Genomic DNA, 247,394 nt, shown 5'->3' with positions numbered 1-247,394 from the left:
ATAATATATTGGAAGATTTTAAGAAAAATGTGTTGAGGTGTGCGCTGTAGATTATTTGCATGTAAAAAAAAAAAGAAATATCCATTTGCTTATTTTATACTATTAATAATTATTGGAATTGTGATGCAAGGGATGGTTTTAAAAAATATTCCTGCAATCACAGTTTGAAAAGCTTGAGTTACAAGTTCAAATCCGTCTGTGTGACCTTAACTACATATTGCTTGCTGAGATTGTGAACATTATTTAAGCAGTTCATAAGACACTTTGACCCTTAATTCAATATGTGTAAGTACTATTACTTCTATCTTCTGCCAATGATTTGCATTTAGTGGTTCTGTTGCAGCATATGTAACCTAACACTAACTGTATCACTCTTGTTTTTGTGTCTTAATGCTATGTGAAGCAAGGCCACTCAGTTCACTTGTAAATGTTTCATATATTATATGTAAACAGCCCTTTTTTTTCTGATCCTTTCACAGTTTGTGTTTTTTCTTTTTTTTGTGTCCTTTTTAAGAGAAAAACGGGGAGAGAATAAATATCCTGTTATATTGAGACAGCAGGTGACCTCAGGGTTATTTACTTTAAGTGTGAAATGCAATGGTTAAATCTATTACTGAAAGGATCAAAGTAAATTCTGAAAACAATATCTTAAATGTTTTCTGTTTGGAATAGGGGCATGCTATTAAAACATGTTTTGTTTTCCTTACTCTATCATACTTCATTTTTTTTTTTTTTTCTTTTATTTTGATATTCTGTAGATATTCTGAAACAAATCCAGTATTTACAAAAGTGCCTTTATCTACAGTATTGTCACCAAAAATCAGTTCTATAATGTCATGTTACGACAAAGCAAATTTGTATTCTTTTTAATAAATTGTCTTTTGTATATGATGGCATTTGTCTTTATTATAGTAATACAAGAAATCCAATCCTTCACACTTAAGTATTCCTGGGATATGTTCCCAAAACCAAGTGGTAAAATGTATTTATAATGTGTCCGTATGCAAATATTCTGAAGACTGAATTCTTCCAGAATCCAAATAGGGCAAGAACACATCAGTCATTTGTAGGATAATACAAAATCACTTTATTCTTTGATATACAACAGGCGATATATGCTCATGCTTTTCATTCCTTCAAAAAAATCATTAAAAACTTCTTCAGGAAAGCATATCAATTTAACTGGTTATAGCTTTCTGTCCTGTGACTGTGTCACCCAAAATAAAATCCATACCTTTTGTCACTATAACTTACTCTAGATTGTAAGCTTGCTTGGACAGGGACCTCATCCCCATGTGTTCCTGTGTCCAACTCATATTGTACTCATTGTACAGCGCTGCAGATTTTGTTGGTGCTTTATAAATAATAATGACCAGGCCTCTGAGGAAGTGCTGCACATGTACAAGACGTATAAGGGTCTGTCCATGCTCACATTCCCCCATTGTGACAGTTTTACATGGATGAATAAAGTGATAATTAAATTTTACAACTGACTAATGCCTTCTTGACCCTAAAATGTCAGATTTCTCTTTGAAGCAACAAACGGTTACCCCAAATAAGTGTTAATTTTAAAGGCAGATCACTTGCGTCTGTGCTTTTCTAGATGTCCTTAAATAGCAAGTGTTGTGTCTCAGGTAAATGATGCACATGCACCCGGCCACCCATCTGATTTTAAAGACATTATGATTCATCAGACCAGGCATCCTTCTACCATTGCTCCATGTTACAGTTTTGATGTTCAGATCACCCTTTCACTGGTGACAGGGATCCTCATAGGCACTCTACTGTGGCTACGTGGCCCAATATGTTGCAAACTGTGTGTTCTGAGACATTTCTGTCATGGCCAGCAAGTTTTTCCGCAATCTAAGCTACAGTAGCTCCTATGTGTGATCGCACCAGATTGGTTAGCCTTCACTCCCTGCATCAATGAGCTTTGGGTGACCATGACCCTGACACCGGTTGTGCTTCCTTGCACCACTTTTGGTAGGTACTAATCAATGCATAATTAACAAGACTTGCTATTTTGAAAATGCTTTGACCTCGTCACCTATCCATCACAATTTGGCCCTTGTCACAGTCACTCAGATCTTTTTGCTTGCCCATTTTTCTGGACTGTTCATGATACCGGAGAAACTGACGGAAGCCAAGCACAGAGAGATGGACGCAGGTTTCTTCAGGAAGGAAGAGATCTTTATTCGATTCACCGACCGGGACTCAGAGGGACTAATGTCACCAAAAACAGCTAAAATCTGAGTCCTGATCGTACAGTGTGGGTCCCTTATATAGACATATAGCTCCTCCTATAATCAGTTCCACCTACGTGTACTCTAACCCAATCAACAGAATAAAGACTAACTTCCTGTTTGACCACTTGGCTTGCCCAGCACAATGGAGCACATATATCCACACACACACACACACTGCTGTGTGAGGGTGCTGTTAGTGTGATGTGTATGTGAGGGTGCTGGTAGTGTACTATGTGGGTGAGGGTGTTTGTGTGTGCGTGCTTGTGAGGGTGCTGTTTGTGTGTGTGTGTGTGCACTTGTGAGGGTGCTGTTTGCGTGTGAGGGTACTGGTAGTGTGCTGTGTGTGTTTGTGAGGGTGCTGTATGTCTGTGGGTGCTGTGTATGTGTGTGGGTGCTGTGTATGTGTCTGGGTGCTGTGTGTGGGTGATTGTGGGGGGTGTAGGTGCCGGTACTTTACTTAATATCCCCCCTCCCTTCTTACTTTATGTAGGGAGGGGGATCCTTCCTTGCAGTCTTACCTGGTGGTCCAGAGGAGGTGGGGGCAGATCAGTTATCCCCCCTCCCTTCTTACCTTATGCCTGGGAGGGGGGATCCTGCTGCTGCCGTCCATCCCTGGTGGTCCAGTGGAGAGTGAACTCTAGCCCTGCAGGGCTAGAGTTCACTCATGCGAGATCTGAGCGTTGCCGCAGCAACGCTCAGATCTCGCGAGAGGAACCCGGCAGAGCTGCTGGCAATAGCTCCGCCGGTCCTCTCCTGCCTCCCTCACTGCCTGTGGGCCGGTGGGGAGAGAGGCTGAGAGCAGAGCCGGCGCTCGGATAGCGCCGGCTCTGCATGGACCGACAGGGGGGATCCTGTGATCTCCCCTGCCGGTCTCAATACATAGGCGTGCCGCGGGGATTATAGGGTGTGCCCAGGCACACCCGGCACACCCCGTGCGCACGCTTATGGTCAGGGATGCCAGAAAACAGGGAAGTAAAAAACAATGCCAAAGTCAAATAACCAGAATCAATAACGCGCTCTTGGACAATCACAAGGGAAACCACGACAGGGCACTGAGCAGAATGAGAACTGGGCCTAAATACCCCTCCTCTAGATCTGATGGGCTGTAACCAGCCTTTGACCCCAAAGACAGTCACCAGGTTCTCATTTGCATAATTGCTGCTCAGCATTAACCCTTCTGTGGATTTGGTTGCTGCTCAGCACAACTTTTCCTGTGTGGACAGTAAATGCCATTAACCACATTTTTAAAAGCGGATGAATACGTGACAATCCCGCACTTGACAGGTGGCATTATAACAATGAGATCAAGGTTATTCACTTAACATGTCAGTGGTTTTTACACTGTCCATTTATCTGCTCCTCTTCTTGCATATTGGAAGATATTAAGCAATCTGAAGTTTTAAGAATATAAAATTATTTTTATATATAATCCCCTGCAGTTTTTGGCAACCCTGCTACTACTTTCTCCAGTGTATATCACTAGTGTCCTAGAGCAGGGGTTCCCAACCAGTGGTAAGCGTACCTCCAGGGGTACAATTCAGGGGATACGCAAAATAATTTCTGTAATGGCGGCCACACGGGTTGGGAACCCGGTTTGCCACAATGGCCATGGGCCGACAGGGGAGATCACAGGATCTTCCCTGCCGGCCCATGCAGAACCAGCGCTGTACTAACACCGGCCCTGCTGTGTGCCTTCATGGGCCAGTGGGGAGATCAAAGATCTCCTTCACCGGCCCACGGCAGCCTGCGGGGGAGAGGGAGGTAAGGAAGAGGCGGAAAGGTCCTCCCGTGAGTTTGTCAATTTGGAGCGTTACCACGGCAACGCTCCGAGGATCTCACGGAAGGACTGAACTCTGCCTGCAGCCAGAGGAATGATGCTCATCTCCACTGGAACACCAGGGCAATGTCCCAGAGGAAAAGGTGGGGAGATTGGTCAAAAACCTAATCTATACATTTAAAAAAAAAAAAACTTTTTAACAGTAATAAACATATTTCAATTGCTCCTATTCCCTTCCTCCCCCCCCCCCCCCCCCCCCTCCCCAATGTATAGGCTCCCCACACACACATACAATACCCCTCTCACACATACAGCACACAGAGCACCCCTCTCACACCGCACCCCTCACAAACAGCACCTCTCACACACACACACACACACAGCACCCCTCAAATACACACACACAAAGAGCAACCCTCACACACATAACACCCCTCACACACAGCACAGTGTCTGTGCCAGTGTGTGTATCTGCATGTGTGTCAGTGTATGTATCGCTGTGCATCTTCATGTGTGTCAGTGTGTATCTGTTTGTCAATGTATCTGACACACAGATACATACCCTGACACATTTACAGATACATACCCTGACACATTTACAGATACATACCCTGACACATTTACAGATACATACCCTGACACATTTACAGATACATACCCTGACACATTTACAGATACACACCCTGACACAGACACCTAGATACATAAACTGTCACACATAGATACACATAATGACACACACATGCAGATAAAGACACATAGATACATACTCTGACACACATACAATGTCTGTATCTGCATATGTGTCAGTGTCTGTATCTGTATGTCAGTGTGGGTATCTGTGTCTATGCGTGCCAGAGTATGTATCTGTGTGTCAGTGTGGGTATCTGTGTGTCTGTGTATCTGCATGTGTGTCAGTGTGGGTATCTGTGTATCTGCATATGTGTCAGTGTATGTATCTGTGTTTCACTGTATCTGCATATGTGTCAGTGTTTGTATCTTTCTGTCAGTCTGTGTATCTGAATGTGTGTCAGTGTTTGTATCTGTATGTATGTCAGCGTGTATCTGCATGTATGTCGGTGTTTGCATCTGTGTATCTGCAGGTGTGTGTGTATTTGTATCTCTGTGTGTCAGTGTTTGTTTGTGTGCCAGTTTGTGTGTCTGGGGCAGAGGAGTAGCAGGGGGAGCCTAGGGCAGAGAAAAGGGGGGATATGGGGCAAAGAAAAACGTTTAATTTTGAAATAAATGCAACTATATTAATTACAAACATTTTGCTAATGGGAGTGGTACAATTTATGTAAATGTGCTGCCAAGGAGTACTCAAGTCCTAGAGAGTATTGCCATTAAGGCAAATAGGTACGGGGGGGGGGGGTATATATATATATATATATATAGTTGCCCCCCCTGTTTTATTTTAATTAGCAGCCCTCACCTAACCAGTGTTTTGTGTTTTTTATATTTAAAAGACCATGAAGGTTACAGGGGAGGCAGACATTAATATGTCCACCCCCCATTATTTAAATTTATGCCCCCCACCCAATGTCTGCAAGTAGGGTATGGGGACTAAGTTCCACTGTTAATGTGCAGGCCCCATCCTCATGAGAGCCATTGATTCCCAGGCATTAGTTCTGGCTGCTCACTATTTGTAGCTACACCCACACCTGTGGCATGACAAGTGGGGCATAAAGTAGTTTAAAGACCTCCCTTGCATTCATATGGGTGTCACATTAACCTCCATAGGCTTATTTTATTTATTTTTTGGCCAGTTTTTCAGCGGGCTGGCTAACAAACACTGGCCAGCTGAAACATGGTTAACTCTTTTTTTTGTTTGTTTGGATTTTTAAAATCCTGTTGACACAATCCCTGGTTGAAATCTGGACCTTGTTAAATAGTGTGAACAATGTCTGGATGTTGCATTCTGAATTGAGACCGGTCACTAGATGGTTTTGCACTAGTATTCAAAACAGATATTTTTATTTATATTTCTGGGCTTATTTTATTACATTGTACGAGAGTTGTAAATGGCTTTATAAAGTAATCAAAAGTTGCAACACACAAAGTATAGTGTAATGATTTTCTAAGCCTGTTCCAATATTCATTCATTCCATACAATAAATAACAGCCACCTCTGCATGATTCCTAATTTTCCTGTAAAATTTATTGCACATGATCCACCAGCCATTTCATTCATGACCTGTATGTGTCTAATAAAATAGACTATAAATTCTTACTGGTCAAATTCTATTGCTGGATAAGGGAAGCCATATACTCTGTACCTTACCCTGCAATAATTGTACTTGCTCTATTGCAGAATGCAGTAGAACTTTGCTCCAAGCTTTAATGGGAGCTTGACATCTTGATTCGTTTATTGCATAACCTTGGGAGATCTAGTGTGCTGTGATAGGTGTGGCTCTTTACAGTGCTGTAAGTATGCAGGTTCCAAAGTATGGTAAGATACGGTAGATGGAAGTGAATTATTAAAATTGAAAGATTTTCATGTAGTGACACGGGGAATGTAATAAACTCGGCTGCAGATTGTTTAACTTTTTAAAGTTACAGGGTGGGCCAAAATGTAGAGTAAGATTTGGCAGGTAAATAAGTTGTAAGCAGTTATTTTTTTTTTTTGAAGATACTTATTATAACGGAGTCTTGGTAAATCCATTGCAGATAATTTCAGAAAGGAACAAATTAGTCAGAGATAAATATATGATGATTGTATTCATCAACTCATCATGTTGGATGAAGCTCATTTTCATTTAAATGTCTTTGTCAATAAGCAAAACTGTCATTTCTGGGGTATAGAAAATCCGCAGATATTTAATCAGTGCCTATTGCACACTACCAAATGCACCCCTTGGTGTGGTGGGACCTTGCAGAACTTATCAGGCAGAAATGTAAGCACTAGAGCCTCAAACATTAACTAATGTTATGAACAATGCAATTGAAAGCCATCGCTGTAATACCCCACCTCACTGCCGTGCCGCCGGAGAACACCGGGTGATCACTTCTGGGTTGCTTCACATTGAGCCCGGCAGTGAGGCACAGCATTGGAAGCCATCAAAGGTCGAGGCACTCTGTAAACATAAAAAAAAAAAAGTTTAAAAAAATAATTATTTAAATGTATTTTTTTTTAACCCTTTCCCTCCATCTCCCTCCCCTGTATTTACCGATCGGCGCCATTCCCCCACCGGTGATCTGTCTTCTTTTGAGGGGGACTGTCTGGGCTCAGCCCAGGCAGTCCCCCTTCTGCAATTTAGGACCCCCACGGGCCTTATGACCACTCTAAAAGAGCGGTCACATGGCCGCAATAGGTATCCACAGTGCTGCCAGCAGGGGGACTGCCTGAACTGACACGCGTATTTAATATATAAACTGAAAAGAAAAAAAACATTTATAAAAAACAAATAGAAACCCTAACTTTGGCCAGCGTTTGTGACTAAGTGGCTACTACAAAAGACTGGAAGTACCCCAATTGGAATACCCTGGGTTATCTACATTTGAAAATGGTATGCCATGATGGGGTTATTTCACATTCCTGGACCAACATATGGTCTCAAAAGGCAACACAGACCCAGCAAACCAATCTGGCAAACTGAATCGGGCAAGCCCTATATTGACGCTGTAACTTTCCAAAACACCATAAAACCTGTACATGGCAGGTATTGTTATACTCTGGAGATTTTGCTGAACACAAATATGAGTGTTCAAAACAGTAAAACTTATCACGACAATGAAATCACCAGTAAAAGTGCAGTTTTTGTGTTAAAAAAAATATATATATATGAACGCTAACTTTGGCAAGCGTTTGTGGCTAAGTGGCTACTACAAAAGACTGGACATACCTAATTTTGAATACCGTGGGTTGTCTACTTTTACAAATGGTATGCCATGGGGTTAATTTGCATTCCTGGGCTGCTATACGGTCTCAAAGGTAACATAGGCCCAGCAAACCAATCTGGCAAATTTCAATGTGCAAACATGGAAAAGGGTATAACCCTACATTTGACCCCTGTAAGTTTGTAAAAACCCAGAAAATCTGTACATTGGGGGCACTGTTGTACTCGGGAGATGTTGTTAAACACATATTGGGCTGTTCTTTGTCAGTAACACATAACAGGAACTGAGAATCCATGCCTAAAGTACAATGTGAGAGAAAAATAACACAAACAAATGACTATCCAAACTTTGACAAAGGCTGGTGGTAGAATTATTGCATGGTAAGTGTTAAACTACCACCATTTGAAATAACCTAGGGTGTCTATTTTTCAAAAATATATGGTTTGATGGGGGTAAATTACAGTGTCCCCAGCTTCAAAAAATGTCCCATATAGGACGTGGGTGCATGATGACCAGCTGTGAAAATTCCAAGTTGGAAAACTGGAACGCGCACCCTCCAAATAAGGTCTTTTAGCCCCCAGAGAACCTGACACACCTGTACATGGGGGGTATCACTGTACTCAGGAGTTACTACTGAACACATATTGGGGTATTCTTTGGCAGTAATACATAACAGGAGCTGAGAATCCATGCCTGAAGTACAATGTGTGTGAAAAATAACACAAAAAAATGACTACTCAAACGGTTGACAAAGATTAGTGGTAGAATTAGTGCATGGAAAGTGTTAAAATACCACCATTTGAAATGCCCTTGGGTGTCTACTTTTCAAAAATATATGGTTTGAATGGGGTAAATTATATTGTCCGGCTTAAAAAATGTCCCAAATAGGACATGGGTGCATGATGACCAGCTGAAAAAATTCCAAGTTGGAAAACTAGAACGCGCACCCTGAAATAAAGGTATTTTAGTCCCCAGAGAACCCAACACAGCTGTACATGTTCTTTGGCAGTAACCATTAAAGTTCTCTGTACCTGTATTCTTAAATTGCTATGTGTATCAAAAAAATCACCAATTTTATTTATTTTTTTAATTTGGCATAGATTGGTGGTAAAATAGTTGCATGATAAGACTCAATATACCCCAAGTTTCATACCACAGGGTTGTCTTATTTAAAAATATATATATATATGTGAAGGGTTATTTAGGGATTCCTGACAGATATCAGTGTTGTGCGTTAATTTTTAAATAAAATGGTTTGGAAATAGCAAAGTGCTACTTGTACTTATAGCCCTATAATTTTCCTTAAAAAAGCTAAGAACATGTTAATATCGGGCATGTATAAACTCAGGACAAAATTTAGAAGCTATTTAGCATGTTTTTTTTTTTTTTTTTGGCGCTTGTAAATCTGTAGAAACAGATTTTGGGGGTCAAAGTTATAAAAAGTGTGTTTTGTTTTTAAAGAATTTCATCATATTTGATTTTTTTTATAGTAAATTATATGATATGATGAAAATAATGGTATTGTTACAAAGAACATTTAATGGCGAGAAAAAACAGTATATAATATGTGTGGGTACAGTAAATGAGTAAGAGGAAAATTACAGCTAAACACAAACACCGCAGAAATGTAAAAAGAGCCCTGGTCCTTAACGGTAAGAAAATTGAAAAACGGTCTGGCCACTAAAGGGTTAAAAGATGTAATCTTCCGTACCTAGTCAAACAAATCTCCATACGTTAAGCATTCAGTGTATGTAATATCATTGAAATTGGTTCATTAATAAAAAAAAAAAGTTATTGACTCCTCAAACCCTACTCTGATTTTTGGCTAACTTTGTATGACAGGTTAAATAAATGCTGTAATTTCATAACCGTCTTATGTCATTGGTCATAAAAACACTTGAAGGACTTTCCAAACACCAAACTACTACAGTTTATTGTGTTATGAAATATGGCATTATAGGATCTTGTCCCTTAAAACTGACTTGTTTGGGGGGGGTGGCCGACTGAGAGAGTTTTCGGCCAAATAAGATAGATTTGGCCGAAAACACAGAGACCTAGCAGTTCCCAAACTTCACCCCCCACCAGCAGACACAATGGGGCGGAAAAATAGAAAAGATCAGCGCCCGGAGACACCTCGCCTTCAAGATATAAGGCTCTCCTTTGAAAGGGCCGTGCCGCGGCCGCAAACCAAGATGGCGCCGGAGGCGAGTAAAGAACAGGAGAGTCGGATGACTCCCATGAAGAGGATGAACCCTCCAAGCTACAGTCGGGCAGGGAGTCCGACTAACTCGAGTCAGATGAGGACTCAGCCCCTGCCACAAAAGGGAACATAAAGAAGCTCCTGCTGGACCTCAGAAAGGTATGGAGAGAGGAACTACAGGCGATCCAGGCAGAGGTGGAGGTGGTCCACAACAAGGTCCGGGCTATTGAGGCGAAAGAGGCTGCCAGGAACAGCCAGGTGCAGGAGACCAGGACACAGATGGAAGGCCTGGCCTAACAAGTGCAGCAGTTGCACCGCAAAGTGACAACGCTAGAAATGCGACACATGTGCAGAAATATATGTCTAAGGGGGATCCCAGAAGCAATAGGCACAGAGAAATTGCTGCAATTTACACAGACTCTTATAGACTCACTGGGAATCAAGGGAGGGTCCACCCCACCACTGATCACCTCGGTGTTCAGAGTCAGAAAATCCCCAGCGGCACCAGAGGGCACCACCAGGGACGTAATAGCGGTAACACACAATGTGGTAGTCAGGAATGCGATCATGACATTCTCCAGAACGCGGGGGAACATAACCTATGAAGGTAGTACAGTGGCAGTATATAGCGACAGTCCGTTCCCAGTGCTGGTAGAAAAACACAAATTGGCACCTGTGGCAAGGAAACTACGAGACCGCTCAATGAAATACCGAAGGGGTGTGGAGTGATCCCTGAAGATGACAGCTGGCGATAGGGCTTACACACTGACCTCAGTAGACGACCCTGAGGAGCTGTACAAACTCCTTGATGTGCATCCTCAGCCTCGGACAGAGACAACCTCCAGGCAGCATCAAGCAGGCGGAAAAAAGACAGGCCCCAGCAAGATTCAGAGACTGGCCAGACCATCAGAAGGGGCTTGCTCCTGGCGTTGAGCCACGGACCACCTTCCACATCACCGCTCCCAAGCAGTGTCCCAACCAGCCCATAAACCCAGAGACCAGTACACAATGAAGCCAGGCAAAAACTAGACAACCGAATAGGCTCTTGAAGAGGACTATATGTGACTATTAGCCAAAGCAAAGTGTTACAGCACTGTCCCTCTCTAAATGGCCCAAGAAGGTGGTGTTTAGATGTTCAAAACCATCCACCATTGCATATATATATTGAAACAGTTGTGCTTTACTCATGTTACACATACATAAAATGGCAAAGTTATGTTTTACCCATGATATTTCAATAAAATACAAATTCTAAAAAACAAACAAAAAAACATGACTTGTTAAATCCTCTCATTCTATGAAAATGATATGTGGAAGTTCTTATTCCTTAAGCCTTCCAAGTACGTGTACATTGTGAGAAGGCACTGCATGTTCATGCCATTGAACTAAGTTTTCTTCACTTGAACTTGCATTTAGACAGTATATTTATTTGCCTGGGTGACAGTGTTGTGCACTGAGACAGGCATAGAACTGCTCATTCCTTTCAAGAGCTAGTATGGCTCATTTTAAGCGTCCCCCATCGTATCAGGTTGTGTACAGGGCCATTCAGTTTGCAAAATCCAGACAAATGTTTATTTTATTAATGTTCATGATGCAAGGATAGACCAAACCGTACATTTATTTTTTGTTTGTATCCTGTATGCACCCACAAATATAACTATATAGCACCTACCCTGTGCAGCCTGTGGATTACATATTGATTCTACTAAGAGGGATCGCAGATTCCTCTTTCATGGTGTGCCTACTAGGCATGGCCAGATTAAGAGCCCAGTGGGCCTGATGCTGACAATTATGATGGGCCTAATTACAAAATCTTCTCGACCAAAAAAACAGTCCTACCTCCCAAGCGTCATGTATCTGATGGAGATGGTGCTGGAGGGAAACTCATAGGATGCAGCTATGAGAAAACACATACCCTATGCTAATCTTATGCTTTCATCTTTCAAGTAAATCCATACCCCCTAACAGCAGTGTCCAGTAAAGCAGAAAGTCTATGGACGGGGTAAAAGGGTGGGCCATTGACGCAAGTCACATAACCGTAACTGCCAAAAGGGGCGAACATCCCCAAAAAGGGGGCATGTTTGTGTCCCCATGTCTCCCAGTCCCTTAGTGTCTGTATCTCCATGTCTCCCAGTGTCCCCATGTCACTAGGGGACATTGAGAGAGACTGGGAGACCTGGGGACACTGAGAAACATGGGGACACTGGGTGACTTTGAGACATGAGGGCACACTGGGAGACATGGGGCACATAGACACTGTGATATAAAGGGGACACTGGAGACTTGATAAAGACCTGGGTACAGGTAAAAACGGTGTCCAATAAACCTGCTTAAATGTATCACAGTGAGTGCCAGACATCTTTTTTTCTTTTATACTGAGGGACACTGAGACACTTACTGGCACTGTCAGACATGGGGACACTGGGAGACTAGGGGACACTGAGACACTACGGACACTGAGAGACATGGGGCACTGAGACACTGTGATACATAGGGGACACTGGAGACTTTAAACATTGCAGTGTCCAAAAGACCTGCTTAAATCTATCACAGTGAGTGCCTGAGATTTTTTTCTTTTATACTAGGTGACACTGAGGCACTGGGGACACTGACACTGGGAGATTAGGAAACACTGAGACACTAGGGACACTGGCACACTACGGACACTAAGAGACACCTGGGAGACATGGGGACACTGATATACTAGGGACATTGGCTGGGTGACATGGGGACACTAGGAGTCTAGGATGTCTCCCAGGTCTCAAAGTCACCCAGTGTCTCTCAGTGTCCCCTATTGTCTGTGTCCCCATGTCACCTAGTGTCCCCTAGTGTTTGTATCCCCATGTCTCCCAGTGTCCCTTAGAGTCTGTGTCCCCATGTCTTCCAGTGTCTCCATTGCACTAGGACACTATGGGACACTGTGACACATGGGGACACCGAGACACTAGGGGACACTGGGAGAGACATGGGGCCACTGAGATACATGGGGACACTGAGAGACTAGGTGTGACAGATCACCTGGGGACTCTGGGAGACTAGGGACACAGACACTAGGGACACTGAAAGACACCAGGAGACACTGAGAAACCCCAGAAATACTGGAAGACATGGGGACACTGAGAGACTAGGGACCACTAGGAGACATGGGGCCACTGTGTCCCTAGTGTCTCAGGATCCCTATGTTCCCCAGTGTCTCAGTGTCCCAATGTCTCAGTGTCCCCAAGTCTCTCACCTTCCCCATGTCTCAAAGTTTCCACTAGTGTCTCAGTGTCCCCAGGTCTCCAAGTGCCCCCTAATATCTCCCTATCCCTATGTCTCCCAGTGTCCCCTAGTGTATCAGTGCCCCCTAGTGTCTCAGTGTCCCCATGTCTCATAGTGTCCCCACGTCTCACAGTGCCCCCCAGTGTCTCAGTGTCCCCTAGTATAAAATAAAAATATGTCAGGCACTCACTGTGCTACATTTATCCCAGTGTCCCCTAGTGGCTGTGTCCCCATGTCTCCCTGCAGCCTTTTCCCACATCCCACACTTATCTGAGCTGCTGGCTGTCTCTGCAATCTTGGAGCTGCTGTCTGGACTGTCTGTGCAGAGCTGCCCCCCGCGGATCAGTGAGTAGAGAGAGTCAGGGAGGGAGATCCTATAACTTCTTCTCCCTGCCTCTCTCCACACACACACAGTGACCTCTACTGTTGCAGAATAATCTCTGTTTCTACTGAGACTGACATTTGTATTGCCGGTTTTACTGCAATACCGGCACCGGCTAGGCAGCCTCAAATACCTGAGAAATACTTCTAAGAAATACTTCTGAGAAATACCTGGCAACCCTAAGAGTAGTAGGCCTACTCCATGGGCTTGGGCTTGCAGCTACAGCTCCATCAGCCCCTATGTTAATCTGGCCCTGCTACTAGGATGCTTTTAGTCCGTGACCAGCCACCACCCTATTTATTGAAATCCAGGCATTTAATAATAATTTCAGATTTTGAAGTATTGACTCCAAACAAGCCTAAATTTGGACTGCATTTCTGCCTTCTCTTGGTTTTCAGTTTGGAATACAGGATCTATAATCGGCAAATGTGCACCCCACCATATACATACAGTTACAATTTTTTTTAAATCAATGCTTTGTAAATATCCTGGATCTCTTCCTTTGTATAGGGGTCACATGTAAAAAGCACTAATTTTAAACTAGACACTAAATGCATCTGGTGAAATGATACAGTATCAGTCAGCACCTTGCACCTTGTTGTTTTTTTTTGCTCTACCCAAGTTATAAGGGTAATCCAGACGAGGACACCTTGCTCATTGTGCCTAGAGGGATATTGGCTATACCTCACTGATGATGCCTAACAAGGTTGTAACGATCGTCTGGGGTTGCTGTATCTCTCGTGCAGAGCGAGCCGGCCTGCATTTCAGGTCTGGACTGCCATTTTGGGTGGGATCAATCTGATATGCAAATGGTTATTTTTGTAATGGCGCAAGATGAGCTAAAACCAGTTCGACATCTCAGCAGGGTACCACTGAAGGGAAGTCTGTTTGAGCTGTTGTCCGTTCTCAGTACTCTCTTTCACCTTGTTTTTTGCTTTGACCAGAATTGTTTTTAACAACTATGAGAATTGCCATTTTGGTTAGAATCTGGTAATTTTCACCACATTGTGTTCAGTGTTTAATGAATAGTCCTGTTAGCATTTATTTGGCTGTAAATTATAGTGCTGCCTCAGAGGGCTCTTTATTTAGTATCACATTTGCAATAATTTCATCTCAGATTACAGTTACAGTTACCATGATCTGAACTGACAAAACAAAACTTTTAAATGAGATTAATTAGACCTGGATCAGAGCACAGTAATTGCACAGGCGTGAACACTACGCCTTGGGTGAGTGGAAATTAAAACTCAGTGAGCTGGTATGACTGGGATCAGCCAGACACATGTTTCTGGATTCTGCAGCTTCAGGACCAGACACAGAATGCTGTATTTCAGCTAGTTCTGAACTTCTGATCAGAGAAGCTCTCTTATGGCTAGAAATGAATAGTGCTTGCAGCCATGAGTGAGCTGTGTTGCCTTGAATTGGCAGAAAACACAGCTCAGTTTAGTGGTTTTATCGCCATAGAGTATCTGTGTTGTGCCTGGCTATGTTTGACAAAAAAAAAGTACACTCTGCATTATCGGTGTCAATTTCATCTAGTCTGGAACGCGTTGTTAGGCTGAGAGTTTTTTATTAACCTATCCCCATCACTCTCAGCCAATTCTTGCATATCTAAACTGACCATTTTTGATGGTTTACTTGCAATAAAATACTGCTATCAATAAAGAATATGTTTAAAAACCACTGGATTCTACTTTGTGAATTGTATTAAGATAACTACTACACAGACTCACCACAAACTACTACCAAGCTCACAGTATCAAGTCACCAAGCACACTTTATCTAGACCAGGCTTCCCCAAGATGTTGCTGAACTACAACTCCCATGATTCTCAGCCTATCTATTTCATTCATAGAATCATGGGAGTTGTAGTTCAGCAACATCTGGAGGGCCGGAGTTTGGGGAAGCCTGATCTAGACATTGCATTCTGCCAATCTCTCCGTATTAAACCTGCTAAGTACTACCAAAGACACTGTATCTATTGCTTAATCCCAAACTTGCTGTTTATTAAATCTGCTATCAAGCCCCCTGTACTAAATCATTGCCTTTTAATAATATCGTTGGTTTGGGTCACTTGTTGTATATAAATTAACAAATCTCACTGCTTTCTAGAGCCAGACTCACTGAATTAAATCAGTGTCACACTGAGCAATGAGTATGCACTATCACACCCGTAGTTTCTTCGGCTACCGGGAGGGGGTGCCACAGAGCAAAGTTAGGAAATAGGTGTGGTAGCCTTGTAGGGCGGTGTATCGCTTGTAGTAATGCCAATTTCTAAGTGGAGCTCGCAGAACACCATGGACAGCTCCACATGAGACGTGCATTCAGAGGTCTGCTCCAGGATTTTGGTGTTTTAGGCAGTTTGGGAATCCTGAAAGTTACCAACATTCTTCAGTTGCAACTGTAGCAAAACAAACAGAAACTGACTTCTCTGAATAAACCTTCCTGCTTGGTAGAAAGGTGAGTGTGGTTTACTGAGGGAGTCAGTGACAGATTCCCCTGTGATTCTCATGTTCAGAATGCAAGCAGACACCTTCTCTCTATGGGCACTTACAGTACTCATGTAACCATGTATATGCTATTCAGGGAGATTACAAGGGGGCTTTGCTCCTGCTCTAGGTTGTTTGGGAAAAAATTTAATTTGATTTGACTTTTGAGTTTCCCTCTGTGTGACTGAAGTTTAGAAATGTAATCTACAGCAGGAAAAGCATAAACTATCAGGCTTATACACACCCCACATCCAAAATAGGATGTGATAACACGCTCTACCATATATAATTTCTTTATAATGCATTTTTAGAATGAATAGTGTGATAGGCTATTTCTCTTAATGACATTCAGCCAGCAATTCAGGTAAAGTTATAAAGTGCTGCGGTGAAGTTTGTTCTAAAACGTGAAAAACTTGAGAATTCAAAGTAAATTTCAAATTTAAAGCCAGAGTTGCTGAACTGACAGAATAGTTGAGTGAGAAATTTTCCAACTTGGCTATTTTGACTTTAAATTTGAAATTTGCTTTCAATTCACCTTAATGTGGCTCTGTCACTGTCTGGGGCCATTGCAAAATGGTGACTACTTCGCTGGCAGTGCTGTGGCCAAGGGGTGATGGGAAAGGTGAGTTATACTTTTCTGAGCCTGTCCTTTGCTCCAGCCGCCATCTTCCTGCTGGTCCACTTTAGCTCCTGGTGCTTCTGCTTCAGAAGCTAAAATGAGTGCATGCGCAAGAGTAAAACACTGAGGTCTGTGGAGAATCACGCAGGACCCTCCATAGACGGACCCTTTCTCAGAGCCTTTTTCTCCCTCAGCTGTCACTGACCACTGAGGGTGTGTCAATGTAGCTCTGCCTCTTGTCAAGCGTAGGAAAAATACTAAAGGCAAAGTAATGCCAACTGTCTCGGTATATCTTTTTACTGGTTTGGAGTTTCAATTAAATTTCAGCACAGCCAGTGTGAGTATTTTATAAAGATTTTATCTTTATGAAATACTAATTTTGCATGGCAAGGTGGGGCGACCTAGCCGCTTGAAATTCTCACTATAGTGACTAAACCCGAATGTCTCCTCAGTGGAGTCTTACAGTTCAAATACTGTAAAATATAATACAAATGTCAAAATTGTTACTCACAAGGCTAGAAGTGGGAAGAATTGGCATGAACATTTTAACCCCAAAAAGTTAAACTAAAAAACATTTCTAAAGTAATTTTCCAGATCTGCTATTTGTGACTATATTGTGCAGATCCCTTCAATTTCCCCCAATTTCAAGTTTTGTGGATAACACCATTTGTCATTTTTTATTATAATGTACATTATTTCATCAAACATGAATTTATGCATTTACAACGTTATCATTAGATAAGTAACCTAAACAATAATCGGTTTAATTTCAGCTGTTTACATTAAATTTGCATTTTATATGGCAGACAATCTTTATTACTTATTAACGCCATAAAATTCAGGCAGACCAGGATGTTTATTCTCCAGATACTGATTATCATTTCTACTACATCTAATAAATACTTGTTATATAATATACATGCACTAGAAGTATAGGCAATGTTTGGTTAAAGGACCACTCTAGGCACCCAGACCACTTCAGCTTAATGGAGTGGTCTGGGTGCCAGGTCCAGCTAGGGTTAACCCATTTTTTTTTTTATAAACATAGCAGTTTCAGAGAAACTGCTATGTTTATTAATGGGTTAAGCCTTCCCCCAAATCCTCTAGTGGCTGTCTCATTGACAGCCGCTAGAGGCGCTTGCGTGATTCTCACTGTGAAAATTTACAATGCTTTCCTATGCGACCGGCTGAATGCGCGCTCAGCTCTTGCCGCGCGTGCGCATTCAGCCGACGGGGCGGAACGGAGGAGGATCGGAGGCAGAGATCTCCCCGCCCAGCGCTGGAAAAAGGAAAGATTTACCCCTTTTCCCCTTTCCAGAGCCTGGCGGGAGGGGGACCCTGAAGGTGGGGGCACCCTCAGGGCACTATAGTGCCAGGAAAACGAGTATGTTTTCCTGGCACTATAGTGGTCCTTTAACTTGGCACAATTGGAAAACAGTCCATTAAAGGGACATTCCACTGCCCCCAATAAGTAAATAAATTGTAAATTAATAGATAAGCCGCCATTTAAAATTTGCATGCATTTAATTATGCTTTTTTTTTTTCATTGGGGTAAATCTAAAAGCAGCTTGCAAAAGCTTCAGATCTCTTGTCTGCTGCCTCTGCAAGCCCTCCCTTTCTAACCGCATCCAAACTTTCTGTAGCTGTTCAATGATAGACTTGCAATGCAGCTCAATTAAAGAGTAGGTGTTCTGAGTAATTGTTGGCTCTTGAGTTTAGGAAGTAACAGGACGACTGTCTGACATGCAGGGTGGTGTAACAAGGTTAATTTAGAAAAATGCCAATTTGTATTGAAATATGCACTTTTAGTAAAATTTTGAAAAAAATACGTTCGTGCAAGAGGTGTGTGGTTACAGTGCCTGGAGTCTCCAGGCAACATCCCTCCATTTAGTGTTAAATCATTTTGGAGCAGTTTAACACTAAGTGAGGGTCCATGGCCACCTACAACCCAGCTTCCACTGGAGGTGTGGCTAATGTCAGCTTTGATAGGCTGAAAGTGGTCAACTGCCACTCTCGTCCTATCACTTTCACCCCATTACTTTTTAGGCTAATGCTTCCTCATTAGCCCAAGCGCAGGGGGTGCAGGCTGCTCTGGACTCTTGTTTAGCATTAAATGATTATAATTAATTAACACTGAATAAAAGGACAGCACCAGAGGACTCCAGACATTAAAACCACCTCAATAAGATGAAACAGTTACAGTGCTTACAGTTTTCCTGGATTGCCAGGAATTCTCTAAACACGTCATTTGTGACTCTGAGGTAATATGGACTTAAATGGTTTGTAATGTAGCTTGTAGCTCACACAAAAATCGATCGGAAAACTTTCTAGAATATGAATGAGCATGAAAGTGTTGTTCTGTACTATTGATAGTATATGGGCCCATTTTTACAATTACAGACAGGAAGATTATTGATTCATACTAATGTTCTGCGCTTTTATTCCACATTCAGGCTGCTTTGTTTATATAAATATAAGAAATGGGAAGTTTAAAACTGGGTTTTTGGATTATTATTTGTAAATATATTAGATCTAGAACACACATAGGAGGAGGCCTATTGTGGGATTAAGCATCTAAATTGCATACTAAAAGGCACATTGGCTTGGCTGAATACCATATTAACCTATACATTAGGAACTTTGGCTGTTAAAGCATACGCAAATAAATACAATTAGATATTTTTTTGTAGAAAAATATGCAAAAGTCAAATAATAAATACACGCGCGTCAGTAATTACAAAGAGATACATGCAGGTAGCAATTTGTAAATTATGTAAGCATAATAGTTTGCATTACCAATGGTTTCAACTATGCTTGTACCTCTATGAATCTATTGATGTGCATCTTTTTATTTTATTTTTTCATAATTACTTTTTTGACATGATTCTGTAAAGTAAACTTTGCCCTTTAAGTCATAGAAACATAGAAACATAGAATGTGACGGCAGATAAGAACCATTCGGCCCATCTAGTCTGCCCAGTTTTCTAAATACTTTCATTAGTCCCTGGCCTTATCTTATAGTTAGGATAGCCTTATGCCTATCCCACGCATGCTTAAACTCCTTTACTGTGTTAACCTCTACCACTTCAGGTGGAAGGCTATTCCATGCATCCACTACCCTCTCAGTAAAGTAATACTTCCTGATATTATTTTTAAACCTTTGTCCCTCTAATTTAAGACTATGTCCTCTTGTTGTGGTAGTTTTTCTTCTTTTAAATATAGTCTCCTCCTTTACTGTGTTGATTCCCTTTATGTATTTAAATGTTTCTATCATATCCCCCCTGTCTCGTCTTTCCTCCAAGCTATACATGTTAAGATCCTTTATCCTTTCCTGGTAAGTTTTATCCTGCAATCCATGAACCAGTTTAGTAGCCCTTCTTTGAACTCTCTCGAAGGTATCAATATCCTTCTGAAGATATGGTCTCCAGTACTGTGTACAGTACTCCAAGTGAGGTCTCACCAGTGTTCTGTACAATGGCATGAGCACTTCCCTCTTTCTACTGCTAATACCTCTCTCCCTATACAACCAAGCATTCTGCTAGCATTTCCTGCTGCTCTATTACATTGTCTGCCTACCTTTAAGTCATCAGAAATAATCACCCCTAAATCCCTTTCCTCAGATGTTGAGGTTAGGACTCTATCAAATATCCTGTACTCTGCCCTTGGGTTTTTACGTCCAAGATGCATTATCTTGCACTTATCCACATTAAATGTCAGTTGCCACAACTCTGACCATTTTTCTAGTTTACCTAAATCATTTGCCATTTGGCTTATCCTTCCTGGAACATCAACCCTGTTACATATCTTAGTATCATCTGCAAAAAGACACACCTTACCATCAAGACCTTCTGCAATATCACTAATAAAAATATTAAAGAGAATGGGTCCAAGTACAGATCCCTGAGGTACCCCACTGGTGACAAGCCCAAGCTTCGAATATACTCCATTGACTACAACCCTCTGTTGCCTGTCACTCAGCCACTGCCTTACCCATTCAACAATATTGGAATCCAAACTCAAAGATTGCAGTTTATTGATAAGCCTTCTATGTGCAACAGTGTAAAAAACAGGGCCGGCCTTAGGGGTGTGCGAGCTGTGCGGCTGCACAGGGCGCCATGGAGCAGGGGGCGCCCTGACAGCTGACACAGCTCACACATGGCCGGCTGTCAGGGGAGCTAAAGCAGGTACCCGGGTGGAGGTTAATTATTCTCCACCCGGGTCTATTTAAAAAAAAAAAAAAAATGGGGCTAATACCCAAAGCCCCTGCACAGGAAGAGGGATGAAAGAAGGACTACAACCAAGTGCATCCACTCCCCTTCCAGCCAAAATGGAAAGAGGTAAGTCTGTATGTATGTGTGTGTGTGTGTGTGTGTGTGTGACTGCCTGCCTGCCTTTAGGTGTGACTGTCTGTGTGACTACCTGCCTTTGTGTGTGACTGTCTGACTGCCTGTGTGTGTGTGTGTGTGTGTGATTGTCTGCCCGCCTGCCTTTGTGTGACTGTCTGCCTGCCTGTGTGTATGTGACTGCCTGCCTGTGTGTCTCCATGCCTCTGTATGTGTGTGACACTGTCCGTCTGTGTGACTGCCTGCCTGCCTGTATGTGTGACTGTCTGTGTGACTACCTGCCTTTGTGTGTGACTGTCTATCTGACTGCCTGTGTGTGTGTGCCCGCCTGCCTGTGTGTGACTGTCTTGACTGCTTGTGTGTGACTGTGTGACTGTTTTCCTGTTTGTGTGACTGCCTGCCTGTGTGTGTGTGTGTGTGTGTGTGTGAGAGAGAGAGTGACTGTCTGCCTGTGTGTCTGCAAGCCTGTGTGACTGCCTGTCTGCCTGTATGTGTGACTGTCTGTATGACTACCTGCCTTTGTGTGTGACTGTCTGACTGCGTGTGTGTGTGTGTGTGATTGTCTGCCCGCCTGCCTTTGTGTGACTTTCTGCCTGCCTGTGTGTATGTGACTGCCTGCCTGTGTGTCTGCATGCCTGTGTGTGTGTGTGTGTGAGACTGTCTGTCTGTGTGACTGCCTGCCTGCCTGTATGTGTGACTGTCTTGACTGCTTGTGTGTGACTGTTTTCCTGTTTGTTTGTTTGTGTGACTGACTGACTGTGTGTGTGTGTGTGTCTGACTGCCTGCCTGTGTGGGGGGGGAGAGGGGTGTGACTGCCTCCCTGCATGTGTGACTGTCTGCTGTGTGTAACTGTTCGTGATTGAGTGCCTGTAACTGTGTGTGACTGTTTTCCTTTAACTGTGTGTTTGGCTCTGTGACTGTCTACCTCTAACTGAGCATGTGTGACTGTCTGCCTGTAACTGAGTGTGTCTGACTGTCTGCCTGTAACTGAGCATGTCTGACAGTCTGCTTTTAACTGTTTGTGTGACTGTCTGCCTGTGCCTGTGTGTGTGACTTTATACAGGCAACATGGTGGGGAGAGGGGGCGGGGGGGCGCCGTGAAGTCTTGTCGCACAGGGCGCCTAATGGCCTAAAGCCGGCCCTGGTCAAAAGCCTTACTGAAATCTAGGTAAGCAATGTCTACTACACCACCCTGATCTATAATTTTAGTTACCCAATCAAAAAAATCAATAAGATTAGTTTGGCATGATCTCCCTGAAGTAAACCCATGTTGTCTCTGATCTTGAAATCCATGTGTTTTTAGATGTTCAACAATCCTATCCTTTAACATGGTTTCCATCACTTTCCCCACTACTGAAGTAAGGCTTACTGGCCTATAGTTGCCCGACCCTCCCTATTACCTTTCTTCTGGGACTACTCCTGTTAACAATGATTGGTTAAATAAATCTGTTAATGGTTTTGCTAGTACACCACTAAGCTCTTTTAATAGCTTTGGGTGTATTCCATCAGGTCACATTTACTTATTTTTCTTTACTTTTGACAGTTGAAATAGAACCTCTTCCTCTGTAAACTCACGTGTAATAAATGACTCATTTATCCTTTTTCTTAACTGAGGTCCCTTTCCTTCATTTTCATCTGTAAATACCGAACAAAAATATTCATTGAGGCAGTCAGCTAGACCTTTATCCTCATAACATGCCTTCCTTCTTTTGTTTTTAATCTAACTAATCCTTGTTTTACTTTTCTTTTATCATTTATGTATCTAAAAAAAGTTGTGTCCCCCTTTTTTACTGACTGTGCTATTTTCTCTTCTGTGTGTGATTTGGAAGCTCTTATAACTTGCTTAGCCTCTTTCTGCCTAATCTTATAGGTCATTCTGTCTTCATCACTCTGGGTTTTTTTATAATTACTAAATGCTAACTTTTTGTTTGTTTACTATTTTGGCCACATCTGCGGAGTACCACCATGGTTTCTTGAATTTTTTGCTTTTACTGACAAGCCTAATGCAATTTTCTGTTGCCTTCCGTAGTGCAACTTTTAAATAATCCCATTTCTCTTGGATTCCATTTAAATTGCTCCAGTCTGATAATGACTCCTTTACACATATTCTAATTTTAGAAAAGTCTGTTTTTCTAAAGTCTAAAACTTTTATTTTTGTGTGGTGTTACTCAGTCACTGTTGTTAAATTAAACAACACTGACCGATGATCACTGGATCCTAAACTTTCATCTACAGTAATATCTGATACCAAATCTCCATTTGTTAACACTAAATCTAGTATGGCCTCTTTACAAGTTGGCTCCTCAACGACTTGTTTTAGAGACAATCCCAGTAGGGAGTTTAGAATAGAAACATAGAAGTCCACTTGGCTGTGCTTTATCCTCTCATAATCTTAGGTCTACCAGGATTTCTGGATGTCCTTTATTGTTTAATATGAGATAGCTTATGGGGTTTTTCAAAGTCCGTGGGATATCATATCTGCTGATTGTATGTGAATGCGTATGAAATACATGTATTGCCATTTGTGATATGAGCAACAGTACCACACCCCTCCCATTAATCTTGGTAAGTGAACTTTAAAGTGAGCTAGAATTTTCCACTTAGTTCTACCCCTTAAATAAAATAAACCAATACCACATTTTTCCATGAAGTATCTCTACCGGGCCATGTTCTGAAAATAAATTTTATTTAAACCAGCTAACAACGTGTATCTGATCTCATATGTCATATTGATTGAAAACACTGTCATACATTAGGCCTTCTCATAGTGGTGATGGACATCCTTTGCATTTGCAGAAATACCAGCTTTGGTTGGCAATTTGAGTGCCAGAACACTGGATAATGCATCACCCACAATTTGGCATATACAAGGTTAAAAGCACTGATATATCCACCCCTGAAATGCAACATAGCAGATCTTAAATGTTACTTGATACAATGTGATCTTTGCACTTTCATGAGTTTTTATGTATTTATGACTTAGAGATGATAGATTATTTGAGAGTTTTTATTTGAGGGATAGATAAGATTAGTTTTACTATACTGACTTTAAAGTCAAAGGTAAATGTGAAGTCTAAAGTAGACAATTATGAATAATTTCATTGCCGCAGAAATTTGCAGAACCTTGTAATAGGTAAGCCTTCCATTTAATTTGTTGGAATCAGCATTTCAAATGATCACAATCTGCCAGAAAATATTTTTTTTCAAATGATTTATCTACAGAGGTCTATATGAATTTTTCTAGATAAATAATTTGAAAAATGTAACCTAATATTAAATCCAGGCCATGGTTAGACGATGTGATTCCAGTGTGTCTGCATAGATTACTGACATGTCTTTTTTTTATTAAAGACACTCTGTCTTGTCAGAGTCATCTTTTACTCTAATAATTGAATAATTTCTACATATTTTGCTACACACCTAATCTGTCCCAGAATGCTTTGCTGTTATAATTCAGAGAAGTCTTTAGGAAGACACACCCACAGAACTTAAGTTTGGATATCTTGCTGCCATGCACTGGAATAAGACAAAGAAATCCATTTTTTAAATTTATTTTTTACATAGAAAATGTCATTGATTTATTTGCAAATACATAGATAAAGTGAGTATGTAAATGCTCTAATTGAAGAAGCATGACAATACACACATGTTATAACCATTACTTGCATACTGAAAAAAAAAATACAGATACTCAAAACAGCAACATATTTTACAGGTGTCTAGTGTGTGCATGCACAGGGGAAAAAAAATCATGGTTGATGTGTAGTCTTATGCGGAAGTTGTTGTTTAAGGATTGTTTTATAGCTCCTATAGTGTTCAAAGTGCCTCTGGAGAGGCATACAATATGGGGAAAAAGACAATGTGTAAGCAGAAAGAGAAGATAAAAGCTATGAAAAGAAAGTATATCTGAGGTCTATAGTGGTTTGATTTGTGGGCAGTTCCATTATATGTGGCCATGTGTTCCTTTAAGTCCACATCCATGCCAGCTCAATGCTGAGTGCTCTGGAAGTATGTGACATGCACCATCACAAAATTATTCTATATAGAAATTCTACATTAGGGTAAGTCCCCTGAGGCTCCTATGGGGAAAGAGCCCAGTCCTCATCGGATATAGAAGTATTTCATTATTTTTCCCATCTGGCCTTACGGGGTTATAAATCTTGGTTAGACTCTCCCAGTGTTTTCTAACTCATGTTTATACTCTATCTAGTTAAGGTGTGTCAGGAGTATCATGGGATGGGGATGTAAAAGGCAAAGGTTCGCAGCATTAGCTTGGAGAAAGTGTCAGATTTGGATAAATGTATTTACATAATTTCTGAAAGGAGTGGAGAGTGGAACCTACATATAGAACACCCAAGACCTTGTTTACTCAGGACTGTATGTAGAGGCACTTAATACATCACTCCAGATAGGTAACAGGAGTACTAGTGATGAGCTGTTTTAAATTTCATTTTTACGTGACAGATTATACGATATCCAAAGAAGTATTGAATGGATGGCAATAGTAATGTGGTAGGTGGACGTAGTGCGAGGTCCTGAATAGGTGGATCACTCCTCAGGGGCAGATCAGGGAGCCCTCCATGTCCACACAGAGGAGTAGATCCATTGGGGCGAAAATAACTGCACACTGGGTGAGAATTGACACATTATGGTAGATGTGGCTGCATGACATCCCCAGACCACCCACAGTGTGTGTTATGTACATAGTCTTTCTACTTATTCTCTTGGGCTAACTAAAATTTACATAACTGTTAAGGCCTTTTTGGATTGTCATCAAAAGGAATCTTATGGGGGATGGTGCAGAGTAAATATAGCAGTTTAGGTAGTGCTGTCATCCTGAGGGTTTCTATTCTGCCAAGAAAGGTCAATGTGTTTCCATTTAGTCAAGCTATGTTGGATCTGGGCCCATTGTTTAATTAGGTTAAGAGAGACTATTGTCTGCATATTTTTGGGGATCAGTATCCCAAGATAAGTAAGGTGAGAATCTCTTCACTCGTATCTATACTTTTGGCATAGGACCACAACCACACTATCAGTGAGTCATATCGGCAGCGCTTGGGATTTGGACCAATTTATCTAATGTTATGAAAGTTGCCCAAACTCTCCCCTGGTCGCCTCGACAACTGGGAATGAGGTTTCTGGGTCTGACAGGACTACCAGAGATATTAGGGTTGGAGCGTATGATTATCTCTAAAGGTTCTAGGATAAGGTCGAATAGGAGTGACGAGAGTGGATACCTCTGCCGAGACCCATTAGTAATACTAAACGGGGCAGAATAGAAGCATGAGGACAAAATTAAAGCATTGGGACAGGTGTAAAGCAGTTTAACAGCAGTTTAACAGCATCAATCAAGTAATCAGGGAAACACTAGCTTTTCAACACCTCCCACATGTATCCCCAATAAATTCTATCAAACTCCTTCTTGGTATCAAGTGAGAAGAGTAGGCATGTCTGGGACTCTCAAAGGGTGTAATGAAGGATGTTGATGAACCTCAGGGTGTTGTCGGAGGGTTGTCTGTATGGGACCAAGCCCACTTTATCAGAGTGTAATAAATTGGGTAATAAATAGTTGATGTTGTTTGTCAAAATATTGACATAAGCTTTTGGGTCTGTATCGAGTAAGGAAATGGGATAGAAATTTTCACATGTTACCAGGGGTTTTCCTGGTTTTGGAAGTGTGATGATATGAGCCTGCAAAAATTCAGAAAAACTCAGTTGTGGAATAATGACTGGGGCAAATGGTTTATAGTAAAGAACTGAAAGGCCATCTGCACCAAATCATTTTCTAGGTTTTAGTGTATTAATGGTAGCCATTATCTCTTCCACAAACATTGGGCTGACAGGAACAATGTGAATCAGATATTTTGGGTAGGTGTAAATGGTCCAAAATGCACAAATCTTCTGTTCAATGGGCTGATGTAGTGTTTAGTCATGTTTCATGTTATAAAGTTTGGAGGAAAAGAGTGCACACTCCTGGACAAACTTGGCTAGGTTGTAAAGATTCTCCTTTCGCAGAATTTATGTATTGAATAGTGGTGTTTGTTCTCTGGGTTCTAAATTTACATGCTAGGTATGTGCCTGCTTAGTTTTTGTTACTGTAGTGTGTAAGTCTCGGCTTTCTCAATGTCAAGTAAGTTGTTGAAGATGCAATGTTGTGAGATGCAATCATTTTTAACAGAGATGGGTTGGGAGAGTATATGTGAGTCTGAGCTTATGTCTCTAGTTCTGATTCTAGTTGTGAGATCTGTTTAAGAGGTTCTTTCTTAACGGTGCTGTCATATTTAATTAATTCTCCCAGGAAGCAGGCCTTTTGTGCTTTCCAAAGGATGGAGGCTGAAATGTCTGAGGTGTTATTAAGAGTAAAATAATCCTTCAAAAAGGTGGTGAAGTACACCTATGTTGATTTGTCTGATAGTATGGAATCATTAAGACTCCTGGAGCCCTTGCCTTAGAATAAATTGTGCTTGGTTAGAACCAAGATGATGGCATCGTGGTCCGACCAGTGTATCGGGGTGATGTCACACTCTGCTACTCTTTGCAACCAGAAAGTGATCTATCCGAGAGTTGCTGTTTTGGCAAGCAGAAAATAATGTATACTCTCACCGAGGAACTCATGGCCTTCCACGCAAAGGAGTGACAATGGGAAGTGAGACTCCAGCGATGTGAGACTGCGAAGGGTGGATTTGGTATAATTTGATGATAAATCTACCAGCAGGTTGGGGGCAATGTTGATATCACCACAAATTAAAACATGTCCTCGAGCCTGTGTCTGAATATTGTTAAAACGTGCAGTGAGAAATTGCACTTGTTTGGAATTGGGGGTGTAAAGGTTAACTATTGTTTCTTGCACGTTTTCTAACAGAGTTATTCACTAAAGTAAGAATTTTGAAGAGAATTCAAAGTGAATTTCAAATTTAAGGCCAAAGTAGCCAAACTGGACGCATAGCTGACTGAGAGAATTTTTCTAGTTCAGCTATTTTTACCTTGAATTTGAAATTCACTTCATTCTCTTCGAATTCTCAGTCTAGTGAACAACTATGTCATTATCCTCCTGAATCTGAAGAGTAAATGAAAGACTCATCCTTTGCTCAGTGCCTAGAGGATTATCAGTTATACTTTAATGAAAAGGTCTGTCTAATAAAAAATCTGGAGCTACCATTAAATCACATGTTCCGAGCAGGCCATCATGGTACTTCAGTCGTGAACAGCCTTTATCGGCAGGCTGTTTTGATATGCAAATGGTGGAGATATCTCCGCAATGGTTGTTTTTCTTTCAAACAGTAAGTGGGTGATTATCCACATAGCTTGGTATTTAGCGTTTGTTTGTTCTCTGTTATTTGCCTTTGAACAGACCTAATCTAAATTGTGACAATTTATCATATTGTGGTTTCCATACATATAATAGCATATTAGAAGCAATTTTATTAACATAATTCAACAGCATAGTATGTAATAGTCTACACCCTTGAAGTTTTCTTGACCCATTATATTTTTCATAATATCATGAACTGCATTTCTTGCATATTTTCTGTATCTTCCCTTGCTTATCTGTGACATGGTTAATTAGTCATCGTTTACTTATCTGGACAATTAATGTTAATGTGTGAAAGGTTTGTGGGAAGGGAACTAGATCATGTATCTAAGTCCTGAAGTGTTTCTAGAATAGGTGTAATAGTTCAGTATCCAAATATTTTGAATATCGGAATTTTTTTTACCTGCATTTCTTTTTCAAATGTATTTTATTTTGTATTTTGTATTTTTTTTTAAATGTACTACAGTTTGATGTGAAATAAATAATTTAGAAAACAGTTGACTGTGACGATGCAGCTGCAAGCTGTGCTGTCAGGCCAGTGATATTGGCAGAGGAACACTCAAGTGTTTCGAATACAGCTGTTTATTTCTTACACTAAAGTGTTCCTTTAACCCCTTAAGTGTGACATGTCATGATTCCCTTTTATTCCAGAAGTTTGGTCCTTAAGGGGTTAAATGGGCACAATGATTTATTTTTTATTTTTTATTTTTTTTGGATGATATCTGCTGCAAGTTTCTTCCAAATTACAATAAAATGCAAAACATTCTATTGCATTTTAGCTTTACCTCTTTGTCTCACTCCTCCAGCAAATGTAGTGAGACATTCAAAGTAAAATTATTGGATACAGGTAGTTCTCTTCTAGCTTCCTGTGAGAACTGTATACCAGCTGTGCTCCTGCATAACTGGATCAGCTTAAATTAGCTTTATTCATAAAATAAAAAATGAAGCTACTTGCACAGATTAATGAATGCTTGTATTTGCTTACATACACAGTTTATTCATATTTTAAATCATTTTTTTATGTAAAGTATATTCACAACTTAATATGTCATAAATGTCTGCTGTTCAGAGTTCATGGAATATGCTCAGCCTCCCAATTTAAAATAATAGGAGGACCAGGATTGGCCTCCTGAGAAGTTTCTTCCACATCCTGGTGATTGAAGAATCTGTTGACGCTTTTGTATCTAAGTTGAGGCCTTCAAAAGTATTGTATATCTTTTATTTTTCCTTCCATTTAAAAAAAAAATAAATATATAGTTCATTCTAATATTCTCTCGTGCTACCAAAAAACATATCCCATTATTTTCAGTTATTCTACATTTACACAATAATTTAAAATAGACTACATTTAAAGAAAAATATAGTTGCATTTTTAGGGTTGGTGACAGTTTTGATTTTACTCAACACAATAAAAGCTATTGGTGTGGAAGAAAGTATACACCTCTGCTACCCAATCCTATAGTTACTACTTTGCCATTGCCACCAGCTTTCATGAAATCTTCTGCGCTTTTTGGCAGGCTTAGATTTGATGCAAACAATACAGTGGTCTTTTCTTAATATAGCAAACTCAACTAACTTTTAGTTAGGTAATAGCTATTAAAATGCAATTAACACAGCTATGACAGTTCCTCGTTTATACAGAGAGAGCTGTGAGTGAAATTAACACCAATGGGCGTTCCTGCAGGATAGATTTGACATATTTCCGGCCTCTTAATTAATGTAATGTATCCCCTTTACTGTTCTTATTGGAAATGTGTTTCCTCCCATGAGAATCTGAGTGAACTGCCAGAAAGGTAATTAAACAGGTATCTTTTCCATGCACTGCTTTTTATTCCTGATATAGGCTGCATGTTTCTGCCTGTGCGTATCTGTGCGTATTAGTGTCTCTGTTCCCTGTTATGTTGTCAAGATGCAAGAGCATATTCAGAGTTGCTGCACAACAAGGCAACAGTGATATTCTCAAAGATAGGGAGGAAACAAGATTCCATAAAAGGAAACTGAAATGAATCAACACAAATGGGGAGATATGGGGACATACTGGAAGAGAAAAAGGTCAGAAAAAGAAATGAGAGAAATGTTTGAATCTTAAAAAGGTTTACTAAACGCTTTTACTAGCACAATTACTTTTTGTTATTCATATTACCTGTCTCATTTTCCAAGATTACAACATGCTTAACCTGACTTTATATATCTAATAGGAATGGCGTATAGTTTTGAAAGCATTGTAAGTTTATAAATTAAGTAAAAATAGATGGATGATTAGATGTCCTGCAGCCAATACTTAATTATGGGCATTATTAGACAGACCCCAACTCTAGTTAGTTTGCATAGAGAGCTCATTGCCACGTTAAAGGAACACTGTAGCATTTGGAACTCACACATTCCGTAGTGTTTGTTAAAACAAGTAAAAATAAATGTAACACATTTCATGACATACTTCGTGCCAGGATGTTTACTATACAGAGCTGTTCATTCACAATGTTTCCGTAGCGTTGTCCTATTTTTTAATGATGCATTGTATCCTGGATTTTACATCCTTCCTCCTAAAGAGATTGAAGTCTGTAGACCAGATGTGGGTTACTGGGTATACCATAATTCAGGCTCATTAGCTACTGTATAGTGAAAATCAATAGAATCTACCAAATTACCAAATGTATTACAGAACAAATCGTCACTGTTTTGTTGGTGGAAGTTCCATTTTGCCTCACTCCAATAAACTCTATTGATGTAAATAACTCCTTCTCTCCCAACCTCATATATATACACAGGCTAACTTCAATTTTGTATTGCAAAATTTAATTAATGTTTGTTTAGGTCACTTTCCTTTCAAGGGATACTATAGGCACCAAAACAACTTTAGCCTAATGAAACAGTTTTGGTGTATATATCATTCTCCTGCATTCTCCTACAGTCTCCTTGCTCAATTCTTTGCCATTAAGGAGTTAAATTACTTTGTTTATCCAGCCCTAACCACACCTCCCTGCATGTGACTTACACAGCCTTCCTAAACACTCCCTGTAAAGAGTCATCTAATTTTTACACTTCTGTTTAACTTAGAATTTCATATCTTGCACTGTTAATTGAGCAGTGAGACTTCAGTCATGATCTATGCACAAAAACTACTTCATTAATAGAATGATGTTTTGTTGACTATAGTGAAAATTACTTATACTTTTTCAGGCAGGATTCTTTCTCTCTCTCATATTAAAGATATGGTGCCTTTATAATATGTATACTGTATATATAAATAAATATATTCAATCTAATTCAATCTACACTAAATAAATAAACAAACACTTAAAAAAGGGAATTTGGAGAAATACATAAAAAAAAAAAATAGAGGACCGCACATGTCCCAGAATGCAGCTAAAGGTGCTTATCCAAAATGGAGCAATCACAAACTTCACAAGCCATAGTAAATCTAAAAAAGTCCAGGCAGGGGGCGGAGCTAGCGAGCAACCTAAGCAGACGTGCGAGCACTGAGCTCTGGGAGAAATCCACTCACAAAACACAAAATCGGCGGTTTCAAAGAGCCCAACCACTACCAACGCTGGTCGGAACACAATGGGACGTAAATCCAAGCAGCTCCATAAAGAGGCGATGCCCTCCTCTCAAAATATTGGCGATTTACTCAGAGCAATGCCGCGGCCTACCAAGATGGCGCCTGCGCAGGAAGCTTCTGATTACTCCTCGGCAGACAGTATGGAGGAGGCTGATGAGGCAGCGACAAGGAGAAGGAGCACGAGGAGAGAGAGCACTCCACCTCCTGAACAAATGCCGGCAAGCAAAGCAGACATCCTCCACCTGCTCAAGGAGCTTAAAGCTCAATCTGCAGCAGACGTGGCCCTAATCAGGGAAGATCTGGGCACTATAACAGCCCGTATACAGGCAGTGGAGGTGAATGAAGCTGCTACAACAGCCAAAATTGAAACCCTGCAAAGGAAAATGGCCCAAATGAAGAGGACCAGCACTATTTTGGAAAATAAGGTGGCAGCACTAGAAGACGCTAAACGCCAGCGAAACCTTAAGGATAAGGGGGATACCAGAAGCTGTGCAAGACCCTGAGATCACACACTACTTACGCAGATTACTAGCCTCCCTGCTACTACAAGCGAAAGCAAAATCCATCTTACTGGAGTTTCATTTTCACATACATAAACCACCAAGAGCCCCAGCTGATGTCCCACGGGACCTACTCATCTGCTTTCAATCTCTCCAGGGCAAACTACTAGTACAAGAAGCTGCCCGAGAAGCTAACACATATGAATTTGAAGGCTCGGAGTTATCATTCTATAACGACCTCTCCAGGGCAACAGTCATATGGCGACACTCCATGAAAGAAGTCACCCAAGCGCTGAGAACCAAAGGGATACAATACAGATGGGGCCCAGGATGCAGGCTCTCTGTTAGCAATGGAGGCAAAAGAGTACACATCACCCAAGCAAGTGACTCTGTAGCATTTCTACAAACCCTAGGGATATCCCGGGAAGCCACAACGAGCACTGCCTCCGCAGCAAAGACCAGCGTCCACATCCAAGATATGGGACGTCAGGAGAATCCAACCCTTCTTCCCGAGGACAAACGGCGCCACAGGCACTCCTCAGCCGAACACCTGAACGCCGCAAGTACCCTGCAACTTGGACTGCATGTAATAGAGGACAACCCCTTAGGCTACCACCCTCAGACATTGATATATGTCCGATTCTATGCCTGATCCCACATTTAAAATCCGTCTCCAGTGAGCCCATCGCCCAATAGACCACCCAAAACTGCATTACCATGTACCTCCCAGATAGCTCATACCCCCCAAAAGGAAGCTACCCCTAGCAAGCAAACGTTTATTCGTCTTACTATTACCTTGCAACCACGAATTGATAATATTACGTATAATTCTCTGTATATCACTGTACCTATGCTTTACCTAAACTGTTGTGTTTACCTGTTATCTGTGATTTTATATGCAAAAGTTGCATCTAAGAAGTAGCAAAAATATGTGAGATAACTGTACAACTGCTATGCTACAATAAAAAAAATTATAAATTAAAAAAAAAAAAAAAGTCCAGGCAGGCATTAGGAGACAGTCAGAATATGCAAGCAAGGCCTGCTCCTTCCATCATTTTCAATGATAGTGCTTTATATATAGGATATTTAGAATATGTTGTACAGCTTAAACAACTTATTTTGAAAGCTGTAGAGCATGCTATTATTTCAGTCATCAGTAGCTTTATTTGTATTTTTAATTAAAGAGAAAACCTGTATACCTAACTCTAAATTGTTCTCCTCTATATTTAGTCAGCCTCTGCCCCAAATCTAAATAAAAATTGAAAAAAGAGATTTTACTTACCTTTTTTTCCAGCACCGAGATTATATCTGTGCTGTGACGTCATACCAATGCTTCTAAATGTCCAATCTAATTGCATGACGAAAACCGGAGGTGCAGTAGCACTGTGCTCCTATTGGAGGTTAGCTGTGAGAACTAAGTTTGACCCAGTTCTTGCGGCGTAAACACTGCTAGTGGCGGTCTACCTGAGGAATATTCCAATGTAAGCATTGCTATATCTAGTAAGCAGCAATGCTTTACATTGCAGGGTTAAAAGTAAAGGACCTCTGCACCCACACCACTTTATTGAAATGAGGTGGTCTGGGTGCCTTTAGAAGTTCTTTAGTGGTATCAGGTTGGCTCCTCGTGAGCACAATTATTGCACAGCAGAATTGTATGGAAAGATAGAAAACCTTTAGCTGTATTTTTTCCTTTAGTTGTCTTACAACTTCCTAGTATGGTGAAAAACAGGCTGGATGAGGTGTTTTTTTGTTTGTTTTTGCTAAAACAATGCATGTGGGAACATGCTAAAAAAAGAAAAATGAAAACAAGATGATTTTTGCAACTTAAATGTCTGGATTGACACTTTAAAGAGGTACTGCCACATTCATAAGATTTTTAGTGTTCATAGTTCAAGTTTATAATGTTCACTGTAGTTATTGTGTTTACAGTGTTGTGTAGTAACTCTTTCTGGTAAAACATGAAACATAAGTGCATATAAAATCAGCTTACATCTCATGATTGAAATTGTGCAATGTTTGAAAAAGCCGTTTTAAGATTTTCCTTTGTGTTACATAGTTTTTTGTTGGCTCCTGCTGTACAAGTAAGGAGTATTACAGGACCACTCAGACCAATTCATGGTCTGGGCACAGTGATGCTTTAGTTTTAACCCTGCAATGTATCCTGCATCAAATACATGCGCAATATCCTCCCAATATTTCCCTATGGAGAAGCATTAGATTGGCTGAGAAGATCAGTCTTGATGAGCTCAGATAGGGAGGCAGAGCGGCTGCAGCGAGGGAGTAAAGGTAAACAATACTCACCTTCTAAACCCCCAGAGGGGGAGCTAAGGCCACATTTGCTTCAGTTAGTGTTGCTCATTGCAGGCCACTAAAGATTTCCACTGAGTGTCACTCAGAACTCATTTTAGAATTTTGGAGTTACCGTATTTATCGGCGTATAACACGCACCGGCGTATAACACGCACCTCATTTTAAGAAGGAAATTCCAGGAAATTTCCCCCCCTCCCATTGTATTCCCCCCCTCATCCCATAGTGTCCCCCCCCCTTTCCATAGTATTCTCCCCCCTCCTCCCATAGTATTCTCCACCCCCTCCCATAGTGTTCCCCCCCTCATCCCATAGTGTCCCCCCCTTTCCATAGTATTCTCCCCCCCATAGTATTCTCCCCCCTCCCATAGTATTCTCCCCCCCCTCCCATAGTATTCTCCCCCCCCTCCCATAGTATTCTCCCCCCCCTCCCATAGTATCTCCCCCCCTCCCATAGTATCCCCCCCCTCCCATAGTATTCTCCCCCCCTCCCATAGTATTCTCCCCCTCCCATAGTATTCTCCCCCTCCCCTTGTCCCATAGTGCACTTTCCCTTGTCCCATATTTACTTACCTGTCTTGAAGCGTGGGCAGACTTCACAGCGCGCACCGCGGTACAGGAACTTCAATTTCAGGTTCCGGTTTCCGGCGGGACTGAAAGGAAGTGTGCACTTCCTTTCAGTCCCGCCGGAAACCGGAACCTGAAATTGAAGTACCAGTACCGCGGTGCGCGCTGAACACCAGCCCACGCTTCAAGACAGGTAAGTAAATATGGGATATCGGCATATAACACGCACCCATCATTTCCCCCCTATTTTCAGGGAGAAAAAGTGCGTGTTATACGCCGATAAATACGGTAATTCAAAGAGTCAGATATGCAATGTATATAAAACTTTGTATCTCTTATCTTAAAAAGACATAATTGACCTTGTTTTAATTATATTTATATATAATGCATTAAAAAATCTACAAAAGAAATTCAGACAAAATAAACTATAATAAATTAAAATACTCACATTTGAATTTTGTTAATTTTCAACTCTTGTGCAGGCAAAAGAGAGTAGACTTGTGCATTTAGTTTCAAACGGATCGCAATTCATCTGAAATTGTGGGCAGTAATTGACTGCACTAATATTCCAAACCTCAAAATGGCATATGGAGGAATCCCGAAACCAAAAAGTGATGAATGAAGGAATTGTTTTGTTTATATGGTGAATAAATATGATATGTAAACATATAAATATATATATATATATATATATATATATATATATATATATATATATATCTATATATATATATATATATCTATATATATATATATATATATATAGGTATATATATATATATACCTCACTGATGAGGCCTAACAAGGCTGAAGCGATTGTCTGGGGTTGCTGTCTCTCTCGTACAGAGGGAGCCTGCAGTTTGGATTTGTACCAGGCCCGGACTGGCCATCGGGCATACCGGGCAAATGCCCGGTGGGCCGCGATGGCCGTGGGGCCGAGGCCGGCAGGGGAGATCACAGGATCTCCCCTGCCAGCCCCTGCAGGGCCAGCGCTATCCGAGCGCCGGCCCTGCTGTGTGCCTCCATGGGCCGGTGGGGAGATCAAAGATCTCCTTCACCGGCCCAGAGACAATTCTAAGCGGCCGCCGGCTGAGGAGTGTGGCAGGGAGGAGAGGACCGGTGGAGCTCTAGCCAGCAGCTCCGCCGGGTCCTCTCACGAAGTCTGAGCGTTGCCGCGGTTACAGCGGTTACAGCACCCCCAGACACACAGCACCCCAAGACACACACAGCACCCCCAGACACACAGCGCATCCTCAGACACACAGCGCATCCTCAGACACACACAGAGCACCCTCAGACAGACAGCACCCTCGCTCACACACACAGCACACACACACACACACACACATATATATATATATATATATATATATACACATATATATGTAATATATAAAATAACCCTCAGTGAGTTAACAGACAAAGAAAATTAGAAACCTAGAATGTGACGGCAGATAAAAACACCCTCACACACAGCACCCCTCTTACATACACACACACTGCGCCCCTCACACATACAATACGTCCATATAAATATATATATATTTATATATATACATATATATATACACACTACAGCACCCCTCACACAGCACCACTACACACATTACACTCCAGATACACGCTAGATCCCTTACCCTATATGCACGCTTAATCCTCTACACACACACACACACACACACAATCTCCTATACACACTCTGCACCACCTACACACACACACACTACATTCCTAATTGTTTTCCCAGTTCGGCCCTGATTTGTACTTCTCTTTTGGGTGGGATTAGTCTGATATGCATATGGCACAAAATGAGCCAAAAACAGTCTGAACTGTATGGGGATCCACTGACGGGCAAGCTATTTGAGCTATTGTTAATTCTCACTTCTCTTGTGCCTTGTTTTAGCTTGCTGATCTGTGAACCAAATGGTATGAAAATGGGCCTATTAGTGTACTACAAAATGTATACATGATATTTATATTTTGCAGTGCTATACATTTTCACTCCTTTTTGTTTTATTTAAATCGTTTTTTTCCCTGAAAAGAAATCCAGACGAGATGCCAGCTTGGGAGAGGGAAGACATTTGGGAAGCCACCGCTTATAATACCCTCTTCAGATGGTACCTCACCCCACTGAGGTTAAGACAGATGGGGAAAAGCAACACAGATCTTTGATGGAAAGGATATGGGCTTAAGGAAACCTATCTCCACACATTGTTGGAATGCACACAAATAGCACACTTATGGTCCCAGGTAGCACAACTAGCGTCCAGAGTCTTACACGCAAACATACCATTAGACCCATGGACCTGGCTCCTTTCTAAACCAATCGCAAACACCCCAAGGGTACAAAACAAATTGATTGCCAAAATGGCACTAGCTACAAGACGCGCGCTAGCAGGAAAATGGGGCAGCCCAGACATACCCAAAATAGAAGTTTCAAAAGCTAAGATAGAAGACGTCAGGACAACAACACCCCCTACTGATGCACCCATCACCCCAATATGCAGAACAAGAGTACACACACCGCAAAATCAACCATCACACACACAACATCGCAAGACCTCGTAAGAGGGCCCCCTGCACACTAAACAAATCCACACCATTCCCCCAAATATGGAGCACCCAAAGACACACAAAGGAAACACAATGCCACGCTTGCTATCGACAGAGCACATCACCAAACACACAACATGAGACCAACAAAGACGGTAACCGGGCACAACCGAAAAGGGCACATAAACAGAAAGTCAATCATATGCATAACTCAAGACTTAACCACCCACACCATGTTGAGAACGGGCACACCAATTGAGCCCCCAATTGACTAAGCGTTAAACATCACCCCACTACCCACTACTACCCACACACTAATATACTGAAACTAGATATCCGCTTCAAAATACCGGTTACTATATAATTGTTGATATCTCCTCTTTACAAAGAGGGACACTTTCATTTTAGGGTAGTGAGTTTGGATATGGCTAGGGCCGGGACTTTCCTGAAAAAGTTTAAGTAATTTTCTAATAACACTTTAAGCTATTACAATGTAATTTAGAACACTAAAACATATCTTATTTAGACAAACTGATTTCTAAACATATTTATTGTAGTTTAACCCCTTAAGGGAGGCAATTGTGCAATTTCTCAACCAAAACAATACCTAGATTGTGAGCTATATGACTTTTCAATCATAATTTACCTATTTTGTATTACGTGCACCCACATTCATATGCCATTAGGGCTTTCATTTCTTATCAAATATTTATATATGAAACATATATATTTTAAATTAGGAAATGTTGTTATTTTCCAAATTCTGCATGGCATTTTATCTATGAATGTCAAAACGTTTTACTGCTCTAAAACACTACCCCACATTTGTGTTAGATGATTTCTCATGAGCAAAACAATACCCCCATATTAGGTTTTATGGGGTTTTAGAAAGTTATAGGGTCAATTATAGAGCTTGCAAATTGAATTTTCTGGACTTTCTGCCTGGATTGTCAGGCAGGTCCCTCAGTATATAATTAATAAAATCCCATAATTATGTAAAAATAATACTTAAATCTACACATAGAATGAAATTTAAATTCTGATGAAAGTCCAGATTGGGACTGATGCTGTAAAGTGACCGAACTTTTGAAATAAACTAAAATTCTGATCCGAGTCATGTAATTGGGGTGTCATCGCAATCACATGATTCAGATTGGTAGAATTGGCTGCAGCGGAACTACCTCAGTGACACTGGAGAAGTCAATTTAAGTTGCATTTTCAGTTGAATTTCGAAAAAACACTTGAAGCATTCGTTGTGTTGAACAATTTAAATTGCTTTCATTTAATTTGTACATTGCAAACAGCTGAAAGTCTGTAACTTTTGATAATAACCCTGATAGTCAAAGGGGGATTGAATAATTTTTATTACAACTGTATATATCGCCATACATGTTTAGTATTCTACTAACGTGGGCCTGTCATGGTCAACATCCAGTAGTGTTTTTCTAGAATGACTGATTGATTGAGAGGCTACTTAGCAGGGCTCGAGTCCTGCTGGAAAGCATTGGAACGGCGTTCCTGCACTTTTTTCAAAGCAGGAACGCCGTTCCCGCTAGTAATCCTGCAGGACCTGCCCTGCTACCTGCACATGGGGGCCAGCACACTCTGTGTTCCCTCTCGAGTTGCAGCTCATATTTGCGAGACCCGCGGGTGTCAGAGCGTTGCCACGGGTTAGAGCTGGAGAGGGAACACAGAGTGTGCTGGCCCCCGTGTGCAGCGGCTGCCTCCCACCACCGGACCACCAGGAAATGAGATCTTCCCCCTCCCTGACAAAGTAAGAAGGAGGGAGGGGGAAATAAAACAAAAAAAATATATATACACACATAAATTGGAAAAAAAAATGCTTACCCCCCAACACACACATATCATCCAGCACACACACACATCATCCAACACACACACCATCCAGCACACACACACATACATATCATCCAGCACACACACACACACACATTATCCAACATACATACACATCATTCAACACACACACACAAACACACCATCCAGCACACACACACACATTATCCAACACACATACACATCATTCAACACACACACACACACCATCCAGCACACACACACACACACACACATCATCCAACAAACACAGTACACACACACACCCACATCATGCAGCACACACACACACATAATCCTGGACACACATCATCCAGCACACACACACACACACACCATCCATTACAAACACACTACATTCATTATACTCTGCACTCACCTCAAACACAGTACATTTATAATACACATTGCACTCACTATAAACACACTACATTCATTATACACAATCTACACTTACTACAAACACACTACATTCATTATACACACTCTGCACTCACTACAAATTCAGTACATTTATTATACACACTCTGCACTCACTACAAACACACTACATTCATTATACACACTCTGCACTCACTACAAATTCAGTACATTTATTATACACACTCTGCACTCACTACAAACACACTACATTCATTATACACACCCTGCCCTGCACTATATGCATAGGAGGGTACGTTTTTTTTTTCGGGGGGGGGGGGGAGAGGTGGCGGGAATCTTGGGTGAGTTCCCACACTTTTTTCCTCAGGACTTGACCCCTGCTACTTAGTAATTTTACTGATCTCAGTGAGGTCAGAATTCCTATAAGGGATCAGAGCAGTACAAAACCACCAAATTTGGGAAATGTCCCCAAATCTACATGGTACAACTTATAAAACATTGATTAAGTAGACTTTCTATTTAAAAAAAATAATACGGAAAACAAATCGTATATATTTTATACGCATACTAAAAAGGTAGCTTTTAATTGCTGTCAAATCAGTCGTTTTTAGTCACCACCGTAACATGTATATTTATCGGTATCTATTGTTTATTTGCTAAAAAAAAAAGCCGTAAGTTAGGTCTATAACTCTCTCTTTGAAGGAGACATCTTAATAAATTTTCATACCTCCATTGCCATGTTTATACAGCACCGTCTTGATAACATTGTTATCACAGATCAGGCATATATGACTTGGTGTAATCACATTCCATGTTCCCTAGATAAGATGAGGTATAAGATATGTGTTGCTCCTCTCTGGTCCTAGTTACTTATCGAGGTGAATTTGAGTGTCAGAAGACTTAGTGTGTTCTTTCGAACAATACGGTTGTGGCAGACATTGGAGACTAGTTTAAAGTAATTCAAAATCCATGAGTTTCAAAATCCATGTGTTTGGTCACCATTAATGCGCGTGACAGTAACTGGATCTCGGAAATGTATTCTGAAGTCAAAATCTGCTCTGGCAATATATGCCGAGTTGACACATTCATGCGGGACCCGCCTCTTTGTATATAAATGTCAATTAGAACTGATTAGAGTTCAGATAAACTTGAGTGCACATTGCACTTTTCTGTCTGCCTGTTTCTAGTCCCTGCAATAAACCTTTTTCTGTTGCTATGTATTGAGCTAAAATAAACTATTGCAGCCTGTAAACCGATGATAAAGAAGGCAATATTATTGTCAGAATATGAATGAAGATAATTTGCAAGCCATGTTACACTGTAACCAATTCTTCAATATAAGAAAAAAACAAAACAAATGCACCATATTATATCATTTATTCAGAGGAGTGTATGTGTGTTATGTAAAGATAAAGTGTTAACACAAATGCAAAATGGCATATTTGGTATTTGTGACTATAGTTGAGTTGTGTTCAATTCTCAAAGCATTGGTGATCTTCAATAAATAGGTTCTCAAAGCCACTTAGTATTTTTTTTAAGGTTGAAATTAGGGACTGTGACAAGTGGAGCAGAGATTGAAGGGGACTCTTACAATATAAATTTGTCTTCTCCACCTCCAGCGCTTTGACCAATCTCTTCTACATATGGCCCTGCTTGTGGATGCCTACCTGTCAATCAGTTCTATGGCACAGGGTCTATGCGGAAACATTGACTGACGGATACATTTCCAAGCACAGTGCAGAGATCGAATATTATGCTTTTTAAAAAGAGCATCAGTTACATTTACCATGACAGGTACAGCACCTGAAATAATTTCTCAAGCTCTGAAAGCTAAAGGGTATCCCTTCTCCAAACTTAGATTGACCTGTACAGGTGTGAGCACATACACAGCTTTAATTATTTAACAGCCTATTTGCATTCACCACACATGTGACACACGGACGCTGTGCTCTTTCAGTTCTGACCTTTAAACCATATCGAACTACACAGAAACAAACAGTTTATTATTCACAGTATGCAAACTACATAGTGATAAAATCATTTGCATTACATATTTATATATATATATACATATGCACACATAGAAGAATAGACAGTGCAAGCAGTTCTACCAGTGCTCTTATGTATTACAAATCCTCTGATGCTTAGACAGCTGGTTGAGAATCCTGAAAGTTATAATCCATAGCATCAGAGCAGCCAGAGGTTACCGAACCCTGGAAATGCACCAAATTGCAATAGTTATTCCTATGTTTTATTTATGTATTATCTTTTTTATGTATTTCACTTGCTAAATATGCTTCATTATCTATGATTGAGTCAGTATGACAGATACGATGCGTAGAATTCTGTATTTTTCTTTCAACGTGGAATAAAGAGCAGTGTTTTTGTACCCAAAAATCTGATAAACTTTTTTTTCCAAGCTTGTTCTTTATACGTGCCTGGTTAGGCTTATTTAATTTTATTAGCAGTTGATGAGAATCTCAGAGTTATAGTACACAGCATCTAAAATTTCTGATTAAAGCAACCAGAATTGACTTACCCCATCTCAATCAACAAAATAACATTATATTCAATCAACAAAATAACATTATATATGCACAGATTTTCTATGTAAAAGACTGAGTATACGGACAGAACAATGTTCAGCTGATATTGCATACATTTTGCACATATTAAACAGTTTGCCTCTCCTTTTTTACAGCCAGTGATGACATATTTAATATTTAGTAGAGAATTAACTACATTTAATAATTAGTACAGACTTAAACTACACTAGGTTATTGTTATTTGATTATATGGTTCTGTTTTATTCATCCTATGATTTCTTTCACCATACAGCTCCAAACCCAGGCCTGTAAAATGGATTTCCAATCGTCTTTCCTGGATGGGATGGTTGGGGTTGGGGACATGACCCTCCTGGAATCCCTGTCTGAAGACTCCCTTCTCCAGAATCTTAAAGAAAGATTTAAGAATGATGAAATCTATGTAAGTTTACAGACCTCAGCTCATCCTCACTTATTTAAACTTCTCTTAACATTCTAGTTTAGCATGTTTTGTGCAGTATTTGCATACCCTAAATAAGAGTTTACAAAATAAACAACAAAAAACACTACCTTGCAGCTTTGAAAATTTGTATTTCCATCATTCTCCCATAATGCCATGTGCAATATGTAAATGAGGAAACACAACTGGCAGATTTTTTTTTAAATTTTTTACTGAAATACAATATTTTTATTAATAAAATATCGATACGGAATAACATAAACAAGTCTGTTTGTACCTGTGGACAGAAGAAATACATTCATCGCAAAACAAAAGTTGAAAAGTAACCTTTTTTCAGAGAATGATTTCATTATTTATATTGTCAATTATTTGTTATGAATGTATTTTTTTTAGAAGCTCCTGACGTTTTAACCACATTCGCTTTCTCTTGCAGACATATATTGGAAATGTAGTGATATCAGTAAACCCCTACAAGCAGCTTTCTATCTACTCTGATGAGAAAGTGGAAGAATATAGAAATTGCAATCTGTACCAGCTGAAGCCACACATGTAAGTGTGTCAAAATAACGTGGATTTCTTATAAAAATTAAAATTAAAAAATGATGGAAAAATGTACAACAGAGGAAATGGAATGCAAATATATAATGCAAATATGTAATGCAAAGAAAACACATTTTGCTGGAAATACTGGTAGGTCTGAATATATTACAACTGTATCTTGGATGCTGTAGAACACTACCTGGGGAAAACCTGTAAGAGAGTTTATTTTTTAACAAATGCATATTATTAACATATTATGCTATAAGACAAAGTAGTGACAAAAGCTGGCAAGTAGGGGAGATTCTCTGTCAACGTTTGTCCAATACCAGAAATACATATATGTTTACACAAATAATATACAGACGTATATACACACAGTATATCTATGCGTACTCTAACCCGGTTACCACGACAACGAATCTCGCAAAAGTGAACTCTCACACACACACATACAAGCTGCAACCCTCACACACACACAGCACCCCTCACACAAACAAACACTGCATCCCTCACACATGCCATTGTTTTTTTATTTCTGGCTGACGCCGGTCTGCAAAATATTTCTCCTCTTTTCGCCGGGCAGCAGATGTTAAAAGGTTGCAGAACACTGGTTTAGCTCATTTTAAAATCATAATGATAACAGAAATCACCCAAATGGCCCTGATCAAAAGTTTACATACCCTTGAATGTTTGGCCTTGTTACAGACACACACAGGTTAAAATGGTAATTAAAGGTTAATTTCCCACACCTGGTGCTTTTTAAATTGCAATTAGTGTCTGTTTATAAATAGTCAATGAGTTTGTTAGCTCTCACGTGGATGCACTAAGCAGGCTAGATACTGAGCCATGGGGATCAGAAAAGAATTGTCAAAAGACCTGCATAACAAGGTAATGGAACTTTATAAATATGGAAAAGGATATAAAAAGATATCCAAAGCCTTGAAAATGCCAGTCAGTACTGTTCAATTACTTATTAAGAAGTGCAAAATGTAGGGATCTCTTGATACCAAGCCAAGGTCAGGTAGACCAAGAAAGATTTCAGCCACAACTGCCAGAAGAATTGTTTGGGATACAAAGAAAACCCCACCAGTAACCTCAGGAGAAATACAGGCTGCTCTGGAAAAAGATGGTTGTTTCAAGGAGTAACAATACGACAATACTTGAACAAAATGAGCTACATAGTCAAGTTACCAGAAAGAAGCCTATACTGCGCCAAAGCCACAAAAAAGCCCAGTTACAATATGCCCAACAACACCTTGACACGCCTCTGGCACACTGTAATTTGGAGTGACAAGACCAAAATACACAAGTGCTATGTTTGGAGAAGAGCCAACAAGGCCTATAGTGAAAAGAATGCCAACTTCACTGTGAAGCATGGTGGTGGCTCACTGATGTTTTGGGGGTGTGTAAGCTCTAAAGGCAGGGGAAATCTTGTGAAAATTGATGGCAAGCTGAATGCAGCATGTTATCAGAAAATACTGACAGACAATTATACATTTTTCTGCACGAAGGCTGCGCATGGGACACTCTTGGACTTTACAGCATGACAATGCTAAGCACGTGGCCAAGTTGACCCTCCAATGATTACAGCAGAAAAGGGTGAAGGTTGTGGAGTGCCATCACAGTCTCCTGACCTTAATATCATCGAGGCATTCTGGTGAGATCTCAAACGTGCGGTTCATGAAAGACGACCAAAGACTTTGCATGACCTGGAGGCATTTTGCAAGACGAATGGGCAGCTATACCACCTACAAGAATTATGGGCCTCATAGACAACTGTTACAAAAGACTGCACGCTTTCATTGATGCTAAAGGGGGCAACGCACAGTATTTGAACAGGGGTCTTTTCATTTTTTTCTTTGTTGCTATGTTTTGTTTTATGATTGTGCCATTCTATATGAATCCCATAAGAAATAAAAGAAATGTGTTGTGCCTGCTCACTCACGTTTTCTTTAAAAATGGTACGTATATTACCAATTCTCCAAGGGCATGGAAACTTTTGAGCACAACTGTATGTCAGAATGTGTGTGTGATTTCCTGGATATTCTATATCAGCGATAGGCAACCTTCGGCACTCCAGATGTTATGGACTACATTCCCCATAATGCTCTTACACCCATAATGCTGGCAAAGCATCATGGGAGGTGTAGTCCAAAACATCTGCAGTGCCAAGGTTGCCTATTCCTGTTCTATATGATCTGCTGGTGCTAGGTAGCCACATTCAAAATGCAGGAGTTTCCCCAGAGACTACTGGAAAACTTGGGATGTCTGCAGGTATATCTACATTTGCACACACATTACACATATACAAAAACGTAAATACTTCTGTCACCCTGGTTTGGAGTTGCTCATCTTTTACACTTGTATGGTTTACACAGAGGGGTAGTGCCAGACAATACTGGACATATACCTTTACACTTTAACATGACAAATAAGTACAATACTGCATTTATTATGCTTTAAAAGTTATGAAGGGGGGTTTGGGTCACAGTTGACAACTTCTGAAGTATGCCCTGCCTCCAGGTGTATTTTATTATCATGTAGTCACTTATTAAAATTGCATAACCTGCCTGCAGCAATAGGTTAGTAGATATAATTAGATTTACCAATTTACTAGTCCAGTGGGAACAGTAGTTTGTGATGTATATGTAGATGCACACTGCAGCCACGCAGTGTCACTTGGTGAAACAATTATAGAAACATAGAAACATAGAAACATAGAATGTGACGGCAGATAAGAACCATTCGGCCCATCTAGTCTGCCCAATTTTCTAAATACTTTCATTAGTCCCTGGCCTTATCTTATAGTTAGGATAGCCTTATGCCTATCCCACGCATGCTTAAACTCCTTTACTGTGTTAACCTCTACCACTTCAGCTGGAAGGCTATTCCATGCATCCACTACCCTCTCAGTAAAGTAATACTTCCTGATATTATTTTTAAACCTTTGTCCCTCTAATTTAAGACTATGTCCTCTTGTTGTGGTAGTTTTTCTTCTTTTAAATATAGTCTCCTCCTTTACTGTGTCGATTCCCTTTATGTATTTAAATGTTTCTATCATATCCCCCCTGTCTCATCTTTCCTCCAAGCTATACATGTTAAGATCCTTTAACCTTTCCTGGTAAGTTTTATCCTGCAATCCATGAACCAGTTTAGTAGCCCTTCTTTGAACTCTCTCTAAAGTATCAATATCCTTCTGAAGATACGGTCTCCAGTACTGTGTACAGTACTCCAAGTGAGGTCTCACCAGTGTTCTGTACAATGGCATGAGCACTTCCCTCTTTCTACTGCTAATACCTCTCCCTATATAACCAAGCATTCTGCTAGCATTTCCTGCTGCTCTATTACATTGTCTGCCTACCTTTAAGTCATCAGAAATAATCACCCCTAAATCCCTTTCCTCAGATGTTGAGGTTAGGACTCTATCAAATATTCTGTACTCTGCCCTTGGGTTTTTACGTCCAAGATGCATTATCTTGCACTTATCCACATTAAATGTCAGTTGTCACAACTCTGACCATTTTTCTAGTTTACCTCAATCATTTGCCATTTGGCTTATCCCTCCTGGAACATCAACCCTGTTACATATCTTAGTATCATCCGCAAAAAGACACACCTTACCATCAAGACCTTCTGCAATATCACTAATAAAAATATTAAAGAGAATTATGAAACAGAAAGCTAGAAATTAAAATTTCTGAAACAAAAAGATAGAAATGACCTACGTCTATCCTCTATCCATACTCCCACAGCTGATGCTCGCCTCCAAGACTTCTCCAGGGCTGCACCTTTTCTGTGGAACTCCCTTCCCTTGTCCATTAGACTTTCACCCAGTCTCCACTCCTTTAAAAACACACTTCTTCAGGAAAGCATATAATTTAAACTATTAGCGGGTTTTCATCCCCCCCCCCATGACTCCTCTCCTGCGACTGTCAAAAATAACCAAAGGTCTCCGTGAATACTTTTCTAGCAACATATTTTATTACCCCTACTTATAGCTTTTATTTAAGCTATACCCCACTCCCTCTAGCATGTAAGCTCATTGAGCAGGGCCCCCAGTCCCTCTGTTCCTGTGCGTCCATTTGTCTAGTTACAATTACGTGTCTGTTACTCCACCCATTGTACAGCGCTACGGAATTTGCTGGCGCTATATAAATAATACAAATAATAAGAAAAATAATAATGATATATACAGTAAGGGAAAAAAAGTATTTGAACCCCTTTAAGAGAGGGCTCCTAATCTCAGCTTGGTACTTGTGTACCTTTTTTGACATGCGTTTTTCTGGATTTTGTTGTTGTTGTTATTCGGTCTCTCACTGTTAAAATACACCTACCATTAAAATTATAGACTGATCATTTCTTTGTCACTGTACAATCAATTGCCAATGTATTAGGTACACCTGGTCATTACACAAAATAACCAAATTGGTTGTCACAGACATGTCACCTAGTATAAAACATTTCAGTTTTTTTGACTAAAAAAAAGAATGCACATTGCGAGAAAGAGTGAAGATGCAGGAGGTGCTTGTCCATGTCGCTGTCTTCTCTCTCCTTGACTACTGCAATCCTCTTCTCAGTGGTCTTGTTCCCAACTTGCCCCATTACAGTCTATAATGAATGTGGCGGTGAGACTCATCTGCCTGTCCGCCCGCACCTCCCACGCCTCCCCCCTCTGTCAGTCCCTACATTGGCTTCCAGTAAGCTATAGGGATCAATTTAGGATCCTGGTACTTGCTTACAAATTTCTACAGTATGCTGCTTCAACCTACCTTTCCTCACTAATACACAAATATGTCCTGTCTAGGCCCCTACGCTCTTCCGGAGACCTACACTTAACCTCTGTTCATACTCCCACATCTGATGCTCGCCTTAAAGACTTCTCTAGGGCTGCACCAATCCTATCTCTCTTAGACTTTCACCCAGTCTCCACTCCTTCACAAAAGTCTTTAAAAACTTACTTCTTTAGGAAAGCATATCAATTAAACTGTCAACAACTTTCCCTTCCTGCACCCTGATTCCTCTCCTGGAACTGTCATTAAAACACTAAGCCCTCAGTGAATACTATACTAGCAACATACATTTCTACCCTACCCTTACCTTTTGTGTCACTTTACCCCACTCCCTCTGTAAGCTCATTGAGCAGGGCCATCAATCCCTCTGTTCCTGTGTGTCCAAATCGTCTGATTACAAATATGTGTCTGTTGGTCCACCCATTGAACAGCGCTGTGGAATTTGTTAGCTCTATATAAATAATAATAATAATAATAAACAACTGGCTTCCAGCAAGCTGCGATTCTGTGGATTCAAACATTTAGCCCATGTAAGAGGGGAAGAAAGACTGGCCAAATATATTCAAGCATGTCTTAGTTTTATATATTGAGTCTTACTGGATCCCTTTGGTGTTTGAAGCAAGTTACACTTATTTACCCATATTCTACTCAAGTGTTACATGTGTTTTGTCCCAGTGGGACAAAAACGTTAACCTCTGTTTGTTTTGGATGAATTGCCAGCTCCACAATCTATCAAAGGGCTGACTGATGGTGGGCTTTGTTTTATTAAATTGATGTAATGTCAGTATCACACAGTTTTGCTTTTTGTGTTTACACATTTGTTGAAATTTGCAGAAAAGGCACACATTCCCAAATAACCACTCTTTACAACACTGTCATGGCGAAAGGAATCTCTGAACATACAATATGCTGACAATTAAAACATACTTTTTGTAGCTGAGAATAGAAGGTTTAGAGTACAATAGAACAAATGAAGGTTTGTAAAAAAAAAAGTCACATGATCTGACACGTCAGTCCATTCTGTAATATGAAAATGAGCCATAACTTGCCATTAACTGCTGTAAACCATTGATTCATCAGCTCTACAGGCTGCTGTTGGTGAAATAGCACTAGGAATGATGAGGCCTCCAAAGTCTCATATCTAATGGAATAAAGCACTTCTGGGATGAGTGGTCAGGGAGGTTTGGAGATTATATGGCAGCATAATATGCATGAACTGCAGGGTACTATTACATAGTTACAAAGCTGAAAAGAGACTTGCGTCCATCAAGTACAGCCTTCCTCACATATGTTTTTGCTATTGATCCAAAAGAAGGCAAAAAAAAAAAACAATCTGAAACACTTCCAATTTTGCAACAAACTAGGAAAAAATTCCTTCTTGACCCCAAATGGCAGTCAAATATCTAATTGGATCAAGCAGCTATTAGAAATTATATCTCTGTACGTTATAATTTTGGAAGTATTTATCCAATTGCTGTTTAAAATCTGTATGGACTCTGATAAAACCACCTCTTCAAGCAGAGAATTCCATATCCTTATTGCTCTTACTGTAAAAAAACCTTTTCTTTGCCTTTGATTACATCTCCTTTCTTCCAGCCTAAATGTGTGACCTTGTGTCCTATGTATAGCTCCTGTTTATGAATAGGTTTACAGATAATGGTTTGTACTGGCCTTGAATATATTTGTATAATATTAACATATCCCTTCTGAGCCGCCGTTTTTCCAAACTAAAGAGATTTAAATTTTTTAACCTTTCTTCGTAACTAAAATGCTCCATTCCTTTTATCAATGTTGTAGCTCGTCTCTGCACTTTTTCTAGTGCCATGATATCCTTCTTTAGAACAGGTGCCCAAAATTGCACAGCATATTCAAGGTGTGGTCATACCAGCAATTTATAAAGAGGCAAAATTATATTTTCATCCAGAGAATTTATGCAATATCCTGCTCACATTTTATTACTTTACAAAGTTTTGTGTCATCTGCAAACACTAATCAATGCCTATTTCAAGATCATTTATAAAAATGTTAAATAGAAGCGGTCCCAAATCAGAACCCTGAGGGACACCACTTACCACTTGTCCAGCTTGAACATTTACCATTACAATTCGTTGTACTCTATCCTTAAGCCAATGTTCTACCCAAGAACAAGAATATTGATCTAGACCAATTACTTTTAGTTTGACCAACCTATTGTGAGGAACCATATCAAATGCCTTGGCAAAATCCAAGAAGACCACATCCACTGCAACGCCCTGATCTATACTTCTACTTACTTCTTCATGGAATGCAATTAGGTTAGTTTGACATGACCTGTGTTTCATAAAACCATGCTGATTATTGCTAATAACAAAGTTCTTCCGAATGAATTCCTGAATATTATCCCTTAATAGCCCTTCAAATATTTTCCCAGTCACAGACGTTAAGCTCACAGGTCTATAATTTCCAGGCAAGGATTTTGAAACCTTTTTAAATATAGGAGTGACATCTGCCTTCCTCCAATCCTCTGGTACAATACCTGAAACAAAAAAATCTTGAAAGATTAAATACAGAGGTTCACTTATTTCCCTACTTAGCTCCTTAAATACTCATGGGTTAATACCGTCAGGCCCTGGAGCTTTATTTACATAAATTTTCTTTAACTGCTGTAGCACCTTCTCTTGAGTCATCCAATCACAAGTTTTTTGCAACAATTATTTGCATATCTCTTGCCATAGGATCCTCATTAATATATACTGAAGAAAAATAGTTATTTAAAAAAGTTTTATGTTGGTTTTCCAAGTGGGATAGCTCGTCAATTAAGTGTGAGATTTCCTGAGACCGCAATTTCTTTATTCGGGTGCCGTGTTTAATGAGAAGCCATCTAACTACACATTTGTGTGCTTCCCATATGGTTGAAGGCGTAGACTCAGGAGATGTATTGGTATGGAAAAAGTGTTCCATAGTGGATCGAACATCAGCCTGTATCAGCAGATCTTCTGAGAGGGATTCATTCAGTCTCCACCTCCACTGTGTCCGAAATGGTCGGGGGCCATCGATGGAGAGGATCATGGACTCTAAATCAGAGAGTCCAGAGTTGAACGAAGAAGTAATCAATCCTAGAGTAGGATCCATGTGGTGTGGAAAAGAAGGTGTAATCCTTGTCAGCGTGGTGTAAAATACGCCAGCAGTCCGAGAGCTGGTAGTCAGAGAGGAGAGTCTTCATGCCCCTGAGTACATAGTTCGGTACTGTGGAGGTCTCTTTCGACGAATCTGGGGTCTAGGGGACATTAAAGTCCCCCCCATGATGATGGAACCCTCGCTAAATGATTCCAATGTTCGTAAAACGGAAGCTAGGAAAGGCTTTTGGCCCTTATTTGGCAGGTAAATATTCGTAAGCGTTATTTGGGAATCGACTATTTTCCCTTCAAAAAAAGGTATCTGCCGTCCATGTCTTTTTCCGCTTCTAGGGAGAATTGAGTATCAGCTGAGAACAGTATCGCCACTCCCTTATATTTAGATGAGGGATTGTGTGCAAAGTAACCGGTGGATTAGTATTTATTGGAGAATCTAGGTGCTTGGTTTGCAAGGAAGTGAGTCTCCTGAAAGAAACTGATCGATACCCTGAGTGCTCGTATCTCTCATAGATCTCTCACCCTTTAGTGAGGGGAATTAAGTCCCCTTGCGTTGATCGTGTAGAGTGTAATGCTTTCTTGTGGCCCATCCCTGGCGCCAGGGGAGAGGAAGCAGGAGGGGGCGGGCCCATAATACAGAGAGGGCTGTGGGTGCAGGGCAAGCCAGCTGAGGAAGAGAGTTAGAGTGAAGGAGTCATTGAGATGGGTAAGGGCAGAAAGTAGGGAGAGGTAAGTGAAGGAGAATGGAAGGTAGAGAAGACAGTAGAGGAAGCAGGAGTTAAGTAGGAGAAGGAAGAATGGTGGTGCGAGACTGAAAGAGAAGGATGAGTTGTATAGCGACTATTATTGGGGGTGATGTGCCGCTGGAAGGTGGATGAAGTTTCTCCTGCTCAACCAATTCCCACACTGAAGGCAGTAAACCTGTGGGGCAGTGAGTGTCGCGGGCCAGACTGGTCTCTAGCCAGTGCTATTAGAGTAGGAAGAAATCAATGTAGGTCAGTAGCCGCTGCATATGAGCAAGGAGGTACGGCACCCATCTTGGAGTGGGCAAGCGTAACATTGTTTATCTTGCTTTTGGAAGCAGCGGTACAATTAGGAGTAGAGATTAGTAGAGATTAGGGAAACCATATTCCTCATTAGGAGTCAGAAGAAAGAGAATAACAGCTTTTTAGAACAAGCCAGTAACATTGTGATTTAACATTGAACACATCACGTTAAACGATTGCATAAATCTATAAATACTTTGTGGCAAGCTAAGAGACAATATGGCCTTATAATGAAAGAGAGAATTAAAAATAAATAAATAGATAAAATAAAAAATTAATTATATTTTTAAAAAAGGAGGGCGGGGGGGGGAGCGGGTAGTTTTCCCCATAACCCTTCCACCCTGTTCCAGCCGTGACCCAGCTCAACCAACCCGTCTCTGCCCATGATGATGTCCCTCTTGTCATGTTGGAGGTCCTAGCGCCATTTCACATCATGTGGCAGCCCCATATCCATGTAGAATTAAGTGCTCTGCAGGGGGTCACATGTCAGCGTAAGTGGGTGCCCATCAGGCTGATGATAACTGTCAGTCCCCTATCTCTTCCCACTAGGGCCGTACTGAATAGCTGAGGAGTGCGTGGGTGTCCATGTATTCCCCCTCCTTTGCGTCAATATCCAATTCCCTATCTGGTATGCTAAGAAAAGTTGTCCCTATCTCGTCAGAGCTAGTGGTTATGTAATGGTGACAGCGTGGCAGCGTGCATTTGAAATCACATTTCAAATGCATGGACCATTACACTTGCATGTGCAGAGGTCTCACTTTAAGCATGCCCCCGTTAGTGCCAGCAGTCCTGCTCCTTTGCAGCTGTCCAGGGCAACTCGCCATTGTGTATCCACTGCATGTTGTGAGGATGTGGATGACAGGGAGCAATGTCCATCTGAAGGAGCGGGGGTGGGGTGGGGGGGTTGACCAGTGTGGGTAGGGCCGGTAGGAGGATGCTGGTGTCTCAGGTCCTTGCACATATATGTTTTAGTATACCCCACGTGCTTCTGCTTTTTTTTTAGTTTATTAAAAAAATTACCATATTGTGATCACTATTTACCAAATGCTCGCCTACTTAAATGTTGGTAAAAAGATCAACATTGTATGATATAATGAGATCCAGACAAGCATCCTTTCTAGTTGGTGCTTGTACCAGTTGTGACATGAAGGTGTCATGTCCGGGTAATTAAAATCTCCAATAATTAACGTGTTACCCAGATTTGCAGTTTTCCCAATTTGCTCTAACAATTGTTCTTCCTCATTAATATTTACATTAAGGGGTTTATAACATATCCCAACCAATAATTGATTTCCCTTTGTTTGCCCCAAGCAGATATCTTCCTGTAAAGCTTCCACATTTTCCTCGTCACACTCCACATGCCTAAGATTTGACTTAAATTCATGGTTAACATACAAACATACCCCACCACCCTTCTTGTTTTACCTATCCTTCCTAAATAACGTAAACCCATTTAAGTTAACTGTCTAGTCATGTGTCTCATTCCACCATGTTTCTGTTATGCCTATTATATCATATTGTTTAGTGCATGCTATTGCCTCTAGTTCCCCCATTTTGTTATATAGGCTCCTTGCATTAGAAAGCATACATTTAATATTATCATGAGTCATTTGTACTTTTTGTGAATTTTTATCAATATTACATATCTCCTCTGTTCTGAGCTTGCCCCTCCCCCTATCTCCACCCCCATTATAATGAGCTAAAGACCATCTCCTTTCTATCCTATCTCCATTTTCTATATTACTAGGACCCCTCCCCCCTACTACTACTAGTTTAATATCTCCTCCAACCTTCTAGCCATCCTATCCCCAAGCACAGCAGACCCTCTTCTGTTAAGGTGCAGTCCATCACTGCTATACAGGATGTACCCAAGTGCAAAATCGTCCCAGTGCTCTAAAAACCAAGACTTCAGCCATGCATTGACCTCTCCCGCTACCTTTCTGCTGTAGCGCGCGGCACAGGCAATATTTTTGAAAATATTACCTTGGGGGTCCTTTTCTTTAGCTTACTTCCTAGTTTCCTAGACTAATTCTTTAGGACCTTCCATTTTCCTCTGACTTTGTCATTGGTACCAATATGGTCCATGACAGCTGGGTCATCCCCAGCCCCTCCCACAACATGCCAGACCTGAGCATTCAGGAGACAGCAAACTGTCCGGTTGAGATGGTCAGAGTGGCAGATTAACCTATCTACTCTCTTAATAATAGAATCCCCTACCACCACAACCTGTCTAGCCTTCCTTACACTCTCAACCCCACCTGTACTAAAGGGGCTGTTCTCATGGTTGTTAGAAGGAACAGCTTCCTGCAGTACAGCTACTCCTGAGCTGATGCTCCCAACATCTTCACTTAAACGGGCAAATCTGTTAGGCTGCGCAAGATCAGGACTAGCTAAACCTTTCCTCTTCCCTCCCCCCCTGCTTCCTTGCCCCACTGTTACCCAGCTATGTGCCTGTTCACCAACAGTCTCATCTCCTCCCACTCCACTACCTGCCCCCACCAACCTCTGCTCAGTGAGCAGGAGACTCCTCTCAAGATTGTCAATCGCCCTCAGTGTTGCAATTTGCTTCTCAAGATCTCCAATCTGAGCTTCCAGAAAAGCCACTCGCTCACACCCGCCACAGAGGTATGGACCCTGGACAGATTCATCCAGGCATGCATACATGCAGCTTTATGTGCACTCGCAATCTTGCTAGCACTCATCCCCAGTTACCAAATTAAGTCATTATTTTCAAAAATCTCTGAGGAATATAATAAATCCACTATGTTGCTGAATCAATGACATTATTTATTTGGCTATTCTGGAGGCTAAAGTGTGTCCTACCCTGTACTACTGAGGTGTACCTAATTCAATAGCCTCTGAGTTTATTGATTTACATAATGACACCAATTTTAAAGGGGCAGTCAAGGCTCCTAAAGCACTTCAGCTTTACGGATTTTCTTATGTGTAAAAAGTGTCCTTTTTTTCATTTTACAAAAAGTACACATTTCGATAGAAATTGGCACTTTTATAAATTAACCTTGTTACTCATCCTGGCTGTCAATCAGACAACCAATCAGTACTGTTACTTTCTGGTTGTTTAAATTAGTGTACCTAATTTAAGAGGCAGGCAATTGCTCAGAGCACCTCCCTTGCAAAGACCACTGAGCTGCATTTAGAAGTCTCTGATTGGACAGCCACAGAAAGTTTGGGCATGTTTAGAATGTGAGGGCTTGCAAAGACTCCAGACAAGAGATCTGCAGCTTCTGCAAGCTGTTTGTAGATACACCCCCAATAAAAGAAATGCATAATTAAATGCGTGCATGTTTTTCATTGGTTTGTATATCTACTAAACAGCGATTTAAATTGTTGTTATTATATTTAGGCAGTGGAGTACCCTTTAAACGTTTTTGTTTTTTGTTTTTGTAAGTTACTGACATTTCCTATTTGATCAGTTCCTATCAATATTAAATTATAGAACAAACTAATGTTATATCTACTTTAGCAAGGCCTTCCTTATGGGGTTAATAATTTCCCAGTGTGCTTAAAGGCCTTCTATAGCTTGTTGATGGAAAAAATGCTGATGGCAGATTACGCCTATACCCAGGAGACACTGGTATTACCAGTTAACTTCCACAGTCTCGGCCAGTGGCCAACCCAATTACAGCACTCTGCACCTCAGCCTCCTCGCCTCAATTATCTGCCGTCTTCCAGAACTAAGTGCTTTGAAATAGAAACATCCAATCTATAATGCTGGCTGCTTAATTGCATTGTATTGTCTGGACAGTCTAGCCCACCCTCCCCTTGTGAATATGTAGGAAGTCATGACTAGTCCAGGAACTAACACAACCTTTGCCAAGACAATAAATTTAGCAGCTGCGGTTTACTTGAGTATCTTTTTAAAGTGATTTCATGCATTACATAATTTGTTACAAATTTACAGATTACTAGCTGTAAAGAAATGACAAAACAATCCATCCACAATATACTGAGTAAATCTAAAATCCATATATTTGCAGATAATGTATAAAAAAATTGTCATGCTCGCTGTCGAATAGTATGCATAAATTATATGATTTACTCTTTAACATGTGATTGTACCCTTAAAAATACAATGCTATAATTTACTCTTTAACATGTGATTATACCCCTAAAAATACAAAGCACTGGCCATTGCGGCAGAACCACCTGACCCTCTACCCATCCACCCCCAACCTCAGTCTGTTCACCTCCTCCCCCCCACCTACCAACTTCTAAAAAAATACAGTTTAATCTATACACACTCACTCCACACAGGACTCCTGAGACAGGCCCCGCATGACAAAGGGTTACTCACAGCCCTTCATCCAACGACCAGAACACCCTGTAAACACCACGGCTCTATAAAATTGACAGCCCACTAGAGCCAGACATACGACTTAAAAGATCAACATGAGGCCCCAGCCTCCCCCACTGATGGACTTCCGAGCTCCGCCGTTCTGCGCAGGATAAAAGGGACCGAGGAGCGGGTGAAACCTGGGGGGAACTACGGGGGGGATTTTACTAACTTCTGATTCAACACAGGACACCCCTCACACCAGAGGGACTCACAGTCATGCAGTAGGCTCCTTTGAACCATTGGAAAAGCTGTTATGTTGAGATATTGCTATATATGGATTTTCAACAAATATGTCTCTGATAACCATCCTGTACTAATTTTGTAACATCAGAGAGGCTGTGTCCCTGGAGCCTGGACTGTTATACAAATTACTGTACTTTCAGTGTTATAATTGTAATCTGATTTAACCCCTTAAGGACACATGACGTGTGTGACACGTCATGATTCCCTTTTATTCCAGAAGTTTGGTCCTTAGGGGGTTAATCTGATTTGAAAAACAAAGAAATAAAGAATTAAAAAAAATACAATGCACCTACTTAAACCTGCTTAGAATTCCTTTCAGTCTGAAAAACTGAAGCAAGCCAGTAACCAACCTCATGCTGATGAGTTGCATTAAAGGACCACTATAGGCACCCAGACAACTTCAGCTTTATGAAGTGGTCTGGGTTCCAGGTCCATCTAGGGTTGTCCCTGCCTGCTGTAAACATAGCAGTTTCACAGAAACTGCTATGTTTAGATATGGGTTAATCCAGCCTCTAGTGGCTGTCTCATTGACAGCCGCTAGAGGCGCTTCCGCGCTTCTCACTGTGATTTTCACAGTGAGAAGACGCTGCCGTCCACAGGAAAGCATTGAGAATGCTTTCCTATGGACTGACTGACTGAAGGTTTATGCACAGTTGCAAGACTCTGGAGGACTCTACACCTTGAAGTCCGTGGGACTCCAGAGGCACCAGCAGCTTCAAATATCTGTTTGCTGCTATGTAATGGTATTTTAGCAGCTGCTCTCTTGATCCAATGCATGGATCTGGCAGAAATCTTCCTCAATGTGCCTTTATCTGCATGAACCCATCTGTGCTCTGAATCAGCCCCAAATCTCTTAATAGTGCGATGATGTCGCCTACGTTTTCGTGAAATATCTAATGTTTTCATACCTCGTCCAAGGCATTGAACTTTTTCACTCTTTTCGGCAGCAGAGAGATCCCTTTTCTTCCCCATATTGCATGAAACTGGTGCTCTGCTTAATAATGTGGAAACCCCCTCCTTTAGTAGTTTTTCCTTAAATTGGGCTCACTTGGCAATCTAATTATCACAGGTGTTCGAGATTGTTTTCAGTGATCAAAAGAGCCCTGAGACACAATGCCATCCATGAGTCAAACTGAAAAACTAAATATTTAACCCTTTAAGTCCGGAGGACGTACTATTACGCCACGCAGAAACCGGCTCTAAACGCCGGCGGGCGTAATAGTACGTCCTCGCTTTTATTGCCGCCCACGTGGCCGGCGGTATTCTCCCGCTGCAGATCGCGGTCGGGGGGGATGCCTGGCCCCCCGGGCAACCCCCCCTGTGGCCGGTGACCGCGATCTGCAGTCTCTGATCGCAGTGACAGGCTGTCACTGTGACCAGTATTCAGCATGTGTCAGCCGATTTCAAATCGGCTGACACATGCGGCCGGCGGCTTTCCCGTTGTGCAGATCGCGGTCGGGGGACTTACCTGGCCCCCCAGGCAGTCCCCCTGGGGTCAGTGACCGCGATCTGCTAAGTCTGATCGCAGTGACAGGCTGTCACTGCGATCTCAAAGCACTCTGATCGCAGTGACAGCCTGTCACTGCGATCAGTGTTACATGTGTCAGCCTATTGGCTGACACATGTAACTGGCACAATGATCCCCCTGCAGATTGGAAGGGGGGAGTGCTTGTACCACCCAGGCACTCCCCCCTGTGGTCAATTACCCAATCTGCAGGAGGTGATCACAGTGACAGGCAGTCACTGTGATCACTGATCCTGTGTGTCAGCCAGTGATGTGAAATCACTGGCTGACACTGTCTCTGCCCCCTGTCCTGTAAAAAAAATAAAATATTAGTTCAAAAAATAAATTAAAAAAATTACAGTTACAAATAAAATATACTTAGATCATATATATTATATATATATGATCTAAGTATATATATATATACACATACACACACACACACACATTTACACATACACGACGTGTATTTAAATATTAATAAATATATATATATATATATATATATTAATATCAAATTACACGTAGACTGATACTGATTAAATATATATATAATTATTGTTATATATATTTATATATAATATAAAAAAATATATATGTAAATACGTAAAAAAATAAAATTAAAAAAATATTTAAAAATAAATAATTAAAAAATATATAGATGTGTGTTATTTCGTTCTAACTGTATTGTGATAATAATATATATATATTTATATCAAAATACACGTAGAACAAAATAATATATATCATAATATATATATCTATATACATAAATATATACGTATATATCACTATATATACCTATATATAAATAAAAATATTTTAAAAAAATTATATATATATATACGTATATATACACATATGTATATATATACATATATTAATTCTACACATATATTTATGTAATAATTTTACATAATTAGGTATTCTAATTAATTACAATTAGCGGGACCTGCCTGACAACCCATGCCGAAAGTATAGGGAATTTAATTTGCTAGCACTATATTTAACCCTATAACTTTCCAAGACACCATAAAACCTGTACATGGGGGGTACTGTTTTACTCGGGAGACTTTGCTGAACACAAATATTAGTGTTTCAAAACAGTAAAATGTATTACAACGATGATATCTCCAGTAAAAGTGACGTTTTCTGCATTTTTTACGCACAAACAGCACTTACACGGACGATATTATTGCTGCAATACTTTTTACTGTTTTGAAATACAAATATTTGTGTTGAGCGAAGTCTCCCGAGTACAACAGTACCCCACATGTACAGGTTTTATGGTGTTTTCAAAAGTTACAGAGTCAAATATAAGGCTTGTGTTTCATTTTTTTCACATTAAAATTCGCCAGATTGCTTACGTTGCCTTTGTGACCCTATGGTAGCCCAAGAATGAAAATTACCCCTATGATGGCATACCATTTGCAATAGTAGACAACCCAAGGTATTGCAAATGGGGTTTGTCGAGACTTTTTTATTAGCCACTTAGTCACAAACACTGGCCAAAATTGGCGTTTTTTGCATTTTTCACACACAAACAAATACTAACGCTAACTTTGGCCAGTGTTTGTGACCAAATGGCTACTAAAAAAGACTGGACATACCCCATTTGCAATACCTTGGGTTGTCTACTATTGCAAATGGTATGCCATTATGGGTGTAAATTTAATTCCTGGGCTACTATACAGTCTCAAAGGCAACGTAACCAATCTGGCGAATTTCAATTTCAAATGTAACACGCTATATTTGACCCTGTAACTTCCCAAAACACCATAAAACCTGTACATAGGGGGTACTGTTTTACACGTGAGACATCGCTGAATACAAATATGTGTATTGTATTGCAGTAAAAGCAAACAGTATTTTGACATCCACAGTTAAAATGTCACATAGAACTAAAAAAAATTAAAAAAATCTTTTTTTCTCCCATTTTTTAATATATTTTTTATATTAAATTATGTTTAATACCTAAATATTTGATGTTAAATGAAAGCCCTGTTTCCCCTGAATAAAATGATATATAATAAGGGGGGATGCATTTCATATGAAAGAGGTGAATTACGGTTGGACAGACATATAGCGCAAATGCCAGGTTTTGTTTACGTTTTGTTCTGTTCACAACTTGTACATTTGGCTGCGGTGTTAAGGGGTTAATCTTTGTGACACTTAAATAGAATTTGCATAATAATTTGGAATAGGTTGTAAAGTGGAATTATGAAGCAAAAATGTTCTTTGTTGAGCTCATTTGCATATGCCTACCCAGAATCACTTGCAGTACTGAGAGCACTTATAAAGTGAGGTTTCTGTGGGAAAAGCAAGTCTTATGGGTTGACTGGTGTGTGTGTGTATTTGTGTTTAGCAATGTATTAAAGGACCACTTTAGGCACCCAGACCACTTCAGCTCAATGAAGTGGTCTGGGTGCCAGGTCCCTCTAGTTTTAACCCTGCAGCTGAAAACATAGCAGTTTCAGAGAAGTGAGAAGATGCTGACATCCATAGGAAAGCATTAAGTAATGCTTTCCTATGGGCTGTTTGAGTGCGCGCGCGGCTCTTAAGGTTGGCAGGAGGAGGAAAGGTCACCAGCACCGAGGGAGCCCAACGCTGGAGAAAGGTAAGTGGTTGAAGGCGTTTTAACCCCTTCAGCCCAGCGGGAGTGGGGCCATGAGGGTGGGGGGGACCTAAGGACTACAAAGTGCCAGGAAAACGAGTTTGTTCCAAATAAAGAGCCTTATTTGGCTCCAAAGTGTGAGTGGCCAAACAGCACTTAATATACACCAGCACTTTATTATACAGTTTTGCACTATTTTGTTGTGCTCTTCTTGTCTTCTCTAGCTGGACCAACCCTGTATATTGCATTTGTATACATTAAAGATTTGAGGAGATCGTCAGGTAACTCCATTGCTAGAAGGGAAGCTGAATGTCTAAATATGCACTTTAGTCCACCCAAGCAGTTGATAATTTTCTAAAGTAGTGAAAGTGTCATCAAATATATGCACTTTCTTCACTGAATCACTTTATTTTGTGATAATATAAACAACCCTGTTTTGTTGTGTTCATATTTTATATACAGTTGGGTAATGTTCATAGACAGGTATTTTTGGCACTATAGCAGTATTCAGAGCCCTTTTTGTATATAAACTGACCCCCCACATAATTAAAGCCACCTGCTTAATATTGTGTAGGTCCTTCTCGTACTGCCAAAACAGCTCTGATGCATCGAGGCATGGGCTCCACAAGACCTCTGAACATGTCCTGTGGTGCCTGGCATCAAGACATTAGCAGCAAATCCTTTAAGTCCTGCATGTTGTGAGGTGGGACCTCCATGGGTCGGATTTGTTGTTCCTGTAAATCTGGGGAATTTGGAGGCCAAGGCAACCCATTGAACTCTTTGTCGTATTTCTCAAACCATTCCTGAACAAGTTCTGCAGTATGGCAAGAGGCCACTACCACAGGAAACACCAATACCATAAAGGGGTGAACATCTACACCAATCTCTAGGTAGGTGGTATGTGTCAAAGTAACATCGAGATGAATGTCAGGACTCAAGGTTTCCAGCAGAACATTGGCCAGAGCATAAGACTGCCTCTGCCGGCCTGCTTTCTTCCCATAGTGCATCCTGAGGTCACTCTCAGTGGTGAACAGGGGTCATCATGGGCACTTTGACTTGTCTTTGGTTATTCAGACCCATATGCAGCAAACTGGTGATGCACTGGTTGTTCTAAAACATTTCTATGATAGCCAGCAATAAGTTGTTTTTGAACAATTTGAGCTACAGTAGCTCCTCTGTGTGATTGGCTAGCCTTCGCTTCCCACTTGCACGCATGACCCTGGTAGCTACTAACCACTGTATACTGGGAGAACCCCACAAGACTTGCTATTTTGGAGATGCCCTGACTCTTCTAACCATCACTATTTGGCCCTTGTCAAAGTCACTCAGATCTTTTCGCTTGCCCACTTTTCCTGCTTCCAACATGTTTATAAATGATCTTGAAGACAGCATTGAAAGTCATGTTTCAGTGTTTGCAGATGACAAAAAAACTTTGTAAAATAATACAATGTGAGCAAGATATTACTTTGCTGCAGAGGGATTTAGATAGACTGGAGGACTGGGCACTCAAATGGCAAGTTATGCACTTCGGCATAAAGAATACACAAGCAACGTATACCCTTAATGGAAGCGAATTAGGGATAACAACACACAAAAAGGACTTGGGAATTGTTATAGACAACAAACTATGCAACAATGTGCAATGTCAATAAGCAGTGGCCAAGGCCACTAAGGTAATGTCATGCATGAAAAAGGGCATTCATTCTCGAGACGAGAATATCATTTTGCCTCTTTATAAATCACTGGAAAGACCACATATTGAATATGCTGTGCAATTTTGGGCACCTGTTCTAAAGAAGGATATTATGGCAATAGAAAAAGTGCAGAGGCGGGCTACAAAATTAATAAAAGGAATGGAACATATCAGCTATGAAGAAAGGTTAACAAATTTAAACCTATTTAGTTTAGAAAAACGTCGCCTGAGAGGGGATATGATAACATTATACAAATATTTTCGGGGCCAATTCAAACCATTGTGTGGAAATCTATTCACAAACCGGACTTTACATAGGACACGAGGCCATGCGTTTTGGAAGAAAGAAGATTTCGTCTAAGGCAAAGGAAAGGTTTTTTTACTGTAAGAACAATCAGGATGTGGAATTCTCTGCCTGAAGAGGTGGTTTTATCAGAATCCATACAGATGTTCAAACAGCTACTGGATGCATACTTGCAAAAACAGAATATTCAATGTAGGGTAATAACTGCTTAACCCCTTAAGGACACATGACATGTGTGACATGTCATGATTCCCTTCTATTCCAGAAGTTTGGTCCTTAAGGGGTTAATCCAAGGATAAATCTGACTGCCATTCTGGGGTCAAGAAGGATTTTTTTTCCTAGCTTGTTGCAAAATTGTGCTTCAAACTGGGGTTTTTTTGCCTTCTTTTGGATCAACAGCAAGAAACAAATGTGAGGAAGGCTGAACTTGATGGATGCAAGTCTCTTTTCAGCTATGTAACTATGTAACACATGAAATTCAAGAACTGACTGTTCAGTTGCTGCCCAATATATCCTAGCCTTTGACAGGTGCCATTGTAACAATATAATAAATGTTATTCACTTACCAGCCATTTATATTTGTCTATTCATTCATGCACACACACCTACATAACTGAGCATTTCAGTAGTTTTTTTATTTTGCATTGAAATAATTCATACCATTATATATCATACCATGCTATAAAATATTTTTTTCCATATGCACAAATAAATAAGACCCTTACAAATATCTGTGAAAGTTACTAAAATATATTAAGCTTTCAAATGAGTAGCATATTAGATGTTTAAAAAAATAAAATAAATATATATAAAGAACTGGAGGGAACCTAACAAGCTAAGCTTCAGGCAAGACGAATACAGCTTTGTCACTGGTTAAAAAACTAAACTACACTCTATGGAGAGAGGCAAATTATCCACATATCTATATACACCCCCTCCTATTGAGGTTATCAGGGCAAACAAACAAAAAGTGCCACCATCCTGACGGCCCCCATCTGCCAGATATATATATTTTTTTTGATACACCTCCTCTCTGTCCGTCAAACAGAATGGGGGCCTGAGTCATTCAGAGACTCAAGTGAATTAAAAGTCTCAGTAGCTGATGAGAGACCACTAACTTCTCTAGACTCCAGTGGAGTACACTTGATGGCTGACTCTGATAAACTTCCAAAAAAATAAAAAAATCAGACAGCTGCTGCTTAACCTAAAAAGTTATGGAAAGCTAATTTATTATCAGATTTACATGTAGAAAGACATGAGAAGGTTGCAACAGTATGATGGAGCAGAAAATGTTAACAGCGGCTGAGAGACATCGAGAATCAGTTGGCAATAGTAATGCTACAAGACCATCAATTATCCAGCACAGTGGATTCTTTAGAGGCCAGATATATATGCATGCATGCTCTGCTTTTGGTTCTGTGAGTCTACTTGTCCACCATGAATCTTTTCCTTGTTACGCATTGTGTTCTGAAGATTTCACTTGCTAACTTTTTTAAATTGTGTTTACTTATCCCCTATATTCAAGAAATATGTGTATGTATGGTGTGAAAAATAAAATTAAATGTAGAAATTCTACAACTGGATACCTTCATTTTAAATATTTGGCAATCATCGTTTTTAGCTCTTCTTTTTCTCTTGTCAATCAGAGCAAGCATAGAAAGAAGAAAGGAGATGAAATAATGTTTCAATTTCTTCTCCTGATTTGCAAAATGTGCCTGACTGTGCCTGAACAGAACTGTATTATGATGTAATTTGTAAACCTTTATTTTATTGTGAAAGAAAATTAAGCATCACATAACAAGGTTCATACAATTAACACAATTACACGCTTATTTTATTTGATAAAATAAAAATAATAAAAATAAATCGTAGTAGTTACACCATGTTTTATGGTATAATTCCAGCAAGTGATGGTTCCCCTTTAAAGGACCACTATAGTGTAAGGAAAACAAACTCGTTTTTTGGTCCCCTGCACCCTTCCGTTGGGCTCAAGGGAGCTGAAGGGGTTAAACTCTTACCTTTCCCCAGCGCCGGGCACCCTCCTCCCTCCTCTGACGTCAGCTCTGAATGTGCGCGCGCGCATTTAATCAGTCCATAGGAAAGCATTTCTCAATTTTTCAATGCTTTCCTATGGACGTCAGTGTCTTCTCACTGTGATTTTCACAGTGAGAATCGCGGAAGCGCCTCTAGAGGCTGTATTAACCCTAATGTAAACATAGCAGTTTAACCCTGCTGCTATGTTTTCAGCTGCAGGATTAACTCTAGATGGACCTGGCACCCAGACCACTTCATTGAGCTGAAGTGGTCTGGGTGCCTATAGTGGTCCTTTAACTAAAATGGCTGCTCCAGTATTTTTTTTTTTAATCTATTACCAATTTACAAAATAACTGCAATTCTTTAAAGGGTTGTTTGTCAGGAGACAACCAAAAATATTTTAAACAAGTATAGTTTTTTTTAAATATTAATAAAAAACCATGCTTGAGTGCACGATTACCTCTTTGACATAGAGGATATAGACATTTGATTTAAAAAATGTTGGTTTATATAGAAATAAGCCAGAACTTGATGTGTTAATTAGACACATTGGTCTATATGTCATGTGTTTGTTCTCTATGTAATGTGTTTAATATTTTAATAGTATAATAATTAAATTATATATGTATATGGATTATATACTTTTTGATATTTTAATTTGTTGAATCGAATAATTGTAAAAGTCTATCCAAAAATATTCATTTGAGGTCATAGACATTTAATAAGCTTTCCAAATTATTCAATACTCTTAGAAAAACTTTACAAATTATGTATCTACAAAAAAATCCCAAAGACTTAATTGGTGACTTCTGTAGATTAGTAATTTAGAATCAGTGCTTACTAAATGCATTCTGTACTTTTCATGAAAATTTTTTACATTTGCTTACTTTCAGTTTTGTTTGTTTACAGCTATGCAGTGGCTGACGATGCTTACCAGTCTCTACGTGACAGAGATCGGGATCAGTGTATTTTGATAACAGGGGAAAGTGGTGCCGGAAAAACTGGTTAGTACCTTAAAACAATCTCCCCAAACATTTGCTTGATCTCTTTACAACCTTTGTTATTCCCTCAGATTAATCCCTTTGGAACCATACTGTACTATTGTACATATGTTAGCCTAGACCAGTATTTGTTTACCTCTAGGAAATTTCTGGTTCACAGATGTAGGTACGATTCAGGCCTCTATTTATCACTGTTCACAACACAAAATTCCCTCATCAATCTTACTTTTAAAGAAGCATAGTTGAACTAAGAGATTTAAGAGAAGATGTGGCAAAAATTACAAGTTTCCTCAATAAACATGCACAGCCATGACCTCTTGGTACTGCGACATGTTTTTGTTAAGTTGATTATCAACTGACCGCAATCACCTCTTGGGTCTTCGATACTCTTGGTGTTATCGGCAGTCTTAACACACCATGAACAGGAACAATATTAGTACGACAAGTAGCCAGACCGGAAGAGGCAATGTCAAAGTAAACGCTTGGCTCAAATATCAATGCACTTCATTAATCGCCGTAAAATGAAAGGATAAAAAGAATTTAACCGCAGGGGCCCCCACCTAATGTGTTCCATCCTTCCAAAAACACGTAATCGTAGGTATGTAAATGCCAATAATATCACACCTTTTAAAGGAACACAGTCATTTTCAGAGACGAAACCAGCCACAAATTCACCACTGCAGATGCATAGCCTCCTTATATTAAGAAACTAGTGGCAACAAACCACAAAGCATGCAAATCAACTAAATGGCAGTTTCACCATGAGAACACAACCAAGAAATGGTACAAATTTTATACAGAGAGACGGCACAGAGCTACTATAGGCAGAGCAGTGGCACAGAGCTTCTAGGGGCAGAGAGATGGCACAGAGAGGCTGGTGGCAGAGATGGCACAGGCAGGTTGTCTGGATGCACATATGGCTCATTGACATGATATACACATTTTAATGAATTTACTGCTCTTTGGCATGATATACCGAGTTTTTGTATTTGCTGCTCATTGACATGATTGACCAAATGTATGCATTTACTGCTTGTTAGCATGATATACCAAGTTTATGTATTTACTTTTCATTGGCACGATATTCCTAGTTTATGCATTTACTGCTCAATGGCATGATTTCCCAAGTTTATGCATTTAATGTTAATTGACATGATAAATCAAATGTATGTATTTATTGCTCATTTGCTTGATATACAAGTTTATTATTTTGCTGCTCATTGACTTTATATACAAGGTTTATGCATTTAATGCATTGATAGCATTCCCTTGCTGGAAGATCGTTTATAACTCCTTTTACTAAATGATTGCCTGGTCCAAGTGTCAAGTGGGCATGACGATTGCTTCATGTGCTGCTCTCTACCCACTTTTCACATCAAAATGCCCAAGTGTATAGCACTTTGATTATTTATATTCAATTATCTTGTATGCTTATCAACGCATCTATTTTGTTTGTGCACTTGTGCCTATCGCTAATGTTAATGGATGAGTTGGTAAAATTGCACTACAAGCCACTAAATCGTTTTTGCTCCCCAGGTCACAAGTTACCCTAGTTGGTCTACTTTAGAAATATGTGCACTCGTCCATTTGGATTTGATAGAGTTGTGAAGCCAACACCAGTGGAGGATGTTAGAACCTGGATTTCTTTCTTTTTTCTCAAATTAAGAACTTTTTTCAGAACATTACTTGCTTCAATTCTCTTTATTTCAGCCCACTTTATTTATTTCTTTTTTTTTCAATGTATAGTTTTTATTGCATTTTATGGATATAAAAAAAGTCATAGGTAGATTTCATGCTGAAAAGATACAGGAGATGTGTGGGGTACCAAATTAATTAACTACAAGGTAGTTCTGCAAGCAAAAAAATGATGTGTAAGGTAGCGTGTCAATATAAAAGATAATAATGGTCAGTACGAATAAGAAAACAAAAAAAGAAGAGGAAAAGACTAGAAAAAGAAGAGTAAGGAATAGGGTAATTATGAAAATCTAAGGAACAGTTTATCTGTTTACTCCTCTGGTACTTGCAAATGCATATTTAAAAATGTTAACCAATTTTGTAATCTCTAAGGAGGTTCAATGTTTTCTTCGTTCCTTATCAATTATGATGTGACTTAAATACAGCTTTACTTCTAAGACATTCTCATTAAGCTATTACCCTGTGTTCTTCTTTAGAGGCTAGTAAGCTGGTGATGTCATATGTGGCAGCAGTTTGTGGGAAAGGAGCCGAAGTGAATCAAGTGAAGGAACAGCTTTTGCAGTCTAATCCAGTTCTAGAAGGTTAGTGCAAAATAAATATCTATACAGCACCAGTGTATTGGTTCTCAGGGAGCATTTTAAAGTATAACCGTCACCATTTTTTATTATAACTGAAAATAAAATATATGTATTATATGTAAAGAGTAGATCAACGTTTATACCTCATCCTTGTTGTGTGGATGTGGCCATCTTTACTCATTTTTATTCAGAAGAAGTCATCACAGAGTGTATTTCAAAGATGCCCAGTATCTGCAACTGAAGTCACAATTTGTGAATTCACAATGGCTCTTTATAGCTGGTTTGCACCAGCACTGTTTTTGGGGGGATAAGCCCTCAACGAGTACTTAAAGATGGCCACCTCCATAGAACAAGGGTAATCAGGTGATGGATTGCAAGCCTGTAATGCATAATGCATTGGCATTTCAAAATGATAAACATAGAGGCTACAAAATGTGTGTTTTTTTTAATTTTAAATAACAATGAAACACAGGGACATTTAAGGAATGCTGGAACAATAGTGTATTGTTTTGGGAAAGATGAAATGTTTAACTGATCTTGCTGGGAATCAATCTTGTAACCCTGAAGGTTGTATAAGTAGTAGTTCTACTGCAAGTGGGGGACATACCACTGATATAGCGCACATCTTCATTTAAAAAAAAATCACACCAGAAAGTTTCATATCACATTTTAAAATATATAGTATAAGGTTCCTGAAATAAAAAAATGTAATAAAAAAGCAACCCCATCCTCCCCCCTCCCTCCCCAAGGAAGTAAGGACAAATAAGGGTTAGCTTTGAATTAAATAGAGGCAATTATATAGAGGCAGTAGATGGGGACCGGTGATTGATTGCCCCCCCCCCAAGTGCAATATCTGGTTCTGTTATGTACAAAGGGAGATATGTAGCCCATTGCATAATGTACAGTTGGAGAGCAGCTATAAAAATATTTCATACACAGTTCCTAATACTATCTTTGATGAAATAACACTGTATTCATAGAGGCACGTCCCATAGGAATTTCATTATGTTGTGGGTGTAAGGATTTTTTTTAAAAACAATATTTACTGAAACTCACCCGTCATAAGGAGCAGTATCAACTCTGATTTCAAAGTAAATTCAAAATGAATCAGAGTACCAAAATTGCTGGTCACTCTAACTTGCCTCCTGCTGTGATTGCTTTATGTGAAATTGCTTCAGCAGGCAAGTTTCCTTGAGCAGCATTTGGTCAGATAATAGTGTGATAGATAGAGTCTGACCGTAAATGGCTTGTCTGTCAGAAAAAAAGTTTTTCAAAAAATCTCCTTACAACATTTAAAACAATATTATTACGTTTGAGTAAATATAATAAATTTTTAAGAAACGAGAAGTAGATATATGTATAATGTCAGTTGTCCAAATGTAAAATTGAATTTGAATGCACGTTGAATTCTCACTTTAGCGAATAACCATGTAATAAACTAAAAATGCTTTTAATCTAAACATAATTGACAAAAATAAGTTATAATATTCACCTTTGACCAGATAAACTATTATTTCATACTAGTAGAGTGTAAGTGTAAACAGGGGCCTAAATGGGGGACAGTGTGGACAACTGAGTTCTGCATTGCGGTGTAAGTGGGAAACATAGAGAACCCTACGCACATTGCAATGTCAATAGCAGAGATAGTTAGTCTTGGCACCACTTTAGGATGGCTGAAAATTCACAAACATAGGTGTGAATAGGTTGGCTTCTCTGTACCCATTACAAATCTCAGGAGCTAATAAGATAAAACTCTTGCCATCTGTGAAAAAAAATATCAGCTGTTAAGTTTTTATTTTTATTTTCAAATTAATGTACATGTTTTGTTTTATGTAGCATTTGGAAATGCCAAAACAACCCGGAATGACAACTCTTCTAGATTTGTAAGTGCCTAGCTTGTCTTCTATTCTTTATAACAAAGGCTGACAAATTAACTTTTTTTTAAATTTTTTTTTTTATTCTTTATTTTATTGTGCAAGAAGTAACATACATTCATGCAGTGCCTCGACAGCATTAGCAGGCTTAATAGAACAGTGTTATACATGTGTGACATTTGAGATAGCTGTACATTTTATAAATTTTATGGGTCAAGAGTAATACAGATATATTCAACGGTAGCTACCTAAACAGGCTAGCACTAATCCGTGACGGTGTCGGTGCAGATTGACAATTCAAGTACAAGCTTAGTAAAGGTTGGCATAGCTATATTAATAGGTTTGAGTAGTGTGAGGCTATGCTTGTTGACAAATTAACTTTAACCACTTAATAAGATATGTTATTCTTGCTCCAGCAGACCTTAGGATAGGTTGTAGCACCGTGACTTCTTAGCATACAAGACTGTTGTTCGCAACGATTGATTGTTTCTAGCGCCAACAGACTGGCAGGGGTAACTAATGATTGGCTGCTATATGATTTGGAACAGATATATTTTGTATCATATCCCAGCTTTTATATACTATTCTCCACTCAGACCTCCCCCCTTTATCCACCCTTGTCCTTTATGTCAGTAATTAATTAATTTATTTTTTAAAGAATGTTTTTTTTTTAGTTTTAACGAATTTGGCAGAATTAGATGAAGAAACATTTAAATAATAGCAGACAACATTAGCTTATGTTTAACAGAAAAGCTGGGTGAGTTGTTTGAGATATATATGTGGCAGTCATAAATCTACTAAGTTATTGCGATGTCTGGTAAAATATTATGGATTTATTGTATATCATAATGTTGTTTATTGTGTGTTTTAGGGAAAGTACATGGACATTGAGTTTGACTTCAAAGGCGATCCTATGGGAGGTGTAATAAGTAACTGTAAGTAATAAGGACTATCAATAACTATGTCATTTAATGATATACATACAACTGAGCTTTAGTTTATTCACTCTAATAGCAGGGTCTTTATACAAGGTTAGACCCCCAATTTCACACAACACTAGCACATCAGTGTCATTAAACTACCTTTTTTTGCAGACTTTTTTTTTAAATAAAATTTTATTTGTGCCTCCTGACTACCAGGTGCTCAATAATTCTCAGAGCTGACACTACATTTTTTAAGGGTTCGGTGGGTGACATTTTATTGTACTGTTTTATTGCCATCGGAAAGTTGGGTGGTTTTATGCTTCATTCTTAGTGCACCTACTTGTTGGTTCCTGTGAAGGACAGAATGTAGTCAAGTAAAGTACAGAAGACTCATTAGCTTTTGGGAACAACTACTCACACTCTATGATGAGTAATATTAAGGTGTATTGGCCATGCCAAAAATTAATCAATGTATGAAAGCAATAATAATAATATCACTATGCCCATAGTTTGTGTTTTTCTTTGTCTGTAGTTGTTATTCCTGCATTGTCAAAGTCATTCTATCTCTGGAATAGCTCACAGCAGGAAAGTCCAGCAAACTTCCTCCTGGCCAAATAACATCAATGCATAATACATATTTTAAGTGAGTTTCTGGTCAGACAGTGGATTGAAATACAATGCATAAAAGAGACCACGTGTGAAGAAAGCTAAGTTTCAATGTAATAGTTCCAGCTGCATCCTGTCTGTTAACTTAAATTGCTTAGGAAGTTATTAAATATTCCTGGTAAAAAAAAAAATGGATATGTCATTGTGCTTAACCCTTCTCAGTGACAATGCTATCAGATAATTTGGATAGAATGTTAGTAATTTCTAAAGTGTGTATAAATATTTACCTGAATAGATTGTAAGCTCTACAGGACAGGGCAAGGACACACTGTCCTAGTGTATATGTAAATTGTCCATCTTCCTTTTATATACCTCTAACATTCTAATTTCGCCTATTAGTATTATAATTACATATTAAGGCTAGTACATCTCAGCTACGAAATCATAATGGCAATTTCACAAAAAGAATTGGCTGTTTATTATTTAATTAATTTGAATAAAAAACAATTAGTATTATATAGCATCACTATTGGATAGATGAGTACGTTATGAGCTGCTTAGTATCACAGCCTTATTTTTGGCTAAACTCTTTGTTGAGCAAATCAGTCAAAACAGAAGTGAAAATATAACTGGTTATGTATAGCTTTGTCAGTCCCTAATGGTAATGGTGACGATATTTCACAGACACGTTGTTCCAAGTTTAAATGAGCAGGGCTCTCGGAAAGAACATAATTCATGGAAATATAGTATAATTTAAGAATTTCCTTCTGTCACTAAAAATGGTCAAAAGTTAAACCACCATCCTCCATGCTTTCAGAAATTCTGTAGCTAAGTGGGCATCCATCTCTATGTTATACTGCATTGCTCTTTTTGACTCTTCTAATGATAAATAATGCTGATTTCTTTGTACAGTGTTTATTTAATTAATTTATTTGTATTTTATTTACCGTATATACTCGAGTATAAGCCGACCCGAATATAAGCCGAGGCCCCTAATTTTACCCCAAAAAACTGGGAAAACTTATTGACTCGAGTATAAGACTAGGGTGAGAAATGCAGCAGCTACTGGTAAATTTCTAAATAAAATTAGATCCTAAAAAAAATATATTAATTGAATATTTATTTACAGTGCGTGTATAATGAATGCAGTGTGTGTGTATGAATGCAGTGTGAGTGTATGAATGCAGTGTGAGTGTATGAATGCAGCGTGTGTATGAGTGCAGCGTGTGTGTATGAAAGCAGCGGGTGTGTATGAATGCAGCGTGAGTGTATGAATGCAGCGTGAGTGTATGAATGCAGCGTGAGTGTATGAATGCAGCGTGAGTGTATGAATGCAGCGTGAGTGTATGAATGCAGCGTGTGTGTATGAGTGCAGCGTGTGTGTATGAGTGCAGCGTGTGTGTATGAGTGCAGCGTGTGTGTATGAGTGCAGCGTGAGTGTATGAGTGCAGCGTGTGTGTATGAGTGCAGTGTGTGTGTGTGTGTGTGTGTGTTGCAGAGCCTTGGTGGGGGGTGGGCAATTTTTTATTTTTATTTTTTTTATTTTAATTTTTTTTGTATTATTATTTATTATTTTTATTTATTTAATTTAATTATTATTAGTATTGTATTATTATTTATTATTTTATTATTATTTTTTATTATTACGAATTATTTTTTTTCGTCCCCCCCCCTGCTTGATACATGGCAGGGAGGGGGGCTCTCCTTCCCTGGTGGTCCAGCATTGGCAGTTCAGTGGGGGGGAGAGGGGGGCTGGCAGAGCTGTAACTTACCTGTCCTGCAGCTCCTGTCAGCTCTCTCCTCCTCCGCGCCGTCCGTGCAGCTCCCTCTGTCAGCTCCCAGTGTAAGTCTCGCGAGAACCGCGGCTCTCGCGAGACTTACACTGGGAGCTGACCGAAGTGCTGAACAGACGGCGCGGAGGAGGAGAGAGCTGACAGGAGCTGCAGGACAGGTAAGTATCGCTCTCTGCAGCCCCCACAGCCCCAGTCTGTATTATGGCAATGCAAATTGCCATAATACAGACTATTGACTCGAGTATAAGCCGAGTTGGGGTTTTTTAGCACAAAAAATGTGCTAAAAAACTCGGCTTATACTCGAGTATATACGGTAATTTATTGAAAATGTGACTGTTGTCAATGTCTCTCGTTCTTTAGATCTTCTTGAGAAGTCCAGAGTGGTGAAACATGTTAAAGGAGAAAGAAACTTTCATATATTTTACCAACTTCTGGCAGGAGGAGACCCTCAACTTCTTGGTGAGATTTTAGCAATACCAAATGCAAATGGCTTTCTGTTCAGTAGTTACCATCATGCATACAGATCTACAAGACAGAAGTCAGAATGGTTAATACCAATAAGGATTGAAGATTGTAGACAAAGCTGTACACATGGTTTAGGGGTTGAGTTAGACAAAGTCAAAATAAGGCAAAGGTTAAAATACTGGTACAGGATCAGTATGAGAGAGATACAGAGAGCATTGAATAATCTTGTCCTAGCTGACTGTGGAATGTTATTGTCCAAATCCAGGAAAATTAAAGTTGAAGCCAGATTGTAGTGCCTATGACTACCTGAATAAGGATTCTACTAGCCTAAATGGCATGGGGGATGCAGAGAACTTTACAATTGTTAAGGTACAGTAGTATTTGTGACTTTAAGCTTTAGTTTATCTATCTATCCCTCTACCCATCTGTCTGTCTTATTTTTTCTAATTTTACATGTTGCATGTTCTAATTAATATGTGAAATAAATGTAGTTTATCATTACATTTTCTGGTAAGTGGTGTACTTAAACATAGAAACATAGAATGTGACGGCAGATTGGAACCATTCGGGCCATCTAATCTGCCCAATTTTCTAAATACTGTCATTAGTCCCTGGCCTTATCTTATAGCTAAGATAGCCTTATGCCTATCCCACGCATGCTTAAACTCTTTTACTGCGTTAACCTCTACCACTTCAGCTGGAAGGCTATTCCATGCATCCACTACCCTCCCAGTAAAGTAATACTTCCTGATATTATTTTTAAACCTTTGCCCCTCTAATTTAAGACCATGTCCTCTTGTTGTGGTAGTTTTTCTTCTTTTAAATATAGTCTCATCCTTTACTGTGTTGATTCCCTTTATGTATTTGAGGAAAAGTCTTGTTTTCCTCCAAGCTATACATGTTAAGATCCTTTATCCTTTCCTGGTAAGTTTTATCCTGCAATCCATGAACCAGTTTAGTAGCCCTTCTCTGAACTCTCTCTAAAGTATCAATATCCTTCTGGAGATACGGTCTCCAGTACTGCATACAATACTCCAAGTGAGGTCTCACCAGTGTTCTGTACAATGGCATGAGCACTTCCCTCTTTCTGCTGCTAATACCTCTCCCTATACAATCAAGCATTCTGCTAGCATTTCCTGCTGCTCTATTACATTGTCTGCCTACCTTTAAGTCATCAGAAATAATCACCACTAAAACCCTTTCCTCAGATGTTGAGGTTAGGACTCTATCAAATATTCTGTACTCAGCCCTTGGGTTTTTACGTCCAAGATGCATTATCTTGCACTTATCCACATTAAATGTCAGTTGCCACAGCTCTGACTCATTTTTCTAGTTAACCTAAATCATTTGCCATTTGGCTTATCCCTCCTGGAACATCAACCCTGTTACATATCTTAGTATTATCAGAAAAAAGACATACCTCACCATCAAGACCTTCTGCAACATCATTAATAAAAATATTAAAGAGAATGGGTCCAAGTACAGATCCTTGAGGTACCCCACTGGTGACAAGCCCAAGCTTCGAATATACTCCATTGACTACAACCCTCTGTTGCCTGTCACTCAGCCACTGCCTTACCCATTCAACAATATTGAAATCCAAACTTAAATATTGTAATTTATTGGTAAGCCTTCTATGTGCAACAGTGTCTAAAGCCTTACTGAAATCTTGGTAAGCAATGTCTACTGCACCACCCTGATCTATTATTTTAGTTACCCAATCAAAAAAATCAATAAGATTAGTTGGGCATGATCTCCCTGAAGTAAACCCATGTTGTCCCTGATCTTGAAATTCATACTTGTATGTACAAATAATTCTCAGTAGTATAGCAGTAACCATTTATCAACCATTTTCCCTTAACTAGACCAAAGAAACACAAGTAGATACCAATTCATGATATGTTTTTATGTTTTTTACTTTGTTTTTTCATTATTTTTTATTTTACCCTACACTATGTTTTTGATTTGTAAGAGGTAATAATAGTAAATAACTATTTTTATGTCACACTTTTCCTCCGGAGGAGAATTTAAAACACGTAGAGCATATGTCAGAATTAAAGGAACATTCCATTGATTTTTTTAAAATGTTTTTTATTTATTTTTTTACTATTTAGTAGATATACTACTCAGATAGCACATATACATGATTTTTTTTCCTGTATGTGTTCTTTGGGGCTATATGAAAAATAGCTTTGAAAAGCTGCTTTTGAAAGCCCTCCCCTCTTTCAAAAACACACAGGGCCGGCGCGTCCATAAGGCGGCACAGGCGGCCGCCTTAGGGCGCACCGGCTCTGGGGGCGCAAGATTTCGGTGACCGGCAGGAGGGAAGCGCTCCCTCCTGCCAGGTCACCTTCTGGACCCCTGGCGGGCGGCAGCATTCTAATGAGAGGCGGCGAGGGAGCTCTAACCTGTCTGCTCTGCTCCCTCGCGCGCCGTATGCTGACTCTGCGGGAGCCGGAATATGACGTCATATTCCGGCTCCCGGCATCAGCAGACAGCCCGCGAGGGAGCAGAGCAGACAGGTTAGAGCTCCCTCGCCGCCTCTCATTAGAATGCTGCCGCCCGCCGCACTGAAGCCCCACTGGACCCGAGGGACACATCCACACCGGCTCTCTCCAGGTAGGGAGGCTGGGTGGATATTCTTATTAATTTGTGTAAAGTGTGAGTTTGTGTGTGTCTGAAAGTGTATGTGTGAGTGTGTGTGTGTCTGAAAGTGTATGTGTGAGTGTGTGTGTCTGTGAGTGTGTGTGTCTGTGAGTGTGTGTGTCTGTGAGTGTGTGTGTGAGTGTGTGTTTGTCTGAGTGTGTGTGTCTGTCTGTGTATGTGTTTGTGTGTGTGTGTGTCTGTGAGTGTGTGTCTGAAAGTGTATGTGTGAGTGTGTGTTTGTCTGTGAGTGTGTGTGTCTGTGTATGTGTTTGTCTGTGAGTGTGAGTGTGTGTCTGTGAGTGTGTGTGTATGTGTCTGTGAGTGTGTGTCTGAAACGGTATGTGTGAGTGTGTGTTTGTCTGTGAGTGTGTTTGTCTATGATTGTGTGTGTCTGTGTATGTGTTTGTCTGCGAGTGTGTGTCTGTGAGTGTGTGTGTGTGTATGTGTTTGTCAGTGTGTGTGTGTGTGTGTGTGTCAGTGTGTGTGTGTATGTGTTTGTCTTTGTGTGTGTATATGTTTGTCTGTGAGTGTGTGTGTCTGTGTATGTGTGAGTGTGTATGTGTTTGTCTGTGAGTGTGTGTCTGTGTATGTGTTTGTCTGTAAATGTGTGTGTATGTGTATGTCTGTGTCTGTGAATGGTTGTATGAATGTGTGTGTCTGTCAGTGTATGAGTGTGTGTTTGTGAGTGTCTGTCAAATCAGTGAGATTATGTTTGTGATTGAGTGTGTGTCTGTCAATGAGTGAGTGTGTGTCAGATCAGTGAGTCTGTGTCTGTCAGTGACGTGTGTGTGGCTGTTAGTGAGTGTAGCGTGGCGGAGCGGAGCGCAGTACAGGAGCTTCTGTTTCCTGTACCTGGCCAGACTGAGAGGAGGTGCTCACTGAGAGAGCACTTCCTGTCAGTCCAGCCAGGTACAGAAAACTGAAGCTCCTGTAGAGGGTCTGCTCCGCAACGCTACAAGACAGGTAGGAGGCACACCAGGAAGGGGAGTGTGACCGCTAAGAGGGTGGGGGGTGCACCAAGGGACAGAGAGGGGAGGGGAGAGAAAAAACAAGGGACAGGGAAAGGAGGGGGGAGGGGAGAGGAACACTAAGGGACGAGGAAGAAGGAGGGGCTGGTTAGGAGGCACATAGGTGAAGATGTTAATTTTAGAGGGGGGGGGGGCGGAAAAATGCATCTTCGTCTATGTACCCAAAAATCCTTGCACTGGCCCTGAAAACACAGACAGATAGTACGTGCATGCAATCAAGGCTTTTCAATGCTTATCAGTGAGCTGTATGTCTACGTGACAATCAGGAAGGTATGCCCCCAAATATGAAAGTATTAACTTCTATTGAAATTGGCATTGTTATAAACTGTAAAAAAATTACAGACTGCACACATAAAGCACTTTAGCAAGCAGATACTACTCATTATTATATCAGGTGAAGATGGCATGAGATACGTCTAGTATAAATTGGTTTCTTTCCTAAATTGTAAGCTGAAAAATGTAGCTGATCTAGGAAAATTCTGAAGGAAACATCTTAACGAGAAAACCTATTTTTTGTACTTGGTTGTAGTAAAAAATACTACAGGAAGAGTGATATTTGTATTTTCATGACAGAATGCCATGAAAGTTATTGGATTCTCAGATGCTGAAGTGACATCTGTTCTTGAAATTGTTGCTGTAGTTCTGAAGCTGGGAACTGTCGAAATAAAGGGTCAGTTCCAAGCCAATGGAATGGCCTCCAGCTATATCCCAAACACAACAGGTGAGTGTCTGCAAACATTTTTCTGATATCTCCATGGGAAAAAAGTATTTTTCAGACTTTATAAATTATATAATTATAGGATTTGAACACATCCTTGTTATTTTTAATCCATTGTGTAAAAAATGTATACAATGCATAAAATACACCAGAAAAGAAAGCCACTACATACTTTTTTATGTGTGCTGTGAATATATAACTCGTTATAACAAAGACGCTCTAATAAAATCTACACCAACTGAATGGAGTCATTTCTAACATGGCTTGCATATACAATCTTTGTGCACACAGTACAAATACTTGTAAGGGCATAGGGAAACATAGCTTCCCTCGGTGATGCTGTTGAGTGGAGTGTTTTAACTTATAGCTTTCATCAAACATTGCGATGTTGGGAGGCAGTGACACAGCATATACAGTTATGGTAATGCAGTGTTCCTTTGAGAGAAATATACTTATCTCTATGATTAGCCAATCTATTTGTTCACTGGAAAAATAATCAAATAATCTCAATTTTCATTCACTCTTCTGAATCATGTAATATGCATTAAGGGAGGATTTGAGCTCTTATCTAGCATTGAACTAAATTAAATGTATTGAAACAAATGTTAGATTGCTAACTAATACAAATAAATGTAGTTTTACTAATGCTTATGACGACACATTGATTCTACTGTTTCCAAAGCATCTGTCCTCAGATTACAACAGGACCTTTTAATTTATATTGTTTACTTAATTTGTATTGAGCACTGGTGCCATATTTTTATTTTAATATCACTTTGTCACAGCTCGGATGTAAAATAACACATAGTATAGTTATCAGAAATAAGCAGCAATGGACGTAATGGAGTACAGAAAGAAAGACCACAGTTCAGGACACATGGAGAAAATAAATAGAGAGGGATTGGATTTGAGAATAAGAATTCTAAGTCCCTATAGTAGAAAATTGAAATCTGAAAATCAAAACTGAGGAAAAATTCTCCAACTCAGCTATAGTCACAGCTAAGCTATTTTATCCTGATTCTCTGATATGTTTGCTCGTTATATTATAACAGTTAAAGTACGGACAACCGACTGCCGTTGGGGTACCACATGCCTGTATGTTACCCTCATATGTACTGCAAAAAAAAAAAAAAGTACGGACAACCATGATGGAATAATTCCATCAGTCCTTAAGGGGGTAATATTCTTACGACTTTTTGATCCACCTATACCAGCACTATTTACAATATTTGACACTAGAGCTAATCTTATCTCATTTTATTTGAGGGGTGTTCACACTTCACCCTGTAGATGTTTTTGGACTAAGTATTACAGGGAAACATTATTAAACACAGTAACACTAGTGAATGAATTGTACCCTTCTTTGCCTTTTTCAGTGATTAAAGAGATTTGCTCTCTGATTAATCTTGACTCTTCTCTATTGGAAAATGCATTCAGTGTTCGCACTGTTGAAGCCAAACAGGAGAAAGTGGTGACTACGTTAAATGCATCTCAGGTATGTAACCAATATAAAGTGATGAGTAAAAATAAACAGAAGCACAAATGGTTTAAAATATTAGACGTGTTCATCTGTATTAAGACAAATTTTGAAATTTTGTCAGAATTTCTGACACATTTTGAAATTCGTAAGCTTCTGAATGATGCAGCATCCGAAATAAAAGAAAATGAAAGATTTCGGAACAAAGCAAACTTTTTCAGATCCATTCATTTTCACAAGGATAGCAAACTAGGGACTTATTAATTAAGCATGTAAAACAGCAAAATTAAGAAAAGAGCTTTCCTAATGTGGTGTCCTTTCTTGAGATTTCCATAATTAAGGGTACCAAATTAGTGATTTATTTACTAAGCAACCGAAAGATTTGGCCTTTCAGGTGTTTAGTAGATAAATCTCTACTTTGGTAATGTTATATGGTGTTGCCCTATTTAAAGATACCAAATTAGGGTGCTAATTAGTAGATTGCTCTCTAATGTATCCTACATATGGGTACTCAATTATGGAAGGTATCTACCAAACAGCACCCTAATTTGGTATCCTTAAATATGGAATTCCACATAATCGTACCAAATAAGGGGAGCTATCTTCTAAACAGAAAACCAAACACACAAGAAAATGGTTATGGTAAAAATGACATTCTAAAATGTTACTTTTCTTACACTATAACTGAACATTTTGTCTAATTATGCATATGTAAGGAAATTAATCTATTGCAGTCACTATACTAAAATGTGCTACTCCCTCTATTTCTTTACAATCTAATCAAATGCAAAACAAAAAAAAAATGCCTTATAGGTGGCTTTGTTCCTACGAGTAAAAATTATATAGAATATTGCCACATCCACAACATCCAGTACTTTACTTAAAAATACAGATCATTAAAGGGACACTTAACTGCGCAAATACAAAAATATATTAACATACTATTTATCATACACACCACCATGAAAACATGCATGCATTTAATTCTGCATTTATTTTTCATTGGAGATTATATCTAAAAACAGCTTGCAACATGTTCAGATATCTGATCTGCAGCCTTTACAAGCCCTCTGCTTTTTCCTCAGCTGAGACTTCATTTGGCTGTCCAATTAGGGCCGGTGCAATGTTTTTTGGGTACACAGGTGAAGATGATTTTGGCACCCCCCACCCACCCAGCCAAAAGCATCTTCACCTGTGTGCCCCTTAACCCACCTTTTGTTTCTTATCCCCTTTTTAAAAATGTCTTACCCCCTTTAGGGTATCTTATCCCCTATTTTTCCCCATTGTGTGTCTTACACCTCCCTTGTGTATCTCTTACAACCCCCCTTTGTGTGTCTTACTCCCCCAGCCCCTTTGTGTGTCTCCTTCTCTCTCAGCCCATTTGTGTCTTTTACTCTTACCAACTACATGTGTGTGTTTATCTTTCACTACCAGCCTGTCTATCTCCCCTAAGCCCATCTGTGTCTCTCTTTCCTCTTTTCCAGCCCCTCTGTGTCTCTTTCATCCCGGCCCCTTTGTATTTCCATACCCAGGCCCTTCTGTGTGTCGCTTTCATCCCCAGCCCCTCTGTGAACTTTCTCCCCCCCAGGCCCATCTGTGTGTCTTTCTCCCCCCTTATGTCCCCCTGTGTTCCTCTCTCCTCCCCTCCATGTCCATTAGTGTTCCTCTCCCCCCCTTACCTTTCTCTTAGTGTCCCCCCATTCCCCTTAATGTTCCTCTCCATTCTCTTTTAGTGGTCGCTCCCTACCCCTGTGTTTCTTTTCTCCTCCCTCCCCTGTACCTTAGTGCCCCATTTAATGTTCCTCTCTCTCCCCCTAGTGTCCCTCTCCCCTCTGTCTTTTTTTGTGTTTTTTCCTTCCTCCCCCACAGTGTTCTTTCCCCCATCCCCTGTCCCATAGTGTTCTTCCCCCATCCCATAGTGTTCTTCCCCCCGTCCCATAGTGTTCTTCCCCCGTCCCATAGTGTTCTTTCCCCCCATCCGATTGTGTTCTTTCCCCCTTTCCCCGTCCCATATTGTTCTCCCTCCCCTCACATGTCCCATAATGCCCCCTCCCCTGTCCCATAGTGTTCTTTTCCCCCCTCCCCTGTCCCATAGTATTCCTTACCACCCCCTCCCCTGTCCCATAATGTCCCCCCCTCCTTTGTCCCAGAGTTTTCTTCCCCACTCCCCTGTCCCATAATGTTCTTTCCCCCCCTCCCCTGTCCCATAATGTTTTTCCCCCCTATCTGTGTGTAATCAGCATTCTGTCTGTGTGTGTATTCACAATTATATTTGTGTTTTTAGCAGTCTGTATGTGTGTGTATTCAGCGGACTGTGTGTATGTATTCAGCAGTCTGTGTGTATGTTTGTGTGTGTGTATTCAGTGGACTGTATGTATGTATTCAGCAGTCTGGCTGTGTGTACTCAGCAGTCTATCTGTGTAGTCGCAGCAGTCTGTCTGTGTGTACCCAGCAGTCTGTATGTGTGTGTATTCAGCCGTCTGTCTGTTTGTGTATTTAGCAGTCTGTCTGTATGTGTATTCAGCAGTCTGTGTGTGTGTTTGTGTATTTAACAGTCTGTGTGTGTGTGTATTCATCAGTATGTGTGTGCGAATGCAGCAGTCGGTGTGTGTATGTATTCAGCAGTCGGTATGTGAATGTGCTCTGCAGTCTGTGACTGTATTCAGCAGTCTGTGTGTATGCATTGCATTTGTTGGAGGAACTAATAAATATAAGCTTAATTGTATCTTTAATTTACATTTTTATTCATGTTGTGTGTAGGCAGGGCCCCAGTGCACTGCTTTGCCCGGGGGGCCATAATGTTGTTAAGATGGCACTGCTGTGCAAGTATCTCCGCTCATTAAGGTTGCCAGGTATACTGTTTTGCTGGTTGGAGTAATATATGGGAAGAAAAGATATGATAGTTTGAAGCCCTATTGCTGAAGACGAAAGGCTGGTAGAAACTGAAAAGAAAATTAAGAGTGAGGAAGCGATACAAATTGCTAACGAGTTGGCAACAGCAAATGCAGACACCATCTTAAAATCAATATTAATTCAAAGTCCATCTCTTGCTTCTCAAGAACATAAAAATGTTCAGAGTGATTTTTCACTTAAAATACATACCGGTAATTATTTGTATTTATCAAGTGGGTATGAAATATACATTGTATGTTGAAGATTTAAAATATGAAGAAAAAAAAAAAGAACAATAGATTATATGGAATTAAATGTTTGAACATGTGTGCTTTCTTCTACAGTACCCTAAACATGCTTACTATTGTATATTTCCTTTGCAGGGAACATATGCCCGAGATGCTCTGGCTAAGAATATGTATGATCGACTGTTTAGTTGGCTGGTGCAGAGAATTAATGAAAGTATAAAGGTCAGTAACAAAGTGAACACATTTACAATACACATAAAGGTTATGCTTTTGCTCATTCTGGGTTTAATCATTAACAGTGAGTTACACTTAAAGCAAAATGGGATTGCTCCTTACTGAGAGAAAAAATAAGAACATAGTCATTGAGTTTTCTTTTTTACATAAAATACCAAAAATTACAAAGTAGACCAGACTAACATATCAAATATCAGCAATATCAAAAAGCAATACCGCACTTAATATAGAAAAAAATATAACGATTTATTAGCAGAACATTGCCATATACCTAAACGGTTCTAATCATCAAATGTCTTAAGAGTGAAGATATATAACCCAACATAAACATGATAGGTACCTACCATGTTCATCCAAACGGAGCCTGGACTGTATATTACTTGCACAGTTGGAATCTACACCCATCTATACCCATCTTTACAACTTTGGAACTCTCAAGCTTGTATAAGCAGTTCATCATGGGTGAGATCGTATCTAACCTCTTGTCAGGATAGTCATTCATGCAAAACTGACTATTTTTTACTCTCATCACCTTTTTCTTCTTTTTTTCACCCTTTTTTCTATTTTTTTCTTTTTAAAACATTTTGATAATTTTTGTACACATATTTCCCTGTATATATTTTTTCTACATTTTGAAGAGAGTTTTTTCTCATCCATTTTCTGCTGAATTAATTTTTTTTGCTGCAATTAATTACATACAGTACAATCAGTGAGATATTTGCTACATCAAAAGTGATTATTGTCCTGCAGGAGCCATTACTTTTTGGATGGGACTTCCAATTAATTGATTCTTTGGGTTATATATCTTCATACAGATATGTATGATATGTATGTCATTAATACATTTGATGATTAGAACTGTTTAGATATAGGGCAATGTTCTGCTAATAAATCTTTATATTTTTTCTATATTGAGTGCGGTATCGCTTTTTGATAGTCTTTTGATATAATCTATTGATTTTAATTAGCTTTTATTTGTTAGTGTGAAGCAATCACGTGATAATAATATATACGGTAAATAGAAGCATGGTATCATGCATCTTTCTTTGTTTACAACATATTACAATCCAATGAGATATATATAAAAAATAGCACTCGATTAGTTAAACTCATTGTTTTATCAAAATTGCATTATGCTAAATATAGTTGATGAATGTCAGATATAGGGCTTGATTAAATGTTTTTTTGGGAAAAGATTATCAAGTACTCATAATCTGTTAGAAAAATTTTCAAAATATTTATCTGCAGGAATCACTATAAAGATCTATAGGATTTTTTTGCAAATACAAATCATTTGAAAAGAGTATATATAAAATCAAGGCCATAGCTGAAAAACAATTACTAATTTGTAGGGCAGAAATGAATAAACCCAAGTGCACCAGATGTACAGCATACAGACACCTTAATTGTTATTAATAACTCTTAAATAATTACTGTATGAAGAGTAGTCAAAATTTCACTCAGCGGTGTTGAATTAAAGATCACATCTACACAGTGACAACCTCCCCACACACTTAGCCTCCCCATTCACTCAATACACACTGCTTTCCACACACAGAATCTCCCCACAAACGGCAGCCTGCAGACAGCCTCCACACAAACTAATCTCACAGTCTCCTCACTTCCACCCTTCCCGCAAAAACACAACACCTATAGTCTTCCCTTTCACTCAACACACACAAGGTCCCCCACACACATAGTACACACAGTCACTCCATACACATATAAGCAGTCTCACTACACATAGCTTTTGTCACATGCACACGCAGACACCACTGCAAGCAACCTTCAATATGCATACATTGTAGCAGGTGAAGATAAATGTTAGAAGAAAAAAGACTCATGTAGATAGAAATAGACTGGTAGAGAAATGAGATAGAAAGTTGAAGCTAAGAAAAAGAATGAAGAAAGGTTGTTTCAGGTTGTATTACCCATAGTGTTTAAATACTCGAAAATACTAACCAGCATCAGATTTATATCTGGGTCTCTCCCAATATCCATAACTACCTCTGACCCATGGACCATACTTATGTACCTTTAAATTGGGAAAGGATTAATGCGGGTACTGACATGAAGAGAAATGTTGGGGGCATGTAAAGGATTGACAATGAGTATGGAAAGGTTGTGGATAATTTATCCACACGCACATAGATGTCAACAAAGAATGTCTGCCCATTGATGTCCAGATCCAGATCTGCATTAAGGTTGTTAAACATTGCCAGGGTCACAAGTTGTTAAGCCTGCGTAGGTTTCACCCATACAAGTGAAAGAAGGCATTTAATTGTTTATTGGGCATGAATCAGGACATCGGTGTCACAGCAGAAGTTGCATGCCTAAATGTGTGTGGTTGTTTGTCACTAGTTTTAAATGTGGGCACCTGTGTTTGTGTGGATGTATGTGTCCACCTTTTAGAATTTGTTACAAAATCCAGCAGTTCCCCTCCCGAGCTGGGCTCTGGATCCACTTGTAGCCAGGTATTATGAACCTTTGGCTCAGCTTTGGTGTAGGGTATCATATGGTCACTTTTTGGTGTAATGTGTATGAACATGATATTTAGCCGTTATAATGGTAGACTTTCTTTTCTAGGTTTCAGAGTTCCAGGGAAAGAAGGTGATGGGGGTGCTGGACATTTATGGATTCGAAGTTTTGGAGGTAAGGTTAAGATATGTACATGTGTTTTATTTTGGATTTTATATGTATATTGACCAGGTTTAGCAACCTTGTGTTTATATACTAAACACTGAAATAGTAGTAGTAAATTGAAATGCAAATTGTAAAATCTGGCTAAAATAACAGATTTATAAAAAATTTCAACTTAGTTATTGGCAGCTCGGCTACTTTAGACTAAGCCTCTGTAAATATAAACGTAAAGACCCCTTTTTTTTATTAATTAACAAAATTAACAATATTTTTGTTACAGAATGTTCCAAAATATTAATGCATTGTATAGTTTGAAAGCTGAGAAAGGCTAAAACCCTCCAATAACTGAGAAGTAGGAACTGTATATCAGGAGCCAAACGTGGCCTGTTGACTGTTATGACTCATGTCTTCATACATGTTTTGTTTGTTTTAATAGAACAATAGTTTTGAACAGTTCATCATTAATTACTGTAATGAAAAACTGCAGCAGATATTCATTCAAATGACCTTGAAAGAAGAACAAGAAGAATATGAAAGAGAGGTAATGCTAATTTTGCTTCTTTTACACTTCATTTGCTTTTTGAGTATAGCATATGCATCTGGCATCACAAAGTTTTTTTTTTTTGTAAATCTTTTTATTGAAGTATTAACATGACATAGAGAATGCGCAGTAAGTAAGCAGTGTGAAACACGCAGGTTTCAGGCATTTGAAGTAATATGTCATAACACGAGATATGTAAATCTCAGCGGGATTATCAATAAGGAGATACGCAGGTCTCCTGGTAGGTAAACATAATATTTGTGCTTTATGGATAAGGTAGGCACTTAAATAGGTGTAATGAGGAGATCTCTCGGAGCACCAAGCACAGGATACCTGTAGGGTTTCCCAAGACATATCTATACGCCAAGGACAAGTGTGGCTAGTGTCGGAGGAAGCCGTTTTCAACTAGGTGTGGGACACGGGAAGGATACGTAATTATGGAACTCTAGAATCTTTGGCGGAGTGCCAGGGCAGAAATAAGAAAGGTGGTCTATGTGTCTTTATCGAGTCAGGCGCACCAATCTGTAACTATGGCGTCAGTCAGTCATTTGGACCCATGGATGTCGGGGTCACTATGGGTGCCTTTCACAGTCTGCTACGGGGTCCTCGGGATGACATCTATTCTCTGCAGTGTGTGGATTGGGGCCCGATCGCCCTCTTGAGACAAAGTGGTCGGAGAAGTTGCCCCTGCTATGGCTTCGCGTTCCCAGGGGCCTTTCCCTCATGTTCAAAGACGTAAGTGGTCATGGGTTGAGTCGTCGTCCCTATCGGCAGAGCCAGGTGTAGGTCACTTGTAGTTGTCATGGGTAGGTTAAGTGTTTGGAGTGAGAGATTATGTTGTAACTGTGGTGTGTGTGTCAGTGTTGTCAAGGGGGAGTGTGAAGTGATGTGGCGCCTCATTGTGGGCAGGGAACCAAAGTCGTCCATCACCACGGCATTTGTCATGAAGATGCGAGGTTGGAAATGTATTTCGCAATTGCTTTGGTGCAGGCGGTCGTCTGCGCCACATAAAGGCCGGGGGCAGAGGCATCAGTGGAATGGAGCCTATGATTTGGCAAGGCGGTATCTCCCCAATCCCGGTCTCCAACCCCCGGACCCCTAGGCCCAGCAGTCGAGCCGCAGCAGAGTTAGAGAGAGAAGAGGAGAAATTAAAGGTGGGAGGAAGGGAGGGAGGAGGGTAATGAAGGTCGGTCTGCGTCAAGGGGACCCACTGCCGCCATCCCTCCACTGGGGTGGCCGCGAGCACCCCTCGCTAGTCTATAGCGGGTGATGTATGTGAACCACGGGAGCCACATCTCCAGATGTTTCGTTGTGCGGCCGGTCAGAGAGGCATGGACGTCTTCCGCTCCGTGTATGTCTTCCACCCTGTTGATCCATTCATTCTTCGTCGGTGTATCGCGCGTTTTCCAATGTGCCGGTATGTTAGCTTTGGCGGCGTTCAGCAGATGGCGTAGTATAGACCTCTTGTAAGTTCGGACGGGTTGGGTCGAGATGTGCAACAAGGCAAGCTCAACACTCCACTCCGGGATGTCACCCAGAATGTCAGTAATGGCGTTTTTTATCATCGCACAGTATGGGACTATGTCTCTGCACTCCCACCAAATGTGTATCAATGTGCCTCGTTCTGCCTGGCATCTCCAACACAATGGGGTGATTGATGGGAATATCCTGTGTAGCAGGGTCGGGGTCCTATACCATAATGAGAGCAATTTATAGTTGACCTCCTGGTAGTATGAGCTCATGGAGCTTTTCTGCTGCCAGAGTAGAGCCGTATCCCACTGTGCTGGAGTCAGAGTTTTCCCGAGTTGTGTTTCCCACTGTCGGCGGAAGGTGGGCGTTTGGGTCCCGTCCCCTGCGCTTAAGTGCTGATATAGTGCCGAGATTGTATGGTCCAGTGGGCTGCCCCGGTCGCATAGGTCTTCAAACCAGGTAATTTCCCGATGCAAGCGTTCTTTATGCGGTATTGAGTTGTAATAATGTTGTAGTTGTAGGTATCTGAGAACATCCAGGGGGGTCCTAGGGGCTGTTCCCAACAGCGATGTCGAGTCACGTAGTCTGCCCTCTGTAAGGACCTGGTAGATGGGGATGTATGCCCTGTCGCTGACGGCGGGCCATGCCCTCGATGAAAGACCTCCTGCTAGGGTCGTGTTATGTGTGATGGGGATCATGGGGCTGGGAGTAGGCGATACGTGGCTTTGGTTTCTCAGTGATCTCCAGCCCATTAATGTTTGTTGTATTGATCCGCTTACAATTCCTCCACCCATCCGCCCCCTTGTGGTTCCCCATATCTCCATTTCAAGGGAGGGTCCGAGTAGTCCTTTGTCAAGTGTAACCCATTGTTTTGACGTGGTATCTGTGTGCCAGTCCAGTATTCGCTGCATTATCGTGGCCTGGTGATATTTCTTAATGTCCGGGAGTGCTAGTCCTCCACGGTGCCTTGGTCGGCAAAGGATGTCGTGTCGAATTCTAGAGCGACCACCTCGCCAAACAAATTTAATTATCGCCGTCTTCAGAGAGGAGAAAAAGGCATTTGGTACGGCTAGTGGGATGGTCTGCATGAGGTATAAGATTCGTGGAAGGACATTCATTTTGATGATCGCCACTCTGCCGTGCCATGTAATGTGGGGGTGCGACCATTTATCCAGGTCGGTCACAATTGCCTTCAAAAGGGGTGTGAAGTTGAATCGGTAAGTGTCCTCAGGGTCTGTGGCCACCCAGATCCCGAGGTACTTCATCTTACCGTGACACCACCGGAAGGGGAATTGCGAGTCAAGGGAGATGTAGTCATCCGTGGGGGTTGTGATATTTAGGACTTCGCATTTTGAAAGGTTGAGCTTAAAACCCGAAATGCGTCCAAACTTGTCGAATTCTGAGAGGAGGCACGGTAGCGTCGTTCTTGGGTTCCGTACAAAAAACAGAAGATCGTCGGCGTACGCTGCTACTTTATGGTGTGTGTCTCGCCAGTTATACCCCTGGATATCAGGGTTTGAGCGAATTGCCTGGAGTAATGGTTCGAGGGACATTGCGAACAGAATTGGTGAAAGAGGGCAGCCCTGACGGGTGCCATTGCTAATCGGGAAATCAGCAGTCGTTGACCCGTTGACTCTTACTGTCGCGTGCGGTTTACTATATAGAGCTGATATCCAGGTGAGGAACCTCTGCCCGCATCCCATCTTCTGTAGGGTTGCTTGCATGTAAGTCCAATCAACTCTATCAAACGCCTTTTCGGCATCGGTTGATAAGAGTAGTAGACGGGTCTTCGTTATTCTGGCGTGTTGTTGGATGGAGAACAACTGCAGTGTACTATCCCTGGCCTCACGTCCCGGGATGAAGCCCGTTTGGTCCGTGTGGATCAGGTCCGGCAAAAGGCGGTTGAGTCTGCTCGCCATAACCTTGGTAAACAGCTTAGCGTCCACGTTTAACAAGGAGATGGGGCGGTAACTTCCACAAAGCAGCGGGTCTTTACCCGGCTTAAGCAGGACCGTGATGGTCGCTGCCAGGGATTCCGCGCCCAGGCGACCACCCTCACCCACCGCGTTAAGCGCTTTAGTTAGCCATGGTAGTAAAAGAGTGGAGAAGCTCTTATAGTAACCAGATGAGAAGCCATCGGGGCCAGGGGCCTTGCCCGATTTTGTAACTTTGAGGGCCGCTGCCAGCTCCTCCAGACTGATCGGGGCGTCGAGTGCGAGCGCTGAGTCCTGATCGATCGTGTTGGAGACCGTGTTGGTCAAGTAGGCCATTATGCGTGAGTTGTGACTGTCGGCTCCAGTCCCCTGGGGGAGGGGGGGGAAGTCAGTTGTGATTTCAATGTGTCTGCCTGTCGGGGGGGGTCTGGCATCCCTCCCAGGGTTACTGTTTGGTGCAACTGACTCTGGGTTGGGGTTTTACGTAGGTCCTCGTGGGGGTGAGTGCCATTACCAAGCAAATAAAGAAATTACATAACAACATCATGCAAAACACAGTCAAGCAGTTTATCAGAGGCAACCTACTGTTGCCGAAACCCAGCTCCCATACCATAATGTCTGCCTATGGGGGGGGGGGGGAGGGGGAGAAGGGGGGGGGAGTGGAGAGGGGGAGGGGAGTCACAATTCCAGGCACCGGCACTAACCCAGGGCCGCTCGTTGGTGAGGGTGTGTTGTTCAGCCCGGGGGGGGATTGTCGGTTGGTGGGACTGAGTCAGGGCTGGAGCCTTGTATAGGCGGACAGGGGTGAGAATGTTAGTACTATGCAGACTCATAAAACATACAATAACAGGGTATAAAACGGAATTGAGCAGTGTGTCTAGAGCGACCTTAGGCAGTGGAGGACCGTCCCCCATGTAGTAACGTCTGTGCACCTGTCCATCAGGTCCTTGCGGGCACCCGAGTCTCGTGTGGGGGGGGGGGGGGGGGGTGAGGGGAGGAGGGGGGGGAGGGAGGGAGGAAGGGAAGAGGGGGGGGGGGGAGTCTGAAGTTTGCTATTTGGCTGGACCGACTCAGGGTTGGAGCCTTGTGGGAGCACTTGGGGGAGGAGGTGCTAGAATAATGCAGGGTAACAAAACATATAACATCATTGTGCGAGACAGAATCGAGCAAAGCATTACCAGTAACCGAAACCCATCTCCCATCTCATAACGTCTGTCCGTACAGCAGGTCCTCTCAGTCACCTGGGTCTCGGGTGTCGGGGTGTGTAGAGGAGGCTTCTCACAGTTTAATTTAATTTACTAGGCTATACAAGATCATACTTAAGCTGCAGCACATGACTCACCCCCGACTCTCCTAGCCATGCAGGGGGCAGAGACATAATCAAGGCTGTTCCCCCCGACCCCTTGTGAGCCCCCCTCCATCCCCCGCGCACTTGCATATACGTAGGTAAAGCTCCCCTAGACATAACAGGGAATGGGAGACACAACCATTGGGGATTACCGAGGGTGAGAGGCTCTGCAGTATTACGTTATGTTCCCACTCTCATTCCCCCAGTACATACCCGGATGGTTCAAAAACACAGCCAGTGTTACACGTTACTGCCTCCCCCAGGTGTTCACCCCACCCCCACCCCCCGCACATCGGCACATGCATGAACAACCACAATGAAATAACAGCAGAAATATAGTTACTGTGCCCCGAGGGAGCCAAGGGATGCGTTGTAGTGTTGCAGCGGCAAGTGATGCGACCGAAGCCCATGTTCTCACCCCGTGGTCCCCACCTCCCCAAACAAAGGTACCCCATCCCCTGCATCAATGCCGTTTATCCTGGGAGTCAGGTGGCAACTGGACTGGTCCAGGAGACGTTACTCAGTAAGGCTGGAACTTTCAGGGAAAAAGATAAAAAGGGGAAAGTTCTGAGGACCCCGGAATCAGTCCCCTGAGCCCCCCCACGAGCCCCCCCAAAAGGAGTCCCATCAAACCTGTGGGTAGCCATTACCCCAGCCGGGGCCAAACACATGACAGGTCCGGAATCAGCAGACCAGCGAAGGGTCGTCAGCCAGGATAGGAGGCCGTGATGGAACGTCCATGTTAGCGGGGGTGTACTCACTCCTCCGGGGATGTCGGGTTTCTATGCCGTCTTACAGGATGAGCCGATGGAGAGCGGGCGTCTCTCCGCCTCTGTGTCCGTTGCGATCTTGTGGCAGGGGCCGTCTGGCCTAAGATCCAATTGGGAACAGGTGGCGGTGGAAGGCCTAGTTCCTCCATGAACCGCGGGACGTCCTCAGGCCAGCGGATGGAGATCCAACCATTGCCATTTCTGGCCATCAGGGCGAATGGGAACCCCCATTTGTAGGGGATAGCTCGTTCCCGCAGAGCTGCTGTCACAGGGCGTAGAGCTCTCCGTGCCTCCAATGTGATAGGGGACAGATCATTGTACAGGGCAATTTGCGTGCCTCGGAAGGGCCACGTCGGTCGTTCCCTGGCCTTCTTCATGATGGCGTCTTTAACGGGGAAGGAGTGGAGGCAACAGATCATGTCTCTAGGGCCCTCTTCCAGTGATCTGGGCCGTGCAGCTCTATGCGCTCTCTCGAACTCTATGTGTTCCGGGGAAGTCGGTTGCAATATTGCCTGGAAGAGTTCGGTGAGTATGCTTACTACGTTTTCGGCTGGACCCTCGGCTTCAGGGACTCCCCGGACACGAATGTTGCACCTCCGACCTCTGTTGTCTAGGTCTTCGAGGTGTCTCCTCATGGATAGTAGCATCGATCCCTGACGGGCAATTGCAGTGTCCGCAGATGTCTGGCGTGCCGAGAGGGTTTCAGCCGCTTCCTCAACACGTGTGATGCGGCCCGCGTGGGTAGTGACTTCAGACTGGATCCCCACTATTTCTGCCCTGAGGGTGTCCTGTATGACAGTGGTAAGGGACAGCAGGTCGTCTTTTGTGGCCATGGAGGCCGTGAGGCTCATCAGCTTCTCCTCAATCCTCTCTAGGGCTGTGCCTTCCGTCGCCGGAGGGGTAGCCGGCGCCATCTTGGGGCTTCCCACGTCCCCGCTAGCGCCCGGTTGTGGATGTAGGAATCCGTCCAGGGGACCTTGCTGGAGGTTCCTGGGGGTCTGGGGTTGCTCCGGTTTCTTGTTGCGACCCATTTAGCAGGCGATAAAGCTATTTATATGGCTATATCGGGTCCGGTGGAGCGGAGCCCTTCCTCTATGCGGCCATCTTGGTCGGCACCGTAACCACGCCCCCCTGGCATCACAAAGTTGACTGTACGACCACGCTCAGAATAATATGCTCTACAGTTGAGTACTCTTGTACCTGAGACTTGTTACAATATATGCTTTCTTTAAGTTGACACATTCATGGACTCAGAGCTAACCGAGCACACAGCATCTTTTATGGCTAGCTGGGTTCAGTACATTGGTAGATAGTTGTCATAGATTATTATTATGTTATTATTTATATAGCGCCAAAAATTTCCGCAGCGCTTTACAGTGGGTGGAAGAACAAACATGTAGTTATAACCAGACAAGTTGGACACACAGGAACAGAGGGGTTGAGGGCCCTGCTCAATGAGCTTACATGCTAGAGGGAGTAGGATAAAGTGACACAAAAGGTAAGGATAGTATTAGACTAATGACTGTTGCAAGAGAGGAATCAGTCAGGAGTAGTGATGTCGCGAACATAAAATTTTCCGTTCGCGAATGGTGAACGCGAACTTCCGCAAATGTTCGCGAACGGGCGAACCGCCATAGACTTCAATAGGCAGGCGAATTTTAAAACCCACAGTGACTCTTTCTGGCCACAATAGTGATGTAAAAGTTGTTTCAAGAGGACTAACACCTGGACTGTGGCATGCCGCAGGGGGATCCATGGCAAAACTCCCATGGGAAATTACATAGTTGATGCAGTGTCTGGTTTTAATCCATAAAGGGCATAAATCACCTAACATTCCTAAATAGTTTGGAATAACGTGCTTTAAAACATCAGGTATGATGTTGTATTGATCAGGTAGTGTAAGGGTTACGCCCGCTTCACAGTGACAGACCAAACGCCCCGTTTAACGCACCGCAAACAACCGCAAACAGTACATTTGCACAAACGCGAACTCCCCATTTGCACAAGGTTGGATACCAAGCTAGCCATGTCCCGTTCCTTGTCTTCACTGATGTCATTGAAGGTCTCTTCCCCCACCAGCCACGTACAACACCAAGGATCCCCGAAAGGTGACAACAAGCCCCCTGTATTTTTTTTTTTTAAATGTACACTACTGTTACACCAGATATGAGTTGCACTGGTGTGACACTGTGCCTTGGCAGGCCCTGAAACGCACACGTGTGAAGGAAACTGACTGCTATTATTTCACAGTCAAATTTCTAGTTTTTTTTTTTAATGTACACTACTGTTACACCAGTGATTGGCCCACGTCATGCCTATGCCCCCAAAACGTTCGTGTGTGGGGTGCTGGAATGACGTGGGCCAATGGGAGCCTGAATCAACTTTTGGCTCCCACTGCCCCTTTAAGAGCGAGCTTGTGACTCGAGCCGTGCTCCTAGTGCCAGGCGGGCCACGTGACCGAACACTGCGGTCAGTGCACGCGGCTAAGTCAGAAGAGGAGATCAAGCCGCATGCGGCTCGTGTGGAGGCAGGAGTGATCCAGCCACGTGCGGCTCAAGCTTAGGAGCCAGGTCGGTCCCAGGATAAGGTAAATACAGCCACAACCACTTATCCCAATCACACACCTTTCCTAACGTCCTATCCCATTAAAAGCATATTACCGCGTATTTAATAAAACAGATAGACCCCCTACTTCATCCAGGTTACCGATCGATGGTTCGATATTCTGAGCCCTCTCTGATTTACTGTACACGACTATTCGATATTCCCACAAATTTTAAATAGCATTTTATGTTTGTTTGAGACCACCTTAAAAATATTGGATATCGCTAAAAATCATGATCACTATATACTTTCTCTACAAACCTCTAAAATGAACCAAACTACTCATCCATCCGCTATACCACTTTATCCCACCTAGAACTAGTGCCCAGGTAAAATACTTGACTCTTACTTACCCACACTCAGTCATGCCACACACATTTCACCACAACTCTCACTGAATCCCTCTGACTACGGTTAAATTCATCTTCTACATCAGAACACTACTCCTAAGATTGGGTTGTATCCATGTCTTGGGTCTTTCATTTAGAATAGGGGCAGCTTTGGTCTCCTTCAACACTGACACTCCAGTGCATATTATTAAAAGATTGGGCAGATGGAAATCCTCAGTCTACAACCGATATATTCCTCATCCCGAGAAAGAAATGAGGAAAGCTTTTATAAGTTTGGCTTTGTAAATTTGATGCAATAAGTGTGTTTTTCTTTAATACCTTTTCACCCTCTTTGCGTGAACCCGATTTACATATATTACTAATATGTTTATGAACATATATATTATATTATTCACTCACTCACTCTCTGGGCCGGCCTAGGACATCATGCTGCCTAGGTCCAACGATAAATGACTATGGGGGATAATGTATAATAAACACAGGTTACTGGCTATTGGGGGGATAATGTATAATAAACACAGGTTACTGGCTATGGGAGGGATAATGTATAATAAACACAGGTTACTGGCTATGGGGGGGATAATGTATAATAAACACAGGTTACTGGCTATGGGAGGATAATGTATAATAAACACAGGTTACTGGCAATGGGGGGGATAGTGTATAATGAACACAGGTTACTGGCTATGGGGGATAATGTATAATGAACACAGGTTACTGGCTATGGAGGATAATGTATAATAAACACACACAAAAAAAAGAATGCAGCTTCAGAATTAATCTAAATTGTATGCTGTCTAGGAGGTGGGAGGATCTGGGAGGGAGGGTCTGCTGCTGATTGGCTGGAATGTGTCTGCTGACTGTGAGGTACAGGGTCAAAGTTTACTCAATGATGACGAATAGGGGGCGGACCGAACATCGCATATGTTCGCCGTCCGTGGCGAACGCGAACAAGCTATGTTCGCCAGGAACTATTCGCCAGCGAACCGTTCGGGACATCACTAGTCAGGAGCTATTAACAGTTTAATTGATACGCTTTTATGAAGAAGTGGTTGACAAGTGAAACCGCTACTTGGAAAAGGCTGATGAAGAAAAGAATATCTAATTCTATAATAATTATTATTCATTCATTTGCTATATATATGACTATCACAATTTACAGATGAAAAATAGCTGGTTCAAATTACAATCTAACATTTTCATGTGTCCCTTAAATGACAATTTTAATGACATATGTGCCTAAAACCTTGGTTGTCTTTATTAGAACTTAATACTTCCCAGCATTCTCCTGATCTTTTCTTTGATATTTATACAAATTAGGCATTTAGAGTAAAATGTTTGCTTTCTACTTTTCATTTCTTTTTTGTAATACACCAAAGTCGTTGGTTAAATAAAACACATTCTAGTAAGAGATATCTTGGCACTGTAAATGTATTAAGGCCCTTAATGGCTATTTTAGGCTACTTTATACTATTTTAGCTCCTCAGAATGAACCCTAGATGACTTGTTCTTTGGAAGAGAGCTTGTTATTAAAATAACGTGGAGATTAGTATACTATGGTTTGATGTGTAGATTTTAACTGTTCTATTTCTTTTTTCTAGGGTATTCAATGGACTCGAGTAGTGTATTTTGATAATGAGATTATCTGTAACCTCATAGAAGGTGTAAGTATGTTTTAAGTTTATTAACACTGCTTTGGAAATCAATGAATACCATTGAGTAACAATGATTTTTTTTCAAGGGCACATATAGGTTCTGGTGGTTGCAAATAGCTAAGAATTTCGTTTTATTCATTTAGTTGATTTTTTTTCCAGGTGCATGCATTGTTTAAATGCAAAATCTATTAATTGAATTGGTCTTTGTTCCATCAAACAAAGACAAATCCTATTTTTATTTATCAGGAAGATGGTAGCAGGGGTCCACAGAACACGTGCTTTTCATGCTCTATACATCATGGCAAAGTACATTTTAAGTGGAGTACCAACCCATCCTCTCCTTTCTTTCTGCACTGCTGTCTGATGACACTATAGTATGCAACAAAAAGTTATGTTTAATAAAATCTTCATATGCACTGAACAAAATTATAAATTCAACACTTTTGTTTTTGCCCCCATTTTTCAAGAGCTAAACTCAAAGATCTAAGACTTTTCTATGTACACAAAAGGCCTAGTTCTCTCAAATATTGTTCACAAATCTGTCTAAATCTGTGTTAGTGAGCATTTCTCCTTTGCTGAGATAATCCATCCACCTCACAGGTGTGGCAAATCAAGATGCTGATTAGACAGCATGGGGAATGCAAAGGTATAGCTTAAGATGGCCACAATAAAAGGCCACTCTAAAATGTGCAGTTTTATCATACAGCACAATGCCACAGATTTTGCAAGTTTTGATGGAGCGTGCAGTTGGCATGCTGACTGCAGGAATGTCCACCAGAGCTGTCGCCCGTGAATTTAATGTTCATTTCTCTACCATAAACTGTCTCCAAAGGCGTTTCAGAGAATTTTGCAATAGATCCAACTGGCCTCACAACTGCAGACCACATATAACCACACCAGCCCCGGACCTCCATATTCAGCATCTTCACTTCCAAGATTGTCTGAAACCAGCTACCCAGACAACTGCTGCAACAATCTGTTTGCATAATCAAAGAATTTCTGCACAAACTGTCAGAAACCCTCTCAGGGAAGCTCATCTGCATGCTTGTCGTCCTCATCGGGGTCTCGATCTGACTGCAGTTCATGGTCGTAACCAACTTGAGTGGGTAAATGCTCACATTCGATGGCGTCTGACATTTTGGAGAGGTGTTGTCTTCATGGATGAATCCCGGTTCTCACTGTACAAGGCAGATGTCAGACAGCGTGTATGGCATCGTGTGGGTGAGTGGTTTGCTGATGTCAATGTTGTGGATCGAGTGGCCCATGGTGGCGGTGGGGTTATGGCATGGGCAGGCATATGTTATGGACAACGAACACAGGTGCATTATATTGATGGAATTTTAAATACACAAAGTACTTTGACGAGATCCTGATGCCCATTGTTGTGCCATTCACCCACGACCATCACCTCATGTTGCAGCATGATAATGCACACCCATGTTGCGAGGATCTGTACACAATTCCTGGAAGCTGAAAACATCCCAGTTCTTGCATGGCCAGCATACTCACCAGAAATATCACCCATTGAGCATGTTTGGGATGCTCTGGTTCGGCGTATATGACAGCGTGTTCCAGGTCCTGCCAATATCCAGCAACGTCTCACAGCCATTGAAGAGGAGTGGACCAACATTCCACAGGCCACAATCAACAACCTGATCAATTCTATGCGTAGGGGATGTGTTGCACTGCGTGAGGCAAATGGTGGTCAAACCAGATACTGACTGGTTTTCGGACTCCCTCAAACCCCCCAATACAGTAAAACTGCACATTTTAGAGTGACCTTTTATTGTGGCCAGCCTAAGGCACACCTGTGCAATAATCATGCTGTCTAATCAGCATCTTGATATGCCACACCTGTGAGGTGGATGGATTATCTCGGCAAAGGAGAAGTGCTCACTAACACAGATTTAGACAGATTTGTGAATAATATTTGAGAGAAATAGGTATTTTGTGTACATAGAAAAAGTCTTATGTCTTTGAGTTCAGCTCATGAAAAATGGGGGCAAAAACAAAAGTGTTGCGTTTATAATTTTGTTCAGTGTAAATATATACATATACTATCAGAAAATCAGCTGTCAATACAGCAGCAATACTCCTGAAGATTTGATTAAACATAACTTATAAAGTATAAGTATATATACATATTTATTGAACCAATATTTCTCATATTGCAAGACACTCTTTTCTAGAGCATTTCATTACAGATTAGATATACTGTATTGCTTTGTGAAATATTTCTCCCATTTCTCCCACTGACAAATAAAATAGCTTTTCCTGTGATCCTGCATTCTTCAATACATTCTTCTTATTATAATTAAGCGTTTGGTGTTGTCTTTCTCCAGGCTACGAGCAGTATCTTGTCTATACTGGATGAAGAGTGCCTGCGCCCAGGGCAAGTGACCGATGCTACTTTCCTAGCCAAACTGGGCCAACAATTAAAAAGCCATAAACACTTCAAGAGCAAAGCCAGTCAAAATGACAAACGCATTACTGACAATACATTGCCTGATAATGCATTCCGCATTGAACACTATGCTGGCCAAGTGAGTGATGATCTCTGGGTGTAACAATGATGGCATTGCAATGTAGTACTTTGTAGATGCATATTCTTGCTCTATAAAATAATGTTCTAGTTAGAAACAGGACTATGGGGGGACTTAAAGTGGCATTTAATAATTAGCTATAATGCAGAAAACACAGAAACTTTGCAGACAGAGGACAAATACTGTCCAAATACATAAGTGAGATATCTACAGTCCAAAGAGAAAGAGTAGGTCAGGAAATTAGAACAGAACACTTGAAATCTAAGATCTAGAAATGTATTGTTTAGACTGGGGACTACAGGTCTTTATTTAAATGACAATTTCTGTGCAGGTCACTTACAACACAGATGGTTTTCTGGACAAGAACAACGATCTTCTCTTCAGAGACCTCTCTCAGGCCATGTGGAAGTCCAAGCACGAGTTACTTAAATCCCTTTTCCCTGAAGGAGACCCAAAGAATGCCTCACTTAAACGTCCCCCGACTGTTGGCTTCCAGTTCAAAGGCTCAGTGTCAACTCTAATGAAGAATCTGTATGCCAAAAATCCAAACTACATCAGGTGATATATTTTTGATAGCTAGGCATCTGATGCGAAATGTACATAATTTACAGGGTCACTCTAGGTACCAGAACCACTTTAGCATATTAAAGTGATAACACTGCAATCATTAATTAAACAATTTGTTAAATTGACATAACTGTGATTTAAAGTGGAGCTCATAGTTCCACCTAGAACTATTAAATATGTCTCTTTTTGTTTCTGCATCTAGATGTCTAAAGCCAAACGGTTCAAAAAAGCCATCCTTGTTTGATGATTCACTTGTTAAAACTCAGGTCCGTTACCTTGGACTCTTAGAAAATGTGAGGGTACGTCGGGCTGGATATGCCTATAGACAGGTATACAGTTCTTTCCTGGATCGCTACAAGTTGATAAGCAAGCAAACATGGCCATATTGGAAAGGAGAGGCACGGTAAGGATATATGATTGTAGAGAATTTGTTTCATTACATATTAAGCTGTCAGACCAGTAGGATGCTCTTACAGAGAATATGATATCACATAACAACTAGACTTGGAGATTTGTTTAGGTCTAAACTGCACTGTGTCCAAATTTGGGGGGGATCAGGTGATCGGTCAAATTCCCGTGCTCCCAGGAAAAATGTACCCGAATCATGAACCAAGTGAAACATGCAATGGCTATGCATATTCATATTCATGTTCATGATTCTGAATTGTGTATGTGGACAGTCACTAAATGTTTTAATTTAGTAAAAAAATAGCAATAGGAAAAATAAGGAGGAGCAGTAAAATAAAAAAATAAATAGAAATAATCTATATTGGCTTCTTTTTATATATTAGTTATATTTTCCTCACTTGATTTGTGAACCGAATGTCGAGGAAAGGTTCCTATCAGTGTACTGTGAAATATATACATAATATTGCATTATGTATATATATTGCAGTACACTGACTGGCCCATTTTCTCACCCTTTTGGTTTGCCTGATTTGTTTCAGAAATCAGTTTTTCGAAATTTCAGGGGTTGTGACGAGCTGAATTTTTCTTGTGCACAAGTCTAATCAGAACTAATTTGTCCCACCTATTTTGCCCATTAGGATGGATAACACATGATGAAAATGGCTGAATTCCGACCGCAATTGCAATTCTCATATTTACTAAAGCCAAATACGGTAGCAATTCGGTCAGCAACAAATTTATTTTTTTCCCCCTTATTTGGGGTAGCAGCACACAGGGCTGGCCTTAGGGGTTTGTGAGCTGTGGGCACAATGTGCCTAACACAGCTCACACACTCCCTGGGTGAGCGGGGTGAGGGAGTGCACAGAGCTCTCCTGTAATGCAGGAGTGCTATATGGACCGTGGCCGTGCTGCACCAGATGAGGATTTAATTAGCCTCCACCCAGGTCCATCGGATAAGGCAGGGGTTGGAGCTTTACAAGTGGTGGGGCTTCATGTGTGTCAGGGAGGAGCTAAATGAGCAGCAGGAGCGGAGCTACATGCAGCCAGAATCTGCTGCCTGGGAACTTGGGAAAACTGTGGGGGATGCAGGAAGGTGTCCCTGCTTCTCAGACACCTATACACCAGGAAAAACAGAAAATAGAGTCAGCGCTAATTTATCAAAAAAAAGGGTACACAAGGCAGCAATCCCAAACAAGGACTCCCTCACGTGTCCTTGATATAAATGAAAAGGGCAAACAAACAGAAGGATGGGACTGCGCCAATAGGCAATGTAAATACATGAAAGTCCTGATTGAGGTAGTAATAATGAGATGGAGTCCAATATAATGGAACTTAGGTCCTAGGTCGGTCTCTGGAGTTGTAGAGTTCCGCTCTTTACAGGTATGGAGGAGGGCGATGAGTGATGAAAATGATAGTAGTACAGGGTGATCCAAGAGGTATCCAAATAAAATAGAAGAGATTATACTCACTTTTTGTAGAGCTTAATCCAGCTCTGGTGTGAATAGCTTGCAGCGGTATGATCCCCGCTTGTGGGATATGTGGTGAGTGTCCTCTTTGGTGCAATAACAGACAGCCACGGGGGAGATAAAACGAAAAACAGTAATGGTGCAGTATGTTCCAAAAGTGGATAAAAATGTTAAAATATAGTAGATCCACTCACGTTTAGTAGAGCTTATACTAGCTCTAGTGTAGTAGGCATACAGCGGTATGATCCCTGCCTCTGAGATATATGGTGAGCGTTCTTAGAGATGATCCTTTAAGATGGTAGCAGGAGCTCAGGGAGAAGATAATAAAAAAGTGATAGTGCTCTCAGTAAAATATTTCTGGTGTATAAAATATAATAAAATATACTCACATTATATAGGGCAGGCTAACTGCTCTATGACACAGGCACGGGTGGTATAATCCCCACCTAAGGATTCTTTGGAGTATAAGAAATGTAAAATAAGATAAAAATAAAAGGCCAGGTAGTTGTAAAAAAATAATAAATAAATAAAAATGTAAATAAAAGATAATGGTGCAAAAGAGTAAAATGACCAAAATCTATTTATTAGCAATAATTAAAATTAGCCAAGTGGCTACTAAAGTGGCTACTAAAAAAGACTAGACATTTGCAATAGCTTGGGTTGTCTACTTTTGCAAATGGTATACCTTCATGGGGGTAATTCTCATTCCTGGGATACCATACGGTCTGAAAGGCAACGTAACCAATCTGGCGAATTTAAATGTGAAAAAACTGAAAAATTTAGCATGCTATATTTGACCCAGTAACTTCCCAAAACACCATAAAACCTGTACATAGTGGGTACTGTTTTACACGTGAGACATCACTGAATACAAATATGTGCATTTTATTGCAGTAAAAGCAAACAGTATTATGACATTCACTGTTAGAATGTCACGCAGAACTAAGCATTTTTTTTAAATTCTTATTTTCTCCCAATTTTTTATATGTTATTCCTATTAAATTATGTTTTATACCTAAATATTTTATGTTAAATGAAAGCCCTGTTTCCCCTGAATAAAATGATATATATTAAGTGTGGGTGCACATAATATGAAAGAGGTGAATTACGCCTGAATAGACATATAGCGCCTATTCAAGTTTTTGTTTATGTTTTATTTTGATCACAACGTGTATATTAAGGGGTTAAATATACCGTGGCATTCACTGATGGCTAGTCAGGAACAGTGTTTGTATACTTCATGAAAAGTAAGAGTGGTGCAGTGGCAGCTGCTGAAAAAATCATTGCCGACACAGCCCCATATGGAAACATAAAGTTTATAAGATCTGAGAATGGTGCTGAAGAGTTTTAGGTCACTACTAAACAAGTAAGTTATTAGACATGAGACCTCAGCACCTTACTTACCCATCAAGATGGTGCTGCACAATAAAAGTTTTCACCTGATAAAATTATTCAGTGGAATGCCAATATGAAGCCGTACAAGTCTTTCAAGCCAATCAGTGAACTATAACTCTTTCAAAGTTTTGTTATGAAAGTTGATATAGTGATACCAAATGCCACTTCATCCAATCAGTGATTGGATCAGTTATGTTTCTTGAATACTACCTGAATGACAGAATGATAGCAGATATCATGACTAAGCCTGCAACAACATACCCGTTTGAAAAGTTCTGGAGTTATTTCTTTGCAATGTAATTTTCATGAAAAAAAAATAGCTCTGTTGTGAATACCACATGCAGTAATCATAAGATTCCATGAAAGTGTTCTTTGTCACTGGCACAATAAAGTTGTTGTCCCCCTCTGCCCCTGTTGAGTTTCGAACCGTGAATCACAAAAAAAATGTGTGCCGTGTTGTTGTTTCTCCTTTGTTGTGTGCACTTACCCAGTGGTGTATTTAGGATTTGCGCTGCCCTAGGCAGGACGGTGCTCGGGCACCCCCCCAATTTGAATTTTGCACACCTCTTCCTGTCAAGACCGCACTTTGACTGATAGACTCTCACTCGCTGACAGACGCACACTCACTGACAGACTCATACACTCATTGACAGACACACACTCTCATATACACTGACAAACAATGAAATACACACACTCACTGATTTGATACACCGATAGACAGACACACACTATCACTCGGAAACACACTGACAGACTCACACTCCCTGACAGACGCACACTCACTGACAGACGCACGCACGCACACTGACAGACGCACGCACTCACTAACCGACACATACACACTCACTGACCGACACACACACATTCACTCACAGGCACACACACACACACATTCACTTAGACACACACACTTACAGACACACACACATACACACACGAACACTCACAAATTATTATTTTTTAAAATTTTATTTTAAATCCACCCAGCCCGGTCCAGTGGGGCTGCTGGGTGGCAGGCAGGGGGCGGACAGGCAGAGTAGGCGGCGAGGGAGCTTTAATCTTCCTGCTCAGCTCCCTCGTGTGCCGCTTAGTAATGCCAGGAGCCGGAGTCATATTCCGGCTCCCGGCTTCATTATGCAGCGCGGAGGGAGCTGAGCAGGAAGAGCTCAGATGAGCATGCTCCCTCGATGCCTACCGCCCACCTCGGGGGCGGGGGGGTCTTAAAAGTGGCCTCGTGGCAGATGCCTTATTTGCCTCGCAGAAGATACATCCCTGCACTTACCCTGTTATCCTACCATAAACAACATGCAGATTACAACAGTGAGACATGCTAGCTAGAGCAGTCAAAATTCATTAAACTTCACTTTTATTCCATTATATAAATTCAGTAAACAGTTGCCCTAATGGACATGGACAGCATGGGGATAAAAATCACCCATGATGCATTTAACACCAAACAATGCTAATTCATAAGGAATTTCTGATGTGAAACATGCAAAATGTGATATACCTGTGTCCTTAGGTAACCTGTCCCTCTACCTCAGTGGTAGTCAACCTTTTTCTACCTACCACCCACTAATGCATCTTTCTTGATTTCGCAGAATATTTTTTAGAAAGGAGGGTGCTTTAAAAAAATAAATGTACATACATTTATCTTTTTATTTCTACTTTATGCATGTTTATAATGTTTTTAACTTTATAAAGTTTAATGGGAAAACAATAAAGTAAATTGAAATTACCTTTACTAGTGATTAATGAGATCCTTGAGGTTGATGCTGCGAGACTGAATATTTCATATCTGGTTTGATTCTCATAAGGAACAAACAAAGGTCTCATTTCAAGTGATATTCAGAAGATTTCTCTGTTCGCTCATAATATGATTTCTCATCTGTGCATCAGCTCCCCTCCTCTACCTTCTTCCTTTTTTCTATGTTTTACCTTCCTTATAGCAATGCCCAGTATGAAGGCTTAGCTAGGCAGCCCACTTACTATTATTAGCCAACAACAATTCTCTACTTTTCTTTTTTATTTTCATTCTTTCTCCTTTTTTAAAAGTACTCTACTCCTTCTTTGTCCTATTCTACAAGTACTCTGCTCACAGACAAACACACACACTCACACTCACACATACACTTACAGACACACACACACACATACACACATACACTTACAGACACACACACACAAATACACACACACTTACAGACACACACACACACACTTACAGACACACACACATTTACAGACACACACATTTACAGACACACACACATTTACAGACACACACACACATACATACACTTACAGACACACACACACACACTTACAGACACACACATACACTTACAGACACACACACACACTTACAGACACACACATACACTTACAGACACACACACACACACACTTACAGACACACACACCCATACACTTACAGACACATACACTTACAGACACACATACACACACACACACACACACTTACAGACACATACACACACACATACACACAACACACATACACTTACAGACACACACACATACACTTACATACACACAAATTATTAGTATTAAATGTCCACCCAGCCTCCCTACCTGAAGAGCTGGTGTGGATCTGTCCCTGGGGTCCAGTGGGGCTTCACTTCGGCGGGTGACAGAGTTTAAACCGAGGGGGCGAGGGAGCTCTAACCTCTATGCTCTGCTCCCTCGCGGGCTGTCTACTGATGACGGGAGCCGGAATATGAGCAAAGAGGTTAGAGCTTCCTCGCCACGGCTGATCTTACCACTGCCGCACACGACATGCCGGCGGGCCAGAAGGTGGTCTGGCAGAAGGGAGCTCTTCCCTCCTGCCGGTAACTGAAATCTTGCGCCCGCATAGCCACTCGCGCCCGCCCGCCCAAAAGGAGAAATCCTAAAAAAAAAGAGGATTTAGCCGCTGAAATCCCTACCGCCCACCTGGAATCCTGAAACACCCACTAGTGGGTGGTAGGGACCTGGTTGACGACCCATGATCTACCTTATTGGGAACTATTGTTCACTGACTTCATATGACAAAATAAAAGTGATGACTCATGGATATTGTCTTCTGGTTACCATCGATACAGCATATCTCATAGAAAAATAGAATGTGACAGCAGATAAGAACTTTTCGGCCCATCTAGTCTGCCCAATTTTCTAAATACTTTCATTAGTCCCTGGTCTTATCTTATAGGTTGGATAGCCTTATGCCTATCCCACGCATACTTAAACTCCTTCACTTCGTTACCTCCACCATTTCAGCTGGAAGGCTATTCCATGCATCCACTACCCTCTCAGTAAAGTAATACTTCCTAATTATTTTTAACATCTCAATGGTAATACATACTAATTTAGTATCTCTGGCGTCTTTACTTTTCTCAAATAACCTTTGAAATTCTCTCCCTAAATTTGTTCCCTTCCTCTTCCCTTCTTCCCTATTCAATTTTACTGAATTGCTTTAAATATTTGTAGATTTTTACCCGGTGTACTTTCTCTATTCTGTCATCCAAGGTGTAACTAATATAGCGTTGGAACGTTTCCTAGCATAATTTGCTACTTTTTTCCCCTTTTAATTATTTATGCTCTTTTGAAGCCAAAGTCTCCAGGAATTAACTTTAAAAGCAATGTCATCAATAATCAATACAGAGGCCTAATTATATATTTTTTTCCCAATGCCAAATATTTTGCTTGAAAGAACACTATTGCCCAAGTTATATTGCCTTCATTAGGACACTGTTTATTTACTTTGAATTATGTGAAATAATAACTTCTTGTCTTCTGATATCTTAAAAGTGGCATTAATCATGTATTGCATATTTGGTTAATATGTATTTTTAGTGCTGTTCGAGAATGAAAGAGGTCTCTATGTAATGATTAATTAGCTTTAGTATGTCAAATGGACTAGCACTGAAATGGACTAGCTCTGATAAACTTGTGACTGTACGATCTCTGACTAGAATACTTACTGTTTTTTTTTGGTTTTTTTATTAGAGCTGGTGTGGAAGCCTTTATGTCAGAGATAAATTATCCTTCAGGAGAAATAGCATATGGACGCACCAAGATGTTCATCAGGACCCCAAGTACTGTAAGTAGCAATTAACCTTGTCGTATTGATTTGTTTTCAAACTTTTGCAGGTGACACATGTAGCAAAAAAATTGTAGTATAGAACCTTTTGGACAGTCTGCTTCCCTTCTACACACTATTCCTTGTTTCCTGTCTGTGCTTTCTTTTATGCTTGTCAATTACACAACTTTTTTTGTACTTGTTTCTTTTTTTTCTTTGATCAGCTTTTTGATTTGGAAGAAAGGCGCAGGAAGAAGCTGGATGAACTAGCCACCATGATCCAGAAGATATATCGTGGATGGAAATGCCGTTCACACTTTAAACTTATGCGCAAGAGTCAGATCATCATTGCTGCCTTTTACCGTGGCCACGCGGTACGTTTTCAACATTTCAATTTAGCTTAACGCTAACAAAACTGTGAAAATGAATTTGTGAATAGAGATGTCCCGAACAGTTTGCCGGGAACCGTTCGCTGGCGAACATTGCATGTTCGCGTTCGCGTTCGTGGCGAACACACGCGATGTGTTGGTCCGCCCCCTATTACGTCATCATTGAGTAAACTTTGACCCGGTACCTCACAGTCAGCAGACACATTCCAGCCAATTAGCAGCAGACCCTCCCTCAGAGAATGTGTCTGCTGACTGTGAGGTACCGGGTCAAAGTTTACTCAATGATGACGTAATACGCGAACGCGAAAGCGAACATGCTATGTTCGCCGGCGAACGGTTCCTGGCGAACTGTTTGGGACATCTCTATTTGTTAATTACATGATTTTGCTATTACATGATGAAAAGTCATGCTTTTATTAAAGACACAGAGGCAAGTATCCCTTTCTTTACTGTCCACCAATAGCAGCAAAGAATACAAACAGTACGAAAACATGGTATACATAGTGATAAGCCACTCCCAAATCCCAGTATAATAATCAGCACCTCCCATCATATTTCCTTTTTCTTTGGAGATGCTACACAATAACAAACATCAAACAGGAACCGATGGATCAGTCCAACCGCAAAAGAACAACTGTCTTGAAATCCAGTTGGAATCCAACCAGGAACAATTTAACGAACAAGGGCTCACCCAGCGGGTCCATGAGGGCAGTCCTCGCCGTCGCGGGAGAAGCAGCCCTAGGGTCGCCTCTTGTCGTCGCTGATGCGGCGTAGGTAAAGAGGCCCAGACCCAAATCCCCAGCATCGTTCTCTGAGTCACTATTGGACTCAAATCCAGCCTCCTCGCTAGACCCGATTTCTGAGTCAGAGTCGCTCTCATCCTGTGTTCTTGCACATTTCCTTTGCCACGCCTGTTCTGCCTGGTGCGGATAGGCTCTCTTGCGTGAATTGGACATGCTATCAGGGGCACCCAGAGGTCATAGTGTTTCTGGAGGCAGTCAGGGAAATATGCCTAGATTTTTGGCAAACCTTTCATGGTGCATTTCCTGGGGGATTTAACTCATGACACGGGCTGTGCGTCGTGGACCCCGTAGGTCCTGTGCCTGAGGGGCACGTCGTAAGTGCTTGGGAAATAGTTTGGGACAAGACTGAGGACATAGTGTCCAGTGCGGCCATAATGGCGTAGGTCACAGACTTCAGGAGCGCCAAGGACTGTGCTTCCACCCTGTGTGGGTCAAGGTCCCCTGCCGCAGGGAGGGAGCCAGCCGTAGATGGGGCATCACCCAATATTAAAGGGGTATCCACTTTCCTGGGTGAGGGGGGGCATACAGGCTCTGGCATGGCAGAATATAATCAGACCCACTAATTTAGTATTAGGGAAATGTATACATATAGGGTTAACAAAATTGCTGTAAGAAGGTAAATGGACACTCAGTGAGGGTTAGTCACCCAAGCTAGTGCAGACAGAAGCTCACCAGGGCCCAGACCAGCAGCTAGAGACACAAGGAGGGAAGAGGTAGGTATCAGAGAAACCAAAATGGGGTATGCCAAGAAGATTGTGAGATAGCGGTGAAAAGACTGCGATTTCGCAAGGGAAAAAAACTCCTAAACGGATGAATTCGGCTCCCGAAACAGGGTGCGTTCGCATGCCAAAGGTGTCGGTATAGATGAGTCATGAAACGGCATCGTAAAACCACCGAACGTCCGGGAAACTAACAAACCTGCGAACATTCGTGAACCAAATATAATGGGAAAAACAGGCGGACAGACGTTCACATGCGAATGTCTGAACTTCTTGCCTCCAAATGGCATGAACAAAGTCAAACAGTGCTGCGGACCCAGTAAAATGGGTCCGGGACCTGGGACAACAGGCTGAGGGAAAACAGATAATGGGAAAATATACCAATATCCCTGAACGGACAGGATTCAGTCTAAGGGTAAGGAAAAAAGTGATAGATAGGGGTTACACCACCCCCAAGGAGGGTAGGGGAAACGGGAGAACCTTTCACTGGTCTGGGACCCCCAGTATAGAACACCACACAATAATAGACAGGTACAATAACAGTCCTTCAAGGTAAAACCCATAATTAACCAGATAGTGCTCAAACATACAATTATAAATACACCAATTATGATTAAATCTCCAGAGACAAAAAGATGGTACTTAACTGACTGTGGAGCAGCAAAGAAAGAGGAAATATCATGGGAGGTGCTGACTATTATACTGGAACTTGGTATTGGAGTGACTTATCACTATGTATACCATTTTTTCTTACTGCTTGTATTCTTTGCTGCTATTGGTGGACAGTAAAGAAAGGTATAAGCAATATGAGCCTCCGTGTCTTGTTATAAAATCTGAAAGCAATCCAGTAAACTGATTGTACATATTTGTCCACTCACTGGTTTGTGAGTGCTATGCTTTTATCCTGGAGTGTGATACAGTAGGTGTGTGACATTAAACAATCTGCAACAATCTTCTTTGTAACACTCAGTGGCGGATTCAGAGCCTAATCTCGGGAGAGGCACTTGTAGATTATTTAAAGAAATAATCCAGGCACAATAACCACTACAGCTCAGTATAGTGATGTGGTGCCAGTAGTGCCAGGACCCCATCCCAGAGTACGTAGTCAAACCGTTTAAGAACAGTTTGACAACTTACCTGGGGTCTGCGGGATATAGGGCATAGGAGCAGTGGTATGTGTGAGGGGTGCAGTGTGTGTGTGTGAAAGGTGCAGTGTGTGTGTGTGGGGGGGGGGAGTGTAGTGTGTGACTGGTGAAGTGAGTGTGTGAGGGCGGCAGTGTATGTCAGGGGTGCAGTGTGTGTGTTAGAGGGCAGTGTATGTGTGGGGCAGTGTGTGTGTGAGAGAGCTGCAGTGTGTGTGTGAGTTGTGCAGTGTGTGTATGAGGGGGCAGTGTGTTTGAGAGTTGCAGTGTGTGTGTGAGGCTTGCAGTGAATGTGTGTTTGGAGCAGTGTGTGTATGGGGGGCAGTGTATGTGTGTGTGTGGCAAAGTATGTGTATGTGTGGGCAGTGTGTGTATGGGGGCAGTGACTGTGTGGGGGCAGTGTGTGTATGGGGGGCACTGTGTGTGTGGGGCAGTGTGTGTATGGGGGCAGTGTTTGTGGGGCAGTGTGTGTATGGGGGGAAGGAGGCTTTTTAATAATGTTTTTTTTAATTTCATTTAATAAAATTCTGTCGACATTTCTCGATCATTTTCTGGTGGTCCATGGGGAATCCCTGTGGTCCTAGTGGTGAGAGTGAACTCTAGCCCACAACTCCAGGGCTAGAGTTCACGCTCGCGAGATCCGGAGCATTGCCGTGGTAGAGCTCCCGGGTCCTCTCTCCGCACAATGCCTGCAGACCGGGGAGGGAGATCTCTGATCTCCCCTCCGGTCCATGAAGGCACATTGCAGGGCTGGCACTTGGACAGTGCCAGCCCTGCATTAGCCGGCAGGGGAGAGCCTCGGTCTGCCTTGTAATCTCAGAGGGGGCAATTGCCCCGTTGCCCCCCCTGGATCCGCCACTGGTAACTCTGTAGGCTGTGCAATAGTCACTCGAAATTGGAATTAGTAAGTCAAAATTATATAAAAATCTAAATAATTCTTGCTGGCATAGAAAATCACCATGTTCATATGTTTACCTTTCTTTTTTTGTTTGTCCAAAAGCAAAAGACACAATACCAGAAAATGAGATTCTCAGCATTGCTGCTGCAAGCATATGTCCGTGGCTGGAGGGTAAGTGCCTCTTCTTGAGGAAACCTAAAATACAACCTTGTATTTCAGTAGCTTTCTACTAATTTACAGTCAGCATGTTCACAGCCAGATATGCCACCAATAACCCCACCACACAGGACCAGCCTTAGGGGTGTGGAGCTCTGCGGCTGCACAGGGCGCCATGCGGCCGACACTGCTCACACATGTCCGGGTGACAGGAGTGCAGGGGGAGCTAATGCAAGTACCAGGGTGGAGGATTTTGTGACTGACTGTCTGCGTGTGTGTGTGTGACTGCCTATGTGTGTGTGTGTGTCTGACTGTCTGCCTGTGTGTGTGTGTCTGACTGTCTGCCTGTTTGTGACTGTAACCGTGCGTGACTGTATTGTATGTGTGTGTGACTGTAACCGTGTGAGTGTCTGCCTGTTGGTGACTGCAACCATGTGTGTGACTACCTGTGTGTGACTGCACTGTGTGTGACTGTGTGTGACTGTAACCGTGTGTGACTGTCTGTGTGTGACTGTAACTGTGCCTTTGTGTGTACCTGTGTGTGACTGCAACTGTGTGTGTGACTATCTGTCTGTACCTGTGTGTGGTTGTCTGCCTAAAACTAAGTGTGTGAGTGTGTCTGTGCCTGTCTGCCTCTGCCTGTGTGCGCAAGTGTCTACCTGTAACTGAGTGTATTTGACTGTCTGCTTGTAACTATGTGTGTGTGATTGCCTGCCTGTAACTGTGTGTGTGATTGCGTGCCTGTAACTGTGTGTGTGACTGTCTGTCTGTAACTGAGTGTGTGTCTGTGTGACTTTCTGCCTTTAACTGAGCGTGTGTGACTGTCTACTTGTAACTGTGTGTAGCTGTCTGCCTGTCTGTGTGACTGTCTGCCTGTAACTTAGCGTGTGTGACTTTCTGCCTGTAATTGAGTGTGTGTAACTGTCTGCTTGTAACTGTGTGTGTGTGTGACTGTCTACCGGTACCGGTGTGTGTGACTGTCTGCCTGTAATTGGGTATCACAGTAATATGTGACATACTTAGTCTGCCCCTCTGTAATGCATGGAAGGCAGTCTGATACCTCTGGCCTGCACTTCTGTTGGCTGCAGACCATAAGTAGCTGTATTCCAAGCTCTGACCAATCAGTGCGTTGCTGAGGATTGAAGCCTTGTCACTGTAAATGCCTGAGCTAACGAGACAGTTACTCATAGTCTGCACCTGGTGAAGGGTGCAGACCAGATTCCCAGCACACGGGAACAACAGAGATCAACATTCCCCGCTCACTGCAGGGTAACAGGAAAGGGGAAGTGAATACTAGTTTTTAAATCATTACTAGTTTAATAAATCTCCTGTAAAAACACTACACCCCTAATACACATACACAAACATGGATGAAGGTGTATGACCGGGGAGGATGGGGGAAGCCGTATGATGATTTTTCGCACCTAATGGCCCAAGGCCGGCCCTGCCACCACATACCCTAACTAGTATTCAGAGGCTTGTTGCTCAGAAAATAACAATCAAGATGCCCCCTGCTTTCCAAAGAGATACTTACAAACTTCAGTATCTTAACTTCCAGTGCTGTAAAAGTATATTCTTTCAAAAGTCTCAGTAATTCAATCTTAATATTCAAATGATTTATTATTAAAGGGTTACTCCAACCACCATCACCACTTCTGCCTTTTAAAAGTGCTCAAGGAGTCTGCATGGGCAGCATTTCTGCTTGAAACTCTGCACATTTAGAGATATTTGCTCCTGTGTGCTGGAAGCTAGTTACACCCCTGGCACATGTGACTTAAGCAGCTCGGCTTCCTAATATTATTTGTGTGCAATAAATACGTCTGTCATCACCGCGCAGTGCGTGCTGGAGACTGTCGTTGTCATCTTATCCTTTTGCAGGCAGCATGCCTGCAAGGCAAAGCCTGCTCTTTCTTTCCTCACTCCTTGCAGTCCCTCCCCACCTTTCTCTATTTTGTCCTTTTTTTTTTCTTAAATAATTGCAGTCGTGTTCACTCCCAATCCTTAACCTCACCAGCTCAGGGTGGCGCATGTGCTCAGAGTCAGTGAGAATGGGCCAGTCAGATGCTTCTTTTTGACAAGCATTCGATTGAGCCATGCGAGGGTGCCTTTGATGTCAGATGAGGCGTTGAGAGAAGCGCTCGGAGATTCACCCAGTGCTGCTTTTCAGGTAAGCTTAAAGGGACACTGTAGGCACCCAGACCACTTCAGCTCACTGAAGTGGTCTGGGTGCAATATCCCATGTCACTTAACCCTACAGTGGTAATTATTGCAGTTTCTGATAAACTGCAATAATTTCCTTGCAGGGTTGAGTCCTCCTCTAGTGGCTGTCTACCAGACAGCCACTAGAGGGACTTCCGGGTGCTTAGACGACTTTGTCTATATGGTTGTCTATATGGTTGTCTATATGACGCTGGACGTCCTCATGCCATGCATGAGGACTTCCAACGTCACCGGAATCCCCATAGCAAAGCATTGAATAATGCTTTCCTATGGGGAGATCCTAATGCCATTACTGCGCATGCGCATTAGGTCTCCCCCACTGGCTGAAGTCGGTGAGGGAGGGGCGTGTGCGGAGCCTGACCCAGCGCCGAGGGACATAGGCACTGGATTCAGGTAAGTGGTTGAAGGGGTTTTAACCCATTTAGCGACGTGGGATGGGGGGCGGGAGGGAGGGGGGCACTGTAGGATTCTACAGTGCCAGGAAAATGTTTTTTTTTCCTGGCACTAGAGAATCCCTTTAAATTCTTATGTGTTGAATTTTAAGGGGATGGAACCTAATGAGTAATACCCAATAGGGCATTTTAAACTGAAAAAAATGGGTTTTTAATAAGGGTTGGAGTAAGATTTTCAAAAATCTTTATTTCACCAAAACCTCTTGGTGGATTAAAACTTTGTTACTTTGTGATTTGGAAAAATAAATCTTTGAAACATTGTGTGTCTGTGGATATTATTTAAATTCAATTGTACAAAACAGCTGCATTACCAAAAATCAAGATTCAAGAAAGTACTACTGACTGATTTGTACTGTAAACCCATATTTAAATATTTAAATGGAGCTTATCCTTTATATTTGTACAAGTAATGAATATGTAATGATGCTCTCCCAACCACTTCCAAAGAAGTCTTGACATCAACCCGGAGCTCGATAACTTTGATTGGATTACTTATGTGTCAAATACAATTTTTTTTTCTACATTCAAGACAATCATACATTTCACTTGGGTAATGAATTCCATGTATCTGTGGCATGCATGAGATTACATTAGGCTTCCTGTTTTCAAATGACAAAGAGAAACAATAACAATACCTGATTTGTATTAAAGTTGGGCTATGCAAGCCAATCAAGCCATGATCCAAACTAGGCTTTTCATTTTCTAATCCAGGGACTGCAAGAATAGAGGTCATTTTTGCATGGTCAGGGATAGGGATTGGGATTGGCAAAACACAAAGCAATACTAGAGAAGACTTAAAGGAATGCTCAAGGCTGAATAACCTTTTCATCACAATTAAGTGGGTTATGGTTCCTGGAGACACTTGGTGCCATCTTACTTCCAAGTGTTCAAGTCTTTTCGAATGGTTTAGGAAGTCTAAACCAGGCTTCAGTCTGCTGTCTATCCTCCTGTGCTCATGCAAATACTCGCAGGAAAGGGCTGCAGTGATAGGTTAAGAGTGCCAGCTTACGCTGTCAGCCTATCACTGGCCACTAATGCCAAGTTAAGCTAAATGTGCGTTCATGCTGGAGAGGCAGCAGTCTGTTGCCTGAGGACACTTCTTTGATATTAGATTGTTTAAAAACAGTTTTAACATTTCAAGGTAAGTTGGCACTAGATGAAGTGGTTATTGTGTGTAGAGTGTTCCTTTTTTATAATTGATGTGCCCATATTCCAAATAATATAGGATGTGAAGTTTGAATTCATGATACTGACTTTTACCACATCTTTCTGTTAATGATAATTTTGTAGGCATCACATTTATTTTACCTATTTTGAAGCAGTTGTGAACACGGCACAAATAGTAGCCTTGAGTGACTCACAGCAGTATTCACTAAACCTAAAAATGATTGGGAATTGACCAGTGTAATTTAAATGTTAGACCAAAGTAGTCCAGCAAGTAAATAGATGGAGAATTCTTCCAAATTTGGAAAACTGGCATATTTGGGTAAAAATGTAAAATTTGTAATTCAGTTACTGTATGTGCATGTGGCCACGATGGTCTACTATGCTTTCATCATTATGAAGTTGATAACATTTGCTAAATTAAAGGGTTACTCCAAACACCATGACCACTTCAGTTATTTGAAGTAGTTATGGTGTTAGGAGTATGTATGTGCAGTGTTTCTGCTTGAAACACGGCTCATACTGAGATATTTTTAATTGTGTGCTGATTGTTAGTGGTACCCCCATCCCCAGTGCACGCAAGATAGTAATCCAGCGCTGACGACAGATGTGATCATCTTAACTCCTAGTAGGCAGCGAGCCTGCATGAGGAGCATTGCTTCCCCCTCCCTCTCTCCCACCCATTTTTTTTTTAAACCCTCCCTCCGATTCCCTTGCTGGCCCAGCTTCTGTACTGGAAGTCTGTGATTGGACTGTGAATGCTGTGCATTCAAGGTGAATAAAACTCTTTTTTGTGTGCATGTTTTTCTGCAAATCGAGAAGTGTGGATAAGAGGGTAAGAGGGGGCTAAAGAAACTACCCTAGATTAGAGTTGTGTGTAAATATGCAACCTGACCAAGGTTTACTACATACTTTTCATATATTTTTTTTTTTTTTTGCTTTGTTTTAATTTGTATATTTGTTTGAAAGTGTCTGCTTGCTGGCTTAAAAAATAATTGTCAAGTGATGCATGTCCCTGTAATAGTACATTTTTATATGTGAAGAAAAAGTCCTACTTTGGCTTTAAGTACTTCCAAGATCTATACATTTTCTAAAAGATAGTAAGGTTACATGTGTGACTTTTTGTCATAGTTAGGGCAAAATAATACCAAAGAGTGACAATGTCATTGATGTCAATTTGATTCCAGGCACGTGTACTGATGAGATCATTGAAACAGCTTAATCGCCAAGCGGAGGCATCAACCACTATATGTGCTTTTTGGAGGGGGTACAAGGTAACTCTGCATACTAACTGGCAGCCCCATCACGTTTGGGGGAGTTAACCCCTTTGTGCTACCTGGCACTATTTTTTTTTTTTTTAAAGAAACAAGCGATTTTGGCATTTCTACAATCTTTTATTTGTAAAACTGAAAATTGTGGAGAATTGACCAGAGAACAACATATTTTGGTGAAAAAAGTCATATTTTTCCAATGTGGCTACTTTAGTCTAAAATGTCTTCAATTCTAACCTTATCTTATTAATTCTCTACAAAAAATGAAACTCTTGTTTGTTATACAGTAAATACTTTGTAATTCTGTGTCCCAACACACATTATATACACATACATTATATACTGTTCTGAAATAGGGTTTCCAGATATACCAAATAATTTAGTAAAACTGGAAACTGCAATCTCATATATGACATTTATCTACATTCTAAACGTCTAGTAATGGACAATTAACAATATTGACATGCTTACAATTTAAGTGTACCGATACTTTTTGATACCACTTTTACTTCAAACCTGTGAAAAGGACAATACACCTCTGTTACCCCCATATCAAAAATTTGTATCTCATAAAACCAAATCTTTATGAAATACTAAGAGTGACTGTGTTGGAATTTCACTGAAAATGTCAAAACATAAACTTAGTCAAAGTAGGGATTACTTCATCTCCGTATTTTTCCTCTACTTGATAAAGCTTGAGAAAAAGCTGAGCTACAGCTGTCAGTCTTATCATTTCCCCCAGTTGTCACCACTGATGGCTGTAGGGAAATTAAACTCTTTATATGGAGGATCATACACAAGATGTACCAGGAGCATAAGAACAGCATCAGTAAGAGGATGGTGGCACCTAAAAGGCAAAGTAAATCTCACATTTCCCTGCCCCAGGGCCGGTGCAAGGATTTTTGGGTACATAGGCGAAGATGTATTTTTCCGCCCCCCCCCATTCAAAAATAACATCTTCACCTAACCAGCCCCTCTCCCCGTCCATTATTGGTCCCCTCCCTTCCCTGTCCCTTAGTGTTCTTCTGACAGTCACACACACTCAATGACAAACACAGAGACTCACTGATCTGACACACACACACACACTGATTGACACTCATTGACAGACACACTGATAGTCACACACAGACTCAATGACAAAGATACTCTCACTGATTTGACAGACACTCACAAACACACACTGACGGGCACACACATACACTGACACACTCACATGCAACACTCATACAATCACTCACAGACACACATGCACACACTCAGTCACTCACAGACACAATACACACACACAGTCACTCACAGACACACATACACTCACTCACACACTCACACACAGTCACTCACAGACACACAGTCACTCACAGACACACATACACTCACTCACGCACACACTCACTCACACAGAGACACATACTCACAGACACATACACACTCACTCACACACACAGACACTCACACAGACACTCACACACAGACACTCACACACAGACACTCACACACAGACACACACTCACAGACACACACTCACAGACACACACTCACAGACACTCACTCACATAGAGACACAGACACTCACTCACACACAGACACTCACACACACAGACACTCACACTCTCACACAGAGACACATACTCACTCACAGACACATACACACAGACACTCACTCACACACAGACACTCACACAGACACTCACACTCACGCACACACTCACACACACACTCACACACAGACACTCACACACACACACACACACTCACAGACACACAGACACTCACACACACACGCTCTAACACAGACACTCACACACACACACAGACACATCACATACATTCACAAATTATTTTAATAAATAAATAATATCCACCCAGCCTCCCTACCTGGAGAGCTGGTGTGGATCATTCCCTGGGGTCCAGTGGGGCTGCTGGGCGGCGTGCGGCAGTGCTGCGATCAGGCACGGCGAGGGAACTCTAACCTCTCTGCTCTGCTCCCTCGCGGGCTGTCTGCTGATGCCGCGGGAGCCGGAATATGACGTCATATTCCGGCTCCCGCGGCATCTGCAGACAGCGCGCGAGGGAGCAGAGCAGAGAGGTTAGAGCTCCCTCGCCGCGCCTGATCGCAGCACTGCCGCACTGGGGGCGGAGATGGTGGCCGGCGGGAGGGATAGCTTCCCTCCTGCCGGTCACTGAAATCTTGCGCCCCCGGAGCCGGTGCGCCCTAAGGCGGCCGCCTGTGCCGCCTTATGGACGCGCCGGCCCTGCCCTGCCCCCATGGCCACTGGACCCCCAGTGGTGATTTCACTGTGTGGGGCAAATTATGCCCCTTTTAAAATCTGCTTGCTGAAAACTTGAAAACAGAATCCTAGGACAACTGTGGCAGGGATGCTGCTGACTGAATTAGAGTAGTTAGCTGTAGAAATAGAAAAAAAGAAGAAATTATTATAATAAAAAGTTTTACTTTTTACAATAGTTAGGCTCCCTCTGGGCTGCTCACCTCTCTCCCTCCTGCAATGTCAATGAATAGGCATGGTTTCTTCAGGCAATGGCCCAATTCAAAGATCTTCATAGAGGGGCGTTGAGGACAGCTTGTGCTGCAAGTGTTGCATGTGTCAAAGCTTCCCCATAGGGAAGCGTTATATTTTATTCTTTCCTATGAGCTTCTGTGTCATGCCTTATTTGGTCAGTGTAGCGGAAGCACCTCTATTAGCCGTTTGAAAATTATTAAAAGGACAGGACCACCACACTCAGACCAATTCATTGAGAAGACATGGTCTAGGTGACTTTAGTGTCTTTTTTAAGGTCATGAAAACACTTTTTTTCTAACAATACCGTACACTTTTCCTGACTTCATAGTATGGAGAAACATCATTAACTATATTCTCTTGTTAACTACTTAGAACAATTAAAAGATAATTAAGCAGTGTAACATCTGAACATATGTTCTGACCATACAATTAGTAAATGTATGCATGTGTTTTCCATGGAGATAGATAGATAGATAGATAGACCCATTTAACACAATAATTAAACAAAAGACCAGATCATGCATGCCACAGATACAAATTTGCTTTTATGCCATATATTTAAAAGTTAATTTAATTGTGTTACATATTTGAGGTCAGTATCTTTTTTCAAGAATAACAAGTGACAAACACATAAGCCACATTTAAAGCCAAATATGTGGTAGATGTGCAAGACTATCTTGGCAGTAAATACGTTGAAATTGATAGCACATTTATTTATTCCCATTTTAGGTGAGAAAAGAATACAGGAAAAACTTCCGTTCTTCAGCATCAAGGAAGATTGCTAACTTTATCTACCGGAGAATTGTGAGTTGCTTTTTGCACAGAACCAGGACAATGGTAGATAGAGCTGTTTTGCTTTTCTTGTCTGCTTTTCTTCTAACTTACATTTACTTTTTCCCCGTCAGCTCCAGATGTTTTTTCTGGGACTTAAAAATAACCTTCCATCTATGTCACCATTAAGCAAAAAATGGACAGAGCCTAAATACAAGTTTCTTGCTACTGCCAACAATGAACTCATGAGGATATTCCAGTTCTGGAAGGTTAGATATACTTTTTACATACATTCACACAAATTTCTATTCTTTAGCTTCTTATGGTTTTATTCTAAAATAGTTTTAATCTTACCTCAACCTTCACATGTCTTTCTACTGATAAATTATAGGTTTCTTACTGTATTCCTTGTTATGATGTCATGTATTAAGGAAAGTCGTTAATAGATATCAAAATATTTTCACCTAACCTAAAGGCAAGAATAAATACGCTTTTATCACTAATTACATATGGTAAATCATTGCTCATTAATCACTGCCAATTTATAGGTTTAGAATACAAAATAAAAGATAATTAGTAAAATAAAAAAAATGAACATTTGCTGTTAATGTTATTACAATGCACTGAAAATCCTGCCCTTGGCATCTGCAAACTTCAAAATAAATGATATTTGCTGTTAATTAAATAGACCTTCTAATGTTTCTTGTTACCTGATAGTTTTTAACAAGTCTATATTCATGTAGATGGTAAACTTGTTTGGGCTAGGTCCACTTTACTTACTGTTTCAGTAGGTCAATCATGCTTTGTGATTGGATTCTGTGTTTGCCTTGTTTATAAAGTGTTAATATGAGGGGCTTTCCCTTTAAGAAATAAAATGCTAGATTCTATCTCTTTAATTAATATATACCTTGTGCTGCTATCCTCCACTTCCCCCCAAAGTACACAAAGCTCCAAGTCAAATCTTACAACAATGAGTTAGCGCACATAATAGTAATAGCTCTCCAATTAGAGAGGACACAGATATAGAAAATAGAAATAAAATAAAAATAAAATAGAATAAAAAATATATATTTGGAACTTATTAAATCAAAACAATGTCCCAGTATAAATATACTTTCTTACATGTTCAAAGTTCTTGCAAATTGCACATCTAAGGGGTAAACCATACAGAACTTCCAAGTGATGTAGCACTTGATATACAGGGGTTAACAGCACTCCCCCTATATGTTGTGCTCACCTGGTCCAGGGACTTTAACTGGTCCCACAGTGTACTCACGGTATATGCAAGTAATGAGCCTTCAGTGGTAAAAAGGATTTCCACACTTTATTGATTGCATAAAACAAATTTAAAACAAAAAGCTTTGTAGCTGGCTAACAGTTCATAGGGGAATTGCAAAGATCGTGATCAGTTGAGCGTCCACCGATACCGCTGTTAGATCCTCTCCCCTGAACGCCAGGAATGTCAGCACCACATGACTAACTAGTTTTGCCCTGGGTGGGCTTTCTCTTGTTTACCTGTTGTCACACCCTAATCAAGCCTCACAATTGCGACTCCGTGCTGCACTGCAAGGCCCGCGCAAATATCCGAATCCCCTGCCTGTGGCTGGGGACTCGGATTTTTCACATTACCTGCTGTCTACCTGCAGTCAGCCAGAACAGAGCAGCCAGGGAAGTCGGCTGGCCCCTCCTGATGATGTCAAGAGGAGGGGGCATAACTTGCACTGTTCCACTGGCCTAAGGTAAGACTCAGGGGTGGGGGGATTTTTTTTTTAGTCTTACCTTAGGCCAGGGAGGGGTGGATAGGAGCCTAGAGCAGAAGCCTGCAACCAGCATAGAGCAGCCGGCCTCTCCTGATGATGACAGGAGGATGGGGTGTGACGTCCACTGCTCTTCTCCCAGACTCCCCAGCGGATTGCATTTGTTGTAAGTGAACTATTACACTAGGCTAAAGCTTTCTCTGACCAGTTTATTGCTATGTTAGCTTTTTAGATAAGTAAATATATATTCAACCACCTATATTTTTGTGTAGGCCGAATTTAATGGACCTGCATGTTTTTTCAGCCTATATTACTATGTAACTATGCATGCAGTAAAGATTAGTGTCACTGACCTCTCTCCTGTCACTGCAGACATTTATTGTGATAAATGTTTTTTTCTGTCACATCCATAGAAGGGTATATTTAATTTTCATTTCTCTTTCAAAGTGTAAAAAGTACAGAGATCGTCTCACCCCACAACGTAAGGCCATGTTTCAGGATAAACTATGTGCAAGTGAGCTCTTCACTGAAAAAAAGAAATCATATCCTGCTAGGTAAGAGATCATGTTAATGGACTTTATGCCTTCATGAATGTATAACAACTCCTAGAAAGGGAAACCAGACACATTTATGAACTAAAAAATAATCCCCCTTTGGTCTTAATGAAGAATTCATTTATGCTTAATTTATTTAATAAACTGTCTATTCCGAAGGTTAATGGATTTATGATATCTTTAGGTTTTCATTGTTTTTCTCCTTGTTTCATCATTTTATTCTTTGGGTACAGTTATGGACATAAGGTATTTTTGAACATTCTCAGTGGTTCAGGAAGTAATTTGATCTTTGCTTATGTGGTTTGTTATATTTGTGGGCATTTGGTGTGCCAATAGGCCAGGACTGTTGGAGTTTGGATGATTTTTGTTAGACATTTGTCCAACCTCTGGACCAATTTCTTAATTCCAAACTCATGCAGCCCCACCTTCACATTTTTGTGTGAGCTCCTTGTCAACCTGCATGAATTTTTCGGAGCTGATTTATTCAGATACAATATGACACACAGGTTTAGGTTGTCTTCTTTTGAAAAGGAGGAGGGCCATATCAAGTTTATATTTCCATCATGACCCTCTTCTTCAGACTGCATTTGAGACAAATATAGGTAGTTGACAATGTTATCTTTACACTATACTTACCTTATATTGCGATAGACTCTAACCTTCATCCTTTGGCAATAAAGTGCCCCACTTACCCTTTGTGATCCTGTACTCAGCGAATTTCTATTTATCCTTTGGAACCGATACTTTTTGATGTGGAATTATAGCTAGTCTTGGACTATTCCCCTTTTTGAATGGACTATTGGGTTTATTGGGTCTATATTTCTACGGATTCCCTTTTGTTAGACAACAATTGTGGTGAACATAGGAGTGGATTATGCTCTATTCTTTCTATACTAATCTTATAGGGATGTTGTTTAATGATTATTACTTGCACCATTAACATAGTAAAATATACCACTTGCAATATCTTCTATAGTCATACACAGTTGTAATACTTTTTTCGCATACCATTCATTATTCTGACTATGTATTTCACTGTTGATGACATTAGAGTTCGGTAAGCCTCCCACGTATCACGCCCCTTTACTCCTCATTGGACATTGGTTCTTAAGCTTCCTTCTCTTATTGATGCCCCTTGGTGACTTTCCAAACAGTGCGTACCCAACCATTTTTTTCTATTTTATTTCATGCTTATGGTGTTCACCTTTTATATTAATAAAACAGCCAATTTTCTATCTTCACCCTTCTGAAGTCCTGAGTACCATTGGCTACCTCACAACAAAGAAGGGGACCACTAGCCCCCCACCACATCAGGGGAGGCACCTTATGAGCGTTTCATTCTACGCAATCTCGTAAATGCATTCATGTACAGTGCATGATTTATTGTGTTAATTGTAGTTCACTAATATAAAGTTCGGAAAGATTTTTTTCTCTAAATTCTTTATTTTGAGAGGCTAGTTTTATAAAATGACCCCGGATCACACATATAAGAGCAGACCATATTGTAACTGGAGATAGATCACTAGAAAAGTTTTCTTGAAAGTAAAGATTATTTTTTTCTTTTTATATACTCTCTATTTTGTGGAGATTCTAATAAAAATTCTTTGAGTTTCCATTCTGGTTGTTTTTTTAATAAATGCATCTTTTAATTCTAAAATTCTAAAATGTTGTGATCTGACCATGTAATCTCGTCAATATCAATTTTCTTGACTCTTTGAATGGCGTTCATATCTATCAAAATGTAGTCAATTCTCGAATAAGCAAGGTATGTTTTGGAAAAACACGTATAATCTCGTTCATTAGTATGAAATATACACCAGGTATCATAGAGGGAATTCCACTGGGCAACGGATCAACATTTTGTTGCTTGTACATGGACATTATTATCTATCTGTCTGTCTTTCATTGTCTGTTTCTCCATCTTGGGATCCATCACGCAATTGAAATCCCCCATCCAGATGATATGACCCTGTTTTATCTTATTTAATCTTTCACAAATTCTTGATATGAATTTCATTGGAGCAGCATTTGGTGAATAAGTATTAACTAGTGTATAAAGAATATTATTTATCGTGCATATTGTTATTATGTATCTCCCTTCCGTATCCTGTTCGGAATGTTTTTACACAACTCTATATGCCGTGAAAAGAGGAATGCAACCCCACATTTCCTATTATGTTGCAATGAGGATGCGATAATCCTAGGAAAGTCTTTTGAATTTTGGATAAAAATGTCCAGACTCTTCCAATGTGTCTCTTGTAAAGCACAAATATCTATTTTGTGTTTTTTCAATAGTTGGATGAGAATAGATCGTTTGTGTGGGGAATTTTATCCCCTCACATTCAAAGAAGCAAGCTTAACCATGATTTGTAACCTGCACATTCCTCCCCTCTCCTCTCAAATACCCAGTATCAAGAGCATAAAGAACAAAACAAAACATAAAATACTAAAAACATACATTCATAGGTTCTAAAACCTATCTCAGAGATAAACTCTGGCATCATGTGTACCCAATACACACCGATGTGAGGACTCACAAAAAAGTCAAACTTATTACCATCCCAGTGGTAATTCCGAAAATCGGACTGTGGTGCCAAAGAATAGAGGATCCAATGGAAGGAATTAATTTTGTAAACATATCTTATGGAAGGGATGAGGAGAGAATTGATGAAAAGGAAAGACAGAGATAGAGAATCACAACAGTAATTTTATAATTACTTTTGGATCAACAGCAAAAATCAAATGTGAGGAAGGCTGAACTTGATGGACGCAAGTCTCTTTTCAGCTATGTAACTATGTAACTATGTAATAATACAATTTCAGAAAAAAACAAACAAAGAAAAAACATATGAAAAATTAGAAGCATATAGCATTAATTATTCCTTATTACAGGCACACCAAATTGACGTGTCGTTATTATAATTCTTATCGAAATATCGAGGTTTGGGCATCCTATGCCATCGTTCCATTAAAGGACCGTGTGTCTCATTTTTTATATTTAAACTGGCCAAAGAAAATGATTCAAAATTCAAGTTTTTCTGTGGTAACTTGAATTTTGCTTTTTAATTGATTTTCTATTTTCTAATTGTAATTTCTATTTTGCTTTTTAATTGATCAATATCATTCTGGTTCTGTATCGAACCTTGTTCCATTTGTTTAATTTTTTTCAGAATTGTCATTTATTTTGCCATTGATGTTAAATAAATTATTTTTAAACTCTTCTGAAAAACGTTAAATTTTGTTTTTGATCCTTATAAATTGTATTTCCAGAGCACTGTTAAGCAGATCTACCATTACTCTTTGGAGCTCAGTTGCTGTCTCACCATTTTCTGCTCTATTGTTCCCCACTCTTCGTTGTTTTATCCAAAGAGTTGCTTCTGTTTTCTGGGGTGGGGGTGAAAAAAAAGATAAATGCTTCTACAATGGTTCATTTTTGTTCTCCATTTTCTTTTTAGTGCTCTTATTTTCTTGAGTTTTTCTAGTCTCCATTTTGTAACATTGAATTTGAGATAAGGAGAAAAAAAACAGAAAACAAAAAGAAGAAAACAGCAAACCTACGTATGTACAGTCTGTTTGCGTTGTCTCCGGCAAATTGCCAAGCCTAAAGCAGTCTAAAGACGTACTCCTTCTTCCACCTCTTAGCTTCTTTTGTTAATTTGTTAATTTCCTATTGGTATTCTTCTCCTTTATTTTTCTTTATTTATTTTTCTTCCTATCCTCTCCCTTTCTCTTCCTTTTTCCTCTTTTCTTTCCTTTTTTTTATATAACTATATATTTTTTTCTCTTCACTCTCATTGCTTTTCTACCTTACTAAAAAAGTTAAGGTTTTATATAGCTAACTACCAATCAAGGGAACAAAGGGGACCGAGGTTTGAGAGGAGGGAGATAAAAAAAAACAAGAAATAGGCACTATTCAATATTGTATGTCAAACAAAAAGGCAAAATGGTCATTTGATTCTGCTTTTATATGTGTATATATATATATATTTTCTTTCGGGGAGCATACAGCTCACTTACGTGTACTTAATGTAAGGCAGGGGACCTCTTTCGCGATATCAAGTCTGCTGGCCATGTAAAGTTATTTCCGCTACGTAGGGTCTAGCATTCTCCACAATACCCGTTCCTTGTTGCCAGCGTAAACAGACAGCCCTCCACCTTATCCTGTCAGCGTCTGTCTCGTTTTCCTGTTGCTTCGTTCAAGGCTTCCAGGTCTTCCAGCCCTCGAGCCTACTCTTCAACCCTGGAAAAGCATTTCAGGGTTCTTACCAAGAGAAGTCTTCTTTAGAAAATGTTTTATCCCACTGCCATCCAACCTAGATCCAACTTTAGTTAGCCGTGGCGTTCTCCCTCCATCTGTCTTCACCCGGCTCCTAAACCCGCGAGCCTCGCAGTGTGTGGTGTGCTACGTCGTCGCTCCACCCCCCACCCAAATGTCTGACTTTAGTAAAGATAGAGTTGAGTCTGATTATGAGTGGGTTTATATTGCTTATAATCCAGAAAAACATGCTTTTGTATAATGTTAGAATACATGGACAAATTTTGAATTGTTACTACATAGATATAAAGACACAAATGAAGCTGATCTAGAAAATATTTTACTAAAATAGACATGCATTTAAATAAGGATCAGTACATGTTTATTAAGATCAGAAACTCTAGCCCGATGATTAGCCCGATCTCTAGCTACAAGCAAGGGTTGGAATAATTTCTAGAAAGCGAAAAAAATTCTGGTGAGTCCATAAGAACAAGACAGGCATTTTTACAGGCTGGAGTGGTTGAAATTTTGTCAGACCAAACTGCAGAGCCCTCCCCCCCTAAAAAACACTGTAGTATGCAGTGCTCTGCCACCACAGGTGAAGTGGTATGGTTGCTTGGATCGCAGCAACTCTCTACCCTTTTTGCGACTGTGGGATTATGAAGTTTTTTACATCACGTCATGTGACTGTACTCCAAGCACACATAAAAAAGGGAAATGTGGGGCCCACCCTCAACATGTATTTTGTATAGAAGTGCTATTGTAAAGACCAGAATGTATGCAAAATACACCTTTTAGGGAACATACACAAAAATATAGTTAAAAATTATACCACATTACTTAAAATCACATATAGTAGCACATACTATAAAATAAATTATTTTTCAAAAATATCAGGATTGAATAACACAATATGACCATGCCATGTTTAAGCCCACCTCTGCTTCAAAGTACCCAAATATCAAAAGGGTACTACACTAATCCCAACATGGGAGATAACCATGCTTACTGCAAAACGTACTGCTTTAACTGCTTTTCTTAAAGAGACAACTGAAGTGGAGGAGTGGAGTGCTCAAAAATCTGTTAAAGACTTCAAATATACACAGGAACAAGGGAATTAAGGTGCACAAGTACAAAAATACACATTAATGGAAAAGCACAATAAAATACAATAAAATACAGTTTTACATTTTACAAGACTACTTAAAGCAACCGACCTCAGTAAATGATTATAGGACCTATTTACCCACAAAACCAAATTGAGCTGTCTTTTGCCTGGAAGCTGTCCTTCACAGGAAAGAGCAACCAAAGAAAGAGAGCTCAAAGACACGGGTAAAATAATGGGGGTGGCCAGGAATTAGTGTTTCCCACAGGCCATTAATTGATCCTTCCCAAGTAAAAACGCTGGTGGTAGGTTGTGAATCAGAAACAGCACTAGTTGACGTGCTGTCTGCCCTAGTACATTTTTGTTTTGCTTCTTCCCTTAGTGATAAAGACTTGTGATCTCTTTGCAGATGTTACTTCATACTGTCACTAGTGAGATAACCATTCACTCGTCCCCTTTTTACTTTCTTGTCACACAATTTGCACTTTGCAAGTCTGCCTGCTTGGAGATGCTTGAAGTGAACCCAAACTTTGCTAATTTGGCACTATACATTATTCCCTACCATTTGTCTTGTGGTTGGTCAAGTTGTAGGTGGCAGTGGAAGCTGTTGAAACACTAGCCTGTACATTAGCACTTTGTTGATTAAGGCTAACGGAAATGTTAATGGTGCCAGTACAGTTGATGGCGGTGGTATTGGTTATCGTCTCATGAGTTTAGAATCAGACGTACCTGAAATGCTGCTAATCCTACTATTCTAAGTCTGAAAACAACTAATTGTGGTCATGGAGGCAGTGGTGGCAGAGGTGTCAACAGTCCTCATCGTCGAGGTGTTCAAACTCTCAGAAGCCATGCTCTACTGCTGATGGGGGATTGAGCGACATGACTCCTTACCTTAGCCCTACCCTCCCTCAGTTTTATTTTTTAATTAGTATGTGACATTGATGATGTTGGGTATGTTTTCATTATTACAATAAATAAGGTATATGTATTGTGTCTATGTACTGTGTAAACTAACAACTTTATTCAGCAAAAATAGGTGTTTGTGTTGCTAAATGAGTCTGTACTTGGTGGATTTACGAAAGTAATGTTACTGTGTTTAACTTTAACACTACACATTGCACATAGCTGCTGTCAAGGTGTTTGGAAAAATCCTATTTGTCAGTGTAGATTGTTTTACTGCAACTCTTTTTGTATATGTGAAAGGTGAGTTCAATAGCATTTAGTGCACTTGAGAGTGAGAGCAGCATTTTATTCTTGGAACCAGTCAAGAGAATGTCTTGGGCCAGCCTTGCTTTTGGTGCATCAATATATTCTTCAGTCTTTTACAATGAAAAAGTCTAATATCATGGGCACAAGCCGTATTACAATACAAGACAAAAAGATAATGAAAGCCTTTGCATTTCTTTACAGTATTCCCAAACCTTTCCAAGGAGATTATGTTGGAATACAGAGGAATCCTAAATTTCAGAAGCTTGCAGGTTCTGTTCCTGGTAAGCTGGATGTAGCTGCCAGCATTCAAAAAATCAACAAAGCTGATGGGAAGGTAAAGTCCTATTTGTTTATTACACACACACACACACAATCAATACTGTAGTCTGCCTTGTCCCCTTAAAAAGGAACTATTCCCATTTGCTTAAAGACAATTCCTCTTTAATGAGTCCAGCAAAAATGCATTTACTGGAATGAAATATGCAGCACACGTAACATTGCATTTAACCTATTGATTCCATTAGGATGTGCTATGCCGTATTTCAGTAGGAGGACTTTAATACCACTAGGGTGGCATAGCATACTCTAACGATTTAGCTCTCCCTCCAGCTCACCTCTAATCTCATGCTGCAGATAGTGATTGGCAACCCCGTTAGTCTCCATGCATCCAATTTTTAGGGTCAAAAATGTTAATTTGTTTACCCTTTTTGTCAGCTGCAGCAGTTTTAATTTTTATTAACACCTTCCCTGCTGCCTGACTGACTTGACTGACTGACTGAGTATATTCCATTTGAATACCCTGGGTTGTCTCCTTTTGCAAATAGTATGCCATGATGGGGGTAATTTTCATTCCTGGGATGCCATACGTCTCAAAGGCAACATGGGCTCATCAAACCTTTCTGGCAAACGTCACTGTGTAAAAACTGAAATGGGCAATTGACCCTGTAAGTTTCCAAAACCCATAAAACTTGTACATGGTGGGCCATCGTTGTACTCGTTTCACATCACAAAATGCAAATATGTGTATTTTGTTGCAGTAAAATCAAAGAGTATTATGACATTCACAGTTAAAATGCCATGCAGAACTTAACATTTCTTAATTCTTCACACTTTTTTAGATTGTATTCATATTAAATTATGTTTCATATATAAATATTTGATGTGAATTGAGTCCTGTGTTTTCCTGAAGAAATTTATATATAATAAATGTGGATGCACATACAGTGAGGGAAAAAATATTTGATCCCCTGCTGATTTTGAACATTTGCCCACAGACAAAGAAATTATCATGTCAAAAAAGTTATAAATTGATTTGCATGTCAATGAGTGAAATAAGTCAATGAGTCAATGAGTGAAATAAGTATTTGATTCCTTTGTAATCAGCAAGATTTCTGGCTCCCAGGTGTCTTTTATACAGGTAATGAGCTAAGATTAGGAGCACTCTATTAAAAGGAGTGCTCCTAATCTCTGCTCATTACCTGTGTAAAAGAAGCAATCAATCAATCAGATTCCAAACTATCCACCATGGCCAAGACCAAAGAGCTGTCCAAGGATGTCAGGGACAAGATTGTAGACCTACACAAGGCTGAAATGGGCTACAAGACCATCCCCAAGCAGCTTGGTGAGAAGGTGACAACAGTTGGTGCGATTATTCGCAAATGGAGGAAGCACAAAATAACTGTCAGTCTCCCTCGATCTGGTGCTCCATGCAAGATCTCACCTCGTGGAGTTTCAATGATCATGAGGTAAGGAATCAGCCCAGAACTACACGGGAGGATCTTGTCAATGATCTCAAGGCAGCTGGGACCATAGTCACCAAGAAAACAATTGGTAACACACTATTTACTCTATACACTCTCTTGGTTACATTATGTTTACAAATTATAACCCACCCGTCCCCACAAATTCTGATATGGGTAATACTCTGATTTGAGGGACCGACACTCCTGCAATATTGTTTATGGAGATATGGTAACATATGCATTGGTTTCCATCAGATACCTGACACTGGGAACTTGTTTTGATGTTAAATTTTCAACATGCAGAGTTATACCATTTTGTGAATGAAAGCTCCATATTATAAGCTATTATGTTTCTGTTATTTCCGATATGATGGGAAATTTAGCATACTGGGACATCCTGCAGCGCAAGGTCCCCCTGCTCAAGAAATCACTTGTACAGGCCCATCTGAAGTTTGCCAGTGAACATCTGAATGATTCAGAGGAGAACTGGGTGAAAGTGTTGTGGTCAGATGAGACCAAAATCAAGCTCCTTGGCATCAACTCAACTCGCTGTGTTTGCAGAAGGAGAAATGCTGCCTATGACCCCATGAACACCATCCACACCGTCAAACATGGGGGTGGAAACATTATGCTTTGGGGGTGTTTTTCTGCTAAGGTGACAGGACAACGGCATCGCATCAAAGGGACGATGGACGGGTCCATGTAAAGTCAAATCTTGGGTGAGAACCTCCTTCTCTCAGCAAGGGCATTGCAAATGGGTAGTGGATGGGTATTCCAGTATGACAATGACCCAAAACAACAAAGGAATGGCTCAAGGCAACAAAGGAGTGGCTCAAGAAGAAGCATTCCTGGCCTAGCCAGTCTCCTGACCTTAATCCCATAGAAAATCTGTGGAGGGAGCTGAAGGTTTGAGTTACCAAACGTCAGCCTTGAAACCTTAATGACTTGGAGAGGATCTGCAAAGAGGAGTGGGACAAAATCCCTCCTGAGATGTGTGCAAACCTGGTGGCCGACTACAAGAAACATCTGACCTTTGTGATTGGCAACAAGGATTTTGCCACCAAGTACTAAGTGGAAGGGGTCTAATACTTATTTCACTCATTGACATGCAAATAAATGTATAACTTTTTTTTAAATGTATAACTTTTTTGACATGCGTTTTTCTGCATTTTTTTTTTATTTTTTATTCTGTCTCTCACTGTTAAAATACACCTACCATTAAAATTATAGACTGATCATTTCTTTGTCAGTGGGCAAATGTTCAATATCAGCAGGGGATCAATTACTTTTTTCCCTCACTGTAATATGAAAGAGAGTTGAACAGACAAATTCTAGGTTTCGTTTTGGTCAAAACTTGTAATGCTTAAATTTTTTGAGATTCATCCAATTACCTGAATTTTTTCCCCTTTGCTTTTTCAATTAATGCAGGGAACAGCAATGATATTATTATTGACAAAAAGTCACTTAGCACTTGCGGACTCGAAAGCTGCGGTGAAGAACCTTGCTAAGTTGGATGAGATTGCCAGCGTTGCTGTTAGCAAGTTCAATGATGGCCTCCTTGTTATTCAACTGACTCCGGTACTGTATATCATTTCCCATTTATGAACTCTTTTGTATGGTTTCACAGTGTGAGCCCACTCCTCTTGAGGCAAAATACAGCACTCAACATAAATCAGTTATGTTCCCACATCTGGGAATGTGATCTACCTATTTGGGGCCCCCTTGTCTCTCTGGTACCACCCTGGCCTCAGGGATCTACACTACATTTTCTTAAGGTACTGTTTACCATGCATGGCCTATACTCTCATATATGTCTACCCTATAGTTTGAATCTTGCCTAAATGTTAATTTTTCATTTGAGAGACTTGCTGTTTCATAAGATCAAAATGTTTTTTCTTTCTCATTTATGCTCTATGGTGATCTAAGGAACCCACTATTATTTTGTGAGTTAATAGCAACTCACATCAGTTAAATCTTTCAGCCTACCATTAGAATCCAAGGGCTTTTACATTTACACTGTATCCTACAACAACTAAACTCGATATACCTGACGATATGGGGATCTCAACCTCTTCCCTGGTACAAGCACCATAGGTGCTACTATAGGGATCATTCCTCTTGATTCTAATTATAACACACTCACAAACTTTTTATATACTTCTGCATATGGGAAAGTGATCTACCCAAATTGAGTCCCCTTTTCTGTTGGGGAGCACCCGGGTTTTAGGGCTACATATTCTCGAGGTATTGATTACTATGTATGGTATATCACCTGTTATATATCTATGCTTGTGTTTATGGAGATATGGTAACATATGCATTGGTTTACATCAGATACCTGACACTGGGAACTTGTTTTGATGTTAAGTTTTCAACATGCAGAGTTATACCATTTTGTGAATGAAAGCTCCATATTATAAGCTATTATGTTTCTGTTATTTCCGATATGATGGGGAATTTCGTGTACTGGGACATTCTTTCGACTACTGGGAGATTACACAACCAGGAATACCATTAACATGACAATAAGTAAGCTTTAGTGAAACTTTGGCTTACATTAATTTAAACATAGGCTTACTCATTGTTCTGCAACATAAGGTGGTAAACACTGTAGCACAGTTTACGTCACTAAGCACCCTTTGTGAGCTTGTTGGAGTGATGGCAGGCAGTGATGGCACTTGATTAATGAATCCCCTGCACGTCTTAGCATCCCCTCCATACCTAGGAGGAGGTGTTAAATGTGCATAAGCATTAGGCGTGGTGGATACATCTGGGACAAGAGGTGCAGGAGGATCTGGTACGTTTACCGGATTAGTTCTAGATAAGAGCGTCTGGAGGGCCTGAGCTATCTGATCCATATGGTGATCCTGCTCTACAAATCTAGCCTCATGAGAATCCATTTGCTGAGCTAAATCTGCGGGGTCCTTGGCCCTATCGTAATGTCACGATAGTTTACCCCAACTCGCAGGATTTAGTCCAACAAATGGTAATAAAGAGCAGAGATACGTCTACCGGACCTTAGAATGGCCGGACTCGACGTAGAGGAGAGAAATACAGAGTCAGGAACGATCCGAGGTCAAGGGCACAGAGAAACAGCGAAAACAAAAACTTAGCCAAGGTCTGGTACACAGAAATCAGTAAGCCGGCAAACAGGACAATACAGGGATAAGGAGATAAACGGAGTTAGAAACAAAGCCAAGGTCAAGAACGAAGAATCACAACTGAACACAACAAGCGCTAAAGGGAACTGAAACAGAAACCACGATAGGGCAGGGAGTTAAGGGAGAGGTAAGTTTAAATACCTTCAACTTATTCTTGATTGGCCCCTGTCATATCCACGCCCCCAAAATGTGAGAGTATGGGGAGTGTGGGATGACAGGGGCCAATGGGAGACCGTTTTAATTTTCGGCTCCCACTTCCCCTTTAAGAGCGTGCCCGTGACGCGCGGCACGCTTTCAGAGCTAGGTAGGACACGTGACTGCATCCTGCGGTCAGCGCCAGCCGCCATCGGCACCCTGAGCGCGCCGGGAACAGAGGACCTCGGCCGGCCCCTGGACAAGGTAAGTACCGTTACAGGGACAAAATTCTCCACAGAAAAAAGCAAGTGCACTGAGAAATCTTAAAGCGCAGAGAATAGAGTTGGCTTTTTTTCCCTAAGAGATGCACTTCCTCACTCCAGTTCCAGGTTTATCTAACAAACACTTTTCCACAGGCATCTTCACCCACAGACCAGTAGCTCGCAAGAAGGGTGTGGCTACTCCATTCTCTGCCAATGTACATTTGAAGTACATGGGGGGATGATACAAGCAACAAAATATAACTATATGCTCCCAACAGGAGTCAGAAAACTTTTTATAATTCTGTTCTGAGAAAACTCAAAGTTTTTAGTGAAAGAGTTCTGGTGAACCAGTCAAAGAGACCTGGCCTAAAAAATCAAAGACTAAAGACATATTTTACACAAAATCTACTACAAAGAATAACTACACCACATGAATGAGGAAATGGTATTAGACAATATTGAAAGTTTATACAATCTTTGCTCAGTCCCATCTACTTTTTCAGATATAATTGCTTCCCCACACCTAAAGGAATATGTATAAAAATACCTTTCCAAAATCTTTTTACCCGAGGACGCTGTTCAGATAGTATCTTCCATAACTTCAGAAGAAATTCTTTGCCCTTAAACTAGCGAAAATGGGAAAGAGTCCTAGCCCAGATGGGTTTACCAAAAAATATAAAAAATGTTCTAAGAATTTAGTACCTAGGCAACTGTACCTATTGAGATGAACAATATCTAGACAGGCATACTCTATCTGCCCATATCACAGTCATCCCTAAGGAGGGGAAAGACCCATCCTTGGGCCGCCCCGGTTACAGACCAATCTCCCTGTTGAACGCTGATTTGAAGCTCTTTGACAAACTTTTGGCACTGAAGCTGCAACCTCTTATTTCATCCCTAGTTTTGTCGGACCAGGTGGGGTTTGTCATGGGTAGGGATGCCTGAGACAATACAGTCCGAGTTCTAAACCTGATACATAGGGCCCAACGGGGGAATTAACCAACCATATTATTTTCCACAGATGCAGAGAAGGTGTTCTACAAGGTGAATTGGTCATTCCTACATATGGTGCTTCAGACTCTGGGAAAAGGAACATTTATGCTAGCTTGGATTTCTACACTATGTACTAACTCATCATACCAAGTGGTAGTTAATGGCTTTAACTCCTTTAAAATACAGAATGGTACGAGACAAGGGTGCTCTTTGTCACTGTTGCTGTTCATCCTGAGCTTAGAACCCTTTCTCAATGCAGACATCGCCGGCATTCATTCCTGCAAATATCATAAAATTGTGAAATATGCAGATGACCTGTTGTTCAACGTCACTAACCCTGCACTTTCCATTCCAGCTGTACTAGCTGAGTTTGACACCTTTGGCCAGCTATCTAACCTTAAAATAAATTACTCAAAATCTCAAATATAAAATCTCTCAGCGCCTGACACTCTCACCCTAGAAATGCAAAACCAATACCTTTTACAATAGTACAAAGAATCCATTAGATAAACTTACCTTTGTACCTTAACAAAGTCTATTATATCAACTTGTCATATCTCCTCTGTCAGATACAAGTACTCAAGATGAGTATACTTCCTCACATCTCATACCATCTACAAACCATGTTTATTCTTATACCTAGTCAGTTCTTCACAGAAGTGCAAAACACATTTACTGACAATCTGGTCTAACCGCAAACCTAGGTTGCAATTGCACATCCTTAAAAGGCCCAAAAAAAAAAGGGGAGGATTAGACTTACCTGATATCACCCTGAGTCATAAAGCATTCCACCTGCAAAGTGTGATTGAACTGTTTATTGGCCCATGGCAAAAACTATAGATAGCATTGGAATTACACTTAGCAGTGACCCGGTAAACTCGCTTCCATGACTCTTGCCTCAAGCACCATCTATAACTATAACACCACTGGAATTCAACCAGTCCTGACTGGTACACTTAACTGCCAAATTACTTTGTACCACAGATGCTAGAAGGTCACTAACACCCTTTGAACAGCTGTGCACACAATAAAACCCACCTTATCTCTCTACATGATGATATCTTACACCTTCACTTGATATCTCACTACTGTTGAGTGCCTCAGATTGTTCCCACCTTCCCTTTTTTTTTTACTTCAATATTGTGATAAAATGCACAGGTCACAGGTACATTTGGTATTTTGTACACTTTTTTCATAGACAGAAAGTTAGCTATTGTCTTTGTTTGCTGTTCTTTGTAGCTGATGTTTGTGTCTGCCGACAAGGTTTTTTAATATAACACTCAGGGTAGTAAAGAGGTGAAAGGAGAGGTATAAATTGAGTATCTGGTTGTTTCACTAAGTAATGCATCTGTTTATATTGCTAAGGTTTTTCTAGAACTTTCCACTTGTCCTTTCAGGGGATCGTGGCCCTATAGTTGTCACATTCTTGTTCTTTGAATCAAGATACCAAAGTGGGGAGAATAAGATAGATAGAAACAGATAAGAGTTTAAAGCATTCTGGAGAGTCAGTTCTAATGTGCTCTAAGGGTTGAAATCTGTCTGTTACGAGTACTCCGTGGTGGCCCCTGTTGGGTAGGGCTTTAGTCTGGGTTGTGTTTGTGGACCAGAAGAGACTGGAGGGCCAACCGCAAGGCGAGACCTTCCTTGTCCCCTCTTCCCTGACCACGTCGCCCTCAATCCACGGCCATCCAGAGTTTCCATACCTTCTCAAATGATTTCATTCATGGCTTGTCTAGCTGCTAGGGTTATTTTGTGTAGGAATTTTTGTTCTGCTTGTACCCAATCGTCAATTGGTCTTGATAAGAGGAAAACCCATAAGAGGATTACTCTAGGACTATATTAGTCTAGGTGACAGACAGTGAAATAAGATTTGTGTACTTGCTTTCCTCTATATGTACCTAATATAAAAAGACACTCATTGGTACCAAACCGCTTAAAATTGATCTCAAACTATTCTCCCTCTGCAAGCCCAAAGTGCTGGAGATGTGGCAAAGAGCTAGGATCATACATACACTTCTGGTGGAAGTTCCACTGCATTCAACCATTTTGGTTAAAAGTACACAAAATCCTATCAAAATTAACAGAACTCCCTCTGCCCTGTTTCTTCTACCCACGTTCCCACACTCAGTAGGGAGATACAAACGATCAGTTCTACTGCACATTATAAAAGCAGCTTGATTGCCAATAGAAATACACTCATACTATGGCTTGAATCTACTGTTGAAAGAGTAATAACAGTGGAGAACGATCCAAAAAAAATAAAAAATTCTTTATATTTATGCTGAATTTGCCTGTATTTGGTCTAGACATACCCTGATGATATCTATGTAAAACTGTACTGTTACTTAACTTATCACTCAAAACACATTGAATGATAAAAAATAATCTGCGCTTGGTTATATTAAACAGATTTGTTTTCCATCTATGCTCTTTGAATTATATTTTGCTAGTTGGTCAACTCACCTCTACATATTGATTTATGGATAGACCACTAAAGGATGCAACACCACAGTACTGAATGGTGTTTGTGCAGTTATTATAATTACCTGTCACACTTCCATGCATTGCAACTGTGTCAGTGTCATAAATCAGTCATTTGTATGAGATATTCTTTATTTAGACCTTGTGAGCTTGATACTAAGTTTCATAAGAGGCATGGAAATGTATCTACAGCTATATTATAAGATGAACAAAACTACTTTAAATTACTTGGAATGCGTGACAAAACAAAAGTAGAATCCATTTATTGTAGTTAGAACTGCCTGTTGTATATCTAATGACAAACACATAGATACATTCTGGGTTTACGCAATTCAAAGGACAGAAGCACAAACCAGGGACTGTCCCTGGGGATGTTGATGTATATGATCTGATCACATACACACTTGTACAAATATAGCATATTGCTAATGTATAGATATAATAATTTTTTATTATACTTACATGTCCATTCAGTCCCTTCCAATAATTCCAATTTTTTTAATTCACAGACATCCACAGCAGGAGCAAAGGGGGACTTTCTTTTAAACAGTGAACATGTAATAGAAATTGTGGCCAAATTGCATCAAAATGTGCTGGAATCAACACAAAAGAAATTGAAACTGCAGATCAGTGATGAGTATGTGTATTTGCTTCTTTTGACTTGACGGAAGAAAATATCACAGATAGCTGTTCTCTAATGTGCACTGTATCCTGTTGGATCTATCCCAGATCGCCCAGTTTTGAGATTTGATTGCTAGGTCTCTTATACAGTGATTCATTTTTCTGCCTTAGGAAGCTTGTAGATTTTTTTTTTTACACCAGATAGGCCTTGCCAGATGTGCAGTGATCATTTAGGTTAGAGATAAACTATATTCATTGCTTGTCTCCTGTGTCGAAATGTGTCATTAGAACAGGGGTTCTCAACCCAGTCCTCAAGGACCCCCTACCAGTCCAGGATTTCAGGATTACCTGGGTGTGTCTAAGGTGTTTAGCAAAAGAAAAAGAAAAAAAAAAACACTGTAGAGTCTAAGGTGTTTTTTTTTTTTAACACCTTAGACACACCCAGGTAATCCCTATAAATCTTGGACTGGTAGGGGGTCCTTGAGGACTGGGTTGAGAACCCCTGCATTAGAGCGAATATGACCAACATGAATGTGTATTTATGAATATGTGGAAACATTTGCTCATCCCTAGCTGTCTACAGAGCATGATCACATCTTACACAGGGAACATATTTCACAGACTTCACAAATATGAACAGAAACAGATATTTCGGCATGGACTTTTTACTAAGATGACACCAATATATTTACAAAGGCAATAGGAATGAAAGTTTAATTATTCAGCTAAAAAAAAAGTATTTTATTTTTACCTTTAAATATACAATTTTACTCAGTAACTGTATTATTAACTAAACGCGTGTCGAGCGTTTTCTTTTCTTTTTTCTTTATAACATGTCATTTGGTAGCACGTTCTTTGATACCACTATGATTATTTTTTTTGTATTATGCATTTATTTTCTTTTGGCTAACTGTAGTAGGGAGAAATGGTTCAGGTAGACATTAGTGGCTTGTCCACGGTGTTGAGGTAACCTTAAGGGAGAGGGAGTCTTTTGATGTTTTCATTAGACTTTTGATTAGATCCTCTGGTCTTCTCTTTCTAACCTCTTATTTTACTTTCCCTCTTACCTGACATATATATCTACTTATCCATTTAGTCGGATGCTAGGGGAACTGGGGGACCCTGCATTTTATACATATCCTTAGATTCATTAAAGGTAGGGTTTCCTTTCCTCTCTCCCCCTCTTTCTTACGCTAGTGGAGCCCCTGTTTTTAGTCTCCCTCAGTGGGACACTATATCTTTAAATTTACGTTTTTGGAGGTTTATGCCCTCACTTTAGGAGTTCCATTACAGGTGGTCACAGGGGTGCAGCCCACGAGTCCTTGATTTGCATCCAGGCTCCTGGACTGCACTCTGTTTATTCCTATATCCTTTGATAACTGTATTATTTTATAACAGTTACTCCTACACACTTCAGTACTTTAATGGACACCATATAAATTATTTCACGACTGCAGAGTAAAATGATCTGCATCGTAAAACCAGTGAGAACTCTCAAGTTGATTAAACAGTTGCCCAGTTACATAATTTAATTTATTTACTTTATTTAAATGAATTAATGTCTTAACTAGAAGGATGAAACAGAAACACACAGCAATAAAACTGGTACTGGGGTTGTTGCTTATGCCTCAAATAAACATTTATTCTCTGCTCAGGTTCCCAGTGAGATTCAAGAAGGACCCAGTGACTCTAAAGTTGATGGAAACAGGCACACCAAATGGAAAAGGCCCTACCTTCAAAAAGAAAGGAAGCCAAAGAATTGAAGTGTATGTATAGTGTCGAGTGGGGAATGACCAGAGGATGCATGGAATACTGTTTGAGAAGAGCGTACCTGCAAGTTGCAGCCCTGAGAAGAGAGAGAAGATTTTGGTTAAATCCAACAGTTCACAGGACTCCACAAGGGAAATTGTTTTTTGAAGCCTTAATATATGCTTTCACTGAGTATGACTGTTTTAGCGTCTGAGGGATGATCAATAATTTTTTTGTTGCACAGCTGATTTAAAGTTAACGACAAAGAACACTAATCTTTAATTTACTACCACGTGCCTTTCTGCTGCCTTATGCTGCACTTTTTACTTTCTCTAGCATGCCCAACTACAGTATCCAGAATCTCTCACATTAGTACACATAGTCTGTACACTGACAGAGGGATTGCTGTTCTTTTTTCTCTACAACCCACACTCTATGCCCATATATATACCTACACACATTCCTTCAGTATCTTCAACCTTACCATGCACTGCTATCTTGCTCACTGTGAAAGGATGGCTGGGTTGATGCCTAAATATTCCACTTTCAACACCCCAGTAAATTTCATTCTGCATGTTTCATCTGAATGTTATTCTCTCCAAATATAACAAAATCATGACATGCCTCTAAAAATCCAGGTGACATGGAAGAATGTTCTTGATCCAGAAGTCAATTCTGAACTTTTCAACACCATTGAAGTAAAAACGGCATTTAGTGATAAGCTGCCTGATATGAAACTGGATCACCAAATAAAAATTAAATACACATGTATGTTTAAAATCATAAATGGCGTCTACCTTTTTGTTTCAAACACATCCTAAGAAGTACTGTTGACTCAAAGACAGTGAACATAGATTCTCCTCCTCCTGTTTGTGTAGAGTTTCATGTAGTTGTATAACTGTGAGTCACCTTCCTCCACATGGTAAGTGGCATATACAGGAATGGATTCACTTACATGTTTTTGCCCTTTTTATTCAATTGTAACTATACCTGTTCCTGTGTCTATCACTTACTATATTCCTGCCAGTTGCAACCCTCTCCTATTTGTTATTTACCCTGCATCCAAATGTCACAGCCACTCTTCCAATTCTCACTATCTCCTTCTTCCAATTCTCACTCTAACCTTCTCTGTCACCCTCCTCTTAGCCAATGCCCCCTTTTATCCTGTAACTGTATCCATTCCTCCCCTACAATGACCATTTTCCCTTATCACTGCCTCCTTCTTGCCAGCCAATGCCCCATTGCCCCTTCTTTGTCATTATCCCCATGAGCCAGACAGCAGGTAATCTAATTTTGTTTTGCCAGGGCTCCATTTTCACTCACCTTTTGCAAGAAGACAAATGGGCTATTTGAACCTTGTATGTAGAATATTGGTACATACGGATACAATGTGCTTTTAACTCCTTAAGGACATGGGCTACTCACGGGTGTTGGAAAAAACAACAACCAAAAAATCAATTGTTCAGGGACTAAAGCATATGCCCAATCTACTTGTCCGCCGTGACAATCTACTTGTCTGGATACAATTATTTTTTTTTTTTCATCAAAACCATATTTAAAAGGTCTTTATTGATAGTAATTTAGAAGACAGACCAAACAATACTTCAATGCAATCAACAAATGCAAGTAGGTAGTGAACTTAAACAGAATCTTTTCCAAATGAGAATTGTAGCTTACTTTATCAAAAAATAGAACTTTAATTAATTGAGGCAACCTCATGAGGCCATTTATATCCATTGACATGCTTGGTTACAGAAAAGGCAGCGCTTACACTGACGAGCTTACAGGGTAAATCTCTTTACTCCAGAACCACTACATCAAACTGTAGTGGCTCTGGTGCCTAGAGCGCCCTTTTAAGAAGAGCTTTAATAAATAGCTATGTAGTTTGTAGGTTATGCAGTGTGTGTAAAGAACATAGTGTGAGGTGGGATAAGGATGTAGTGTGTATTTGTATAGGTTATGTAGAGTGTGTATGGAATATAGTGAGGTGTGGGAAAGGGATGTAGTGTGTATATGTGTCTAGGTTATGTAGAGTGTGTAGGGAACATGGTGTGGTGCAGTATAGATAAGTAGTGTGCAGGTTATGTAGTGTGTGTATGGAACATGGTGTTGTGCGGAATATGGATGTACGGAACATACTATAGTGTGGGAGAGGGATGCAGTTTGTATGTTTGTAGGTTATGTAGAGTGTGTAAGGCACATAGTGTGGGGTGGAATAGGGATGTAGTGCGTGTAAGGCACACAGTGTGGGGTGGGATAGGGATGTAGTGTGTGTAGGGCACATAGTGTGGGGTGGGATAGGGATGTAGTGTGTGTAGGGCACATAGTGTGGGGTGGGATAGGGATGCAGTGTGTGTAGGGCACATACTGTGGGGTGGGATAGGGATGCAGTGTGTGTAGGGCACATAGTGTGGGGTGGGATAGGGGTGTAGGGCTCATAGTGTGGGGTGATAGGGATGTAGTATGGGTAGGACACATAGTGTTGGGTGGTATAGGGATGGCAGAGTGAGGGGGTGACAGGTGGCAGAGCGTGGGAGGGAGGGGGTGACAGAGCATAGGAGGGAGTGACAGGTGGCAGAGTGAGGGGATGAAAGGTGGCAGAGTGAGGGGGTGATAGGTGGCAGAGTGAGGAGGTGGCAGAGTGAGGGAGGGGGTGCCTGGTGGCAGAGTGTGGGAGATAGGGGGTGACACAGTGACGGAGGGGGTGACTGATGACAGAGTGAGGGAGGGGGTGACTGGTGACGTGACTGAGGGAGGGGGTGACTGGTGCTAGATATACCATTTTTTTTTTCAGTGTCCTGGCTCCCTGTTGGTCCGGTGGTCTGTCTCTCCAGTCTGCAGCTCCGTCAGATGTGAGCTGCAGACTGTGCTGTATATCGCAAGCTCCAGAAGTCAGAGCGTTGCCATGGTAACCTGTGGCAATGCTCTGATTGGCCAGAGATAGTGAGATACTGCACAGTCTGCAGCTCACACCTGGTGGAGCTTCAGACTGTGCTGGCTCTCTCCCTGGGCAGATGGGAGGGGCCTCGCACCCGGCGGCACATTGGGCAAGCTGCAGGGCCCCCTCCCGATGTCGGGTCCTCGGTCATAGACTGAAAAACCCGATCAGTCACTCTGCTGCTAGCCCGAGTCAGGGCTAATAGAAATAAAATAACTACCTGCTTGGCGCCCGGAACTGCATGTTCCAGGCGTCGGATGCTAGGAATTGCGCATCCCTGCAACTGAACCAAAATCAAAACCTTGACCTAGAGCTATAAGATTGTTCCACTGTAATTTAAGGGTTTCTCTTCAAGTGCATATTACATATAATTTTTTAAAGGACAGAAAAGGCTTTCATTTAAAGGACCACTATAGTGCCAGGAAAACATACTCGTTTTCCTGGCACTATAGTGCCCTGAGGGTGCCCCCACCCTCAGGGTCCCCCTCCCGCCGGGCTCTAGGGGGTGGAAGGGGTTAAACTTACCTCTTTCCCCAGAGCGGGGAGCTCTCCTCCTCTTCGGCTGAATGCACATGCGCGGCAGGAGCCGCGCGCGCATTCAGCTAGTCCATAGGAAAGGATTCACAATGCTTTCCTATGGACGCTGGCGTCTTCTCACTGTGAAAATCACAGTGAGAAGCGTGGAAGCGCCTCTAGCGGCTGTCAGTGAGACAGCCACTAGAGGCTGGATTAACCCATTTCCAAACATAGCAGTTTCTCTGAAACTGCTATGTTTATAGAAAAAAGGGTTAAACCTAGCTGGACCAGGCACCCAGACCACCTCATTAAGCTGAAGTGGTCTGGGTGCCTATAGTGGTCCTTTAACATCCTATACAGTTGTAATCATAATTTTTCAACCCTCATTGAAAATCAGGTTTATAGTCAAAATGTACATATGTTCAGCTGTTTGCAATGAACAGATCAAGCAAGAGCAATTGAAATAGCTGAACACAATGAATGCTTCAAATGGTTTCCCCAAATTCAACTGAAAATGCAACTTATAATGACTTTTACAGTCTCAAAATTATTCAACCCCCTGAATAGAATCCCTCACAGCACAGCACAAATATGCAAAACAGTGTTGTCTTAAGCACACCGGATGCCACTATCAAGGGCTTCATTAGTTGCACCAAGTATGCTTGAGCTGGAACACCTGAAATTCCTGAACTGGCTAAGGGTTTGTTGAGTGTCACGTTTGGCTGCATATTAGAAATACAGTTAAGTCAAAAGACAGGGAAGAGATCATCACACTTCATATAAAAAGGAACAGAAGGTACTGAATGTTCCTAGAGACACTGTTGCAAGTTCAAAGTTAAGGAACAGTGGTTACACTAACTGGACAGGGAAACCACTCAGGGGAGCATTTATTGTGTTGAGCTATTTTAAAACAGTTTATACTAACATTTCCTATGGCTGACTGGGGTTGGGTCATTGAAACATATGTTAAATTGCAGTACTTAAATTGCCCCAGCACATTAAGGGGAGCCCAAGGTATCCATTGATACCTGGAGTTAGTAGTGTGAGCACTATGCTTAATTAAAGGGCTATTTGCTGTGCTGGCTCCAGCAGCACTGTAAGTAGCTCATCAAAAAGTCTGAGGCCACCAAAAACTGCACTAGCAGACAGAGTGGAGCTCCATTGATATTTTTTAACCCTGCACACACAAAGTCTACTTTATGTAGGACTGCATATAATGCCCTAGATTAGTTGAATACGGTGCAAGTAATTTGTAAAAAAATGTTTACAAGATGCTTAAAGGGGAATTGTGGTGAAGCCACAATGTTGTGCCAATTTAAGAGTCCTTACTTTAGTAGAACAATATAAAGTAGGAAAGCTGCTTTTACTTCACATCCTGTCAGACAGTCAGAAAAACTGCAGACAAACAAGAAGTGATATCCTTACTATACTATTCTTCTAATGCAGGTTCATTGTAGTTCACTTAGTACTGTCAATGGTTGAGCTGTGTGCATACATTCCAAAAACTTTTATAGGTTCCATGATGCATTTTGCATTACATTTATTTATTTTTTTGTGGATTTTATTAATGAGGTCAAATGCTTTCGAGTTGTACTGGTGCCCGGAGTATCCCTGTAAATACTCCACAAAGTTTGGGGCCATTGCAAATTTGTCCTGTGATTTCTCCATACAAAATTCAATCCAATCCTATTTTATATAGTTCTACTAATATTCTTAAAAGAACACAACTTTGTGCCTTTACAATTCGTTATGCATCAAATACAAAAAAAATCGTATGTATAAAATTCACATTAACCTTTCAATGTCCTTCTTTTTCAACAAATGCCCGCACCTCTGAGTTGCATTTAGCTCTAGTGACATTTGCTGAAATGAGGAACTGGCAGAGAATTCTAAGCCAATCTCTGGTCTCACCTATAACAGAACGTGGATGTTTGCTAATGAGGCAAATTACTAATTCATGTAATCCTTAACACAGCATTATCTCATTCAGTAAAAAAACTATAAATAAATGAATGATACACATTCACTAGTGAGTAAGATGTTGGTAGCAACTGCATTGCACATGCACAAGCAGCTTTATTTACTAGAAAGGAAAAATTAGTTTTATGAGAAATTAACAGCTGAAAAGTTCATATTCTGTGTTTTATATAGCAATACAAACTTTAATTCAACAATAAAAGCTAGAATTACTTAAAGGTGTTATTGTGAGGACTAAATGTCAAGGCTTGTCCCTATGTTCTGCCTATGGAGAAAAAAAAAAGAGACAAAATTAAAAAAAATTAAAAATCTTGTTTAATGGAATTCTGAATGAACACAAACAAAAAATTACATCTTGCAATTACATCTCTCACAAAATATTCTGGATGTGGGGCTAAAGTAGAATCCCCAGGATGTACTTTAAAACAAGAGCAATCTGAATGTACCTTTCCTGGTTAAATACTTTGCTATTATTATTTATAATCAGACTGGATCAGTTTAAATGGAGTCCAGGAGAAATGGGATTATTTAAAAGTTGCACTACTGAAAGCAACATTAAATTCAATTAGGCTTGTCAGGAAGAGCAGACTAATTAAGAAACCACTGTGGCGCTCCGCAGAAGTGGCCAAAATAGTAAAAAAACAAAAAAGCAGTTGTAAGAGCCTCCAAAGCACACACAGAGTCAGTAAAAAGGGGGAATACTTTTTTTTTTTTAAAGATACATAAATGAGAAAAGGAAAGTAAAACAAAGATTAGTTAGATTAAAAACAAAAGAAGGGGGGGCGGAGACTAGCAGCTAACCTGAACGGTCGCATCGCATCTGAGCTCCCAGAAAACGGCCTATATTACACACAAAACACACGGCAAAACTTAACGAAAACCAATCCAGAGGGAGCCCCAACCATCCACATCAGGATGGGACGGAAATCTAAAAAGCAGAAAGCGGAAAAAACGCACCAGAGCACGAACATTGCAGACTTTTGGCGGCAGGCCCATGGAGCCTCACAAGCCAAGATGGCGTCTTACCCAGACGACAGCTACGACTTTTCGGATGACCACACCCTGGGGTCGGGAGACCTTCTCATGCTGGAACCTCAAAGACCAACAGTGAACCCGGCACAACCCTCCACCCAAAAGGACACATCCCCGGTAACTAAGGCAGACATGCTGGAACTGCTGTCGGGCCTCCGACGGGATATACAGGCGGACGTGGACGCTCTCCGGGCCGACCTCCACGGCCTGACAGGCCACATGGGAACGCTGGAAACGGACTCACACAACAATAAACAGCAAATAACGCACCTCCAATCAGAGATACGGTCTCTGCGAAAACACCATACCGCCCTGGAAAGAAAAATTGCATCCATGGAGGACGCTAGGCGGTCTAAGAACCTAACGATAAGAGGGGTGACGGAGACGGTGCCGGACGCGGAATTACCGCATTTTTTGAGACGCCTTCTGGGCTCAATCATGCCCCTGAAACAGGCAAAACTGATGGCAATAGAAAAACTGTTCAGAATACCCAAACCCACGAAAGCCCCAACAAGAGGCCCCCAGGGACCTGATAGTAGGCTTTCAAACAAGCCAGGATAAAGCGGCGGTGCTTAATGCCTTGCGGGGACACTCACCTTACACATTTGAAAACTCTTCACTAACTTTCTTCGCGGATCTATCCGGGGACACACTAAATTGGCGAAGAACCATGCAGCCTCTCACAACGTTGCTCCGCTCACATACCATCACCTACAGGTGGAGAGCGGCCCAGACCCTGATGATCACCCATGGAGGGAACTCATATCCGGTGCACAAGTTGGAAGAAGCGGCTGGGATCCTAGGAGACGTGGGTCTCCCTCCCGACTCCCTCTCTAAGGCCATCCACCACCCATCTGCCGCACCGCACAACTGGGACCCGGCTAACATCACTACCTTTGTACCACGGAGGCCTCGTGAGACCACCTAAACAGCGGGCAGAACACGGAGAAAAGTTGGCGTTCTCCCCTTTCAAAGGACAGGTCGCTCTCCATTTGCCGCCTAGGCGCGGCCGGGACAGTTAGTACACAGCCTAATGTTAACGGACCGATGTGTAGCTAACGTTTACTGCTTACAAAGGTTGCAGATATGCCTAACTATTGCTGCCTCTATGGTTAACTGGATGCCGTTACTACCCTTTTTTCGTTCCCATTTTACGTTGCTCATTTTACTTTAACTTGACTGACCGTACTCTATCAATGTGGGCCTTTAATGCTTTACAATATGTAGGCTATACTAATTACCACTTGGCTAGACCGACCAGACCGCAAGCGCCCTAATTACACCGCACGCACACCAGGTACTCGCACATCCCACACACACTCATTAACCATGAGACTACGAACAGACTGACATACCGGGACGACTCCATTTCTCCCTGGTGTACACACATACACGCGACTACTTAGCTCTAACTGCACTAATAAAGTGTGCAATGACTCACACTATCCAGCCATCCGAAGACAAGGGTATAGGTACATGTCACTACCTCTCAAGCTAATCAATTCACAACCCTCAAATGTATTGTTATACCTACTGCAACAGCCCAACAAATACCAAGATACCATGTAATGCCGTAAGTCAGCTACAGGACTGCAAATTTATCTTGCTCACTCTGTCTATGGTCCAGCTGATATTACCTCTGCCCTACACACCTCAGCTAGGAAATATCAAACAAACATGCACCTCACTTAATATGTGGACAAAACTTAACACGTAAATAATGGTTACTCATTGAAAATAGACCCTCAACTGCTACATACTAGCACTCTAGTTAGTCACACTGCGGTACACAGTTTAGGCAACGCAATTCTAGACTACAAAGCATCGCGTCGCACTCTCTCTAACAAAAAAAAAAAAAATTGTGCCTGATATTTAAACCATAAGTGTTATATGTTTACTTTCTTTCTGTTTATGACTCTGTTTGCATAAACCGTTGTGGTATCGCAAGCATGTATGATGTTCTATGCACAACCAAAATAAAGAATAAAAAAAAAAGAAAAAAAAAAAAGAAGGCAAGTATGTAGAAGAGGATAAAGGTCTAGCTGACTGCCTAAATTAATATTTTTGTTCTGTATTTTATGCTGAAAATGAAGGAGAGGGACTTCAGTTAAAAAAAAGAACAAATGAGTCATTTGTTACATGTGAGTTTACAGAGGAAGAGGTTCTATTTCAACTGTACAAAATAAAGACATAAAGTTATTAAAAGAGCTTAGTGGTGTACTAGCAAAACCATTCACAGATTTATTTATCCAATCATTGTTAACAGGAGTAGTCCCAGAAGATTGGAAATTAGCAAATGTTGTACCCATTCACAAGAAAGGTAGTAGGGAGCAGTCGGGCAACTGTAGACCAGGAAGCCTTACTTCAGTAGTGGGGAAAGTGATGGAAACCATGTTAAAGGATAGGATTGTTGAACATCTAAAATCACATGGATTTCAAGATCAGAGACAGCATGGGTTTACTTCAGGGAGATCATGCCAAAGTAATCTTATTGATTTTTTTTTATTGGGTAACTAAAATAATAAATAGATCAGGGTGGTGCAGTAGACATTGCTTACCTAGATTTCAGTAAGGATTTTGACACATTCCAATATTGTTGAATGGCTTAGGCAGTGGCTGAATGACAGGCAACAGAGGGTTGTAGTCAATGGAGTATATTCAAAGCAAGGTCTAGTTACCAGTGTGGTACCTTAGGGATCTGTACTTGGACCCATTCTCTTTAATATTTTTATTAGTGATATTGCATAAGGTCTTGATGGTAAGGTATGTATTTTTGCTGATGATACTAAAATTTGCAACAGGGTTGATATTCCAGGAGGGATAAGCCAAATGGCAAATGATTTAGGTTAACTAGAAAAATGGTCAGAGCTGTGGCAACACATTTAATGTGGATAAGTGCAAGATAATGCATCTTGGGGGTAAAAACCCAAGGGCAGAGTATAGAATATTTGATACACTACTAACCTCAACATGTGAGGGAAGGGATTTAGGAGTAATTATTTCTGAAGACTTAAAGGTAGGCAGACAATGTAAGAGAGCAGCAGGAAATGCTAGCAGAATGCTTGGTTGTATAGGGAGAGGTATTAGCAGTAGAAAGAGGGAAGTACTTATGCCATTGTACAGAACACTGGTGAGACCTCACTTGGAGTATTGTACACAGTACTGGAGACCATATCTTCAGAAGGATATTGATACTTTGGAAAGAGTTCAGAGAAGGGCTACTAAACTGGTTCATGGATTGCAGGATAAAACTTACCAGGAAAGGATAAAGGATCTTAACATGTATAGCTTGGTGGAAAGACGAGACAGGGGGGATATGATAGAAACATTTAAATACTTAAAAGGAATCAACACAGTAAAGGAGGAGGACATAGTCTTAAATTAGAGGGGCAAAAGGTTAAAAATAATTTCAGGAAGTATTACTTTACAGAGACGGTAGTGGACGCATGAAATAGCCTTCCAGCTGTTAACACAGTGAGGGAATTAAGCATGCATGGGATAGGCATAAGGCTCTCCTAGACTTAAGATTAGGCCAGGGACTAACTTAGGTATTTCGAAAACTGGGCAGAGCAGATGGGCCGATTGGTTCTTATCTGCCGTCACATTCTATGTTTAATCTTAATTCGAATATGTCATTCTAAAATGACTTTTAAAACAATATGTCAAATTTCATAAAAAATAGGGCATTTCATAATATTATCATGAGTGTTTTCAACCAATCAAGTGCCGTAGTTTTGCATTCAGTTCTCTTTCCTTGGATAACAAGTTCCCGCTGTGAATTTTGTAGGCTTCAAATTCCCTCCTGAGCTGACCCAGTTCCTTATCACTTTCCTCCAGCTTTTTGTGTAGCTCTGACACTCTGATATCTGCATCCACTGCAGCAGTGTCTTGATGAAACTTCTCCTCTGCTCTCTGCCGTGCCTTTTCAGTGTCTTGCAACCTATCACTAAGCTCAGCAATCTCTTTTTGCTTGTCTTGTATGGATTTCCCTCTGTCCATACACAACTTGAGCAGGTCCTCTTTCTCCTTTGTCATTTCACTAATACGCCTTTCTGCTTCCTTCTGTTCAACTCTGCGTGCTTCCACCATGCGCAGTAATTCTTCCTGCGACTGACAGCACAATTCTTGCGAATTCTGCATGAAACAAGAAGACAAAAAGAATTTCCATTTTCATTATTATTGCCATTTATATAGCGCCAATTTATTCTGCAGTACTTTACAATTTTATAAAGGTGGGGATTTAACTACAAATGAGACAAACTATTACAAGCTTTGAGAGGAACACTAGGTTAATGAGGACCCTGCTGAAAACGAGCTTACAGTCAATATTTTAATATCAATCATTTCAATTATTTTTAAGGGGTTTTACTAAAAAAGAATACACAGGAATTTTTAATTTTAGTTTGTTGCTGTTAGCAGGATTTGAATGTTCCTTTAAGCTTCTACAGTTAAACATCAAGTGTCAGGGGATGGAAGACTCTGGACCAGAAAGGGGCTCCACCAATCAAGGGACACTTATTTAAGTCTATGAAACCTAATTTTATTCCATGCAGTCATTCTGGACAAAAGGTTTATTACTCAAAAATATATAATTATAAGTCACTCTCTAAATAAGAGTGAGTACATGTTACTCTCTGCACCATACACAAATGAAAGGCAGACAGAAGTGCATGGCATAATGGATAAAGGTTAGCACTATCTTACCGTTAGTTTCAGTTTCAGTGAGTCTAACTCTATAGTTTGTCCCTGGTGTTTCTCCATTAGTTGTCCCAGTCTTTCTTCCATGGACTCCAACTCTTCCTCATGCCTCAGGCTCTGCTCCCGCTGCACCTTTTCCATTGCTTGTAGCTGGTCATTCAGCTGGTGGATGCTCCGGTCCTTCTCCAGCAGCTCAGGTTGAGCATTGTTACAAAGCTTCTCACACTCACGTCGTAACTCATCATTCTGTTTTTTGTATTCATCCTTGAAATGAATCATCTGTTGGTGATTGGCAGCCAGCAAGTTGAAACTCTCATCCAGTTTATCAGCCCTCTTCTGCTCTGCTTCAAACTTTTCAGCCAGCTCTTTACTTCTTCTCTCTAGCTCTTCATTTATCCTTTCTAGGCCTTGGCACCGATGGATTGTGCCATCAGCACGCTGTTTCAGTAAGCATATTAGCTGAGATTGCTCTTCCAGACGAGATCTCAGCATTGCATTCTCTGTCTTCATGTCCCATGGAAGTGAGGCTACCTTTGGCAGAGAAGAAATGCTTTCATTTGGGTCATCACCATGACCATGCCTTGTGTCTCCTGGCATATCAAAGAAATGCTTAGTTTTGACACAGTTATTTTTTTTTTTTAGTGATTGTTTACTCCAAATCTCATAAGACTATCGGTATCTCTATTGGCCAACCAGCAAGGTTGGAAGAGGCTTGACTTAACTGGAAGCTTGACATTCATATACTGGAAAAGGCAAAACCTCAGAAATACATTGTTTTGTTAGTTTCAACCTAAAATAAAAATGTAGAAAAAAAGAATTTTCATCTTAGTTTATAGAACAAGTAGGGGTTCTTGTATATAACCCAGTATTTAGCGCAGAATTTAAAAATAACTGAAAAGGTACCCATATTTCAAATGTACTCATCCATTCCACAAAACTGTATTTTTTGAAAAGCACCAAATGGAATATGTTTTAATTTGAATAATTTAAGTTATTTCATCCAGCCATATATTTCAGGTATTTAGTGAAAATGCAGAAAAAAATCTATTAACATTTAACATGTGCCAAGAACATACTGACTTCAGAGCTTAGTACATTCCTTAAAATGTTTTTTTAAATACGTGTGAACAAAAAAATTGGGATTCATATCTGGCAAACAACTAAAACTAATTAGTCATGTTGGTTAGAGGTATGTATAACTAAGTAAAGACACAGTGTGAAGAAATTGACCCACCATTTTTATTTGCATTACATGCGCAAAAGACTCCAAAAACGTGCATTTCCATGCAACCACAACAAATACAATCACATAACTTTTAAATTCCAAAGCTGCTGTACTTGCATAGGGATAAATATGCCTTGAATGTTTTAATTAATGTATTTGTTTGCTCGGTCTGCAAAAACAAATATAGCTTGCTCTGTAAGTAAAAGACACAATTATGCAACTGCAAACACAACACAAAGTTACTACAAGAACATATATCCACATCCTAAGAACAGCTTTCATAGGGATACAATGAAGAGTAAGAATTTCACCAAGGGTTAATAATACTGGAGTAACAATGCAGGGTCCTTGCAATCACTGAGTATCCCACCTCTATTTCTCTGCTGCTGGCCGAGCCTGGCACATAAACATAACAATAAATGGTCACTAAATGAGGGTTTGCATGCACTAACTAGACTTTTACAAACATAATCTGGTGAAGAAAAGTGAAAACGATTTACTGTGAGAAGTAAACACATACTCACCGAATACTAACTGACTGAAAAGAAATCACAACAGGAAGTTACATTGCATTTCCATAGAAACGGGGAACGGGAAGCCAGCCTATAGACCTGTGCCATGGTAACCAGGGACTCTGCTCATTAGAGCAAGTGTAACTAACATCCAGCAGCATTCGATGCAGGAAGTAGCTGAAGATTGTTAGTTTATTTCTATGTCAGTTTCAGTAGTGAACATGTCAGCAAGGCTATGCCAGGCAGCCCTACACAGCTCAAAGTGCAAGATTAATAGAAACAAAAAAGTGAAAATACAGATGTAAATATGAGTTAAATCACATTTATGCTGCTTGATATTATGCATGCAGTTTACTGGTTAATAAGGGAAGTGATAACCCCTCTCCAATGCAAGGTGAAAGAGCATGTCTAGTTTATTATGCCCGAGTGGAAACCATGAGCCACAGTAGTTCATGTTAAATCCAGGGGAAGGCTAGCAAGGAGGCAAATGGGTTTGTGGGCTGCAGAATCTCAACACCATTTTCTGCTGATTTAGCCCATTAGTGACCAGACCGCTTTTCAATTTTCTTACCGTTTGAGACCAGCGCTGTTTTTACATCTCTGCTGTTTTTGTGTTTAGCTGTAATTTTCCTCTTACTTATTTACTGTACCCTCACATATTATATACTCAGGGGCGGACTGACAACTTATAGGGCCCTCGGTCAATAGGAGATCAAGGGCCCCCCTCCCGGTGCAAGGTCTTTGTGCAGCTGTCATACAGATATGTGCGCGCTACCCAGCATGGCTGTGTGAGTCATGGCGTCCCCCAAACAGGGCCAGATATACTTTAAAGCAGAGCTGTCCAACCTGCGGCCCCCCAGATGTTGCTGAACTACAACTCCCAGTATTCTACCAATTAAAAAGATAGCCAGGGAATCACGGGAGTTGTAGTTCAGCAACATCTGGGGGGCCGCAGGTTGGACAGCTCTGCTTTAAGGGTTAATCCAACCAAAAACAGTGTTTTAATAAAACATTGTTTTTGAGTGGAGTACCCCTTAATAACTTGCCTTACGCTCCCCCCCCCCCCCCCCCCCCCATTAAAATAAAGACATAAAGCACATTTAATTAAACACTTCCTCTGTGTTTGTTGGTGACATCACAAGCAGCATCCCCCACATGTTCAACCATACAAGCAACCTCCAAACACGTGTTTGGAGGCTACTTGTGGTTGCATGTGTGGGATGCTGCTTGTGTTCCTGTATGTCAACATGTTGAATTATAATTAATTGTTTGACTTGTTTTACCTATTGTACTGCGCTGCAGAATATGTTGGTGCTATATAAGTAATTGTAATAATTGTGTTTGTATGTATGAGGAGGCTGTATGCAGTATTGCCATGCTGGGGATGCCTCTTGTGATGTTTGTGTAGGGAGGCTGCATGTGGTATTGAATGTGTGGGAATGCTGTTTGTGAGATTACGTGCATACAATGAGGTTCCTTGTGCATTTGTGTGTGTGTATGGAGCTGTTTGCAGTGTTGTATGTTAGTGGAGAGGGCTGGTTGTGTTGCAGAGAGTGTGTGGCTAGGGGCTGTTGTATGTGGGGGGGATAGGGGCAATAGTAGGCAGCTGGGGGATACTGGGACTGTAGTGTATGTTTGTATGATACTAGAGGCTCTACTGTGTGGGGGAGATACAGAGGCTACAGTATGTGTGTGGATAGTGACTGCAGTGCATGAAGGGGAATAGGGGCTATAGTAGGTGCAGGGGGCATACGGACGGTGGAGGGGATAGCGGCTGCAGTGCGAGCAGTGAGGGATAGGGGCTGTAGTGAGTGCAGGGAGGGATAGGGATGAGAGTGATGAGGACTGTAGTGGGTGCAGGAAGGCATAGGGGTGAGATGGGTACAGGGAGAGAGAGGCTGAGGAGTGTACAAGAAGGCACAGAGGCTGTGGTGGGTACAGGGAAGGATAGGAATGAGAGTGATAGGGCTGTAGTGGGTGAAGGTGGAGTGGGATCTGGGATGGTAAAGGGGCATAGGAGCTCAGATGGATAAAAAGGGCAGAGGGGCTATGAAAGGGGGCTCAGATGGATAAAGGGGCATAGAGACTGGAATGGGTGAAGGGGGCACAGGTGGTTTTATGGGTGAAGGGGGCACAGGGCCTGGATTGGGTAAAGGGGGCACAGGGCCTGGGATAGGAAAAGGGGGCACAGGGCCTGGGATAGGAAAAGGTGGGCACAGGGCCTGGGATAGGAAAATGTGGGCACAGGGGCTGGGATAAGAAAAGGTGGGTACAGGGGCTGGGATAGGAAAAGGTGGGTACAGGGGCTGGTATGGGTGAAGGGGGCACAGGGGCTGGGATGGGTGAAGGGGGCACAGGGGCTGGGATGGGTGAAGGGGGCACAGGGGCTGGGATGGGTGAAGGGGCTGGGCAAGGGGGGTATTAGCTTAAAAAAATATTTACTTACCTGCTGTTTGCCAGGGTTCAGCAGATTCTGCAGTAGAGGGCAGGACAGGAAGTGAGGTAACTTCCCCTCTTTCGCCCCGCCTCTTCCCCTCACACTGAGCTCCGCAGCCATTACATGGAGGAGACCTGGCAGGAGCAGCAGGATCACTACCAGGTCTCAGAAGGTGAGGGTGGAGGGGGGGCAACAGAAAGAGAGAGGTTGCGGGAGCGACCTATCCCTAGAATATGTTTGTTTCTGGCTGGGGAGAATCTGTGATCTGATCTCCCAGCCAGAGCATGGCTGTGCGGCCGGGCCCCTGACTGCCTCGGGCCCTCGGTCCATGACCGATCTGCCCGACCTGTCAGTCCGCCCCTGTATATACTCTAACCATTAAATGGGCTTTCTACAGATACCATTATTTTCATCATATGCTATAATTTACTATAAAAAAAAATATATAAAATATGATGAAAAAAATAAAAAAAAAACACTTTTTCTAACTTTAACCCCCAAAATCTGTTACGCATCTACAACCGCCAAAAAACACCCGTGCTAAATGGTTTCTAAATTTTGTCCTGAGTTTAGAAATACCCAATGATAACATGTTCTTAGCTTTTTTGGAAAGTCATAGGGCTATAAGTACAAGTAGCACTTTGCTATTTCCAAACCATTTTTTTTTTCAAAATTAGTGCAGGTTACATTGTAACACTAATATGTGTCAGGAATCCCTGAAAAACCCTTTACATGTATATATTTTTTTAAAAGAAGACAACCTAAAGTAATAAACTTGGGGTATTTTGAGAGGGGACTATCTGGGCTGTCAGACAGTCCTTCCGGTGGAGCAGAAGACCAATCGCCGGAGGGGGAACGGTGGCGGTCGAGTAAGTACATGGGAAAGGCAGAGGGAGGGAAGGGGTTAATTATTTTAAGTAATTATTTTTTATTATTATTATTTTTTTTTTTTTTTATATTTATTTCTTCACTGAGTGCCTCGACCCCTCGAAGCACTCAGCACAGACAGAGCATCGGAAGCCTGCCTGATGACTTCCGATGCTCTGCACTACACTGCCAGGCGCCACGTGGAGCAACCCGGAAGTGATCGCTGCAGGGGAGCGATCACCCGGCGTTTCCCGGCAGCCCGCCAGTGAGAGGGGGTATTGCACGATGCCTCGACATTGAGGCATTGCTGCAATACCGTTAGAGTTGCTGGAAGTGATCATGATCGCTTCCAGCGCTCTAATTCCCCGCGGACGTACCTGATACGTCCTTAAGGACCGTTCTTTGTCGGACGTACCTGATTGTGACGATGGGTTAAAGCAGCACTGACATTTTGCAGGTATTGTGAAATTAATAATTGTGCCCCTTTATTGCCACTTGTTTTTATTTATTAATTTATTTACAATCATCATAGTTTCTTAGTTATACATAAGCAGGGCCAGATTAAGAGCCCAGTGGGCCTGGTGCTGACAATTATGATGGGCCTATTATTATTATAATATTATTTATAGAGCGCCGTCAAATTCCGCAGCGCTTTACAATGGGTGGACGAACAGACATGTAGTTGTAACCAGACAAGTTGGACACACAGGAACAGAGGGGTTGAGGGCCCTGCTCAATGAGCTTACATGCTAGAGGGAGTGGGGTAAAATGACACAAAAGGTAAGGATAGTATTAGACTAGTGACAGTTGCAGAAGAGGAATCAGTTGGGAGCTATTAAGAGTTTAATTGATACGCTTTTATAAAGAAGTGGGTTTTTAATGATTTTTTGAAGGAGTGGAGACTGGGTGAGCATCTAATGGAGGAGGGAAGCGAGTTCCACAGGAACGGTGCAGCCCTCGAGAAGTCTTGAAGGCGAGCATCAGAGGTGGGAGTACGGACAGAAGATAGACGTAAGTCTTCAGCAGATCGTAAGGGCCTAGACGGGACATACTTGTGTATAAGGGAGGATAGATAGGTGGGAGCAGCATTATGTAGACATTTGAAAGCAAGAACCAGAATTTTAAATTGAGCTCTATATTTTATAGGAAGCCAATGTAGGGACTGACAGAAGGGTGAAGCATGGGAGGTGCGGGCGGACAGGAAGATGAGCCTCGCCGCCGCATTCATTATGGACTGTAACGGCGCAAGTTGGGAGCACGTAAGACCACTGAGAAGCGGATTACAGTAGTCAAGGCGAGAAAGTACAGTGGAATGGACCAACACCTTAGTCGCATCTGGCGTTAAGTAGGGGCGGATGCGCGTAATGTTTTTTAGATGAAATGACAGGATTTGGCGATAGAGTGAACATGAGGCTTGAAGGAGAGGTCGGAGTCAAAGAGAACACCTAGGCAGCGAGCCTGCGTGGTGGAGCTGATGGTAGCACCATTGACTTGGAGGGAGACAGACGCAGGAGTATCAACACTTGAGGGAGGAAAGACCAGAATTTCAGTTTTGGTCAAGTTTAGTTTAAGGAAGTGGGCAGCCATCCAGTTAGAAACAGCAGAGAGGCAGTCAGATACACTAGTCAAGAGGGACGGGGAGAGATCAGGAGAGGACAGGTAGATTTGCGCGTCATTTGCATAGAAATGATATTGGAAGCCAAAGGAGCTAATGAGTTTACCGAGGGAGGCAGTATAGATGGAGAACAGTAGGGGACCAAGGACTGAACCTTGAGGGACACCAACAGAGAGGAGTTGGGTAGAAGCAGAGCCAGAGAAAAAAACACTAATAGAGCGCTGGGAGAGGTAGGAGGAGCACCAGGAGAGAGCAATATCTTGTAGACCGATATTGCTAAGGATGAGAAGAAGCTGTTGATGATCAACAGTGTCAAAAGCCGCAGACAGGTCAAGGAGAATTAGGATAGAGTAGTGACCACGAGATTTTGCAGCGAGAAGATCATTGGATACTTTGGTCAGTGTCGTTTCCACAGAGTGCTTAGCGCGGAAACCAGACTGAAGCGGGTCTAGCAGAGAGTTTGATTCGAGGAAGTCTAATTACAAAATCTTATCGACCAAAACAACTAAAACAGTCCTACCTCCCAAGCGTCATGTATCTGATGGAGATGGTGCTGAAGAGAAACTCATAGGATGCAGCTATGAGAAAACTCATACCCTATGCTAATCTCATGCTTTCATCTTTCAAGTAAATCCATACTCCCTAATAGCAGTGTCCAGTAAAGCAGCAAGTTTATGGATGGGGAAAAAGGATGGGCCACTGACACAAATCACATAATCAGAACTGCCGAAAGGGGCAAACATACCCAAAAAGGGGGCATGTCTGTGTGCCCACGTCTCCCAGCCCCTTAGTATCTGTGTCCCCATGTCTCCCAGTGTCCCCATGTCACTAGGACACTAAGGGACATTGAGAGACACTGGGACACATGGGACACTGAGATACTAGGGAACGCTGGGAGACATGGGGTACTGAGACACTGTGATACATAGGGGACACTGTGATATATAAGGGACACTGAAGATTTGATAAAGACCTGGGTACAGGTCAAAACGTTGCGGTGTCCAGTAAACCTGCTTAAATCTATTACAGTGAGTGTCTGAGATGTTTTCATTTTAAACTAGGGGACACTGAGACACTGGGAGACATGGGGACACTGGGAGACATTGGGACACTGAGATACTAACGACACTGGCTGGGAGACATAGGGACACTGGGAGTGCCCCATGTCTCCCAGGTCTCAAGGTCGCCCAGTGTCCCCATGTCTCCCTTTGTCCCCCAATGTCCCCATGTCTCTCAATGTCACCTAGTGTGTCAGTGTCCCCATGTCGCCCATGTCACTAGGGGACACTTAGAGATATTGCGACACTGTGAGACATGAGGACACTGAGACACTAGGGGACTTTGGCAATTCGGCACGGTTCGGCACTTCCAAAATTCTGGACTTCGGCAATTCGGCACTTCGGTTCAGTTCAGCACTTCTGAAATTCGTGACTAACACCCCACACGTAGAACTTAAGTAACAAATATAATTAAACAAATAAACCCTTAAATGTATTACTGGACCTTAGAATGTCCTCATTTAACGTTAATATAGAAGAGTACAGGACAGGCCTAGGTCAGGGAAACAGAATATATGTAAACAGCAGACAAGCCAAAAGACAAGGGATACAGAAGTCAAAATAGTCAAATAACGCGCTCTTACACAACTAAACTGGAAACCATGACAGGGCACTGTAAACTAGCTATTTTGGGTTTAAATAGCTAAATGAGGGTGCTGATTGGCCCACAGATGTTATGTAACATCAAAATGTGTGTATGTGAGAAGCATTAAAAGGCTCTGACATGTAGTGGCCGGCGTCTCTAATACTTTCAGGCCACTGTTTAGAAAAGAAGGTGTCACGGTTCTTGCAGTGACATCCAGACGGCCAGGCGTGGTCACCCCAGAGGTGTCCAGCAGAACCTGAAGCCTTATGCATCCCAAGCCTGCGTTCCTGCCTTAAAGCCACTATTTCGGCTCATGTATGAGCCTGAAGTCCAATCTTGTCTATTCTGAAGCACTAGGGGGCTGGACTTCACCAGTGGCTCTCACCTACCTATCTAAGCTCACCTGAAGCAGATCAGTATTAGATTAGTATTTAAGCACTGCCTCGCCCTGGGAACTTTGTCAGTTTGTTGTTTCCTGTATCCTGTTTCTTAAGACTGACTTGGCTTGTGACCCCTGCTTTTGGATTTCGTTATTGCCTGTTCGCTGCCTGCCCTGACTTTTGGAACCGTGTCTGACTATTCTCCTGGATTTGCCCTTGTCTGTTTCCACGTACCCGGTTACTGTTCCTGCCTCAGCCCCCGTGCACAGGTTCACAGTCCTGGTGGTTTCTAACCTTATCACCTTGGACTGTGTATATCTGCAAGGGTGAGCACAAATCTCTGCCTACCGGATTACCAACTAAGGTAAGCCGTGACAGAAGGATGTCCAGCGGTGTTCCCATGGCCTTGCCCGCCAGGGCCGAGACTGTGCCATGACACTAATTAAAGGACTACAGCTTAATCCAGTGATTCTGGTGTTTATAGTCAGTCCTTGCAGTTTTTTCAATGTTAGCATTGTTCCCTAGTAATATCTCACTCCTCATTTCAGTCTTGCAATTTTTGGAGGACCTAAGTTCAGCATCTCCACGCTATGAATGGAGAAGTTGAACGCTCCATATAGAGATGCACTGAATCAATGCATCTCTATGAGGAGTAGCTGATTGGCACAGCGCTGTGTTTTGCCGCACATGTGGATTAGACTCCCAGTACTTCCCTGTGAAGCATTGGATTGGCTGAGATCTGCACAGAAAGCCGTGCGAGGGAGAAAAGGTAAGTAAATCTCACCTTTCATGGCTTAAAAGGGTGAGGGCAGTAACTTAAATAGGACTAAGGCACTATAGCTGTAGGAATAAATGTTTGTATTCATAAAGCTATGGTGTTCATTCAAAGTGTCCCTGTCATGCCCAGCACAATTTTGGCTTGAAATTAAAGAATAGTACATTTCATCTACAAATGACTTTAGATATATGGTTCCTCTCCGGCTGTCAGTCAGTTCTTGGCATTATAAGTCAAGGAATGAGTGAAAGGTGCAGCAACAGTTCTTCTGCTCCCCATCACTATACTAATCCCTTGGCATACGTTTCTCACTCTTGCAGGGAGAGTATAGGATATTCTGATGTCAATGTGCTGCTAGCAAAGCCAGCATGTCAGCATCTTAGAGTAGGAATTCCCTTGCCTAGGGCATCTGCCGTCTCTACAGAAAGGGGGCAGGACTGGGAGGTGGGTGTTACAACAGTGTAATATCCATGGACTGAGGGTTTGGAGTCACAAATACCTTATGCCACTAGCCTAAAGGGATTGTGGCTGCAGTCTCATGGCACCATTCGTCCACTGATTAAAAGTAGCTGCTGTTGATGTATTGGGATGCTTTCCAAACATGAAATTGTTGAATATGTTCCAAATATGATATGAATGGGAATGACAATGCAGAAATGTGTAAAGTATCAACGGTTTAAAGGATTACTGTCAAAGGACATTTGGATACTCTTGGCACCAGAACAATACAGTGCACGGTGGTGCTTAAGGTGCTTAGAGTGTCCTTTTAAAGAGACCCTAAAGTCACTAGAACAACTACAGCTTAATGTGGTTGTTCTGGTGTCTACAGCCTGTCTCTGCAGGCTTTTTAATATAAATACTCTTTTCAGAGAAAAAGCAGTGTTTACATTACAGGCAAGGAACATCTCTTGTGGCCACTCCTCAGATGGCCACTAGAGATACTTTCTGGGTCAGTGCTGAATATGCCCTGTAGGAAGACGCTGACCTTTCCCCATAGAGATGGATTTATTCAATGGATTCAAACATATATAAAAAGTGGAGAAAGCGACATTTAGGTGAGTTCCCACACCAAAATTTTAGTTGTGCAAATACTTATACAGCCAGCAGATGGCGCTCGACGTTCATCAAATCAGATAGTACATGGGGGAAAAAAAGGTAATATTGCAGATCGTTTTGCAATAATAAAAATGAATAATAGTACAGATCTTATAATAGCTGCAGTAATGAATGAATAAAATAAACAATACAAAAACGTTTTAAGTTCTAAATATATGAGTGTCAAGTAGTTGAAATAAACAAAAATAGCTTTATTATATAACACACATTTAAAACAAATGATCCACTGCCGCTTACAGTATATGTGGAACATCCAGCTGCTACTCACAAAATACGCTTATATAGAAAAGTTTCCAGGCTCTCAGTGCAATCACTTCCCTGAAGTTGGTAAAGTGCAGTCTCTCAAACCCAAAAAATGCAGACCGTCTCTTGAAGCATCACAAGCTCCGCCCACTATGTGTAACGTCTACGCGTTTCTCCAGTATAGCCGGCTTCCTAAGAACGCAAAGTGCTATCTCCTCCATCTTGGAAACAGGTTTACAAGGGAAAACCTTGCTGTCTCTTAAACCCGTTTCCAAGACGGAGGAGATGACATTTAACATCCTGAGGAAGCCTGGCTATGCCAGGCGCAGAGTTTCGGGTCCATGTGTGCCTGGGTTGCACTAACCAATGCAATCACACTCAGCCAAGCCCCATACAGAAATTCACGTATCCAACCCCACACAATCACACTCAGGTGTACTGCCTAGTGGAGCAAGGGGGGCTCTTCTTTGATTCTTGCACCGGGTCCTGTGATTCCTAGTTACACCTCTCTACCTAGCATTTTGTGGATAGTATTTCAGCTAAGTGTGGAACTAAGTTTTTTAATGTTTCAGGATTCTTTTCTTTCAGGAATTGGGGGAAGATGTGGTTCCTATATTCAAATAGGGTTCAAAATATTTTCCAAAAAAGACATGTGAGCTTACCTTCTGTGGCTGGGAAAGTATTTGAAGGGCTATTAAGGGATTCAGGAAAATTGGGAAGAACATTGTTCTGCATGGTTTTATGAAACACAGGTCATGTCAAACTAACCTGATTGCATGCTACGAAGAGGTAAGTAGAAGTATAGATCAGGGTCTTGCCGTGGATGTGATTTACTTTGATTATGCTAAGGATTTTGATATAGTTCCTCTCAATAGGTTAGTGTTTAAACTAAAATAAATTGGTCTAGAGGTAAATTCCTCTTACTGGGTAAACAATTGGCCTAAAGATAGAGTATAGAGAGGTGTTATTAATGGTAAACGTTCCAAGCCATTTAATTTGAAGACTGCAGCTTTAAGGTACAGACAGATCCAGAAGATACTTTACTGGATTTCTTTAATGTTTGTTACCACATTATTAATTTACTATAACAATATTACTCTTTGTACCTGTAGTTTACTACTGTATTTGCTGCTTGCAGTTACATGTAGTTATTAATAATCTGGCTTATAGTATTTTGGTGGCCAAATATTTGAATTTTCCAAGGCAAATGACTAGTTTGCTCCACCATTCTCCCCTCCCCTCTACTCTTTAGGGCCAATCTAACATCCATCCCTGGAACAAGGACATTTAATTTTACTCCTACAATGAGAGCAAGATATTGCTTTGCTGCAGATGGATTTAGATAGATTGGGGGACTGGGCATTCAAATGGCAAATGAAATTCAATGTAGAAAAATGCAAAGTTATGCACTTTGGGGTAAAGAATGCACAAGCTACTAACATCCTAAATGTAGTGAATGAGAGATAACAAAACATGAGATGGATTTGGAAATTAGACAAAAAACTAGGCAACAATGTGCAATGTCAATCAGCAGTGAGGTATTGTCATGAATAAATAGGGGTAATTATTCTCTGGATGAGAATACAATTTTGCCACTTTTTAAATCACTGGTAAGACCACATCTTGTGTATGCGGTGCAATTTGGGAAACTCTTCTAAAGAAGCATATATTGGCACTAGAAAAAGTGCAGAGGCGGGCTACAAAATGAATGAAAGGAATGGAGTATTTTAATTATGAAGACAGGTTAACAAATTTATATATCTTTAGTTTGGAAAATTAGTGCCTCAGAGGGGATTATATTTTTGGTCAATGCTAACTAAATCTGGACGTCTATTCGTAAACAGGACTATATATAGGACACAAGGTAACGCATTTAGACTGGATGAAAAAAATGTAGTCTAAGGTAAAGAAAAGTGTTTTTATAGTAAGAGCAATAAGGATGTGGAATTCTCTGCCTCGAGGTGTTTTTTTCGGAGTCTATACAGATGTTTAAACAACAATTGGATAAATATTTAAACATTTTATACATGGATATTATTATTAATTAGTAGGATAATAGCTTCTTGACCCAAGGAGATATCTGACTGCCATTTGGGGTCAAGAAGGATTTTTTTCATGCTTTGTTGCAAAATTGGAAGCACTTCAAACTGTGTTTTTTGGGGTTTTTTTTGCCTTCTTTTGGATCAACAACAAAACCAGATGTCAGAAAGGCTGAACTTGATCGCATGTCTCTTTTCAGTTATGTAACCGACTGTATTCTTGTTTTTCTGTAAAATTTTAAAATGCCACTAGATGGCAGGGTCACTGCTTCCTTTGAGCAATAGGATGTCATTATAGAAATAGTTTTGAAACTGGTTCACGATAATTTTATTAAAAAAAAAAAAAAAGTCAGAATCTTGCACTTTAAGCCAAACAGCAATTAAGTAGCTTCAAATGCCAATTTGGATTCAATATTTATAAAAAAAAAAAAATTTGTAGTGCTCTGCAAATGTTTTTTTTTTCTTTTTTTTCAATTAAATCAATTTTGTGATACACAATTATATATATGGTGAATAAAAAAAAAAAATATATATATATATGTATATATATATATATATATATCTTTAAATTTGAAAACATATGTCCACATAATTTAGTGTACAGGAATAAACTGTACAGGTGATTTGAGATTAAAATCTGGCCCAACAGCTATCAACAACTTAATGTGTCTTTCATTCTTGTGTGTATTTTTTTTTTTTTTTTTTGCATAATCCTTAGGTGTGCTTCACACAATTAACTGTGCTTTTGATTGTATCCATAAAATATGGTTAGTAAATGCATAGAATATTTGTGCGTAAGGTTGACATAGCTGACTATATGTACAGCGCTGCCTACCCCTCTCCCCCCTACCCGCAACATCAATACATACTGTAGACAACATCCACATGGTTGCATGATAGACACTTGGGATGTTGAACATAATCCCTTGCTTCATCTATTGTGGCAGCCATCTGCATGGAACAAACAGAAGCCTGAACAGTACATATGTATGTACCTAAAAGATGACCGTCATCTACCTGTCTTTTTTTTTTTTTGTGGCAGCATTCCTGTAAAAATGATATTTTGCATAGTTTTATCTAATGGAGGTTATGTAGTATTCCATTAGAGAGGAAAACAAATTTAAGTTTCCACATTAGTCTTTTTTACTTTTGGGCAGCTATGATAGTCTGAGAGAGTTCTGGGCTATGTATCGAGGTCTCACATTCTATCACTGCCATCCAAAAAAACTGATGTAGAAAGTTACTTCTGCTATGGCCGAGGCACAGGAAAAAGATTATGATGAAAGTTCTAGAGCCACATTTTTGTCAAACTGCTTGAAAACTGTTTAACCATAACCACTACAATAAGTAGTATCGGTTATGCATCTTAGAGTGTCTCTTTAATAGAAAAACAACAACTTTATTTGTAGCATGGGTGCTTCCTCACATTGTCTGGTAGAGAATTTCGATGCTGGAATCCAGCCCACAGGGCTCTTCCAGCCCTCTGCGTGTGATTGTTCCTGTGACCAGTGAGTCATTTTATTTAATTGATGAAACAGCTGGAGACAATGGGCATACTGGGTGGCGATGTCACATCACATTATGTTTAACTGTTTATTATTTGGCTTGCTGTTCCATTACAATTATGCTTCAAACCTTTCTATTGACAGCATTTTAAAAATACAAATAGAACCATGATACACGTTGGGACTCCACTATGGAGAGTTTTAAGGTAGAAAATTAAAATAGAAAAAAAGGCGAGGAAATAGAAGATCCTTAACATAAAGCTCAAAAAAACGGACCTCAATGTGATATACCCCATATAAAAATATATTGCATGTGAAATATAAATATATATATATTTTTTAAATGTACAATAAATACAGTTACAAAATTATCCTATGTGCACAATGAGCAAAATTAGCAGAGTAATGATGTTACAAACTGAATTTCTCAGAAACACTTACATTATGGAGAGCTGTAGCCAGGCTCTATACAAATGCATGAGGGGGGGGACTTTAAATGTTATCCACCAGGAGAACTGAGGGTTCTCTGGTGCTGTTTAAAAGAGATGAGTGTGAGCTTGAGTAACATATTGTTTCAGAGTAACTGGGCTCTCTGGGTGTCCCCGTGTCAATCTATTACTGGCTTGGCACCCATCTTATCCCCATTATTTTATGTTCTCTGCACCACGCTGCTCAAGGGTTGGAGGAAAGTGTAGGGAACATGCAACATGTCTGAATCTTGTTGTTATTGTATTGCTCAATGCTCTCCATCCCACTGTGCTTTGGTTGGACAAAGCCAGGCCAGAACCCTGTAAATTCTTCTCTTCACGTCGAGCACACAGGGTGGAGGAAGAGATAAGGCCCAGGGAATGGTTACTGGTGGAGTTTATTCCGATTTTTTTTTTTTTTTAACTGAACAAGATGTGAGTGTCAATTGGTTATGACATCATCAGACATTAGTATGTATTTTGGTTAACAACTAGATAAATGAAAACATATGTTCCCTTTTCCCCGAGCTTTGCAGTTAGATATGCTAAAAGAGCTGAGTTATGCTCGAAAAAATAGTGCTTCTGACTGACAAGTGTAAGTCTTTTTTTTTTTTTTTTCAAATACTTTTTCTCACTGCTTATAAATCAATCTGTACATTCGTTTGAATTGTTTTAAGTCTTTATTTTTACAATGACCGCAAGCAACAATACAGTACATTATCAGCAATGTAAAATACATACTGGAACAATTAAAGTAATATTAAAGTAATATTAAAGTGAACAGGTGGTGTACCCCTATGTGCTATAAGAGAAACAGGCCATCAAAGTATTTAGAAAAAAATATATATATATAAGAAAACTAGAAATAAATTGTAACTGAGTAAGGGGACAGAAAAGCGTTAAAGACGAATAGAATAATAAGAAGAAAAAAATAAGAAAGGTCCCGTGGATGTACTTCGAGCAGTATTGTATGAGGTATAGTGGGTGGATTAAAGTGATGATTTTTTTTCCTTCTTCAGAGAAGAAAGTATAAAAAAGGAGTGGGATGTCGGTCCATCACTGGAGCAGGAGAATTGAGGAATCACATTGAGAGCCTGCCCCTAGTCCCCACCACCCTATTCCCCCAACTCGTCTTTGGAATACCTCTGATAAAAGGTCCCTGACCCTGACCCACAACCTGTACATTCTTAATTACACTTGGAGATGGTTTCTTTTACATTTTCCTTGATCAGGGGGGCAGGAAGATCGTTCTACCAGAGATCAATCCAAGTTTGTTGTATTGCAGCACTACTTTACTAAGAAACCTTAACCCCTTAAGGACACATGACATGTGTGACACGTCATGATTCCCTTTTATTCCAGAAGTTTGGTCCTTAAGGGGTTAAATGAATGCACCTTCTAATAGTAATCCTGCAATAGCCAAAAGAGACCCACATTCATTATATACGTAGAACGTATTAATACAATTAATATGTGCATCAATCAATGTTTTCATTCATAATAAACTTGGCGTGAATATACAAATATCATAACAATATCTTTTTTCTCTGAACAATCAAAGGGGAAATTTTATGTCAAACAGCACATCGTGCACTATATAATATGCATTAATAATACTGAGATTGTATTATTGTACTACATAATGTGCATTAATAATACTTAAATAGTGAGAAAAAAAAGTCACATGCTTGCGTGACTGGGGATATGTACTTTAAGGGCAAGTGTGACAGTGCTGTGATTCAGAGTTTGATATATTCTCTCATCTGCTTCTTGTGTTAATTTTATCTGCTAATTAGCCAAGGCAGCAACTGTTTTAAATGTGGCCAAAGGGATCTGTCTACACAGATGGAGCTGGGTATTATAACTATGGGGCATGGATAACTAGTGTAGTAATTGTCCCTCAAGGACTGTCATCATGACATTGTACAGAGGTTAGTATAGCTTCTCTGACCATAAGCCCCGAAAGACCTAGTATAATGCTTAATAAATCATGTATGTGTGCGGATGCGTGTGTTTGTGTTAAATGCATTAGAAGTCTTTCAAGAATTAAAACACCATTCCACAATCAAACATGAGATTTCTATAACATATTGTAACTATAAAAATGTTAGCCTGAAAACTAAGAGCTAAAATATTTTCCCAGGAACTCAGATGAAGTAATTGCAGTAACCTCACTAACATAGATGAGCTCCACCAGCTGTCAATGTCTGCTTCCCACAACTCCGGTACCTGCATTTTTGGAGATATTGTTCATAAACATGTGGATTTCCATAATTAGTAATCAATGCACTATTGTGTGTGTGTACATGCCTGAAGAATCTATAAAGATTGTGCGTGGACCCTCTTGGTAGGAGACATTGATTAACACTGGAGAAAGACCTACAAATTCTGCTTAAGGGCAGCAGCAATTAGACAGGGACCAAATTATAATAGCCAGAGATATGGAAAAAAATATTACTAACCTTTCCAGAGAACCGATAACTGCCATTAAAACAATATTTCCCTCCTAGACTCAACTCTGGTGCAGAATGTCCTATACATTTACTGACATCTGGGCTCTACTGAACTGTTGCTGACAAATAACTAGGGTATTCCACAGACTAGATTGGCAAGAATATCATTGGTTCTTGAGAGGTGAATTATAGTTCTAAATATAAATCGCCATCTAAGACTTAGTATGTAAAAAGAAGATAAGATATCTGTCCTGTGTGATTGCTCGCTAAAATGTTTAAAAAATCAACGTGTTTCTTAATGACCTGACAATTTGCAATACTTAATGATGTATGGCATTATATCATATCAAAGGACATTTTATGATTTACAGACCTTTTAATCTTCACCTAGTTAATATAATAGTGAATATAATCTCTAGGACCACTATATTACCCATGATGGCAATGTGACATGTATACAATACTGAGAAGCAAATTTAGAGCAAGGACCACAATGTTTTCTATTACATGGCAGTATTAGACATAATACTTAAGAGCAGTCCGTTTGGCAAAACGCATACGTCGGGGCTCAGGGTTCTTTCTTAATTATCGTAGCTTTTTCATTAGATATTATAAGGATCCTGCTTTTTTGGACAACAAGGGAGCTGGCGCAGGCCAAAAACCCAAAAAGCACCATAAATGGCTTTTTATTTTGTTATTTTTTTCTCACCTAGGGTGGTGGAGAAGCAATAGTGAATTACCTATTAGCTACAGGGACTGTTTTGATATTCTAATTTTTTATTAAGTAAAGTGAAGTGCCCTTGAAGGCACAATGAGGACATTCATGAAGTTATACTTTATTCACACTGATTATTTTGAGATAGGGCCATTTTAATTGTTTAGTATATGTTCCTTGTGTTGTATGTATTATTTTTCAGAACTCTCCACTGCTCCCCTGTCCCTTAGTGATCTCCACTGCCCTCCTGTCCCTTAGCGATCTCCCCTCCCCTTGTGCTCTCCCCTGCCTCCTATCCCTTAATGCTTTCCCCTCCCCTTGTGCTCTCTCCTACCCCCTTGCATCGTTCCCTTAGTTGTCTCTCCTCCCCCCTCGCATCTTTCCCATAGTAGTCTCTCCTCCCCCCCATGTTTCTCTTAGTGGTCTCTCCTCCCCTCCCTTTAGAGCCTCTTTGTAGCGTGGCTGGGCAGCGCTGATTGCGGTACAGGAGCTTCTTTTCCTGGTACCTGGCCATACTGACAAGAAGTGCTCACTGAGAGAGTACTTCCTTTCAGTCCGGTCGGGTACAGGAAACAGAACTGGCCATGCTACACTGAGTGACTGGCAGGAGGGAGCGCTGTTTCACTCAAAACTTGCGCCCCCTGGGCAGGTGCGCCCTAGGCGACTGCCTAAGTCGCCTATAAGACGTGCCGGCCCTGGTCAGAGATGTTGTGTGTGTGTGTGTGTAGTTGGTGCAGTGTGTGTCTGCAGGGGATTTAGCATATTCATAAGGGATCCATAGTGTGCATATGGAATGTACTTTGTGTCAGGGATGACTCAGTGTGTCATGGATGTAGTGTGTGTGTAGGTTGTGCAGTGTGTGCGTTCGGCATCTAGTATGTGCGTAAAGAATGTGCCGTGTGTGTCAGGAACGTTCTGTGTGTGTGTCAGGGAGGTTGTGTTTATGTCAGTGATGTACTGTGTGAGGGATGCAGTGTATGTGAGTGTGTTGGGGCCTGTTTTGTGTGTATGGGGGAGGGATAAGAAGAGAGCAACTGAACAATATATATACATCTAATTTTATTTTTTGTTTTAATTGAATCTGAATTGAAAAATAATAGTTTAATATCCCCCCCCCCCCTTCTTTTGGCAGGGAGGGGGACACTGAAAGCCCTGGTGGTCCAGTGGGGTCTCTAGACCTGCACTTCTATCAGGTGCAGTCCTTAGACCCCACTTTTCGCGAGCTTCAGCACTGCGCTGTGTCAGAGCATTGCCACGGCAATGTTTCGAACCACTGAGGTCTTGCCATGAGTAGTTTGCAGCCTCCTTTCTCCTACCCTTTCCGGCCCATCTCCCCACAGGGCAAATACACCCTCTCTGCATGGGCCTTCAGGGGAGATCCCTTGATCTCCACTGCTGGAGTCAGTCCACGACCATCGCGGCCCAGCAGGCATTTTCTGATGGCTAGTCTGGGTCTGGTTGTAACGAATAATGCAAATAGAGTTTTTAATTGGAAGGCTAAAACAAAGCTTAGAGAAAGGTTCCCCAAATGGAGCGAAACAATCCAACTGCCTACAGGGCCATTAAGACAATATTAACACTTTGTAACTCAGGTCCCCAACAGGCTTAAATCTAGACCAAATGCTACAAACCCATGCCTAGAGGCTTCAAATCAGTGCCCGGATTTTTTGTAAAAAGAGCAGAACTATGTGCCCTGATTTTGAAAATGTGCCCATGGGCATCAGCTGGGGCATGAAAGGGGACAGATCAGGGCTCGAGTCCTGCAGGAACGCGTGGGAACGGCGTTCCTGCACTTTTCCCACAGCAGGAACGCCGTTCCCATTACTACTCCTGCAGGACCCAGGGCTGGCACAAGCGGCTGCCAGAGCAGGGGGGAGCACAAATCCGAATCCCCTGCCTCTGACTGGGGACTCGGATTTTTAAACTCACCTCTCCCCCTGCAGTCAGTGGAGTCGTCCGGCCCCTCCTGATGATGTCAGTAGGAGGGGGCGTGACGTTCTCTGCTCTTCTCACAGGACCGCTGGGGAGCAGAGGAAGCCACGCCCCCTCCTCCTGACATCATCAGGAGAGGCCGGCTTACTCCACTGACTGCAGGCTGCAGATTCCAGATCCTGTCCCACCCCTCCTGGCCCAAGGTAAGCCTCAGGGAGGGGGGAAGGCACTTTAGTTTTTTTTTTTGTCCCTTTCCCCAGTCCCTGTCCCCCTCCTCAGTCCCTGTCTCCCTCCTCAGTCCCTGTCTCCCTCCTCAGTCCCTGTCCCCCTCCTCAGGCCCTGTCTCCCTCCTCAGTCCCTGTCTCCCTCCTCAGTCCCTGTCTCCCTCCTCAGGCCCTGTCTCCCTCCTCAGTCCCTGTCTCCCTCCTCAGTCCCTGTCCCTCTCCTCAGTCCCTGTCCCCCTCCTCAGTCCCTGTCCCCCTCCTCAGGCCCTGTCTCCCTCCTCAGTCCCTGTCTCCCTCCTCAGGCCCTGTCTCCCTCCTCAGGCCCTGTCTCCCTCCTCAGGCCCTGTCCCCCCTCCTCAGGCACTGTCCCCCCTCCTCAGTCCCTGTCCCCCCTCCTCAGTCCCTGTCCCCCTCCTCAGTCCCTGTCCCCCCTCCTCAGTCCCTGTCTCCCACCTCAGTCCCTGTCCCCCAATTTAAGGCCCTGCCCCCCCTCCTCAGTCCCTGTCTCCCTCCTTAGTCCCTTTCCCCAGTCCCTGTCCCCCTCCTCAAGCCCTATCCCCTTACTCAGTCCCTGTCCCCCTCCTCAGTCCCTGTCTCCCACCTCAGTTCCTGCCCCCCTCCTCAGTCCCTGTCCCCCTATTTAAGGCCCTGTCCCCCCTCCCCAGTCCCTGTCTCCCTCCTTAGTCCCTTTCCCCAGTCCCTGTCCCCCTCCTCAAGCCCTATCCCCTTACTCAGTCCCTGTCCCCCTCCTCAGTCCCTGTCCCCCTATTTAAGGTCCTGTCCCCCCTCCTCAGTCCCTGTCCCCCTATTTAAGGCCCTGCCCCCCCTCCTCAGTCCCTGTCCCCCTCCTCCAGCCCCTGCTCCCTTCATCAGCCCCTGCCCCCCTCCTCAGCCTCTGTCCCCCTCCTCAGCCCCTGTCCCTTTCCTCAGCCCATGGCCCCTTCCTCAGCCCATGCCCCCCCCTCCTCCTAAGCTCCTGTCCCTCTTCCTCAGCCCTGCCACCTTACTCAGCCCATGGTACCTTCCTCAACCCATGTCCTCCCCCCTCCTCCTAAGTTCCTGTCCCTTTTTCCACAGCACTGTCACCTTACTTAGCCCCTGTCCCCCTCCTCAGCCCCTGTCCCCCTTACTCAGCCCCTGTCCACCTTACTCAGCCCCTGTCCACCTTACTCAGCCCCTGTCCACCTTACTCAGCCCCGTGCTCTTACTCAGCCCCTGCATACGAGCATCAGCCCCTGTCCCCCTCCTCAGTCCCTGTCCCCTTCCTCAGCCCCTGCCCCTCTTCCTCAGCCCCTGTCCCTCTTCCTCAGCCCCTGTCCCTCTTCCTCAGCCCCTGCCCCTCTTCCCCTGTCCCTCTTCCTCAGCCCCTGTCCCTCTTCCTCAGCTCCTGTCCCTCTTCCTCAGCCCCTGTCCCTCTTCCTCAGCCCCTGTCCCTCTTCCTCAGCCCCTGTCCCTCTTCCTCAGCCCCTGTCCACTTTCCTCCGCCCCTGTCCCACCTCCTCAGCCCTTGCCCCCCTCCTCAGCCCCTGCCCCCTTCGTCAGCCCCTGTCCCCCTCCTCCCCCTCCTCAGCCCCTCAGTTCCTGTCCGTTTCCTCAGTTCCTGTCCCTTTTCTCAGTTCCTGTCCCTTTCCTCAGTTCCTGTCCCTTTCCTCAGTTCCTGTCCCTTTCCTCAGTTCCTGTCCCTTTCCTCAGTTCCTGTCCCTTTCCTCAGCCCCTCAGTTCCTGTCCCTTTCCTCCGCTCCTGTCCCTTTCCTCAGCCCCTATCCCTTACCTCAGCCCCTATCCCTTACCTCAGCCCATGTCCCCTTCCTCAGCCCATGCCCCCCTCCCCCTCCTAAGCTCCTGTCCCTCTTCCTCAGCTCCTGTCCCCCTCTTCAGCCCCGTGCCCTTACTCAGCCCCTGCATACAAGCGTATAATTTTTTGGGGGGTGAGGGGGGGGGGGGAGTGGATCTTGGGTGAGTTCCTGCACTTTTTTTTACCCAGGACTTGACCCCTGGGACAGATTACTGTCCATCCCCTGTCCCCACCTAAATTTTTATTAATACCAGTATTTTGTGCATCTTCTGAATCATATACATTGTATAGAATTTGAATGCAAAAGCACACATTTTAATCCGGGCACCAATGCATCAAGGCAATTGCTGTAGATTCGCTAAGGCAGAGCGAATTCCAACTGCATTTGATTTTGGTATAGAAGTATGCAGTTGAAATTCGGTAATTTTCACCAGATTTTTTCATCTGGACAAAATAAGGTGTTTAATGAATAACCCTATGTAGCGTTACTTACCTTATCCAGGGGCTGGCCGCGGTCCTCTCTTCGAGCTGCGCGCGGTCCCGCTGCTGCATGAGCCGCGCGCGGCTCATCCGGCGGCTGCAACAGGAAGGCGGGCAGTGACCGCGAGAAGCGGTCACGTGTCCCGTCTGAATCTAAGAGCACGCCGCGGGTCTCGGGTGCGCTCTTAAAGAAACAGTGGGAGCCTAAATTGGCAAAAGGCTCCCATTGGCCCCTGTCATGCCACACTCCCCATACACTTACCTTTTGGGGGTGTGGATATAACAGGAGCCAATCCTTTATACTCACCTTTTTCCCTTAGTCCTTGCTCTATCGTGGTTTCTGTTACAGTTCCCTTTAGCGCTTATTGTGTTCAGTTGTGTTCCTTCGTATGGACCTTGGCTTTGTTTCTGACTCGTTATCTCTTTATCCTTATCTGTTCTGTTTGCCGGCTTGCTGTTTACTGTGTACCAGACCCCGGCTAGTCCTAGTTTACGCTGTCTCTCTGTGCCCTTGACCTCGGATCGTTCCTGACTCTGTCTCCTCTCATATACGTCGAGTCCGGCCATTCTAAGGTCCGGTAAACGTATCTCTCCTCTGTGTTGTCTTTTGTTGAGTTGAATCCTGCGAGTTGGGGTATATTTTCGTTACACCCTATAAGTGCATATCATTAGTATTCCTATGACAGCTGCTAATTTCACATGATCTCCAGAGGTGCATAGTTAATGCTACCTAGAAATTTGTAGACTTTAAATGTAGCCAGTGTAAATCAATCAATTAATTATGCCCAATGACAATTATTTATACACTGGCCACCCAAAACATTAAAACTACTGACAAGTGAATTGAATAACATTGATTATTTTGTTACAATGGCACCTGTCAAGGGGTAGGATATATTAGGCAGCAATTGGATAGGCAGTCTTGTAGAGTGCTCCTGGTATTCAGTGATTAGCACCTACCAAACATAGTACAAGGAACAGCAACATGACCATGGGCTTCCAAAACTCATTGACTCACTTAGGGAGAAAATACTTGGTCTGATCACACAGAAGAGCTACTGTAGCTCAAATTGCTGAAACAAATGTAATGCTGGTCATGACAGAAAGGTGTCAGAACACACATACTGCATCACAGTTTGCTACATATGGAGCTGCGTAGCCGCAGACCAGTCAGACAGACACCCACACACATACAGATACTTGATACAAACAATGACACCCACACACAGATATACAGATACATACATTGACCTTCCTTCTATCTATGTATCATGCTCTTCCAGCTGTTGCGAATCACAGTCATCAACCTCCTCATTCACTTCATAAGTTACCAACTACTGCAATTATTCTATTAATTCTCTGCCATCCCCTCAAAATTCCTCTGCTACCTCTTGTCTCATCTCCCCATTGTTACCTTTAGATTGTAAGCTCATGGGCAGGCCCCTCTAACTTTTGTCAAGATAAAAAATATACAAGATAAAAAATAGCGTATACTGCGCCTTAAAATGTATACATACATGAATCTTCAACACAATTTAATAAATCTCAGGAAAAAGGAAAGAACAAATAATAGTGCAATACAGTTTGGTACAGTACAAGAACAATAAATAATAATAGCTCTAGGAAAACCACTCACATACGCTAGAGCATCTTAGAGCTCTACTGTATAATGCGTGGACAGTACAATCCCTGTCTAAGCATGTGTGGTGGTTGAAGTGTTGATAATCCTCCAGATCTCGGTAGTATGTATGGGAGGTAGAAAAAAACAAAGAAGGAACTCCAATGGTACAGTAAATACTAATATATGGAATAAATAAAAAGAAGAAATGTACTTACATTCTCTAGAGCAGGACCTGCTCTAGTTAAAACAGCATGGGTGGTATATCCCGCGATCCATTACGGCCACCAGCAATTTTACCGCACCGCGTCACTTCCTAGTGTGACGCGTGCGTTTCACAGTGGCATTCAAGCCTACCTACAGACGCTGACTGATCGCGTCATTTCCGGTGCGACCCACGAAACCGGAAATAGAACAAACCCGGAAGAAATTTGGAATCAAGCCTACCTTATAAATTTAGAACACGAAGAGGATGTCTCCCACACTTTTGAAAAAGCCCTCTGAACGAGCGAAACGCGTCAAGTGGGACTTATACATAGATTTTATATCTTGTTTAATTGTATTGTTATTATACCTTTTTTCTTTTAATAAATATTTACTTTTTAATAGTACTATTTATCTTTTTCATCTTTTGGCTTGATTCCTGATATCATCTATATCCTCAGGTAGGGATTATACCACCCATGCTGTTTTAACTAGAGCAGGTCCTGCTCTAGAGAATGTAAGTACATTTCTTCTTTGTATTTATTCCATATATTAGTACTTACTGTACCATTGGAGTTCCTTCTTTGTTTTTTTCTACCTCCCATACATACTACCGAGATCTGGAGGATTATCAACACTTCAACCACCACACATCCTTAGACAGGGATTGTACCATCCACACGTTATACAGCAGAGCTCTAAGAAGCTCTAGCGTATGTGAGTGGTTTTCCTAGAGCTATTATTATTTATTGTTCTTGTACTGTACCAAACTGTATTGCACTATTATTTGTTCTTTCCTTTTTCCTGAGATTTATTAAATTGTGTTGAAGATTCATGTATGTATAAATTTTAAGGCGCAATATACGCTATTTTTTATCTTGTCTATTTTCACCACACAAGGTTTTGGGAATCCTTGTATTGTATACCGCAGCCTGTTCTATAATATAGTGAGCGCCTATACCTTTTTGTTTTTTACACCCTCTAACTTTTGTATTGGTGTGTTTATATTCAATTGTCTTTTTCCCAATTGTACAGCGCTGCGGAATATGTTATTATTATTCTTATTATTGCCATTTATATGGCGCCAACAGATTTCGTAGTGCTTTGCAATATTATATGAGAGGGGATTTAGCTATAAATAGGACATTTACAAGAAAACTTACAGGAACGATAGGTTGAAGAGGACCCTGCTCAAACGAGCTTACAGTCTATAAGAGGTGGGGTGTAAAACACAATAGGACAGGAAATTGCGATCAAAATAGGTTGGAGTGAAGCAGAGCTGGAGGAGAGAGTAGAGTGCTGCCCTTTAGGAGAGAGCAAGAGTCAGGCATGTGAGGTAGAGTTTACTCTGGGAGGCTTTAAGCTTTCCTAAAGAGATGGGTTTTAAGGCACCTTTTTAAACGATTGAAGACTAGGGGAGAGTCTGATGGTAGTAGGTAGGCTATTCCATAGGAAGGGAGCCACCCGCGAGAAGTCCTGCAAGCATGAGTTGGCCGTACGGGTGCGAACAGCGGACAGGCGAAGGTCATGGGCAGAGCGGAGAGACCAAGAAGGGGGATGAGATATAAGAGGGGCTAGACTTGGTCACTGCTTTATAGGTATGGGTTAGCACTTTAAATTCACTCAAATAGGATACAGGAAGCCAATGTAAGTACTGGCAGAGGGGTGAGATATAAGAGGACCGACTATAGAGGCGTGAGTTGGCTCTTTATAAATGCCAGTAATAAATAATATATAAAATTAAAGTACAAGGACATGGAAAATTTAGGGTTAGAATTAGGTTAATTATTTTTTTTCCCCCAAGGGTTTCCTAATCTCGAAATAAAAAATGATCCCCTAAATCTAACCCTAAATTTAGAGGACGTGACGTGGGCATAGATTTGTGATGGGTAGTGAAATCCGACAGAACCCCAATTGCACTGTTAACGCACTGCACGCTCCACACGGATATCGCGTGGCCATAAGTGTATAGGTCCGCTAATGGGCCCCTCATCCTGTGGTTCAAAACCTGTGTGGTGCGGCGGCACTGGCAGTGAAATGACCATTACTAATTTTATTTTTATCTAAGTGTTTAAAGTTCACATTGTAGATTATTTATCAAAATCCACTTAAATGTCTTTAACTTAATTCCCATTACTTTCAGGGTTCTTATTTTTTTTTAAGAAAACCTAGCACACGTTGATGAAACCAGACATATATTATTATCACCGAGGCAAACCAAGACTGTAGCAGTATCTTTTTTTTTTCCAGTAATTTTTCAAAACCTCGATTGATCTAATTTTAAACTATGAAGATTTAGTTTTTCAAAGGAAGTGACTGACTTTAACTTCTGAAAAAAGACAAATCCAAGTATCCTCTGGCTTTTTAGTATGTATTTGCTTTACACATTTTACAGAATTTATTTTCGACTTATAAACATATTTCTAAAATTGACTATCTCAGTAACCGCAATGCTGATGAATGACTTGTGAAGTCTGGTTTAGTTCATTGAATTGAATGCTGTGTTAGAGTTCATTACCACTTAGCTCTAATTAGCAGTAGGAATGAGTTCAGACTACACAAGTGTTTACACTACTTTTAACTGGTGCTCCTTAGAATGAAAAGGGGAAAAAAGATAGCAAATTGGATTGCTACTTCATCACGTATGAAGTTGTAATGGAAGTGATTGTGGTCACTTACATGTATGAATATTTAACAATTGCCCCTAAAATCACCCCCACTGGTAATACGGAAGTGAAAACAGAATAGCTTTGCCCCTGGTGACACAACTGTCCTACCTGCTTTGTCATTAGAAATGTTGATGTCATAGAAGGAGGGAGCTGGTATATGACATAATTATCCTTGCACTTGATTTTTTGTTGTGTTAAAATGTGAATTCTACCTCTTTTAGAAAATACTCGACCTGTTTCTTTTTCATCCTGGAAAATATACACGGTAACTCTGCCCAAAAGACCTACAAGTGCACCCATCATAGACCAAGTGGGCTAGAGTACTCAAGATTGGTTATAAATATTATGAGAGATTTATACAAGTACTGAAAACATAAAAGTTTAAAAGTGGATCAATTGGTATTTGGTACAAGTAGAGTGTTACTGTTGAATAAATTGGATTTTATAGTGAAGTTCCAAATTCTTCACCTGCTGTCAGATTCTTAATACAATGAGTTTGTTACAAAATTGGAAAGTGCGTAAAAACTGTTTTGTTTTGCCTTCTTTTCGGTCCACATAAAGCAGATGTGAAAAGGACTGAACTTTATGGATGCAAATCCTTTTTTTTCAGCCTACTAACTATCCCCAATCTATTATTGTTAAGTGCGGCAGAATGCGTTGGCACTATATAAATGCTAATAATTATTATATTAATAACAGAACAACTTTTTCTTTGGTTACACCTTTATAAATCTCTGCCTCTTTGTCTTTCTTTGCCTAAAAATATTTACTCTGTCCACCATAAATATTTGCATATACTCTTCTTTTAAATCTCATTCGATTTTAACACAAATATTTGTGGTTAACTTGGTTTTACAGGATTCACATTTTGGGTAATATTTAAAAAAAAATAAAAAATTCCAGGAGATATTTGTAATATGTTTGGTATTGATAAAGAATTGTTCACATATTACTGAGATGTGTTTTGTACTACATACTATTTAAATAATTCTTATCTATATTCCTCTAAATCCAGCCAAAGTTTCCTCTTCAGAATGTTGGTGGAGGACACTGAGATGTTTCCTGCTTTCTATTGATAACATCAAGGCTAACAGTTGATAGCCCTATAAATAAACCTTGCTGCATCCTCCCCCCCAAATCTCTTGGAAATCATAGGTGTGCAATTCTCGTTAATTGCAGGAAGAAAACTGACAGATAGGTAGGAAGCCAAATGTATTGTGTAGCAGGAGGTTGCATCTGTGAACTTAGTGATCCAGAATATATTTTATTCACAAGGTGTCAGAAGGTACAAAATACTTTATTTGAGATTTAAAGAGGTCTTGTGTGTAGTCATATAATGAAGGCTGGTTAACCACCCGATATTTCTAAAATTAAAGGGTTTTGAATTAGCATTTTCTGCCCATAGACATAGACTCTTAAAGTAAAACATAGATATCGATTAATGTATAACCAAAACAATAACAATTAAGCTAACAAAAATACAAATCCATGTGCCTGAGGGGAGAAGCATAATGCTTCACTGGAAGACCTGAGAATTACAATACCCCATGCATTTCCTGTCCCAAATGCAGTGACCGGCACGGGCGCACACCTGTCCAATTACAATACAGCAAGGCAATATTTTTTCTGCTGTCTTTGACACGTCGAATAAATAACCTGGGAAAATCATCACACTCTACGTAATCATATAGTTATTAACAACAATCTGTTACATTATAAGGTTTAACATGTCTCTTTTGCTTCCGATGGACTACAAACGCATTATCCTCAGGTAACAGATAATTGAATACATTTTCAGTTACAGAGGATGCAGCTATATGTCATTATTTTTATTTAGGTTATAGCTCCTGCTGACACTTCTTCATGAAATATGCAAATTGATATAATGGCCTGAAATTGTATTTCCGTTTTCCAATGTGACATTTAAAAATGACAGATTAATTCCTGTCAACGAGCACAGATGTTTGTTGATCTCACTTTTCTTCCTTTGTTGTTTTAAATTGCAACCCATACGTTAGTCTCCGCTAGTCTAAGTTATTAACTCTCTATGTGTTACAATTAGACTGCATGCATATAACTCCTGCTCCTTCTGGATAACTATTTTATATTGTCTCACGTTGTTTATCTTAAAACCCACTATTCGTGGTCAGGGCAATTATGTTTGCTACCCAAAACAAAAATGAATTCTGTTTCCAAATCACGCTTCCCCTGTGCCACCTCAGAGTTTATTTTTCCTGTCTCTCCAACAGTCTCTGTTCTCTTCACCTTTATTTCTCTAATCTTAATATCCCAGTGGATTTCTCTTCCATGTTTCCCTCTTCTTATTTCCTTTCATCTCTCCTACCTACCTAACCTCTGTGCCCTATTTTATCCTGTCTCTCAAACCTGACCTCCCCTGTGTAAAATGTCAACATGTTCTTCAGATGGCTAGGGATGAGCAAATGTTTGTACACGTTCATAAATACAAATTCAAGTTGGTGATATTCGTTCCAGTGACATATTTAGACGTTAAAGACAAGTAATCTACTCAGATTTATTGGTGTCATCTGGGACTGTATGAATTTGTATGACACAACCATGTTACAGTACTGCCCACCCCATGTTTTCCCTATTAAAGGTTAATAAGTGTGTTAGGGTTTAGAAAGATACCCTACTCTGTCTCATTAGAGATTTTACCGTATATACTCGAGTATAAGCCGACCCGAATATAAGCCGAGGCCCCTAATTTTACCCCAAAAAACTGGGAAAACTTATTGACTCGAGTATAAGACTAGGGTGGGAAATGCAGCAGCTGCTGGTTAATTTCTAAATAAAATTAGATCCTTAAAAAAATATATTAATTGAATATTTATTTACAGTGTGTGCATATAATGAATGCAGTGTGTGTATGAGAATGCAGTGTGTATGTATATGAGTGCAGTGTGTGTATGAGTGCAGTGTGTATATGAGTGCAGTGTGTGTGTATGAGAATGCTGTGTGTATGAGTGCAGTGTGTGTGTATGAGTGCAGTGTGTGTGTATGAGTGCAGTGTGTGTGTATGAGAATGCTGTGTATGAGAATGCTGTGTATGAGTGCAGTGTGTGTATGAGTGCAGTGTGTGTATGAGTGCAGTGTGTGTATGAGTGCAGTGTGTGTATGAGTGCAGTGTGTGTGTATGAGTGCTGTGTGTATGAGTGCAGTGTGTGTGTGTATGAGAATGCTGTGTGTATGAGTGCAGTGTGTGTATGAGTGCAGTGTGTGTGTATGAGTGCTGTGTGTGTGTGTATGAATGCAGTGTGTGTGTATGAATGCAGTGTGTGTGTATGAATGCAGTGTGTGTGTGTGTGTGTATGAGTGCAGTGTGTGTATGTGTGTGTGTGATGCATGAATGCTGTGTGTGTGTATGAGTGCTGTGTGTGTGTATGAATGCAGTGTGTGTATGTGTGTGTGTAATGCAGAGTGTGATGCAGATCCTTGGTGGGGGGTGGGCATTTTTATTTTTTAATTATTATTTTAATATTTTTTTTGTTTCATTACATTTTTTTATTATTATTATTATTATTTTATTTTATTATTTATTTTTTTATTATTATTAATATATATACATTTTTTCGTCCCCCCTCCCTGCTTGCTAGCTGGCCAGGGAGGGGGGCTCTTCTTCCCTGGTGGTCCAGTGGATGGGCACTGTGTAGGAGGGGGCTGTGGGGGCTGCAGAGAGATGTTACTTACCTTTCCTGCAGCTCCTGTCAGCTCTCTCCTCCTCCGCCGGTCCGTTCAGCACCTCGGTCAGCTCCCAGTGTAAATCTCGCGAGAGCCACGGCTCTCGCGAGATTTACACTGTGAGCTGACAGAAGAGCTGAACGGACGGCGCGGAGGAGGAGAGAGCTGACAGGAGCTGCAGGAAAGGTTAGTAACATCTCTCTGCAGCCCCCACAGCCCCCAGTCTGTATTATGGCAATGCAAATTGCCATAATACAGACTCTGACTCGAGTATAAGCCGAGTTGGGGTTTTTCAGCACAAAAAATGTGCTGAAAAACTCGGCTTAAACTCGAGTATATACGGTATGTTTTAGCTCAAAGCGGCAAGGTGAATAGCTAGTGTAGGACTCACCTAAGAGGGTTTGCCTTAATGTGTCAGGTGAGCTTACACTTGTATGGTCATTGGAGTGATACTAAAAAAAACTCCAGTTATTTAAGTGTGCATAGGGATTTAGGATAGTGTGATAATACAAACCAGTCACTGGAAATCTACTCATAAACAGGACCATACATAGGGAACAGCATCACCCATTTAGACTGGAAGAAAGGAGATTTTGTAAAAATAAGTTTCACACCCTACAGCACAGGCATATATAGAATCCTTCCATATTATTTCTCAACCCCTCCTGCTCATACACCCTGAGAAAGTTTTTTTTTTTTTTTTTTGACAGTAAGAACACCAAGAATGTAGAATTCTGTCTGAACAGCATCTGTACAGCTTTTTAAGCAGCAACTGGGTGGGTAACAGTTTCATGATCCAAGGAGAGATCTGACTACCATTGTGGGGTTGAGAAGGATTTCTAACCAAGTTTTCTTTCAGATCAACAGCAAAAACAGATATAAGAGAGGCTGAACTTAATGGACGCAAGTCTCTTCTTAGCATTTCTAGCTATTTACCCATGAAAACAAAGCTGACTAGGAGAATGTTTTCTATTCAGTTATATTGGCCTACAACTTGAAATTCACTTTGAATTTCTGCAGATTCAAATTGTTGTGAATGCCCTTAAGGATGTTCACAAAACTAGGAAGTGTTGGAATTGGCCTGCAAGAAATGATAGTTTTAGTCAAAAAATACAAAGGACGTAAAATAACTGAACTGTAGAATTTTACTAATTTGACATTTGAGACCTAAAATATGACATTCTCTGTTCTACAATTCCTAGTTTGGTGAATCGCCTTGATAAGTAAGTCTAAATTAACATGTTGACATGATATTTGCCACAGGACATATTGTTAGGTAGCACATCTCTAGTTTGCTGTTCTCATGACATCACTAAAACTACAGAAAAGTACAACACTGCATTATGACTGTAGATTGTCAACTCACAAGAAACCCACGCATAGGAAAAGCGTGAAATAATGTTTGCATAAGTGCAGGTGTTGGAGTTACTATCACTGGGCTGTCTAAGTACTATATAGCAGAGTTTCCCAATTGGTGTTCCGCAGAATCTTAGGGTTCCTTGACAACAAAATTGGGTTTCTGTGGTGATTTACCCATTGGGTGGCCCAAGCATTAAGGGCAGCTCAATGGGTATCGCTAAACAGGGGTCCGGTCAGGCGCCTGACCGTGTAAGACCACAACCAAGCCCCTGTAGTATGGGATGCTGGGAGGAAGTGACAGTACTTCCTCCCAGACAGAGCGTGGTGGCTGGACTAAAAGAGGGAGAAGTGGTGACTTAGCAGCTGCCGACACGGCACACCATCCAGTGTCAGCAGCCTGCAGCACTAAAGGAAGTCACCCTCCTATTGCTAGTGTGTATATGTGTGTCAGTGTTTTTGTCAGTGTATGTGTCAATGTGTGTATCATTGTGCCAGTGTGTGTGTATCTGTGTGTTTCTGTCAGTGTGTGTATCTGTGTGCCACTTTGTGCCAACGTGTGTATCTGTGTGTTAGATACATACACATACACACTGACACATAGATATACACCCGCACATACAAACACAGATACACACTGGCACATACACACAGATATACACAACTTGACACACAGATACACACTGGCACACACAGAGATACACACACTGGCAGATTAACACATATATATATACACACCAACTCTACGCACAGAAGCACACCTGCTCCTAAGTACTACAATCTGTTTACTATTTGTAGAAATTAGTGTGTGTATATACATTAAAAAATTTTTTTGCCAAAAAACAAGACTTTGCTTTGCTAATTGAAAGGGGGGGAGAGAGGGCTGGGGGTTCCACGATGTTGATACACTATGTCAAAGAGTTTCACTGGAAAATGTAATAGGGAACCCTGCTATATAGAATGCCCAAATAACAAGTCAGTTCACTTTGTTATTAACGAGGTGCAGTACCTGTTCATACATCAAGTTTGTACTTTTAGATCCTGATATGGTCATCTCAGTTGCTCATACAAAAATAAGTACTTTTGAGTGATAACATCTACAATCTACACAGGAACACAAGGGAAAATATATATTACTATATAATTATTATACATGTATTTGCTTCCTAAATAATTGTTCAGGTTTGTTTTCGTTATCTGCGTAATATACGAGGATACATATTATTTGGATTCCAGTCTACATCGATTTGAGTCAAGTGGGTAATTTCCATAAACCACAATTTATTATAAACTGTTTTGTTAAATTTGTGTTACTCGGTAATAATTATAAGGAAAGGACGACTGTTTATCTGGCAGGTCAACAGACCCTTGTTTTAGAACTGTGTTAATTAGACCAAAGGGGCTAAGAATGACAATACGGATAAGTGATTTGAAGCTGTCTCGTGTTTTCGGTGACAAAACAGACAGCACTAATTAAGCAGAAAAACGTGTATGATCAGCCTGATAGTGCTATAATAATGAATAAAGCTTTTAACAAGAAAAAACTGATTGATTTAAAAGAGTCCAGATGGGATTCTATGCCTTTAGTGCTTTCTTCTGGCTCTGTGTTCTCTAACACATATTGCTTATTCATTGAAAATCATTATTTTTATAACAGAAGTACCACTTGGCTTATGTTGGGTGCTTCTTGTGTCTATAGTTTAAATGTCTATCTTCCTCTTTGGATGGGCTTAACAACTTATATAACAGAAAATGCATTGTAGCCGCAAATGAATAACCATTGTTTGTGCAATAATACAAACAAACAATAAATACTTATATGGTTTGTGAAGTGCTTCATCTGTACAGATTATATTGATTTACCCCCTAGAATATAGAGTAGAGTCATCAGACTTTCAGATCTGTAAAAGCAAATGTAACGGTGCAATACATAAATTGAGTAGTGGATGTATAAAAAATGTAAAATACCAGGTGAGAATCAATCCGCAAACACAATCCATTAATATACAACAATACTGCGTCTAGGAGCCTGAACAATTGTTCAATTAGTTTGTGTACTTTGTGTGTATAAATGAATTCTTGATAGCTGTGTATAATTCATAGGCTCCTGGTGTGATATTAATTAATTAACCAAAGCTGGCATTACTAAGAAACTACTGTGATATATTAGATTCTGCGTCACTTTAAATAGAAAGACACTCGCCTTTAGTTCATTTATTTATTGTCAGTATTCCAGCTTTTTCAATGAACTCTGTCTGTATAAATAATGTCTAACGCTATTAAATAGAACCTGTTCTTTTATTATCCAATATGGAATGCGTTGTTAAAGTAACACTATAGTGTTAGGAATTCCAATGTGTATTCTTAACCCATTAGTGTTCTAATCACCGTTTAGTTGACTGCCCCCTGAGTTTTATTCGCTATTTTGTTGGAAGCGCCTCTAGTGGCTGTCAGAGTGACAGCAACTGGAGGCATTGTAACCCTGCAAAACGGCAATATGTTTTACACTACAAACTTAAAACAAGGGGGTGATGGCACCTTTATGCCTATAGTGTGCCTTTGGATTGCATTGGATATTTCATTGAAATTCCAATGCAGTTTTAATCCGTATTTGCCAATTCCCCTTTATATAAAGATCATATATTTATGAAATACCAAAATGTGACAGATCCGCTTTAAATTAATGACTTTTACATGGAAATGATGTGTTCTATGATGTATGAATAGAATCAGGATTCTGGCACATGTAGAATAATATACTATATTATGCATACAAACGTAGTAATAATAAGAATGATTATTTTTTAATTTCTATATAATCTTTCTGCCAATTACTAGAATTATCTAAACATTCCAACATTTAATACGTGAATAAATTGCTGGGCAATATGGCAGAAAGAGAGTTAAAAATATACTCTGTCTATGAATGAATTATTGCCCTTTTGTGCGGTGTCCCAACCTTTCACCTTTTTCATATCCCCACTTTGGGAAAAAAGATAGCTTGCTAAGAATCTAATCTGCTGGCTAATTGATTGGGAGAAACACTTACTGTCAGTTTTGATTGTGGAATTAGAAAAAGCTCTGATATTGATCTATTCTTTAGCCATCCTCGAATCTCTGCAACAGAAAGAACAATAGAAAGAGAAAGTGTTATAGGAGGCCTGTTGGTATTATACTCAATAGCCAGGAGTAAAATATGGTTTGGTGATTTAATGCTGGTTTGTTTTACAAGCTACATATATGTGATACATAGGTTATTCATTTGTGACTATTTTAACCTGTGCTTTTGCATATTTATTGCTACTATTCCCATAAACCATTTCAAAATGATACCGCAATTTCTTCAGTTTTTAGCATGACTTAATAGGCAACTAAAAGTTAATGATTGTGCTATTTTCTTTTTATATGTTTATATTTTCATTTATTTTACTTTTTTTTTTTTTTAACTTAAAGGGACACTCCAGTGCCAGGAAAACAAATCGTTTTCCTGGCACTGCAGGTCCCCTCTCCCTCCTACCCCCCATCCCCAGTTGCTGAAGGGGTGAAAACGGGATGAGACCTAATGCACATGCGCGGCAATGACCTCCCCATAGGAAAGCATTGAAAATGCTTTCGGTGCTTTCCTGTGGGGATTTTAGCGATGCTGGAGGTCCTCACATAGCGTCAGGACGTCCAGCGATGCTCTAGCACAGAAAATATGTGCTAGAAACCAGGAAGTGCCCTCTAGTGGCTGTCTAGTAGACAGCCACTAGAGGTGATGTTAACCCTGCAAGGTAATTATTGCAGTTTATAAAAACTGCAATATTTACAGTTGCAGCATTAAAGGTAGTGGGAGTTGGCACCCAGACCACTCCAATGGGCAGAAGTGATCTGGGTGCCTGGAGTGTCCCTTTAACTTTGCTATGTTATCCCCCTCCGTAAATAGGGAGAAGGAGCAATGAATTGTCATCTTTGGGAGTAACAGTTCTACACTTGCAGTGACACAAGATGTGTATGAACAAGCTGTGTGACAATATATCTGCATTCTTGTTGTTTATACTATTTTACCATACAAACCAAAATTCATCAATACAGATTATGTATTTTTGTTCTTCCATAGTCCAGATTGGGTATCCTGTTCCCAAAGTAGTCTTGGTTTACAATTTTAATCTTACTGGTGGGCTTTCAGATGCTGTAGCCTCACCACATCTAGGTGTGACATGAATTCAAAGGAGCACAGCCCTATTGTAATGCATAGTTAGTTCATTTACTGTCACCTGTCTATCATAATTCACCAGGAGAACTGCCATTCTATGGATGTGTTTGTTCTTTGCAGCATTATCTGAGCCAACCATGTGTTAAAATCCCAGGAGAATTTTCTCAAACTATCAACAAACTGACAAACAAGCCAGGTCATGATAATTCAAAATACCCAGGTCAATATACAAGCCAGGTCAGTATACCTGAAGTTCTCAAAGTCAAAACAAAGCCAAGGTCAATAACAGGAAATCATAAGAGTCGCTTAAAGCACTATATGTGAGACTAAATAGAAGGGGCAATGAGTAAGGGCCTAAAGAGGCTTTAAATAGATTCACATGTGTTCTAATTGGTCCACAACATCTCTGCGACGCCAAACAGCATAGGGTCACCTAGATGACATGGTCCCTTTAAGGGCGTGATGTCATAATCTATTTAAGGACGCACCATTGGAGTAGGCAGTGTCTTCATGTATTTCTGGCTTGGTGCCGGTGAATGCAGAGGAGCTATTTGCACCGCCAGATGTGTAAGTATGTGTTTTCCCACAGGTTTCCGGCCGCATTGGGCGGTCAGACTGCACGGATAGAGGGGAGCTGCACAGCACGGAGCAGGTAAGTATACACAAACACCAATAATGACTCCACAGTCAAAGTCACTTAAATTACATTCTGATGTTTTCTTAAAACAACAGCAACCTCTTGACCATACGTATGCTTTTATAAATTGATCTGGTGTCACATTATAGGCTGATAAGATATGTGCATTGATGAGCATATAAAATGGGTCTTCAAACTTCGGCGCCTTTTACATATTTCAATTTAGTTTTATATTAAAGCTTAAATAAATGATGAATTTAATTATATCATTCATTAATTTTTTCTTTTTGCTAAAATAATCTTCAATGAAATACAAAAAAAATCCAAGAAACTCCGTGATTCTTCCTTTCTTTAGAGCTTCTTTAAAGCTTGTTTTTAAGTTGTTGCATAAGAATCACTCAAGAAAAGATGTATTTTGACTTTTGTGACATGTTCTCATCTTTTAGAAATAACTTATCCACAGCATGTCCCAGTTAGCAAGCAATGCTAGTAATTGATGTTAATTACAGAAGATTTCTGCTTGTGAAATATCACTCTCAGTAGGAAATTCCACTACAACAACCGCAATACTTTTGCAGAAGAATCCATATCATGTAAAAACATTTTAATGTAGCTTTAGGTAGTGGAGTGCACTGTACTATATTGTGTCCCATATAATTGTCCACGTTTGTGCGGTACTTTTTCTCCACATTTATTACACACTGAGGAGTTGTCAAAATATTAAATAAATGGGTAAATGTACAGTGTTCCTCCAATTATATCATAAGCAGAAAGGACCGAAAAACAAATCCCTCTTGCTTCATCTCTGTTATCCTATTATACTACTAGCTGAGCAAGTTGAGATTGACAGCTAAAGTCGATTTCACATAATGGCCAGTAAATCAATAACCATCAGTGGTCCCCTGACACTCGAACACATACTGTCTTCCCTATGTGACTCACAGCTTTAGAATGTTCAGCTATATTAGCCTTTAACTACTACCGTGTCTTGATGCAATGCATGTGTATGTTATTATATGTTGCCTTTCTTAGATGTAATAACAAAAAAAATGGATTTGTAGCCTGTTTTCAAAAGACTGTGAAGAACAAAAGAAAAAATTCCCATCCAAGTTGACATCATCACCTGAATTATGGATACATATTTGTTTTATTAAAAAATGGAAAATTATATGAGTGTACCACTCTCAGAATTATTAAACAGTTTGGTCTCAGTGTCTTCCCATCTTCCGTGCTCTCTGGGGTTCCTTGTCGATGTTATTGACTATTGAGTACCTACTCATTTTATCTTATCCTCCTGATAAATTCTACTAGCTGGGCTGCCCTTTATAAGGCAAACCCTGACTAACCGTAACGGGTTTTGTTGTTTTTTTTTTTGCTTTTTACTTTGCCTTCTTTGCATCAATATCAACACTGATTATGTGTAGCCATCAATGAAATTCTGGGTCTGTGACCATTGGATATCCAAGATGTAGCAAGCTTTTGGACAACGTGCAGCTTGTAGTCTGGCAGTAACAGATTAGACAGAAATCACAGAACCTGAGTAGTTAGAATGGTGGTTGCTACCTATAGATACACGCTATTTCCACTTTCAGATTTTCAGATTTTCTGTTACCATATTTTAGTGAAATTGCTCATGTTAATTACTTTGCCAGGGGTAAGCAGACTTTTTGTAGTACGGTGCCAAAACAAGTTCCTTTGCCTGCCGGTCCTATTTTTTTAAAATTGTGATGTGTATGCTGCTGTATTCTGATTGTGTTATTTATGGGTGCTGCAGTTGTAACATTATATTTGTGTGTATGTGGGCTGTTGTGCTGTGTATGTTCATGAGTAGTTTGTGGTATTGTGTATGATGTCTATGAATGTGAGCTGGGGGCTGCTTGTGTAATTGTGTGTGAAATGCTGCTTGTGGGGATGGCCAGGTACAGGTCAAGGGGAGGAGGATTGCCCCTCACCACCTACAATCATAACTTGGTTAGCACTAGCAGATGTCTGAAGACCCACTGGGACTCTTGAGTGCCGCGCAAAGGCAACTCGAGTGCTATACATAGGTTGCAGACCCCTGTACTTTGCAGATGGTCAATAACATCTGCCACAAACCTGTATGTTAAACTGGATCAACAAAGGATGCATGCATAAATAAATCTATGTACCTGGGCCAATTTCTGTGTATGGATGATGGTCCAAATTAACATCCTTGCGTGAAATACACAGAAACGATGGGTGCTGCTTTCGCAAACTTCATGCAATAAATTTATTAAAGTAAACCTTTTGCGAAAAAAACAACATACCTGAAATTTCTCCCATGTGCATTTAATTCACCATATATCATACATATGTATTCAATTTATAATATAGAGATTTACTCAGCTTTCTTCCATTCCAGCGCTGCTATGTTCGAGCTTTGAGGCTGTTACTCTTTATGTAACACCTACCTCTGGGCCATCCTCCGCTCTGCCTCCATTCTTCAATTTCTCTTCTTGGGGATGTATCCTAAGCAGGGCAAACCTCGTCAGTGACGTTGGCACGGTGGCTACGTTGCAAGAATCGCTGGCTAGGGAGTTTCTCTGTGGTGGCTATGCTTACGAAAACAAAAGGACCTACTGTGGGAGGTCTTTTCTGCTCTCCCGGTCAGTCAATTGTCTACTAGTTCGGAGAAAAGCCTATTTCAGATAGGTTTTTCTCCTAATCTGTACATTTGCTACCAAAACCGCTAGCACAATGTAGCAATGTACTCACTCATTCACAGGATTTTTTAGGGTCCACGGAACTGGTGTCTTAATTCCATATTTTCATAGTATATAAAATAAACAAACATGGACCATGTGTATTCTTACATAGTGAATAGAGTGTCTGGAGATAGACAGTTAATTTCTTAATTGGAGATTTTACCTAACTATTATTTTATCCTAAATCTTGCACGTTGGTTCTCAAGTATCTTACTATTTAGTGCATAGTCCCCTAAGATAATGTTTTTGCTATATATCTCAAGTTAGCTTAAATTTGTCCTTGGGCTTTTATTACTAATTAAAATGTATATTAATTTAACCCATTTCATAGAAATGCATATAATTCGATTAGGACAAACTGATCAATCGGGTCATGTCTGGCTTGTACTTGCCGCGACATCTATAAAGGCAAATAAGATCACAGAATGACAAGAGCACAGTTAGAGAAGGTTAAAGAAAACAGTGGGGAGATAGATAAAAAGAATGACAGACAGTATAAAGAGAAGATAAAACACCTCTTATTTCATCTTGAAGAATCTTAAAATTGTATGAGAAGAAACTGAAATTCACTTGATGCTGTAACAATACAACATAGCGTAGAACATAAAGATGTTTTCTCTTTTCCCAGAATAACTACCGTATTTATCGGCGTATAAAACGCAATTTTTCTCCCTGAAAATAGGGAGAAAATCATGGGTGCGTGTTATACGCCGATATCCCACATTTACTTACCTGTCTTGAAGCGTGGGCCGGCTTCACAGCGCGCACCGCGGAACTGGAACTTAAATTTCAGGTTCCGGTTTCCGGCGGGACTGAAAGGAAGTGTGCACACTATTGTGTGCACACTTCCTTTCAGTCCCGCCGGTACTGGAACTTAAATTTCAGGTTCCGGTTTCCGGCGGGACTGAAAGGAAGTGTGCACACTATTGTGTGCACACTTCCTTTCAGTCCCGCCGGAAACCGGAACCTGAAATTTAAGTTCCAGTTCCGCGGTGCGCGCTGTGAAGCCGGCCCACGCTTCAAGACAGGTAAGTAAATATGGGACAGAGGGAAAGTGCACTAGGGGACACTATGGGAGGGGGGGGGGGACACACTATGGGGGGTGGAGAATAGTATGGGAGGGGGGGAAGAATACTATGGAAAGGGGGGGGGGACACTATGGGAGGGGGTGGAGAATACTATGGGGGGAGAGAATACTATGGGAGGGGGGGGGATTACTATGGAAAGGGGGGGGAACACTATGGGATGAGGGGGGGGAATACTATGGGAGGGGTGGAAATTTCCTGGAATTTCCTTCTGGAAATGAGGTGCGTGTTATACGCCGGGGCGTGTTATACGCCGATAAATACGGGTATATATATTTATTATTCACACGCAATTACACACAATTTATTTTTGGGGGCATAAAAGAGCAAGAACTGCCAAGAGTCCCTTCACTCACACAGCTACACTATAAATTAATGATAGGGTGTAAAAGCTAGGAATATAGTATGTTCCTAAACACAATTAATGCCTTTGGTCAGATGGTGGGATCAGAGAAAATAATGCTGACTTGTATATATTTCAGTGAGTTGTTGAAACTTATGTTCTGCTCTTATATTACTATCTTCACTCTTACAAAAGTAAAATAGATGTGTTTATTTTCCGTTTTGTTCATCAGTTGACCCAAGCAAGTAGATTTCGGAGTTACCATGATCTATTCTATCCAGAGTTCATACAGACACAGAACAGACTCCCTGTCATATGTGTCACAGTAAATTATAACTTTTCATCATATCTCTGCTTGCTGGCCCACATAATCGTTCTTGTTCTGAGTCATCGATATTTAACCTTAACTGCATTATATGTATTCGTGAGATTTTCTAAATATGCTTTTAATATGTCAAGTGCCTTCCTGATATGCAGAGTTTCACTCTTACTGGTTATGTGTGTGGTTTTATTATATTAGCCCAATAGGTAATACACATTTGCATGTTATATAAAATCATGCTGCTTTAAAAAACTTTTATATAGTTCAATAATTCTTCAGAATCCTTGGCCATTCTGACAGATATCACCATTTAAGGGGGTCCATTTAAGGGGGTCTAGCAGATACACTAGCCTTTTCAGGACCATTCACTGATTGGCAGAGTGCTACCATCCAAAACCTTCAACGCTCCCCCTGTAAACCTGACTGTTGCTGCATAATTAGGACATCCAGATGCCAACAGCCCAAGTAGAGTTCTTCTTGTGGTCCACTCACCTGATCCTTTTCTAAAACATCTGTAATTGAAACTTGGCTTTTAACATCTCATGTACTAACATATTACCTTCCAGTGCTCAGCTACAAAATGGATACTACACTGTAAATAAAATTAGCAATCATTTATACTATTGTTTGTTCTGTGCATCAGTAAATAAGAGAATATACAGTATTTCTATTAAATGAATACACCGTCATTGGCTTATGTTAGTGGAGTTTTTGAGTATACAGTCTTAAAAAAAAAAAACAAGTTGCATATCAACTTTTTGGGCTAGGTGGCTCTGACTTAACTTATGCATGATTGGCCAATGTTTTCCATAGCACGGGCTGAGCTGTTCAGTAAACACTTTATGCCTCCCAAGGAACTAATTTGCAAAAAAGATTGAGTACGGTAATTCATTCCTCAAGAGTCGTTATAATTGCCCAAAAGATTATAGAAGGTTTTGTCCTTGGAGGATTCTGAAGGAAGACATATTATCTATTCTTCCAGTACATGTGAGCATTTTGCTGAATTTATAAATTTTGAATACTTTTTGTTTTGCAGATAACACTGTCAATGCATTTCATATTTTCTGAAAGTCCACATTTTCTTTTAAAGTAGATTGCCCCAAATATTCAAATTTCCCTCATTTTGTCTACAGGAAACATACCAAATAAATAGCAGGTAACAGTATGTATATCACTTTTTATATTGTATTTTTTAGTAGAATGTAGGTGTGCTTGCTTTGTCTTAAGTGTAAGTTAAACTGAAGGGAACTTGTCACTTGTTTTTACACCATTGAAAAATACATATACATGCATTTACATAGTTTCATGAACTGCTCCAATTTCTTTTAATTTCTATTAAAGATTTAGCAGATAATATCACAATCCAGTTCAGACAAGTCAAAGCCAGGGCATAGTTAGCAAATGAAGCGGAGAAATACAGGTAGAAACATTGTTTCACCTAGACCTCAAGATCTGCACTACTAGCAGACCTACAACACACACAGGGCCGGCCTTAGGGGTGTGCGAGCTGTGTGTCCGCACAGGGCACCATGGAGCAGGGGGCGCCCTGACAGCGGACACAGCTCACACATGGCCGGCCGGAATTTAAAAAAAAAAAATAATAAATTTACGGCAGGGGAGGAGCTTCCCGTGCAGCGGGGCGGAGCTTCCGTGTGAAGGGGCGGAGCTAAAGGGGCCGGATAACTGCTGCAGGGGAAGCAGGAAGGAGTCCCTACTTCCCCAACAAACGGTCTCCAGGATCTGCACTAACTGTCTGCCTCCACAATATATACAAGTATAATGAGAAAAATGACTGGGACATAGCAATACTAGGGTACTCTTTATATAGAAAAGACAGGGAAGGCAAGAAAGAGGGAGGGGTGGCCCTGTATGTGAAGGATAGCATAAAATCTAGCCTTATAAAAGTTAGTGAGGCGAACATAGAATCCGTTTGGGTTACGTTAGAATTTGGTAATCACAAAGTAACTCGTGTAGGTGTGATTTATCGGCCCCCAGGACATATTGAAGAGTTAGATAATCTACTAGTTGAGGAAATAGCTAAAATGACAATGAAGGGGGAAGTTATCATCATGGGTGACTTTAATCTTCCTGATGTGAATCAGAAAACAAAAATAGCTGCTTGTGCCAGGAGCACACATATTCTAAACTCCCTACTGGGATTGTCTCTAAAACAAGTCGCTGAGGAACCAACTCGTAAAGAGGCCATACTAGATTTAGTGTTAACAAATGGAGATTTGGTATCCGATATTACTGTAGGTGAAAGTTTAGGATCCATTGATCATCAGTCAGTGTGGTTTAATATAAGAACAGTGACTGAGCCACACCACACAAAAACAAAAGTTTAAGACTTTAGAAAAACAGACTTTTCTAAAATTAGAATATGTGTAAAGGAGTCATTATCAGACTGGAGCAAATTAAATGGAGTCCAAGAGAAATGGGATTATTTAAAAGTTGCACTACTGAAGGCAACATAAAATTGCATTAGGCTTGTCAGTAAAAGCAAAAAATTCAAGAAACCACTGTGGTACTCCGCAGATGTGGGCAAAATAGTAAAAAACAAAAAGTTAGCATTTAGTAATTGTAAAAAAAACCAGAGTGAGGAAGACAGAATGATCTATAAGATTAGGCAGAAAGAGGCTAAGCAAGTTATAAGAGCTTCCAAATCACACACAGAAGAGAAAATAGCACAGTAAGTAAAAAAGGGGGACAAATATTTTTTTAGATACATAAATGAGAAAAGAAAAGTAAAACAAGGATTAGTTAGATTAAAAACAAAAGAAGGAAGGTATGTAGAAGAGGATAAAGGTCTAGCTGACTGCCTCAATGACTATTTTTGTTCAGTATTTACAGATGAAAATGAAGGAAAGGGACCTCAGCTAAGAAAAAGGATAAATTAGTCATTTATTACAAGTGAGTTTACAGAAGAAGAGGTTCTATTTCAACTCTCAAAATTAAAGACAAATAAGACAATGGGACCTGATGGAATACACCCAAAGTTATTAAAAGAGCTTAATGGTGTACTAGCAAAACCATTAACAGATTTATTTAAACAATCATTGATAACAGTAGTAGTCCCAGAAGATTGGAAGTTGGCAAATGTTGTGCCCATTCACAAGAAAGGTAATAGGGAGGAGTCGGGCAACTATAGGCCAGTAAGCCTTACTTCAGTAGTGGGGAAAGTGATGGAAACCATGTTAAAGGATAGGATTGTTGAACATCTAAAAACACATGGATTTCAAGATCAGAGACAACATGGATTTACTTCAGGGAAATCATGCCAAGCTAAACTTATTGATTTTTTTGATTGGGTAACTAAAATTATAGATCAGGGTGGTGCAGTAGACATTGCTTACCTAGATTTCAGTAAGGCTTTTGACACTGTTGCACATAGAAGGCTTATCAATAAACTGCAATATTTAATTTTGGATTCCAATATTGTTGAATGGGTAAGGCAGTGGCTGAGTGACAGGCAACAGAGGGTTGTAGTCAATGGAGTATATTCGAAGCTTGGGCTTGTCACCAGTGGGGTACCTCAGGGATCTGTACTTGGACCCATTCTCTTTAATATTTTTATTAGTGATATTGCAGAAGGTCTTGATGGTAAGGTATGTATTTTTGCCGATGATACTAAGATATGTAACAGGGTTGATGTTCCAGGAGGGATAAGCCAAATGGCTAATGATTTAGGTAAACTAGAAAAATGGTCAGAGTTGTGGAAACTGACATTTAATGTGGATAAGTGCAAGATAATGCATCTTGGGCGTAAAAACCCAAGGGCAGAGTACAGAATATTTGATAGAGTCCTAACCTCAACATCTGAAGAAAGGGATTTAGGGGTGATTATTTCTGATGACTTAAAGGTAGGCAGACAATGTAATAGAGTAGCAGGAAATGCTAGCAGAATGCTTGGTTGTATAGGGAGAGGCATTAGCAGTAGAAAGAGGGAAGTGATCATGCGATTGTACAGAACACTGGTGAGACCTCACTTGGAGTATTGTACGCAGTACTGGAGACCGTATCTTCAGAAGGATATTGATACCTTAGAGAGAGTTCAGAGAAGGGCTACTAAACTGGTTCTTGGATTGCAGGATAAAAATTACCAGGGAAGGTTAAAAGATCTTAACATGTATAGCTTGGAGGAAAGACGAGACAGGGGGGATATGATAGAAACATTTAAATACATAAAGGGAATCAACACAGTAAAGGAGGAGACTATATTTAAAAGAAGAAAAACTACCACAACAAGAGGACATAGTCTTAAATTAGAGGGACAAAGGTTTAAAAATAATATCAGGAAGTATTACTTTACTGAGAGGGTAGTGGATGCATGGAATAGCCTTCCAGCTGAAGTGGTAGAGGTTAACACAGTAAAGGAGTTTAAGCATGCGTGGGATAGGCATAAGGCTATCCTAACTATAAGATAAGGCCAGGGACTAATGAAAGTATTTAGAAAATTGGGCAGACTAGATGGGCCGAATGGTTCTTATCTGCCGTCACATTCTATGTTTCTATGTTTCTATGTTTCTAGAATGCACAGAGGTAACTATGTGTGATTGTCAGTGTGAGTGTGACTGTGTGTGTGTGTGTATGTCTGTGTGTCTGTGTGTGTGTATGACTGTCTGCGTGTGTGTGTGTGTGTGACTATTTGCCTGTGTGTGTATGACTGTCTGCCTGTGTGTCTGTGTATGTCTGTGTGTGTATGACGGCCTGCTTGTGACTGTCTGCCTGTGTGTGTGGATGTCTGCCTGTGTGTGTGACTGCCTGCCTCTGTGTGTGTGGATGTCTTCCTGTGTGTGTATAGCCATCTGCCTCTGTGTGTGTGTGGCTGTCTGCCTGTGTGTATGTGTGTGGCTGTGTGTGTGTGTGTGTGTGTGGCTGTCTGCCTGTGTGTGTGTTCATGTGGCTGTCTGCCTGTGTGTGTGTGTGTGTGTGTGTGTGACTGTCTGCCTGTGTGTGTATGTGTGTGGCTGTTTGTGTGTGTGTGTGTGACTGTCTGCATGTAAGTATGTGTGTGTGTAAAACTGTATGTGTGGCTGTGTGTGAGGCTGTCTGCCTGTGTGTGTGTGTGGCTGTCTGCCTGTAATTGTGTGTGTTTATCTACCTGTAACTGTGTATGTATGTTACTGCCCGTACCTGTGTGTTTCTGCCTGATCCTGTGTATGTGAGTATCTGCCTGCGACTATGTGCATGTGGTGGATTTGACAGTGTATATGTATAACTGTTTGCATCTGACTGTGGGACTGTGTGCACATAACTCTGCAAAAATATACACTGTGGGGATATTTATGGGATGATAATAGTAAACAGTCGAGAATTGCCCACTATTTAAATTCTCCAGATTCCAAAGATCGTTATCATGTAAGTGAAATGTATTCCATATAAATAAAATCACAAATTGTTATAAAAATAGATACAATTTATTGTGACAAATTAAATAATAATAATATGTAACATGCGTGATAATAATCAATGAATATTTATTATAACATAGTATGCAATACAATGGCAATACACATTCCAATGGTTAACCAGCAACTGTCAAGACAAGATTTATGACGGATTTCACAGAGAAGGAAAAACTTTATTTCACAGTTCGCAGCGAAAGGCCATAAAACTTTAGCTAGCAGTTAACTGAATAACTGAGTAACCCTTTCAATGCTGGCTAGATCCTCCTAAGATCTATTCTCATGTAATTTTAAATAACATAACATTTAAACCAGCTCATTAGTCATTTCCTGGAACCATCCAATAAGAAAAATCTACCAAATTCTATAAGCTGAAATTTTAACTTGCCTAAACAGATATGTTATCTTATTTTAGAGCAAATCAATACACCTGGATAAATATCACGATATGCTAACATGTGATGTAATCACACTAATATACAATTACTCTTTTCCACCTGCAGAATGGAATGCTTAACTATTATTCCTTGGTTAACTAAGATTTCTAAATATCGAAATCTGACCGTTATTTATCCAGTCATATATCATGCTATTAGAAATTTTTTAATTAAATTATATTAATTAAATGAAACCAGCATATTTACCAGTTAAAGAGATGTTCTCATCAGATGTTCTCAGGTAGTTAAGTGTCAAGGAATGTTTGTCATGGGTCTCTTTCTCGCTCTCACTCACTTGCTTCTTACTTCTTGTCTTTCTTCTCCCCTTGCTTACTCCTTTTCTTCCTCTCTTAGCCTGTGATCCTGATTTTTTAAAGGGCCAGACTTTCTGTTCGTCTGTACTTGATAAGCCAATAGGAAATCGAAGGTGGGGTCACCCTGCATATAGCAATTTAGGTATTTGGTCCATAGAGGGGAGTATCGCCTAACTAAACTTTCCTATCCAGGAAACAGTTAACTTTTCCTGATTATGATTTTGACGTAATTTGGCTTATCTATATGGCCATTATAATTTAAGTTTACTTGTCAGTTCAAAGCATTTGCCTCAGTCTTTGTGTCTGCAATTTCTGTCGTAATTTCTAAAACTGACAGTTTAAACTTAATTTCAACTTTTACTTTACAATGAGAATCTTGTAAAATTTAGAAAGTAAAATTAATTACTGAGTCTTTTAATTTCTATCATAGCACAAAATGTCTGCCGATATAAATATCCTGACAACACCTGCATTCACACTCAGGCCTGAATGCATGTGTTTATCTCAATTAAATAACTATCACACATAGGCAATAAACCCAGCACAAATATCACATACAACTAATACACGCATATCACACACTGTTAATACACCCATTACAAGTATCACACACATCCAACACATAGCGTACATATCACACACAGTCATCACAACTATCACATACACAGACAACACAAACATTACATCATACATGGATGACGAGGGGTGAGGGAGTGTGGGGGGGGGGGGGGTGCTGTGAAGATTTTTCGCACAGGGCGCCTAAAGGCCCAAGGCCTGCCCTGATCACACTCAAGTTCGCAAGTCAAGTTGGTCCCCTAAAATCAGGACTATTATATATTTAATTTTGTCTTATTTATGTAAGTACACTACTGCAATCATATTATTTTATTGTCTACTGTGGCATTTCTGATTTTACTTTTATTTTTTATTTTCTATTATTCTTATTGTATTTTATTACCAGGACTGTTCCTTCTTAGTATTTAGTATACTATTGGTTTTATTATATCATTACATTTGTCTCTATTGTCTAGTATGTAAGTAAAGTTGTATAATACAATTTGTATGGTTGTAGTGGTATATTTCTGATGTGTATGATTCAGAATGGTTTTAATGTTTTATGGGACATCAGGACTTTTCAGGATTTTCAATTTAGTTTTAGTTACTTTTCACTAAGAAAATACTTAGCTTTAGTCATATTTTAGTCATCTGAATTAATTTAGTTTTAGTCTTATTTTAGTCAACTAAATCTCCATTAGATTTTAGTCGAAACTGCTGTATTTAAATTCAAGATGTGCCACCCAAAATAATATTGAAACGATTCCTCTAACAGGCCTTTATGATCGGTTAAGCTGAGCTGATATTCAGGATCGAAAGAATTCACCTGCTTACAGACTGGATGAAAATTATATTTTAGGCCTTTTGTTCACAGTATAAGCAAAAGACGCCACGTTTTATATCATCTCTTTTACTGATAATAAGGCTATTACACATCTCAGCTCTACTGAGAGGCTCCGTGACCGAGCGCTGAATAAGCACACTTAATGTCTTACGTCAGCCTGGAGTGCTTAGGATTGAAAGTGAACCTAACCGGGCTGATTATACAGGTAAACGAAAGGGGATAGAATTATAATATGAACACATCTGCCTCCCACAACGTTTTGACACGTTACACACTGTCAATATTAATCCTGTGTTTGTCTCCTCACACATTCGGTGAGCAAGGGATAGTCAATAAATGTATCCATTAAATACATATATCAGAGTTTCATGCATCCTAATGACAGCACTGTAGACTGTCATAGCTCTAATAGTTGTATCCTTCACTCAGCAATTACAGGTTGGTGTAACATTAAAGGGAAGCGTTCACGAAAACTATACTTTGAGATTAAGTCATAGATAATATGTTGCTCCTACACTGATGTGGATGACAGGTGCTGCAGTTCCTATTTATAGTTAAACAAGAACTCTAAACACTTGCTTTAAGTGTTTTAAGGTCCTTTTCATATGCATTTGTGATGAAACTATGTTTTTCATGCTCTTTTATCTCATCTCATGGGATCAATAGTCATTTCTTGTCTGTCCAGATGATGGCCGAGACTTATAGGAATTTGAGTCACTTCGTGTGTGTGTTTAGTCTCGTGATGCACGATGATGATTTCTGGGCCCCAGAAGCTGTGGCGTAACATCAGTTATGGTTATTCAATACCGAGATCAAGGACAGAAGACAAGAGAATAATCAGTGATTAGCAATATTGAGGACAGGATCATGGCTGATGGGAGGGGAGGTTCTCCAGCATTGAATGTTGACCATGTAGTCAGGAATCTCTTTGTCTCTTCCTTTTTCTGCTCTCCCTGTCTGCTTCTAGTATTCGGCTTGAAGTGGAAGCAGTGATTGAGTGTCTCAATGCCAGACAGGTGCGATCACTTTGCCCTACCCGATTGGCACGGTCACTCTGGTATAGGCCACGCAAAGAGACTTATTTTGTGGCAGAATCCGATCCGATAAGCTCTCCATAAATCCCTGGCCCATATGCAGGGCCGGATTTTCCTATAGGCTAACTAGGCTTCAGCCTAGGGCCTCAAGATAGGGAGGGGCCTACATTCAAATTGTTAGCAAAATTAAAATTACACTATTCTAAAAACCGTGAACACTAACACACCGAACCAAAAATAAGGAGAAATTCTACGCATATGATATGACCAGTGGCGTACTAACGGGGGTGGGAGGGGCGGGGGGTGCAGTCCGCCCCGGGTGCCACTTACTAGGGGGTGCCCGGGGCAGACTGCAATGCCCCTCCTGCCGTGATCGCCAAGACCGGCGGTCTGCAGCTCCGCAATGTGCAGAGCTGCAGACCATGGATCTCGCGTGCACTGCCCAATCAGAGCGTTGCCGCGGGTTACCATGGCAATGCTCTGATTGGGTCTCACGAGATCCATGGTCTGCAGCTCTGCGGAGCTGCATACCGGAAATGAGGGCCACCGGACCACCAGGGACCCCACTGGACCACCAAGCAGCCCCCACTGGACCACCAGGTAATTTAAGGTAATTTTTTTAGTCACCCCCCCTTCTCCTCATCACCCACCTCCCTCTCACAATCACCCTCCCTCTCCTCATCACCCCCCTCCCTCTCACAATCACCCCCCTCTCCTCATCACCCCCTCCCTCTCACAATCACCCCCCTCCTCATTTCGACTTTTTTTTAATTTATTATCCGTGCCACATTTTTTAGAAAGGTTAGTACCAATCACAACGTTTCATTTAACATATTGATATATATCACAGTAATGATGTATTTTATTGTCTCTCATGTAATTTACAAACTTAAAAATGGGAGGTGAAAGGGCCTCATAAGTGGAATAGCCTAGGGCCTCTTTTCATCTAAATCCGGCCCTGCCCATATGGTATTCAGATGCCACCAACTGTTGTGATTCTGAGCACATATATAGCCCCTTCCCCTAAGTAGCCTCGTGTCATCAACGCTGTTTGACAACAGATCAATGTCTTCTGCTACTGGACGCTGACATATTACATGTACAGTTGACTGCCCAATAAGGTGAAGAAGAATCCTAGAGTGTCAGCTAAAGACTTACAAAAGTCACTGTCAAATGCTAACATCCCTGTTAGCGAATCTACAATACGCAAAACACTAAACAAGAATGGATTTCATGGGAGGATACCAGAGAGGAAGCCACTGCTGTCCAAACAAAACATTGCTGCACGTTTACATTTTGCACAAGAGCACCTGAATGTTCCACAGCAGTACTGGCAAAATATTCTGTGGACAGATGAAACCAAAGTTGAGTTGTTTGGAAGAAACACACAACACTATGTGTGGCGTAAAAGAGGCACAGCAGACCAACATCAAAACCTCATCCCAACTGTGAAGTATGGTGGTGGGGGCATCATGGTTTGGGGCTGCTTTGCTGCATCAGGGCCTGCACGGATTGCTATTAGCGAAGGAAAAATTAATTTCCAAGTTTATCAAGACATATTGCAGGAGAACTTAAGGTCATCTGTCTACCAGCTGAAGCTCAACAGAAGATGGGTGTTGCAACAGGACAATGACCCAAAGCATAGAAGTAATTCAACAACAGAATGGCTTAAACAGAAGAAAATACGCCCTCTGAAGTGACCCAGTCAGAGTCCTGACCTCAACCCGATTGAGATGCTGTGGCATGACCTCAAGAAAGTGATTCACACCAGACATCCCAAGAATATTGCTGAACTGAAACAGTTCTGTAAAGAGGAATGATCAAGAATTACTCCTGACCATTGTGCACATCTGATCTGCAACTACAGGAAACGTTTGGTTGAAGTTATTGCTGCCAAAGGAGGTTCAACCAGTTATTAAATCCAAGGGTTCACATACTTTTTCCACCTGCACTGTGAATGTCTACATGGTGTGTTCAATAAAAACATGGCAACATTTCATTCTTTGTGTGTTATTAGTTTAAGCGGACTGTGATTGTCTATTGTGACTTAGATGATGATCAAATCACATTTCATGACCAATTTGTGCAGAAATCCATATCATTCCAAAGGGTTCACATATTTTTTCTTGCAACTGTATGCCAATGGAAGCGGAAATTATAATTCTGAGGAAAAGTGCCTTACCAACCTAAATTGTGGCACCCTAATTCATAACCTGTTTTAGTGAGGTCTCTGTATGTATGCTCCCAGCAGTCACAAGTTGTGTGTATGAATCAAGCAAAGAAATACGGAAAATGTTTTTCATAAAGGGAACATCCTTACACAAAGGTGATAGAAGCCCAGGTGTCTCGTGCACATATGCACATTCATATGTGAGTATATTAAGCATTGCATCTTCTACAGATGCACTTCTATTGCAGTGTCCCTCTTGGGCCTTTCCAGGGCTAAAAACATTGAATATTTGATAATTTTAGCCAGGATAGAATAATGGAACAATGAAATTGGTAAAACAAAATGACTCTAGTAATATACACACTGTCTATGCCTAACACCTGCCATTTTACCTTCTCAGTGGATATAGAGCAAAATATGCCACCGCACAATACGTTGCCATCAAAAAATAATGTCTCAGACGCAAATTGCTAAATCGTGCTGGAGGGGGTTACTTGCCAGAATTTTTAGAGAAAGATGAGACATTAAGGTTCTGCATTTTTAGCTCACAAAAGACATCTCTAACGTATTCATACATGCATAGCTTTTTTTTTTTAAAAAAACATCTTTGCTTCCAAAAGGCGATGTGCATAGTTATTTACCTTCCTGCTCCACCTGTGTTTTTGACATTCAGCTATCTTTCATAAAGTACCGGTTACATCCTGACACATAGAGCAATCTCTATAGCTGATTTGCTTTCATTGTGAAAAGAACAGTTACTGCAATAGATTTCCAATTATCCTATTGTCCTATTGACTATGAATGGTGACTCTTATTTCTATTTTACTTCATGTTCGCAGTTACATATTTCTTAAGCTATACCTATTTTCATTTCTCTAAGGCAGTTATAGTTATTCTGTACAATAATCTCGTATACTGTTCATCTTCTTGTATCATTCTTATGGGCCTTTAATGGATTTTCTATTATGTGTCTTTTTTTCTTCATACAAGATTTCTTTCAGTGGAATGCAAAATGGAAGCTCTCTCGCCACTACGTGAAGGTTTTATACCAGAGGTCACTTTCTGTACTGTTATTTGATGCTCAAACTAACTTACTTTTTGGCCTTATGCCCTAGATTCCAGTGAGGCATCTATATGGGTAGATGACAATGTATGCCTTGGAGTCGGTGCTTATACTATTTATGAAACTTGGACATGAGGAAAAAGGGTTTCCCTGTAGAATGTAGAAGTCAGAAGAAGGTGTATAAAATGAAGGAATTAGGCATTGAAGAATCCTGCAGAATATGCACTATGCGTACTGCAGGACAACTCTTTTCTTGCGTAATTATGATAATACAACATTATATGTGTCCCTGAAAACATGGTGGATATGGTAACCCTAAGTAATTCACTCACTACATTATTTACTTATTTTGAATTGAGACTGTGTATAGAGAGTAGATTCTAGTTTTTCCTTCTGCTTAATTTAGCATCTTAATTTAACTCTGGTATCAGACATATCTGACATTAGCAACTAATTTTTTTCTTGCACCATTTACAATACTTTAACATAGTCTGTTAACCCACAAACCAGCAGAATAGGTCAAAACCCATTTTATCAGGGGTGGAGCTTGACTGCCATGTTGAGAAGTTGCATTTACCTAGAGCTCCATGTCTACAACCGCCTTTAAGCATTATTTCATGAATCTCATTCAGACTGACCAGGTTTTTTTACGTATCCTGCTCCTTAAGGCTCTCATGGGAGCTGAGTAGGGACTCTTTCCGCGTCTGTGGTAGCTTATCTGAGTTGTGGTCTGGAAGCTGGCATGAGGCAGGTGACACTCCCTGCCGTTCTGACGGTTTTGAGGTCTGGACGGGCCTGTTGCTACTTCTGGAGTGATGGGGGTCATCCTTGTCCACAACAGCAATAACTTTTACCTGGCTCCCTGCTCATGAGCTCCAGTGTGCGGGTACAGACGCAAGTAACTCCTGACATCTTACTCACTGAAGATGGCTGCTGCATGCATGTAGACAGCTCCCGAGGGCCAAGCTGATCTGCCACAACCTTTTAACGGGTTGTTTGCTCGCTTTGACCAGCTATGTGCTCAGTTCCGGCTGTAATTGCAGGGGAACCTAGAATCTGACACCGGAGGGCAGAATTTGCAACAAAGGGCTCTCCTCTTTCCAATATAGCCAACCAGCGAGAACTCCTAAGACTAACCCATCTAGTCCCTTTCGGAAATCTGACAAAATAAGACAGCATCCTTATGGCTTGAGACAGCAAAAAAGTGTGACTTTCTCTGCTTGGCATAGCCACCAAGACAGCGGGAACAGATAGTGGTGCCGAGTTGATAACTTTAGAGGTCGCTCATGGCCTTGTATATCCATGTGGGACTGGAGGGACATTGGTTGGATCACTGTGCCTGAACTGAGACAAGATGGTACCCAGCTGACGCTTCTGTGTGGCCCATACTCTGGGCTATACCAGCAAGCCCTTAGGGTTGGCATAGGAAGACAGGCATGGACTGCTCCTGGGACTTGCCTTCTCCAAAAATATTGATGTTATATGAGAGCATGTGCCTTTCAGTTACAGTTTTAGCGAAAAAGACAAAAAGGCAAAAATCTGCATATAATACCTTAAAGTAGTGACAGGAGTCACCGAGCAAATACCCAATGTTTTGGCATTTTAAGGGTTCTTTTTTTGTCTTTGTAGTCTTATTCAATGGAAAAAGGCTTTTACATTATACTATATATGGTGTGCAGCGGGATTTTGTCTTTTTACAATTATTATTTGTGTAGCCATTGGTAGGTTGCTACACCCAGTTAGCACTCTTTATCTTGCTGCCAATCTGCATAATTTTAATTGTGTGCTCCTAATCTTTTCTAATTGTTGGATTCTCCTGTAACCAGGCTACAGCAAGAGAATGGGAGTAGGGATTGTATCTGACACGTAAATGCAGCTCTGTCTGGGAATGAAAATATCATTCACTCATTGGATTACGATTTCATCAAGATGTAATATACGTAGTCTTTATAAAGCAATATATTTCTTATTAGGATCAATGTTTTTAAAAATAAATGGGATTTTAACAATAATATATTTTTTGCATTTAAAATGTTACATTTAAATAATTCCCAAGAATATGACATTTTAATTATGTTAATTACACTTTACCCTGTGCTTAAAAACAAAGAAGAGGATAAAAGGGTGCAATAAATTAAATCTTTTTAACCCAAATTTAAATAAGATTCTAACATAATAATATATATACAGTATCTCACAAAAGTGAGTACACCCCTCACATTTTTGGAAATATTTTATTAAATCTTTTCATGTGATAACACTGAAGAAATTACACTCTGCTACAATGTAAAGTAGTAAGTGTACAGCCTGCATAACAGTGTAAATGTGCTGTCCCCTCAAAATAACGCAACACACAGCCATTAATGTCTAAACTATTTGCAACAAAAAGGAGTACACCCCTACGTGGAAATGTCCAACTTGGGCCCAATTAGCCATTTTCCCTCCCTGGTGTCATGTAACTTGCAGGTGTGTTAAATTTGGTGTTATCGCTTTCACACTCTCTCATACTGGTCACTGGAAGTTTAACATGGCACCTCATGGCAAAGAACTATCTGAGGATCTGAAAAAAAATTATTGGTGCTCTGCATAAAGATGGCCTAGGCTATTAGAAGATTTCCAAAACCATGATACTGAGATGCAGCAATACCATACAGCGGTTTCACAGGACAGGTTCCACTCAGGTTCCACTCAGAACTGGCCTCGCCATGGTCGACCAAAGTAGTTCAGTGCACTTTCTCAGTGTCATATCGAGAGGTTGTCTTTGGGAAATAGTCGTATAAGTGCTGCCAGCATTGTTGGGGGGTGGGGTTTCAGCCTGTCAATGCTCAGACCACACACCACACACTGCATCAATTTGGTCTGCATGGCTTTCATCCCAGAAGGAAGCCTCTTCTAAAGATGATGCACAAGAAAGCCTGCAAACAGTTTGCTGAAGACAAGCAGACTAAGGACATGGATAACTGGAATTATGTCCTGTGGTCTGATGAGACTATGATAAACGTATTTGGTTCAGATGGTGTCAAGCGTGTGTGGCGGCAGCCAGGTGAGGAGTACAAAGACAAGTGTGTCTTGCCTACAGTCAAGCATGGTGGTGGGAGTGTCATGGTCTGGGCCTGCATAAGTGCTGCCAGCACTGGGGAGTTACAGTTCATTGAGGGAACCATGAATTCCAACATGTACTGTGACATACTGATGCAGAGCTTGATCCCCTCTCTTCGGAGACTGGGCCTCAGGGCAGTATTCCAACATGATAACGACCCCAAACACACCTTCAAGATGACCACTGCCTTTCTAAAGAAGCTGAAGGTAAAGGTGATGGACTGGTCAAGCATGTTTTCAGACCTAAACCCTATTGAGCATCTGTGAGGCATCCTCAAATGAAAGGTGGGAGAGCGCAAGGTCTCTAACATCCACCAGCTCCGTGATGTCATATTGGAGGAGTGGAAGAGGACTCCATTGGCAATCTGTGAAGCTCTGGTGAACTCCATGCCCATGAGAAATGCTGGGAAATAATGGTGGCCACAAAATATTGACACTTTGGGCCCAATTTAGACATTTCCACTTAGGGGGTTTACTCACTTTTGTTGCCAACGGTTTAGACATTAATGGCTGTGTGTTGCGTTATTTTGAGGGGACCGCTAATTTACACTGTTATACAGGCTGTACACTTACTACTTTACATTGTAGCAGAGTGTAATTTCTTCAGTGTTGTCCCATGAAAAGATATAATAAAATATTTACAAAAATGTGAGGGGTGTGCGTACTTTTGTGAGATACTGTATACATAGTTATATAATATGGAGATATTTCACTAAATTATAATTTAGTAATTAACACACACACAGTAGTGCATGATATTAATAGGGATGTGCATGGGCAAAAAATTTGGTTTGGAAATTCGGGTAAGTAAAAACATTTGTCTGCTTCGGCAATTTGGACCAATGGCATTCAGTTCGCTTCGGCAATTCCGAACTAACGAACTTCGGCAATTTGGAACTTCGACAATTAGGTACTTCGCCAATTCGAAACTTCGGCACTTCATAAGCATAAACAAATTGCACATGTCTAGTAAGTGGTTGTGGTTGCAGTCTGGGCACTTGGAGCCCTATAGATGTGTAAGTGGTTGTGGTGGCAATCCTGCCACTGGGAGCCCTACAGATGTGTAAGTGGTTGTGGTGGCAGTCCTGGCACTGGGAGCCCTATAGATGTGTAAGTGGTTGTGGTGGCAGTCCGGGCACTGGGAGGCGGGAGCCCTATAAATGTGTAAGTGGTTGTCGTGGCACTTACCACTTACACATCTATAGGGCTCCCAGTTTTAGAGGTGAAAAAGTACCTTTGTTATTACACTATTTCCAGCATGTCTAACAATAACCTATGCATTTTAAAGTGCCTTTAATAGTAAGGTACCATCTGCATTGTAATCTAAATGCCTGCTCTTAGTGATTCACATTGAAAGTGAAGCTATACCATACCAATTTTCAGATCAGATGCTGGGCTCATCGGATAGGCCAAGATCTTTTTTCAAAAAGGAATGCAGGGAAGCTGTGCCTTCACAAGTGTCCTCAATTCAAATAAATATGGTACGTTATGTAAAACAAGAGGACAAATAAAACAGAATATGGTGTAGTATTTTTGATGCTGTTGATTATAAATAAAAGAAAGGAAATTACAATCTTCTTGAGCTTGAAATCAGCTCCAGATATATGCGCTTGGGCGGTACAATCCCCATCTGTGGATATGCTGATCTTGGACTCGGTCTTGATCTTTTGTGAAAAGATATCTTTAGATCCGTCAGCAGCGTGTGGTGGTCAGCTTCATAGAATTGATCTCTTTCAATATGCCATTTTGTCACTGTGAGAGTTCACCAACCTATAAAATTAAAATAAAAAAAGAGGATCTAGTGCTCTCAGCATAACACAATGATAAAAGGAGATATACTCACAAACGGAGAGCACAGTTATGCTCAATTCTATATAGCTTGGATGGTATCTTCCCCACCTTGAAAACTGAAGTATGAATCCTCCAGGTAAAAACCTTCAGATATAAAAACAGGAAGGTCCAAATTCGACAAAAACTAGTTTTATTTATAACCAAAATAATAAAACCAAAAGTATAGTATAAACCCCAAATAAAACGCATTTCACCTTCTCACAGGCTTTTTTAAAGTGTTGAGCTCTTTTTCCCCTTTTCAAATATAAGTTAATGAGATAATGCGTTAACAGATGATGAGTAGGCAACTAACTAGCTAAGAATATTACAAAGATGTTTGACCTCTCTGTATCAAACAGACAGACAGACAGATAGACAGATAGAACTGTTTATTTAGCCAATCCTGCCAGGCAACTGCTGGAGAGAAAGCATATAGCAAACATTATCAAACACAATCTAGGATGTCTACAGTAAAGTAAAGAAGTTTAAAGGGCATGATTAGGCATCATGACAACTTCATGGTCATGGTGCCTGGAATCGGTATGTGCAGCATTTTGTTGTAAAACGCTTTACAAATGTAGTTTAACCCTTCTGCTGCCAGAGGTGTAACTCCACCTCCAGCAGTGTCATTGGGTGTCAGCCAAGCTGGAACTAGAGTTACAGACATTGCAAAGAATATCAGTCATTGGATGAGAGTGAACATAGGAGCCCATTACTAAATGGTGTGCCCCATTACCAGGGAACTGGGCCAGGGGACTCCAGGCATTATTACCACTATAGTGGGCTGCAGTTGCTCTGATGATTGGAGTAACCCTTCAACTATATTTAACGGAAGTTTTAAACAATTAAATAGAATTTTGCTACAAATGACAACCTTTAGTTATGTAGTGACTGTACTTCACACAAGAGCTTATGAAAATAACGAAAAATACTAAATTTCTCTTAGAAAGGCGACAAAAGCAGAAAAAATCTACAAATAAACTTGTCCTAGTATTATCACTCCATCTGAATCACAAACGTATATAAAGTGTAAGATATTTATATAATCAATTCAAAATGGTAAGTATTAAAGGAGAAAAATGTTTTTAATGTTATTTCTTAGTATGATCTTGCAAATGTTTTGAATATAGCCAATAAGTAGATACAGAATCAAAATGTACTCAATATGTGTATTTTTGTTGTTGTTGTTGTTATATAAGTATGGTTATAATGTAGTATAGGTGGACAAATACAGTAGTGAATGATAAATATAAAAATCAAGCCGATAACATTGTAAACAAATTATAAAATCACATAACTGAAAATTGATGGCAACTGAGTGTCCCGGGTGGCGGTCCGAAGACCGGGACCGCTGTATGCCTGATGATGATAATGATAGGAGTCAGAGTGTGGAAATAGACTATCAGGGCTATGGGTTTGTGCGACCACATACCTGGGCCGTCAACCAGCTTCTATGGATCCCAGGAGCTAGATGATAATATTCAGACCTCCCAGAATCTGGATAGGGAGGCTCTGCAGCAGATTTGTATCCAGTACTAGAAACAAGGCAAGACTAGAACAGGCACCAAACAAGATAACAAGACAAGACTAGAAGAACCCAGAACCGGAGCAGGACAGAAAGCAGAACCCAGAACATGCACACAATACATGGGGGAAACATGAACAGGACATGGACAGGGCAGGACAGGACTGTACATAAACTGGGAATACAAGACAAAATAAAACAAGACAAGAGATACAAGGCAAAACAAGAGGAGACATAACTAAGTTCTATATATGCAATAAGCATTGGAGATTTAGACATACATAAATGACCAAGATGTATGCAGCCCACCACTGTGCCAAAGTACTCCAATTACGGTGGGTCCTAGCTGCCTAAATCTGCATGAGTAAACAAACAACAATAAAACACACACAATACTTACCTGCAAAGAAAGGAGCAGAGGAATGAGACCGCTGCTAGCAGGAACAGACTGAAACAAAAAGGATCAATGGTAAAGGAATGGGTGTGGCAATAAAAACAAACAAACATTTAAAGGAATTCAGGAGACTGGGAATTCCAGGAACGGAATAAAGGAATGAACCCAGAAAACCCAGCATAAAAAAAAAAAAACAGACATAGAATAGAAAACTAGTAAAACCAAGAAAAACTAAACAAGAATTGTAAAAAGAGTACAGGATATCAGAAGCCAAGGCCATCTGCACAATGGAATAGGACATGACACTAATTGACATAACCTTTTGCTGGAATTTCCACATAAAGGGACTCAGAGCACTGATGTCTACTGACACTTCATATGTTTGCAAATATTTCCAACAATGCTAAGGCAGTCTAATATGAGTACTTTGCAAACATTTAAAGTACCAAGGTTACACATTACTGATCATGAACTTCAAAGGGTTAACTTTATCAGCAATTGGGTTGTGGGGAGCTAAAAAAAATAAAAATAATTATGATCAAACTCAAAATAACAGGGTTTGTTGAGATTTGTTTTCCATTCTGTCAGTGTTACTTGCTTTGGAACAAAAAAGTAGGTTTGGAAACACCCAGTAGTTTCGTCAAGTGATGAGTTTAAATCCTTCACAACAGAATGGGGGATCAAGCAGAAGCATGTTAGTCCATATCTACCACAGGCTAACGGGCTGGCTGAAAAATATGTTTGCATCGCCAAATCCATTCTATTGAACGCACAATCATCTGGGCAAGATGTTTGGGTCTACTAAACTATTGTGCAACTCCACTCTCCTGCACAACTGCTTATGGGCAGAGCACTGAGAACCCCAGTGCCCATTTCTCCAAAGAAACTTGAACCACAGAGGTTTACACATGAGCTTGTTGCAGCCCAACGAGACAAAAAACATTTCAAAACAAAAAACGATATTACGACAAATCAACCAAACCACTTGCACCACTTACCTTAGGACAGGCTGTAAGACACAGGATTAATGGGAAGAAATGGGAACCGGCACGTATTGTACTGTCTCTGAATCCCCAAGTTCGTATGTAATTGAGAATCCTCGGGGTCAGGAACTCAGACGGAACAGATGGCATCTACGCCCTGACTTTTCAAGTTCTGCCACACACAATTCAAATGATGATGAAATTCCCAGCACACCTGTCATAGAAAGCAAACTTGACTTGCATACTGCGCGCAACACTGAACCAAATGATACGGAGGACACTATGGAGCTTCCAGGTGCAAGTAATGCAACTTCAAATGAAGCAGAGTCGTTGAATGCTCATAGGGACTCAAAAACATCTACTCCAGTTATGGTCATAAACTGAAACCCAAAATATGGAAAGATTTTGTTTCACTGTAACTATGTTCATCTTGAGGGGAAAGATGTGATTATATGTCATTTTGTTTGTGACACCTCTAATGTTAATTGTTTAACTGCACTGTTATACCTTAAATAGTTAATGTGTTGGTTCACTTTAAATCTTGTCATGTAACCCGGAACAGGAAATAGGTGACAGGATATAGTTCAGTTGTGAGGTGAAGACTCTGAATAAAGAGATCCAGGTTAAGCTTCTAATCCTCTCTCAGTGTCTTATGTCAATTCAGCACAGGGGTAACTGTTCAAACAATGGTACACACAATTAAACATTTTCAAGAAAACTTTTCCAGCTTGTTGATTATATACCTTACCATGAAACTTCAGCCCCACCTTCACCACAGTAAATAGAGTGGGGATTGTCTCATTGGGACCAGTAGGGATTTTCTCCCTGGGGTCCAGTGGGGATTTTCTCCCTAGTTTCCAGTGCGGATTTTCTCCCTGGGTCCAATTGGGATTGTCTATCTGGGGTCCAGTGGGGATTTTCTCCTTGGGACCAGTGGGGAGTGTCTCCCTGGGGTCTAGTGGAGATTTTTCTCCCTGGGGTCCAGTGGAGATTATCTCCTTGGGGCCAGTGGGAATTTTCTCCCTGGGTTCTAGTGGGATAGTATCATCCTTTTTCTATTTGCTCTCTGGCGTGCCCTTTGTAGTGATGCCAGGGCCAGTGGCCAGTAGTGATAACAGTACCTGTAACAGCCATTGACACTCTCCTCGCGGCACCCCCTACTTTTGGCAGGCGCCGTGAGTAGAACAGTGCATAGGAGACTCCTGCAGGGTCTAGAAGACTATTAACTGTAGATAAATGCTAATGTAAACAGAATGTGCAATAAAGGAAACATAAATATTAGATGTCTCTTTACAGGTGTTTTGAAAGAATGTGCATGTCATATGCAGGGATGTGTGACTCGGGCTGTATAAACAAAGCTGCGATGAGAAGACTTTCTCGCCTCTGGATCAAAGGAGATAAGTAATTTAGAATAAAGGCTAGTAGCTGAAAATAAAAAAGTGCACTCTAAGTGAGAAACTCTAAAGGAATATCGGTAGAGACAGACATGGTAATTAGTCTATGTTTTCGAAAATATGTTTTGGCTACTGTATTTATATAAAAAAATATAATAAAGGATTAGCATAAAAGAAAGCCTTTCTTTATATGTTTTCTTTTTTTTTTATAAAACAGAAATGTTCTGTATCTATTATTCTAAGTAAAATGCAGAAAGCACTTGAAAAAACAAACATCTTTAATATTGATGTTTTCCAATCACTGCAGAGCAAAGGGTTAAGTGCCTGTGCTAAATCGCCACTCTGCCTCCCTGGACACTAATCAAACTGTAACACTTGCACCAGCTGTGTTGTTGTTGGCTGTTGGCATCGCTGGTAGGAATTTTAGGTGCGGGCTGTTTTCGTGTGTCAGGTGGTTTCTCTAATGCCAAGATACGTTCCCTTGTATATCTCCCAAACTCCCACCCTCACTTGCTATTACGATTACACATGCAGCCTGTCTCTGAAACATTTATATTAACTACAAGGCACAATTCCCTCGTGGTGGAAGATAATTCGGTATGAGAGAAACACACGGCGACAACAGAGTGTGGAATATTATCCAAAGAAATAGATGGAGAAGACAAGAAGAAATAAATTGTAATGTAGTTCTAGAATAGCTATTATTATATAATGTAGTTATAGAAAGAATGTTGTATAGAACAGTGCTTAAATAAGTTGAAAATTACACAAATTAAGCACCCATATTGCATTCATTATTATTATTATTTTTTTTCAGAAAGGTTTTCGTTGTAGATAAACGTGCATAATTAACTATTAGTTGCACAGTTTGTTTGTGCCCTGCTTTTTCAGTTTTTTAGGACAAATGAAGACCTTTGACCTCAGGTTCTAGAAATAAAACCTTTAAGCTGCAGCTAAAACACAGACTTTGCTGTATGGGTTAACGCAGATTACTTTCACCAAAAGATTTGTGAATTCTGTCTCCCAACCCGGAACGGCTACATCCCAATTTTTTTTTTAAGGTTTTGAAATGTACATGAGAGAAGTCATGTCAATTATGAATCATGTGGAAGGATTTACTAACTTGGGAATCGAAACGACTTGTCCTGCTTTTTCTCTGTATGCTTAACCCGATCTGCAGCACTGAACTCCAAAGATTTATGAGATTCTAAAGGGTTAACTTTTTTTTTTTTTTATTATTTCTTTATTCCAAGTAATTTGATTTCACCTCCCTTAGCATCGTCTTGTAGGGTGTACTGTAGAACAGATACTGAAACATCTTCCAAACATTTTATTCCTGGGACAGGACTGAGAGATATGTAATAATTACACTTGTAAAAATAATCGCCCACCAGAGCTGCACGTTCCCTATCACACTGTATCATAAAAATAGAACTCTATATAACACATCAAAACGCCCACTGACAACCGAACCCTATACACCTGATCTACAGTCAAATTGTAATGACACTTGTCTTCAAATACGTGTTGGAATAACACTTTAGCCTCTTTTTCCTCATCGCCTGTGTATTTTGCACAAATTTTGATTATCATTTAGGGGTTCTTAAAATGTTTTAATTATTTGATTTATCATAAACATTATAAATTATTTATTAAAAGAAAATACATAGTTCCTCTCCTGCCTGCCGGTCACAGCATGTAGCATGGCCGATCAGGCGGACCTTGGTAGAGAAGCTTCTGTAACCTGTACCTGGTCTGACAGGAAGCTGTTCAGCGCTCACATATAGCGCCGATCAGCTTCTTGTCAGATCGGATCAGATTTCAATACAAATGAACTCTTGCATAAATTAACTTGGATTTCAAGCAGACAACCCGTTATGTTACTTCCTGGTTTGGTTGGCTTAGTTGAATTAAACTCAAGAGGCAGCAATTGCTCAGAGCACATGCCTTGCAAAGACTTCTCCATAGGTGTGCGCACGGGGTGTGCTGGGTGTTACTGGGCACACCCTAATCCCCGCGGCCCGCGCTATATGCCTCCATGGGCCAGTGGGGAGATCAAAGACAGGGAGGGAGGCAGAAGAGGACCCGGGGAGCTCTAGCTCAAGCCGCAGTAACGCTCAGATCTCGCGAGAGTGAACTCTAGCCCTGCAGGCTAGAGTTCACTCACCACTGGACCGCCATGGATGGCAGCAGCACGGTCCCCCCTCCCTACAAAAGGTAAAAAGGTAGGGAGGCTATTTCCTAAACGGTCTCCCACCCCCACTGTCCCTCCAAACAAATCCACACAAACAACACCCTCACACACACAGCACCCTTACACATACACAAACAGCACCCTCACACACACAGCACCCCCACACACACAGCACCCCTACACATACACCCACGGCATACATACACACTAACATCACCCTCACACACACAGCACCCTTACATACACACACAGCACACACACAGTAACAGCACCCTTACACTAACAGCACTCTCACAAATACACCCTCACACATACAGTACCCTTACACCCACAGCCTCCTTACACATACACACACAGCACCCTTACACATACACACACTAACAGCACCCTCACACTAACAGCAACCTTAAACACACACAGCGCCCACACACACACACACACACACACACACAGCACCCAACACACACACACACACACACACAGCAGTGTATGTGTTAGTGTGTGTGTGTGTGTGTTAGTGAGTGTGTCTGTTAGGGAGTGTGTTACTATGTGTGTGTCTGTTAGTTTGTGTGTGTCTGTTAGTGTGTATGCATGTCTGTTAGTGAATATATATATATATATATATATATATATATATATATATATATATATATATATATATATATATATATACACGTGGCGTGTGTGTTTGTGCTTTAGGGTGTACACTTCTCATAGAGTTGCATTGGGAAGTCTGTGATTGGACAGTCACAGTGAGTCTGGATGGGGTATTTAACCCCTTCGACTTAGTACTTGGTGACAAAACCCTTGTTGGCAATCACTGAGGTCAGACGTTTCTTGTAGTTGGCCACCAGGTTGGCACACATCTCAGGAGGGATTTTGTCCCATTCCTCTTTGTAAATCATCTCCAAGTCATTAAGGTTTTGAGGCTGACGTCTGGCAATTCGAACTTTCAGCTCCCTCCACAGATTTTCTATGGGATTAAAGTCTGGAGACTGGCTAGGCCACTCCAGGACCTTAATGTGCTTCTTCTTGAGCCACTCCCTTGTTGCCTTGGCTGTGTGTTTTGGGTCATTGTCATGCTGGAATACCCATGCACAAGCCATTTTCATTGATGCAGTGCAGTTGTTGTGTCCCATTAGCAGAAAAAAACACTGAGTTTCTTTAGCTTGAATAGTCAAATAATGTACTAACCTGTTCCATATCACTAGCCTGTTTAAAATGTAAAATTGTGCATTTATCTTTGATTACCCCAATGTAAAGCGTGATAATACACCTGAGGAATGAGGAATGCCGTTGGGTTACCTCAAGCTTGTTGTAACTTTCATATGCACTGCAAAAATACAAAATATAAAAATACACCTACCATTAAAATTATAGACTGATCATTTCTTTGTCAGTGGACAAACGCTCAAAATCAGCAGGGGATCAAATACTCAAATACTTTTTTTCCTCACTGTGTGTATATATAGAACACCTAACTCTTTGTTCTATAATATAAAAAATGCACAGCAAGCACACACAATGCAAATTGAACACTAATAAAATCAAGTTAAGTGACGAGAGACACATACAATTTTCATACATTTCAGTACATATTCCCTTTTGATGTACTTCGAATTATACTGGTTACTTCTACATACCACATCTGTAAATATTTCAAATGATATGAGTTTGTAGTAAAGTAAAGTGTTCCTTTATTTCTAGTGACAGATGTTACAATGTCTACAAGATGAGATGTTGATTAGACCAGTCTTTTTTTTTTTTGTATTACAATAGTACAGAGTTCTAAGTACTGGAAACAGCTGGTGCTGGTGCTCCCCAGTGTATGTCAACATATTTTTTAAATATCTTGTTTAACTTGCAGAAGGTCTACAATGTTAAGGGAAGACTGTCTTCATAGATTCTAGTGGGGTAATTTTGGGCTTTAGAGAGTGAGTTGAAGTAATGAGTGCCTTAGTTGTATCTTGCTTCAGACAACGGAAATAAAAGCATTATCTCAAGGAAAAATTACAGGAATAAAAGTTTTTATATTTATAAAGAATTTGTCAGAGTCTAAAATAGGACATATCTTTTCAATAGCGATCTGTGTATACTGGTAAAATAAACACACACAAAAAGCCCAAATCATAGTGTAATAAATTAAGAAATATGGTAGTAGAAAATAACATGTAGGAGTCGGAGAACAAACTCACAAACACAGAGCCAACAAACTGGGCTCTCAGCAGTCACATCTGCGGGTGATGAAAGGCTACCCCTCTGCCACACAATGGAAACCTTCCTCTAGATCAATTTATTAGAGCATGAAGGGAATAGAGAGAGACAATATTATATTATATTATATATTATACATATGTATTAGGAGAACTGGTTAAACCCATATGAATCTGAGTCAGATTATGGGCTTGACCTAAAATCGCTTAAAGGTTGTTGGTCTCATCCTTAATAAGGCACATCCCTAATAATACTCCAAATCTACAAGGATGTGAAGCAGGTAAGTTTTGCCTCTGTCACCTGAGGCTTTCTCAGTTGACAATAAATAACAGGTTATGAGAAAGACACACACACACACACACACACACATATATATATATATATATATATATATACAATAATAAAATAATGATCAATCAATTTTAAAGTATAAATTAAATTATTCAGTACATCTTTCCTTGGAACTTTCAAATTTACTTTGGTTCCATCAATTATTGTTCTGGTCATGTGATCTTCATTTGGTAAAGTTTAAATGAGAGGTGGTCACTTAAAAATACCTCAAAGAGGAGATAACTCCAAGGTGATTAAGGTACTCAAACATGCCTACATTTAATCAAGAAAATACATAATTTATGGAAAGATGGTAACAATAATTAAAGGAACCAAAGTGAATTTGAAAGGTCCAGGTCCCCTGTGTACGGTGCAGACAAGCTGCAGTTCCCACTAGAACACTAGGGATCAAGATATGTTTTCCCCTCGCTGGCACAAGGTAGGTCTCAAGGAGGGTGGAATAAACTTTATTTTTATTTTATTTTTTAAAATATAAATATATTTTTGTACCTTCCCCTCAGCCTCTTATCTACTCCACTACAGCCTCTAACGCAACATTACTTCCCCTAACCACCCACTACTTACTCTAATTCCCACTACTACCCATATCCCCCACTATTGCTTATACCCTCCACTGCAGCTTCTAACCCCCACTACTACTCCTAACCACCCGCTTCAGACTCTAATCCCTCAATACTGGCTATTAACCTCATTACTGCTCATAACCCCTCACTTCAGCCTTTAACCCCCTATATCGCCAACTCCCTATGCTGCCACTAAACCCCACTACTGCTTCAAACCACAACTACAGCACCTAACCCACTATTACTGCTTCTAATACCCCACTACTGCCGCTAACCCCCACTACAGCCCCTACCCCCAGTACTGCCATTAATCCCCATTACAGTTCCTAACCCCACACTACAGCTCCTAACCCCCAGTACTGCTTCAAACCCCAACTACATCACCTAACCCTCTATTACTGCTTTTAAAGCCCCACTACTGCCCCTAAACCATACTACAGCTTTTACCCCCACTACTGCCATTAACCCCCATTACAGCTCCTAACCACAAACTTAAGCTCCTACTCCCCACTACTGCCTCAAACCCCATCTACAGCTTCTAACTTCCTACTACAGCTTCTAATGACCACTGCTGCCCCTAACCCACCACTACAGCTTCTAACCACCAACAGCTCAAACCCCCACTACTGCCCTTATACCCCACTGCAGTTCCTATTCCCCACTACAACCCCATATTTTCCACTACAGCCCCTATTCCCCACTATAGCTCCTTAACCCCATCTATTGACTCTTACACCCACTACAGCCCCTAACCCTCCATTATAGCCCCTAACCCCCAGCTACTGCCCCTCTAGTGCCTCTAACCCCCACAACAGCACCTAATCATTCCTTACAGTCTCTAACCCCCATTACAGCTCCTATCTCCTCACTGCACCTTCCAACCGCCCACTACTGCCCCTATAGCCCTACTATAATCACTATAGCCCCATACACTGGCAGACCTTAGGTAAGATGTCAAACTGTTCTTAAACAGTTGGACTACTTTCCACCCTTACTTTTCCACCCTTGGATTCATTGCACCTTAATGAACCATAAAGCTACAATACGATGGTTAATTATTTAATGCCGAATAAGAGTCCTAAGCAGATTATACACTCTATGCTGCTTGGGCTAATGACTGCAGTGACTGGCCGGCCGCCCAGCAGCTCTGCACCCCACTGGACCCCAGGGAAAGCGTTAATCCACCCCAGCATTCCCAAAGGTAGGGAGGTTGGAGGGATTGAATTTTTAAAAAATGTGAGCGTGTTAATGTGTGTGTCTCTGTTAGTGAGTGTGTGTGTGCCTGTCTGTTAGTTAGTGAGTGTGTGTGTCTGTTAGTGAGTGTGTGTGTGTGTGTCTGTTAGTGAGTGTGTCTGTTAGGGAGTGTATTACTATGTGTGTGTCTGTTAGTATATATGCATGTCTGTTAGTTAGAGTGTATGCGTATGCGGGTGTATGCGAGAGTGAATGTGTGTGTCTGCTAGTGACTGTATGTGTTTGTTAGTGAGTGTGTATGTCTGTTAGCTAGTGTATGTGTATCTGACACTGAGTGTGTATGTGTATTTAGAAGGTGGGGCCTCTGCCTTAGCCATACCTCCAGTGTGGCCAGACAGTGGGAGGTCAGAGACCTTCATTCATTGTTAAACCATTCAAAAATGGTTTAACACTAAATGGAGGGGCAGCATCATGTGACTCCAGGCACTATAACGAATTTAGTGAAATGGAATGGTTATAATGTCTGTTAAAAGTTGCTGGAACAGTTGTCTGATTTTTTTTTTAAACCATAAAAAACTAATGCTTCTACTTCGGTCTGATTATAAATTTTTACTTGTCAGTGATATAAATTTAACTGCCCGTAAAAACCAACAAACTGCACATTTGCCAAAATAAGTGGCAATAATTTTGATACTACCCATTTTATGAATAGGTTGTAGGTAGATTTAGTTTTTTTGGAATTGAGGTAGTTTTGGGGGGAATTTCCTTGAATCCGTCATTCATACAGTCCAGGAGATAGTCTGTAAATGTTCCATGCGTAGTTCATTACCTTTGTTGAAATTTGTATATAGTTTTTTGCTCATCCATTAGTGGGACATCATATGAGTCATTCTCCATGAGGTTATGGGCATTGGATAAACTGCAATTCCAATATGGGTCTCTGCCAATTGTGAATATTTTCCTAAAAGTTAATTGTGTGACTTTTAATTATTTAATTTATTTTGTATTTCACTTTTTGTATCTAAGTCTAAAGTGCCAACATTAGCCATGCAAAAACTGAAAAGAGTATTGCATTGGATATTCCTGATTGTTCATTTTCTATAGTATATGTATCAAAAAAAAATAAATTATAATATGCATATAGAAAATTATAAATATATAATGATGCTGGTAATATAGCTCTAATGGTACTTTTTAAGGCGGAAAAGCAAGAAAAATGAAAATAAATATATAGTTTTTTTTTTTTTTTACTCTGTCTCTGCATGTACATTCTAAATATTAGTGGCTATAATTTCCTAGCCCAGCAGAGAGCACGGAAGAAATTGTAGGTAAGGGACAACAGAAAAGCAGGTGTGGGTGACGACAGTGCCAGCATCCAACATCAGTAGCAGTCTGCACCTGAGTGATTTCTCCTGTTCCAGAGTACTTATCCTCCTACACGCACATCCTTTCTCCTGGGTCTATGGAGAGAAGAATAATGTGGGATGAAGACAGGGTTAGTATTTAAATATCAACATTTTAACCCCTTTTGCTGCACTTCTCAAATTAGAAGAATATATAGATGGAGAAACACATAGTCCTATTGTGAAAACCACTGACATTTCAAACCTAGGTTTGCCAATGACCTACCCCGTCACCTTAAAGGGGACGCTAAAGTCACCAAAACAACTTTAGCTTAATTAAGCAGTTTTTGTGTGTAGTCTTACTACCCAATTCTCTGCCATTCAGGAGTTGAATCACTTTTGTTTCTGTTTATTCAGCACTAGCTACACTTCCTCTGGCTGTGATTCACACAGCCTGCATGAAAACAAAATGGTTTCATTTTAATCAGAAATTAAATTAGTTTAAACGTTTTTATCTCTTGCGCTGTAAATTGAAATTTAATCATAAAGAGAAGGCAGCACTGCCACAGGAGGCACCTCTAGCAGCCATCTGAGTAGTGTCCAATGGAGTTATCTTTAGGCTGTAATGTAAACACTGCCTTTTCTATGAAAAGGCAGTGTTTACAGCAAAAAGCCTAAAGGGAATTATTCTACTCATTAGAACAAATGCAATAAGGTGTAATGTGGTTTAACTCCTAAATGGCAGAGAATCGAGCAGTGAGACTGCAGTAACATGATCAATACACCAAAACTGGTTCATTAAGCTAAAATTGTTTTGGTGATTATAGTGTCCCTTTAAGGATAGCATGTAATAACAAGACTAGACTATGTCATTTCAGCTCTTTTTGGACCTCAATACCATCACCCTGGGTCTGCCATGATAATGGATTGAAAGAACTGCAGCCGGTAGATGTGGGGGCACACACTTGTAAGTTTTTTCTGTACCATGAGAGCTTTTGATGAAGGGGGTGAAATAACAGTGTAACTTTGAGTTGGCTCTCCAGTTGAATTACCAGGCTCTGACTCACATTAGACATTATATACAATGTTAATTCATCTCAGATTGCAAGGGATATATACCATATACCATACATGGCAAAACATGGTATATTTGTCATATCTATCAAATTTGTCATATCTATCTATAAAATATTCCCAAAATCAAGTCAGTAAAGCTCAAGTATACCCAAACAATACATTTTAGGAGTTTCGATCTAACTCACCTCTCTCAGAGGTACACACGTGGGGGCTGAGTGACAAGAAGAATTAGGGCACCACCACTGTTACAGTGGCACAGCCAAGTGTGGACTAAACGAGTTATGTTTTAATTCATTCTAAGCTTTTTATTTATAGAAGCATACGTTGTTGAATTAAAATGATGACCCAGTTTTGACTCATATTTATACTGTCCAAATATCTCTTTAAGAGAGGTATAAACTTCAGAAAAGAAATGGAATTTACAATAACCACGTTTTATATTACTTTCCATGTAAAATTGGCAGCTAAAGTAATAATCAGTCACAGACGCTTGTTCCATTGTGTCTCTACTTATGGGTCCTACTTCTCATCCCACATTTGGTAGATCTCTTCACTTTTTTTCTCCCTGCCATTTCAAGTTTGCTTGAAATGAAAGGGACAGCTCTCGAGACGAAAGGGCTATGCATGAATAATGGACCTTGATGAGCAATATCAGAGAGAAAGGGAGGGGTAGAGTCAGAGCATGAAAAAGGAGGAAGATACATGGGCTTATGATAAGCCAGCTTCAATAGATGACTATTTTAAAAAGATATCATCATTGGGCAATATATTATTTTAGTTATAACTCATATTTATAAAACATTATGCTGAAAAATTATAATTTTCTTTTATATTTGCTTTAAATATTTCAAGAATCTCACTTTAATATTAGATCCTAACATATTCCACTAATTCTGTGGAAATGAAAATATTGCAGCCACCATCTAATGCTAAGTATATTATAGTTTAGTAGTAGCTGTGTCAGTCCAGTGATTGTGGTATAAAAACACAATAGGAAGGACCTCAAGAGGGACACTAAAAAATAAGGTTGCAAAGTAGCAGAACAGGAGGTGAGAGTGGAGTGTGGCCCTTTAGAAACATAGAAACATAGAATGTGACGGCAGATAAGAACCATTCGGCCCATCTAGTCTGCCCAGTTTTCTAAATACTTTCATTAGTTCCTGGCCTTATATTATAGTTAGGATAGCCTTATGCCTATCCCACGCATGCTTAAACTCCTTTAATGTGTTAACCTCTACCACTTCAGCTGGAAGGCTATTCCATGCATCCACTACCCTCTCAGTAAAGTAATACTTCCTGATATTATTTTTAAACCTTTTTCCCTCTAATTTAAGACTATGTCCTCTTGTTGTGGTAGTTTTTCTTCTTTTAAATATAGTCTCCTCCTTTACTGTGTTGATTCCCTTTATGTATTTAAATGTTTCTATCATATCCCCCCTGTCTCGTCTTTCCTCCAAGCTATACATGTTAAGATCCTTTAACCTTTCCTGGTAAGTTTTATCCTGCAATCCATGAACCAGTTTAGTAGCCCTTCTTTGAACTCTCTCTAAGGTATCAATATCCTTCTGAAGATAGGGTCTCCAGTACTGTGTACAGTACTCCAAGTGAGGTCTCACCAGTGTTCTGTACAATGGCATGAGCACTTCCCTCTTTCTACTGCTAATACCTCTCCCTATACAACCAAGCATTCTGCTAGCATTTCCTGCTGCTCTATTACATTGTCTGCCTACCTTTAAGTCCTCAGAAATAATCACCCCTAAATCCCTCTCCTCAGATGTTGAGGTTAGGACTCTATCAAATATTCTGTACTCTGCCCTTGGGTTTTTACGTCCAAGATGCATTATCTTGCACTTATCCACATTAAATGTCAGTTGCCACAACTCTGACCATTTTTCTAGTTTACCTAAATCATTTGCCATTTGGCTTATCCCTCCTGGAACATCAACCCTGTTACATATCTTAGTATCATCCGCAAAAAGACACACCTTACCATCAAGACCTTCTGCAATATCACTAATAAAAATATTAAAGAGAATGGGTCCAAGTACAGATCCCTGAGGTATCCCACTGGTGACAAGCCCAAGCTTCGAATATACTCCATTGACTACAACCCTCTGTTGCCTGTCACTCAGCCACTGCCTTACCCATTCAACAATATTGGAATCCAAACTCAAAGATTGCAGTTTATTGATAAGCCTTCTATGTGCAACAGTGTCAAAAGCCTTACTGAAATCTAGGTAAGCAATGTCTACTGCACCACCCTGATCTATAATTTTAGTTACCCAATCAAAAAAATCAATAAGATTAGTTTGGCATGATCTCCCTGAAGTAAACCCATGTTGTCTCTGATCTTGAAATCCATGTGTTTTTAGATGTTCAACAATCCTATCCTTTAACATGGTTTCCATCACTTTCTCCACTACTGAAGTAAGGCTTACTGGCCTATAGTTGCCCGACTCCTCCTTATTACCTTTCTTGTGAATGGGCACAACATTCGCTAACTTCCAATCTTCTGGGACTACTCCTGTTAACAATGATTGGTTAAATAAATCTGTTAATGGTTTTGCTAGTACACCACTAAGCTCTTTTAATAGCTTTGGGTGTATTCCATCAGGTCCCATTGACTTATTTGTCTTTACTTTTGACAGTTAAAATAGAACCTCTTCCTCTGTAAACTCACATGTAATAAATGACTCATTTATCCTTTTTTTTAACAGAGGTAAGAGAGAGAGAGGTAAGAGAGAGAGAGAAAGCGACAGATTTGTAAAGTAGAAGTTACTCTGGGAGGCCATAAACATTTCGGAAAGGATGTTTTTTGAGGGACTTCATAAATGATTGAAGCCTATGGGAGAGTCTGAAGGGGTCGGCAGCCTGTGCTAAAGGAAAGGAGACACACAGGTAGAAATCCTGCACTCACCGGAAGAGCGTAGAGACAAATCAGTGAAGAAATATAACAGTGGCTAGAGTTGTTAAGAGCTTTAAAGGTAAGGGTAAGTAGTTTGAATTGACACCTAAAGGATGCAGGAAGTCAGTTTAAGGATCAACAGAGGGGCGAGGTGTGAAAGAAGCGATAAGTGAGATAGATCAGCCTGGAGGCAGCATTTATTACGGGCTGTAGCAAGGCAGTATGGCTTCTGGAGAGACCAATTAGGGGAGTATTACAGTAATCCATGCAAGACATTACCAGAGCATGAACAAGCTCCTTGGCAGCATCTTGCGTAAGAAAGGGGTGGACAAAGGCAATGCTTTAAGGTGGAATTGATAGGTTTTAGCAACAGACTAAATATGAGGTGCAAGGTGAAGCCAGGATCAAAAATAACAGCAGGGCAGTAAGCTTGCAAGGACAGACTGATGGAGATATCATCAACTTGCAGGGAGAGCGAAAGACGAGGATTAGTATTATTAGGAAAAAAATAAGAAGCTCAGAAATCGGGTGGATATTCAGTCAGTGATGGAAGAAAGGGAAGCAGTGACACATTATAGGACAGCATGGGAGAGATCAGAGAAGGCGATATATATCTAGGTGTCATCGGCATACAGGTTGTAGCGGAATCCAAATTAATTAATACGTTTGCCAAGAGAGACAGTAGAAAGAGGAACAAAAGGGGACCAAGAACAGAGCCTTGGGGATCTCCAAGCGAGACAGGATAAGGGGAGGAGGTGTCACTGGAAATGGAGACACTGAATGAACACTGGGAGAGATAGGAGGAGAGCCATGAGAGGACAATGTCACAGAGACCGATGGATTGAAGAGTTTGGAGCAACAGTGCCAAAGGCGGCAGAGCGGTCAAGAGGAATTAATATGGAGTAGTGGCCTTTGGATTTAGTCACAATTAGATCCAGTGGTGTATCCTGGTTTTGTGCTGCCCTAGGCAGGACAAAACTCAGGCGCCCCCCCCCGCGCCACCCCCACCCAACCTTTCCCCCCACCCCGCATTCTAAATACACACACACACATTCACTGACAGATACGCATACACTAGCTAACAGAAGCACACACACACTAACAGACACACTCACACTCAGTAACAGACAAACACACTCACTAACAGACACAAAGTAGCAGACATACACACTCCCAGGCAAACACACACACTAACAGACACACACAGTCAGACACACACACACACACACACACTCACTAACCGACACACACTAACAGGCACACACACACACACTAACAGACACACACACACGCTAACAGACACACACACACTAACAGACACAGACACACACAGTCAGACACACACACAAACTCACTAACAGACACACACACTAACAGAAACACACTAACAGACACAGACACACACTAACAGACAAACACACTAACAGACACACACTAACAGACACACACTAACAGACACAGACACACACTAACAGACACACACACTAACACACACACACACACACTCACCCACATTAACACGTTTTTTAAAATTTATTTAAACACCCCCCCCCCCCAGCCTCCTTACCTTTGGGAATGCTGGGAGGGGGGGGTGTCTCTTCCTCCCTGGTGGTCCAGTGGCTGCTGGGCGGGCGGCGCTGGCGGGCGGCTGGCGAGGGAGCACTTCCTCTGAGCTGTCTGCTCAGCTCCCTCGTGCGCCGCAGAGTGAGGCTGGGAGGCGGAGCCGGAATATGACGTCATCTTCCGGCTCCCAGCCTCACTCTGCGGCGCGCGAGGGAGCTGAGCAGACAGCTCAGAGGAAGTGCTCCCTCGCCAGCTGCCCGCCAGCGCCGCCCGACCGCCCAGCAGCCCAGCATGTCTGTTAGCCGCAAGGCTAACAAGACATTTGCCTTGGGCATTTGGGGGCGGCTTTTTTTGCCGCCCCCTGGAAAATGCCGCCCAAGGCAAATGCCTTGTTTGCCTCGCGGCTAATACGCCCCGATTAGATCATTAGATTCATGGCATTAAATCGCTCATCTCTTCTAGCAAAATTCTGTCTCTCATCCCTCCTATTTTGTCTTTTCTTCTCCCAATCTCCCTCTCCCTTATCCCGAACTGTCTGGCACAATGTAATTTAATAATAATTCACTCTTGATTTTTCTTTTGATTTGTTTCACTGTTTTCTATCTTGATATGCATTAGTTTGTATTTGCTTTTAAAAACTACTACATTTTTATGTGTCTGTTTTTTAAAACCCTCCATAAAACTATTGGAATAAAAAAAAAGAAAAAAAAAGATCAACACCAACTGGATAGGCAGTTTCTAAAATGCCATATATATGTAGGAGAAATATCCATTCCTATCAAAATTTCAAATGGACAAAGAGGGACATTTTCATTCTAGAATTGTAAGTGTGGGAGTGGTGGGAGGCTGGGCTGTCTGACAAATTTTAAGTGACTTACTGATAACAATTTGTCCAACTAAAACCTAAAGGAACACTATAGTCACCTAAATTACTTTAGCTAAATAATGCAGTTTTAGTGTATAGATCATTCCCATGCAATTTCACTGCTCAATTCACTGTCATTTAGGATTTAAATCACTTTGTTTCTGTTTATGCAGCCCTAGCCACACCTCCCCTGGCTATGATTGACAGAGCCTGCATGCAAAAAAAAAACTGGTTTCACTTTCAAACAGATGTAATTTACCTTAAATAATTGTATCTCAATCTCTAAATTGAACTTTAATCACATACAGAAGGCTCTTCCGGGGTCTAGCAAGCTATTAACATAGCAGGGGGTAAGAAAATCTTAATTAAACAGAACTTGCAATAAAGAAAGCCTAAATAGGGCTTTCTTTACAGGAAGTGTTTATGGAAGGCTGTGCAAGTCACATGCAGGGAGGTGTGACTAGGATTCATAAACAAAGGGATTTAACTCCTAAATGGCAGAGGATTGAGCAGTGAGGCTGCAAGGGCATGTTCTATACACCAAAACTGCTTCATTAAGCTAAAGTTGTTCAGGTGACTATAGTGTCCCTTTAATTTAGAACAATAGCAATGTATCTTATTTACACAGACTGATTTCTAAACACATTTATTGGAGTTTAGAGGCACACGTGCCGGGTGTCAGGTGGACACAACTTTACCCACAAGCCTTAAAATTTAAATTCTCAAAAGAAAATGTCAAAAATGCTTGTAAAACAAATAAAAAAAATAAAATACGAAAATTGTATTTTTCAGTTTTTTTGTTCAAAATTAAACAATCCTACCCTTTCTTGGTTTCAGAAGTTGCTTTTCAGGAGATAAGCTGCCCCCCCCCCCCCCCCTTTTGCACAGAAATTTGTGCTGGGCATTGACCAATATGATAAACATTATAATCAGCACACTCTAAAGGTAAGATAATGAATAAAGTAATATAACTAATAAACAACAGGACATTGAGCAGTGAAACTGCAGGGTTATGATCCATACACCAAAACCACTTAATCTAGATAAAATGATTTTAGGTCTGAGACTGATCCTTTAATATGGATGTTGATTTCACTGTTAAGTCCTCCATTAACTCCTCATTATACCCTTTCTGACCCCACCACAAACATCCTTCACTTGACTCATAAAACCAACTTTTCTACTTCTCTATTTACTCTAACCATCATAAATATATTCACATTACAGATGACAATGTTTAGTATGTGTGTGTCAGTGTTTAAACGAAAACAAGAATTTAAGTTTTTTTGTTTTTTTTAAATTTAGGTTCCTCATTTGCACATTGATTTCCCTGCAGTAAGCATCCATTGAATTACACTGGCAACAAGAAAATTACAAATGTATATCAGTATCACCCAATTTCAAACTCTGGAACGGAAACAACATTAACGCAAAGAAAACTGTGCACACCAACCCTTCGAGGATTACATAAGGTTCAATATTTTATTACTATTTACTTTAGGCTATTTGAAAATATATATTCTGGTATTGAGTTGTTCATAGTGTGGATCTTCAGGATTGAAAAGTCTATACCTCCCATTATCTTTAACTAGCAAGGGATTGTTATTATTCAAGAACTTAAAGTCAAGGGAAATGAAACCCCAAATTCTTCCCAAAGACTCCCACGAGGAGACATGTCCACTGGGTGTATGGAGAAGGGGAAGGGTGAGATAAACTCTTCTGAAATTCTCTCTCTTTGACACTATCAACGTCCGCCTTCAGCAAAATGATTGTTTCAATCTTACGCATGTGAATATTTGGCCTCTGTTGAAGGACAACATATAATCTTTTACAGATCTTTTCTTTTCAGATGTTTCTGGGGTACATTACTTGAAAATATATTGTTTTGCTATTAGTGTACATAAATGTTGGTAATGAGAATTTGCAAGATAGAAAGAATGTAAACAATTACAATTATTTACATAGCACCTGCATATTCTGCTTACAGTTAATGCATACAAAATAAATAAAATATACCTTAAAATGTTGCTACTAGAGTCATTTAAAGGGACACTATAGTCACCCAGACCACTTCAGGCCAATGAAGTGGTCTGGGTGCCAGGTCCCTCATGTTTTAACCCTTCACATGTAAACATAGCAGTTTCTGCGACTAGAGGCGCTTCTGCGACGTTGGATGCGAAATTCGCATCCAGCATGCAGAACGTCCATAGGAAATCATTGAGAAATGCATTCCTATGGACTGTTAGAATGTGTGCGCGGCTCTTGTCGCGCATGCGCATTCCGCTCCACTCGGGAGCTGACGTCGCCGGGGGAGGAGAGGTCACCAGCGCGAGGGAGCCCGGCACTGGATTAAGGTAAGCTGCTGAAGGGGTTTTAACCCCTTCAGCGCCACAGGAGGGGGAACCTGAGGGTGAGGGTCCCCCAAGGATGACATAGTGTCAGGAAAGCAGGTTTGTTTTCCTGACACTATAGGGATCCTTTAACCCCTTAAGGACACATGACGTGTGTGACATGTCATGATTCCCTTTTATTGCAGAAGTTTGGTCCTTAAGGGGTTAAGTTAGATAAGTCCAATTACTATGACTATTCAGAGCTGGGTCACCTTTTCTTTGCTAAAAGTGATACTTGCTTTTCACTGAAGCCTAAGGAAGTATTGGTAATTGCCACACGTGATCCATTTTATTTGAGGTAACTAAACTGTTTGCAAAATGCTGAGAGGAAACTGTTTTTAGTATATGTTTCCATTGCTTCACAGCCTCTATATTAATCCAAACATGCTTATAATTTATCAGGCATATATATATTGCTTGTGGTGTAACTTACTGGTTTTCCTACGGTTAAGGTCATGAGTTCTATATAGTTACATAATTTATACACACACACAGCAGACCTAGCCCCTGCTAACCAAATGCCCCTTTATATGGCCTATTAATTAAGAAGAACACTATGTTTAATTTTTAATTGCACTGCACAGTGGGTTTCTAGATTGGTCATGCTGGCTGTAAAACCTGATCAAAGTTCATGCAACAGAACGTGAGCAAGACAAAAAGTTGCTTCAAATCGCAATATACAAGAAACTACTGAATGACGCCAATCTAAACCTTACAAATTAAGTCTTTATGCTTTCTGGGAGAAGAGATTTTATTACAGCGTATTTTTCTTTGCAGTATTACTTATCTAAGGGGTGGAACATATCTGGGGACCAATATTCCCCTATCTCTCTTTTCTAGCCTGTTGCTTTAATATACCGAAACATTCCCAACAAACTATGAGAGTAATAAGAGTTACGCACGTACACACCATATCCACTTCAAGCAATAACCTTAATTTTCATTAGCAACTTCCAGCAAGCTCTTAGAGACCTCACACACCATATCCATTTCAAGCAATAACTTCCATTTGCACCAGCACCTTCCAGCAAGCAAAGGCACAGGCACATACACTGACAGACATAGATACAAACACTAACAGACATACTGACACCCTCAGACAGGCATACTGACACACACACAGGCACATACACTGACAGATACTGACACACACACAGACAGACATACTGACACACACACACACACACAGACATACTGACACACACACAGACTGAAACACACAGACATACTGACACACACAGAGACATACTGAAACACACACACAGACATACTGACAAATGTAAAAACATTTTTTAAACCTACCCTCCAGTGTCCTACCGTTTGCTGGAGGGTGGCTTCCCTGGGGTTTAGTGTGGTGCGTGAGGCTGATGGGAGTGAGGAGCCCCCATCCTCACTGCCTTCTCCTCACTCCCGCTCTGCTCCTCCTGCTCCCTCCTGCGCAGCTGCTCTCTTTATGGGAGGAAGTGGCTCGCTTCCTGCCATTTTGCCATTTTGCGGAAAAGCAAGGGCCGGTCATGCTGTTAAAGGGCCACAGTACCCGACCGGGCCCCTGCTGATAGAAGCCCGGCGAATGGCCCTAAGTGCATGGGCCACCTGGTGGGTCTCCTTAGAGTGCGAGGCCCAAATAAATTGCTGAGGGCAGCGGGCCCACAGGGCAGCTGTCTTGGGCCCCCCAGGAGTAACTGGGCCTGAAGTAGCTACCTCATTTGCCCCGCATTAAAGACAGACCTGCTTGTGTGGCAATGATAGGCTATGAATGCTGGATAACTCCAACCCCTGATCTTAGCCTATTAACCCCTTAAGGACACATGACATGTGTGACATGTCATGATTCCCTTTTATTCCAGAAATTTGCTCCTTAAGGGGTTAATTGTGCATTATCCAGTTGCTGTCAAGTGTCCAAACTGCTCAAAATTGCACCAGAAACACTACATTGAGCAGTAATGGTTATAAACTGTAATGTTAAAATGACAGCATACAATGTACAGTTTAACTAATGTCACCTATAAATGCCAATTACACTTGTTGCCATTATATAAAGAGAAAATAGAGTTATAGAATGTTCCCAAGGCACCAGATAGGACAAAATGTCCTTGTCCTCAATTCTAATAAACGTCAGTTTTGTTGGCTCATCTCTCTGGTACTTACACTGTTAAATGCTTTGAGTTGTTTTCATTTCTTGTTCGTTGTGATTAAGGTCTGGTGTGCATTTTGTAATGTATCTTTCCATATTCCATGTCCCGAAAAATAAAATATTGGCTTCTATACAATTTCATCAGATTACTCTATGAGGTATCCAGTCGCAACACTGTTAGAAGTGTAAGTTTTTTCATTTTTCTGGGCGAAGCCAGCAGCAGACATTGTCCTCAGAAAAAAATCTGTGTGAATCATTAATTTCTTAATTAGTGTGCTTTTCTCCTTGGCACCTCTGACTGTAATTAATGCTATGTCCAAGACAGATGTTACCCTGTTAATATTTCCTAAGCTACTTCCTTCATCAAGTGCCTATTTGAAAAGACAATGTGCTATTTTGCCCTTCACAACACAAGTTACTCCATGAAAAGCAGATAATGAAACAGCATACGTGACACACCCAACATCCAAGGACATGTTATTAAAGGGATCATAAAGTAGAGCATGTTGAATCAAATGAATGAAAAGCATATTAACTGCACTTAGCATTCTACTGAATGTTGCAGTATTAAGCAGTACACCCACATTGCACCTGGGGACCACCTTCACGTGCTGAAAATTTCACTGACCTACTTCATATACCTAATGCTCAACTTCAAATCACATAATAAATACAGAACATTTTAGGAGAGTGCTCTACATAGTCCCGAGTTACATAAATCATTACATTTACACTCACACTTCACATTCGCCATGAAATATTCATTGAACATCCTACTAGTTTAACCCCTTAAGGACCAAACTTCTGGAATAAAAGGGGATCATGACGTGTCACACATGTCATGTGTCCTTAAGGGGTTAAAGAGAAAATATATCTCTAAATTAAGATGGTATATTGCTATATGGCATGAAGCAGCATAGGATACAGTCTACATATTGAGTGTCACATACTTTATATTGAATTGGTATCCTACTTCAAATGTTCAATTGGCTCTAAGAACCATTCACACTTGTGTTTTTGATTATATGTGGGTATCTTAAACGGTGGCTTACTCAGTAGGATCAAACAGAAAATAAACAAGATCCCTAAGGTATTTACTGTCTGATCTTCAAGGATCCACAATACCCCAGATACTAGTCTCCTTTGTGTGATACATTAGTGGGGTTCTAGATCCTATGAACTAACTCCCTTACCAGTCCCATTGTGAGATGGTTTGTAGCCACTTCTGAGTTATAAGAACAGTCCTAATTGAAATTCCTATTTAGTTAATTATCTGTTTTTCTGCTATTGTAGCTGTAATCATGTGTGTGATATATTTACTGAGCTGCAGTAGCTGTTAGAATCTAAGTAACTTTAGTTCCCTCCTCATCAAGTGCAGAAATCCGTGGAAGTTCAGAAAGAGGCAGCCACACCTCATATGCTGGGCTCACTATCCCAGGTAGGCAGCAACACTTTAACTCAGTGGTGGCTTGTCCATAGGGGCACTAAGGACACCACAGCTCTGACTGACTCATTGATAATGAATGATGGCCTTTTCCATATGCTGTTGAATGCAGCTGAGCATATGTAGAACTTAGGTGGTTTGTGAAAAATGCCCAGACCAAAAGCATGTCAGAGATGTTCAATCTGCTCCTTGAGGTGATTTTTGAAATTCCCCATTTAATCTCCAGTAGGGTAACTTCAAAAGTAGACTGGAAATAGAGAAAGGACCTTAAAGATGGCTGCACAAGCAAATATGCATTTTGTCACGACCCAACATATGTCTTCATTAGGGGCCTAACTAGGAATCACAGGACCTTGGTGCAAGAATCAAAGAAGGGCCCTCATTAGGTTCTCACTGATACACATACACTTATATGCACTCACTGACACACACAATCATTGGCACACGCACTGTTTATCCAACACACACATTCACTGACAGACACATACTGACATACACTCACTGATTGACACACTCACTAACAGACACACACTCTCTGCACACACTCACTCACAGACAATGCATCTCTATGAGGAACATTCAGTGCTTCCATGCAGAGCTGAAAGCCAAGCACTGATCCAGGAAGCACCTCTTGTGGTTGTCTGAGTGACTGCCACTAGATGTGTTGTTAGGCAGTAATGTAAACACTGCCTTTTGTGTTTACATTGAAAGGTCTGCAGGGACATCGTATACACAACAATTACATTCAGGGTCTGAGCTACCATAAGGCGGCACAAGCGACTGTCTTAGGGTGCACTGGCCCGGGGACAAGGGGGAAGTAAAATTAATTTTAAAAAGATTAAGTAGAAAAATAAACCAAAAAAACAACAACCTATCACTGCCCTTAATTATGTAATCTAGGTCCTTCACCTGAGTGAGTAAATGGCAATGATTTCAATTTTGAAAGAATATTATGTGCTTGTTCTACTCTTTCAGCAAAGTAATTGTTTAATGATATATTCATGACAGAGGCAGGATCAGCATATACATAACACATAGCATTTATTCAGGACAGCAGCTTAATTTATGATTTAGTCACACAATATTGTCTGTGTTTTGGCAGAGGGAGCATTCAGAAATAAATTAATCATTTTTATCCCGTGGGATGCGCGATATAAATGTGGATTGGAATACAGATATGGGTTACGTGATCATTTAGCATTAAGCAGTCCATTTAAATGGCAAGATGTAACTCTGCCACTGGCATGGTTTTAACAGTGCCTTATCGCAATACAAAACAATGATAGCTTAGAGTGATGTGTGAAGAATTAATATAACTCCACAAATAGTAGGGAAACATACCAACCTTGGGATCACGCTTTTTTCTTCACCTTGTATGTAGATTATGGCCACCTGCTGCTTGGGGTTTCTGAGCCCTCTGCATATAAAAGAGTGCCCACTCATGCACCAAATCGGTTATGGGGAGGGGGGGGCACTTGTATTGCAATGGATAGGCAACTCTGACTTTGAAAGGATAGATAGGGGCTTAATGTTATGGAAAGGAGCGGGTGGAGTTAAGTCTGTTTTAAGATAGGGGTTTAGTCATTATAAATCCCTATTTTGATAAGCTTAATTATGGTAATCCCACATAAGGATAGCAATTTATTATATGCTGTTTTTCTCGCCATTAAATGGTCTTTCTAAAGATACCATTATTTTCATCATATCATATAATTTACTATAAAAAAAATTATAAAAAATGATGGAAATTTTTTTTAAAACACACTTTTTCTAACTTTGACCCCCAAAATCTGTTACGCATAAACAATCACCAAAAAAAATCCATGCTAAATAGTTTCTACATTTTGTCATGAGTTTAGAAATACCCAATGTTAACATGTTCTTAGCTTTTTTTTTTTTGGAAAGTTATAGGGCTCTAAGTATAAGTAGGACATTGCTGTTTCAAAATATATATTTTTAAAATGTATCAATAGTGACATTGTAACACTGTTATCTGTCATAAATCTCTGAATCACAACTCACATTTTGTTTTAAAGTAGACAACCCAGGATATTCAATATGGGGTATGTCCAGTCTTTTTTAGTAGCCACTTAGTCACAAACACTGGCCCAAGTTAGCATTTGTATTTGTTTGTGTGTTAAAAATGCAAAAAAACAATTATAAACGCTAACTTTGCACAGTGTTTGTGACTAAGTGGCTACTAAAAATGACTGGACATACCCCATTTGCAATAACTTGGGTTGTCTTTTTTTGCAAATGGTATGCCATCATGGGGGTAATTCTCATTCCTGGGCTACCATATGCTCTCAAAGGCAACAAAAACAATCTGGCAAATTTCAATGTGAAAAAAAAAAGGAAAATCAAGCCTTATATTTGACCCTGTAACTTTCAAAAACACTTAAAAGCTGTACATAGGGGGTACGGTTATACTCGGGAGACTTTGCTGAAAAACAAATGTTAGTGTTTCAAAACAGTAAAACGTATCACAACAATGATATCAATAGTGAAAATGCCGTTTGTGTGTGAAAAATGCAAAAAAAATCACTTTCATTGATAATTTCATCGCTGAGATGTTTTTTTACAGTTTTGAAACACTAATATTTGTGTTCAGTGAAGTCTACAGAGTAAAACAGTACTCCACATGTATAGGTTTTAGGGTGTCTTGGAAAGTAACAGGGTTAAATATAGTGCTAGCAAATTATATTCTCTGGACTTTCGGCCTGGGCTGTCAGGCAGGTCCCCCAAATTGCAATAAAGAAAATTACTTAATTATGTAAAAATATTACATAAATATGCACATATAATTTATATATATATATATATATATATATATATACACATATTTATATATTTGAAGTACCGTATATACTCGAGTATAAGCCGAGTTTTTCAGCACATTTTTTGTGCTGAAAAACCCCAACTCGGCTTATACTCAAGTCAATAGTCTGTATTATGGCAATTTACATTGCCATAATACAGACAGGGGCTGTGGGGGCTGTGAGACAGCGTTACTTACCTCTCCTGCAGCTCCTGTCAGCTCTCTCCTCCTCCGCGCCGTCCGTTCAGCACCTCGGTCAGCTCCCAGTGTAAATCTCGCGAGAGCCGCGGCTCTCGCGAGACTTACAGTGTGAGCTGACAGAAGAGCTGACCGGACGGTGCGGAGGAGGAGGAAGCTGACAGGAGCTGCAGGACAGGTAAGTTACAGCTCTGCCAGCCCCCCTCTCCTCCCCACTGAACCACCAATGTCACTTGCCCACCAGGGAGTAAGAGCCGAAAAAAATTATAATATTAATAAAACAAAAAATAATAATATTAAAATATAAAATAATTAATAAAATAATTAATAATAGAACAATCAAAATGCCCACCCCCACCAACACATACATAAACACACACTGCATCACACACACTCACACTTCATTCATATACACACACTGCACTCACACACTGCTTTCATACACACACTGCATTCATACACACACTGCACTCATACACACACTGCACTCATACACACACACTGCACTCATACACACACTGCACTCATACACACACACTGCACTCATACACACACACTGCACTCATACACACACACTGCACTCATAAATACACACTCCACTCATACACACTGCACTCATACACACTGCACTCATACACACTGCACTCATACACACAGTGCACTCATACACACAGTGCATTCATACACACAGCGCATTCATACACACACACTGCACTCATACACACACTGCACTCATACACACACTGCACTCATACACACACACTGCACTCATACACACACACTGCACTCACACTGCACTCATACACACACACTGCACTCATACATACACACTGCACTCATACACACTGCACTCATACACACAGTGCACTCATACACACAGTGCATTCATACACACAGTGCATTCATACACACACACTGCACTCATACACACACTGCACTCATACACACACACTGCACTCATACACACACACTGCACTCACACTGCACTCATACACACACACTGCACTCATACATACACACTGCACTCATACACACTGCACTCATACACACTGCACTCATACACACAGTGCACTCATACACACAGTGCATTCATACACACAGTGCATTCATACACACACACTGCACTCATACACACACTGCACTCATACACACACTGCACTCATACACACACACTGCACACACACACTGCACTCATACACACACACACTACACTCATACATACACGCACTGCACTCATACACACTGCACTCATACGCACACACTACATTCATACGCACACACTGCATTCATACGCACACACTGCATTCATTATATGCACACACTGTAAATAAATATTCAATTAATATATACACACACACACTGCACTCATACACACACTGCACTCATACACACACACACTGCACTCATACATACACGCACTGCACTCATACACACTGCACTCATACACACACACACTGCATTCATACGCACACACTGCATTCATACGCACACACTGCATTCATTATATACACACACTGTAAATAAATATTCAATTAATATAATTTTTTTAGGATCTAATTTTATTTAGAAATTTACCAGTAGCTGCTGCATTTCCCACCCTAGTCTTATACTCGAGTCAATAAGTTTTCCCAGTTTTTTGGGGTAAAATTGGGGGCCTCGGCTTATATTCGGGTCGGCTTATACTCGAGTATATACGGTATACGTGTATATTTATTATTATACATATATATATATATAATTTCATTCTAAGTGTATTTTGACATAAATATATATACATTGATATCAAAATACAGTTAGAATAAAACAACATATAGATATATATATATATATTTGTAAAAAAATATTTTTATTTTTTTATTATTCATTTTTGATTAATTATCATTAACTTTTTATAATTATATATATATGTATATATTCATTTAAAAAAAATACACGTAGCATGACGTTATATATAAATATATATGTATATATATCTCATAAATACATATGTATACATATATATATATATATATATATATATATATATATATATATTTTATATTTTATATTTTTTATTATAAAACTTTTTTTTTTAACTTTTTTTCACCAGCAGGGAAACTGCTTGTCAGTTTAGGCAGTCCCCCTGCAGGCAACACTATGGCCGCATATTGCGACTATGTGACCGCTCTTTCAGAGAGATCACATGGCGCATGGGGTCCTATTTAGCCAAGGTGGGACTGTCTGGGCTGTCAGACAGTCCCCCCAGATGAAGAGGAAGATCGATCGCCAGCGGGGAATGGCGGCAATCGGGTAAGTAATTTAGGAATACCTAAATTTTATTTTTAATTTTATTTATTTTACTGAGTGCCTCAACCCCTCGATGCACTTAGCAGACAGGCAGAGCATAGGAGGCCTGCCTGATGGCTTCTGATGCTCTGCCTCACTGCCGGGCGCCACATGGAGCAACCCGGAAGTGATCGCTCCAATGGAGCGATCACCTGGCCGCCCGGCAGTTGGGGGTTATTGCAGGATGCCTTCCAGTGGTCATATTTGCCACGTACATACACGGTATGTCAGCGGCCGTTAGCGACCGTTTTTTGTCTCACGTACCCTGTATGTCCGTGGTAACTAAGGTGTTAATATACCAATTTATGGAGCTTTCTGCTAAACAGTGCTGTAATGTAAAGTAATATTCTTGGAATAATGGGAATAATTGTGTCCAAATTTCATTTCAGTTCAATATCAAATAAAATGGTCCAAATCAATAATTTTTTAATTTCACACGACCCCATCATTAATCAAAAATTAACGAATTGGAACAAAACAAAGAAAACACATTTTTTGGCCATGCACATCTCTAGTTTTAACTTTTTTCATTTATAGGGTTATTCACTAAAGTGAGAATTAAGAGTGAATTTCAAATTTAAAGGGACACTGTGACAAACTCCCCTTTTTACAGGAGTTTGACACTAGCTCCTGGAGGAGCCTGCTTGCCAGCCTCCTACCCATAGACTCTGGACCTGGTGAAATATAATGTTAAAGTCTGTTTGTGTGCCTGTTTGGACTTTTATGGCCACACTTTGAACTTTCAAAGTAGCACTTCGAATTACCGAACAACCGCACGAACCAGAGACCACCCTGGAGCTTGTTAACACCTATTAACAACTTGGAATGTTTCTCACCACAGTGTTCTAATTATTCGTCTGGGTGGCCACAATTCCAAATAGACAACCACGAAGTGGCGGCCATCTTGTTCGCATGAACGTAGGCAGCGGTGTTTGGGCATGAATCTCCTGGAACCAAAATCGGATACAGAAACTTCCGAACACCGCTGGATTTCCATCATCGGCTGCGTTCAATTCTATTCCACTTGGAAGGGCACTGTTCAGTGGGATCATTCGTCTGGATGAAGAGAACAAGCTCCAGGGTAAGACTGTTGACTCTGTTCAGTAGTTTGCTTGTTTGTTTTCAAGCTACCGAACTAGACCTACCGCAAGCCGTGATTCTCTGAAACTGTTTTGGGCCATGCCTGCGGTTGGTCAAATAAATGACTTGCATAGAATTTCTGAACCCCTGAACTGATCTTGGTGATTTTTGGATATGTTGGTCACCCAGATCAGGGCTATCAGGGGATGTGACATGTGTTTTGGGGTACTTTTGGGACTTTTTAGAAATGTGTGTTTTTTTGTGCTTGGAGATAATTGGATTAGAATTAGTATAGTTACTGATCCAATTATCTCCCAAGCAGAGGGGAGGGATTGTGTGCTGTGTGTGGGAGTGTCGTGCATTCTAACTGTGTTATTATTGATTTGCAAGTTTGTGTCCCTGTCTCCAACAAGGTCCATGTGGGCATACCCCTTGCATGGGGATTGTCATATAAGGCCAAGTGTGGCACCATTAAAATCTATTCCATCTTACACTCCAAAACTGTGTGTTGTCCTGTTACTGGAGGTAAAGAAGATTTACTCCTGTGTCTGCTGTTCCAGCTTGCAGGGGATTCAGTGGGGAAAGTCCCTGTAAGTACTAGAGCTAATTCCTCACTGTTGCAGCTAGGAAGCAGTCCTTGGCGGAGGTACCCAGCCAGGGATACAGGGAGCTCTGCTACAGACACTATAGTCACCAAAACAACTTTAGCTTTATGAAGCAGTATTGGTGTATAGATCATGCCCCTGTAGTCTCACTGCTTAATTCTCTGCCATTTAGGAGTTAAATCGCTTTGTTATTAAGCCCTAGTCACACCTCCCTGCATATGACTTACACAGCCTTCCTAAACACTTCCTGTAAAGGGTCATATAATGTTTACACTTCCTTTATTGCAATTTCTGTCTAATTTAGAATTTATTATCTCTTGTTCTCTTAATAGCTTGCTAGGCCCTTCAGGGGCCTCCTGTGTGTGATTAAACTTCTGAAGTAAGATAGCATCTGAATAAAAATGTCAGTCACAGCCAGGGGAGGTTGGGCTAGCGCTGCATAAACAGAAACAAAAGTGATTTTAACTCCTAAATGACAAAGGAATTGAGCAGTGAGACTTCAGATGCATGATCTATACACCAAAACTGCTTCATTAAGCGAAAGTTGTTTGGGTGACTATAGTGTCCCTTTAAGGCCAAAGTGGCTTATCTGATAGCATTACTGATTTGGAGATTTATTCCAATTTGGTTATTTTGACTTTAAATTTTACATTTACCTTGAATTCTAACTTTAGTGAATAACACTATTAGAATGCAAATTGTTTTTGAAAGTTTGCAAAGCATGTAACCTTAGCAGTTTCATAAAATGTATTCTGCAATTTGGACTCATTTTGGTAATTTATATAAATAAAAGTAATGAAAAAGTTTCTTTTTGTGTATGTATAATTGTTTTGGCAAATAATGTTACTGCAGCTGAAACGTTTGGCTGCTCCAATAAAATAGCTGTAGGAACATGAATTGCGCTTATCTCACTACAGCTACATAACAATAGACCAACTGCACAGGTAATATTACTAATTTCTGTTAGTTGTGTACTGCCAATGCATGATATTGTAGATTTGATTGAATACCAAATACTGAATAGGCAAATGAAAAACACTACAGAGGTAACAGAGGTAAATCTCTCTTGCTAACATCTATCTATCTGTCTATCTATCTGTCTGTCTGTCTGTCTGTCCGTCTGTCTTGTCTTTCTGTCTGTATATTTTACACTTGCTTCCTGAGGAGCACGCAACCTGTACCAGCAAAAAATAAAATAGGAACCGTGGGGGTTAAAGCAAATTCCTGTGCCAGCACTAAAATAACATTTTCAAATTAGAGCAATTAAATGTAATTGAGACAAAACTTGCCTGTAAATGGAGAAAGCATTATTTACAGCTAGCAATTACATAGCGCTAACTGCTATGATTAACTAAGAAACCTATGAGAGATATACATGCAGGAGCTGTCTAACAGGGAGAGGATTTAGATCTACTCAAACATTGGGCAGTGGGAAAAAATAATGTTTTGTTTCAAACTTAATTGGGGCTTAAAGGGGAACTGTCACTTGTCATTATTTGTATTATAATATTTACTTTTCTCCTTATATTTAAAAATATGTGTTTGTGAGGTCTAAAAATAAAGTGAAGTGTTGAAATCTCTGCTGCTGTGTTTATTTCTATCCTGGACCTGAGTGCGTCCATCTTAACTACCTGATTATTATTATCTTATGATCTGCCCTTGACTGCTATTAAAAAAAACCACAAAAGCAGCCCATAAGTAAGCATAAAGAACTCTCGCCTGCTTGCATCACGTATCATCAAGGAACTGAACATGGTAAGTGGAGGAGAAGAAACTATATTTCTGTTGTTCCTCCTACAAAGCAATGTGAGCCACGGCTATGCCAGGACAGAACTAGATTTCAATCTCAATTGCTAAATCCTTAAAGGATCACTATAGTGTCAGGAAAACAAATCGGTTTTCCTGACACTATAGTACCCTGAGGGTGCCTCCTCCCACAGGGTCCCTCTCCTGTGGTATTCACCTTATTCCTCCGCCGGGCTCCCTTACCTCTCCTCCCCCGCCAACGTGAGCTCCTCCGTCTGACGTCAGCGGAGCGGAATGCGCATGCGCGGCAGTGCCGCGTGCACATTCAAAGTGTCCATAGGAAAGCATTTCTCAATGCTTTCCTATGGACGCTCTGCATGATGGAGGCATAATATGCCTCCAGCGTCGCAGATGCGCCTCTAGTCGCTGTCCGGAAGACAGCCACTAGAGGCTGGCTTAACCCCAAATGTAAACATAGCAGTTTCTCTGAAACTGCTATGTTTACAGCAGGCAGGGTTAACCCTAGAGGGACCTGGCACCCAGACCACTTCATTGAGCTGAAGTGGTCTGGGTGACTATGGTGTCCTTTTAATAACCCTTTACAAGAAGTTTCAGTTTGTTTTTTTGGGTATATTTTTTCATAGAAGTTAATATATATATTTTTTAAACTGCTCAATCATTGTCTAATTTTTTTTGTGGAAATAACATTTAGACTCGTATTATTCAAATGGAAATTGACAGATTACAGGAGCCTGGATTTACAATTAGGGTACTGTTTATTTTAACATACAAATAAAGACACACATTGGGACCAAACGTATAAAGAGCGGAGTCTAATGAAATGATTCATCTCCTAAAATATAATCTTTATTTGCAAAAAATAAAATGAGACGTGCACTTACGTATGGATAGCATCTAATACATCCAAAGTGCTTTTATTTACAAATAAACCTCAACAGATGTACAAAAGTACACTCTGACTGTTCTAACCCTTGCACACCAAAAATTCTAACAAGTGTAAATAAATAAATAAGTCAAAACTTAATAAATAAATCATACTCTAAACAAAATGATCTTTAAAAAGCTTTTTTTGCCATGTTAGCTAAACGTTAGATTTCCATTTATTGCATTTTAAAATGAACCCTTAAATTAATGCTATTGTCACTTGCTTTTATGAATAGCTATTAATAGCTTCCAAAGAGGGCATTAAATTAAGAGGCAATATTAAAATGTAAATAAAACAAAAATCGAAAAATAAATTAACTTGGCATTATAAATTCTAAACTTATTTCCTTTAGAGAATCATTATTTATTTTGTTTTGATTTATATATTTACATGTTGATAACCTTGACCTGTTCCTTAATTGAGATTCCATTTTCTTTTTTTTTTTGCTCCGAATCTGTTTTATTTATTTGACTCCTTTTCTTCTAAATATGACATTTTTTTAAATGATGTGTGTTTTTCTTCCAGGTTTTTATATTTTGATATTAGAGTTTACTTCTACTAGTAACTACGTGTACACTATAGACAGCCTCCCTATGTAGAACATGTAGAAAGCTTTGTCAGGTCGTACACCTTTATGGAATGGGGTCCACTAGAGCAGGATGTATCTGCATCCATATGAGTCATTCAATACAAGCATTTGATTAGGTATGGTATAGATTGTGGTTATTTTTTTTCTTTATCTGAATCACATACACAGGCCCCAGGTCCCACCCCTAGCATTAGATCCTTGCTGTATTGTTGAATGCCTCATCCATCATACACGAAGGCTGGAGGACCAGAGTTCCCCTATTAAACATCTCTTGGGTTTCATCTTTAACCATTAATAGGTTCCAGTGGAGATATTATCCATACGATTAATTAAGCTTGTAACTGAAAACAAATGATCAATACAATTCCCAGATGAACCAGAATCCATGATGGGCTCTAAAGACATGAATTTATTTATTTTGTTTCCAAGACGTGGTTAGAAGTAGATGGAGGCATCGTGTGCATGGTAGAGATAGAATTATTTATATCCGTAGTAGAACCTCCATTATTCTGTTCTTGCAAGTTAGTTTTCTGGCCCTTGTAAGTGCTTCATATATATAAATAAATACCGTAAGAAAATCACATGATTATTGTTATGATATTAGTATTATTATATTCTGCAGAGCTTATAATTGTAATTGACATACAAAATATTAATAAGAGACAAGGGGTGAAGACGGCCCTGCTCAAACAAGCTTACAATCTACGAGGAAGGGGTAAAGAAACACATGAGGAATAACAGCATGTCAGATGGGAGGAGTGATTGATGGATAAGATCCCTGTGTCGAGATAACCTAGTAACAAAGGTGTTTTTTGAACAAGCGAACAGTGGAAGGTGAGAGATTCAGCTGTGCTAGGGAGGCGAGAGCACCATGGAGGGCAATTGTAATGAGAGAAGAAAATAGTTGAAAAAACACTTCGGAGTGGAGATCGTAAAGAGACAGATGGATATGAAGAGAAAAGGTAACACCTGAGTTAAAAGTAACTCCCAGGCAGCAATGTTAATGGGGTAATAGGTCCCATTAATGTGCAAAGGAGATATATGGAGGAGGACTAATTGAGGGAAGAAAGATGAGGAGTTCAGTTTTAGAAATATTACGTTTTAGAAAACAGGAAGACATCTGGTTATAATTGGAAGAGCTGGAAGTGATGTTTTCAGCATAAAGATAATATTGAAATCCTTGAGGAACGCCAAATGAGACAGGCAATGGGAGGAGGTAGCACCAGAGGAGGATACACTAAATGAATGTTGAGAAAGATAGACTGAAAATCAGTAAAGTAAAATGTCCAAGGTTGTGAAGGGTTTGAAAAAAAGAGTGGTCATCAGTATCAAAGGCAGCAGATAAGTCAAGGAGAATTAAGGGGAGTAATGGCCTTTAGATTTAGCAGTGATTTAGTCATTAGTCCCTTTGGTAAGGGCAGTTTCATTCGGATGGAGGGTTAAGAAGAAGCCGTATTGTAGAGGGTTAAGGAGAGAGTTAGTATAGAGAAAGTAAGTTAGAAAGGTAAATACTAGCAGCTCAAGAAGCTTAGAAGTGAAGGGGAGTATTGATATGGGATGGTAGTTAGAAGGAGAAGTAGGGTCAAGAAATAGCTTTTTAAGATGGAATTGAGGGAAGATGGAAGATGCCATATGACAGAAAGAGATAAAAAAAAATATATACATAAGACAGGGGAAAGAAATTGGACAAAGTGAGATGGGGGGATCAAAATGACATTTGGAGGGCTGAGAGAATAGAAGATGTTTATAGACCTCCTATTTAGAAACAAGGTTAAAAAGTGGAAGAAGGAACAGAATGGAACTGTGTATTAGAAGAGAGGAGAAAAGAGGGAAGAGTGCGTACCTAATTTGGTTAATCTTGTCAGTAAAGTGACATGCAAAATCACTAGCTGTAAAGTTAGTCAAAGGAGCTCTTTAGTGTTAGAAATACAAAACTGTACTCCTAATGCTGGTGTTCCTGTCCTTTTACTTTAGGTCTGCCCCCCCTCTCCAGTGGGTAAAAGGTTAAAAACTCTTCTCTCTCTTTCCAGTTGCGATGGGGGAACCTAATGTGCATGCGTGGCGAAGACACGGAAGACAGCCGACAGAGGTTGTCTTAGCCCTGGAATATGAATATTGCAGTAGGAATGTAGCATGAATTTGAAATGTAGAAAGTCAGATGTGGTGCGAGACTTTCTCCAACAATGTTTGTTAGTACAGGAACATCATTGGAGATAGCGGGTGAGCTTGCTGTTTTCAGGGTTAAAGGCATGGCGGGCTCTTAGAAAGTGAGCTTTATTTGGTGTCTAGAGTGGTTTCTCTGAAATGGAAATTTTTTACAGTGTAGGGTTAAGGGGACAGGGGCATTTCACCCAGGCTACTTCTATAAGATAAGTTGGTCTGGGCCTCTATAGTGCCCCTTTATTAAACAGGCAAATTAAAGTCTCTAATTCACAGGTATATTCTTCAGAAATTGTCAAGACGTCTTGGGTCAAATCCTCATCAGCATATAGGAAAGAAAAAATCACACAGAGGGGACCAATGGTGCAGTAACTTAAAGGAGTATGGCCACTGACAAAACTGAGCTTAAGAAATGCCAACTCACATTTATGGGAGCTATAACCAGCTTGAGTTAAAATAGTATAAAGTGGTATTTAAACTTTTTCAGTGTAGGTCATATGAAATAAAAACACAAGAGAAGGCCCATAGTGCTCTCTATATTAAAAAATTGCTGGAGTTAAAGGGAGTTAAAGGCATAAAAAGGCATTTGGATTTGTGAGAACAGATGGAGATGAAAGAGGTAAAACACTCTAGCTTGGCAAAGGAGAGAGTGGAAGTATAGGAACCTAGCATGAATTTGTAATGTAGAAAGACATGTGTGGTGCGAGAATTTCTCTAACAATGTTCCGCAGTATGAGAATATCATTGGAGATAGAGGGTAAGCTTGCTGTGCCAGGGTTGAAGGCTTTAATTAGTGTCTAGAGTGGTAGACAGGGAAGAAATGTAAAATATAAGAATAAAAAGGTATAAACAATATACCAGCGAGTGGAGCGCTATAATGAATATTAATATAAATAATGAGGGGGTATACTCACCCCTCCAACATAGTGATACAATGTGTCCAAATGTACATACAAAGTAAAACAACAAAAATAGAGAATATAGTGCAGATGGTTTACAAAAATAAAAAATGAATAATAGTAGCAATTGGTTGAAACCACTCACGTGGGTTGGAGCCTATAAGCTATTGGCTCCGTAAGTGACTCCTTTTTGCTCTTGAGGCAGCAACACACCCCTTTATCCCAAACGATGTTCTCCCGAAGATATGGAACAAGCAGAGAGAGAGAACCTCATAGGTGGTATTGTACAGATAGTGTATACAAAATAGTGAGATAGTAATGGTTATGCTCACCTTAGACAGAGCCTTGAATTCCTGGCTCTGAGGTTTGTTGGCAATATGCTAATTTATT

General features: G+C 40.7%; 3 protein-coding genes across 4 annotated transcripts; 2 read left to right on the top strand and 1 right to left on the bottom strand.

The window, feature by feature from the left end:
* Positions 1 to 16,005: 16,005 nt before the first annotated feature.
* On the top strand, positions 16,006 to 140,702 carry MYO1A (myosin IA). Of its 2 annotated transcripts, XM_063427244.1 has the most exons (29): positions 16,006 to 16,163; positions 43,031 to 43,177; positions 43,629 to 43,744; positions 66,340 to 66,434; positions 68,603 to 68,707; positions 70,541 to 70,587; positions 71,450 to 71,513; positions 74,261 to 74,359; positions 74,631 to 74,734; positions 78,613 to 78,760; positions 80,134 to 80,252; positions 83,510 to 83,596; positions 86,195 to 86,260; positions 86,685 to 86,789; positions 96,867 to 96,929; positions 99,263 to 99,463; positions 99,795 to 100,021; positions 100,233 to 100,433; positions 107,311 to 107,404; positions 107,608 to 107,757; positions 111,437 to 111,505; positions 116,514 to 116,600; positions 119,849 to 119,923; positions 120,025 to 120,159; positions 122,095 to 122,201; positions 128,972 to 129,104; positions 131,941 to 132,090; positions 138,055 to 138,182; positions 139,822 to 140,702. In XM_063427244.1, the coding sequence occupies exons 2-29, from the start codon at positions 43,052 to 43,054 to the stop codon at positions 139,940 to 139,942; spliced, it is 3,222 nt and encodes a 1,073-aa protein (XP_063283314.1). In that variant the 5' UTR covers positions 16,006 to 16,163; positions 43,031 to 43,051; the 3' UTR covers positions 139,943 to 140,702. The 2 variants fall into 2 exon arrangements, with proteins under 2 accessions (XP_063283314.1, XP_063283320.1); XM_063427250.1 differs by lacking the exon at positions 116,514 to 116,600.
* ATP5ME (ATP synthase membrane subunit e) lies at positions 80,752 to 83,478 on the top strand. The gene is given in 4 exon segments (XM_063445278.1): positions 80,752 to 80,758; positions 83,044 to 83,150; positions 83,152 to 83,338; positions 83,471 to 83,478. Coding segments are annotated over 4 exon segments (309 nt in total).
* Positions 140,703 to 149,693: 8,991 nt separating the features above from the next.
* CCDC89 (coiled-coil domain containing 89) lies at positions 149,694 to 152,878 on the bottom strand. Its single transcript, XM_063444766.1, has 3 exons — positions 152,826 to 152,878; positions 151,083 to 151,866; positions 149,694 to 150,512 (listed from the first exon to the last, which is right to left on the bottom strand). Exons 2-3 carry the CDS (start codon positions 151,671 to 151,673, stop codon positions 150,090 to 150,092), a joined length of 1,014 nt encoding a protein of 337 aa, XP_063300836.1. The 5' UTR covers positions 151,674 to 151,866; positions 152,826 to 152,878; the 3' UTR covers positions 149,694 to 150,089.
* Between the last annotated feature and the right edge of the window lie 94,516 nt (positions 152,879 to 247,394).

Source organism: Pelobates fuscus, chromosome 1 (assembly GCF_036172605.1).
Source record: "Pelobates fuscus isolate aPelFus1 chromosome 1, aPelFus1.pri, whole genome shotgun sequence".
NCBI lineage: Eukaryota > Metazoa > Chordata > Amphibia > Anura > Pelobatidae > Pelobates > Pelobates fuscus.
This window is presented reverse-complemented; position numbering and strand designations above follow the sequence as displayed.

Excerpts from the sequence above, each read along its gene's own strand:
- MYO1A (XM_063427244.1), top strand. The coding sequence starts at position 43,052 with ATGGATTTCCAATCGTCTTTCCTGGATGGGATGGTTGGGGTTGGGGAC. Across the intron at positions 71,514-74,260 it reads GGGAGGTGTAATAAGTAACT|ATCTTCTTGAGAAGTCCAGA; the intron begins GTAAGTAATAAG and ends CTCGTTCTTTAG. Across the intron at positions 100,434-107,310 it reads TATTGGAAAGGAGAGGCACG|AGCTGGTGTGGAAGCCTTTA; the intron begins GTAAGGATATAT and ends TTTTTTTATTAG.
- CCDC89 (XM_063444766.1), bottom strand. The coding sequence starts at position 151,673 with ATGCCAGGAGACACAAGGCATGGTCATGGTGATGACCCAAATGAAAGC. Across the intron at positions 150,513-151,082 it reads CACTGAAACTGAAACTAACG|AATTCGCAAGAATTGTGCTG; the intron begins GTAAGATAGTGC and ends TGTTTCATGCAG.